Source organism: Triturus cristatus, chromosome 12 (genome assembly GCF_964204655.1).
Source record: "Triturus cristatus chromosome 12, aTriCri1.1, whole genome shotgun sequence".
Classification (NCBI taxonomy): Eukaryota; Metazoa; Chordata; class Amphibia; order Caudata; family Salamandridae; genus Triturus; species Triturus cristatus.
The window spans coordinates 94,963,224-95,220,810 of record NC_140595.1 but is presented as its reverse complement, the minus strand read 5'-3'; the positions used below and the strand labels follow the sequence as shown (position 1 = coordinate 95,220,810).

The 257,587-nt window shown below is 45.0% G+C and overlaps 2 protein-coding genes across 5 annotated transcripts; both read left to right on the top strand.

The window, feature by feature from the left end:
* The first annotated feature begins 10,465 nt into the window (after positions 1–10,465).
* PRUNE1 (prune exopolyphosphatase 1) lies at positions 10,466–74,918 on the top strand. Its single transcript, XM_085639064.1, has 8 exons — positions 10,466–10,570; positions 54,254–54,358; positions 55,391–55,596; positions 57,990–58,174; positions 60,621–60,779; positions 61,005–61,099; positions 62,914–63,072; positions 69,077–74,918. The coding sequence occupies exons 1-8, from the start codon at positions 10,532–10,534 to the stop codon at positions 69,629–69,631; spliced, it is 1,503 nt and encodes a 500-aa protein (XP_085495190.1). The 5' UTR covers positions 10,466–10,531; the 3' UTR covers positions 69,632–74,918.
* Positions 74,919–94,544: 19,626 nt separating this feature from the next.
* On the top strand, positions 94,545–256,283 carry BNIPL (BCL2 interacting protein like). 4 transcript variants are annotated; one of them, XM_085639873.1, is made up of 10 exons: positions 94,545–94,742; positions 158,595–158,702; positions 158,918–158,979; positions 163,097–163,366; positions 167,193–167,375; positions 171,989–172,091; positions 208,434–208,565; positions 221,517–221,603; positions 248,904–249,002; positions 255,607–256,283. In XM_085639873.1, the coding sequence occupies exons 1-10, from the start codon at positions 94,699–94,701 to the stop codon at positions 255,629–255,631; spliced, it is 1,113 nt and encodes a 370-aa protein (XP_085495999.1). In that variant the 5' UTR covers positions 94,545–94,698; the 3' UTR covers positions 255,632–256,283. The 4 variants fall into 4 exon arrangements, with proteins under 4 accessions (XP_085495999.1, XP_085496002.1, XP_085496001.1 ...); XM_085639876.1 differs by having other exon boundaries at positions 94,578–94,742; positions 158,918–158,974; XM_085639875.1 differs by lacking the exon at positions 94,545–94,742 and adding an exon at positions 120,413–120,801.
* The last annotated feature ends 1,304 nt before the right edge of the window (positions 256,284–257,587 follow it).

Here is a 257,587-nt window from a genome sequence, read left to right as displayed (position 1 = left end):
ACATACTGGTACTACACCCCGGAGAGGCTGTATGAAATGCATAAACACACTGACAAGGGGTGCTGGCGGAGCTGCGGGCAGGAAGGTACCCTTACACACATTCTGTGGGATTGCCCAGTGCTGACCGCCTACTGGAGGGAAGTCTTGGACGAGGTGGATAAGCACTTTGAGATAGAGCTGCCGCGACTCCCGGCGTATGTCCTGTTGGGCCTCCCCAATGACCTAATGTATCCACTGAAGTCCCGCAGGGGTAGGCAGATCGCAATCGCGCTGGGGTCTGCGGTTCAGAACATTCTAATCCACTGGCGCACAACCACCGCCCCCTCCATCACCGGTTGGTTGCATAGGCTCTGGCATGTGCTGGGGATGGAGAAGCTGTCGCTGACGGTCGCGGGGGAGATAGACCAATTTGAAGAGCTGTGGCAACCCTTTCTAGCGCTGCTGTCCACTGAATTCCGGGAGCTCACCTGCCCGAGGTATCTTAGGCTTCTTAGGCTGACGCCGCCGGTGACCCCGGCGGACTAGCTTACATGTGAGACGGGGACCCCCCGGGGAGGGGGGGGGGCGCGGGGCTTCCTGGTTAGGATCACTCTGATGCGGGACCATAGGACGGGGGGGGGGGGGGGGAGTGTTGTTGTTTCGTCACTGGGAGGATGGGGGATGGGAAGGGGGGGGGATTGTGTTCTGCTGGGGTGTTGATGGGGGGGGGGTTTTACTGCTTAGATTTGGGGTGTCGGATACGCGTGCGGGGATTCCACAGCTTGTATTTCTAGCTCTCATTTACTGTGTTTTTTCCCCTGACCCACCGCGCTACCTATTGCCAACCCTCTGGAGTTGCACCCTTTTTCTTTGACTGTATTCCATGTATCCTGCCCTCCTATCCCCCTCCCCCATGGTTTGTTTTTGTCTCAATAAAAAAACGTTTTAAACTTAAAATCGGGAGCCTGCCCCCTGAATTGTGTCTGTTGGCATGCATGGTCAGTGCTGACTGAGACAATACAATCAGCTTTGACCATAGGTAAGGTCCAATAGTACAAAAGTGTCACTTAGATCAGTGCAGGGTTGCCACCTGGCCATTTTTCTTTAACGAGCATTGCCTATATTTTTAAGTCCAGGCTGGTAAAATGCTAGGAATAGCAGTGAAATCCAGTATATATTCCCTTCTACAATCCAAATAACAGACTAACATATCTGCCACTCAAGTTAATGTCATAGTTCTCTATACTAACTCCCCTCCACCTTCCCTTTAGTCACCCCAAACCCCCTCCTACAGCTATAAACTCCAAAACAAAACAAAAAAACATTTCTAGACCATTCCCTCTTTTATCCCTCCACTATTCCTATTCAATCCAAATATTAGACGTTAATGTCCACCACTTAAATTAATTGCATATTTCCCTATACAAATTCACCACTGATCCTTTATGGGTTTCGGAGTACCGTGCTACTCGCCAAAATTGCGCTTCAACACCTCATCAGGGGTAGTAAGTGTCAGGATTGCCGAGCGCAGGACGAGGTGCTCAGGGTCTGCATCGGTGCGCATGCTCAGAGGTGATCGGAGTCGGTACCGGTGCGCATGCTCAGTGAACTACGGGACTGTTGAAAGGGCGGAACACGCAAGGACTCGGGGCTTCGCGTTCTAGTGTTTGCCCCGTTGTTGCGTATTCCGTTTCCTGTTTCCTGTAAACAGTTCTTGAATTTGGATTCTAGACGCCGTCCGAGGCGTTCCTTTGCTGGAGACTCTGTTCGGGTATCGAAGACTTCGTCTTGGCCATTCCTGTACCGGAACTTTGTGTATCTGAACTCAGTACTCGGCTCGCCTGCCTATCGGGCTTTCCCAAGGCTGGGTGAGCTAGCAGTTTTTCCCGTTTGTCGTAATTGAGGCATTCCTCTACTTTACTTGTCCTGCCTCCCTCGACAGCCCCGCATACCCAGCGCTCCGCCCGCCTTTCCGGAGCTGTCTCCCGAGGGCCGGCCGGGTGTCTGGGGTGCTTTCCCTGCCCAACTGTTGTTTTAAGCATACCCAGCGCTCCGCCCGCCTTTCCAGAGCTGTCTCCCGAGGGCCGGCCGGGTGTCTGGGGTGCCTTCCTTGCCCAGCTGTGAATTCCGCTTACCCTACTTTCCTCCATCCTGTCGTCATCTCCACTGGTGCTGCTCTCACCTGAATTGAGGTGGTCCCTGGGCCGCTCTGGAATTGGACTTCTGAGACTTACCTTAATTATCCCAGTGACCCAGGAGAACTCCGAAAAAAGACATCACCTATTCACACTGCTTTCTGAGCTGTCTACGACTTGCACTACCGTGAAGCAGTGTATCGTCTGATCATCGCCCTGCTTGCATATCTGGTAACGGGGAAAAGCATGTAGTGGGGAAGGGGAGGCATTGAGAGATTAATGGTACTTGTATTTATTGTCTCTTATGTTCTAAGTTTAGGAAAACGTATAGAAGGCTTCTTCTCGGACTATCCTCTGCAAGCTTCCTACCCCTAACAGCAGATCTTAGGTATTCATTTATTTCTAGTTCTATCTTACAGTTGAATATCATTCCACTATTCTCTCTCCCTGTTTTCCTAATTCTGGCATTCCCTTTTAGAGACACAGCATCCAGGGCGTCCTACAGAGACCAAACTTCAATTGTGGTGTTACATCCCGAAAGAGCAGTGGACTATAGCTGTGGAGATATCTTCCCCTCTTACCTTGTTTTGTTTCCCTGTTTTCCCCTAGTACCTGTGCGCTCTAGGTTCTGATAGAGGCACTAGGTGCTGGTGGAAGGCAGGGGCCAGCTACGTCTTCTTCTGGAACTCCGTGGCGCTCCTGCAGAATCCTATTGGTAAGATCCTTACAGAACGCGAAGCCCAAGTGGTTATTCTGCCCGAGCGCCATGGACAGACAACAGGTGACGTTGGCGGACTTAGCCCACATGTTAGGGAATTTACAGGTAGAAACACAGGCATTGGCCACTCGAGTGAACGCCATACAGAGGGATCAACAAGGGGAGGGAAGGTCCGGGAATCCCACACAAGTGATCCAGGTTAATACACCACCCTCTATACCCCTTGCTCCTCCAGAGCGGTTCTCAGGTGACTCATTGAAATTCGCTGCCTTCATAAGTCAGTGTCAGTTGCATTTTACATGTAAAGCGCACTGTTTTCCTAATGATCAAGCTAAGGTGGCATTTATGATTTCCTACCTGGGGGGGTCAGCAGCCAATTGGGCAATCCCTCTGATCGAAAGAGACGATGTTTTGCTACAAAATTATGTGGCATTTAAGGAAGAATTTCGGAAACTGTTTGACAAACATACCTACACACAGTCTGCAGACACCGAACTACTGGCCCTAAAACAGGGAAATACTGATTTACCTTCTTACATCACATCCTTTCAAAGACTAGTGGTGGAGGCTGAGTGGCCAGAGGAGAAGCGTAGCACCTTGTTCTATAGAGGGCTGAGAGAGGACATTAAGGATGCATTATCCCAAATTGTGGATCTTCCCCGGTCTTGTAAGGAGTTAATCGAGTTAACCATCAGAATAGACCATCGAATGCAAGAACGCAAGAGAGAGAGAGGTAAAACAGACGTTCGTATCATCACAGTAAGGGAGAAGAAACCTGATTCTGTCGTTAGCAGAGAGGAAGGAGAACCTATGCAAATAGGCACGTTGAGGGGGCCATTAACACCTGAAGAGCGGCGTCACCGACGGGAGAACAAATTATGTTTATACTGTGGGAAAGGTGGTCATTTTTTGAAGACCTGCCCCACCAAGCCTACACAGTCCAGGAAGTCGGAAAACTAAAAAACCTGGAGTCCTGTGAGACAAGGACTCCGGGTTATTCTGGTTCGAGCGTCTCCTCCACAGAACTTCCAGTAGCCTCTGGTCATTTCTTCGTCCCAGCAGTCTTGACTTGGGAAAAAGGAGAGAAGAGAGTACCCATTATGATAGATTCCGGTGCCTCCGGGAATTTTATGGATATAGCCTGGGCTCAGGAACAACAAGTGAAAACCCATGACAAGGGGTACGAAGAGACAGTGACCACGATCGACGGAAGTATATTAAAATCCGGGCCCATTACTCATAAGACGGAGGCCGTTACAATTCTGATGGAAATCAACCATAAGGAGCAAGTGTACTTCGATTTGATACAGTCACCTCAATTTCCACTCATACTAGGTCTACCCTGGCTCAGGTTGCATAACCCTCTCATTGACTGGCACAAGGCAACCTTGCAGTTCAGACCTGAGTCTTGTGAGTCACATATTCTGGCCTTTAGTTCCGTTCCGACTTCCCCTGATCCTGGGGACACAGAGGGGTTGCCTGAGGTCTATCACGATCTTCTTTCTATCTTTGATCCTAAAGAAGCTTCTGTTCTCCCTCCTCACAGACCTTTCGATTGCAGAATAGAACTGCAAACTGGAGCCAAATTGCCTTTCAGTAGAGTATACTCCTTAACGGAAAAGGAAAACATCTACTTACGAGAGTATCTAGACAAGATGTTGGAGCTTGGGTTTATTCGCCCTTCCAAATCCCCTGTTTCCTCTTCCTTGTTTTTCATACCCAAACGGGAAGGCGGTTTACGCTGTTGCATTGACTACAGATCATTAAATCAAATCACCATAAAGAACAGGTATCCCCTTCCACTCATCTCCTCGCTGCTTGATCGCGTACGTGGCGCTAAAATCTTCACAAAATTGGATTTACGTGGGGCTTACCATCTGGTCCGGGTCGCAGAGGGTGATGAGTGGAAAACAGCATTCTGTACGAAATATGGGCTGTTCGAATATTTAGTAATGCCCTTCGGTCTTTGCAACGCCCCTTCCGCGTTTCAGTTTTTTATCAATGAAGTGCTTAGAGACATGCTGGATAAGTTCGTTATAGCCCACATTGATGATCTGTTAATCTATTCCACATCGGTACCAGAACACATCTCCCATGTTCGACAAGTGTTAGAACAACTACACAACAACCAATTATATTGCAAATTGGAGAAATGTATGTTCCATGTTCAACAAGTTCCCTTTTTGGGTTTCATCGTTTCTCCCTGGGGATTAACTATGGATCCACAAAAGGTGGAAGCGATTGATAGGTGGCCGGCTCCCCAAAAGGTGAAAGAAATACAGAGTGTTATTGGGTTTGCCAATTTCTATAGGCGCTTTATTAAGGGCTTTTCGAGGTTGGTAACACCTATCACAAACTTATTGAAAAAAGGAGCTCCTTTTGTTTGGTCAGAAGAGGCTGATCATGCATTCCAGGAACTAAAGAAGGCATTCACACAAGCCCCTGTGTTGCGACACCCTGATCCGGAATATCCGTATATAGTGGAGGCAGATGCATCCAATGCTGCTGTGGGAGGGGTGTTATCGCAAGTAGATCAGTCCACAGGGGAATTACATCCCGTCGCCTACTTCTCACATAAATTAACTCCCGCTGAATTCAATTATGCAATCGGAGAGAAGGAACTGTTGGCTATTAAGAAGGCATTCGAGGTGTGGAGGCAGTATTTACTAGGATCAAGACACACAGTCACTGTATATACGGATCACCGTAATCTACAATTTTTGAAGTCTGCCAAGGCCTTATCAATGAGACAATTAAGGTGGGCCCAATTCTTCAGTGACTATGAGTTCACCATTCAGTACAGAGCTGGAAGAAAGAATGGCAAGGCCGATGCATTGTCCAGAATTGGCTATGAGGTCCCTGAAGAACAAATAGAACCTCCTTTTATCATCCCTCACCATAAGATCATAGGGGGAACCTCCGAAGAGGAGTTCTTAGCCAGGGCAAAGAAGGAACAATGCACTCCAGAAGGCCGAGAACTGATTGAATCAGTGGAACACTGTATGAAAGATGGGCTTGCCTATGTGCAAAAGGGCATAGTCTTATTAACTACGGATTTACAAAACCAGGCCCTAGAGTGGTGCCATACACATCCCTTAGCAGGGCATCCAGGGATTAAGAAGACCATTGATCTGTTGATGAGATGGTTTTGGTGGCCCACTTTAAGAAAAGATGCGGAACAGTTTGTAAAGACGTGTCACGTCTGTGCACAAAGCAAGAGTTCCCATCAAAAACCTATGGGATTGTTGCAACCACTACCAACTCCACCTAGTCCCTGGCACACCGTGTCTCTAGATTTTATAGTGGAGCTACCTGTGACCTCCAAGGGGTATAACACGTTACTGGTAGTGGTAGACTTGTTCACAAAGACAGCACACTTTATCCCGCTAAAAGGTCTCCCTACAGCTAACACTCTCGCCATCGTATTTCTTCAACATGTGGTAAAATTGCATGGGTTTCCCGCAGTGGTAGTTTCAGACAGGGGTGCCCAATTTGTTTCGCGGTTCTGGAGAAAACTATGTGCCTTGTTACAGATTGAAGTGCGTTTGTCTTCTAGCCACCATCCACAGACCGATGGTCAGACTGAAAGAGTCAATCAGTGCTTTGAGCAATATATACGAGCTCAGGCACTGACTTCCACATCTGATTGGGATGACATGGTATGGATGGCTGAGTTCGCATACAATAATAGTCAACATGCATCCACCAAATACACTCCCTTTTTCTGTTCTTATGGTTTCCATCCTAAGGCTTTCCTTACTCTCTCTTCCTCCGAGTGCACCAATCCGGCAGTTGATTTGTTTATTCAGGACCTTCAATCCATACACCAACTCACTCAGGCTAATTTGGATCAGGCGAAAGCTAGTTATAAGAGAGGGGCAGATCTCCATAGACAAGCTGAACCACTGTACAAGCCAGGAGATGAGGTATGGTTATCTTCTAGACATATCCCTATAAGAGGCTCATGTAAGTTCAAGCCCAGATTTTTGGGTCCATACAGCATTACAAGAGTAATTAATCCCGTAGCAATGGAATTGAAGCTACCCATAAGTGTAAAGGTGCACCCTGTTTTTCATGTTTCCCTATTGAAGCCAGTAGAACCTGGTACACGTCTCCCTCCAACACCAACGCCCATAGCAGTTGAAGGAAACGAAGAATATGAAGTCGAAACCATAGTTGACTCCAGAAGGAGTAGACGCCGTTTACAGTACCTAATTCATTGGAAAGGTTATGGGGTGGAAGAACGGTCCTGGGAACCCGCAAGTCAGGTACACGCCCCTAGGTTAATACGTCAGTTTCACAGAAGAAATCCTCACAAGCCCAAACCAGTGGGGGGTATCTTGGGGGGAGTGTACTGTCAGGATTGCCGAGCGCAGGACGAGGTGCTCAGGGTCTGCATCGGTGCGCATGCTCAGAGGTGATCGGAGTCGGTACCGGTGCGCATGCTCAGTGAACTACGGGACTGTTGAAAGGGCGGAACACGCAAGGACTCGGGGCTTCGCGTTCTAGTGTTTGCCCCGTTGTTGCGTATTCCGTTTCCTGTTTCCTGTAAACAGTTCTTGAATTTGGATTCTAGACGCCGTCCGAGGCGTTCCTTTGCTGGAGACTCTGTTCGGGTATCGAAGACTTCGTCTTGGCCATTCCTGTACCGGAACTTTGTGTATCTGAACTCAGTACTCGGCTCGCCTGCCTATCGGGCTTTCCCAAGGCTGGGTGAGCTAGCAGTTTTTCCCGTTTGTCGTAATTGAGGCATTCCTCTACTTTACTTGTCCTGCCTCCCTCGACAGCCCCGCATACCCAGCGCTCCGCCCGCCTTTCCGGAGCTGTCTCCCGAGGGCCGGCCGGGTGTCTGGGGTGCTTTCCCTGCCCAACTGTTGTTTTAAGCATACCCAGCGCTCCGCCCGCCTTTCCAGAGCTGTCTCCCGAGGGCCGGCCGGGTGTCTGGGGTGCCTTCCTTGCCCAGCTGTGAATTCCGCTTACCCTACTTTCCTCCATCCTGTCGTCATCTCCACTGGTGCTGCTCTCACCTGAATTGAGGTGGTCCCTGGGCCGCTCTGGAATTGGACTTCTGAGACTTACCTTAATTATCCCAGTGACCCAGGAGAACTCCGAAAAAAGACATCACCTATTCACACTGCTTTCTGAGCTGTCTACGACTTGCACTACCGTGAAGCAGTGTATCGTCTGATCATCGCCCTGCTTGCATATCTGGTAACGGGGAAAAGCATGTAGTGGGGAAGGGGAGGCATTGAGAGATTAATGGTACTTGTATTTATTGTCTCTTATGTTCTAAGTTTAGGAAAACGTATAGAAGGCTTCTTCTCGGACTATCCTCTGCAAGCTTCCTACCCCTAACAGCAGATCTTAGGTATTCATTTATTTCTAGTTCTATCTTACAGTTGAATATCATTCCACTATTCTCTCTCCCTGTTTTCCTAATTCTGGCATTCCCTTTTAGAGACACAGCATCCAGGGCGTCCTACAGAGACCAAACTTCAATTGTGGTGTTACATCCCGAAAGAGCAGTGGACTATAGCTGTGGAGATATCTTCCCCTCTTACCTTGTTTTGTTTCCCTGTTTTCCCCTAGTACCTGTGCGCTCTAGGTTCTGATAGAGGCACTAGGTGCTGGTGGAAGGCAGGGGCCAGCTACGTCTTCTTCTGGAACTCCGTGGCGCTCCTGCAGAATCCTATTGGTAAGATCCTTACAGTAAGCACTATATAAATGCAGATTAGAGTGGTGCACAGTAGACTAGAGTGGCCTAGAGTGCAGTGGTGCATAGTAGCGTGGTGTAGAGTACAGTGGAATAAACTACTGTGGTCCAGAGTAGAGTGCAGTGGTGCAGAGTAGAGTACAGTAGAGTGTACTATCATAAAGTGCAGTGGCATAGAGTAGAGTGCAGTAGTATAGAGTGGAGCCCTCAAAAGTACAGTGGTGTAGAGTGCAGTGGCATAGAGTGATGCAGAGTAGAGTGGCGTAGAATGTAGGGGTGCAGAGTACATTGGCATAGAGTGGTGTGTCTGTTTAAATAAATCTGGAAAGACACCACCAACAGTACCTCCTTTTTCCCGCGAACAAAATAAACTTGGATAAATAAAATAGAATTACAAAAAAATAAATACAGACGGAAATTTCATAAAAATAAATACCGGGAGCCTTAGTTACAAACCACAAAACCAATAGTAAGCAACTGGCGGAATGCATTCCCAGGGAAGTTTTTAGAATCTCCCCAAGACATCGTTAGCAAACAATACAGAAACTTCACCTACCACTGTCACCAAAAAGTGTATAATATGTCACTAAATTCAAGAAAGATGTATACAGGTGCATGTGAGGGAAAAGTCACCACAAACCCTCTTTCAAAATAATTCGAATAACAATTCAACACATACCAACATTTTATAAGAGTAAAGTGGGAGATTTATAAAAACCTAATCTGGATAAGGTAATTCCCCCCTTGACTTCTATTGCAGCAGAGGCAATTTCAGGTAGAGACAGCCATAATAAAGCCATTTTTGGCTTTAAAAATCGGGAGTCCCCTCCCAAAATCGGGTCAATTGGCATGTATGCAATACTCAGCACTCTGCATGTGTTTGTAATCACAATACCCAAGGTCATAAAGTCTGCACACGTATGGAAAAGTTCCAAATTGCACAAACTTCCTTGTTCTTTCCCACTCAATATAATGAAGAATGTTCCAAGGCCTGGTACGTTTCCAATCCTTTATTAGAGCTTCATTTAAAGCAATTCTATTGTAGCCAATCTACTTGGCATGAGTGTGAAAGTTCAAGGAAGCTTGTGCAATTTGGAACATTTCCATACATGTGGAGACTTTAATACATTGGACAGTGTGATTACGAACACGTGCAGAGTCCTGAGTATTGTTAATTGATTTAGGATTGGAAGTTTGCAGAAATGATGTTCCTACTATCAAGCCTTGATCGGACCAGAAGGGCAAAACGTTAACAAATGGTCGGTACGATTTTTCTAACACAGGTGGCAACCCTAGATGAGTGACGCTTTAACCCAACCAAACATGTCGGCCAAAAAAAACCCTTTATACTACATGCTAGAGCGCGCAAATAGAAACGGGATGTACCAGGTTATTGGTCGTTAAAACTACTCATCGGAAAGTAGGAGTACAGATATACAGCCCGGATAACTGGTTATTTAGTCGGCACCCAGTTTGCACCGTTTTGATAACGTGTTTCCTTAATCGGTTCTCTCTGTGAAGCTAATTTCGTATGTGGTCCATGGATGAGGCGATGATCCGGCAAGGGCGGTAGGGGCCCTAAAATTTCTAAAACGTACGACGCAAAAGGGAAGGATTCTGTCATAGGGGATGGAGGCGCTATTGGTCGGAATGAGATAGATAAACATTGACACATGTACCTAGGGAACAAAGATTCTGGTGGTCAGGTGGTCACCGTCACTTAGTAATACTTCCTATTAGTAACACTACTCCAAAATGGCCGCCGTATTATTACGTCGCCTTGTCCTTGTCCGTTGGTAGCAGTATTTCATACTTCGTTTTCTCCAGGCTTCCTCACGCGATCTTGTCCTTTCGTCTATTTCCATGGCCGTCACTAGGTAGTGTCAGGCTTCGGTTGTCCGTCTTCTCTTACGATGCCATTCGTTCCCGGGTGCACTGTGCTGGGTGCTGACTACTTGGCAGAGCGGGAGCTGTCGGAGGCTGAGCATGGAGCGATTCCTGCAGGGCTGCAGGGCCGCCCTAAGGGTAAGGAGCCCGAGGGAGGGAAGAATGCAATGTGCACACTCACGGCAACATCTGCAGACGCTGCACTGTCTACGGATATGTACATTGAAGCACAGTGCACTCTCTGTACGACACTACGGACTGCACTGTACGCGATCAAACCACTTGTTTAGGTTGCCCAGCAGTGCGCCTACTGTACGGAACCTACACTAGTTGACACTGTATCCTAAGGCCTGTGGATCCTGTACACTCATTCAGATGAACTTTGTTGAATTTTCTTGCTGTGATGTGTTGTCCAACTGCATGAAACGCTACAGCAGTACTTAGAAACTGAAGTTGTAGTATTTGCTTGTCTAAGTAGTTCCATTTTTTTTTTAATTTCGTGTTCTTGTGATCGCTATTTTTAAAGTACTAGTCAGTCTGATAGAAGTCTCCTTAAGGAATTAAGTTTGATTACTTTTTTTTTTTAAACCTGTTTCCATAATCGGTGTATACGCCCGGTGCCTACTTAGCGATTTCCTCGCCCTGTAAATATAATAACATCGAAAGATACACGTACACGCGATGTGTGCGCTGTATATTGTTATTGTACATTTACTGTGCCGAAAACACTGCTCAAACTGTTTACTTGTATTCACATTGTCAACACAACAAAGTAACTCAATGATTGCACGCTGAAGCCTGCAGGTACAATGCTAAGTAGAATGTTCATGGTGAATTGTGTGCATGGCTCTTAGGGAACTTTCTGGAAGGTCCATATTGTACCCACAGCAATGTGTACTCACCAGCTACAAATGTTCGCTACTCGCTCAATCAACATGCAGTACAAGCAAGCACTGTATACACTGCGTCCTTTATATGGGCTGCTGCATCAGTGCACATTTCACCCACTGTGCATCCTTCACCCTCTGTACACCCTGCCCCGACTGTGCACTTTGCACACACTTTATAACCACTCACTGCACAAGGTGATCACTGTGTCCAGTACACACACTGTAGATATAGAATACTGCAGCCAGCACTCGAATAGTACACCATATTACAAGCATGCTACGCACTGTATGCGGTGCATCCACTACACATGCTGTATCCTTTGCACACACTGTACTCTTCACACTGTTACCCATCCATACACAAGAACAGTTTGCAGTCACAGCTGTCGACATACTGTACACTTTTGCGCACTGTTTACAATGTACTTATAGACTCCGCATACACACTTTAAATACAGTGCGCACTGCAAACACTATGCACACTTTCTTGGGACGACTTTGAACTCTACACTCAACACCCTACGCTCACTGTACTCATCGCACCTCTGTACACCATGTTCGCAGCAGACTGCTGCTTATTTCAGTTGAGGGAATGTTTAAAAAGTCAGCTTTGGAAAGCGAACCTTCCTCAACATTTCTGCAAAGGTGTGTATCAATACCATTTTTTGAGTAAGGATTATTGTTGCGGCCACTGGAATTATGCGGCAGGGGAGCACAATATTATGCAGCAGGTTTGACTAAGTTATGTGGAAAGAAAAGCCAAATAATGCAACACATTTTTGTGTACTATTATTTTATAATGTTTACACATGGTAATACTGTCTGGGCAAAGATTTCACCTCATTAGTACCAGTTTAAACACCAAATACAGAAATAAGCAACTGAAAGATGACCAGTTAACCTTTGCGAAGGGTGTTCCACTGTCAGCAAACACATTGCATCAATCTTTAGTAACGTTTGATCCATTTGAGCTAGAAACAGTTTTTTTGTTAGAATGTGCTTCTGCAGCAGATGATGGATAATGTGACAAGTGTGGCAAATCCATAATTATGTAAAAACAACAGCTGTAGAATCTCATAATTTCAGTGGCCCTGTTAAACCAAAGAGATCAGGATTTGCTAATGAGCAGCTAGTGGTAGCTCTCCAGCTACCTGTCAGTAGCTCTCCTGTATGCATCCCAGTCTATTAAATTAAAAGCTTTTACTTTTCTGAATTAATATATGTATATCAAAAATGAAAAGTGTGCATTCGTAATGAAACTGTGTGTAAAGGGTTGGGGAAACCTATTACTGATATTATTGCCTTGGTGCTAAGGCTATTGCAGCTATGACTGTTAGGTATTACCCATGTAAAGGCATTCCAAACTTGCAAATTCAGCCTGATGTGCTGAGGTGATCACTGGTGCTAACTTTGCTCAGGGTGGCTGGTATATATTATTAGGAGCTCGGGATGATATTTATTGAACATAAGTAGCTCTTACTGAAGAAAAGCTTGAAGACCCCTGATATAGACATTAGCACAAAAAATAGAAATTTGTTTTTCGTGCGGAACTCGGTGTAACAGTACTACTTGATGTTTACAGTAGCCAGTAAACGCAGTTGATCCACCTGCTGTGTTAGTGTGCTCGCCTCGACAACTTAACACTAGATAACACAGGCAGAACAGGAAGGGAGTCTTGCCCGTCATTCGATCATGGTTTTGACACATTTGGTGAGTACATCATGGTTTGTAGTGAAGTAGAGTAGTTACATTTGTGTAACATTTTATTATCACAAACAATCATTTTGTACAAACGGCTGTAGAAATGGCCAGTCCTTTTAAGACTGAACTTCACTGGTACTCATTATATAATTTGTTACTGACTTTGTGTTGTGGCTACTTTTGCTTTTTAATTCTACAAGATACTTGCACCGTTCTGAGATCCTAATAATTATCTTTACCACAGTTAAACAGGCAATGAATGCATTATTAAGTAAGTTGACCATCCTGTAATGCCGGGTTAACTTCTTTTGGGTGTGTATGTGACAAAGCCATCATAAAATATTTTTAGGGCCAAGAGAGAACAATCATCTATTTTTAACTTGATGTGATGTGCTTTAGTAAGGAAAGCTGACTACTAAGACCGGTCAGGCTTAAAGCGTCTGACTGGTTTCCAAATGTTTATGTAAAAAACTAAAAAAATTGTTTATATAGTGTAGTGTTGCACACTTTTAATAATTGGTATTATGTTTCATCTTTTTTATGTCACAATCAAGACTTTGCCTGTGTACACAGTAATCCATTTGGATCATTGTATATTGTGAATAGTTTTAAGAAACTGAGTAATAAGACAAAAAATGTACCAGTATACAAACTCCTCCCACTGTACAAATGTTATACTGGGGCCACTGTACACTTTGGATCCAATGCACACACCACATTTTATCCATTATCCATATTGTGTCCATTTCTGATGTTAAATGCTCTGCACCCACTGTAAACACTGCAAAATGCACGTGAGATGCGCACAGTAGCTCTGTGCAAGCTTTACACCAAACTGAAGAGGTCACGCCTGGTGTATATCATATAAACATTGCATTGTGTGCAGTGTACACACTGAACTACACATTCCCTGCTCACTACGGCTACTACTCAAACTGCTATAGCATTGCAACCACTGTAAACACTGTCCAGTAACTCTTTAATTACTGCACTCCACCAATCACTGCACCTGTCGTATATTGTTCAAACAGCCCACCTAGTTTACACACCATCACACATTTGCGCACAGTGCATGTTTAAAAATCCACAGAAGTCCAATTACTCATAGTAAATGCAGAACATAACCAAAAATGTGCACTACACGGGTCATAATACGCACTGCATGCGCTACGGCTGCAGTGCCTGATGTGCAGCACCCTTTGTCCATACCGCGCTGCCACACGCGACAGACTAGTCTCACTGTAAACAATAACTAATCCTTCTATTTGCAATGTATTTAGCCAAGTAGACAAGCTACACTGCACCTCTGTACACAGTGCACGTGCTCCATACCGCACTGGGCATTCTGTATAAATTCTACAGAATATGCATACAGAGTATGTGACACACTCTTATAGACACTGAACTATACGTACATCGCTATGCTCTACTCTCTAAAAATATAGTGCACCACATTTTCTTTAGGCATTAATCACTATTCTCTATTTGCAAAACCTACTAGGTATTCTTTGTCCACCGGACGCAGCACCAGTGAATACCACCTACTGTGCACACCACAGTGAAGACATAGATTGCAGACAGTACCTTGTATTCTCTACTGTAGGAATTGCTCAATGAAACCATCCTGTAGTGCCCTCAGTAAATGCACTTTTTTGTTGCAAGCGAGTGGAGTAAAAAGAGTGCAGACAGCACTATAAACCCTTCCCTGTCTCTCTTGAACACACAGTACTGCCCAAACTTTCATTTGAATTTCCGGCTGATGTGCTCAGTGTTTTCTTGCTGCCTGGTTTTGCTTGGAGAAGATGCTGTGGCTTTCAAGCCATGCTGGGGATGCTACCACCAGATCGCCTGGATATTCTTCTGGTTGAACGGATATGTTGTGGGAACATATCGCCTCTGAGGCACGGGTAGTACACCTACCACCAGTTTCGAGTCTTATCAAAACATTGGTAGTTTATTATCCCAAATGAGGCATGCGGCAGAAGCTTGCTTATGGCTCACCCACATTTGGGAGTGTTGGGGATTCCTGGAGAGGGATCCATACACAGTCACTATTCATAACTGGCCTAATCTTGGCAACGAATAGCAGGTGAACTCGATGTGTGTAAATTCTGAAACTGGAAAAGTCCTGGATCTCAGATTAACAGTATTTCAAAGGCTGATGACCACCATGGAATTGTTAGGGTAAATCAGTAGATTTAAATGAGTGTTTAGTTGCTTCAACATGTGACAAGTAGGAAGTTATATTTGGTCTTGACGTCTTTTTCTTAAGGTCACTTTGTATGTAGATATTCACAATAAGATTTGGTGCCTCTTCGTTGATCCTTCTATTGTTGGGTTACAGTTACCTGATTACCAAACTCTACTCTCTGCTGCCCACTTCCCTCCCCGATGCTAGTACAGATTATCTCTCCTGTACTGATTGACGCTTCCAAGTACTAGCGTTTCTCCTTCCACAAGCTCCCATTTCTGGAGGTGTAAAAGTGAGAATGTTGATCCCACCCATAAACACATTCCAGATGAAGGCCTAAGTTGTCTGAGAAACCTTTTTGAAAGTGCCTCTTATGTTTTGCTTGCCATCGGATAGCGTTTTGCCATTTGAAACATTTTGGCATCTGTAGACAGTGAAACATCATTGGTAATTCAGTTGTCATTAAGGTCAGGGAACTGCCACTGAAGTGGCTGTTGGTCTTGAGTGAGTCATGTAACTCCTTTATGAACATTGACGTGATATTACAACATCCACTCCTGCCTTTGTTTTATTGTATGTTGCTTCAGATGATACAGTCCGGTAATGTTTTGCTATGGTGTTTTGTGGTCTTTATTTATATTCACTTTACAACATCATAGGGTCAACTTATAGTCCTCTGGGGACAAGTTAGAGTTCAAGAGGGGCCACAAGAAGAAAAGATGAATAGGAAAAGAAGGTACAAGATAGTGGCATCAGAGAGACTAAGCCTTGTGGCTGAAGCTGTCTTACCCGCAATGTTTATAACAGACCTGCTGGTGCTGTGGTCCAGCACCTTTTACCAGAAAAAGTGTTCTCCAATAAATGTTATGTACATACAAGATGACAGAATGGGTTAGAAAAGCACAATAAAACGTGTTTGAAAATAAAACTACAATTTCCAATTCAAATCAAAACGGAAAAATAAAAAGTGTCAAAACAGTGGTCTCAGTTGCAAAATAGATCAGGGGATACATTGATAGTGCTACCTAGAAATAGCAATAATCGATTGTCAGCCGTGCTTCCAGACCCATTAATTCTGGGATATCAATATTAAGGGTAAATCGTACATTATTTCTTGCTACCATGACAATTGATAAACTAATATGAATTAAATATGTCAGCTAATGTGTCGCTGACAAAGTATATATTTTTTGCTGCATGTAAGGAAAGGCATATTGTGGTAATTTTGTATTTCAAATAATGATGTTTTTGGGCTCTAGTGACATTTATAAACGGTTAGCGTTTCCAACTCGTGTTTTCGTCTCATGCCACAACAACTGCCGGGTGTGATCACTTGACCACAGTATGTGGTTTCAGCAAAGTATTGTTTTGTTGATTGTGTCGTTGTTCGTTTATTTAACAAACAAAAAAAAATGTCTGAATCTTTACTATATTTCGTTTTGTTTTTTTAGAACATTTGCATCTTTTTTTTATGCTTCCTGTATTTTTCAAATTAGAACTCTGATTACTTCCTATTTTTCTGTGCTTTTGCCAGCATGATTTTAGGGGTGAAATCTAACCTTTACCCATATCTGCAGCCCTGTTCCCAGTTTTTTAATGCGTTGTTTTCTTTTTGTCTTCTCGAATGACTCCGTGCCTAAATTAGCCATGACATATTCGCAAGGCATTTGTAGCAAGTTATGCCGCCATTACGTCTGGGCTGGCACGATGGAGCACAGGGAAATCCCCCGAGGTGTAAAAATGACCCCATTTTCCTCACGCAGAGCTTCTGTCGTGATTAGCTATGGAGAAGCAACTGCCGCAGGTCACCTAGCTAAAGCATTGAGCTTCAAAACATGCTAATTATAAGAGCATAGCATTTACAAACACATAATAAGAGATGGCTGCTTTGCTGGAATTTCTTTCCCAAAATATTTCGAGTTTGATCCTATCACGGTTCACATGAGTACTGTTCATTTAGATAAGCTCCTGCGACAGAGGTGATGGTGTGCAGACCAGGTCATAACTTCTAATATCGGCTGATACACTCTTTCATCTTTCCGAGGTTAAGAAAATGAGTACCATTAACGTGTGCAGTGATAAACACCATTATTAAGTGACACATCAGACTTTGGTGTGTTCTATGCAAGTGATATTGTGTTTCTTTTACTTAATTTAACATGTATAGTGCACATCAAATCCCATCGAAAATAGTTTCAGGTCACCAATAAAGTACACTTCATAAGCAGAACACAGTGTTGAAAAACTTAAAAAATTTTTTATTTCATTTATTCTGGTCAGCATAAGAAAATTGTACAATTACATCAGCTTTATCGCAGTAGACAACTTCAAGATTCGCTTTTCAACATTCAGTATCCTGTATGGCACATATCTTGGCATCTTACAATGGAGTTACCCCGGAACATCACAACCATTTACTGTCTGCAAGCCAGATTGTCTACTATTTACCCCCATGCTATCCCACACACATCGCCGCTTTAGCTCCAACATCATAACATATTATAAGTCCTCCCTCCGTTCCCTGTCCAGCAACATGCTAAGTATTTTCAATCTATGGTTTGTGTGGAGCTAAGGTATTGTACAAAGGGTATCCAGAAGTCTTTGGGTCTGGAGGCCTGAGGTAGCTCTTCTGCATATACTTCCAGTGTCTCCCTGCAGTATGTCATGTCTTTAATCCAGTCCTTGAACGCTTGTTACCCCATCGTATCACAATGCGGCGTTTGGCCAGCAGTAGCGCCACCGCCAGGAAATTCCGCCTTCTAGTCAGTTTTATTTTGTGTGTTCCCAGCAGGCATGTCAGTGGAGTATGAGGTATAGTTTCTGTCAACATACGTGTAAGAGCGGTAGTTACATCATACCAGTATGGTTGGAGCCGTGGGTATGACCACTCCATGTGTAAAAAGTCTGCACCCGAGGTGCCACATCTATGGCAGGTATCTTCAGGTCTTAAGCCATATTTGTGAAGTTTTGCAGGCGTATAGTATGTTTGAAGTAGAAATTTAAAATGAATTATACGCAAGTTGCAGTTTACAATCCTCTGTAGCGATCGGGCTACCCACTGACTCCTCCCCTCTTTGTAGCGACCTATTGGGGTGTTGCCATTGTTCTGCCGGTGCAGCTGCATATAACCTCGCTACCAATCGCTGCAGTGTGGGCGCAGTCCGTAAGATTTGCAGCGCCTTAAGTGAGTTTGGTTCTTCTGGAAAAGAGGGATATAACTCCCTGACCGCCATGTGCACACGCAGGTATGCAAAGATCTTTAAAGGCGTGCAGTGTGTGCTGAGTGACGGGTCATCTCGCGATATAAATTGGCCATGCGGAAACATTGCGCCCATGGTGTTCAGTCCCATTTCCCCAAGTAGGGCTAGCATCCTCTTCTCCTGTACCACCGTTATTTGTGGATGGTGTGAGACTGGTAGCACTGGAGCATATATTGGAAGCTTCTGCACTCTTTGAGCCAACATGTGCCATGCCTGCGATGTACAGTGTACAGAGTGTATTATCTCTTTTTGGGAATTTTTCTTTGGGTCAGAGATGAAAGTGATCAGGGGGATCAGTTGCACACTGTCGGGCTCAACTGCTATGTGCGGTATATGACCATGCGGGTGTAACCAATAGTGAGCGTGTTGTGCCTGTGTTCAGTAAAAGCATAATTGGAGTTCTGGTGCTCCAAAACCCCCTTGATGGTATGGTCTAGTCAGGACCCTCCAGCCCACACAATGTTGAAAAACTTAAAGTGGTGGCTTGAAATATAAGAATAGAAATAATACCCATAGCAGCTGCCCCAGCTTCTTGTGTGTATGTATATATATATATATATATATATATATATATATATATATATATTTACACACACACACACACCTGTATCATAAACTGGGTTGCAGCGACTTTTTAGCTAAAGTCTGTATATTCTTGGTATGGGGCCACACACTGGAATCCCCTGCCCTTCACGCACATTTTATGGTGGATGTGTTCTGATGGCATTACCGGTTCTTGAATTTGTTGTTCTGTACTGGTGTTAGGCTGCAGCTGGTTAAAGTCTGGATCAGAAGAATCTATCAAGTTAAATGTTGTTGCTGCTGGATCGACAATACGAACTTACCTCACTCCCAGATACCCGCACCGCTTGTTTCATTTGCCAAAGTACAACTTTTGAAGGACAGGCCAAGGGTCTGAGAGTTTAATGTGAAGCTGATGTTAATGAGAACTCTCAAACTAGGGCTAGTCTAGGGCAGGTATAACACTCTTCTGTCTGTTTCTGCATAGTGTTCCTTTGTAACCCCACAAAACCTTATTCTGGAGCTGTGCTCTTCCATATAAACACCTTGATGGACTACTCTACTAACCAGTGGACATTGCCAGCGTCCACTGGGGCATTGGGGAAGTTTTCTAATGTTTGATTATGTAAGTGTAGCTCTGAGTCTGTACAAGTGGCTCTATGCTCCAGTTACTTATGTCTAAGGTGCCCTCCCTGGCTTTTAGATGTCTCCTTGGTATCTTGGAGTCATATCTGCCCACAGTAGATTCTCTGTCCAAAATTCAATATTTGTTATTAACCCTCCGCGCTTTGCCTGCTACGTCCTAATTGCAATCAGACATGTGCAAAATAAATTTATTCACGTAAATCATGTGACGTCAGAGCTTGATTCAGTTTTTTTTTTTCCCTTTGTAAATAGGAGCAAGTTAAGACCCCAGTGTTTGTGTTAGAAATGCTTAATATCAAATGTGAAACAAGCAACATGTGTCGGCATTTCGTAGTTTTCTTCAAGAAGTGTGTTTAAAAGCTAATCGGTACTGGACAAAACCATACAAAATAACAAATCCAAACTCAGCCATAAATATAACGCGGGGTCTTGTGCTCTAAATTACGTGGGTTTGCAGAGATTTGGCTTTGGTCATCAGAATGTTTCTATAATTATAAAAATGACTCACTGAGGCCAGAATGGGTGTTTCCAGAAAATATATTAGAAAAAAATATACAAAGCAGGATGATTCGTCTGAATCTGTTTTCTCCCAGCCAGAGAATGTGTTGGAAGTTTAGTAAAACTTTAAATGTGAGGGTGCTTAAGTCTCTTGATCACCCTGCCCCCGCTGGCAAAGAAGTACTTTGTGCAAAAAGTTAGTGAGTTGTATTTTTAGGCAACACCCTAGCCGTAGTCCAGTCAACAACACAAATCAATGGTTTCAGAAAGAGCGGGCCATGCAGTAAATATATTCCAGCTGGCTTTCCAAGAGACTTTTAATATCTTTTGACGTATAGCATGGGCTCCATGCTGCTGCCCACATGGTCAGGTGCCCATGACGTATTCGAGGCCACTGAGCGCGGCAGGCTTAAAAAGGCAGCTGCCTATGCAGGGCTGGCTTTGCAGAAATCCAAGGTCTCCGAATGAGGGTCTCTGAGTCAGCTATTCTGCAGGGGCTAGTCTTTGATGCAGAAAATGGCTCCTGGCTCAACACGTCTCCACAGGCATACAAGCATAATGTATAATAATAAAGGGTTCATGCTCCTACTCCCTCATTTTTTTGGTCTGGCCTTTATTCCTGGTCTACGGCTGTTCCCTCGCTTTCTTAACTCTACTGCTGCTCGGCAACTTATCAGAGACCTTTCATTGGTAGAAAACTACCAGATATTTCAGCTGTCTAACTGCAAAGATATGTTAAGGACATTCTTAAAGCTTCCTTAAAAAGACATTTCTTCCTTTGCTCACCATTGGCTTTGTATTTTGTTGCTCACATTTGCTTGCTTTCAATTCGCAGGTTTTATTTGTTGTAGTCCATCCAGCATGTTTATGTCCCTACCCTGGGGCGCAGCTTGTTTATGGTTGGCTCATTTTAATCGTCCACGAGTGTTTACTTTTCTGAACTCTTTTTTTTCTTTTTTTTTTCTTTTTCATAAGGCACTCCATGGGATGTGTATATTTTCAAGCTGTCTTCCTAGTGTGTTTCTCCGCTCATCCCAGCACCTCATGTTTTTTTGACTGTGGGCTTCTCTCCCCCATCAGCGTTCCACATTGACCTCCCTCACTGTCCTCTCATTCCCCCCAGCTCACCATATCTCTCTGGTGCCCTTCTCTCCCTCCCCATCACATGCTCCACGTTGTCCTCCCGCCCGTGTCCTGCTGCTCCTCACCCATCATCTGTGGTGTCCTCCTTCGCCTGTACCCATCTCCCCACGTCTGCTCTCCATTTTGCTTTGTCCCCTGTTGGCTCCCTGACTCCAACCTCTTCACATGTGTTTTATTTATTTTTTTAATGCAAAAACAACAATTAATGGACAGAATGCAGCACAATGTCACACATCCATCCCAGTACAGAGATCTGGGCCTAAATCCATAGTTTTTTTGCTCGCCATGCCATTCCAGTTTGAATCCAGCCATATGCAAATCAGTCTTGACCCGGCGCTCAATGGGAACAGTCGAGCCTGAACTGCCAGGCCAGGTCCTCCCTGGACTTGGAAACAAGCAACCTAGGAACGGTTTCGGGGTTTCACCCCTCAGCCAGGATAGCTTGACTCCAGTGGCATGGAGAGCTCTGGACCCACGTCTGGGCATACCCGTCCCACTCGGGGTGACAAAAGCAAAAACAGCAATTGATGGACAGAATGCAGCACAATGTCATACATTCACCCCAGTGCATAGATCTGGGCCTAAATCCATCCATGCTTGTTTCCAGTCCAGGGAGGACCTGGCCTGGCAGTTCGGGCTGGACTGTTCCCATTGGGCGCAGGGTCAAGACTTATTTGCATATGGCTGGGTCCACACTGGAATGGCGAGCAAAGAAACAATGGATTTAGGTCCAGATCTCTGTACTGAGGTGAATGTATGAAATTGTTCTGCATTCTGTCCATCAATTATGGCTTAGTGAGCTTATTGATAATACAGGTCTGATTTTTAGTTAACACAAAAATTGGAAGTTATAGGTTATTTTCCTGTACCCGAGAATAATTCTAGAGAGATAGGTAAATTGAAGTACATTGACATATTCCATCCTAATAGGGAACTCTTTAAAGCAACATTCTTTAAAAAATCTGAATGGACAAATTGTAAATATTTAAGCTGAATTATTCCAGTGATATTGTATCTTTTTCAAAAGAGCCATATTTGCTCATATGATTTTAGTCAACGGGAAACTCATAGAAACACATATTGAAGCATGGCACAGCACAACCTCCATCCGGTTTAGAGCGGTCGAGTTTATATGAAGTATTTCTGAAGGGTGTCTAAATACAGATAAATTGGTAGAGGTAGCATGGAATGAGCTGAGACAAGAATCTGGTATGTAAACCTGGGCTGAAAGTATGCGTTGTTATCTCCACAGCCTGAATGTGGCTTTTGAGAAATAGTGTGTGGTATATAACAATAGGAGGAAATGGGAAGAGGGGTGGGAATAATTTGATACTATGCGAAAGATTAAGGAATGGGCTTGAATATATTAAAATCTTAATAGGATTAGAATTTATATAATATTTTCTTATTCTTCCTATTATATAGAAATATTTGTATTGAATTTCCTAATATCTTTAATTGTTTGGTTCAGGATCCTCTCGAATTTTATTCTAAAGATGGAATGGGTGTAAATTACAGTTTTTCAGTATTGGGCCATTCACCTCAATAATGTCTCAAAAAGAAGATCCAATTGTCTGTGTAATAGGTCAACTTGACAGAAAATGTGTCAAATCCTAAACCTTTGAGATATGTTGATTGTGTAGGGTTGCGTGCTTCTGACTATGACTAATATGATTGTCGAAACCGGCGATTCCTGAGCTCCTTTTGTGATATTAACATTGACTAGAGTGTTTTGAGTTCACAAGGCCCAAGGTGATCTGTTGAATCCTTGGTGAATAATCAGAAAAATTGGTTTAATGCCCACTAGCTTCTTTACCTCCCTGGGAAATTCAGATTCAATAAAATGTCTTTTCAGCATTTCAGCATAACTCTTTTAGTGGTAGTCTCACCGGAGGGTGCAGTACCCACAAAATCAGTGACTAAATGTGTGATGTATTGATCCTGACACTTTGCTGTACTAGCATATTATGCAATCCGTAGATTCTTCAGTTGTATGTCTTTAATGTGCCATTTAGGTATTCTTTGTTTCTGTCTAGCTAACTCTGTAAATACAGTACACATGCTCTAATTCTTGTAAGCGGCCTGATTTTAAAGACTGGGGTACTCATCAAGAGTACTGCAAAATTTGGTAGGTGAGCTGAAATGTAGAATTCCAGATGGTATCCCCCTCAGGAAATTTCAGTGATGACAAGTGTTCCCTGATTTTTGCTCTATGCAGGCGGAAACTGTCAGAATGGGGTGGTGGTGTTTAGGGGACAGAGGTGCAGAGCTGGCTTTTGTCTGTGAGAGGGGAGCTTTGATGGCTTTCTGTGCTCCAGCATGGATCAGGGTGTGCTGCTTCCTGGAGGAGCAATGTAAGGCCCGGTGTTGCCAGTCTTGGAATTATCGTGCCCATAACTCGTGGACCCAAAAATTCCAGGCTTGGTGAGATCTGGAATTGGGAGATATGGCATTGGCACCCTTCAAAAAGATTAGTGGAGGAAGCTCTGGGTTCTGGGGTATTAACTGCACGCACATATTCCTGGCCTCATTTCTCCATTACATCTGCCAATTGTAGGGTCTGTTCCGACACAAAGACTGCTAGAACCTCACCATCATGAAAGATGGTAGAAGCAAATGGTAGAAAAGTGTACTATCATAGGTGTGCATTGCTCCAGGTCTTCCCTATGGCTAGTGGGTGGCCACTGGTGTAAATGCTTTAAAGGATTAGCCTGAAGAATTTTGTTTGGAATTGGAGTGTAAAAAAGCACTGGGAGCAGAAAGTGCAGCAACGTTCTTCAATTAGAGGTACTAATATAACTCGGCCACTTAGAAGTTATCTTTTCCCTGCCTGCAAATGGCTGTCACTGTGTTTATTTTATGGGCATATCTGATGTCACTTTTATATGGATCTCAATTCCAGGCAGACCAATGGCTGTCATGTCACAGTTACTTAGAAGGCGTGCCTTCTGGTAAAGCAAAAGACTATTATGAGGGCTGCTAGGGCTCAAGCACTTTTGGTGTCATCGATGCAGGACGTACAGATTGTGAGCAATATAGGATCTCATTGGAAGTGACCAAAGGCAGTATACACACAGCTTCTTTTCCAACCTGGCTAGGAGCCCATGTGTTCTGTGCAGCTAGCTAATCCGGGTGAGAAGAACATACGTGCAGCAAAGTTACTTCTCAGGAGATGGTCCCTTCATGTAGCCAGGAAGGTTCTGCCCTACCCAGTGTTTGTTGCTGACAATTGAAGAAAGCAGGCCATTGTTGTATCATGTTGTAGCTCTCCTGTCAGATTCTTGTAAAAAGCACTGCCTTTAGTCCTACCCTTTTTAGGTCTCGCCCAGGCAGTGCATGCACTGTTTCTCGAGACATACTGTATCTACTGTATGGGCTTTCAGCAGCCTATCCGTTTTCATTTGTTCCTTCATGTGCCTTTCGAAATTACTTTGTTTTTGTTGGTGAATAGTTTACATTTGTCCCTCCTTTTGCTGTTTTGGTCACGCCCTGGATACTGGCCCTATTACACGGATCACTTCACTATCGGCCATATATGTTAGTTTTGGCTCACTGCTTTTTCCTTTGCTTGGACTTGTTTGGCTTTCCGAACGTGCTTAGCCAAGGGCTGCAAAACATGTCCTTATCTTGTTTTCCACTGTCTTTGGTTTCATGAGTGCTTTTTCAGCCTGAGACTGTTGTTTTTCATCCCATGACATTTTTGGTTTCATTAGCTCAAATTTCCTAACCTTAAATAATATACTTTCTTAATTGAAGTGTAGTTTAAGAAGACGGCGGAGAGTAGAATCAACCTATCTACATTGTGCTATTGACAGCCTGATTATTTGGATATGATTGAAGAAGTAAACATGCTGTTATTGCTCCATTTTATGAAAATAGAAACAGCTTTAAGTTGCTTGCGTTCAACTTTTGATACTTCTTTTAGGTTTCAATCCTTAGTGAAAATAAACCGATCTCAAGGGATGCCTCCTTTTGGGGCATATAATGTGAAGTTTTTTTAACAATATATCCTGCAAGTAAACTGTGCGGCACAACCTCAGCACCAGCACAGCATCACTAATGTACCAGTGCAGCACCACCTCACTACCAGCGCAGCACTACCTTAGCATCAGTGCAGCACCAGTGCAGCACCACTCCAGCATTAGTGCAGTACCACCTCTGCACCAGTGCAGCGTCACCTCAGCACCAACTCCCCATCACTCAGCATCACCTGAGCACTACCAAAGCATCACTCAGCATCACCTGATCATCACTCAGCACCCCACACAGCACCACCTCCACATCAGCATTGTGCCACCTCCACATCAGTGGACCAGCATCACCGCTGCCCCACCACAGAATCAGCGCAGACCCACCACAGCACCAATGCAGCACCACTTAAGTATTAGCACAGCACCACCTCTGCAAAAGTGCAGCACTAACACACTACCAACACAGCCCTACCTTAGCATCAGTGCAGCATCACTTCAGCATTAGCGCAGCACCACCTCTGCACCAGTGCAGCATCACCTCAGCACCAGCGCAGCACCAACTCCCCATCACTTAACACCACCTGAGCACCTGCACAGCTTCACCTGAGTACCACCAAAGCATCACTCAGCATCACTCAACACCCCCACACAGCACCACATCCACATCAGTGCACCAGCGCTGGCTCACCACAAAATCAGCGCAGAAGCTCTTCCGCACCAGCGCAGCACTACTTCAGCAGCAACTCAGCACCAAGACAGCACCACTTCAGCAGTAGCGCAGCACCACCTCTGCACTAGTGCAGCATCACCTCAGCACCAACTCACCATCACTCAGCAACACCTGAGCACCAACTCACCATCACTCCGCAACACCTGAGCATCAATTCACCATCACTCAGCAATTCCTGAGCACCAGCACAGCATCACCTGAGCACAGTGTTTAATTTGTAAAATATTAAGTGCCAGGGCTCTGACCAGGAGGTCACTGCAGCTTGCACCACCCATCGCCTTTGTCATCGCCGCCAAAACAACGACTAACCATCTCTCTCGCATGTAAATGCGACAGCTGAGATTATTCCAGGTCCCCAAAGCTAAAGGAATGGCTGAGGAGGCAGGTATTAGCACTATTTTAATATATATTGTAATCCTAAACTACTGTTGTTCTGCTCATCTGTAAACTAGATGAGCAGTGCCATCATGTGGCAGACTGTTCTAAGTATGGTGTTGACAATTAGCTGTCGGTGCCGAGCACCGGAAAACAATTAAGTGGCTCAAATTAAGCACTGCCTGAGCACCACCACAGCATCACACAACACCACCTGAGCAGCACCTCCGCACAAGCACACGTCACCTCAGTACCAGAGCATCACAACCTCTGCACCAGTGCAGCACCACCCCACTACCAACACAGCACTACCTTAGCATCAGTGCACACCACCACCTGAACATCAGCGCAGCACCAGCACAGCATCACTCAGCAACAGCGCGGCATCTCATCAGCATCACCCAACACCCCTCACAGCACCACTTTCCTATCAGTGCACCACCACCAGCACAGCACCAGCCCAGTCGCACCACAGCATCAGCGAAGCACCACTTCAGCATTAGCGTAGCACCACCTCTGCACCAGTGTAGCATCAACTCAGCACCAGCTCACCATCACTTGAACCACCTGAACAGCGGCACAGCATCACCTGAGCACCAGCAAAGCATCACTCAGCACCACCTGAGCAACACCTCAGCACAAGCACAGCACCACCTCCGCACCAGCGCAGCAACACCTACACATCAGCGCAGCACCACCTCAGCATCATCCCAGCATCAGTACAGCACCACCTCCTCATCAGTGCACCACCACAGACCCACCTCTGCACCAGCGCAGCCCCACTTCAGCATCAACTCCACACCAACGCAGCAATAATTCAGCATTAGCGCAGCACCAACTCGCCATCCCTCAGCATTACCTGAGCACCACCAAAGCATCACTCAACACCAACTCAGCACCACCTCAGTATCACTCGCCACCACCTCAGCATCAGCACAGTACCATCTCAGCACAGTACCCCCTCCTCATCACTGCATCGTCACTAGCGCAGCCCCACCTCAGCAGCAACTCAACACCAGTGGTGCACCACTTCAGCATCAGCGCAGCCCCACCTCGGCCTCACCGAAGCATCTCCTCAACACAGCACCAACTCAGCATCACTCAGCACCACCTGAGCATTACTCCGCCCCACCGCAGCACCACTCTGCACCACCACAGTGTCACTCAGCATCACCTTACCACCAGCGCATCTTCTCAGCATCACTGAACACCACCACAGCACCACCTCGGCATCAACGCACCACCACGAGAGCAGCAGCAACTCAGCACCAGCGCAGCCCCACCACACCATCAGTGGGGCACCTCCTCAGCACCAGTGCAGCACCACCTCAGCACAAGATCAAGACCAACTCAGCATCACCTGAGCACAACCGAAGCATCAGTCAGCACCACCTCCACACAAGCACATCACCACGTAGGTACCACCTCAGCACCAGCGCAGCCCCAGCACCCGCACAGCATCCATGCCGCACCGCCTCAGCATCAGCACAGCACCACCTCAGCATCAGGATAGCCACGCCTCTGCATAGCACCATCACATCAACACAGCACCATCTCAGCACCGACACCACCACCACCACCTTCTCATCAGTGCACCACCTCCAGTGCAGCACCACCTGATCAGCACAGCACCACCTGAGCAGCACCACTTCAGTGTCCGCACAGCACCACCTTCTCATCAGTGCACCACCACCAGTGCATTATTAAATCTGCATCAGCGCAGCCCGACCTCAGCACTCTCAGCATCAGCACAGCACCACCTCCAGATCAGTGCACCACCACCTCTGCAGCAATCCAGCACCAATGCAGCAGCACCTCAGCATAGCATCCCCTCAGCACCGCACCAACACCACATCACCTTAGCACTGATGTAGCCCCACCTTAGCAGCAATTCAGCACCAACACAGCACCACTATAGCATCAGCACAGCACCACATGAGCATCACCTGAGCACCAGCACAGCACCACTTGTGCACCAGTGCATCACCACCACCTCAGCATCACTCACCACATCAGTATCACTCCACATCACCTGAGCATCCTCTCCGCACCAGCACACCACCACTTCAGCATCACTCCGCACCACCTCAGTCTGCCCTCGGAATATGGCATCTGTTGATTCTTCCCTAGTGTCTGTCAGCTGGTCATGTAATTGAGGTACTATTTCCCAAACTCCATCCTCCTGTTGTTTATGTCCCTGCCCCCACCATAACAAAACAAAAAAAACTATAACAAACCAGCATTAGAACAGAAAGGAAGAAGTTGCCAGCATTGCAAGGACCAGGAAACTAGAAGACATTTTTTTATGTTAATTATTTTTTTAATAGTGTCGTTCAGTTGTACATAATGTGTTCTTGGTTATATATAAGGCAACAAAAATCCTTAACACTTTTTTATTATAGCTTATCAACATGCTGCAAAGCAGCCACAGTGCTCTACAACATAGCTTAAAGACATTGGCAAAGCCAATAACTGGCTAAACGCTTGTAAGGTTCCAAAAGTGAGACCTTTTCTCTATGACAGTGCTTGTTATGTAAAGGCTGTGGATCCATGTAGTATTGTATTTAAGATGAATACACTTCCCCCCCGATGAGGCGTTAAAGGGTTTTTCTGATGGGCAGCATGCTACTCTGAGTACATCAATAGCTTGTTAACCTAATTTGTTAATGAGTACTATGTAAGATAAATTACCATACCTATACTAGTTATGTTATGTTCTCTGACATAGTCTCAGTAACACCCACCCTTCTCTCTTGTTTTGCAGCCTCAAAGTTCAGGCATGAGTTGCCAAATACCTCCCATTATGTTAAAGTTGTCTACCCAATACTGCATTGCTGTGCCTGTGGACCTTTTTCCCACTGGGTTGAGCCATACAATGACAGGGCTACACCTTTATAAATCTTTAAAACTAGGAACTTCTGAGGCCTGCCTGAGTGGGTTTAGTCACGAGCATCATAAGCAGATGAGTCAATATATTGATTTGCTCCCCTCTTGTCAATCAATTGTGAAATGGAGATTTGTGGCGCTTAAAGATGTGCTTTTTTGGGTTTCCTACAGGGGTGGAATGACTGACCCTCTCACTTAAATCTTCATAGAACAGAAAGAGTAACAATCCGATCCATACCCCGGGGATAGATCTTGACTACTTTGGAATCCACTTCAGATTAAATTTGAAACGATGCCCTGGATGACCAACATATTCGTAGAGAAGGCACAGTCTCTCATTAGCCTCTCGAAGGGCTTGATGGAGCCAATTCCTCTACAACATCCAGATACCAAGATTCATATATGCAAACCACTTCTCAATATTTTCAGTCTCACTGGAGAGCTTTATTTCATATCATTGCAATGCCTGTTAGATTTGGCTCCTGATGAGAAAGAGAACAAGTTTGGCTGGTATCCGGATCCAAGAGAGAGACTACAAAGATCTCATAGTGGACAATGCACGGCTGCTGTGCAAGGATCTCCCAGGAGATGTGAAACAACCTTGAGCCCTTCTGTGCCTTTGTTTAACCTGGAAAAGGTTAGAAGAACTTCGAAGGGTGGGGTTGACCATAGATCTTTGTATTCGCCAAGTGGTATAAAAATAGGACATTTAAATTATCTATACCTAGTGTAATGATGGTACAAATCAACTATGGTTGCTATGGAAAATCCCTTCAGACAAGAAGGCTGCAGTGTGACTGGTTTTTGACGCATAGCTACACGTCCCAACCACTTTTTGAGGTCGAGCCTACCAGACAGCTCAGCTAACTGGATGAAAAAGACCGCTTGTCAGCTTAACAAGAACTGTAGTAGGCTCAAAGCCTATTTGTTGCTTACTATCGGTTGCCTTTTTGTTATAATCATTTACTTGCTTCTTATTCTCTGGCTTGCATTGTACATCATGTCTTTGGCCCTCTCTAGGGGCATCACCTCTTCACTTGTGTCCTTCAACTGCTCACTTTTAGGGTACAGCTTTTTTTCTGTTTGCTTAAGCACTCCATGAGGTTGCATGAGTTTTCCAATTGTCCCCTCGTTCTCCCTGCCCGCCCCAGCTCCGTGTTGTGTCTCATCTGTGTGCTTCCCTCCTCTGTGCTTCATGTTGCTTTCCCTCCTCAGACTCTCCATGTTGCACTCGTTAGCTTGTGAGCTTCTCTCTCCGTCCTCAGTGTTGCTGTCCCTCCCCTGCTGCTTTTCCCCTCCCTTGCTCACTCCCTGTTGGTGATCAACCCACCCGCTCCTACGTTATATCCCACATCACAGTCCTATTTTTTAATATGAATTTTGTTTTAAAAAGTATACTTAAAAAGGGTTTTCATGCCACGCCTTTTTAAAAATGTATTTACTGATCCAGTATATTTTTTTTAAAAAGCGACCTTTTAGGAGCCATTCTGTAATAAAAGCGTTTGAGCACAAACATCATCACTCGTGCACACATGTCATCACTCATGCATGCGCATACAATATGATGCGGCCACGTCATTGCAACATTTTTTTCTTTCTCCTCGTGTTCATGCTGTACTCTGTACATGATCAACAAAAGGCACTGGTAGAGCAAATAGGACTCAGTCCAGACTATTGAGTTTACTCGTACCTGTTGTTCCAAGAGGCATCATTGGAATTTTGATTTGGAAATTGAATTATTTTTTCTGATTAAAATCAAATGTTATTTATTTCAGTTTCATAAAGCATGGTATGTAAATTATTACCAACACCATATTCTAAACAATAAAATATACTAGTCAAACACTTATTTGCAACCCTAATGCATAACACTGGGACTGATTTAGATCTCGGCGGACGGGTTACTCTGTCACAACGGTGATGGATATCCCGTCTGCCAAAACATAAATCCCATAGGATATAATGGGATTTATATTTCGGCGTTAACCAGTCCACCAAGATCTAAATCAAGCCCATAATCTCTTTCTTATATATTATTAAACCTCCTCTAACAGGTAGAGAAATTATGTGCCAAAGTGCTTTGAGGTATCAAGTGCAAGGGTGATGAAATACACAAAGTTCATATTCTCCGCACATCTCAATCTAACACTTGACTGCTCCTGAGCTCGAGGGCACGGCAACGCAGATGAGAGCGAGTTAAGCATTAACAGACTATAGAAAGCAGTTCTGCCACATCTTTAGCCAATTGTTCTAAATTGAAATCTCAAAAATGTCTTTCTAATTGGGTCATAGCACCTGCAGATGAAGATAATGTCTACAGTGAGCGCGAGTCAGAGAGGGCATTAACCGTGAAAGCCTCGCCCTTTGGGAAGCTTAACAAGCCAGTCATCAAGCCCATCCTGAAACAGGTCAATAAATTCCTCTTGTATGGATTTATCTCTTTTAAGATGGGTCTCAAGGCCTACAACATAAAAGATCAGAAGAGCATTTTTTATTGCTAATAGTGAAAGCTTGAGGCAGACTCAACAGCCCTTGTTGACATACATCCAGAACAGCATTCTCACATAGTTACACCAGGGAACTGAGCTGTTATTATCCTGCCCAATCATATAAACTTAGTTATAAAACTACATATGCCTACTTTTTGTTTTGCTTTAACTTTTTTCTTCAAAATCCATCCCTCTCATTTATGGGAAAGGTGCAATTTTTTTAAATTGATTTTGTATTACACACATATGACTACTTGTGTACTTGAATTTGTGTTGTTCTTAAAGATAGTAATAATAATGTACTTGTCTCTACTGCTTCATACCTCAGTTCTGCAAGTTCCAAGTGTAGTAATTAACGGGTGTTACAATTTTAATACCTCAACCTAGCGATTGCCTCATCTCAAAACTTTGAGGCATCCAAAGTAGGGTGGCTCCTTCCTGTAGCTACTGTGTGCTTAACACTAAAGGAATGTCACATGGAAACAACAGGTGTCTCCTTGAAAGGTCACTGATTGGAGGAAAAGCTGAGCAGTACTAAAAAAAACTAAAATACACAGATACCCATGCAGGGAATTGTTCAGGAACTTGTAACTTACAAAATCGGGATGGGAGCTTGAGGACCTGGTCAAAGAGATGCTGGGTCCCAGAAGATGATACAAGAATTCCAGGAGATTGAGTATAATTCTGTGCAGTGGAGGAGGAGTCAAGGTGCAGGAATGCATAGGAAAACAGGAAGGCAGCCCACACCAATGTTACTAGCGCGTTTACTGTGCTCGGTGCCGACCATTCCAGCTACCTTAATTGGGTGAATCATGGAATAGGTGAACGAGGAAGCAGTAAATAGTACCACCATCAAAGGTTGTGATTTGACATTACAGACTGCCGAATTGGTCATGATGGATTGGGAGGAGCTAAACATGTCTTCCTGTTACTTTCTGGAGAGTTTGAATAGGAGCCATCTTGTGAAATGAGAGTTTTAGCAAGGGCTCACGGGGAAATTCAGAGAAAGTGTTGGAAACTGGGTTAGGTTAAGGAAATGGTTATTGTGGTGTTGATCACTTTTAGAGGTGGAAGAATCTACAGGGTGTCCTAAGTGGTTTCCAGAGAGCGACGTGCGCTTGCTAGGACAATCATTGGAGTCTGCGTCCTGTACTGTGCCAAGGGCAGGGAGACGCCTGTAATACACCAACCATAGGGATGTGAGACCTTCAGGGGTAGATGGTAAATTGCGTAGACTTTCTAGGTAATGGCCTGAGTCTTAGAAACACGGGTGTTGCTAATTCAAGGAAAAGGATGCATGACAGACACTCTTTCCAAGCAAACCACTCTAGAGCCTATTCTTTAGGCCTCTGTTTTAGAAATGTTTTGCACCATGTTGGTAACTGGCTGAATTCATATTAAAAATAATTTGCACTTGCGTTGTTACTCGTTTAATTAAAAGCAAATGGCGCATAGTCAATAGATCAGTACCATGCTCTGCCAATTCTTACTGTGTATTACCACCTTGGACCCTCCCTCCAAGAACATATCAGGACTCTGTTACCTGAGGTGTGCCTGTTGCTCAACAGATGTGCACCATAGGATGTAGGTCTGTGCCAAATGGGTGGTTGCATAGCATGTTCTCTGGACCGGGATACTTTTGTTGTTAGCATCCTATAGTTTGAATTTCCAGTGTTATCTTTCCGCGGTTTTCACAAGTGCGCTGTAGAGCTTTGATTGTGTCATTACTTAGGACCACTTGCATGCCTGCACTGAAGCTTCCGGCAGTCCAACCTCCCACGCACCCACCAACTCAGCTTTGCTCAGCTCATCCACCCATCAACGCATCAACTCACTCATCAACTGGTTCATCTCAGAACTAGTCACCCAACCAGTGATCCTGGCTCACTTGTGGTGTTGCTATACTGACTCACTCGACGCACTCTCCTATTGACACACTCACATGCTGAATAATCCACTGACTCGCCCAACACCTCACTCAGCGACTCACTCATTCAGCGGTCTATTTTCTTACCCATTGAATCCAAACAAAAGCAGCGTCTTTATGAGAAGCAGCAGAGATCCTGAGGTTCTCTCTGTGTGTGTGCAAATCCCGCGTGAATTCAAATAACAATTTGTAGAAAGTTGGCTCTATATACAAAAAGAGGTATATTGTGTAGCGAGTCCAGGCATCCCTTATGAGTGGACACGCGCTTGCTTTCACAATTCCAAGGTGCTCTTTTTGTGGTAGTGTGGGCAAGCAGCCTTAGGTTTATCAAGTAGTGCTAGACATTTGTTGTATACACACCGTTAATAAATGATACACACACACACACACACTCTGAACGATGAGATCCACACCAATATAGAAAAATAACACATATCTTTATATCATTTTGGACACCAAGAACTTCGTTATTGGGTAATGACGTTTTTTAAGAATAGCAGTTTTGAAGAAAACAGGTAGTTACACTTGTATTGTCTCTAATGCTGTAATGCTATCCAATGATAACCACATATACTGCATACAGGTACTTAGCAGCGACTTACAGGACCAATCTTCTGGAGTTAAGGTGAGTACAGGGCAAGATCCAAGGCAGCACCAACGGGCACCTCGAGCGGCACTGGGGTGGCCAGGTGCAAAGGTGCGTTTCAGCGTTGGGTGCCCCATTGGTTTCAGTGGGAGGCGTTCCTGGGAAAAAGAGGCTGCAGGCAGGGACTGGGGGGGCGGGGGGGGGGCAGTCTGGTTGAACCTACAGGGGGGCTCAGTCCTCGAGATGCTTGGGTACATAGGGACACCGTCAGTCAACTTCTTCTTAGGCTGTAAGACTTGGGTGCAGTGGTGTCTTTAGGCATCAGTTCCATGCTGCAAGAAACACTGAGGAGGCCTGCACAAAGAAGCTGTAGTCGGCAACTGGAAGTCCAGTCTGGGCAAACCCAAGGTGGGGTTCGTTTCTAGCGGGTCTCAGGAACTCCTTGGCACTGTTGACCCACTTCGACTCAGGCTGGGGGGCACTAGTGCAGTGGTGTTTTCGGGTGTCGGGCTTTCACTGTCCTGAGTCCTTCCGCTTCTTCTTGGATGCTTGCAGGGAAGTAACTACGCTACTCCACAGGAGATGCTTGTTGCTTCTTGAAGTGCTGGCAGTCCTCCCAGGCTTTTGGAGGCACAGGAGCTGCAGGACAAGCCATCTTTGGTGCATTTGTTGGGGACAGCAAGCAAGCCGGCAGGGTTGACGCCAAGGTAGTTGCTGCTCCTCTCTTCTTGGTCTTCACAGCTCTTCGGTGTCCGTCTTCTTATTACGTCATCAGAATCTGCTTTCCTGGTCTCGGGGGCTCCCCTAAATACTAAATTTAGGTGTGTTGAGGCAAGTGAAGGGTTTTATCCAATTAGCTACTTACCTTTGAGATCACTAGACGGCCCCCCCACCCAGATGACACCTACCTGTGGGAAGTGGGCATAACCCTGTCCCAGGGTTCCTAATTCTGCAGTCACCAAGATGATGGAATTTTCCTAATGGGGGGCACATCAGGCAGTCCACCTTAGGGGTGTGACTGGTCTAGAGGTGCACCACGCCTCCCTGCATATATAGTTACCCACCTGTCTTGCTGCAAAATGAGCCCAGGGCAGTGGGTTGGCATTTCCTCTGGGGCAGCTGTGGTTTCATTTCAAATGTGGCAGAGGCCTTTGAAGCCTCCTACCTTGATATGCTGAGTCTACTTGGAGGAGGTGACAACACCTCAGGCCAGAGCAGGTATTGTTGCAGAGGATCAGAAATCTGTCTGTGGTAGCAGGCTGGGCGACACCAGTCAGCCAGCCAGCAAACTAGAGGTTGGTAAATTTTCTGGGGCACCTCTAAGGTACCCTCTGTGTGCGTGTATTAATAAATCCACCACTGGAATCAGTGTGGGTTTATTAATACAAGGTGTTTGATACCAAACACCATAAATTTCAGTGAAGCCATCATCTAGCTGGGGAACTCGTTTTTACCAGTGTCCAGCATGTGTACTTAAAATGGCTTCTCTGTTAACTTGTGATAGCTAAAAATTGACTTAGACATCACAGGGGCATATTTGCTCATGTGGAGATGCCCACCAATGTAGTATAATGCACCCTGCCATAGGGCTCTAAGGCCTGCTGTAGGGGTGGCTTACCTATACTGCATGGAGTGTCTGCGGCAGGGCACACAGGGATGTGTGCCATGCCGTGTCTTCACTTTTCTCTGCACCATGGCACGCATCCTTCAATGGCAGTCTGCATGTTGTTACTGAGGGGGTCTCTTAGGGTGGCACAATACATTCTGCAGCCCTTAGAGACCCTCTTTAGCTCCCTTGCCCTAGGTACCCGGAGTGCCATTTACTAGGGACTTACAGGAGGGGCTGAAGGTATTGCCAATTGGGGCAACAATTGTACAGTTTAGGGAAAGAGACCTGGCACTGAGGACCTGTATAGCAGGAACCCAGTGCACTCCTGTCAATATTGCAGGCAAAAAACCATGTCAAAAAGGGACACCTTCGTACACAATTCACCCAAGCACAGCTATGATTCTGTGTGTTTCACTCTTACATCCCTTTGCCTTGTAATCCCTTTTTATTGCACTAAGGGGTACAAGCATCAAGAAATGCTTTTGCGAGTCCTTAATTGCGATTATTATGGAATTGCAATTAGGGACTCTCAAAAGCCTATGCATGTAGAAATCGTTATTAAAATAGCTACTTCTAAACATTCCTTAATTGCTACTCACAAATTGCGAGTCGCAATTAAGGAATGGCTTCCCATTTATTCCTATGGGCCTACTGGCCCATAGGAATGAATGAGTAATTACATGTGCAATTTGCGAGTAGCAATATGTACTCGCAAATTGTGCATGCAATTTCAAGGGTGCAAAGGTGTCAAAAGGACACCCTGTTGCACCCCTGAAATTGTGATGTGCACCCATGTTGCACTCACACATGCCCCGAGGGCATGTGTGTGTAACCTGAAACTTTGAAAAATGCATTTCATTTTTCAAAGTTGTAGCAAATTACAGACCAGTTTGATTTCACTGTAATTTGTGGTCCCAAATAGCGAAATCGCTATTTCAAAGTAGGCCTGGGCTAAATTTCCGTTCCGCTCACTGAAATTGCGATAATTTGACATTTTTGCGTTCCGCGGAGAGCGCGAAAATGTCAAAATTTCCGCATTCCGCAGCATAGCAATAATTTGTTTCTTGCTCGCGCTGTAAAATAATACATTCTCGCGCGCGCGCCTTACCTGAATCCCCGCGTTCGCCCACAAGTTTTCCCGATCCGGTCGCGTTCTCCACAAGATGTTGGATTGCTGGTAGCCATTTGCTCTGTCTCGCGACAGTTCGCGCCAGCAGTAATGTCATTGGTCGCGCGATCACGTCTTCCTTCTCGCGATCAAGCACCACAAGAAGAGTGAAAACAAGATGGCTGCGCCCGCGAGCAACCGCATGGGTAAGTCACGCAGAAAATACCCCAAACAGGCAGGAAAAACCTTCCGCATCTTCGCGATATTTCCGCTTGTTTGCGGAGATTTTTAACATTTTCGCGATAATTTGCGAAAGTCACTTTCGCAAATTCCGCCCACCCCTATTTCAAAGTACTTCTTGGATTGCATTTAAGGAACCACAAATTTCGATTCCTTAAATGCAATCGCGATTTAGGAACTCGCAAAAAATTGCACTGCCTTAAATTGCACTTGTCAAACACTTTCATGCATCGCTAAAGGCCAATTTGCGAGCGCAAACGGCCGATTTTTGCGAATCGCACCGTCTGCGCTCGCAAAAACCGTTGATGCATGTGCCTGTAAGAGTATAGTTTGGTAAAATAAAAAAGTTTAATCTGGTTACTTTCGCCTTTTACTCTCCTGAAAAGTAATGTAAATAACACCCTTGGCCTTGACACAGATCAGCAGATTGTGTGGAATACTAAAGACGTTGGTTCAATGGAATGGGCGTTTCTGACATGTCTGACTTCCCAGGACGTACATTATAGCCCGGAGAGTTCTGGACGATATCTGGGCTCCATACAAAGGGGCGGGCCATGTGGTTTGTGGGTTGCCCTACAAGGTTGCTCAGTGAGTTAATGACTTGTCAATGACTTCTGCTGCGAAATGCTGCTAACATCTTCTTTTGAAATCCAGGCAAGCTCGGTCTGTTATTTACTGGGGTTTCGGATGGCTAAACTGCGATGGGAAGTGCTGTATTAGAAATGTAATTTATTATTTTTATGTGTGGTGTCCCAGACGGTGCTGCCTGGGATTTGTCTGGAGGTTTCAAGAGAGCATGACGTGGTCGCTAGGGTTGTAAAGGGTGATCGCATGTTGTGTGCCATGTCAAGGGCATCGTCTAAGGGCACCAGACTGAGTCTTTTGCAGAAGGGTATCTGATCTCCAAGGGTTACCCAACAGCATAGTGACATCCTTCACTGTGTAATGTTCCAGGGTATTCGGCCCAAGCGAGGCTTTTCATGCATGTTATTTAATGGCCTGTAAGACTTGTAGTAGCCTGCAGGCTGTAGTAGAGCTGGTCCCTCAGGGCCGGACTCGGTATGACCATCTCATGTTATCAATTAACCAAAAGGTTAATAAGCTTGTCCGGTTCAGACGCCATGCGCCTCTGCACTAGAATGCTCGGCTCGCGCATGATCTCACCGCTGGAGCACGCGGGGCTCCCCGGCCATACATGCCTGAGGAGAAGGACCGGCCCTTAGCTTTCGCGCTGGGCCCACGCCCAGGGCGCTGACCTCCAGAGGGGCGCGGGAGCTCCCTGCAACTGCCTCCCTACGACTGAGCTCCAAAGAAAATGGTGCGCCTAATTTGGTCTCGCCCAGGGCGCTCTCTGACCAAAGGCCAGCTCTGGGAGTGAGAACCAATCGGACCTTCTAATTTCGTGCCCTGGAGAATGGGCTCACACCGGCGCCGCCGCAGCTGAACGGGTGCTCCTCGGTTGGGTGCCCAGGTAGGCAGGACCATGTCTGCTCCTGCCACGCGCCGCCTTCCGCGTGAGCTGGAGGCAGGGCGCCCGTCCACTGGGAAAGAAAACAAAACAAAACCTCAGCCAAGACGGGAAAGGGGTGTAGATCTGAAAGGAAGGATGTTAAGAAGCGGGGACAGATGAGGAGACAGGAGCAAAGATGAGCACATGCAGAGGAAACGGAGAATGAGAAATATATGTTTGTAGAGATTGGGAGGAAACGTGGCAAACGGTCAAAAGAGAATTAATAGGAAAGAGGAGGGTTGGGAAATGGAAAACAACTTCACATGGTACAAGCAAAGGGAAGAAGAAACGGGGTGAAATTAGGTCCTAGATCAGTAGAGCGGGAAACAATGGAAGGGAGAGAGTTTGTCGGAGACAGAAGGAGGAGAGAAGGAGACGGACAGCGTGAAAGACACAGAGGAAGGACTGAGCGCTGAAGGGAGAGAGGTTGAGATGAAGGGCTTGACCCTAGGAGGATGAAGAGGCGGAGAGACGCACTGTACACAGATACAAGTGTAGTAAAATAAAATGTATGAGGGTTACACATGTAAAGCCAGCATTGTCAAAGCCAGGAGGTCGGTCCTTTGTAAGTTGGTGCAATGCTTATTTATTTATTTTTTATTTAAAGGATACGCTGCCAAAATAAACAAGCATTGGCAAAGCCAACATGTCTCGCCTTTGGAATCTATTGGCTTTTCTAATAGGTTTTAGCCATGCTGCACAGCATCCCTGATGCTGAGCAGTATGGATAAAGCTGCATTTAAAAAATCCCTATGATGCTGCTGGCTGCGTCATTTTGTAGGTGCTCATGCCCCGCATGTTCACGCCTGCATAATGATGTGGGTGAATTTTTCACCAATCCGAGTTGGATCGGTAAATAAAAAGAAAAAAAAGCAGATGGAGAGCAAAATTGGGCTGTAGTGGTGGGTGGGGGGGGGGGGGATGAAAGGCAGGCAAGAACAGAAGCAACATGGGTGGGGCGAAAGCCACACGAAGGATATGGTGTGGAGAAACAAGATGTGGGGTACAGGTGGGTGGAAGCAAATGACAGGGAGAGAAAGCAAAATGGAGCACGGGAGGTAGAAAAGCAAATGGTGTAGAGAGAGGGCAATGTGGACCTCACGGGGAAAAGCCTACAGACAGGAAAGCAATGCTGTGTGGCTGAAGCTCATGAGGGCAAGCACATTGCAGAGAGGGTGGGGTAGAAGCACACAGGGGAGAGAGAGCAACATGGAGCGCTGTAGAGGGAGGAACAAAAGTACACGAGGCATTGGTGGGGCTGCCCCCACCTCTTTCACCTCCTTGAATACACACGCACGTGCGCCTCTCCTGATGCACCTCTGTCTTCCTGGACTTCACCCCTCTTATTTCAGTACCGCCGTAGGTAGCTCCCTCAGTGTACCTCAGTCACTGGGAAAAGGCATGCGTGACAGCTAAAGAAAAGCAACACAGGACAGAATGGTTTTCTGTGGAAATGAGAGGGCGGGGGGGGGGGGAGTAGATGGAGAGGAGGGAGGGCCCTGGGTGGTGGAGGGAGGGGTTAGAGGGTGCCGCTCTGCCCTGTCTCAGTCTGCACTGAGCAGCGACCAAAGGACAGAGAGGATAAAGCGGGTGACACTAGGAGGGACCGAGGGGACAATAGGGAGTGCTGAGGGAGCGAAGGACGGAAGAGGGAGCGTAGGACGGAAGGAGGGCCAAGAGTTATACCACAAGTGGAGACTGTGAGCCCGTATATGCTTCTTGTATAGCGCTCGAAGCAGATCTTTGTAGCGTTCAGAACAGATCTTTATAGCGTCAGAAACCCCCATGGTTTAACACCGTGCAAAGCACATCCGGATAGCGCTCAGAAGCCCCAATTCTCCATTTCCGCAAGGAACAGATAATCATAGCTCCCAGAACCTCTAGTTCTTGTATTTACGCCCGGTCCAGATTTTTGTAGCGCTCAGATGCCTCATTATCTATTACCGCAAGGATTAGATAATCAAAGCTACTAGAACCTCAAGTTCTGTGTTTTCGCCCGGAGCTGATTTTGTAGTGCTCAGAAGTCAAGTCTAGTCTGACAATGCCACTCACTGCTTCCTGTTCCTCTAGGTTAAGCACACAATTGAACGATGGACGAGCTAAGATTAAAAAAACACACATTTAGACAAAACACTCGAAGGGAGATCCAAACCTGTGGACCTGCAATAACGCATAGACAAAACCAGCCAAAAGCGAAAGCACGACGCGTTCTGTGTAACTAGTAACTTGACCAACAAGGAATGCAGCTGTCATCCTGCGCGCCGCGGCTCGCTCTCGAGAGCAAAACGCAGTGGGAGTGAACCTTTGGAGAAGAGGTGGGACATGCACCCGCCTTTGGCCATTTGCGTGCTTTCATTATTGAAAGCCACACGCAAAGGCCAATCCAATGTGTGGGAGGAGTCAGACCCACACGGAGAAGTTTGGAGTGCTCACAAGAAGCCTCCCATAGTGCAGCGCATGCGCGCTGCGCTAGGCTCGACCTGAAAAGGAAAAATGAAAATATGCCGACACATAAACATAGCCAACTTATGTTTGCAATAGAAATTAAATTAAAACAAACATTCACAGTAGCACTTGCATCACGAGTGATGTGTTTTAAACCAGCCTTTCAGTTGTGTCAGACATTTTATTACTATTTGTGAAGGAGAAAATAATAAATCCCCACCTACTTCAGGCATCTATAATATTATACTGTAACTCAAACGCTTTATTTTTTTATCAATGTTATTAAGTTTCAATACAGTGACAGATACAGAGGTATAATAGCAGTATCCTTACGAAACATACTTGGAGTGAACATACACAGATCCGTACATAAGCATTCCAATATCCGAGTAAAAATAGGAGTCATTGGTCCAGTTTTAAAAAACAAACAATATAATGAGTGAGAACTAATCATGCAGTGGTATCATTACATTTAGCATTACTCCCAACGTAGGGCACATGTCCATGTAGTCCTGAGAGTTGTGACCACTTGGATAATGTGTCCACATGTGATATGGAGGCAATGTATGATGTAATAGGATTATGTAAATATTGGGAGATGGCGTTGTGCACTTAAAGGGTGGGGGGACATTTAAACACTTTATAACTTAAACTTTTAAAAGGTGAATAGACAAAATACATACCTGGTAAATAAAGTTAATATTAAAATTAAACACAATCAGCATACTTAGACTGTTTTTAGGTAAATGTCTAAAGAATGTGCATAGAATTTGTGCAGTTAAGTGGGTGGACACTGCCCCATGCTGAGTGCTGGGGTAGGACGAAGCCTAAGGGGGTATTTAGCAGACCAATGAATGAAGCATGCGCCCCAAATGTATGTATATTATATATGATTTGGTTTGGAAAAACAATATTTGGGCTAGCAGTGATGCATGTAGAGGAAGAAAAAATCCAGATTCTCCTAGAGAGGAGGTATCGCTCTGGCCTCTCCACTTTTTTGTCATAGCAGCATTCGGGCAGGCTTAACAATATTATTTTGTTGTCCGTGCTTTAGCTTTAAGCCACTAACTGCACCGACACAAGATGCACCATTCCATGATTTAATTTTTTTGCCAGCCTGTTGGGATCAGAATTTTAATGAACTAAGAGGTGCTCGAAGTGTAGCTGTAGGCCATCCAAAGCTGAGGTACTACAAATGTCAAATGAAAGTACTTTCAGTGGCCACCTAGCGGTAGCTTCTGGCTCATCACTGAAAACGGGGGAGTTGGCACATCTGAGCATGGATTGTTTGGGGTTCCATTGCATTTTTACATCAACAAGCAGTGAAGTGAGCAGCCATACTAGTGGAATCCTGAGAAAATAAAATACTTTCTTAGGCCAAGAAATGAGGAGAATCCGTCTGTATTTGTGTTTTTATTGAGATAAGACCTCTTTTGATTGTTTACCTTGCCTCACTTTGCCGATGAGACTGGCTGCTTACAGTGTCTCTGGGTAGGATCTTGAGTGGGTATGCCATGTCTGAGTGACTTGGAGGCCCTTGTGCATTGGTCAATTTAGTAGCTTACTTGGGTTTCTCGGGATGCCTTGCGGATTTGCATCATCATTCTGCCTGCTACTTGTGCAATTTATTTTGCTTTACTTTTTAAAAATGTATTCTCATCTTGCTAGAGTTTCTGGACAAAGTAGATTTGGGCCCCAACCACTCTCAACCCAACACACAGCCATAACATTGAGAAAGGAGCATTGGAAGAACACGTGGGTTATATTTAAATGGCCAGCTCGAGGAGATCACACCCTAAGATATAAGTCATGAGATCATGTGTTATGAATCATAACATTGACTTTGCGTTAGTTGGACATTAAAAAAAAACAACTGTTGCAAGCCATTGGGGTGAATTCCCCATCACCAGATTCATTTACTGGTCTCTACTGATAGTCTTAGTAGCAGTAGGACTTTTTCCTACCTTTATCTGGAGTTTCTGGTTTCACTACTGCAACTCTAGCTGCGAAGTAATTAAAAAGATTCCTGAGTTTGTACCGGTGTAGACTAGCATTTACAACTTCCCATTATTACTTTTAAGATATTCACTATACCTCGATGTTAAGAGCTTGCGGCTATGTTTAATACTAAGTAGCAAGTATTAGATTCTTATGGCGGGCAGTCGGACCGCCGCTCACTATCGTGGTGGTCAGGAGACCACCCGACATGCAGTCGGTTGTACGACCACCCCCACTACGATGCGACCGCCGGGCTGGTGGTCACAAAGTGCTCCTTTACACGGCGGCTTGTGCCGCAGCCCAGGAAAAGGGTCGCAGCACAAGCCGTCATTTAAAGTAGCATTTTGTGCACATACATGCACCATGTGCCATGTGCCATGCGGTGCATGGAGGACCATGGGGGCACTACATGGGGCCCATGATGGAAGGGGGGCCATGTTTGGGGTCCCCGAATACGTTTCGTGGAGCCTTTCCATGGCGGTCTTTCCGACATGAAAAGGCTGTGGGAAAGGGATATCGTAATCCCGACGGCAGTTCCTGACTTGGCACCGCCTCCATTCAGGATTCCGATTCTCACTGTCGCCAAATCAGGATCACAGATCCTGGTGGAGTGGAGGCGACATTCCTTCCCCCGAGAAAATAGAGTCCGACCGCCAGCATTGTAATGCAGCATTCGGACCGCCACAGACGGACTGGACTGTTGGTGTGCGGTCCGACCGCCATCGTATTCAGGCCCTAAGTGAGGGCCAGTAGGCACTCCAGTAGGCGCTTTTAATTTTTGTGAATGGAACCAGGAAGGGTGATGGCTCTTCTCCTCTTAAATTTCAAAGCACCTGGGATTGGTCTATGCTCACAGTAGGGCCCAATCAGGTAATATTTTGGAATTGGCAACAGCACGCTTGACACAAATAAGGGAAGCAATCAAAGGACTATCTTAGTATGAATGTTCCCAATGATTTCCAGCTGGTAATAAACTCATTACTGTATGTTTTCTCCTTCTCGCGCCTCATTAGCATAAGCTGACCTTTAGACAGGGTGGGTACAAATGGTCTCTTGTCACTTTAAGTGCCCTGTTGAACGAACTGTGCATTTTAAGTGCTGCTACCATATGCTCTTGTTTTCTAGGTTCAGCCCTAAAACAGGCCTCTCGCGTCCTGGTCTCTGTAAATCAATGACTAGCCTGGGCTCTGCTTATCGAGGGCTCTCTGGCTACAAGCCCTCTCGGTTCCCGCCATCAGCAGGTGCCGGTGCCAGCTCGAAGGGGTATCTCGGATACAGCACACCTCACCAATCTGTGTTGCTGGAGAAAGCATTTCCATTTCGTAGATAGTTTTGATTGTTTCTGTGCTGTGAACCTATAATACAGGTTCTTGACAAAACAGCAGTAGAACTTGCCAAGAAACTAAGCTTTCCATAGGAAACTATACATCATTGTATCATAAAATAACCGTAGTGTCTATTGAGCAATAGTAATATAATATTTTTTAAGATCCTTATAGAACTGCTTCTGTTTTAAGAAACAAACGATCCTGCCCGCCTAATTTTAGACCCTGATCTTAACTAGTTAGGAAAATCTAAAATGGAGGGTTCTAGAGTTCGACTCAAGTTCTGTTCAAAACTTTGTAGGGCTATGCAGTGCTGCAGTCTGTGCATTTATTTGCGTAACCATGTGTGTTTTCTTCCTGTTTCTACAAGAGGACCCTCTTGGCGACAAAATGTTCATGACTGCACCAGAGGAGGGTGTCATTACTTGGATGTCTGGGCCACAAAAGAAAGAGATTAAGGCAGACAGGCAGGTGACTTAGAATGTTGTATATAGTTAAGATATAATGATGGGAAAAAATTGAGAATCAAGATCAATTTTACATTCTGGAATTTAGGAATACAGCAGGCAGTGTTTCTTTGAGATGGCATGCAATCTATGCATGTAAACCTTTTGAAAGAAAACAAACTAAATGCAGTGAGGTCCTACTACAGATTTAAGTTCTGATCTGAAGGAATGTGGCTATAAGCAGTCTTTAAAGAAGTACTTTACCTTTCTGGGAAGAGGAAGAGACTCACCACAAAAAGCAACTGCCCTACCCCATCAATCAGTGCGACATTTAAGCACATCTCAGTACCTGTAATTACCATTTGACAACACAATTGAGAAAGTTAAGATGTACATTTGTTTGAGACATGTGATGTCATTTCTAGCAATTATGCAGTGTGCCCCATTGTACACAATGTAGTCAATACTAGAGGTGGTTGAGCCAACAAATTAACAGGGAGAGCCGAGCCAAGGGTCTGGATCGGATCTTACAGCCTGTGACCGAGCCGAGCCCTAAAAATATGTGTTCTGTAAATCATGCAACAATCTGCGTAAAATATGATAAAGCCTCTTCAAAGCTCACAAACGTGTATTTCTTTAACACGTGGAAGCTTTGACATTAATAAGGCACATTGTAGCACTGCACTGAGAAGTATTTATTAAAAGTGATAGTTTTGTACAACCAGTCTGAACTCACATTTTCAAGAAGATCACACCATTTAAACGGGGACGCTGTGATTTATCGAGGTTTTCTGGTTTCACTCTGTACAAATCAAGACAGTAAATGGGTATCTATTTGCCTTTCCTTATGTTAAGGCTTTGTCATTACCTCTTATTGCATCCTTCTGCAGTTTATAAAATATAGAGCAAACTAGATCCGAAGGTGTTGGAGCGATTTGCATTATAGTAGGACACATGCATTGTTTATAGGCATGCAGAGATCAAGTGATTTTCCCAGAATCACATTATGGTGAGCCCACGCTGAGACTCAAACTTGGTTCCCAACTTCCATAGTCGGCAGCTGTGGCCGTAACACCGCACACAGGGTAAAGGAAGGGAGGGAGGCAGAAGCCCCATGAAATCTCAGCTCATTATGGACTCTGAGTTACTGCAGAAACTAATTACCACTGTTTCGGTGTTGTGACTGACCCCGCTGCCATTGCCTCCCATTGTGACTAATTCCGATTGCTCACCTAATGTCCTGAAGATGATCTCAATGTCATGAGATCGAAACGCCATCGACCCCTCACAACAGGAACTCTCTGCATTTTGTTAATTCGTGTGGAGTTCCATTTCGTGTTGTCAATGCGATGTCAAGATTTTAATTCACCCTCACTTTGTCACTTCACGCTTTTTTCACTTATATGTGAGCATCTGAATATTATTTAAGAATTTTTGGTAGGAATTAGCATTCTAGGGTCAGGTTTATGCCCACTTCCCACACGAAGTGGCCATATAGAGGGTGTAGACACCCTAAAGGTAGGTAGCCCATTGACTACTACCTGTAACTCCCTGTGAACACCCCTAAATTGAGTATTTAGGTGGCACCCCTGAACCCAAGAACTCCGATTCGACAGATCAACAGAAGAAGGAAGAAGAAGAGTTACTGTCTGGCGAAGAGTGAGTCGTCCTGCGAGCTGGAGAACTACCAAAGCCTTGGTTAACCCGCCCGCACTTCAAAAACCACTGACTGTCTCCCTTGGAAAAAGGAGCTACTCCCCTGCAAGTCCGCAGGCACTGACAAGCAGAGTCCGGCCCACTGCCTTGCAGCTCCCCGGCCTGACTGACGCCGCAGTAGACCTGGAAATTGTTTTGTATTGGATTGGGGCAGATTGTTTTGTATTGGAGTGGGGCAGATTGTTTTGGATTGGAGTGGGATGGATTGGACTGGGTCAGATTGGAGTGGCCAGATTGTTTTGTATTGGAATGGGGCGGAATGGAGTAGGGCAGACTGGAGTGGAGCAGATTGTTCTTAATTGGAGTTGGGCAGATCGGAGTGGGGCACGTTATTTTGGATTAGAATGGGGCAGATTGTTTTGGATTGAAGTGGGGCAAATTGTTTTGGATTGGAGTGGGGTGGGTAGGGAGGATTGAAATGTGGTGGAATGAAGTGGATTGGGCTGAGTGGGGTGGATTGGTGTGGATTTGAGTGAGGCCGATTGGAGAGGGGTGTGTTGGATTTTTCTGCACGATAATGTGTTCAAGCATCATTTCAGTAATTACACATAAACAAGAAACAATGTTGATTTGCAATAAAATAATCCTCATCATTTGAGAACAGTGCCCACAAGCAAAAACCAAAGAAAACAGGAGTGCAAAATGAGAAAAGAAGATTTGGCAAAATAAAAGAAAGGTAATTGTGGAACAGAAATCTTTGCTATCTTGTTTGGGCACGTTTTCTCCAGTCACATGGATTCTGTTTGCAGGGCACTAAAAGTTTAAACAGAACAAAATAGTACCTCAATCACGTAGGGAGCTGCGGACAGGCACTAATTAAGTTGAATCAATCAGTGCTTGGCCCCTGCTCCACAGAGAGGAACGGAAATGATGTTAGGCCTGCCTTGACAAATTATGAGGCTGTAAGAAGAGTGCCACGCAAGCCAACAAATGGTAAGCAACGGGCGGGGTTCAAACCCTTTTTAGGTCTTGCCTGGTGTTAGCAGCGCGCATGCGCTGCTCTCGCCATGCAAGGGCCTTTTGCGATCAATTCAGCCAAACCGGAACATGCACGCGTACAGATGAACAAACATGGCTGCTCTCGCCATTGACACAAAGCAAAACATGCACGCGTACGTACGGACAGTGGACAGTCCGACGCCATCTTGTTTTGCTTTGTGTCAATAGCTTTCACAAGCGCGCGCATGACGGCATGCTTTTAATTAGCATATCGCTTTCACGGCCGCGCCAATAGCTATCGCGGCATGCTTTTAATTAGCTTATCACTTTCACAGCCGCGCCAATAGCTATCACACGTGCGCGCGTGTTAGTTCATACTAAATAAACGAGAGGCAGCCTTGTGATGAGATCCTGACCGGCAGCAGCTACCAGAAGGAGGGGGTGGCGTTTAAAGAGTAAGGGGAAACCTTAGATTGGCACTCCAGCCCCCTCCGTCCTAATGTCGGCTGCTGACAGGCCTGCAGGGCCAGGACTCTCTTCGCGTGTGTGTGGTCTGACAAGGGATTGATTACAAATCCCTCCTAAACATCCCCCTCGCCCTATGACTGCAGTTACAAAAGAGACGAGGAAAGCGTCCACCACAGCCGTAACCATACCGACCTTTAAGCGCGGGGACGCACACAGCCAATCAACCAGTCTCTCTCTCACACTCGCATGTGAGATGATCCCAGCTGTGAGGGGTAAGGTCTCTGATCTGAAACTGAGCCTCCCCCTCACCTCACTCCGCCGCCTGCCAGAAGGGCCGTGGAGTTGGGGGGCACTACTGCTCAGAGCAAGAACTGTGAGCAGAGCCCCCCCCCCCCCCCCCCCCCCACTGCTGCAGCTGAACCAGGCCTCGGATCATGTCACAGCATTATGGCCCGACTGGTTTAATGGGGCACCTAAATTCTAAGTGCCAGGCTACAAAGGAATGCAGCACACAAGCCCAGCACTGCCATTATTGCATCGCCTACGAGGCCATTTGAAAATTCTGTATTAGGTTTAGCAGCTGTCTGCACGCCAGCAGGATGCTGCGAGAAAAAAGACCCCTACAGCCTCCCTTCACTCTCCCTCAAACACACATCCCTTTAACAATTTGATTTTATATATCACTTGCAACCGGTTTTGCCGCTTCATACCGCTGTAAATAACAGGTTCTATTATCTGACTAAATGGTGCTCCTTGTCAACCTTCTGAGGATAAAAGGCGAAGATAGCCCTACAACTCAAAACCGGTGACACATATACACATATCTGATGCAGTGGCCGTAAGTTCAAATTCTGGCGTGTACACAACCCCAGAAGTGAGGTCCTCACTGCCAATGCTGGCTGGCTTGTCTCCTCACTCTCCTAACATCGCCATGTCCTCTTGCTTACCGCCAACAGGGCTGCTTGACATTTTGTGATCTCTGAAGCGATTCCTCGTCACCGGCAATGCACTTTTCTCATGGATTTACCTAATCAGGTTCCTTGCCGCCGACAGTTGCATCTCAGTAATGTAACCACCCTCTTGTGCTTCTTGCTCACTACCAGTGAGCAGTCCTCACCGCCACTAATGAGGTCTTCGTCAGACCAGTCTGTGCGCCCATTCAGGTGTTTCCCTTCATCTAGCATTTCCCGCGTCTCTGCCATCCTCACCAGGTCATCCTCGCTAACTAGCGCCAACAACCACCCCTCGCTTCAGATCGCCAGTGTCTGGGGGGGATTGGCCTGGTTTTTTGATTTAAAGGGGGGGGGGTGAATTTAGTGGAACATTTTGAAGTTCAATGTAACAAAGTTAGACTTTCAGAGCCAAATGCATGACACATTGACGTAAATTTCACAATTGGTGTTAGAAACAAGCATTGAAAATGCAATAGGTCTTGCCTTTCATTAAGTTAAAGCCATTTGCTTTGCTATACAAAACCATTACAAAGCAAATGGCTTTAACTTAATAAAAGGCAAGACCTATTGCATTTTTAATGCTTGTTATTAACAACAGTGTCTCACAAGGGAGAAGCATACGCTAGTGCCTACTCTCGCAGGCTCGACCCTAAAAAGGACCCCTTTCTAATTCAGCAGAAACATTTGATACCATGAGGTACAGTTATAGTTAATGCATGGTGTAAAATTATTTGTAGAAAATATACATTTAAACATATGTTACGAAATTAAACACTGCCCCATCTTAAAATATAGCACGGCTGCAGATAAGCACGTTGCCTCACTCAAATCCAAAACAACCTGCCCCACTTCAAACCCCCTCCAAGAGCTCAGGGCGCCAAAGAACAGACACCACAGACTTTAGAATGGATGTGTCTGAGATTGCCGTGACCCTCCAGCACCCACCTTGTATGGTGTGTGTCTCTCTGTTCTTCACTGCATTAAATCCACACGTTAGCTTTATCAGTGCCAATGCATAGTAAAGACGTCAGTAGTGGTAACGCATAAATTACCCAGCACAAGAACAGCCTAACACGGAATAGATGTTTTTAGATACGTTTCTTACATAGAGGTAACTGTAATCCGTTGTTCTAATTTTCTATGGGGCAAGGGCGCCATCTAGTGGTATTACTGTTTGCCAGTAACTGCAATTTAAATCGCACTTAATCAGCCAAAGTGTTGTGGCGAGTAAAGACTTTAAAAGTCAGTATTGAAAAAGCCTGTAGGTTGTACTTTGGGTTTATATTAAAAAGTACACGTGAGTTGAGGCGTTTCATATTTAATTTGGTTGAAATCATTATTCTGCGAGATAGTTATTAGGGCTCGAGTCGGGGGTACACGCAGGTATACGGCGTCCCCCCACTCTTTTCACTGGGTGGACGCCGTCCCCCCTGTCAAGAAGTTGAGCCCCACAGAAATTTGCTGAACTTGTCCCAGTGTAATTTTCAGACACTGGGACACGTTCAGCAGCACCTACACGTTGCCTGCTTTCCATTCCCAGCAGCAAGGTGCAGGCAGCGAGGGAGCCTTTTTAGGTCTCGCCTGCGAATGCAGCGCGAAGCGCTGCTGTCTGCCAGCGAGATCTATTGTTGCTGACTTGCCTCGGAAGTGGGACAGGAGATGGGCACGCCCAAGGCTTTTGGCGGATTTGAGCCGGTGTACGCGCACGTGAACACGCACGTGCACACACGCGATGTGCACATCTCCTGTCCCGCTTCCGATAACATGCCAGCCCCGTTGGAGGCTCCGTGTGGGCTATTGTTGGCGCAAAGTGTACTTTTGCAATTCTGAGCAACAATAGCCCACACGGAGCCCCCGCCAGCCCTTCTTAACTCACTGGGCTGCTCTTCGGGGGGGGGGCTCCTCCTCGCGGCTGCAGCACTCCTGGGAGCCCCGCGCTGCTGTGGTCATCCTCGGCCGCAGCATTCTTCACCCGGGCCCCCTCCTGGGACCCGGGGCTTCTCTTCACTCCAGCCGCCACCGCGAGGCTCTCCCTTCAACATGGGAGCCCCGCGTTAGCACAGCACGCAGGTTTCTGTTTTTTCCGGAGTAGGCCCCACCCACGTCCCGGGCAAGAGCGCCTGACTTCCGGCTTGAAGACGAGAAGTTAACAAGCAATTGCAATGCCATAGTTCTCACATTGACGTGAGTTTGAACTATTGACATTTGCAAATAATAATGCCTTTTATTTTTGTTTTCTTTTTAAAAACCTAAATAAAAGGCAGTGTTATTTACAATGTCAATAGCTCAAACTCGCATCAATGCGAGACCTATTGCATTGCAAATGCTTGTTTCACCTCCAGCTAGGCCAAAGTTAAGTGGCCATCCGGCCTCCTTTTGTTTGTATATGCAGGCTGCCTGGAACCTTACATTTAAATGTAAATGCCATAGAGGGAAACAAAGGCACACAGCTTGCCTTCTCTTCACAGGTACTTAAGAGAGGCATGCTTTTGCCTTTGTTCTGTCCCTGTATATAAACGCAGACACTGTAAGACTGTCAGATGAGTTAGTCTGTCCCAGAATTTACACAAATAATTAAAATAGCACTATATTTTATTTCTTTTATAGCGCTACTTCGTGACGTGATTTGCATATTGTCGTCTCCCCACTTCTTTTTATAGGACTTGTGCCCTGGTTATTATCAATGAAAGTATCATTCAGGAAGATGAGATGTCAAAGAAGGAACATATGTCATGTGAGAAAATTCCAAGAAACATTTTATTCTTCTGGGGGGTGATGAAAATCGTTTTCAAAGATAGTCACATATATTTAGCGTAACCTATCAAAAAAATTAGAAAGCGTGTTACAGTATGGTGGGAAACGCCCACTTTAGGGGGTCGTTCTGTTCTTCTTTGCAGCCAATGCAGATTTAGCTCCATATCATCATATATAAAACTACTTTCTTACAAGCCACCCAGAAAATAGGTAACTGATATTCTATATATAAAGGAGCATTTGCTACGTGGTGTGTGTACAGTAAATAAGTGCTGTCTGCTCTTCTTCGTTTATCCACTAAAACCTGGAAAAGTATGTGCTGTGTTCTTAGTGAATTAATATATATTCACTGACAAACCAAAGGTTACAGCCATGTTATACTTAAGGCCAGATTTTAAACACACAGAACCATAGAAATTCAGTAGTTATCCTCGAGTAACTAGAACTCGTGCCCTAAGGTATTACTCGCACCCCCGCCATGCACTGTTTTCTCATCAATAATTTTACAGCAAATGTTGCAGTGATATCAATGATGTCATAGAAGATGTCATGATTGATGTAATTAGCAGTGCATGGTGAGGGTGCGAGTTATAGTTACCTTAGGGCACATGTTATAGTTACTTGAGATAACTCTTACCTGCTAAATTTCTATGGTTTTGTGTGTGTGTAAAATCTGAACCTAACTATAACTGCCCTGTAACCTTTGTTTTTGTGTGTGAATTTCTAAGGTTTTTAAATATTCTATTTTCTAACTATAACGTCCCTGTAACCTTTGCTTTTTTTCAGTGCATTTCTACTGTTTTTTAATGCTATTTTCTAACTATAACATCCCTGTAACTTTTGGAATAACACATTTAACACAGTGGGTGTGTCAGTGGCTCTATGTGTGTCAATTGGTGTGTGAGTGGCTGTGTGGGTGTTTCAGTAGCTGTGTGAGTGACTGTATGGGTATATTGGTGGGTATGTAAATGTCTGTGTGAGTGGTTGTGTGGGTGTGAGTGGCTGTATGGGTGTGTGGGTCTTTGAGTGAGTGTTCATTAGCGGCTGAGTGAGTGGGTGCGTGGGTCTGTGAGTAGGGGTGTGTGGGTCTGTGAGTAGGTTTGTGTGGGTCTGTGAGTAGGCGTGTATGGGTCTGTGAGTGGGTGTGACTGGTTGTGTGAGTCTGAGTGGGTGTGTGAATGGATGTGTGAGTGGATGTATGGTTGTATGAGTGGCTGTGTGGGTCTGTGATTGGATGTGTACGTGGCTGTATGGGTGTGTGAGAGGATTTATAGGTTTATGAGTTGCTGTGTGAGTGGGTGTACACATTTTGGGACCCCCCTTTGCTCAGCCACTACCTGATGAATCACCCCAACACTTTCCAGACAGCAGCTGAAGTGACTGTCGTACTAGTTTTGAACATTTATTAAAGATTTGTCATATATTCCAATAAAAAGCTGACAGGTATCCACTGTTGATATATAGCTGATAAAGAAAGGGACCAGTCATTGTATTAACAAAAAGTCTGCTACATCCGAGAGATGTAGTTCTGTAACTAGACTTAAAACCTTCAGCAATGTGCAGTTGATGAAAAAGATTACCACAGTATTTTCCTACACAGCATAAAGCGTGCTTGTAGCAACATGGGTAAGGTTTTGTGATTTCCAACGTATAAAGTAAAATGTTCTGTTCTATCACAGTGAAGGTGATGGTACTTGGCGATTTATAGCACTTTACATTCCCTATTCTCCTGAGTGGAAGATTGTTTTATTATAGTTGTGGTATGCTTTGAGTCTATTTATATTGAACAGTATTTATAAACTCTGTACAGTACAGCACAGCAATACTAGCAAGCAGTACTTGTAGTGGGCAGTGCCTTATGGCCTGTTAGATTTGTATAGTGCTGTATTCCCATTAACGGATAGCCCATCTGCCTTATTACAAGTGCATTAGGGTTTTAAATCAGGTTGATGACCTAGATATAGCTCTAGATTATTCCACTAATGGATGCTAAGTGTATTTTTTGTAAAAAAAAAAAATTTAAATGAGCAAACGTAGTCAACATGGATGTCACATTACTCCACAACAAAGGCACCTCATCACACAGTGCAGAGTAGAAGAAAGTAAGTAGTCGCCGTATTCAGTATCAGTGGCCTAAGGATAGATATGTGGGCTAGCGGCAGTGGCATGGAGTAGTTGAGGGGCCACGCTCTAGTAACAAAGGTGTTATCTGCAGGAGGAGTGTGGACAGGTAACAGAGAGATGCTGTACTGGGGAATATACATTCTACTGATTAGCTTGGGAATCAGGACTAGTTTTGAGCCTGTTTTTCCCTGTTGACCATGTGTTTGCGCATGAGCATATACTGTATCCAGCTGTGTTTCTGTGTTTTATCAGACAACTTGGGTACAGGGCAGCTATTTAAAAAAAAACCCCCAAAAAAAACCTTTTGCCTACCTGACTACCAGTGCGATAATCTTTATTCCCATTTGGTTTTACGCTGCTTTTTAATTTCAGGAGAGTAACCGGGAGAGCCTGGGGGTGCACGTTGTTCTGGGGAATGAAGCCTGTGACCTCGATTCCATGGTGTCGGCGATCACGCTGGCTTACTTTCTAGCAAAGGTAGGTGCCACTAGTCCAGCATTTGCTGTTTCTTAACTCCTGACATGATAGTATGACAACAGGAATAATTTTAAAAAGCCTCCCAGAGCTCAACACATAACTTTGACAGCCACATTATTTGTGCAAACTTCTCTTGCACCTGGAGTTTTTGGACTCCCTTTCATTGTACCCTATATTTTCTCCTGCTTAAGCAGGGAGTCACTTAACAGGACAGTGAGGCCTTCTCCTTGGTATAAATATACCATATGAACCTGAAACAGCTAAAGCGTGGATACACTGCGGACCTCTATAGAGGCGAGACTAGAACAAGAAAGTATAAGTGAACCCTCTGAGCTGCTGTGTGTCATCGTTCCCATGACTATATTTCCTCTCTTGTGCCTTCACTTCCCTCCAGACTGAGGTAGACTGGCCTGCTCTCTACTGAGTCTTCAGTCTGGTTAGACTATTTCCCTGAACATGCCCATTCCTGAGGACGGGCTCGCCCAAGCCTTAGCCTTTTCCCGCCTGGCTCTCCTAAACCTGCACACCCCAAAACCTGCACACCCCAAAACCTGCACTCTCCCAAACCTGCACTGCTCCAAAGACCGGTATCCAGCTTGCTGCTGTACCATCAGTAAGGCTGGCTTTCTGAGTATTTGGGGCGCAGTGGCATGGACACCTCTAGAGTTAAGATGCTAATGTACCGCATTATTATGATAAGAAAATATGACTGTGGTTATGATATTAAACACTTGCCTCTAATTGGTATTGAGACTGAGCCCAAACTTCATATTTCATTACTTTAAGAAGGATAAAAGGCTACGCCTGACTGGATGTTGAATGTATATACGTATAGGTTATTGTATCATACGAAGTTAGCTAGGGAGCGCTGTATCAAACCTGGGACCTAGGAGTTCCACATAGATCTCTGCAGCAGATCCATAACTTTTTAATGCTGGCTTACTGAGTTTAGAAGATGAACCATAAAATGGCTATTGGTTATGTCTCTCAAGGTGCTTTTTTGATTTTCTTTGTTCACTCCTGTCGTCACAGACTTCTTCAGAGACAAACTTGGCCTTCATTCCGGTGCTCAACATCCCCCGTTCAGACTACCCCTTGCGAAGCGAGGGCACGTTCCTCCTGAGAGAGAGTGGGATCCGCGACGAACTGCTGATCTTCCGGGATGAGGTTGACCTGCACATGCTTCACGAGGCCGGCCTCCTCTCGCTCACACTGGTAGATCACAATGTGTTACCCAGGTGAGGAGTGTGCCCCAGACCCAACTCCGAGGTGTCCAAAACCAATAAAACATCACTAATGCCATCAGTAGATTAATTTTGCTTCGGATTCCGAATTTTATATGCTTAATTCACTTAATTCTGTTTATAGATTTTAGACGATACAAATTAGATCCACCAGTGTAAGCATCTACATTTTAATGTAAAGCCACATAGCGCTGTGCAAGGGAAGAAAGAGTATGTGGCGCAGTGTGAATGAAAACAGGACTTCCTTTAAGATAAATGCTTTTCTTTGAACCCATACGAGGTAAGCATTTAATGTATCTACTTCTAAAGAGGAAGATCTTTGCCTTCTACCTAAAGTTGGGGAGGGAATGCCCAAGTTGGATGAGTGTTTGAATGGTGTATCAGATCTTTGGTGCCTAATAGAAAAAGCCTGCCAGTTTTTCTTACACACATTTGTATGTGTTAAGCTTGGTGGTACCCAGTGTGAAGAACAGAGCGTCATCAAACAATGTGCAATCAATATTTTTGAACAAATAATAGTGGAGATTAAAAGAAGTCTAATATACTAAGCCTGATTTTTGTCCTCCAAGTTTAATGGTTGCTCATACAATAAGCAATTTAGGAGGGAAAAAAATTGTAAAAGAAATGGAACTTCTAATTGGACATGCACAGAACTAAACGTCTCACCGGCAAATTAACCCTTAGTTGATCAAAGGCCAGAGACTCCGTGATCCTCGCTAATAGGTGCAAACAAAAAACAAAGTTGAAGAAATGCAGGATGGGGAATGGAGAGGGCAATAAAGTCATATAAGGGCAGCTGGAGTTTCTGGACACCTACCTATTATGATATTGACAAGTGGAATGGGTTTCTGCATTATCTGATATGGGACGGTCATGTATTCAGTTATTTCTGTATTCCAGAAATATGGATGGGCTTGTATTGTAGTCATCTCCATTTGTAATCCCTGCTCCACCTCCACTGATAGCTTAGTGTGTTTGCCTGTTTCCATCAGTTTGTTATAGATCTCAGTGCTATTCCTACCATAAGATCACCTAACAGACCACTTCTGGTCCCTGGGCATCTCTTAAGGTGAGAGATCACAAGAACCCTTTGGATAAAGACACTGGTACACTCACAGGTGACCTCTTTAAAATGGCATTGATTTTCCTCCAGAGGCCTCTTAAATGCACTAAAAAAATGTGATAGATTTACCTTGAGCCTTGGGTCGATGTACTCTCACCCCTTGGTCAATTCAGAGTGAGCCTAGGTCAAATTACAGTGGCCCCTGCGTCGATTACTATAATCCTTGCGTCGATAAGTGGTGATCCTTTTACCATGAGCCTTTGGGTCAAAATACGTAGAACCTTGGATCCAGGGCCCTGGCTCAATGTACATTTGAGCGTTGGATTCATTTATCCTGAACTCTGGGCCAGTTTACCATGACCAGTGAGTTGATTTACCCTGGGTGTGCCTTGTATCCATTTACTATGAGCCTTGGGTCAATTTGCGGTAAATATTGGTTGATTTACAGCGAGCCCTGAGACGAATTACCGTAGGTGTTGGGTCGTGATACAGCGAGCCGTGTAACTCTTTACGATGAGGTTTGTGTAGATTTACCACGAGCCTTGGGTCTATTTACTATAAGCATGGGATTGATTTACACTGAGCCTTGGGTACATTTTCAGCGTTGTCACAGCCATGAGTTTAGAGCCTCGCTGTGTAGAGCTTTGCTGAGGTTGAGTACTTAAGTAAAAAGAAGTAGAACCCATTTAAGTTGAAACATCAGAAGACCATTGTTACATCAGTCAAAGTAATGTAGGCTGGGTTTAATAATTAATGTTTTTACTGAAATTGACCTTGAAACCATAATGTTATAATCTGAGAAATTATTTTCTCTGATACATGGCTGTTTACGAAGCAGTTCTTACATAAATGTTCAATTATTTACTTTTTTCATTTTATAATGTGTTCATTTATGTTAATTGAATTGTTGTTCATAAATATTACACATTTTTAACTGGCGTGATTTCATTGTGACATTTCCTTTTCTCTAATGTATTGGGTGGCCTTAGCCATGATCTCCTGGATAGCGTTGTATCTCCTGGATGGTGCCATCCAGCGCTTCATTTCTTAGACATCATAGTCAGTGAGTTCATGGAGGGCATTGCAATGGATGACATTGTCAGTGATGTCATAGAAGACGTTGTCAATTATGTCAATGGCTTTGGCAGGCATTTCATGATTAGAGTCGGCCATACAGTGGATAGCATTGTCATGGTAGGCACTGATGTTCTGACTGCCCTCATATTTTATTGCTAACAGTGATGGTCTGTAATTGCCTCCGATACCACTCACAATGTCATGCCTGTTGTAAATGAAAGAAATGCATGTATTTGTATTTCAAAAGGGTGGATGAATCCCTGGAAGAGGCTGTGACGGAGGTGATCGACCATCACGCCCTGGAACTAAAGGCCTCGCCCGCTTGCAAAGTCACTGTAGAGCCGGTGGGATCGTGCACCACGCTAGTGGCAGAGAAGATCTTCAAAGGAGCACCACACCTCCTGGACACGCAGGTGGCATCGTTGTTGCATGGTAGGCATGTTGTACATTGGCTTAATTGGTCATTTAATAAGATTTGGCATTGGGTAATTTGTGCAACTGACTGTAGGGAGAGAAAATTCACAACATGGCTTGGCTAGGAAATTGTTTTGCATGCTAAAATTACTCAAATCAGCTCAAAGAATGCTTTATATCCAGCATTGAGATATGCCAAAACCAGTAAGGCTTCTACAAAATGTTCCGTAAGGTTGTAATGCAGTTGGGAGATTTACGCAAATGCTTGTAGTTCTACCACTGAATGGGACCTGTGATTCAAACTTTTAGCCGCTTGCCTCTTTTGTAGCCCATGCTGATTGCACAGCGTTTGTCTGCGGCACCCACGTAATCACTCCATTTTATTCTGTGGTGCGTACTAATTCTTCTTTACTGTAGACACTTTCATGTGGCATTATTGTGTGCAAATCTAGAGTATTAGGTGGGGAGACACAAGTTTATCATCATCACATCTTTACCAGCCTGATCCTTTGTCTCCACTGTACAATTATTAGTAATTGTGTACTTTGCGACTCAAGTAGCGGTGGGTGGCTCGTTTGATGCTCTGTTGGGGCAAGCCCAGTTCAAAGAAGTATTTCAGTTTGAGCTATTAATGTGAATGCAGTGTCTTCATGAACATTTGTGGTGTTTTCGATATATAATTTTTATACGTCAAGACTATTTTTTGCATGCACATATTAAAGCAATTTATCAACTTATGTACCTTGCAAGTAGATTGAAAGTATACTACAATGTCATGGTGGACAAGGAAGAGACACGGCTGTGCGCCTTCCAAGCACTTCCTTACTTAGCATAACTATTGTGAAGGAAAGTATAAAAATGTTTTTGGGAAAGTATGTTTAATGTGGCAAATTAGGCACCTGTACACAATGGAAAATCAGCATCTCATCCAACAATCTTAAGACTTAAGGTCAAAAGTGCTTCCATCACCCATTCTCCATTGGTCTCTAATTTCATGTAATCTGGGTTTCCGCTGACACCAGTGCCCAAATGGGTGCATCCCATATTTGGGCCAGACAGGGTGTGGCTCAGAGTAGACGTAAGACTCTCAGAAGACTGGGAGGAGCCTCATGTGTGTCCTTTATTGTGAGTAGGCCATTTACTGGACCTCAGAATTTAGGGCCAGCTTGTGGCATGGTCGAGCTGGGCCCAGGGTGTCAATCTTCAGAGGGGTAAAAAGAACTGTCTGGATTAAGGTTATGCAGAAAGTATCGCCTTTCTCACTTGACACCAATTATTCTGTCCAAAGTTTAAAGCACAGTGATTTAAGTTTTGTTAAACGTGTTGCATGTTCTGTTCTTAACACTGTCGGCTGCTTTCTTTCGCCTCCCATCTGGCACTGAATCCCTGCCTTAATGTTGTCACACAACCATGCCCTCCCTCCCAACAGACGGCTTGGCACCACTGTTAGAGAGCTAAGTTGTGGGTGTAAGGAGTGAGCTGGTGGAGTTGTGCAGATGTTTGTGTTCAGAGGCCAGTCACTGCTCTGAAGTAAACAGACAGGGACTGACCTGTGAACACAAAAGGGACCTCCTTGATTGCCTTATTTTATTCACTAGCATAAGGCAAGGGTGCCAAACTTCATCCTGTGCAGGGCGCGATCCCATCAAGGGCAAGCTCTGCCCAGAATTCAATTTAGAAATGACTCAGAAAATGTACAATATCACCCCAGCAGAGTGGTAAGCAGGAGAGGTATGTGCAAAGGAGAAACACCTTAATTGCGGTCAAGCACCTAGGTTTCCAGGGATTGTAGCCGATTCACCAGGATGTTTCGAGGTCAGTCATATCACAGTTCTCAAACTAACTCCCTCCGGTACTAACTACCTAAAGAGTTCTCATCAGAACAGAATCTTGTTCCCAGCAGCAAATTTTCTGGACTGAATGTCCACAAGTGATTGTTTCATTCACGATTTTCGCGATAGTCGAGATTTCGTTTGCGGGGAGGTTTTACAGGAATAATGTTAACAATTTATCCCGATACGGTTTCTCGCTACAATTGAAAAACATTTCATTTTATGGCCCTGCAACTTTATTTCTTATTTAAAATGTATTTATTGATGTATGAGTGAATTGTTTCTGTAAGAAATTTTTTATATTTTGCCACTGTAATACATTCTGTGAATAACAGTGAAATGGTAACATACAGAGGTGGAGAAGGATGGAACAATGTCATGCTAATATTTAGATTCGGCATTGTGGCAATATCACCTCCATTTACCTTAAAGATGTCTTAATTTTGCTTTCTGTGCATGAGCACAGAAATCATTTTATTACAGCCCTATGCTAAATTCCTTTATTTTTTAAAATAAAACTATAGGATTTCATATTTAATTGCCACAATTTCTTCCTGATCTGTGTCTTAGAGCATGCAAATATGGACTTGTAAGCATGGAATGAAATAGTCTTTCTTTGTGTTTATTTCAAGGGACAATCGTCCTGGACTGTGTTAATATGGCGCCGGCTGCTGGGAAAGTGACCCCTAAGGACACAGAATACGTTACTCTTTTGGAGTCCAGGTTTCCCAATCTCCAAAGGAGGGATGTCATCTTTGACCAGCTTCAGAAAGCCAAGTTTGATGTGAGAGGTACTGTTTCCATTGTATGCTGTGCCGCTGTTTGTCTGATTATAAATAAGGTATTTGCTGATAGTCCAGGCACGCTAGCTGTCTTCTGCAAGACTGAACCCCGTTTCAAGGTGCTTGGGCACTGATAGATGTCCTTGACACCTGAATATCTCGTGCACCTGCTTTGGTGCCCATGAAACAGATACCGGTTAACCATCCTCGAACATGTGTGTTTTTTTGTTTTAGGTCTCACCACTGAACAGGTGCTACGAAAGGACCTGAAAGCGTTGAAGAGTCGGGAGATCAGTCTCGCTATCAGTGCCATCTACGTGACTCTTGAGGTGGATGTTTCTTCTGTGGGTGCTTTGCTGTTCCCCAGCAGCTCCCAGTACTGAGTTCAACGTGGGCGTGAGAATAAAGCTTAATGTTGCCTTCCCCTAGCGCTGTTCCAGGGGATGCTTTTGATGGTGTGAATGCAATTAGTTCGCTAAATAAGAGTATGCAACTGCAAAATGTTTTCTTTTGGGTTTTTTTTATATACACCCTTTTTGCGATTCGAAAAGGGGTTGTAACTAATTTATAAAGGGGGATTTGTTCCTGTTCGATAGCCTCCTCTTTGAGAATTATATTGGGCGTCCCGGTGGGTAGCAGGCAGTGTTCTAGGATACCACTAAATGTTCCTCCTAATGTCTTTTCATACGGGAATCTTTCGCTATTTTCCTTTAAGGAACATGTGCTGCTTTAAAAATATATGTTTCATGTTTTGGAATGCGAAAGCAGGGCTGCTGTTTCTTGTGGGCCACTATTCATCGTTTTTGTAGCCATTTACAGAGGTTCATAAATAGCAACCTGCAGTCACTCACAACTGACTATTTTGTGGTGTGACCTGTCAGTACACCGGCCACATCATGAAATAAAAGGCAGGTCATGAAAGGTCAGTGTACAGTTTACAGCCACTGTTTGCAATGTGACTTTTCACGCACATTGTGCATTCATGTAAGCCAGAACCCCTGCCGGAATCTCATGGGGCATTTACAGCTGATCGCTAGTGAATGTTTTGAGAAGGAACCCCCTTCTCACAAATAAGGCACCTTAGCGTGTGCAACACATTTTTCGATCTACACACAATAGTGAGCATAGATCACACTTTTCATGTACATTTCTAGGTCCTAAGGAAAGCCAGTTAACACTAAGGCCTGGCTAAAACATGTAGACCACCCACCTACATCCATTGCCTTGCTTTTACTACTGCCAGAGGCCCAAACATTAAAGATAATCCCTTTGGGTAATGGGACCACTGGACAGTTTTTAAACTTCACTTGCACGTCACTATCACAGCACACTCCGTAATATACCTGCTCCGCTGTAATACAGGCGTTGTAGCACACCCGGGACACATTCAGTGTCACTAGGTGGGCCCGACGATGAAGCATGCCACGAACTAGGTTGGTGGGTGAGGGCTTCATAAAAAGAAAAAAGACTACTTTTTATCACTAACAACATACAGTTTCGAGTCTCATATCACGTCTTGATAGACTAGTTCTCGTTGATTTAATATATTAACCCAGGGGATAAGGACTAGCTCTCTAATTCTCACTCTCCCTTTGATACCTAATAAATACTTTTCGCGCACAGCCATTTGCTGATACTCCGGCCCCCCAGCAAATGTAGGTCTGGGTACTACTAGTAGGCAGGCCTTAATTCGAAAAAGCAACCTTCAAGCCTTCAAAAAGCAAATGAAGGCTGTACTATTCTGTCAGCATCCAGTCCTCCACAATACGATCTCAAAACCCTTTTCCTACAAACACCCACCATACCAGCCATCTTGAAAAAGCTCAAACTGCAGCTGTTTCCCAGTGACCTGACCTATAGACATTCATGAAACAATTCGAAATCTGCCTCTTCCTCCAACACTCTAACCCACCAATACTCATAACACGGCCCTTCCAGCATTACTGTCTCCTTCCCCTCAGAAAATAAATCAGGACCATCTGTTGCCTTAACATCCAACCTACCATGCACCCAAAAACACCTGGGCCATCAACTTCTGAAGCATTCATAGAAAAGTTGTCCGGTTACCCGAATGTACAACAAAGACCTGCGCAGTTGAATAGCTCATCACACAGTGTTTGCTGATTTCAGTTTGTTTTTGTAGGTCTTCCTAAAACCACCTGATCTGCAACAGGAGCTTTCAAGTTTCTGTCAAACACATGGATACAATGTATGGGTTGGCATGGCCATCGCTTACGGTGACCAGGGTGAGCCGCAAAGGCAGCTAGCAGTATACAGTCCTGACGGGCATCTACGCGAACTGGTGAGTACCACAGAAGAGGGCAGTTCATTGGTAAACCTTTGCCAGAGCTTGCATTTGCGGACATCTGTATGAAAATAATTGTGTAAAGTTTGCAACCAAGCTAGACTGCTTTCAGATGTATCCAGATTTAAGTGCATTTCTCCAAGCCATCAGATCTACACTGGTTTCCAGAAGAGAGCAGATGCATTAGGAATTACACAATTTTATAAAACTGGCCTTTTAGCAAATGAGATGCTCCTTAATTCTGGAGAACTCGATCTGTTTATCCCTGGCAAAATAATCCAATCCACCCAAAAGACTTATAGACTCCCTTCTTTTAGGGCCATGTATGCTGGAGGTTGGGCTTCCTCGTGGTCTTCTATGTGAGAACAGCAACCTCCGTAACAACTTAGCTCCTCGTTATGAGCGCCTACAGTTGTGGCGTTTCACACTTAGAATTAGGCTGCTGAAAGCAGTTGAAATCTCTATATTAAAACCAGTGGATGGCCGTGAGTGAAAATGCTGATCCCTCATGGCTTTCCACAGAAACATGTAATTCCTGTTATTTCCGCATTCCTTATTTCCCGAGAATTACCTGAATGGGGAAATAATGGGAATTTTTGGGGTGATGGGTAATGAGGCTCTTATTTTTCTTTTTAAGTTTAAAATACTTTAAAATCTTCAGTAATGACTGTGGTAATGAGGCTTTCTAGATCCCATTCCATTCCACACTGGTGTGTACTTTTCAGTGAGGCCAGGAAGCCTTTGGCAGAAAATCTGCACTATACAAATAAATAATATTCTGATGAGTCTGTATTATGAGCAGTCCCCAGGCAGGCAGTGCAAAGGCTCTAGGGTTTTAGGCCCCGGCCAGATGTTAGGCCAGGAGTCTCCAACCTTTTTTTTGATAGAAGCTACTTATATTGAATTAAAATCATCCAGAGCTACTAATATTATTAGTGTTGTAATAGTGACCACATCAGACATGATCAAATTAGTAGCCACCAAATGCAAAACGCAAGCAGTGGTCATCTCAGTTCATCAAGAGTGGTTGCCTACAGTAATATAAAAAAGCTTTGTCCATATGGAATACCTCTACATCGGTAACACATAAAAGCCATAGCGACTATGCTCTTGGCACCAAGGCCATCATATTAATAAATCTACCCAATGCTGCATGATTTTTCACTCAAATATCAGCTTTAACTATATTTTGGAAATTCAACCATTATTCTCCATACATCAGCTTATAGGTTCTGACAATGCATGTATTTTCATCTCAGATACAAGCTTTGCAAATCTGATATACTTTAATTAATTGAACCAAACAAAAGCTTCTAATTTAGTTGGCTGAGCTGCACACAGGGGAGACCCTTCTAGGTAGCTGTAGAGCTATCAGTAGCTCACAAGCTACTAGTTGGAGAAGTCTGGTTTAGGCTGTTTAGACCTTTCACCCTAAAGTTGTTGATCAGTAATGAACCAAGCTACTCTGCAAAACTTGGTTGCGAGACGTAATTCCAATATTAAATTGTAGTAATTTGTACATCTTCTTTGCAAAATTTGGGTTCCTAAAATTGAACTGCAAAAGTCTCCCGTAGATCTTGGCATCAAAACGTTTGTATTGACAAACACTAGCTCAGTGCTGTAGTTGTAGTTTGACTGTCACTCATTACCATGGTCAGAAGTTCACCCTTTGTTGCTCGAGACACGCGAGCGTTCTGCGCCGTTGCAGGTACAGCTTGCAGGCCTCTCTCGCAGGATCATCTTCTCTTGGATATAATTGTGATCACAGGTAAGAAGATATGTCTGTTGTGTTTCCTCCTTGTTTGAGTGACGCTTTCTTAGAATCCTGTTCAACAGCAGCTGTCGGAGGACAGAGCCAGTGGATTCAGAGGGGTAATCACTGTCCTTTATCTCTTGTGGGCCCAGTTATGTCCATATCCGACAGAGTTTCAGGTAATCCATTACTATCAGATCCTTTTTGTTTTGTCTTTTTACATTCCCTGCACTGGGCATCAAATGCAAAGCCCCCAGCAGAAAACACTTGCATTGATTGTGTTGACTAGCAAGGGCCACGTGTGACATTCTACTTGGATACTGCAGACAAGACACCACACATTGTGTCATTCACACACTGCACATTTGTTTCCCTTGTGCAAGACATCTCATGCGAGGTGTACCCAATGTAACACAATGCAAAGGTCATTTCACTACCCACATAAGACACCTCTCGAGTCATAACCCTTACCAAGGCACAGCACAAGTTATTGTGTCCAGTGCAATCCTTCACATGAGGTTGCACAAGTTGTGTTCCTTCTGCAAAACCAGACAAGATTATTTTTCCTACAAATGGCTTCAGCCTTTTTCCTGGTGCCATTTATCTTTCAAGGCGTCTTTGTACTGTGAGACACGCATGCATTCAGACTCCTAGCGCCAGACGACATGCCACATTGCATTATGCCAGTCATCGGGCCATGTTGTGTCACCAGGGCACAAAGTCACAATTGTGTCTGCCTCCCTGAGTTCTGAAGCAAGCGTGTCAGATGTATCTGCAGCTATAAAAGAACTTGTGAAAAGCGTCTATGGACCAGTTACTGCAGAACAAATTCAGAGTCCTTTCTGTTACGTGGTTTACTCCAATCAACAACCCCCCACACCAAATATTTTACCACTATCAAAATCCTCTTTACCTTTTACCTTAGTTCACTTCTGCAGGAAATACAAATTTGTAAATCAGTTTGATAAATTTCATTCCTGCTGTCAGAAGAGTCGTTTTAGATCCCTGTAAATCTATGCAGTAAGCTCTCACTTCACCCACTTTATCTGTTTCTTTTTAAAATGAATAAAAAAGAGTGAGTAAATGCTTTCCAAACTCAAAACTTCAAATGGGAAGCGGGATGGTTAGACAAGATGCCGAACTTTCTCATCTCACAGGAAGCAGCTTCTTTGGTCTTATATTTAGACAGAAAATTACAGAAAGGATAGGATAGAAGCACATTTTATCAATATGGTTGGAGAAATTATCTCTAAATAACCAGATGTCACTACATACCACACACTCTGTCCACAGCAATACCCACTTCCTAGCTATGAGACACATGTAAACAACATCAGTGGACCGCTGCAATATAAAATGCTTTGGAATACAACCATTATGAGCGACTTGTAGCACAAGCACCATTCTGTATCTGTCATGGTTTGGCTCCTGTGTTTCAGAATTTGGGTGACTATGGTCTAGTGCCCCCCCCCCCCCTCCCCCTTGACAGTTCCAAAGAAAGAACAAGCTCGCACAACGAATCAGAGGACCGATCACTCACACTGCAGGTCTTGAACGTGGCAAAGTCCTAATCCTGTTGTGGGCCTCACAAGGTTCTCTGCGAAAATCCACATTGAACTATGGAATTGGCACACAACAGTCTGAGCATTGTCTCTGCTAATTTATTCTTAAAACAGCTGCTGATTTAGCTCCGCTCCCTTCAGAGTCCTATGGACACCTTCACATACATAGCCATACCAGGCTCCTAATGTGGCAAAGTCTCTTGGCAACTGGCCTTACAGTAAAGCGAATTCTACCTGCATCAGTGAACTCACTGCACATTAGATGTACCACGAAGTCAGAGTAATGGTGACACCAATGCTGGAGGATCCCGCTGCACACAACTTGTAGGCATTGTGATAGCGCCCTAGTAATTATCGCCATATAGCCAAATTCCATCAAGCAGATCTTCTTCCAGCGCCAGTAGTCAGTTTACAGTTTTAGCTCCCTAAAGACCAGTCTCCTCAGCACAGATTCCACTTTGCAAGGGGCTGCACGAGAGCAGAGAAACAAATCAAGAGGTACAAACAATCAGCGGCACCTGGCATGTAGGACTATACAAAGCGTGGTGGAGGATGAGCTGGCAGGAAAAGTCCCAAAAGATTTGTTTTTAAATGTGATAAGTTGTTGGTTTCAAATATGAACAGTAGCACACAATATTTTTCCTCCAATGGAGACATAATCCTATTATATTTCTGTAACATTTTTCCATGTGCCTATACAAGTCTATCATCCCTGGATACAAAGCAGGCGCTTCTGAGACCTTTTTTTTATTAAGTCACAAGCAACAATTGACGAGGGGAAACTGGTTTATGACAGAAATACTGTAAATACAGAGGTTGTGATTCGATTTATCCCCAGATCGGATAGATTTCTGCCAATACTGGGCACAGAACGTGCTACTCAAATTTTGTCTTGAAAAGGATTCTCCACACATTAACTCCTTAACTCTGGTCTTATGCACCAAAATCCACCCTCGAGTCTCACCCGACCTCCCCTCATACCTTAGTAAAAACCCTTGGGTGCTCCTCGTTCTGATCCTTCAAGCCACTTGGATGAGTTCTCTATAGATCCATCTGTAACCAACTTAGAGCCACCTCTTGCCGTGCGAAGTACCGATTTGACCATCGAACCATCCTTCTTGTACTACAGTACCCAGGCTCATGATATTCAAGACACTCAGCCCTTTGCCCTGCTTCCTTCCACATTGCCACCCTCTAAGGCCACCGCCCTGTAAATATATTGTCTTTAAAACCTGATTACTGCTTGCCTTTCACTGTGTGAGTCTGTGTAGCTTCATTCCAGAATAATTTTGTCAACTGTTTATATTAGCACCCAAGTGTAATTCAATTCAATAGAGTTACATACAGTATTTATTTTTGAACAGCTTGTAGCGCAGACGCAAACTTTGCTCTTGGACTGTAGTTGTGCCAGGCAAAGACGTCTCTCCTACAGGGCGGTGCATTCGGGATGTTACAAATCAGTTGGTTGCAATAGGGAGCAGGGATATTTCCCTATGTGTTAGTCCATTATTGGTTTGCTGACACAAGTGAGTACAAGTAGCTAGTCTAGGTGGCAGCACACACAAACACGAATGACTTTGGGCACCACTGTACCCGAATGTAATGCTTTCAAGTAAAAAAAAGTAGCCAACTTCTGGTAGTTAGCATTACACTCATTCCATGCTGTCCATGAATACTACAAAAATGGTGTGCATGTGAGGGTGACATCATTTCACTTGTTTACTTTCTGACACCCTAATGTGGACAAACCCTCTGTGAAGGTAGTTTCAAAGGGAGACGTGTGCTATTGTTTTTCTTCCAATCTTTGGAGGGAAGGATTGCCCGCCTTTTCAAACTTTACTATACTGCCGTTCTGCACTAGTCTTCAAGTTTTGGGTGGAACTTCACATATTAATGCTTCCATAGGATCCACGCTCCTCTGTGATACAGTGTAGTCTGATGTGTGGCAAGTATGGGACCAATCTCCTCTGACTCAATAGAACAGGAAGTTCTGTCCCAGCCTTGAAAATACACTGGCATACAACCTCTGCTAGGAGGATCCCAGCGGTGTGTTTCTCTTCTTATCTGCATGGAGCTGGGAGCAAGAAAACGAAAGGACCTCAATGGACATTTGTTGTTTTGACATCAGAAAGGAGGACTTAAGCATAAAGAAAACTAATTGTGCTCTGGAATGTGCTCATACGGTGGCGGTCCAAAAAACATTAAAGAATAGTCAAAAAGACTTAAGGTTATCTTTGTGCATAAAAAAATTGTTTTCTTACGGATTTTTCATATTTGCATCAACAATCAAGAAATTGCTGAAAAAGTATTTGTTTTGTGTCTAGTGTGGCAGAAGAACAGAGTCCTTAACCTTGCTTGCGATAATCCTTCCGCATATATAATGGCATGTGTTACGAGTTAAATTCACCAATTCAGGCTGTAAGACGTTCATTGTAGGCAATGCAAGGTGAGCATGGGGTGTGGGATATGGGGTTCAACTAATGCCCAGTTGGCCAACAGGCTTTTGAATCCGTTCCTTTCTCACCATGTCAGAGTGGTCAGAAACATGTAGTTAGGGTCTGCAAAGTTCCTTCTAGGTTGAATCCTCTTTGAGCTACTGTTGCAGACTATCGCTAACCTGTTGTCTGGTTAAACAGCCTTGCCATCCTTCCAGTTCATTCTTCTGTTTTGTGCTTTTCCACCCCAGGTTTGCAGAGTATTGGAACAGGCTGAAGACCCTGAACTGAGGCTCACGCCGCTGTACAGCCCCTTCAAAGATCTCCAGGCATACCAGCAAGGTAATACTGTTGCCTCACGTAAGAAAGTCTTGCCAATTATCAAAACCTTCTTGCGGGAAAGAGAGAGAAAAGAAGCATTGGCAGCAGCAAAGCAGCAGGCTGTACTGGATGGTAGCCACCCTACAACAACTACAAAATGTCAGCCTAATATCAACTGGAGCTGCCGAAACCATGGTGCTGGGGAACTGGGCCTGGACGATGAAGACGGAGAGGAATTTGCTGATTCATCCGAGACCTGCCTGGATGACAGCCAGCGGTACAAAGCTTACTTTACCGGCTGTCGGACACAAATGGATGACGCCTCACTGGAAGATGACGTTATCCTGCCCCCCACACCAATGAATAGCCTGGTGGAGGGTTCCCCACTCGACAAGGGGCTCCCCAAACTGACTGCCGAGGCCCTGCTGGAAAGATTTAGCCACATTACTGTGGCAGACTCAAACAGGAACAATGGGAAGAAATAGTTATACAAATTTAGATGCAATAATACAACGCGTTCAGAGGGTACTTTTTTGTAAGAACTTACATTCATGGTTTTGTCTGAGTTAAACACTTGTGTTGGTTCTTTATAATTGCAGTACACTGACAATGCTGTCCGCTAACTTGCAGGTGGACTCGTGAAGGGGGTACACTTCTGACTTGGCTTGATATAAATTAAAGTTAGATTAAAGTTTAGGTTTGATCCAGGACACCAAGAGAACATTCACATTTTAAACAGGCCATAGGCTGATAACACTTTATAATTAATATGTTCTTGTCACTTTTGAAACAAGTAAGCCCAGTGGTGAAAGACCTGTGGCATCTTGTTCTTATACTCTCTTGCTGAATATATCTTTTCAGGTGTAGTTTAATGCATGTCCTTTGTTGTCGCTCCTTGTAAAGTCTCAGCACATGTGCATGTCTCACAAACCTGAATCAAAGCACTGAAATAATGTTACATATCTATTGTCTAGCTCACAGAGCCACAGCCGGGGCCATTCAATTAAGTCGCCTTCATAATATAATTAAGTTAAGTTTACTGTGTGGGGCTTTGATTGCATATCTATGTAAAAAGGATGTTGCACATTCGGTTTGGTGCTACACTGATGGCATGTTGTGCCTTCTGGTGTGCAGGAGTTTTGTATCTTCATGTTTTTGGTTTTGCACTTCCCAAATTGTTTCTAATATGAAGGCATAGCTTCTGCGGAGTCTTCTGTTCGGTGGTCCAGCTTATTAACAAAGTGTGTATCTTTCTGAAAAGATTTCTGACTAAAGCTGTTGGACGCACCTTGGTTGGCGGAGCATAACCTGCTCCAGTTTTATCCTGTTGGTAAAGAAATTGCTGGATCGCACAAAGAGGACAAAGAGGTGAGAAAGCCATTCAGATCCTCTCTTGTGAATCAAATAGCCAATCTTGACCAGCCCCACATTATTCCAATTCCCGGGTTCCACGAGTTCCTGAGTAGTTGCTAAATTTCATCTGGAGGGTCAGGGAAGCTATGGATACCCCAAACGTTGCCACAGCACATGGAACTGGGCACTAGTGTTAAGAGAAAAGTGGCCCTCTTAATCTGTATTAAGAAACTTTTTCTGCACAATCATTCGTTCATGCGTTTGCCAAATTGCAGTTATACAAAGCATAGTTGCACTGCCTCGGACAGTATCAGTAGAATTATAAATAGAGGCAAAGTCCTGAAGAAGTCCCTTGCACTAAACCTGCAGAAACAACTCTGCATTGTGGTGTGAATTTCAAATGAATGAGTGTGATAGTTGCTTAAATCTGTTTCCAAAGAGGTCAGGTCTGCAAAAGTCAGGTCTACAAAAGCCAAACTCCACACATATTCAAGCAGAAATGTTTAAAACCACCGGAGTCTGAAGTCTCTCTGTCTTGATATAGCATCTGCTATTGAATTGAACTCCAAGTTCTGGAGCACCCTCCAACTCAAATTTAGCATTCTGGACAATGTTGCCAAAACTATATGTCCGTTTGTATCACCACTGTGTCCTTTGCTTCTCAAATGGTTGATATTTTAGGTGGAAATCTTGCCATTTTCCGCACCATCGAAATCCAACCCTGTTCTTTAGAAGGTTGGGCGCAGTGAAATATTCATTCTGACATTGAGAAGTCATGTGCAAGCAGATGAAATGATTATTCTGTCATGCAGACTACCATATGTCACCTTTTTATGCCTCACAGTCGATAAAAGCTGCTGCCAACTCTGTTATTGCACTTTCCGTTATATGCAGGACATTATTAAAGCAACCACTGTATTTCTCCACTTTTGAGTTTGCTTTGCCAGAGCACATTACCTTAATGCTTAGATGTGTAACTGACCAGGCCAATGTGTCTAAAGAACTCAAGAGTGGGACAGCACTAGCAAAACAACTCTCTTTGCTTACTTCTCTTCATCTCAAGGAAGCTTTGGTATTGTATTACTGGAGTGCATTCGTAAGTCCTGGAATATTGATAGGAGAGCTGCCAGCAGAATACATTTGGTTCATTGGATGTTGACGGATGAGACATCTTTTCAATAAAATAATTTATAAGCCAAGGATAAGTGAAACATATAAGTAAGATAGAAGTCAAGCACAACTTAGGCCAAAGAATAAGCTTACCTGTGCAACTTCATGGCTCCTTAGGAAACATAGCCATGGATGGATAAACCAAGAGGAGAGAAACATCTTTGATATTCGACAACGCCTTGCAATCAGCTTTTAAAGGATACTTCTGAGAAGAAATGAGCCACCCATCTTGAAATGATGGTATACAAAAAAGAATGTAGTAATCTCCAGTTGTTGATGGCTGAATGCCGCCATCTTCTCTTTTGTGCATCCTGAAAAAGGTGCTTCTGAGGACCTGAGTGACAGGGATAACAATGTCCCAACACCCCTCTTCTAAATAAGTCATCACAATGAAGGGCACAGACATGTACCTCTTCAGAGTTTACTACCAATAGGTAGAAAATCTGGAAAGCAATTGATATGCTTTCTTTCTCAAATGGCTTAGTGGTGTGTGGGAAGAACTGATCTGTATTTCTTTGTCTGTTGGGTAGCATGAACCTGATGCACTTGGGTAAGGGGACTGTTGGCGGAAGATAGCAATATAGAAGAGAACATGCACCTTTGGGTGGAACAAGACCTACATGACAACAACTGTTGATCTCACTGGGTGTGGCCCAAATGGCTGACTCTACAGTAATCCAGAGTCTAAACTAGGATCTGTGGTTATAAATTGTATTGAAATGTCTGAAGTAGGACTGAAACTGGCATTGCCTTTCTCGGACACCAACTTTCCTCTGCGCGGATTGAGTGGTACCCTACCACTGCTTCAGTCCACTGAAAAGCCTTGGTTTGTTAGTTGATAGTGGAACATTGCCTTATGTGGTTAATTACTCATTTTCACAGTCTTGAAGCAGTTTGTAGAGGAAGATTTGGCGATTGACACAGCCCTCTTCTTGCAGATAAGATTGCTTTAATGGCTACCTTCATATGTAGTATGAGACAGTCGGCATTTTTCAGCTGAGCGAAACTTTGATATACCCAGTGAAACAAGCAGACCCTTGTGCCTTTTTTGAGGCATGGCCTGTACTAAATAGCATCTCCACCACAAAAGCTTGAGAAACAAATATCAGCGTAACAACATCTAGATATTGGTTTTGTACTCTGGCAGAATCCTTTAACCAGCGATTTCTTCATTGAATTATCTAATTTGGACATACCGGGTACAAAACAGGAGTTGAATAAATCTTTGTAATGGTAGAGTGGCCCTCCTGATAGTTGCGCAGGGCCAGGTCCTGTGCTGAATCCCACACCGCATATGTGGTTTGGTAATAAGATCTTATTTTACATTTTAAAAATCCTAGAAATTCACGGAGAAAGCTGAGGTTAAAGTGACGTTCTAGTTGGGTATGGTAATATCATCTTACTTTACATTATAAAAACCTCCGAATTTCACTGGAAAAAACAAACTTTTTTTTACAGTTAGCTGAAACCGTCAATTGAAATGTAACATTTTAAACTGAAAACACTGAAATTCACTACTTATAGTATACCGAGCTAACTAGATCTTGTGCTCCCACCATGTCCAGTGTTGTCATCTGAGATGTTATTGGTGATGTCATCAACAATGTCATTGAACATGTCATCAGTGATGCAGTCTGTGAGATCCCAAGCAGAGCATAGTGGGAACACAAATTCTATCTGGCTCAGAAAATTGTAACTAGTGAATTTCTGTGTGTTTTTTAGTTTAAAAAGTTACTTATTAACGGTCAATTTCTTCTTACTATAGTCACTTTAAAAATTATTTGAGGATAGATAGATAGATAGATAGATGGATAGATAGATCGACAGACGCTACTGCTTAATGCTTCAGCATGACACAAATCATATTCAAACAGGTCCTTGAAGAAGGGGAAAGGAAACAGAAGCATAAACAAAAGTAAACTACCCAGCAAATGAAACACAATTGCTCCCCTCCATTTTCACCCTCAGACATGCCAGGCAGCCTGTGTACAGTAGCAATCAGTCCCTTTGCCACCAGTTGGCATTTAATTTCATGAATGATTTCTTCCTGACCAGGGTATCTGGGATGAGAAGAGAAGGAGGCGGTTGCCACTAGGATGGACCACTGTCAAAACGTTGTCTCTCCGTTTAGGGGATGCCAGCACTACTATAAACGTCCCTCCTGTTGTTGCATCAGGATTCTTCTGCCTTCAGGGGAGAGGATAAATAATGTGCACAAATTGTTGCTCGGTCAGAATACCAACACCTTAAGAAGTTCAGCTCCTAAAATAACCCGCTGGAATTGGTTTGGGATCCCCAGAGTATGATGGAAGGATTCTCTCCTCAGGTTGTCCAATCTGTCTATCTGCGGATCCATTCTAATAATCCTTTCCATAATATTACCTCTAAAGGCTTGCAGATCTTGTATAGCTACTAATGTCGCACCACCACCTGCTGCTCAAACTTCATGAATCATATTTTAACAGGCAGGTTTTCACTTTAATATTCACTTTTGTTCTATTGCAGCTTCAATCACTGTTGTTTTTCTGGTTTATTGGGCCGCAGCTCACTGATGGACTGTGATCTTCGCAAAAATTCTCTGACTTTTTCTAAAACTTCATCGTTCTCCTTACCGAAAGACTTTATCTTGGGTTTGGAGAAATCTTGCTTCCTCTTACCGCAGTCTAATAATACTTCCCCACTAATATTCAAGTACAGCATGAAAGGGAATAAGTGTGCCTCCGAAGCGACTTGGAAATAGTCACTCTGTAGAAATTCAGTAATGTAGAACAAGTCACTCACCCCCACAGGCGCTGTGCTAAAGCACAGGAACACCACCACCACAGATCCTGCTCTTGATCGTGTCATCGGTTTCAGGTCGATGTTTGCTCACTGGTGAAGCAAAGTAACTTCTTCCATGTCTGGACCTCCAAAGGTGCCATCTTATGTGTGGTATGGCTCTAGTTGTCCCACTCTTACCTTGAGATTTCTCCTATCACCTCTGTCTCAGCGCACCAATCATTTGGAACCTCACCAGCTACGCCCTGGTAGCTCTTCAGGCCGCGGTATGTAGGCCATCCCGCGCTCTGTTATGTGCCACCCGTATATCTGCATCTTTGAAGCAGGTGGGAGGAGACCACTGTTTCTCAGTCCGTCGGATGCAGGCAGCCATCAAAATAAGCTTCTGCAGGGAAACTGCAGGCTGCCTAGGGCCCTGCCACAGGCAGAAGAATGGGACTGTCCATGGACAAAAATGAATGCGGCCATCCCTCCCACCACCAACCGTAAACTGATTTTTTAAACACAAAAGAAATCTCATACTTGAGCTCTTTTAGAGCAGGGACAGTAAGATTATCGAAGATGGCTGCCTCAATCCAATATGGCCACCATCTGTACAGTGATAAAGAATTTACGATCTGTCAAGAAGTCCGGAATACAAAGTATCTCTAGGTTTATAGCATTTTCAGGCTGCTGGGTTGCAGTTGAAGAGTTTATGAAACATACCTGCATGTATAATCTATTAAATGTTTTGCCTTTAATATGTAGGGTTTAACCTCATAGACTAATTAGTATTTTGGTGCCATATTTCGTATGAAAGCAAAAATGAAGAATACTTTTTGTTATGGTTTCTGCTGATTTGAAACGGACATTACATTACGGAGGGAAGAAGTACAGCGCTTGGCCCGTAAAAGGTACTGCACTTAGCTCATGTGGTTAGTTTTGGGCACTGGTTTAGCACTTTGCTCTCTGACCCAAAATGGCATGCAAAGAAGGGATCGCCTTCAAGTCGTCCAACATGCCAAAAGAGTACTGTTTAGCACTTTGAAGTTCTCACATTGCTAACTATACATTAGCAGCCACCTGTCGTAGTACTGAGCCATCCTCTGCCATAGATGCGAATCAAGAGAACCATATAGGTGTGATAAAAGCACGGAGGGGACTCTTTCTCTAAGATAGAAGTGTTTGTAAAGGATATTCTGCAAGTATGTAGACGTAGTTGCTTTCTGGTGAGTATCCAGCAGTGTCCGAAACATAATGCACAATTTGTTTTTTTTAAGACTGGCTGGCAAAGCACTAGCACAACGTGTGCAATGATGTCACAAATCTTATCAGAGACTTATGAGAAATGCCTGCTCAGACTCAAGTCACTTTACTTCTAAAACCATAAAAGGCTGCCTCCGGCATAGTGAGCCTTCTTCAGGGCAGGCTTGTACAAAGTACAACATGAAGCTCAGTAGAGAAAAACTAAGCTCCTTCAATTGCTCTTCTTATTGACTGTTGAGCGGGAGGTCATCTATCGAATCTTTAATCCACTTGCAAATGTCGTTTGAGTAAGTCTAACATCTCTGCCAGTATTAAGAGGCACTGTAGCTTTTTGTTAAAGACACTTTGAGTGGAATAACTAGGGTATAACTGAGAAAGGCCTCATGCTGCCTGAACAAGGGCAACAGAAAAAAATGTAGGAAAGCCTTGGACGGTCTTGGAATTTCCAAATGTGGTTTGTGAGATCTACTGAGACCGGCCACAAGCTGCCTCGGGTAGGATAGTACAAGAAGGGCTTGTGCGGCCCAATAAATGTAGTCCAAAATATGCTATGGGTAGGTTGGGCTATTAGGAAGCTTAGTAAAAAAACATCTGCCCAAAAGTGCAATCAACGGTCATCTGTGGCAACATCAGGGATGACTTCAAGTTTCCAGTCCGGGCGGAGCATCCTGAGCAAAACTAATAAGAGGCCCAAAACGTCATGGGGTAGGAAAGTCTGTCTAATGCCCCTGGGGCAAAATCATGAACAGCACAAAATGTCCAAGGATGAGAATGCCTAGGCAAGATTTTAAAGCCCAGATTGGGATCTCTTTCCACCAGTGAAAACTTCAACACAGATTTAACAAGAAATAACTGTACACTGCTCTGCCTGGCAGATAAAGCCTACACTAGTGCAGATAAAGCCTACATTTCTCCAGTTCTGGCACAGCCTTGCTTCCATTTTGTGTGTGTAACATGTTTCTAAACAGCTGGATTAGCCAGGCATGTTCATACCAGATTTGAAGGCAACAGATTGTGTATTATTTTTTTTTGTGATGTGCTATATGTTATTAGTGTAATCTGGTTACCCCTATAGTGGCAGCAAAACGGCATCACTGCCGTTACACCAGCAGAAGAGGGTTCCCCTTTTCTCAGTGAAACGAGTTTTGTTAGAACTATCTTTGACATAAGAATACACTTTTTTTTAAAGTACTAAATTATGTGTCTCCTGCAGCAAAACTGCTGGTAGACGGAGGTGTATTATGATTCAGTTGTGCCTAACCAGTACAGCACAACCCAAGTAACCAATGTACCAAGTATGACATCCCCCCTACTGCTGTGATATTTAATTTCTTGGTGTTCTAACAAATTGTTTCAAAATATGGAAGCATGCTTAATTGAAGGCTACCAGATATTCTTGTTGACCATGGTACGTCATGTTAGTGCTGTGATCCACTAAGTGAGCTCTTGTCCTGCGGATTTGTCTAGCTAGTGGCGGAAGCGTGATCCCAGTAGAGGAGATGTTTGATTGGAACGATGAGGTGTAGTGTAAGAGTGATCCGCTGGAGATACCGCCCAGTCCTAGGGATTTGGTAGTGGTGGAAATTTAACCCAGTGGAGGAGATGTGGTTGAGTGGCAGAGACATGGCAATTTGAAGGTGTGGTCTGGTGGAGCAACCCGTAGAAGGAAATGTCTGTCTAGAAGATTTATTTTGTCTTCTAGTGATATTTAACAGAGGAGAAAAGATGTTCTCAATGGAAGGAGTTGCAGTGAGATAGTGAGAAGTGGTCTGGTAGAGAAGTCATGGTCGAAGAGACCTGATATGTTGGAGTTAATGTACAGTGGAGGAGAAGAGATGCAGTCTTTTGTAGCGCTTTGGTCCAGTGAAGGATATGTGGTTGAGCGGTTCCACACTTCCTCATTTTTGTGATCTTGCACCTCGTTCCTTCTGTAGGTCCTAAAATTGAGAAACTGGTTTACGTCCGTGTTTAACATGCACATTTGCAGAAAAACTATCTAAAGCCCGAATTGGGCAATTGTTGGTGCTTCTTTAATAACTTCCTACTTTTATAAGCATTAAGTGTGCTATGACCAGTTAACTCACGCCCAGCAGCTGTGAAGCATGTAAAATGCCTGTGCGATAAACTGATTTTGTTTTGTCACTGAATGTGTATGTGGGTTTCAAAATGCACCTACTTGTGAGAATTTGAGCATACAGGAAATTTGCAACAAATCAGAACGTGTCTTTTTTTGCCACATTTTCATATTTTTACGTTGTTCCACACACATGGGTACCGTACTGCTCTGTTACTGAACACCATGTCACCAGTCTTGAGCTGCCATTAGACAAACCTCTGCATTCGGGGAGTTGCAAACTCTGTGTGTTTCAGCTAACCAAGTGAACTAACTACAAGGATACAGAAATGGGTAAAAGGGGACAGCAGAATCAGAATTGCCATCTCATAGCTCATAATGTAGAATTATGTAATCATCCTAAATTCAGGACATGCTTGGTCTCAATCTGACCAAAACAGGAAAAGCAAGGAGGTTGTTCTGGTGAGTATTGTAAAACCTAGTAATGATCGGCCTAAATTGACTCTTTGCTTCCTGACCACACACAAAATCAATTCATCTACTTTGAATGTGCCTACTGGACTCACCAGAAGACAACTCTCAAACCATGGCCATTCTCGATCATTGCAATGCCTACCTTGGTCGCCAGTGTAGTTCATTTCAAAGTTTTATTTTACGATAATGTGCTTATTTTGAGAGGGTAAAAGACGCATACTTTTCATTCAATCCTTCTCAGATTTTAGAAATTTTCTTCCACCCACGCATTGCTATGAAACATATCTATTCATTGTTAGGCAGATCTAGGCTGGATTTAAAGACTGTTCTCCCCACCCCCAACAGAATTCATTGCAACACTTGTGCAATGGCAGATAGGTTCTTTGAAAGGGATTGGAGTTAATTTTTGTAATGCTTGATTTCTTCTTTGAAAGGAAATTGAATCTTTGACCCGACAAGACCGGCCGAATATCTTTATAGTTTGTCTCTAACCAGTTCTTTAAAAAAAAAAAAAACCTGCCTTCTTTAAACGCTGATCATTTGAGTAGTGCTTTGCTTTTGCTAATTTACATCTTGTGGATACTTTGTTGATGTAAAAAAAAAAAATCACATTGAAGATCTTCATATTTATGTGACCGAAGTGCTTCTTACATTCACTGAGACTAAATTTAAGGGTGGAAGATTTTTATACACAAACTACATTTAAAGGAGGGGGAAGTCCCTCTGAGACTGCTCCATGAATAGCAGTGACAGACAGGCGTGTAGAAAAGAGAGGTATTTATAGCCCGACCAGTCCTTTTGAAAGGTTGGTGCAATGCACATTGCAGATTAGACTCGCCTGACGGGGTAAAGTCATTTGCAAGTTAGACTATGACTGACTTTGCCCCCTCCTGTTAGCCTTGCGGGCCCCCTCTTAGTCAGGAAATGTCCAGATATCCAAACCGACATGTTCCCCTATCATGAACAGAACTGGCGGCCACAAATGTTCATATGATTTTTAATGCACAATGTTGTTTCACGGTCAGGAGTTTGCCTTGGTGTCAGCTATTTGATGGTAATGTATGAAGATGCAATGATGATATGAGAAGCATATGGTACATAAAAATAGTACGACTTGCTTTCGGTACGAGAAGCCTAGAAGCTTTGAATTTTGGAATGAAAATATTATGGCCATGACAAAGCCTTTCGGGGTTCATACTTGCCAGTTTGCTGCTGCAAAGTATTTTTTGAAGAATATTTTAATTTAAATAATTAACATCAGATATGATTTTTATTGTTTGACGTGATCTACAGCATTTAGGCTTAATGTAGCATTTGATAACTTAATAAATATATGTAGCACATGAAGACATGAAATGTACATATATACATATACATTTTAAGATTTTGAATTAACCAAAAAATGTTTTTGTAATCCAAATATTTACACTTTAAGAATTAAAAAGCACCTGTTCCCCCTTGTTTCTCGTTTGTATGTTCCTTTGTATGCCTAAAGGAATCCTTTTTTCCTATGTCTCATTGCTCCATAATGTCTATGTAAGGTTTGTGTGAAATTTTATTTCCACTGACGAACTTCGTAAAACCTTTTGAAAATGTTGTCAAATTATTCTCCTATAAACATTTTTGCTAAACCCAGCAAATAATTAAATTGAAGGTTGTGTCTTAATGCAAAACAAATGAAAAAAACTATCAATGTAGGTAATTGATTTTGCTGAGAAAAAAAGCAAAAAGTCAATTTTCCTTTTCACCTAAATTTGTATTTAAAAAATCTGTGCATAGTCCAAGAATGTTTTTAATCGGCAGCGAAAACATGCATTTTACACGCTCTTCTATAAGAAACATATTGGGGGGGTCACATAAATTATGCATAAATATGTATATCCAACATCTGCCATCTAATCTCCCAACTGTTGTGTACTTTGCAGAGTTCAACCAAAAAAAGGTAACAGATCAAAATATTACTAAAAATATACAAGTGATGCGTGCTGCAGAATGGCAGACACTTTGCAAAGATTGATTGGTCAATTTTTACTTGCTGTTTTCAGGAACTAAGCCGATACTAATAAGGTGACACTTTTGCTAACGCGGTATAACCATGTGTAAAAAACAATTCCATAGCTGAATAACTTTGCAACAGAAAGCGACAGTCGCATACTTTGTTCAAACCAGTTGCGTAATTTTGTTCTACCTTGCATAATAAATCCAGTGTCCCTGACAATAAATTACTAGAATGATTTTGTAGAGTTGTAACCATCACAGAGAACAAGTTACACTGTTCTGGGTCGTCATTGTTCATATGTGACTTGCAGGTCCCTGTTGTCCAGGCATTTGTGAATCTTTGTCTTTCTAGAGCCCTCTGTACCCAGTTCCAGACATACCTGAAATGTGCAATGCGTACACATTGGTAGCGCAGATTACGTCTCATAAAATCAGTACAATATCCCCATTCCGAAAGAAATATGCACACTGTATGGCTAGGGCACACTTATGGGGTCAGTGTTGGGCCATTTGGGTCAGAGTTGTGCTAGATGTTTAGGTTAAGCAATGTTTATGTGAATGGTTAGCATATAAATTAATTGCATGTAAAAATATTTTTTCAGAACATCACATGCGGATTCACAAGGCACATAAATGTTGTTAAAGGTATTATCTTGGTAAAAATTCCAGTTGATTGTATACAAAGGATTTCCAACCAGCAGAGCTGCACGATAAATCTTTTTGTACAAAGTACGATTTTTCTGCTCCTGCTTATGTCATTGTGATAGCTACACAAAAAGTACTTATTATTGACTTCCTCTCTCTGGTCCCTCCCTTCGCGTTTCCTAGTTCCGATTTTGCTCCACACACACCCATGCTTGTTGGTGTCGCCATTGGAAAGTTGATACGTGTACCAGCTCGCCTTCTTTGTTGAGCCTGCTGAATAGCTCAGTGATGACTGTTGGGAATAAATCTCCTTTCAACACTTCTTAAAGTGTAATGTTTACAACATAACAATTGCAACTGCTTCTAGCTGTGCATGGGATAGCTATGGTCGTCATCACCCTGTTGTCTTCACCGTCAGCTGTAATTTGTATGAGGAGCAACATGCGGAGGAAAAAGGTTTTCATTCATAACGCGGCCAGTGTGCAAATCCTGAGGTAGAGATAGCCAAGTTTCTTCTACCGCTGTGGATTCATGCCCCCTTCATTGCTCTACTAGCAGTGACTAGTTGCCATCCACGAGCACAACATGAGAAATGTTTGCCTTCTCTAGGGTGTCGCACAAAGGACTTGCTGCCTACAGAATGCTGTACCTTTTAATACCAATACTGTTCAATTCATAAAGTGTCATTTTCTGCTGTATGCTTGTGAAAATTATTCTTGACGGATCCAATTTGCAAACAAACTTCACTTCTGAATTGTATAATATTGGCAGCTTCTGCATTATAAGAGGTACTATTTTCTATTCCTTATGTTCTTGGTAAGTAGTTGAGGAATCTCTTGAACTTGCTTCATGCTAATCTTGGACTGCCTTGTACCTCTCGTATTTATAGTACGAATGTGCTATGTCCCAACCACCTCCATGCTAAATGACCTAGGAGATCCAATCCTACAATGGAAACAATTCTTGAGTTATAATTCAGCAAGGGGTGGAGCTATATTGGCATTTTTAAGGAAACAACACAATCTAGGCACAGAGTAAGTAAAGTCCATGAGAACGTGCCAGGTTTTTCAATGGGAAGAGGGAAGAAACAGATGCCCAGGTGGATGTCTATCAGATAGCACTCAACTCACCTATTCCGTTACACAAATAATTTGGCACCGCCTGGATGTATGATAATTGATTTTGGATTTCAATGACACTTGCATTCATCCATGACATACCTCTGCAATGTACACCAGCGATGTTGTCAGGTTGTTCTTATCTACACTATATTTCTGGAAATTATTGTACCAAGAAAAATGGTTAAAAAATGTCAAAATGTTAATAACCGATTTAAACCAAAAATCAGATAGCACTCAAGAAGTTGGAAGAACACTAGAGAAAAAATAAATGTTGTTTAAAAAAGAGATACATCATTGGGGAAGGCTCAAAGAAAAAAATGAGAAAAGTGGCTACATACGTTGCTGTGCTGAGAGGACTCGTGAATACTTTTGAATCTGAGCCACTTAGTGATTCCCATATCCGAGGACAGTCTGTCTATGTACCAATGATTAACGCATGAAGGAAAAGTTATTAGTTAAGAACCCAGGCCTTAAAAAAGTGATTGATATAGCCAAACAAATGGAAAACAAGATGAACTATGTGCAGCAAATTAAAACACCTACTGAGATTGTAAGCAAGGTTAAGGAAACAAGGTGTGCGTGTGTGTGTTAGTTAACATAAAAACAGATACACGGCCTTACTAAATCTTTGGACTTCAACATGGTTGCCCAAATCCGGCAGCACCACATCCATATTATCCAAACATTGTGTGAAAATCATTCACAGGTAGTATGGCTGTATATGATCACATATATTGAGCACATTCTCGGTCGAAATGTCTTTGTGAAGTAAAGAAACAGCAGCAACAAATATAGGAAGGTTCACCCGGAGTCTTGCGTGGGAATACTTGCAGGGTTTGTTTTAGAACTAGACTTGGGGATATTTTTCAACACCGTTTACACTTGTCCACAAACGGGGCTGATGATTTTAAATATTACTTAAATATATACCAGGATTTTCGTCACTACCAATAATAGTCTCTCGACCCACCGTTTGGGAATTTTTGTGCTAGATGATAAAGAGTTTAACTGCATTTGTTGATTCTTGCTCCCCATTCACCCTAATGGTTATCTAAACCTTCAATGACCTGTTCAGCAAAGATGGTTATGAGCAAAAGCAATCTCACATCAAACTTGGGTGTGGGTGGTATAATAGTGATCCCAAACCGCATGGTGAAAATGAGAATTTAATTTAAAGGAAGCTCTACAGTTGGGAAGGTATATGTTGCAAAAAAAGGGATCCAGTTTGCTGAGGTGGAGTCACCAAAAAGAACTACGTATTAAGCTAGACACTAATACGACTGATGTAGTCCTCTTGATTGACGCCTTATTTTGTGTTGAGGAAGCATGTAAAGTATTTCCCAATGTTACTGACAAGCAAGGATTGCTAAGTCAATTTTCAGTATCATATCAGGTTGAAATGTAATGCTAAATCAGTACAGCACAAGGTACGGACCATTCTCTATCTAATGCAAACACCCTGGACAAGAGCTGGACAAGTTGTTAGACCAAGGCATAACTGAGTCCATAGAAAGATCAGAGTAGCTAGTTAAAGTTGTAATAACCACAAAGTCAGATAGTAAAGAGATTAGATTATGTGCTGATCTCTGACATTTTGATGCCATTAATTGGGTGGATAGACATCCACTGTCTAAACTACACGATATGCTGAGGTTAGTTAACCGGTTCCATGCCATGGACGTAACTGTTACATCCATGGCTGCAGCGCTGGTGTGCCATGGAGGTAACTGTTACGTCCATGGGACATCAACACAGAATCCCTCTGCTATTTTCAGCAGAGGGATTTCCCTTTTTTGGACCTCGGGAGGGGAAGAGCTTCCCCAAGCTCCCGAGGCATTTTTTTTTACTCTTTTCAGTTTCGGTGCTCGTGGGGCTATCTCAGCCCGCCGAGCACAGTATCACACAAGAGAGGCACCTTTGGAAAGGGGAGAATCTCCCCTTTTCAATGGTACCCCTCCCTAGTGGATCCCTGCTTGGGGATCGCCCTCCTGGGGCGATCCCCAAGCAGGGATCCACCCACTAGGCACCAGGGAGGGGGAGCAGCCCCTTTGGCAAGGGCTTATACTCTCCCCATAGTAAATTGGGCAAAGTCCATCTTTCTGCCCCCTGGCGAGGCAGATGGAGGCAGTAGCCCCCAATCTGCTGCTGGGGGGAGGAGGGGAGGGGGCAGAAAGCACACAACACCAGGGATTCTTTTTTTATGTTTAGGGTTGGGGGCTGCCCTAAATGGGCATAATAATGCCCCCACGCCTCCCAAAAATTAGCAACAGGCTTTATGCCCCCCTTGGGGTGTAGATTTGGGCAATAGCCCCCAAATTGCCCCCCAGTGGGCAGAAAGCCTACTAGGCACCAGGGATTTATTATATTTTTTATAAAAGAGGGGTGGGGGCTGCCCACAAGGAGCATACCCATGCTCCCACCCCAACACAAAAGGGACCGTCTTTCTGCCCCAGGGAGGCAGATGGGGGTTATATCCCCCGATCTGCCCCCAGGGGGGCAGAAAGCCCACTAGACACCAGGGATTTTATACTTACAACACAAAAGAGACAGTTGTTGGGGTGGGGGCTGACCTAAATGGGCACAATAATGCCCCCACCCCTTCCAAAAATCTTTGCCACAGTCTTTCTGCCCCCCCGGGTTGCAGATGGGGGCAATAGCCCCTAATCTGCACCCACGGGGGCAGAGAGCCCACTAGTCTCCAGGGATGGTTGTTTGTAAAAAAAATGTATAAAAGGGGTGTCAATCTGGGGAAAATGGAACATCCACAGAGGTTGAATCTGCACCAGCCCTACAGAGATACCAATAGGGAACAGGAGATGACATCACAAACTTAGCTTAGCGAGCGAAGACGTACTGGTATCAGACTAGATTTCTGAAGTAAATTACTATTGGTTGTGACTTGATGGTAAAGTTTAAACTGACCAAATTGTAACCGGTTGCCTGTAACGGAATGTGTAATCTAGTAATAAAAAGATGTTATAATTTTTTTTTAAAAGAGGGTTGAGGGCTGCCCACACGCCCAGCACAAAAGGGATAGTCTTTCTGCGCTTCGCCTCCCCCCCCCCCCCCCCCCCCCCGGGGAGGCAGATATGGGTTATCACTGCTGATCTGGCCCACCTGCAGAAAGCACACTAGAACCCCAGGGATTCTCTTTTTTTTTTAAACTTAGGGGTGAGGGCTGCCCTAAATGGGCATCATAATACCCCACCCCTAAAAAATTGGCACAGCCCCCCCGGGGAGCAGATGGGGCAATAGCCCCCAATCTGCCCCTCCCCCCCGAGGAGGAGAAAATCCACTAGCCACCAGGAATGTTTTTTTTAATATAAAAGTGGGGTGGGGGCTGCCTACTAAGGGCATGCCAGTGCCCCCATACCCAACACAAAAGAGAGTTGTTGGGGTGGGGGCTGCCCTAAATGGGCACAATAATGTCCCCACCCCTTTCAAAAATATTTACCTCAGTCTTTCTGCCCCCTCCCAGGGTTGCAGATGGGGGCAATAGCCCACTAGTTTCCAGAGGTGGTCATTTTTTCTATATAAAGGAGGGGTTGAGGGCTGCCCACAATTATTTTATTTATTTATTTATTTATTTAGCTTGTATAGCGCACAGATACCCCAACGGGGTGTCCCGGCGCTTGTGTGAGAACGTGTATACTGCTCGCTGTAAGGTGAAGATTTAGCAGAATAGAAAAGTTTTCAGGGCTCTCCGAAAGGGAGGTTCGTCTTGAACACTCCTAATGTACAAGGGAAGGTTGTTCCAGTGGGAGGCAGTGCAAACTATGGTATGCCAATGCCCCAACCCAACACAAAAGGGATAGTCTTTCTGCCCCCCCCCCCCTGGAGGTAGATGTGGGTTATCACCGCCGATCTGCCCACCCACCAGGGGGGGGCAGAAAGCACACTAGGACCCCAGGGGCCCTTTTTTTGTCTTTTTAACTTAGGGGTGAGGGCTGCCCTAAATGGGCATTATATTGCCCCACCCCTAAAAAATTGGCAGTCCTTCTGCCTCCCTGTGGTGAAGATGAGGGGAAATAACCTCCCCCCACCCCCCGATGGAGAGAAAACCCACTAGCCACCAGGGATGGGTTTTTTTTAATATAAAAGAGGGGTGGGGGCTGCCCTAACCCCCAACACAAAAGAGACAGTCTTTCTGACCCCCCCCCTCCCCGAGGCAGAGGGGGGTTATCACCCTGATCTGCCCCCCTTCCCCCCCCGAGGGGGCCAAAAGCCCACTAGACACCAGGGATTTTTTTTGTGAAAATGTAGGGGTGGGGGGCTGCCCTAAATGGGCATTATAATGCCCCCACACTGGACACAGTTTGAGGTTTGCAAGGGATTCTGGGTAACAGAACCTGGCGAGAGCCACACAAGTCACCCCATCCTGGATTTCCATGGGTGTCTAGTTTTCAAAAATTTACAGGTTTGCAAGGTTTCTCTAGGTGCTAGCTGAGCTAGGACCCAAAATCCACTGCTTCTAAACTCCATATCTTGTTCCTATTTCAGAAATACATAGGTTTACTTGATACCGATTATTCACTCTTTTCATTTTCCAAACTAATTACTGTATACCTGGTACACAATAAAAAAACATTGCAAGGTACAACACAGTTATTGGCTCTGGGTACCTTGGATTCTTGGTGAATCTACAAGCCTCATATAACCCTGCAACCAGAAGGGTCCCACGGACGTAAGAGTATAAAGCTTTCAAAAATCTACCATGGTTAGAAAAAGTTACAGGTGAAAATGTAGGGACAAATGGCTGGGTTTTTTTCAAATAAATTTCAATATTCTTTTATTTCAACTGTTACTTTCCATAGGAAAACCTTGAAGGATCTACACAATGACCCCTTGCTGAATTCAGAATGTGATCTTCTTTTCAGAAATGTATAGCTTTCTGGGATCCATTATTGATTTCATACCCATTTCTGCCACTAACTGGAAGGAGGTTAAAAGCACAATAAATAGGAAAAATAGGCTATGTCCCAGTAAAATGCCAAAACTGTGTAGAAAATGTTAGTTTTCTGACAAAAGTTTGCCTGTTCCTGAAAGCTGGTGTTTTTAGCACCAGAAAACCTCCATTGATACCATTTGCAGGGAAGAAACCAGACGCTTTCTTCTGCAGCCCTTGTATCCCATTCCCCCCCCAAAATAGAAACATATTTAGCTGTATTCTGCCTAATTTCTCAGTCCCCTCCAAGGGAATCTACAATCCCCTGGTACCTTTAGAAACCTCAAGATGTTTGGAAGAAAAGGACGATAATTTGGCGTGGATGCCTTATGTGGACAAAAAGTTATGGGGGCCTAAGTGTGGACTACACCGAATAGTCAAAAAAGGGAATGGCACAGGGTGGCCTGGCACCAAAGGGTTTAAGGATGCCTGTTGCTTCAGTATCCTAGGCTTATCCTTAGCCTATCACCAAATTGAGTTGCACCCTACTTTATTTTTTAGCCCACTTGAAGCTTACAGATATGCCAAGATGCCTTTTGGGCTTGCATCTGCTGCTGCTGTCTCATTAAGCATATCTTTGAAGGAGTGTCTAATGTCCTCTGCTTCCAGAATGCCACCTTTGTTTATGGTTTCTGCGAACAAATCCATAACCAATCCATGGGAACTATATTTCAGAAAAATAGAGAGCTGGCCTCTCCATAAAGAAGGACAAGTGTCATAGAGAGTTACATCAATCAGCTATCTCAGGCACACCATATCCCAAGATGGGTTCAAACCCAAATTTGATCTGAATGAAGCAGCTGTGGAAGTGCCACCAACGACCAATAAGGATGGACTTAAGTCCTTCTTGTGTTAGATGGATTTTACTCAAAATTTGTACAAAATAACATTTTAAAAAACTATGCTTTGTATAAAGTGGTACAAAGCAATTGGTGCCAAACGTTATTTGAATTTATAAAAAAACAGCTGTCTCAAAACCCCACTCGCTGGGTAACTCTGATGCGAGTAAACATGATTTTGCGTACTGATGCTAGCACCAAGTGGGTTAGTATGTTTATGAAACGAGTGGTTGAAGACAAGAAACACAGATAGCTTTTGCCTCCCATGTCTTGGAAGGCTCAGAGAGCAACTGTGTTGTTGAAAGGAAGATGCTTAAATGTTATTGGGCTGTAACACACTTCAGCTTCCTCCTTTGGGGTACCCCATTTTTTTTTTATTAGAACAAAACACTGATGTGTTTACATCCAAAGGTTCGGAACATATCGTACCTAGAGTTTCAAGATGGCTTGTGACTGGAGGGCTTTAATCTCAACATAGAAAACTTACACTTACAAAGAATGCTTCAGCTGATTGTCCTGCCTGCATGCCCTTGAGGAAGGAGAATGGTAAGGTGTGTGCGGTTGAAGAATGGGGTGTCTGTAGGGAAAGTGTTGCAGGAAAATGTATAGCCTTGTCGGACCAGTTCTAGTAGTGACACTTTACTCTCACCATTTGTTTCCATCAAGGGATGGGAACCAGTCACCAAAGTGTCCCTTGCATGTTTGAAGGATATAGAAGTGATGAGGAAAGTCAAATCCTACCAGTAAGGTAAAACTGTAGACAAACCCAACTCCCAGGATGTTAATTTTCTCCAATTTAAACTAATCGATTCAGTATTAGTAAGAACTGTAAGTCATGGTTTTTCCAAACCATGTAAGCTTCTGCGGGTGGGATGTAAAGGGTTTAGCCTACATGATTATGCTCGAATTGGAGCTAGCTTGGAAAGAGTGCTCATCTACATCCCTGGTAGTATCGTGGATGGGGTTGTTATACACCTTGCAATCTATGTGGCGTAACGAAAGTTCAAGGGGCCCCCCTGCAATATACACGGAGGGGCCCTCTCCTGGATTAATTCCGGAGCGCACAGGCAGAAGTACCGTGCCTAAGGGCCCCCCTGCAGCTTGGGGCCCCCCGCACCGCAGGGGATGCGGGGGCCTGTGTTACGCCCCTGATGTGGCTGTAACCAAAAAAAAGACCAAAGGACCACCACATGGCACAAATACTTTGTCACGACTTGATGTCTTTCCTCATCCCCTTGGTATACCTCATAAGTCAAGATACCTTTAAAAAAAATAGCGCACCCCCTTTGTTTTATTAATGGAAAAAAATTGCTTTGTTCTTGCTTATGTTTTATGAGAACTATATCGTTTTTACGTGATATTGTTTTAATCTCCCCATTCCTTCTCTTGACTTTTCTCCCCCTCCCGAGTTTGCCCATACACTCTCACTTGGTGGTATCTCCTTTGGAATATTGATATGTGTACCAGCTCCCCTGTCCGATGATCCTGCGGACCAGCTCAGTGAAGACTACTGCGCATAAACCTCCTTTCAACACTTCATAAGGGGTAATGTGTACTTCATGGGTGAAATACTTTGTGTATGTTCAAGTCAGGAACAAAAGGAGCATTCTTATTGGTTTGTTAAAGCAGCAGCTGAAACCAGTAGTAACCAATAACTAACCTAAGGTGCCAATGAAATCAACTGAAATTTTTCAGTAGCAGTTCATTTATATCTAAACATCTACACAGATGCCACTAGATCAATTAGAAAGCCCCTCTAACTGGAATTTCAATCAGGGCAGCTCACAATGTCTTATACAAAATTATATTGACATGTGTGGAAGCCTGCAAGAGAACGGATCTTTTAATAGCAAAACCACTCATTCAGATGAACGGATATCCATGGTTTTACCTAACAGTATTATATTTTATACTGCCGAACACCGCCCATGAAATATTTACTTTCATTCTGTATGCAGTACATGCACCACAATGTGGTTTCATGATGTCTACAGTTATGCGGGATTCATGAAAAAGTGAGCTTTGGATCAAAAGTTTAGAAATATAGGATAAACACACAAATTTGAGTTTCCTTCTTAAGTAAAGAAAACTGGAAGGGAAGGGAGACCAAGAAAAGGAGGGAAGTTCTGCTACATAGGTGACCGGAAACCGGTGACCGGAGAAAATGCTTCTCTGGCTTTGTACGGCTGGTACTAGTGAGAGCACTGGACTCGATGAGTGGATTGCATGGGCCGGGCAATACCTCAGCCTCTCCCTTGTAAGAAAATCAGGAGACATTCTATAGTAATGTACTATGCACAGAGATTTAGGCATAGTTAGTACGACTATAGGGAGCCAGTGCAACTGTTTCAAAAGAGGAGTTGCTGAAGCAAATTTGTGACCGCGAATCAGGAGTCTGACTTTTAGTTTTCGGCTGCCTGAAAGCTACTGAGGTCACCTTTGTTAAGACTAACTATAGGGACTAACTATAATCTACTGGAGAGGTCACTAATGCACTCTCCACCGTAGTCCGTCCTTGTGGGGTCAGATATGAAAGTATCTTCCTAAAGATCCTCAGCTAGAAGAACCTGGCTGATGTTCAGGCCGATCGATTCATGTGGGGTCAGACCGAGTCAAACTTGTTTCTCAGGTTCTGCAGATCTATCAACTCTAGCCGCTAGAGAGATTCATTCCAGAGATCTCCATGTGACTGCCTACCATGACTGCCTACCATCACTTCTATCTTATTCAATATAAATTTGAACCAGTGGCTACCCATCCAATCTGACATTTCAAATGCAATCTCAGACTTGTCTGCTGTTCCAAAATCGCATCCACCCAGTAGATTATCTGGGTCTTGTCCGCTAACATGTAAATAAGGAAGCCAAAGACTCAAAAAAAACATTGAACGTCTTGAGTGATAAAGAAAAGCAATGAGAGATAATAAACATTAGTCACTTCACCTGATGTGAACGATCAAATTTCCTAGAACCGGCCCATACGAAAAGGTTTCAATTATTTGAGAAATATGCAATTGATCACTGTAGCCTGGACTGGATCCTGCAAAATCCATTGGTCAATGGTGTTTCATGCTGTCAAGAGATCCAGTATCACCAAGGCACATATACTGATGCCATCGATAACCCCATATGTCATCTTTTACTGCTACCTGAAACTTATGTATTGCGCCTAATTGGCCCTAAGCTCAGTTCATAGTAATCTCAGGTACTCAAGGTAAGATCTAATCTCCATCTATGCTACATGGGATCCTAAAATTTAGTAGCTGCTGGATGCAGAGAGATTGCTCAGAAATTTGCTGAAACTATCAGGTCTGCTGAGGATTTTTTCAATAGCGAAGTCTGACCCATGTTTAAGTCTCTCGGAATGCTACATGAATGTATAGTAAAATTCGAAAAAGGAAACTATTCAGGGATGATCAGTCCACCCTCAGTTGCCGTACCATGAAAGGCCAAGGATGCAAGAGTAATCCACATCCTACTGACTGAACACTATGCAAAGTCGCGAGCATCATCTTCAGGCCAGGTTCTAGCGGAGGGCCTGGCCCACCCAAACATGAGCCTTGGCCCTCGCAGTGAGGACATGAAGCCAAGTAGAAAATGGGCAGTGTGATTTAAAACGTTCCTCTGAACGTTGTTTTCCTTTCTATTTTGGGAGTTGTGTGACTGGCCCTGGGCTCTTTCTCACAGCCATCCCCAATCACCCAACTCCTTTTAGAAAGGTGGGCTGTCGTGCAGGTACAATAGGGGCATGGCGAAGGGGACAAGTTCTTTATTTGGCACCGAGTAACTTTTGCCTACCATCCTGCTGCGTGAATATTTCCTTTTTTGCTCAGCCTGGACAAAATACATTTGTTTATTCTGATTCACCTTCCCTGACCCCCTGCCGCTGCTTATCAGAATAGGCTGTGACACAAAGTTTGACTAACAGAGTAGGTAATAGAATGTGTTACTATTTGTTTTTATTTTTAAAATCTGCACAGGCCCAGCAAGGCGCATACTTTATGTATGCTTCATTTAAATTGTTTTTATCATTGTCATGGCCATGGATGCTACAAAACAATAAAAAATGTCCAAATAACTGGTGATTAATGATCCTGCTGGAGACCAATCCTTTGCCTGTTGGTAGTTTTGAAATGCGGATAAGCTGTATTTTATTTGCATAGCTCAGTGGGATACTGCATTTGTCACAGAGATTCTTGTGTTACTTGCAGTTCAGATGTTACAATCCTAACATAGGACAGTCACAGTGACCTATGGAGCTGTCAAAGAGCTGCATACAAACATGAACGGTATAGTTAGAACTTCACTTTTTTGTGTTACTATATAGTTAGAACTTCCCCAGTCTTTCATTATTTTAATGTTGCTAAAAAAGAGTTTGGGCCGATATACATTTTTATTAGTAAAGCCAACCCCCAACCACTGGGGTATACTTTACATCGTGAGTTTGTGCTTCCGCAGTCCAATACCTGTTAAAATATACTGCCCACCAGTATGGCTGACATGTGATTCCTACACCTTGTAATCCTCTTTGGCTTTTGTGACATTCCCTATAGACGGATTTACATACTTGTATGATTCATTGTCTCTGTATAATGTGTGCGTGGTGTAAAGTACTGACACTCTACACTGATATGAATAGCGCTATACAACAAATGAGATGCATATGAGAGAGTGGTTACAGAGGGATGAAGGGCACTGTTGGAGGGTTGTAGTAATGGTATCTGTGGAGAAAGAGGTCATTGGTGAGGCGAAAAAAAAAGACTTTTGCACTAGCACTAAAGCCGGCCCTGTCATGGCCTTTTGGTTTCATTTAATTAGCAGTCAGGTCATTAGGGCAACTGTGGACCATATTATAAAGTGCGTGCTAATTATATTTACTGCTATATTCATAATTTTAAGTTTGAAGGTGATTTTATTAATGTTTTTTACGGGAATAATGAAAGTGGAGTTGGATGGTGGCTGATATTGGGCTGGGGCCCAAGGTCAGCTGTGAGATAAGGTGCACAGGAGAGGGATGGTAGGAAAGTGGATAATCTGGCCTGGAAGTACTTGTGTTGAATCCTGGCCTGTTGGAATTTGAGGGTTTGCACTTAGATCCAGACATTGCTCTTACTTTCAAATAACTCTCCACATCCTCTGTATACACACAGATTCGATCTGTTGTATCATCGTGACTATTTGCAAGTAGATATGATGTAATCTAGGGTTTGTAGGCTACCACAAGAAGCGACAAATTGGGCCCGCAGTGGCCCACCCAAATGCACCCTTGGCCCACCCAAAATAAAAATTCCTGGAACCGGGCCTGATCATCTTAAGCTTTCATGTCTAGGCCATTACAGAAGGCGACAATCCTTTTCAAGTCATGTCCGTGCTCAAAAAAGTATGGTGTATAGGCCAAACTACTAGGCTGACTCTACTGGGCTTACTTCTACTTTTGGTTCAATGTTACAACTGATTCACATATAGCGGTGACATTATGTAATGTCACCACTTAGCTAATCGGAGGAAATACGATTTGTTCGAGCATTTCAGTCCTTGACTTTCTTTCTTTTGGCTGTTTGAGTCCAGCTCAGCGGTCCAGCCCAAAGTGAATAACCAGATGATCCCAAAAACATTCCTAATGCCGATTCTGTTCTCATTTAGTGGAGACCATGGTGGCAGCGATCCAAATGTTACTCAGAGGAATTAATGCAAATATTAGGTGCATCACTTTTCTGCTGCATGGCCAGAGGCCACGCTTCTCTGCTATAGCCTTTTGGGCCTTACATCACCAATGTGGGCCATTGGAGGCGAAACATGTCTGACAGGCTTGTTCGTCTACGTGCTTCGAGGATATATAGCTTAGATGGACTGTCCGTTTGAGGATGGCCAACGCTACTTTGCATATGGTCGGTCTGTGTCTAGCGCAACAGATATGAGTGAGAGAGCGATGAAGTGGGCTGCTACCAGGAGGAATTTGGTTAATATCTGATTTAAAAAAAAAAACATATGCAGAATGCTGACACTAACTAAAGTTGTTTGGTTACTTAGGCGATAAATGGCATGGAAATAAACCAGTCAATGGGTGTTTTTAACAGTTGTGTATTAGATCAGGGGCATGCGTATTAACAGTATTCTTCTCCACATATGTGTTAACTTATGTTAATTGCACTTCGTGTCATTATACTCCCTAAACTCAAGCCTGTATTTGTGGAGTGAGAAATTAAGACCAGTTGGGCCCCTCTGAAGAGGACGTTTAATGCTGTCAATTTCTCAGGCCACATTTCTGGTCTGATAACTACTATTAACGCCTGGAGGAGAGGGCAATAACACCTGTTTACTTCGAACAATCCGTCAGTTTTTGCTGTCCAATCATCTCAAAGGAAGCAATTGGAGTCCAATTGCTTCTTTTGAGATGACAGAAATAAACAGTTCAGACACGCACATTTCATAAAATGAAATCAAAAATTTCTTGATCATTTTAGCATTAGGTCATTTTATTTGTCAGTTTTATAAAGTTTGGGGTGTTTTTTTGTATGTAAGCCGTGTTTGGTCCTGCTTGAACTTCAGTTATTTAATATAACTTTTCAGTTATGCCAGAATACTTGCCCACTCGCCCGTCGGGCCTCGGGGTGAGAGCAGCCCCTCTGCCCCTCCGCAGAGTTGTTGCAGTAAGCTGGCAGCCAGCTGTCGGCACTAAGGCCCAGATGCTACAGCTGAGGAGAAGCTACCGCAGGTAATGTGCCCTCCAAAAACGTGCCTCCGAAGGCAGAAAAACCAGTTTATAATGAGTCCCGCAGATGCTGTGACTACCGCAGCTGTCAGCGGCGGAAGCCGGGAGCGCCCAAAACAGAGCAGTCACTGGTGGGTTCTGGTAGAAACCAAAACACGACGACAAGAGGGGAGCGGGCCCCGCTCACAGCCGAGGAGAGATGGGGACTTACGTGGAACGCAGCGAGGTGACCCCGCGTCAGAGGTGAGCTCCCCGGCGGCACGCGTCGCACACTGGCGAACAATGGCTGGGTGTGTACGCACACTCATGAGACACCTTAGCAAAATAAACTTGTTAAAAGTTAAAAAGTTTTATTACAAGTTTAAAAGTTTTGTTACAAGTTAGAACGTTTTGAGAACTCGTGAAGCTACTTGTTAACTGAAGTATAAGGTGTCTCATGTCAGATGGAATGGTGCATCTCCTGCACAGACTGGAACATAACCAGGATTTCATGTTTTTGACTCGGACTCTCTTGAGTTGTGACCGTACGTACTGTTACATACATGAAGCGCGATGAAAAAAAGTAGGTGCTGGCATTTTTTTAATTTACAGGGAGCACTTGTATTTTGGCACACTGGTTTGGTACCGAACGAAATCTTTTATTCGTCACAGAAGATTACAATTCCCCAAATAAACCACTGCAGACAGTAAATAATGTTTGTGCAGAGCGTTTTTTGGGGAAATCACCTGCTGGAATTCACATTCGCTTATGAAGTTCGAAGGGGGAAGTACTTTTAGTATTTGATTGCGTAGCACCATCTACGCATTAACTGTTGTTATTCTTAGTCGGCACGTACATAGCGCACAATCTGCCATTAGTCTGGCGTCGCGGCGCTTTCGGTAGCTCGTGGTGGTAGAACTCTTGCGAGGGTGCGTATGAGGGATTGCATGAGGTACACAGATGACAAAGGCTGGTGCAAACTCTTCTAGGGTGCAGAATGCGGCTCGTGATGACGTCAGATATTCTTCCTACTGCTTTGACAGACAAAGGCTACATGATCTACTTGGATTTCTCCCATCTATTGTATGGTGCCCATACCATGCTTGCTGTAAAATACGATATTGTCATTTTTTCGCAACCTTCACTTCCTTCCAGTCTCATAATCACTCTTATATCCCTCCACTATCCTTTTCAATCAAAATAATAGACTAACACGTCCACTTCTCAAATTTAGTATCTCACTATACTAATTCACCACTAATCCTTTATGGGTTCCAGAGTAGCGTGCTACTCGCCGAAAAAGCGCTTCAACACTCCATCAGAGGTAACAAGCGCTATATAAATGCAAATCTTTTTCCCTCTTCTATCTCTCACCTACCATTCTCAAACCACATAACTGACTAGCATATCCACCACTCACATTACTTTCATATTTCACTATACTAATTCAACACTAATCCTTATGGGTTCCGGAGTAACGTGCTACTCGCCAAAAAAGTGCTTCTACACCTCATCAGGGTTAACAAGTGCTATAAGTGCAAACCATTTTCCCTCTAATTTACCTCCGCTATCCTTCTCAATCCAAATAACTGACTAACCTATCCGGCACTCAAATTACTTTCATATTTCACTATACTAATTCAACACTAATCCTTTATGGGTCCCGGAGTAGCGGTAGTAAGCGCATAAATACAATTACAATACAATTACAATACAATAATGTGACCTTGAGCTCCAAGTGACCCATACACTGAGCAAAAAAAGTGTTCTGAGTTTGCATACCTCTCATAACACCTCTCTCTCCTCCAGGGTCCTATACTCACATTTTGCTCACATTTTTGACTCTTAGCCCGAGGATCTAATTGGTAGCACAACTTTAGAACGTTTCTAAATTTCTGGAGCAGTGGTCTCTAAAATGATACATAGCTCCTGCAGTGGTTACACTTGTACAGATGTAGGCTCTAGTCGTGGCACGTGCTTTTCACTATACACTACACCCGTGGTACTCATAGTAGGGCCCGCGGGCCACCAGCGGCCCGGCAGGCCTTCCTTAGCGGCCCGCGGACCTTGCCCATGGCCCCCCAGAGAGAGAGAGAGAAAGTGGAGAGAGAGAGGAGAAAGAGACCGCGGAAAGAGAGAGAGAGAGGAGAAAGAGAGAGTGGAGAGAGAGTGTGGAGAGAGAGAGAGGGAGAAAGGGCGCTAGTGTGAGGGAGATGGAGAGAGGGGGAGGGCACCAGTGAGAGAGGGAGGGAGAGAGAGAGAGAAAGAGGAAGGGCACTAGTGAGAATGGAGAGAGAGTGAGTGGAGAGAGAAAGACAGTGGAGAGAGAGTAGAGAGACTGACTGACGGACAGAGAGAGAGACTGACTTAGCGAGAGAGACTGAGAGAGAGACAGACTGACAAAGAGAGAGAGACTGACAGAGACTGACTGACAGAGAGACTGACTGACAGAGAGAGAGAGAGAGACTGACGGAGAGAGAGACAGAGAGAGAGAGACTGACAGAGAGAGATTGACAGAGAGAGAGAGAGACTGACTGACAGAGAGGGACTGACTGAGGGAGAGAGAGAGTGGAGAGAGAAAGACAGTGGAGAGAGAGTAGAGAGACTGACTGACAGAGAGAGAGACTGACTTAGCGAGAGAGACTGAGAGAGAGACAGACTGACAAAGAGAGAGAGACTGACAGAGAGACTGACTGACAGAGAGACTGACTGACAAAGACTGACTAACTGACAGAGAGACTGACTGACAGAGAGAGAGAGAGAGAGAGACTGACAGAGAGAGAGAGAAAGAGAGAGAGAGAGACTGACAGAGAGAGATTGACAGAGAGAGAGAGAGACTGACTGACTGAGAGAGAGAGGGACTGACTGAGGGAGAGAGAGACGGACTGAGAGAGATAGACTGACAGAGAGACTGACTGAGACAGAGATTGACAGAGAGACTGGCAGAGAGAGAGACTGACAGAGAGAGAGAGAGAGAGAGAGACTGACTGAGAGAAACTGACAGAAAGAGAGACTGACAGAGAGAGACTGACTGACTTAGAGAGAGAGACTGTCTGAGACTGACAGAGAGAGACAGAGAGAGAGAGACTGACTGAGAGACTGACTGACTGAGAGAGAGACTGACACAGAGAGAGAGAGACTGACAGAGAGAGTCTGACTGACTGACAGAGAGACTGAGAGAGACTGACTGACTTAGAGAGAGAGACGGACTGAGACTGACAGAGAGAGACAGAGAGAGAGACTGACTGACTGAGAGAGAGACTGACAGAGAGAGTCTGACTGACTGACAGACAGAGAGACTGACAGAGAGAGTCTGACTGACAGAGAGAGAGGATACCTGAGAGAGGCTGACAGAGAGAGACTGACTGACTGACTGACTGACTGACTGAGAGAGAGAGAGAGAGAGAGAGAGAGAGAGAGAGACTGGCTGAGAGAGAGACTGACTGACTGAGAGAGAGAGAGACTGGCTGACTGAGAGAGAGAGAGAGAGAGAGAGACTGGCTGAGAGAGAGACTGACTGACTGACTGAGAGAGAGAGAGACTGGCTGACTGAGAGAGAGAGACTGACAGAGGGAGAGAGACTGACTGGCAGAGAGACAGACAGAGAGAGAGACTGACTGACAGAAAGAAAGAGAGGCTGACTGACTTAGAGAGAGAGACTGACTAACTTAGAGAGAGAGAGAGACTGACTAACTGAGACTGACTGTGAGAGAGACTGATTGACTGAGGGAGAGATAAACTGACAGAGAGAGAGAGAGAGAGAGAGACTGACAGAGAGAGAGAGAGAGAGAGAGAGAGAGTAACTGACAGAGAGAGAGAGAGAGACTGACGGACAGAGAGAGAGAGAGAGAGAGACTGTGATGGAATTGGGGTCAAAGTGTGTATGGAGCTGTGCAATGCCTCTTAAGATTGTTATTGTCTGCTAATAAATATTTATTATCAAAATGTGCTCTTTGCAGTTACATCTGCTTTTGAAATACAGCATTGTCTCATTTTCTAATGTTTTGAAATGGGTTAGATTTTTTTTAAACTCTAGCCCCGCCCCCACTGACCCCCACCACTACCGGTGCGGCCCTCAGCCACAAACCACACTGTAATTTTGGCCCCCGACAGAAAGTTTGTGAGTACCCATGCACTACACTCAGATGTGGTCTCCAAAACTTGCCACCCTACTTCATACGTAGTCTTCAGAACGGGACACTAAACTCAGGATTTTCTGTCCAATGCTGTGCACAAAGCCACTGATGTGGCCTACAGACTTTTACACAACTGAACTGACGTGGGATACCAGAATTAGACGCAGTTCTCTAGACATGGCCTCCAGAGTGGGACACTGCTACCAGATGTGGCCACCAGAGCTGAGGGCCGCTTTCCAGATGCTCTTGAAAGCTTAACACCATACCACACATTTGGTTTACGGAAGGGTACAATTACTGCACTTGTGAAGCCACCACCACGCGGACTGGCTTTCATATTTTGGCTGAACCTTCTTCCGAAAGGCAGTCTGACAGAGACATTGGCGAGCTGGGAAACCTGATTTCCAGCTTAGTAAATTTTCTATATTCATGTTAAAAAATAATTGTTTTTGTAAAAGATAGGGGCAATTAGACATTTTCCTGTTGGCGTGAATGAAAGATGCATCCTTCAAAGATAACCTATAGTAGGGTGTCTTAAGAATTCATCCTGCTGAACCAATATGTCCATCAAAGGCATTCTTTTTTGCACCTTCCCTCTATCCCACAGAAGCATATCCGTTTAAGTTCATCTGGGGCCATATTACACAAAGTGCCCTGAGGGCGCAACAGGCGTTTGTGCCCACTTTGCGCGCCCCCAAGGCTCTTTGGTATTACAGAAGGGGCCGCAGATGCTTGGTGCACATAAAGCGCAAGCGCTATCTTCAGGGGGCGTTCCCTTATTTGCATGGGGGTATACCCCATGCAAATGAGGGAATCCCTTTGCCTCTTCACTCGCGCCGTATTCCAGACGCAGGCGCAAAGGCTATGAAGCACTCAGAACGCGCACTGACAGAGCGCACCTAAAAGATGGTGCAATGTTAGTGAGCCCCCCGATGAGCAGCCCTCTGGAGGAGGGAAAGGGGGGTCCCATGGACTCCCAGAGACATCCCCTTGCAGGCGCGTGCAGTCAGTCACTGCACCGCCTGCAAGGGGATCTCTAATCCCCCTTAAAAGTGCAGGCTGGGCGTGCACTGTGAAAACACAAAGTGTCTTCAAAGCAGCCGCTCCGCTTTTCACAGGAATGCGCTGTCTCCAAGGAAGCGCAAGTTCGCGGCTGCCCTGAGGGCAGTGCATTCATCATAATAGGGTGCATTTTCTTTCATTGCGCCGGGTGCATATTTTTAAAGGTGCATCCAGTGCAATGAAGGAAAATGCGCCACATGTGTAATGCGGCCCCTGGTGGTAACAATTCACCTGAGCTCCCAAGGGCCTTGATTTTAACATTGCAAGATGACAGGGTACAAAGTCTCTGCTACAACAGTTAAGATAACCAATGTTGGCTTACTTGGAAGTTCTTTCTCTCCCTCCTCTCTCCGCCTCACATTCTATTAAGACGGTATAACAGTCCTCAGGACCACCACTCCATTAGTCAAATCATTTAGCTTTGGGATAAGGTATATTGAGTGCATAACGAATACACAGATGACTCATACCACTGAAAGCCGCCCTTGGGTTTTGGCAGTAGCATCACGTGGTAGCCGCAGTATAGACCAGGTGGCATTAGGTGCGAGACACATGCATAGACTAACCTAGGACTTAGAGGTATCATCATTGGGTAGCAACGGCGTAGACCATGAAGGTCTTGGCTGTGGTAGCAGGAAGACAGACTGATTTGAGATTTACAGTGGAGTAAAGTGGTAGCAGCAACATAGACCATCTTGGGTCTTGTCAGAGGTAAGAGGTGGTAGGAGCAGCTGAGAACAACTTAGGCTTTAGGATTTGTGGTAGTTAGTAGGATGTGTTAAGGCTGGGTATATGTTTTGTGCAACTGCTGTGTGAGTGGCTGAGACATCTGCGTGTGATCATGGATCACACATAGTCACATACAACGAGAGAGGATAGTCTAGTATTTAGGGGCATTGGGAGTGTTTACATCAGATTTGATAATACAGAAAATGGGAGAATATGTATTTTACTTGGATACAAGATAAACAATTGTGCTCAATTTATTTTCTAATAATCTGGGCTAGAGTAAAAGGGTTCAAAGATATGGCCACCCCTGTACCTTGCCCTCTTAATGTAGTACCTGGGCAATAAACATCCTACCACATAATTGTGCTCTAAAAGTGATCTGTGCAATACCTTTGAAAAAGTAGGCTACAATCGATGGGGCAACCACCAACCTTCCATAATCCCTATTACAATTATAATATTTTCATTTTAGTTGGATCTGAGCAATAAGTATGGGCGGAAAAATGGAAATTCTAATTCAGCGTCAAGGTAGTGTTACCCCAAGAATGTATTGAGAGGAATTTGTTCTGTCGATTGCCTACTAACAGTCCATTTATTACAGGTATGCTTAAAATTATGCGCACACATCTAGCTCTAGATTTTCGTAAGGTTAATTAGCAATTAATATTCAAATCAGCCTCTATGCATTTTCTGCTGAAACTGCAATCCAATTTACATTCCTCCAAGGATGTGACCGCAAGTTCCTATATTTAGGGATCGCTTGGCAAAAATGGAATCCCTGGTGATTGGCTAAAAAGAGCTAGAGCTGGAGGAAGACCCTTCGATGTACAACCGTAAAATGACGTCACTTCCAAGTAACAACGAGCTATTGCCATTCAGAAAACGAAATTAAAAGTACTCCTTTCTCTATACTGGCAATAAAAGATATCCAAAAACACTTGGATACCTAGGGGCTTCACTGCTGTAAAGATGTTCCAAAATAAGAAAATGAAAAAAAAAGCTGAACTGCTCATTCTTTTTCAATACATCTGCTACATTCAGTTCTTTCTATAACAGTACAACAACATTATTGCTTGGTTAGTAAGTAGTATAAAAGATTTTCTTGGCTTTTCTGGTAAGTAGTACCACATATTTTACAAGTGTACAAAATGTAAATTTTACCCAGAAGATATTGGTAAGTTTCACAATTAAACGGTTGCTTATGAAAATTCATGCTAAATAGGTTTTTGCATAATAATTTTATCGTGCTAGAATTCTTGTGCTTAAGTTGTGGTTTTGTATAGATAAATTCATACTACTTTTATAGGACATTTTTCAAGAAATAGAAACTCACAACCTTTAAAAAACACAAAAGATGCAGAGTTGAAAACAACTTCGCAAAGTTTGTAAAGGGATTACTTTCTTTTACACATTCACATACTCCATTACATACCTGCAAAACAAATGAAAAATTATCGAATAAAAATAACAATGTAATAAGTCACAGATTTTGAACGAGATTATTTGACATAAAAACCACAGTCTATAATACAGGAACTACAATTGTATGTCTAGAATGGCAGAACAACAAGATACATTAAAGTTACAGATTAGACTTTTGGCTTGAGACTTAATGAGATTTGGAATTAATTTTCAGGTTCTACAACTTTGTAGCACAGAAAAGTGGAAAATTTGAAAGAAACAAAGATATAAATATTTTACAAGAACAAAGCAACTAAATGGAAAACAGTCTAGCACATGTATACCCTTGAAATAATTTCTTAACTTGCTCCTTTCATATTTCCTGGGATAGGTGAGTTGAAGAATATTAACAACATTCTGATGAATGAAATCCTTTATATGACATGCTGCTTTCAGATCCAAACCTAGTATTCATGCACTACTGCTTTTCACTGCAATTATGGCACATTAAAAATTTAGGTTATTGAGTAAGTCACTTCCAATTCCTAAGCCAATTTCTATGCGACAGAATGTTTTTTAGAGTTTTAGTCATCGATGTGTCATAATTCTCCTCAAACTAAGTACAAATAAAACGGAGATCTAGGGGGTAGGCAAGGATAGAGATCATATGGCCATCCCTGGAGTGCCCCCCCGCCCGCAAATGGCCGAGGTGCAAATGTTGCGTGTGCTTGTAAAAATGGAGCTTGCTCTGAAAGTGCAAAATCAATGCAGTTTCATCCTCCTGTTTTCATGTGTTAAGACACTTGGGGAAAATTCTACCTTTCCTGTCCAGGGAGCTTCAGGTCATAGTAGTCTCGGATTGTATTCTTCCAGAATTAACTGTTGTAACATCAAGGAGCACTAGCAGGAAACAGTGCCACACCAGAAGCCAAGGCATCAAGTGACTGAAAACAAAATTCCAGAAGAAAAATGAAATAAAGTAGGCAATCTATGTCTACACTCCCAGGACATGGACCAGCATCCTCACTGTCTGAGTTACTAGAACCCTTCTGCAATTCAAAAAAGCTGAAAACTCATCTCTGTAGGGCACACTATCCCTCCCACGCTATAGGAACCCACCTAATACCTCCCTTTCTGTAACAGTCATGAATCATACCGAGGCTTGGCACACTGTTCAGCACTGCATTGCTTACCGGCATATATAAACATGTAGTATAGAAGGTAGGCGACAGGATAGAAAGCACACACCTCACTATTTATAATATATACAAATTGATCTATTCTCAATAATAGGTGCTTAGCATCTTGTGGATATCCAGTTGCAAAGACATATCCAATCAGACCATCCTAGTTTTCCAAATGTAAATCTAAGATTAGCTTGCAGACCACTGAAATAACACCTATTTGTCAGTCACCATTTATTCTTTCAAGGTTCATGTAGAATAATTGTTCAAAAGTTAATCACGGAGATCCCTAAATATATTTTAAAATTTTTGCATTTTCCGGTTTCATATTTACAGTCTTTCTCTAGACGTGTTTGGGCCCTTGGATGTGTAGCCACTAGGGATTTCCTCAAGGCTGAAATAAGATTAGATCACTTAGGCATGATTTTAAGTTTGTTGGATGAAGAAGTGTTTGTTGGGATGGCAGAGGACATTACAATCGCCGTTCCAAAGGTACTCCACTGCCAGATTTAGAAATGATGGCCAGCCCTGCGTTTCTCTCTGTACAGTGAACAGAACTGCAGTCATGGCAGTTTCTTTCAGTGTACTAAAAGTTAGGTGCATTGTTGCCTTCACTATTTTTTTTTTACGGCTGTACACCAGACTACTAACACTTTTTTGTTTTGAAGAAATAAGCTGCCGAGATGGGAGTTTGTTATTGTAAAACAAAAACCTAATGACCCCCTCACCCTCTGAGTTTTCGCCTATGGTTTTGGGGTCATTATTGTTTTTGTCCTGTCCCTCAACACAAGGTTTTTCCTGTCAGTGATGAACAGTAAAAAAAAAGGGCCTTACAGGTCCACAATAAATAGGGTTCAGGTTGTAATGTCCTTCCTCTGTCGCCCACTATTCCCTCGGAGGAAGTATTCCATCAATAGAGCCTAGCAGGGCTCAGTTGATGGAACACTTAAAGTTGCCAGTTTCTAAATAAGGCGGTTGGACCAAGGATTTTGGCGGCCATGGTCACATTTCCGATGGAGTACCCTGTCCGCCAAACTCTAAATTGGGCTTTTAGTCTACAAATTGATAAGAGATCAACATATAAACAATGATAACACCTTCATTCTTTCATCAATATAAAACTATATTAACATCAATTTTTTTTACAAAACGAATACAATAATATAATACCAAGTTGAAAGTTCAGAAACACCTTGAGGGCCCCAATACATATATATGCCCCACTAATTCAAATGGTCACTTAATTATTTCAAAAATTAATAGGCTATCCACCGTAATGTAGTAGTAACAACAGACAGTCATATGGTAGGAACGCCAACTTATCAAAAACTGGCATGGGTTTGACATTTTTGAATGAAGGCTGTAGATTACAAATTTAGAGGCAAAAATTATCGTTTTTATTGATGTGTCATGTACTCACATGATATGGTGACTGATTACTATTAAAGGATTTAATTATGGGTATTAACATAGGTGCGGCTTGATGAAACAATACAATATATATGCCTGATCATCTTCTAGACTGGGTGATCTAAATGAGTGTATATGTTCGTTCCAGACTTAAGAAAGTCCCTAGTGGCTGCCTGTCCATTAGACAAACCGCGTGTTTTGCATACACAGCTGGTTATAGTCAGCAGAGAAATTGAGGCAATCGGATGTTTTACGTTCTCTTTTCATGCGAAGCAAGAGGTGGAAAAAATATAGGTCCGAATACAACAAGCTTAGGTATGAGCACACGTTCCTGAAATTTGAATTTGACCACCAGAAAGAAGATCAGTAATGGATGTTTGAAGAAAAACAGATTAAACAAGAAGCTGAGATTACATCACTAGAGAAAGACAAAGAGGAGATGCAAATCCAGCTAATGACAGTTGATCCAACAAGAGACAGTAAATGTGCAGAAGCACTCCTGAATGACAACGCCTAGCTAAATCAGAAATGAAAAGACTTTGAAGTGGAGGTAGCAGATTACGAGCTCAGCGAGACGAGTCTGGCAATAGGCTGAAAAAGTCCATAGGATACAGGTGCGGCAGCTGACTGAGGCACAATCTACAATTCGTTCTTTTGGGCCCTGAAGAAGAGGGTTTTACCCATCGATACACGTGTTGGCTGTCTGTGTATGAACTTCAAATAAAGATGGATTTGTATAAAATTACACCGAAGTGGAAACAAGAATTAATGTAAAAATAAGGAATACTGAATTGAATTACAGTAATTGAAAATCTGAGATTATCACATACCTCCTTAGGTTGGACCAAAGGTAAGTAACTTGCTCTTCTGATGGATACTTCTAACCGCAGATTCCGCACCTTGTGAATAGATACCAAATCAGCACCTCCAAAGACAGTGAGTCTGTGGAATGCTGACAGTAAAAGGCTCTGCAAGACAGAAAGGACTAAATTCACATTCCAGTTGACTTGACTGTCAAGGCAAAAGTTCTTCGGGAATATGTGCACTGAGAAGATGTAGCTCCCTGACAGATATCCAGAAAAGGGCACTCTGCATGCCAACACAGTTGAGCAGCCTTAGCTTTGGTCAAATGGGTCCTCAGACTTTCTGAAAGCTACTTCTTAACAAATTCTTAGCAGAACTTAATACAGAGGACTATCGATCATTAGACAGTCTGCTTCTGCACCGCCTTGTTCCTTGTTGCCCCAGAGGATTCCAAAAAGAGTTGATCATCCACCTGATGTTCCTTTGTGCGATAAATGTAAAAGCTAAACGCCCTCTTGGGATCCAAACAATGGAGTCTCTTCCTCTTTCCAGGGCTGAAGCGGAGTGAAGAAGGTCGGAAGAATGATCGCCTGTCTGACTTGAAAAGGGATCACCATCTTCAGCAGGAACGCACCTCGAGTCCTTAACGCCAGTTTGTCCAGAAAAAAAAGGTGGTTTAAGGAGGCTGGACCGTGAAGGCCTGAAGCTTACTCAAATGGCGTTCTGATGTTATCACAACCAGAAAGGCCGTTTTTAATGTTAAGGATAACCAATGAACAACTGTGCATTGATTCAAAAGGGGTACACTGGAGGAAAAATAACCAAATTTAAGTCCCAAAGTGACATCACAAATGGCTTTGGTGGAAACGTTTTGCAAATCTTTAAGGAAACACATCACCACAGGTGATTTAAACAAGTGCGGCGGGTCCGGCAAACGTAAAAAAAGGCTGAGAGGGCCAACAAGTAACCTTTGAAGGTGCCAACATCAAGTTCTTACTAAGCCAAAAACAAAACAAATATCAATATATGCAAAGGTTATGCCTGCAACAGGCCCACCTGGGCCCGGTTATTTCTCATCTTCTCCAGACCTTTGGCAAGGAGAGGCATCAACGTGAACATGTACAGTAGTTCTGTGTGACATTCCATGCAGAATGCATCTCTGAGGGACATCCAGAGAGCAAAAGCACTGACATTGAGCATTCTCTGCAGTGGGTAAAAGATCAACCCAGGGTACTCCTCAATGCTGAAAGATACCCTGTTCCACTTTCTGGTGTTACTACCGTTCGTGATCCGCTAGGCTTCATCAACTGAGTTCATCTGTCCTGGTGTTTAAAGATCATACCAGGTGGTGTACAACCAGGGAGATGTCCTGCCAACTGAGCCAATTCCAGAGGCGTAAAGCCTCCTTGGACAGGACTAAGGACACCACAGAATTCGGCTTTTTGCACTACCAAAAGGCAGTGGTGTTGTCCGTGAGAATTTCCACCAACCGCCTGTTGACGGTGGGTGGGAAAGCTTTCTCCGGCAAAAGAACTACCTGCAGGTCCTGATGTGGTCGTAGGTCTCTGCCGAAGAACAGCGTCCTCTGATCGCCACCTCTCTCAGATGACCTCCCAAACTTAGTAGTGACGCGTCCGTCACAACAGTCAACTCTGCGTGGAGTAGAGAGAGGGGTCAGCAATGGTCCAACTGCGTTTGAGCAGCCACCACTGCAGATCTTTTGCAGTCCACTCCGACACCTGGGTGGAATCTGACATGTTCTTCTGGTGCCAGGCCCACTGAGACCTCAGATCCTACTGGAAGGCTCACATGTGCCATCTGGCATTGTCTGTGAGCATGATTCAGGTGGCTAACACACCAAGAAGTCTCAGAACCATCGTAACTGAGACCCATTACAGAGGCTGAAACATCAGGATCTTAACCAAATGGCTTTGACTCATTGGTTCAGAGAAAAGACCCGAAAGAGCACCATATCAAGGATGGCTCCAATAAAAAGGGAGCTTCCACAAAGGCGTTCGGTGGGACTTCAGCAGGTTTATTGAGAACCCTAACGCTGTGAAGAGGTTCACTTTTTTCTTGAGTGGGTCCGTGCCTGACTGTGGCGAGCCGGCCTTAACAGCCAGTCATCAAGGTAGTGGAAGACTGGCTCCACCGATCTCTGAAAATGGACAGCGTGCATTGCCATCATGTTTGTGAACAAACGAGGGGCACTAGTGATCCCAAAAGAGAGCACAGAAAACTGAAAGTGCTCATGGCCCACCTTGAATTGCAGGTAGTGCCCATGGGCCTGCAGGACAGGGATGTGAAAATAGGGGTACTGATGGTTCAATTAGTCAGGAAGGCTTTGAGCAGAAGATCCAAAATAGGACAAAGGCTTCTGTCCTTCCACACAAGAAAGTAGTAGGACTAACATCCAATCCCCACTTCCGAGGCCAGTATCCTCTCTATGGCTCCTTTAGCCAAAAGATGGTCCTCCAAAAGCTCCACTGATGTAGGTGTCAAGTGTGGTGGGTCGAAGAGTAATGGCGCACATAGTCCTTTGGACAATTTAAAGAACTCACCTGTTGGATGTAATGTACTACTCCTGAAGGGAGTGGCCGACCTTGACTCCTACCAGATGGCTGCCCATGATGTCCTTTTTTTTCTGTAGGGCCCTCAGCCACAACCTTGAAAGGGCTAGGAGGCCTGTTGTGCAGATGGCTGCACCTGATGCTGTCGCTACACCAAGCTGCTGGCATATCCCCAAAAAAGACAAAATGTTTGAGGGGTTTGCTGGAGTGGTGCTGAAAGGTCCAAAGAGTGTGCCATGACTCCGGTCTCTTTGAAAAGCTCCAGGACTGAGTTTGCCTTTATCATACAGATGGGAACTGCCAAAGGGCATGACTTGGGGACGCCAGGATGTCCCCGGAGAAGCCTGGAGGATCTTATCCATGCATGGCGCTGGAGCATCACGCTTGTCCCTGTGGACCTTCCTCGACAATCAGAGGTGTCTAGGCCTCCGTGGATGGTAAACTCTGATGAATCACATCCATCCTGAATAGTATGGGACAAGGAAGTCCATAAGTCTTCTGTGGCTGCAGGTAAAATCTCACCAACCATGTCCCAGAGTGCGAGGGTGCAATATTCAAGCAGCAGCCGGCAATGACTGACTGACCTCAAGGCAAGGCTGGCCGAGGAGAACATTCTTTTGCCAAATGTTTCCATACATTTGGACTCTCTGTTCAGAGGAGTAGTTGGAAAGGCGTTAGGGTTCCCTCTGCTGGTTGATGCCAGCATCACCAAACTCTCAGGAGTAGGATCTGGCTTAAAAGGTCCAGGTTGCTAGGTGCTGCTCTATGGTAGCATGAGACCTGCGACTGACAAGAGGGCCAGAACTTGGTTTAACCCAAGTTCTCAATAATGTGTCAGTGAGGACCTCATTGAGGGGCAGGAGAGCTTTGTTTGGTGCCTGGCCAGGAATGAAGGACCTCAATAAGTACATTTGATTTCACTTCCACAGTGGGGAGGTGGAGGCCAAGGACTTATAACAACAGTTGCGGGTCTGTGTGAGAACCAACACAGTATTGTGTGAGGTATACAATCCACTGGCCTCTTTTCCATCCATACCAGTTGTCCCCATCATAAGGTGAGGCAAACTCATCCCCATCCCCTCCACTGTCCTCTCTGTATGGCTGGCCCGGTCTGAATCTGAGCCAAAACGTTGGTGTAGTGTCTCTGCACGACTGTGCTGAAATAGAATACTGTATGAATCTGAAGTTTTGAGTGTTGACGGCACGACATCATTATCTGGGCAAGGCTTGGTTGAGGTCAAGACAAGTTCTGCTCAGTGTCAGATTCCACAATGGGTTGGAGCTTCTCCTCTGGCGCTGGAGGCAGAGGCTGGTGTCAAAGTCCAAGTGATTGGTGCAAATTTCGCCTCCTGACCCAAAGTTGGCATCAACGCCGGTAAGGAGCCCGAAGCAGATTCAAGTGGTACAGATTGCACCATGGATTGCTCCGCTGGCGGTAACCAGATTGGAGACCCCTGCAGATTCTTTTAGTTTGAAGACGTGCCAGGGGGAGCCTGAAGAGTGCCAGGGATGTGCAGCTTCGTCACATGAAATGCTTCTACCTGCTGCAACATCCCCAATGGATCTGGGAGCGCGGGGTAAGTCAGGATCAAAGTGTGAAATGGCTCCTCGGTGGAAAGCGAGCAAGAACTGGAAGCACGGTGATGCCCTTGCACCTTCTCTGGAGAACGAGTGTGGTGGTAAGTGGCTGAGTCATGCTTGGACTTGTTTTGTTTCTTCTTAGACACACTTGAAGACTTAAACCATCTAGAAAATCTGCAGCGGAGACGACTTCAGGAGTGAGTGCCCACTCTTGAATTTGACCTGGAGTGAGACCTCTGTGAGGTCCTACATTGTTTTGACACGTAGAGCTTTGTGTTCTCAAGTGAGTTTCATATTCATCTGGGCAGAGTATCTTACACCAAACCCAAACACCTTATGGGGATCTGTCACAGACATCTGTCTGTGACATGCCTACAAAATTTGAGCTCTGTAGTCTTGGGTGGGACAAGTTCTCTTGCACACTGGAAGAATTTGATGTAAAAAATCTCTTCAGAGTGAAAAAAATGAGGAGTGGAGTTCCGGTTCCACACCCGAAGGTGCAGAAAGACAAGAACTCATGTCAGCGTACATGGGTTGGCTGTATATGCTGCTCTGTTTGTCAATTCAGGAGTGCAACTGAGTCGACGTGGATTGAGAAGATGCCACCTACTGGTGCGCAGGTTCAATGCTTTTTGAGTTTCCGGATGCACTTTGGTGCCTACAGATATTCACAAAGTGAGCAATCTGCAGTTGGAAGTATCCATCAGACATCAGATACCTACACACTGTGGCCGCTTCTTTACAAATCACAATAACATTCAGACATGGGATGAGTGTAACAAAGCCCTTTCCTTCAAAATTTCTATCTCCAGTTATACCTTCTGAGGAATAAAAAACTTTAAACAAAATATAAGGTTGAAAAACCCAGTGCAGTAAACAGCAAAGTAGACTATGATCTTGGGAAATGCCATAAAGGAGCCTGCATAGCTGCTTAAAGCTACCAGCCTGATGAAAACCACAAACTGCTTGTCTCTCTCATAGCTCTTTATCCACCATACTGCTAATCTCTGCGTCCCATAACATGGTAACTGTATTCCGGTGGTCATTAAGCACGACATGGAAACACGTCCCACATAGGATCAAAAAACAAATACAACATCCTTGCACCACACTTTGGAATCCATTACGATGGCGGGCTGACTTTGTCCGCCCGCCACCGTAACGGTACATGGGACCGACCGCCAGAGGTGCGGCGGTCCCGCCATGGCAATCAGGATGCCACCGCCACGGTGGCATCCCGCATAAATTTCATTGCGCTGGGCGGTGCTGTAAGCAGCACCCGCCACAATGCAATATATGCATGTTGTGCATTGGCATGCACAACGTGATAGGCACCGGGTGGTGGCTGCCACCTTGTCCACGCCAATGTTGGGGGGTACCATAGGTACCCCCCAAGTGCAGTCCCCCACCCCCCCAACCCCCTGAGGGCCCGCAACGGGCCCTCGCAGTGAAAACCGCATGCCTTTCCATGGCGGAGTCTCAGCCATGGAAAGGCATTGAAAATGCCACATACTAATATGGGTGGCGGTGCCTGCTAGGCACCGCCACCATATTACGGTAGTCAATCGGGACGATTGCCTACCGGCGGAAAACCAGCGGGCGGTCTTTCCGTCTGCCGCAGTACCGCCTGCCATGCTAATGTGGCGGGGGGTAATAGGCCATCCGGTGGGGTGTGTTGGCGGGTGGATTGCCATGCTAATGGGCTCCATAGTTTGCTGCCCATGTAGACAGGGGCTACAGTGCCTCACTTTGTGAAGTTAACACAAGATAAATGCTGCAATACAATGCAACCACTTATAAAGGTTAACATGTGCTGGATTAGAAGATAAAACTAAACGTATCTCTAGCATTCTTATAAAATAATCTATTTAAAATGGACCTCAATGTTGAGATAACTGCATTTACTGGAAGCGCAAAAGGGTTCAGCCCCCAACCTGTGGTGGACTTCAGTTCTGGTGTTTCATGCATTCTGTTCTCCTTTGTTAGAGGCATTTGTATCACAAAAATAAAAATTAGGGTCACTGCATGGGCTTTCGGTGAAGCGTTCTGAGAGGTGTGGGGCCAAAAAAAACCAACTCCTCTATAATCAAGGATGGATTGGTTATCTCTTAAACTTTGATATTGAAGTCTCTGATCAATCTTGCATCGTTTATTTATTTATTATGGCCTCCATATAGAAAGGACATGGTCCAAAGGTCTAGAAAATGGACACACTGTAGAATATTTTCAATACATTTACTCAGTCTACAAACAAGGGCAGGGGTTCTGAACTAACTGCAAACTATACAATATATGCACATTTTGGAGAATATCAATTTAGACAAATGCCTGACATCCATCAAGTTTAAAATGAAAGACACATTGGTTCATGAGTAGTTTAAGGTAGTAGGAGGGCAAAAGAAATTAACTACGTTTAGAAGAAACTTAAAAGTGAAATAAATGTGAGGAAGGAGTAATTATACAGGTATAAACATAAGTATTTAAAATTAGATGAGAAAGAAAGTACAAAAGAGAGAACCATGAATTATGATAACAGGACAGTCAAACTAGAGTAAAACAATTTATGGGAAGATACTAGAGAGGACAAGATTGAAAGTGTTTCTTAAAAGATAAGTGAGAAATAGTAGTGAAGAGAGGGGTGAAGTGAATTAAAAATGTATGTAGTGTAATCAAAGGATGATTAAGTATTGGAGCGTTTTTAATAGAATGGAAGACATGTGTGTCACAGATTCTTTTATTCAACTAAAATAGGTAAATTCCCCTCAAATATTTACCTTCTGCTCATGCAGCCCACGGTTAAGGGGTTTCGGTTTCACCCCAGATCGTGGCATAAGTAAAAGGAGAGGGTTCTGGGGATTTTGTATGAAGACTGTCTACTACACTGAATTTGTCCTTGGTGTAGCAAAAATGGACTTGGAAGCTGATGGTCTGATTCGTTGAAAGATTTGCATTTATGTTATAAACATTGATCTAGCTCATTCCTGTCACTTCTATGATACTGTAGTCCTTCTGGAACTCGGGCGGTCTTGCTTCTTGGGGTTCTCGTTGACTGGTCTTGTGGTGGAGCAGAGACATTTTTGTCAGCACAATGATGATCAGATTGTTTGATTTTCCTTAGTGTTGCTTGCTGCTGAACTTCTATACGAATAGACGCATGTGTCGCGGGGACGCTGCTGTTTAATCCGCGTGGTTGTCAAATAGCGAGGCAGAACTGTTGATGTTGCTGAAAAGCATTATTGTTATGGTGTTTATAGCTTGCATTGCTACATCTGGTGGTGAGTCATCAGTGAGCTGATGCATTGCCTGTTGCCGTCCGCATCCATGTGAGTTAATCCCTGTGCCTGTTGCCACCTCAATGTACGAACATGTCTTCTGTTTGGAGCAAGAAGCTGCCAAAAGGATCTCATACCGTTCATTTGACCAGACATGCAGCAAGCTCCAGCACTGTGCATGCCCCCGGCTACAGAGAACTCACCAAAAATCCACTTGCAAAACACAAATAGGCCAAACAACAGAGGGCGAGGCTCCAGTAGGGCAAGCCTGAGCAGTGTAGATGACTTCTGCAGAATGCACACCCTTGGCAAACTGCCTGTAGAGTAACCATTTTAACACACTCTCATTTCTTATTCCTCATTTCTCACCCATTACTCCTCATTCGTCAGTCCTTATCGTTCATTATTATTTATTATTATTATTATTTTGAGTTTTATATAGCGCTAGCAAGACCCGAAGGTATTAGAGCACTTCACATGTCATGTGATAATGTTTACAAGACATTCCTCATTGGTCACTACTTACACTCCCCCATCTTCTCTCATCCAGTTCTTATCTACTCTCACTCCTCATCCATCATTCCTCACCTTCACAGCTCTTGTCTCACTTCTCATCCCTTAACCATCCCTCCCTTCTCATGCTTTTTCTCAATCCTCATTTGCCATCCCTCACTTCTTGATCCTCGTCATCTTCCCTCACCCCCACTTCTGATTCCTCACTTCTCACCCCTAATGCATGACCCGTGAGCCATCTTTCATTCTGCTCCCCTTATCCCTCAAATCTCACCCCACATCCTTCATTTTTCACTTCTCATCCCTCAATCCTCATGCCTTACTCATCATCCCTCACTCCTTATGCCTCATCCCCACCCCTCCCCATCAGTTATCGCTCCTTGCCCCTCGTGCCTCCTTCCTTACCCTTCACCCCTCTTCCATTTTCAGCCCTCGTTCTTCAACTCTCTGATCAGCCATCTCACACGACAACTGTTACAATTAATATGGACAAGCGATAATGTCATAAAATACACACCGTTGTCCATTGTAGCACACGCTCATCTAAGATTCCCCTGATCTCATCACTTACCTCCCAATCTTTGTTCTCACACCTCTTGCTATCAACGCTCACAAATCCCTAGTCATTGCCACACAGTTCTAGTAACTTGGACATGGACATTTTTTTCCCCTTTAATAATTCCTACCCTTCCAAAGTGTGAAGCGCTCTGATACCCATCTGGGTCATGTTCATGCTATACAAAACTTTATAAATAAAATAAATAAATGGACATCTGTGACACGATTAGTAGACCCAATGGCTCACAATTTGAAGTCACTGCTACTAATTATTTATTATACATGAGGTTGACATTCAATACCACCGACTTGAAAACAATCCTCTTCAGCTGGGACATAAAGGATCTATTACTTAGGCTAAGGTATTTTAGCTGAATATGAGGCTGGAGTTATAATTTATTTTTTTACAACTTTATTTTGCATTTTCAAGTAAACAAAATGCATTGCATGTAATCATCGTACACAATACATCAAGCCCACATCCAAGGAGGAGAGCAAGTCGCACATAGTAGTATACAATAGAAAGAAAGTGACAAATACCATCCCAAATTCACACATAATATTCACATTTCAACAGAGTCGGCATCTGATGCAGAAGGAGACATAACATGAATATCGGACACTCGTAGTATTCGCGACATTGCCATGTGGAGACCTCAAGTTCGTTGTGATCGGTTAGCATAAGTGGTGAATGGACACCAGGTTGTCAAATGTAGCCATCCTATCCTGAAGAAGAGCAGTCAACTTTTCCATGGCATACAGAGCCCAAACCTTCCCCCACCACATTGCTACAGAAGGAGAGCGTGGTTGTTTCTAGAATTGCGCCACACAGAGCCGTGCTGCAAGAAGTAGTTGAGGTAGAAGACGGCCCTGAAGGGTCGACGAGGGAAAAATGCGATCTGCCCCAGGATCGCCCAATAAAAACTGTTGAGGGTCAAGTGGGAGGTGGATGTTGGTAATGATTCTCTATCTCTACCCAGAAAGGCTGGATCTTAGGACATGCACACCAAGTGTGTTTAGAAAGGTAACCCTCTCACCACATCCCTTCCAACGTAAATCAGAGCCCCCAAACATCCTGACCAGATGAACAGGCATTGGGTACCAGCGGATAAATATCTTATAGGCATTTTCTTTGTAGTGAGTACAAATCAATGACCACGTTGCCCTCTGCCAGATCGCCCCCCCCAAGTGTTGTCTGATAGCTCAATGGCCAAATCCTGTGAGAAGGAGGGTACATTGCAAATGTATAAGTCCTTTGTTCGAGACGGCAAAAAGATCCCTAGCTAAGCGATAGCTGACTACTCCCACTGAAAGCCCACCTGACCAATGGGATCCTCAATGCTATGATGGGGATCGGCAACTCCCAGTCCCCGTGATTTAGTAAAATTAACTTTGAAGCCTGACATCTGTGAGAAGCCTTCCAACTCCTCCATTAGAGAAGGGACGTGACAATGGGATTCGTAATAAAGCAGATGATGTCACTGGCGAATAGGGCAAGCTTGTGCTCAACCCCATCCACCGTCAAGCCTGATATCTAGGGATTGGCCTGTATCTTTGCTACCAATAGTTCCATCATGAGGGCAAATATGGAGGGGGAAAGCTGGTATACCTGACGGGTGCCTTGCATGAGCTGAATAGATTGGGAGAGGGAACCATTGATTTTGAGTTTAGCGGTTGGCTTTTAAAAATTGGCCAGGATTAACTTTTTCATTTTGGGGCCTATCCGGACGCTATACAGGACTTTAATGAGCTAGCTCCAATCCACTTGGTTGTATACCTGCTCGGCGTCGAGTGACTCCACATGGGCCACCGCCAACCGAGTGTTATCGTTTGTTTAGAGTGGGGGTTGGGAGAACACTGCCTCACATACCAGCACAGTCCGCCCCTTTGCATCCTGGTAAATGCAGTACACAGTTCAAACTTACTTCAAAATTAGCTGGAGTTTTTCACCAAAGTTGGTGCAGACATTGCTGTATATCTCTAGACAAGTGTTTCTGGGTTGAGCCCCTCATCAGTAGAGAGCAGCAGTATTAGAGAGCAAAGAAAATCATCTGGGGTTGCTGGAAATGCTGCCAAGTTCCTCTCAGGTCACAGTACCACTTACAGGCACACAGGTGCATCTCCAAAGCTCATAAGCTTGCTGGCTCAATGGAGCCTTTTAAACAGAATGGGGGCTGGAAGCACACTACCTCACAGTCCCAGCACAGTTCACCCCTTTGCATCCTGGTTAATGCAGTACACAGTTCAAACTTACTTCAATATTAGCTGGAGTTTTTCACCAAAGTTTGTGCAGACATTGCTGTATGTCTCTAAACGCGTGTTTCTGGGTTGAGCCCATCATCAGTAGAGAGCAGCAGTATTAGAGAGCAAAGAAAATCATCTGGGGTTGCTGGAAATGCTGCCAAGTTCCTCTCAGGTCACAGTACCACTCACAGGCACACAGGTGCATCTCCAAAGCTCGTAAGCTTGCTGGCTCCAGGGAGCCTTTTAAACAGAATGGGGGTTGGGAGCACACTGCCTCACATACCAGCACAGTCCGCCCCTTTGTATCCTGGTAAATGCAGTACACAGTTCAAACTTACTTCAAAATTAGCTGAAGTTTTTCACCAAAGTTGGTGCAGACATTGCTGTATATCTCTAGACAAGTGTTTCTGGGTTGAGCCCATCATCAGTAGAGAGCTGCAGTATTAGAGAGCAAAGAAAATCATCTGGGGCTGCTGGAAATGCTGCCAAGTTCCTCTCAGGTCACAGTACCACTCACATGCACACAGGTGCATCTCCAAAGCTCGTCAGCTTGCTGGCATAAGGGAGCCTTTTAAACAGAATGGGGGTTGGGAGCACACTGCCTCACAGTGCCAGCACAGTTCGCCCCTTTGCATCCTGGTAAATGCAAAGGGGCGAACTTTGCATTTAAACTGATGACGGATAAAATCCAGAAACACATATGTCTAGAGATGTACAGCACTAATCTGCACCAACTTTGGTGGAACACTCCAGCAAAATACCAAGTAAGTGTGCACTACAAACTGCATTTACCATAATGCTAAGGAGCGAACTGTGCTGGGAGGTCAGCAGTGTGCTCCCACCCCTTCCTGTTATAGTTTGTTTGTTGATTGTGAATGAAGCCCTATTGTGACAGAGCACCTATAGTCAGCCACACATGGCGCAAGTAAGCAACCAAAATGGAAGCAAAAAACTTCACATCACAATTGAAGAACACAAAAGGCCAATAAGGAGGGCATTGCGTGGCTGGCTTATCAGGTTTCAACAGGAGGGTTATATGTGATTCCAACATTGTATCATTGACTACTCCTGATGTTAGGAACAAGTTAAAAATGCACACTAGAGGCTCAGTTAAGAAGGAGGCATATGCTTTACAGAAAGTGGCAGTGTAGCCATCAGGGCAAGCATAACGTGAAGAGAGGCTGCTGATTGCTGCCAGAACCTCATCTGGGGTGATGTCACCCTCCAAAAGGAGTAACTCTTCTGTTCTAAGCGGAGGATGATAAGTGCTTAAATAATCATCCTGTAGCTGAGCATCAAGCTGTTGAGCTAGGTAAGGAGCTGAATAATAATTGCTAAAAACTGCTATGATCTCCTCCGTCTCATGGTGAAGGCACCCCTCTTCATCCACTAGTTCTCTGATGTGATTACGAGCGGCATGAATGTGCAATGTATGCGCCAAAAGCCTATCTGCTTTATCCCCTTTTTCATAATATGTTTAATTAATATAAAACAGTTTTTTGGCCGCCTACTTCATCAAGAGGTGTTCCAGCTTGCCCCGTAGTTGGCGAAAGTCCTGCAAGGTCCTGCTAGAGCCCCCCTCCCGGTGGCGTGCTTCCGCCTTTTGTATCTGAGTCTCCAAGTCGTGTTGACGGAGCATATTTGCCCATTCGAATGTCGCAGTGTGGGATGTGAGCTCTCCCCGAATTTGCCGTATCCCAAAGGGTCACGTGTGCCACATCTCCTGTATCATTTTCGGAGGAAGTAGGGTTCAATGGTATCCCTGTACGATCACAAAGGACCGGGTTCTTAAGTCCAATTTCATTGAAGATCCATGGCCAAGGAAACGTACCCTGTGGGTGTGCCAAACTAAGGGTTAGTTATATTGGGGCCTGATCAGATATAGTGCCAACGTCAATTTTAGTATCTAAAAGGCAGGGCAGGCCTGTGATATCAAGAATTAGGGTTATTTTTTTTATATCAATGCCATTAAACACATTTCCAGAAAGTTTGAGTTATAACTCTGGCTGCCAATGAAGGGAGCAATGACACCAATACTATTCAGAAAAGAGTAGCATGTGACTAGCCACCTTTTTTTTTTAGATATATTGCTCATTGTAAACTCATTGACATGGTGTATATAGTTACAGATATGAAGTGATCTTTGAAGTTCGGCTCGGATGAGGATACGTTGGTACCTTGAAATGTGGAGGTAATTTGTCAAAGCCTCACAGTGTCCAATTAAATATTCTTAGAAAACCTTTCACTGCTCTCCTCATGTGCCTCTCCGTGTAACTTTCATTATCATTATTATTATTCCGTGCCCTGTGCAATCCTTCCATACGTTCACAGTTTTGACCACGGTATCCTTAGGTTGTGATACTGCTCAGCTTCTTCCATTCTCACGTGAGGACTGAGCCCCCACATGGTTGATACCAACCCTTTTCTGGTGGTAAGCAGCTACTCCAAATGGGAGTGCCATCTGCTTTGGTAACCGCATCCAGCGTCTTCTTGCAATTTCTGTCTCGTCTGGCACTGTTGCTGGTTAGGGTGAGGAGATGAATTATTCGGTAGCAGTGTGTGAGCCAATTTTCACAGGAAAGCAAAAAAGTGCTCTTCAGAAATTTTCTGTTTCAAGTCAGCATGAATTTTTATATACATTTGCTGTATCTGAGCTATGGCAATAGGGAAGATCTCAATGTATATGAGATCTAGCGGGAGAAATTACAAAGTGGGTGATATTGAGAACATCATACGTAGGTTTATTGGGCCCGGGCATGGTTGGCACTCCTGGAATTGTTCAAGCGCTCGGCTGTGGGGGACGGGGGGGATCCGGTGGAGGATGATGAGACCCCGGCCCCTTGAGAACCCTGTAACAGGCTTCCCCCTATGCTCGTGAGGCAATTTCTGCTGTGGTATGTGGGAGGCGGATCCGACAAGTGGCAGGGGAGGCTTTGTAACGCATGTAATTATGAGAAATACTGGCGACATGCTTGAGTGGGTGATTAGGGCGGGGGGTATGTTGGGGGGGTTGCTGGGGGATGGGGCGGGGGGCATATTGGTTATATCGCACACTCGCTGTGGATTAATCCTGTGGATGGACTACCTCGTAGCATAGCTGTTGATGGGGTGAATGCTGTACAGTTATGATCAGTTTGGTGGACTGGTCACTGCTCTACGCTCTGAATTGGCTGGAGGGCGGAGTAATGGGGAAGGGGATTGACTGTATTCTGTTTTGTGACCCAATAAAGTCTGTTTAAAAAATAAAAAAAAATAAAAAAAATAAAAAAAATCATACGTAGGTTTATTGGTATACTTAAGATCCTACATCAGGAAATGTTATTTTATTAAATGCTGTCCATATAACACTGAATGATTGTAATTTGGCTATTATCCTGTGGTCCCTATCGTTGGGTGTGTCAATTTCTCAGTCCTTTGCGATCTAGGGAGTGTGACATGAGTCCGTCTTCTGGTGTCGAGTGGAAGGTGTATCGCCCATATTCAAGATCTTTCTTTTGCAGGAAGTAGATCATAAACTGTGTATTTCATGTGGTATATGCATGGGTGTAAATGTTTTATCCACCTGCTTAGGAAGGATCCAAATTGGTGGATGTTGTAATGCAATTACTCAGTATACTTAATCCGATTTCTTTCTTTTAAATGCAGTGCTCTTTTTTCTACTGTAATGGTTTTGAGTAACCACACAAATAAAGTTTATTCATTCATTCATTCATACTCAGTATACTGGTTTTCAACGACACACAATTTGTATCAGAGCACTGTTCAGTTTCCTAAATTTGTTTGCTATCAAACAAAATAAAACACGTCAAAAAGGTGTTACCCATAACTAGAGCAAAAGGGGTTAATTCCATTTGAGTGAGACACAAATCACAATAACTAGGCGTTGAGTGTATTTCTTCTACAAAAGCCTAAACAATACATTTACATTTATTAATAAATATGTGAATATGTGTTCGTTGGAACACTACTTTCAAAGAATGTGTTATTCTTAAATATTTCTTTCATCAGCATGTATCAGTTATGCAATGCCAGTGATGCTAATAACACGTTATATTGAACACGTGTTCTAATAAAAGCAGATTCAGACGTTTATTACTGCAGGCCAAATGTCACGCACGTGTTAATACTACAGCTCACTTAATGCCTCGGAGATTCTGGTATAGAATCACTTTACAAAACATCGACGATTTTACATCGCTGCAGAGATTTAACCACTTGTGCTCTGGTTGTAGTTAAACAACTGTGTTTATATCGTGCACATAAAAACACAGAGAGGCGCAAACCAGATGTATAGAGTGTAATATGCTTTAGTTCTACCATTGTTGAGGGAGGGAATGGTTATGGGATTTATCGTGACCCACCCACGGAAGGCTTCGCCTCTCGTGAGTCACGGCCCCTCCTCATAAGTAGTATTTTCAAGGAGTGCCTCACATCCTCCCAGGCTTCTAGTGAACGCCGACCTCATACGCACCCTAGTTGACATCCTACATCAAGCGACATGCAGCCCCAGCAGCGCGTGTCCCCGTGACCCTTCACCCTGCCCTTTCTTCCACCGGAGTGGCCGGGCCGCTCGCGCCGCGCTCCGTGCAGCCCAGCTCGCGCAGGCCTCGCGTGCGTCCTGTTATCGAAGTGTAAACACGGCCAGCCTTCCGCCTCATTGTCGAGTTCCTAGGGAAACTCGAAATGTTAGGGTGTGCCTACCGACCGCGGCCCTGCCCCTCTGCCGAGGCCCTACCCTGCCTCGCGGGGACGGAGGTGTCGTCAGGAGGGCCTCGGCGCCACCGCTGCTGCTGCTAAAGATTCCCAGAGCGGGTGGAGCGGTTCTACCAGCCGAGCAATAAAAAACATACAAATTCAGGTAAAGTATTACTTTTTATCGGGCTCTTGGGCAGATGCTGTTTTTCGCCTTGGCTGTTAGTTCTGTTTGCATTGGGCTAGCTAGGTGCAAGGTTGTTGAAAGGGGAAAACACCTTTGCTGCCAAAGGAAACTGTTGCATGTGCAGGGTTTCATGGGCCCTAAAGCAATGGAAGGAAATGTGCCCCACTCTCCTGTTTTAGTTGTAAAATCAGCTATAATCGGGGTGCAGTGGGGTCCTCAAACCACTGCACCTGCTGCACTATTGACAGGTACGACCCGTTCCCTCTATAAGGTTTCGATTTCAAAAGGCAGTGGAGAGGATGTGTGAAAGAACAAACCCACCCCAAATATACCCCCCCCCGAAAGCTGCGCTTATCTGAAATCCCCCGGCTGGAGTAAAGGGGACATTTGTGATCCTTGTCTATATGGGCTGTGAAGAGTAATAAACGCGATCAAATAATAACAATTATTGTTGCATTCCGGCCGCACCTTGCTATTTTTACATCTTCCCAATCAGACCGCTAGTAAAAGGACAAACAATCTTGTCTGTACAAGTGCTTGCTATGTGATGCCAACCCTGTCTCTATTTACTTTCCTTTCTGTTATCCAAGCACCCAGTATTTTTTTGTAAGAAACAGTGCTTGCCCTCTTATGTCCTTCACACGGCGACCATTTTTGACCACGGTGTCCTTTAACTGTATTAGTGCCCAACAGTTTCCATTTTGGACCACGAACTGCTGGTGCCAAACTTTGCCACTAGTAAACAGCCACATGCACAGGGTTTCCGTATACGTTCAGGACAGGTCATCATGTTACCGGGTTCCATTTCTGGGCTTTGCTTTCGCTAATCACTGTCTCCAGGTGTGCTAGGACAATCCAAATTCATGTTGTAATGCACAGAGCCTTCACTGCCCAGAATGCATCAGTTGTTAAAGAAAGCCCCGTTCTAGAAAATGGTGTCCCACATGAATGTTATTTGATGACCTTATAAATCTAGGTGTCATCTAAAATGGGTGCCTCAGCCTACTGTTTAAGGTATTTTGTTATTCTGTATATAAGGGAGGGCGATCACTCAACTGCAAACAGTAAAAAAGCACAGGCTCTGCTCCTCCGTACCATACCCTTGCAGCAAAAGCCAGAATTTTTTGATCTTTTAGATCCGTGGGAGTCACATCTCCAAATGACCTTGAACATCGTCACCTTAATGGGCTAGGGGGGTACTCCCAGCTCAAAACTGACCTTTCTGATGACAGATTTTAGGCCCATTTAATACAAATTTGGACCTGGTTGGTGGGCGACTTCCAAGATCCAATTCTTCAACAAGCTGTAAAATCTGTCTACCTGCGGGGAGGCAAGTGTGGCCCAGAGTCGGACGCAGGACTGAGATTGGATCTGATAATCAGTGTAGGGGTACACATTCTATGAGACATGACATTCTCTGACCTATCTGAGCTCAACTTCAATTCCTCGTACTCACTCAACAAAACTACTGAAAGGTGCACAACCTTATTTTGTTTGGACCCCAGATGATTTACCCTTACCACACTTGGTTTTGAGAAATCTGGATCACCTTAAGGGAGGGCAACTTATCTTGAAAAACATTTAACAAGCATCTTGGTTACAGTTTTGTTGGTTGGTTGATAACCTCTCCTGCTGCCTCATTCAGGTATTTCCAACCTACTGTGGCATTATCTGTGTTTCCATTGCTCACTGTATTGTATACATGTCAAAATATTACTCCCTTCACCTTTGTCTGCTCTACCAGAGCTAAGGAAGCATATTTTGCTTCAGAGAGGTTTCCACATTTAAGTTAACAGTAAGCTGCCACTTGACCTTTCACACATGATTTCTATAAACTCTGCTCTTTAAATATAAAATTCTACAGCAGTTTGGACCGAAGTTCCTCCGAAAAGTTTTCAAAGAGTCCTTATATTGTCTTAGAACTTGCCTCTTTCCCCTGGTGGGCGGAGCCAGAAAGGACTGTGAGGTAGAGTTACTCACATTTGTAGAAATGCTAGAATTCACAATCCAAATTGTTCTCTCTTAGTAACAATCCACATTTGCTCCCTTTATGTCCAGTTCACTGCAGTAACTGCTGGCGGACGGAGGTAGAGGGAAGTAGGAGGGCAGACCATGGGCCTGACAGGTGGAACCTGCATGTCCCCTGTGGTCTTACACTGTCATGGTAGCCACATGTACTTTCCACTTCTTACAAAATGATGGAGTTTTCTTATTTTGAAGGTACAACAGCTGTTGCTCTCAAAACCCAGAAATCAAGGAGTCTGATGGTGTGTTAGACTATCCTCTTTAACTGAGCACAAGTGGTGCATGATTAAGTGTGATACTGGTTGAGAGAACTAGAAAGACAAACTGTTAATGCAAAATGTACTGCATGCTTAAATGTTTTTCAGTTTTAAATGAGCAGAGACTAAGATCCGATCTTGGTTTCCCAGTCTCGAAGTTGGCATTTTATTTATTTATTTGAAAGGTTTTATATAGTGCTGGCTAGACCTGTGGGTATTAGAGCGCTTTAAATGAACAGAAGCAATCAAGAAAAGCAGTTGTTCAGGGTAAACAAAAACAGGCGAGTACATCTCATATTAAGTTAAAAATGGGCAAAAATGACTTTAGCAATTATAGCCATTTTAGCAATTATAGCAGTTATAGCCACAATGAAACATTTCCTCCCCAAACATATTTTTAAGTGTTTAAAGAGCATTTGAAATGGTAGTTAATTTTAAAATATTCTTTTGAAATAGGTAAGACATACGAGGACTGGTTCATGCCCGGGCTGATGTCATGTGTTTGTTAAAAGATCCCTGTTAAAATTTGGCTGTTGTGAAAGTAATATCTTATTGAAGTCCCAAAAGCAAGGCAGAGTAACAGTCAAAGTGTTTGGTCACGTTAATTATAGAATACCCGCCTGTAGGATGTTGGCTCTCTATATAATGGAACAAAACAAGGTACACTGTGTAGAGAGTCAAGGCAACCCTTATTGGTTTACAGAGGCAAAAATGATATCACTAAATGCTCTTCGGTGGTAGTGTGTGCGAGTAGTTTAGGCTTATCAGACGGTAGTGCTAAGCATTTGTTGTACTCACAGAGGCAATAAATGAGACACACACTCAAAGAATAAATCTGAGATCAATTTAGAAAAAATAACTCCAATAAATTTGTAAGCAAGTAAGTACTTTTAAAAATATCAACTTTCACAGGTAAGGAAATGTTCACTCAAATGCGTATTTACGCGTATTGCTTTCTCATGGCATATACGGTATACAGTTACTTGCAGTAGGTTTCTGGGATCCCCTTCAGGACTTAAGATAGTAGGGGGATAAGGTCCAAAGTATTCACAGCAGTTCGAGTTTACCTGCCCTGGGGTGTCCGGGTGCAGAGGTGCTGGTGGGGTTGGTAGCCTCACGCACTACACCAAAGGAGAGAGGGTGGCACCCTACAAACGAGGTGCAGAGGGGCTCCCAATGGGATGCTCGGTTCAAAAGGGTCTTGGGAGCAGGGCAGCACAGTCAGTTCTCGAGGAGCCGGGGCGCTCGGTTGCAGAATGGTTAGGTCTACTGGGCAGATGCGTCGCAGGACCTTGTGGTTGTCGGTCTCGCTGGTCGAGGGTGCAGAAATCAGGACAGCTGGGCCACTGTAAAAATGGGTCTTTGCAGTGCTGACGTCCCTCAACGGCTTCTCGGTTTTGGCGGAGTCCGGATTGGACTCAACCAGGCATTGGTTGTTGCAAGGCATCCGGTACTACAGATATTGGTGCTGTGCGGCTCAGGTTGGCCCTGGTGTTTACTCACTTGATGGGGAGACAGATCTGACCTTCCAGAGCATGGTGACCTCTCCCTGGGCGGCTGCTGCGTCGGTACGACTAGGGTGTGGCAGCACATTAAACCACACTATGCTGTTTTGGTGCCTGCAGACTGCAGGGGAGAAGCTCCTCTAATCCAAGGGAGATTGCTGGCAATTTGCGAAGGGCTTGCAGTCTACAGGGATTCTTGGTCGAGTTTCAGCTGCAGGACGAGTCGGTTTCTTCACAATTGTCGAGACTGGTGCAGGCAGGCCGTGTTTGGCAGCAAAAAGACCACAGCAAGTCTTCAGTTCTTGTTTTAGCAGCTCTTCTTTGTCCTCGTCGTCTGGGTTTGTCTAATCTGAGTTCCTGGCATCAGGGTTGCCACATAAAAAACTCAATTTAGGGACGTTAAGGGGAGTGACAAGTGGCAGGCAATGGTTTACTCACCTTTTAGATGACTATGACTATGCCTGGACATAACCCTGGCCGAGTGAACCCAATTCCACAAAAAAACAATGGGTGGAACTGGCTTGATAGTGAACGTACCTGCTTTCAAGCTAATTTTCCCGCCTGTCCTGGTGCCAAATGGGACTGGGGTAGCATTTCCTCTGTCTGGGAGAAGCCTGGGTCATATATCAAAGGCGACAGAGTCTTAGGAGGAGGTGACAACAGCTCTGGCCTGAGCAGGCATTATTTTTGCCCTCAGAGATTGTGGGCTCTCGCCTGCAGAGGGTTGAAAATCTATCTGTGGTGGCAGGACGGTCTACACTTGTCAGCTAGCACACTAGAGGGTGATAGGTTTTCAGGGGGTACCTCTAAGGAACCCTCTGGGTGAATGTATTAAATACATCACTGGAATCAGTGTGGGTTTATTAATACAAGATGTTTGATACCAAACACCTTTGGTTTCAGTGAAGCCATCATGTAGCTGGGGAACTCATAATCACCAATGCCCAGTACATATACTCAAGATGGCTTCCCTGTTCACTGGCAATGTCCAAGAATCGACTTGGATATCATAGGGGCATATCTGCTCATGCAGATATGTCCTCACGTGTAATATAATGCACCCTGCCTGAGGGCTGCATGGGCTGCTGTAGGGGTGACTAACATATATTACATGCAGAGTCTGAAGGTCTGGCACACAGGAGGTGTGGCATGTTGTGTCTTCACTTATGTCTGCACCATGTCACGCAGCTTGCAATGGCAGTTTGCATGAGTGTGGTGAGGGGTCCCTTAAGTGGCATAATACATGCTGCAGCTCTTAGGGGCCCTCTTTAGTCTCCATGTCCTAGGTATCAGTGACTTACGGGGGTGATAAAGGTATTGCCAATTGGGGTAACATTTGTATAGTTTAGGAAAGAGATCTAGCACTGGGGGCCTGGATAGAAGGAACCCAGTGCACTCCTGTCAAAACTGCACCATTTACCAGGGAAAATGGGGGGTGACCATGTCAAAAAGGGGCCCTTTACTACACCGCTCACACGTTTCCCAAGTTTTAGGATTGAGCAAATGACCAAATCCTTTATTTATTTTTACTTCACCCTTTCTTTAGAATAGACTTTAATATAGAGGGTTTAAATTTTTTTAATGCAAAATCTCAAATTGAGGTTCTTTTTAGTGAAAAAAATGCCTTTGAAATTTAGTTAGGTCAGCGTAGTCACACTTTTACCTCCTTAGCCATGTATCACACCTACACAATCTAGATGTTTTCTTGTTGTACCAGCACTATAACTAGAGTATCGCTGTTACTGCATGTTAAATGAGAGCTTAAAAAGTAAAAAAGGTTTACATTTTGGTAACAAATGTTTTTAATGTGATATAGTGTTTCTCCGACAAACAGAAGTACAGAGATTCTCCCTGCCTCATTATGAGTGACCAGATATTTTGTTGCAGTTATTGTACTGTAGCAATTTTACAGTATTTTATACCATGTTGTGGGAAACTAAAGTGCATTTTAAGGCCGAATAGCATGCTACACTGTCTTGCGAGAGGGTGGTTGGGTGAGTATTGTGATCTTATGTGGAAAGCTTTTTAGCGTCATGAGTAAGAAACCAGAGAGTTGCTCTTACAGTGTTTTCGGGAGCAGTACTTAAGAGTGTGGTGGTGGAGAAAATGTGAGAGATAGGCAATCAGAATATAATTGTAATTTGTTAGCTGTTATACTTTACTTTGGGGTCCACCATTATGTTTCTATTAGGCTAGATGCAGGGTAAAAAGGACTCGGGCCCCTTTTTAGGTCTCGCTGAGTCAGCGCATGCGCTGCTCTGCGAAAAATTTAGTGTGTGGGTTTTCAAAGTGCTACCCCACGCTTTGGCTGGCCTGGCGCTTGCGTTCACGCCCGCAGCCGCCATCCGTCTTTCCTCTTTCACGGGTCATTAAGTGCATCACGATCGCTTTCACTGTCGCGGCCGCGAAACCGTGTCACTTTCACTGCCGCGCGGCCAATGCTTGTTAATTGAGAGAAGTTCTGTAGAACATAGCGGCGCTGCTCAGGGGTTCTCCTGCTGCTCCCTTCCGTGTAGCACCATTTATGAGAAATGTCACACGAACAAATAAAAAAAAGTCAAGCAGCACAGCAGAAACTTGCTGCGTCTGTCTGATGTAAGTGTCTCAGACTGCTTCAGAAGGGCTGGCAGGCAGCGTCCATGAAAAGTACCTCAGCCAAGAAAAGGTCTTCTTACTCTGGCCTTAGAGCAGCCCTGCTGATAAATGCTGTGCTCTCCATGAAGGTACAGAGCCATGCTGACGAGCGTTGCAGAGAGGGACTAACAGAAATATAGCTGCCACACTAAGAGGCGCTTCTGCCCTGCCATAAACCAGCAGCCAGCGCCTGCTTGTTTGCGCTTGAGGTGTCTAAGGATCGAGCAAACATACATCTCTGGGTTTCTTCCGGGTTATGCACGGTCTTTAGACTTAACAATCCGGAAACCGTCAGCAGATTCCCTCTCTGTTTCCGCCTTTTGTCTGACATTCGTGCATTAACTAGCAGAAGTTACCAACTTCCCAGTTATATGTTTGAACTTCAGACAACTCAAACGTAAAAAAAAAAAAACTGGTGTTCTGCTCTGCGCCGGGCCATCAGGATGCGCACCCTGGTGCTGTAAAGCATCTCAGCTAAGAAGTGCTGCTACCCAAGTGCCGAATTACCTATCTAAAGTGCAGCAGCCTGAGAAGCCCTTCGGCCTAACAACTCCACAGCACCAACTCCATGGCACCCTGGCGCTGCCCAACTCCACAGCACCCTGGCGCTGCCCTACAACTCCACAGCACCCTGGTGGTGCAACCGTTACTGAGCAGCCGCTTTCCGACCGCTCTTCGGAAGCCAGCGCCAGGTGTACTCAGTTTAGGCAGTTTACGCAGCTCCTTGTGCGCCTCTAAGCACTGGGGTTACAATGCTGCAGAGGCACGTCACAAGGGTCACATTAAAACATCAGAAACCCGAAACGTGAGGTATTTAAAATCAGATATAAGAACATATTCAGACTTTAACTCCACAGAATACAGGTGATTTGTTTTGAGAGGGAAATGAAAAAAGATGCGCTCAGAAAATGAATTACTGCAACCTGGCTCGTTCCGGTCACATAACCATGGCCGAGCACCCAGTTCCGTGCGCTCTTCATGCATCCCGTAGCACGAGAGAGTGCTTTCACACAGCCCAAGTGCACATCAAATGACAAACACCGAAGCACAGCAAAATACACGGGTCTGAAAAGGTCCACTTCTAAAATTACAAAAACGTTGACACAATTTATAGATGTTCTTTTTGTGGGCCTTGATGTAGAACACTGTAAGTGGGCGAGAAAATGAGAGAAAACTAGGGAATCTGTCAATTGTAGATGTTACTACCTTCTTTAGAGGAACAGTATAGGTATGGAAGCGGACGCACAACCCACCAGCCCACCCCTCAACAATTGTAGCAAAATGCGTGGAGAATTCAGCTACACAAGGCTCCCAAGTACACCCAACAACCCCTGTACCAAGCGCCCTTCCCCGGAACGCAGTGCAGCTCGGACACAGAGCCAACTGCACTGATAGGAAGCGCACCTCGCATCGAATCAAGAAAGGTTCAAGCGTTGTTGAATATGGCCACCAAAATGACCTTAGTCAAGAAACTGAGCGGCTCCGTTTGTGTATTTTAGTGTCTTCATGCTGCTGACAGTGTATATGCAGGACTGGTTCAAGCACTGAATATGGGTAAACTGGTTGCGCTGAATCTCGCCCCTCATGAACATATAAATATAAAACTAAAATGCATTAATAAGGAAAAAACCTACTAGGACAGCAGACGCTATAAAAATGCACACCAGTCAGATGGGCTATGCAATAAAATTCTATAGAAGAGAAGTATTTCTCTCTCACGCGCCCCTCTCTGTCACGCACGCACCACTCGTACTTGTTTAAATAGGTGACCGTGCTGTTGCATGGCTGTTGCATTTTGGGGAATGCTGTAGTGCTATTGAATCAAACACGCATTGCGGAGAAGAGCACAATGATCGGCGTCCATCCAATGTATACTTAAGGAGGTCTGTTCTGCCACAGGACAATTCGAGCAGTATTTCCAAGCTAGGTATAGGCGTGTCCAATCTGCTCTTTGGCTTCATCAGCACATGAGTGTTTGATTGCTTGCTACTGAATGGATAACTAATACACCTCTTTCTGAAGATGACCGCTGTGGTGCAACAGCTTTGCTCCAAGTGGTTGAAACCGTGGCCGATTATTTCATTAGACAGGAAATAAACATACCCTTTGTCCCTTTTCTCTTTTACTGCCATGCTTCGTGTCTCTGAAACCAGAAGTGACAAAGTAAAATGTGTGCTGTTTTTGGAGTACTATGCCACGTTTCTCCTTTTGATTATTTGGGAGCGCTGAATGGAAAAGTTGTTCTACAGTCTGACCACTGATTTTATCGTTAAGAAAGGAGGTCGTCAAATGATCACTTCTACCTGAGGAGGTTGTTCCTCCCAAGTCTGAAGCAATTTCTGCCTGCCTCCCCGTGACTCTGTGGAACTCTACCTTGCCCACGATATGGCTGTACTTCCCTGCATTTCCTGCGACTACTTATGACTTACGGCCTCCTCCTGTCTACTGCTTACAGTCTGACTGTGTGTAACTCTTCTGCCTGTACTTACTTGCTTGCTCTTCAGTTAACGGTCCTGGTGCTTGTACCTTCCCTGATTGTTGCCTTCTGACTGCCCACCTGCCAGTATATACTTTCAGTCTTCCTGTACCTTCCTTGTTTGCTTGCACTTCATCCTGACTGTTCGCCAGCCTGTATCTCTGTAAGCGTGTCTGTACCCTCCTCTTCTGCCTACACTTTCTTCTGATTGTCAGTGGTTATATTCTGCATCCACCTTCTAATGAGAGCCAGCATGTCGGTATTCCCTTCTCACCCTTTGATGTTTTCTACCCACCTTTCCCTGGGGCTGTCTGTCTGCTGGTACTGCGTCCTTGCACCCTATTCTGCTTGACTTGCAGCTTCTCCCTGTAACTCTTTGAGGGCGTCACTATGTGTATGCCTGCCTACATCCACCTCCCACTTTTGCACCTCTGACGTCCTGGCAACTACTCCCTGACTTAATCATTTTGAGTGAACCTGCCCACAGCTGCCGCTCACCTATGTTTATAAAACACGTTTTTTTGCAGCCAGATGTTCAGTAAGATAAAGCAATTTACCCCCAAAAATACAAGCATTTGCAATATCTGGCCTTTTTCACAGTAGGATGGGCTATCATCTGCACATATCTAAAGTGGGAACCCAGTTGAGCGAGTGATATAGAGGTTAAAAAGATAACAGCACCTAAAGAACCTTATGATAAACTGTTGTGGTCGCTATTTAATGCTTTTTGTTTGCGCAACAAAACAGAGTGTCTGCTTGGTCCAATTTGCATGAATCCATTCCCGCCCAATGATTCGGGTAAACATTATGATTGTAATATTTCAATGATGTTGTTACCTAAACCGTTTTATTTCAGCGACCTTAGTGAAACCCTCGGGGCTAGAGTCAGTTCAGCTCACAACTTCTACTTTAAAACTGGAATAGCCTCCAGTCTTCTTTACGTTTCTACACTTATGTATCCTCATGTATAGTAGCTTACTTTCATAGGATAATATAACCTGGTGGTTAACATTATATTGAAATTTCAGTACAACACTGTAACATACATACACTTTGTCTGCAGAAGACTAAACAATAAATAGCCAATATGTCTCGCCTTTGGGATCTTATAAGTGTTTAGTTATCCAGCACAATATCTTTGGTGCAACAACATCAACTGTTGCATGGCTAAACACTTATAAGGTCCCAAGGCGAGACCTATTGGCTATGCCAAAGCTTGTTTCTTTCTATTTACCGATCGCTGATGCTATGCAGCATGGGCTAAAGAAAAACAAATTCACTGTGGGCGAATCATTTTGTTGGCGAATCATTTTGTTGGCGAGTACATGCAGTTGCCTACAAAATGACACAGGCCCCTTTTTTTTCTTTCTATTTACCGATCCTAGACGGATTGTTAAACGAAAAAAAAAGTACCACAAAAGGACAAGTTACTTACCTTCAGTAGCGCCTTATCTTGTATAGACATGATCCAGTCACGGATTCCTTACCTTTGAACTTCCAGGCATCAGGCTGGATCCGGAAGATTTTCTTAGCAGTACCCATGTGCGCCGGTAGGTGACGCCGGTCGACTCCACGTGACGTCGTGGGCATTGTGTTCATTGTCGTGACGTACCCGTCGTCAATATAACTGCCACTCTGGCACGCTGACGTCAGTACTTTTCACAACTTTCAATGCCAGAAGCTCGGAACCATGAAGTGACTGACCATGGTGTGTTAAAAGGAAGCTAGGGCGCTGAAAGGGATCACTAAAACAATTCTGCAGTGAGGAGAGGATGGGTGGGTCGGTAAGGAATTTGCAGCTAGCTCATGTCTCTACCAGATAAGGCGTTACAGAAGGTAAGTAACTTGTCCATCTGATAGAGACATCTAGCTGCACATTCCTTACCCTTGAACAGATACCCAAGCAATAGCATTCCCAGAGGAGGGACTGCAGAAAGGTTTAGACCAGAAAATTCTGCAAAACAGAGCGACCAAACTGGCCTTCTCTGTGAACCTGGGAATCCAGGCAGTAGTGTCTGGCGAGCGTGTGCACGGATGCCCACGTGGCTGCTTGGCAGATATCCGAAATGGGGACACTACACTAGAGAGCCATGGTGGCCGCTTTTGCCCTGGTGGAATGGGCCCTAAGCCCTTTAGGGAGATCTTTCTTCACTAAGGCGTAGCAAATTTTAATACAGAGGATAACCTAGCGAGATATAGCCCTCTTTTGGACAGCACGCCCTGTCTTTGCACCCACATACCCTATAAAAAGTTGGTCATGCACCCGGAACTCCTTCGGTCGATAGAGAAAGAACGATAACGCTCTCTTTGGGTCCAGACGACAAAGACGCTCCTCTTCCTTGGAAGGGTGCGGTGGTGAATAGAAGGTGGGAAGAGTAACCGTCAGTCCCATGTGGAAGGGTGTCACCAACTTAGGGTGAAAAGATGCCCTTGTGCGGAGCACCACTTTATCCGGGAAGACTGTCAGGTACTAAGGCCGTGATGACAGTGCCTACAGTTCGCTCACCCTCCTGGCAGATGTTTTTGCCACTAAGAAGGCTGTTTTGATGGTGAGCAACCGTAGAGGGCAGTTGTGTAGCGGCTCAAATTGTGCTCACATCAAAAAAGTGAGAACCAAATTAAGGTCCCACTGTGTCATAATAAAGGGTGAAGGGGTACACAAGTGCTTTAACCCCTTCAAGAATCACTGCACCAGATGTGGTTTGAAAAGAGAAGGCTGATCAGCCAGCCGAAGAAAAGAGGAAAGGGCTGAAAGATATCCCTTCAAGGTCCCCAGAGCAGAGCCCTGCCGGGCCAAGGAAAGTATAAACATGAGGACTTCAAATAAAGATGCCGATATAGAGGGTCAATAGCCCGTTCTGTGCAATATTTACAAAATTGGTCCATTGGCAGGTGAATACCGACTGCCAAAATAAGCTCACAGACTTTGTGAGGGAGGTCAAAAGCTGTCAACTGTCGCTGCTCAATCTCCACGCAAGGAGGCGGAGAGTGGACAGGTTTGGGTGGAGGACCCTCCCTTGCTGCTGTGACAGAAGATCCTTCTGAAGGGGCAACCTGACTGGAGGATCAATGCTCATGTCTAGAAGCTCAGGATACCAAACTCTCCGTGCCTAGTCTGAAGTCACAAGAATAACTTGTGCTCAGTTGTTCCTGATCTTCTTGAGCACCCTGGGCAGGAGTGGTACAGGCGGAAAGGCGTATAGGAGGCCTGAGCTCCACTCACGGCGAAAAGTGTCGCAGAGCAAGAGCCGCCTTCAAAACTCCAACGCGCAAAACTGCTGACATTGCACATTCTCTTTGGAGGCGAACAGATCTAACCAAGGCTGTCCCCACCGCTGAAAGAGACCTTATCCCCCCTCCGAATGGAGACGCCACTCGTGATCTGCAAGGCAACTTCAGCTGAGCTCCTCCACCCTGGCTTTCAGAGAACCAGCCAGGTGTTGAGCCACCAGGGAAATAACCTGTAGTTCCAGCCAAGTCCAGAGACACAGGGCCTCTTGACAAAGAGTCCACGACCCCGACCCGCCCTGTTTGTTGCAGTACCACATGGTGGTAGTGTTGTCCGTGAACACCTGTAGGAGCCTTCTCTTTATCAACAGCAAAAAGGCTTTCAGTGCCAGTCGGATCACCCAAAGCTCCAACAGATTGATATGGAGCTTGACGCTGGAGACCAGAGTCCTCCACCTCCCCCAGTTGGCCACCTCATCCTAGAAGGGACATATCAGTCACTACTGTGAGATCTGGGTGTGGAAGGGAGAGGGGTCTGCCCTTGAATCAATCGCGGTCTGTTAGCCACCACTGCAGGTCTCTTGCAGTGCCCTCTGAAATCTGAACCATGTCAGTGAGATTTCCCCGATGCTGTGCCCATTAGAACTTCAGGTCCCACTGCAGAGCCCGCATGTACCACCGTGCATGGTTCACTAGCAGGATGCAGGAGGCCATGAGGCCCAACAGCCTCAGAGTCATTCTCACCAAAATCCAGGATAGTGGCCGAAACATCGGTATCATAGCAGCCTGAATATCCTGGACTCGCTGTTCGGGAGGATGGGCCTGAAATGGCTCTGGGTCCAGAACTGCTCCAATGAAAGGGAGCATCTGAGAGGGGGTCAGGTGTGACTTCAGCTCGTTGATAGTGCACCCTAGCGAATGCAGGAGGCTTGCCGTAGTCCGAAGGTGGGAGACAACTGTTTGGGACGAGCCTGCCTTCAACAACCAGTCGTCTAGATGGGGGAAGACTGGAACCCCTGATCCGTGCAGATGGGCTGCGACCACCTCCATCACCTTTATGAACACCTGAGGGGAGCTGGTGAGGCCGAAGGCAAGCACCGCAAATTGAAAGTGTTCATGGCCCACTGTAAACCGCAGGTAGAGACGATGGACAAGCAGGACAGGAATATGAAATTAGGCATCCTGTACGTCCAGCACTACCATCCAGTTCCCCTGGTCCAGAGCATGCAGGACCTGAGCTAGGGTGAGCATCTTGAACTTCTCCTTTTTGAGGAAGTAGTTAAGGACTCTGAGGTCTAGGATAGGACGAAGGCCTCCGTCCTTCTTTGGGACCAGAAATAAGCAGGAATAACAACCACAGCCTATTTCTGGCCCGGGAACCCTCCTCTATAGCTCCCTTGGCCAAGAGAGTCTTGACTTCCTCACGGAGTAGGGCAAGGTGATCCTCTGAGCCGATCGTATCGTGGAGGCATAAATGGAGGGATAGTCTTGAAGTGAAGGGAGTAACTCTTTTGTGCTGTTTGCAACACCCACCTGTCCGACGTGATGTCCTGTCAGTGATGGAGATGATGGCGTACTCTGCCTCCATGATCCTGGAGGATCGGACTAGGAAGGTTTTGCGGTGGAGGAGGGGGTTTGTGGCCTGGCTTGACTTCTGGCCTCCCGACCCGCGAGGTCGGGGTGTACCGCATCCATGGCCCAGCAGAGACTGCTGAGCTTCTGGGGCCCTCTGGCTGGAATAGGGTTGGCATGATTGGTAGCCCCTTCCGTAGCTACGAAAAGAGCAAAAAGCAGATGCTGGCCAGGAAGTTGTGGTGAGGCCCAAGAACTTGGCTGTGGCCCACGAGTCCTTGAAGCGATCAAGGGCAGGCTGCATCTGCATTGTCTCCAAAGAGATGGAAGCCATCGAAGGGCGTGTCCATGAGGACTGCCACCGTTGTGTAAATCGCTCTGCCCAGCGAGTCTGTCTAGCCACATCTGATGGCGAACTTTACTGAGTCTCTCCCGTCGGAAATAGCTTGGGAGAGTAGAGCTTGGTTCTCCTCGAGACCCTGGGCAGCACTTGCGCAACCGTGTCCGATATAGAATGGAAATAACAGCCCAAAAGGCATGCGGTGTTCACCGACCGCAATGCAAGACAGATGGAAGAAAACATTTTCTTTCCAAAATCCTCCAGTCTTTTGGATGCCCTGTCCAGAGGTGTGGAAGGAAACGCACCACAGGAAGTGGAAGCTTGTACCACCAAGCTTTGTGGGGTGGGTGGTGAGGAAAAGTGGGTCGCCCGGTTTCAGGGCAATGGCGGCGGGCAATCGTCCCATTCACAGGAGCCCCTGTGCTGGGTTTGGACCAGGTACCCAGGAGGACGTCCGTTAAGGCCTCATTGAAAGGAAGCAAGGGTTCTGAGCTGGAGACCCCAGGCTGCAGGACCTCTGTCAAGATGTTAGTCTTGACTGCCACCATAGGAAGCTGCAAGTCCAGGACCTCCACAGCCCTTCGCATCACCATAGCAAATGATGCCCCCTACTCCGTAGCCAGGGTGGGTGGAGACAGCATGCCACAGTCCGGGGAGGTGCCCAAACCACTGGCATCACCCAGTTCCTCATTCCAGTCCATCTCTTGTGAATGCTGGATTTCTAAGGGATCCTGCTCCCCCTCCCATTCCTTCTCAGCCGTCCCTAACCTATCAGAATAGGGCCAGTTGAACGACATGGCGCCATATGGCTCTGTCGGCGCCGTTCTTGGCGTCACAGGATGCCCGACCGACTCCGTGTCGTCGGGTATGAGGATTGGTGAGGCGCCACCGGTGAGCACCGGTGACCCTCGACGCTGGACGCGGCACCGAGGAAGGTCGCTGTGGAGGTGCGACCGGCGCCCGGCCTAGACCTGGGTCCAATCGAAGGCCGTGGTCGGAGCTGCAGGTGCGGAACCCACAGGGACACATTCATTATCTGTGCCTGGGGGGCCCGAAGGCGCGCCAGCAGGGGCGGAAGGCCCAAATACGGCGCATATGGCATCGTAAAACTCTTCAAGGTGGGCGGGGGTCGCTCCCGGACCCAGACAGGCTGGGAAAAGGGGAGCCAAAACAGGCACCCGCACCGCGGAGCGGGTCCTCGAACACTGAGGTTCCTCCGCCACGTTGTGAGACGGGCAGGGTGAAGTCGAAGCCCGCTTTGACTTTTTGTGGTGCCTCTTACCTGACTTCAACGACTTCGAAGAAGAGGACTTCAATTCACCAGAATGGTGCTTGGACCTTCTTCTCGACCGACACCTAGACCAGGTTCGAGACCGACGAGGCGACCTCTGCAGATCCAGTCGCTGGTCCACGAACTGCTCTAGGGACCGCTCCCTCAAAGCCTTTGGCGCCATGGCCCGGCAGTCAGTGCACAACTTAGAGTCGTGGTCGCACTCCAGGCACCAGAGACACACTTAGTGGGGGTCCGTGACAGACATGGCATGGTGAAAGGCACAACACAGCTTGAACCCCGACATCTTCTTACTCAACATGTTTCCTACACACCAAAAGGAGCCGACAAAAGTAAAAAAAAGTCTGTCAAAAAATTACAAGGGGTAGCCATCTTTAACGGATCAGCACTGGCTTGCACGAAAAGAAAAGAACCAATGTCAACGCGCCGGAGTGGCGTTTTATTGACGACACGGACGTCACAATGACGATGAAAAAGACGTCAACGGCGTCACATGGAGTCGACCGATACCACCTACCGTCGCGCAGGGGTACTGCTAAGGAAAATCTTCCAGATCCAGCCTGACGCTTGGTAGTTCAAAGATAAGGAATCTGCAGCTAGATGTCTCTATCAGATGCCTTTGAAAAAAAAAAACTTATGCAGCAGGGGACTGTTATGGAGATAGACAAGGATGGAGGGCCAGTGGCTGGGGAAAGCAAACAAGGAGGGAGAGCAGGCTGGCGGGGAAAGCAACATAAACCAAAGCAGCACAGCGTGCTGGTGAGGAAGCAACACAGAGGTTTGGATGTGGGAAGCAAACGAGGGAGAATAACGTGGATGAGAGACGGCAATGTGAAGAGCGGGTGTGGGAAAGGAATAGGTGCAAGAGCAACAGGGAAAACGGGTGGGAGTGGAGAAGCGCATGGGTGAAAGAAGAACACCATTGCAGGGGGAGATAAGTAGATACTGCAACATCGAGCACAGGGTGGGATGGAGCAAATGGATGAGAGTGCAATGAAGAGCGTGTGAGATTTGGTGAGAAGCCCAAGAGGGAGCTAGTTGGAAAACACATGCACTCTCCTGTAGTGCATAAATTAAATTTAAAAAAAAGAGTTCACTAACATCATCACTGGAATGAAAAAAACACAGCCGATCAGAGAGATGGTAAAAAGGCTGTGCTTTAAGAAAGGGACAAACACAAGATACACTAGCCACATGGAAAGCCATCGAATAAGAAGCAAACAAATGACAATAAAGCCAACCAATGGTAAGCAAGTACTGATTATAAGCCCTGGTAAGCTCTCAATATGCCCACAATAGGTCTTGCAACCAGATAGCTGTTCTGTCTAGTAGATTGGACTAAAGAAAAGAAAGATGGTAATCAGAGACAGCATAGTAATCTATATACCAACATTTGCAAGGCAGCGATGCTGTCAAATTAGTTCAATTATGCTAAATGAGCAAGAATGGGAGTGGGGGATTTGAGCAGTACCTATGCACCTTTTTAACTGCAAGGATACTGCCTCCTGCAGTATTAACGCCCTGGGAAATACCGATGCCACATCGTTCCAGTATTTCCCCCATTGGTGGTACCAGTTGATTCCAAGTTAGGGACGGTCAAAACAAGGAACATCGTGTTCTTTTGGAGCCTGCACATCCAAATACAGCATGTTTTGCCTCTTTTGGACTTCTTCTACCAATGAAATGAAATGTTGTACTTGTATAGCGCACTGCTGCCCCAGCAACGGGGCATCCTGGTGCTTGTACTCATACCGCTGTGGAACACTTCCTGGCTTTCCCTGTGAAATGTCCACTCCTGGGCACCCCCAAGGTGAAGCCAGGCATCCCCAGCGCTGTTGGGGCCATTGCGGTAATTAAGCAAGCTATTGCCCAGAGTTGCAGAGTGGGACCCATGATTAGAGTAGGCACGAGGCGAGAATTATCAGGTCCGAGGAAATTGAGCCCAAGACCTGCCGAGGCGGGAATTGAACCCTCGTCCCGGGACCAGATCTCTGCATCAGGGTCTGCCGCTATAACCATTGAGCCACACTTCTCCACGCAAACTAGACTAGGGTATTCCTTGTGAAATTTGCACTACTTGCAATTCTGATTTGGAATCAAGCTCTCCACACCTTCGAATGAGGCTTGGGGAAATCTTTTTAAATGGCTCCGAATTAATGTGCGTCAATTTCCCACCCAGCAAAATCCATTGGTGAACCTTGAAGATTTCCCCCAAGGCAAAATTACTGCATGACCCCAGGTATCCCCGCTTGGAATGAAAGTGTTATCACATTCGATCTCTGCCTCTTTTCCAACAAGCTTTTCGTATGTACATTTCACACAGAAGTTACCTGGTGAAAAGTACATAGAGATATAGCAGGTGTGCAAAAGTATGTCTTAAAACAGAATAACGGGATGGAATGAAAGAAATGCTTGCGCCCAATCCCGGTGCTGCCCTTCATGTCGGAATGAAGGGCAGTTCTAACTATTAATGTGCTAGTATGGCATTTAGAATGGATCGATTTTCAAAAGGGCAGTAATTTGGGACGGGTGGCTACAGATCCTAGTTCCACACGTTTTAATGTAGACATATCAGACAGGCACTGGTATTGTTCTGTATTGTATTTAGGGCTCCTGCTTTTGTGGTATTAATTTTTTTAACTTTTCCATCTGTATTTATCCATATTTCTATTTTGGCTATCTTATAGGTATTTATCCATATTCGTTTTGTATTTTGAGAATAAATAGAGTCGTAAAATGGTACAGTTCAACATTTATTTAACTGATGAACATGCACTCGTACTTTGATGCCTGTTGCTTTTTAGCAAATGAAGCAATGAAAAATTACAAAACATTACACCCACAGGTAAATATTACCATTATACTTCATATATACGTTAACATATGCTTGTATATAAAGAAATCTTATCCTGTTTTTTAACACCCCATGCGGTCTATCTGCTCACCTGTTGGCCTGGAATTCACGAAAGAGCATGGCGAGTAACTCACAAGAAGCACAATTTTCTATTTTTTTCTGCTTTTAAAGATAAATACAAACAGGAAACACATTGTTTTCTGTCTGTATTTATCTGTGAAAATCAGTAAAAAAAAACAGAAAACTGGGAGCCTTAATTGTATTCCAGCATTTTTATAGCATTTACCACCCCTATATGGGGCACTGAAGCGCTACCTACATGTGTAGCAAGCTGTGCAATGTAGGGTGTGCAGTTAGAAGGGTATTGTCTATGTTGTGTGATCCTGTGTGGTGTTTCAATTTTGTGAGTGAAGACCTCTGGCGTGCCATTATGATGCTATGGAATGCAGCACGCAGCAGTGTGGTGGATGATGAGGTGTGAGAGACAGGTGCGCCGTTTTATGTTCTTTGGTGTGCTTGCAGCTTTGAGCAGTTCTGCATGTTTCTTTGTGGCATTTCCTATGTTTATAGTCCGCTTAGCTGGTTTCTGCGCTGGGTTGTCCAATCTGAGATTTTGTACAGTCTCGTGTTTGTGAGCTGGCATGGTTGGAGAGAGAGAGGTGGAGAGATCTTCTGGGGTGGGCTTTGTTAATCTCATCCCATATCTGAGTTTGACTGCAGGATGTAAACAGCAGCGGTTCCTCCTTTGGGGCAGAGGAGCGTCGTCTCGACTGCTGCGAGCGCAGCATCTACAGGAAACAAAAATTAATGGAATGGTCTAGTGCACTTCGCGTATGAGGGCTGGGGCGGGCCATTCCGACTTGTAGACAGTTGCCTAAAGTGCACATGTCATTTTGGCTGGCTGTCGTGCCATGGCCAGCCCAAAATGCGCACTTCAGACCACAACAATGTGTGAGCTGTATAACTGCCCAGTGGACTGCAGACACATATGGTCAGGGACTACCGAATTTCCCCCTCCCCCTGCGCGTAAACCACATTTCTAATGAGGGACATGAGAAGGTAATTACTTTTTGGAGGCGGGGGTCGTACAACCCCCGGCCGTATTTATTAAAATATGAAAACAAAATTAAAATTTTGAAATAAACAATATTAACACAATTATACGCAGAAACATAACACAACATTTGATTACAATTCATATGCACAGATATCAGATGGCTAACCTTAAACTATCACTAATACATAGTTTTCCTATCCGAATCTAACATCTGGACATAATCATACATTAATTATTTTCTGCGTATCCTATTTGGGCCTACGGCAAGGTCGCTAACCGGTGTCAGATCCTTATCAATTAACCACGCCCTCCCGTAGGAGTTGCGCATGCGCAGAGGGCCCGCTTACCGAGAGGGTACTTCCCCCCCCCCCGGTTACCCCCATACGTTCCCTGAACTCCATTCCAATTTGTGGGGTCTTGCACTCTGCGCCATTTAATGACGTCGATACCAGTGCGGGGTGGCCAACCAGCCTAAAGAAAGCGTGACTCCCCTCCTTTCCCCGCACCCATCCATCCAACCGGATGTACCGGCCCTGGAGTTCTAGGAGAGACCCCTTGTCCCTCCTCCTGGGCGACCCCATCCGTGAATGGCGCCGCCCCCTAAGGACCTTAAATGTACTGCTCACCAGTCATGACCTTACCGCCTGACCAAGGAATAGCAATAAATACGACGATAGATGACCTGTACCGGGAAAAACCTAAGGAACAAAACAACACCACACCGTAATTCATTACCCAATGATCATATTGCAACAGGGGATGGTGGGTGGGCAAACAAATAGTTAGCAGCCCCCCAAGGGCTGCGTCCGATTGCCTGAGAGCGCGGGACCAAGAGACCGTGTCCCGCGCTCCCGGGCCTTTTATCCTAACACTGGGTGCAGACCAGTTCTAACTGGCCTGTCCCCCGCCGCCCCCTTGACCCGGAAGCACCTTAATTGCTTCCGGGCCAAGGGTTCCCTGCCGCCACCCAATCCCGGCCGTGGCGCGCCCACCGCGTCACACTGACGCGGTAGACGCGCCGGACCGGACGAACGGGCGAGGGGGGGGAGGGGGTCGGTGCCCCGCCATATCCGCGGCGGGGCCGATACCGGCACCCGCCTTTCTATATGGTCAGGGACTACCGAATTTCCCCCTCCCCCTGCGCGTAAACCACATTTCTAATGAGGGACATGAGAAGGTAATTACTTTTTGGAGGCGGGGGTCGTACAACCCCCGGCCGTATTTATTAAAATATGAAAACAAAATTAAAATTTTGAAATAAACAATATTAACACAATTATACACAGAAACATAACACAACATTTGATTACAATTCATATGCACAGATATCAGATGGCTAACCTTAAACTATCACTAATACATAGTTTTCCTATCCGAATCTAACATCTGGACATAATCATACATTAATTATTTTCTGCGTATCCTATTTGGGCCTACGGCAAGGTCGCTAACCGGTGTCAGATCCTTATCAATTAACGATGCCCTCCCGTAGGAGTTGCGCATGCGCAGAGGGCCCGCTTACCGAGAGGGTACTTCCCCCCCCCCCGGTTACCCCCATACGTTCCCTGAACTCCATTCCAATTTGTGGGGTCTTGCACTCTGCGCCATTTAATGACGTCGATACCAGTGCGGGGTGGCCAACCAGCCTAAAGAAAGCGTGACTCCCCTCCTTTCCCCGCACCTATCCATCCAACCGGATGTACCGCCCCTGGAGTTCTAGGAGAGACCCCTTGTCCCTCCTCCTGGGCGACCCCATCCGTGAATGGCGCCGCCCCCTAAGGACCTTAAATGTACTGCTCACCAGTCATGACCTTACCGCCACAGGCCAGCATAGTTGACCGACTATCTGGCCCCCCCCATCCTAACTCAGAAAGGTCATGCCCCTGCCTCAATTCCCTGACCCATCCTATGAAAATTCATTCCACACTATTTCATCACCTAACCTAGTCGAATGAACCACGACTTCTATGAAGCACAGTTCCCCTGACACCCCATGGGACCAGATTATGCTGCAGCCCTGGCACCTTTGTGCTACCCAGGCAACCTTGGGGATTACCTCCTCCAGAACGACCCTTCTGCCTAGTAGTATCAAGCCGTTACCCCACTAACTAAGGACTATTGTGGCGAAGGACAGTGTCTCTTCAGAAGATCAGTGATAAAAACCCCCCTAAACTGACTGCGCCCAAGAAAAGATACTTGGAAACCCCCTTGCTCTCGGCTCTGTCAGTATAGTCCGCAGGTGTAACAAACACTAGCTAGCTTCCTCCCTACTGAAATCTCTGCAATCCATGCAGAGGTGAACCGCGGCCTAGACGCGTCACTATCCCACTCCCATACGAAGTATTCCCACTGCTCTACCCAGGCGTAGGGTCCGTGACCCCCTTCCTAGTGTATGATAAAACAAATACCAGGGTCGACTGCATCCGACAAAGTTGACATACTGCCAGGGAGCCACTACATGGTCTTGAACGCATCGCGATGTAACACGTTGCAACCCACACCCCTAGTATTAGTAGCACCATGCTGTAAAACAGTCAGGGTTAACCGGCCACTCAAATAGCCCGGCACTCATTGCCGACGTGATTATACGATTGTGATACTAACCCAGTAGTGTCCCACAGGCTCCCAAAGAATTCCCATAAGCCTACCATGGGCCTCGTGACCCATTGAAATCGAAACAATCTTCTCTAAGATAGGTTCTGTGTTGACTGCTGCCCCTACCACAACATCCCAACACGCCTAGTGACCAATTTATTGACAAAGGGGTGCTGAGCAATAGTTTCGTACCCGGTCACTCCACATTTCCAGGATAATAATGCTACGGGGCTGGCTTCATCATAGGAATGTGCTTGCCGTTTGAGCCCTAGACCGTGAACTACCTGCAACCAAGCACAACGTTCTGGGATAACCTCCGTGCCAGCCTATCCCCCTACATAGAGCATTCCAACCCTGCTCAATGTCCGCACTGAAAGGCGCCTGCGTGGACATGCGCCCTAATGGCAGTTAGCCGTTCCATGACCCAGCAATTCATGCGTCGCATCTGCCCCTAACACTTGTGTTTTATACCGCCGGTAAAGGTATACACCTGCAAGGCAACGAACTTCCACCATAACACGAATGGCAACAATAAATGGGTGAGAACCATACCCTCCCACTATAATGCATGAGCAGCTCTGAAGGTATACATCTGCCAGGCAGACGTACTGCCGACTTACCACAAATGGCAACAACAAATGAGTGACAACTACACATTCCAGCTATGAAGCATATGGAGCACTGTCTCAGGCTAGCACCGCAGGAACCACTGGGTTGATCGCCCATTCCATTTGATGCCGCCGCTTGCCACTCGTGTTCCGGCTCCACCGGTCCCTTTAGTTGTCAACCTCTCGTAGTCATAGCGGTGTGTAGCTCTTCCAGGCATCAGGCGTGGATCCAGGCATACATAAATGAAAATGAAAATCAATGATTAGTGCCTTATGCTGTGAGGTGCCCAACAACGTTTTTTTTTTTGTTTTGTTTTTTAAGTCAGCGCTACTTCGCGAGACTGTACTCTCCCCACTTTCACCCACACCCCACAGGCTTTTAAAGTGTATCGATACTATTCTTAGGCCCGCCGGACCCATCATTCGTACGCCAAAATGTATGTAGGTGACCCGACGGAGGCGGGCGCCTCGCGGGACTGACATCAAATACTTGAATATATTGATGTGACCTCACCACGGCTTGGAACGTCTTGATGTGACCCCAATAGTCAGCAGTCATGTTTCAGTCTGACAAACATGTTTGACCATTCTATAGCACATAATGGTCAGCACCTGGATGTGTAGCATTGAGTTTTTTGCGTTCATATTGACCAGACACATTCCTACTCCCCGAGTAAGTTCTTCGACAAAATGTGGCAGGCAAGTAGAGCTAGCTAACCTGGTTGTCACCACTCTTTCGTAAGTAGGGATATGTGCGCTTCCGGATTAATTTGTGCCACTACCATGAGAATAATGGGTAATCTACCGTCTCTGCACCTTGGTGACTGACCCGAAGCAGTCTGTGGTCAATGCAAGGTTTAAAAACCCTACACCGATCACAGACTTATAATTTCGACCCCTTAGCCTGCCCTCAGTTATATTACATAAGAAACATTGAAACTGACTTTCAAAGAGAGCTCCTAGCATGGCCCAATCGCATTACATAAAGAACATCGAAACCTGACTTGAAATGAGAGCGCCTAGCATAGCGCCAGTTGCATTAATTGAGGACATTGAAATCATAATTCTATGTAAGAACGCCTATCATAACACCAATTGTACTTTATAATCTCGCCCTTACAAGAGGTATTCTTGACCTGTCCGCGCGTGGATGTGATTCAGCAGGTGTCGTTATAATTAACTAATAATATTTGTAAAGAGATAATCATGCGGGAAATATCCTAGTCAACAGCAATCACTGACAACGCCAACATACTTAGCGTATGTACGCGCCGAATACGGGCACATATGGATAATGCATATATGCACACAGGCAATCACAGCTACTGACCCCCCTGTTTCCGAAATTCGAACAGACATGCAGGCAGCCATGCCCACAATCCAAGAAATATGTAGCCATTAAACAGTAGGGGCAAAGAATGACGGGTATCAGGGTACGATGAGTCACTGGGCGATCTGCACTAGGGGCCCATGATAGCACCGAGCCAGTTGCACCAAGGCGGTTAGCACTATAGGACCACACACGTGCACACAGATAAACAGGCTTGGCATCAAAACGTTCATAGTCCCAAATCGCATCTCTTAACACCACCGTGAGGAAAGGAGCATGGTGGTTTCACGATTTTTACTGTTCCACCCTCTCACGCTGCAACGCGCATCGCTTGCATCAAGCCCACGCACCCGCAGGGCCCACCCTAACACCCTCTCACACTGTAGTTCAGGGTAGCCCGGTTTATTACGCGCTACCTTATTACAAACCAATCCGCTCCTTTATGCTGGTGCCCGTGCCTATCTTCTGACCCAGAATGACCCTGCTCTTTTAAAAGGTAGTGCACCCGTGCACGCGCGCTGCCTTCAAGCGCTATCTCCTCCCCGCATTAACGAAAACTTGTCATCATACCTTAATTCCATGCTTCAAACTCGATCAAACATGGTCTGGCAAGTGTAGTTTTACAAGTAGCTACTGACCGCCGTATTATTGGAAAATAATTCTGTTGCTTATTTGCCTGAGGGTGCGGGGCGTATTGGCAAAGAATGTCCCATTTATTTGGTCTTAATTTTCTCGGCGCGTTAACCGCCCGAGCTATCTCCCCAGTGAAGCAGCACGTCCCCAGGTGTCAATTCTTTTAAAATCAGCGTAATCCAACTGACAAAATTGATGGGAATTGAACCCTACTGAAACGGGTAATATCTACATGGATGCGGGGTGTGTGACCGAAGGTCCTAACCTGGGGTAGCTCCTGCGCGCACACCGCATCCTCATTACGCATTTTCTATGGCACGGGGAGATTACGTAATTAGCCCCGAATCACAGGATGGACGCGACCTTGAGGCTCTAGCTCAAATTTCCAGTACCAGAGTTGGACCACCTCCCCGCCCGAATCGAATCCTGAAACAACTGCTTCAGATCACCATCCATAAAGTTAAGCAGGCGAACGTGCTAACCGTTCGCACCACAACATTCGGAAGAGTTGGAAATGTTGTCAGCTTATGACATTTTTTCGGCGTTTGCGGGACCCGAACCCTTGTCCTGAGAGACACTTTATAACCACAGGCCCCAGACCTACAATTGAGCTATAGCTCCTAGTCATCATAGCTCCTAGTCATTAACCGTCATTTTTGCCGCTTGCTATTCTTTCTAACATTTCCGTGCAATTATACTTTTCAGCTCAGCTGTATCGTGCCCGATCACGCAGCATGCATTCACCACGAAGAACCACAGCATTAGCGATCAGCAACCTACGCGTATATAACAATGAGCACCCTCGTTGCACAACAGCATTCAATTACGCGCTCCTGTCGACCCGCAGTGAGCCTCGGCCCCCTTCCACCAAACAAAATGAAACCCATCGAATCATTTCACAAGGAATCGAACCCGTGCACTAGGGGCCTGATCACCACAACAATACTCAACTGAGCTAATAGCTCGATCTAAGGCGCCTCTCCCATGGAACTCCCGCCGCCGACCACGTAGAGAGACCGCAGGCCTGCTTCCGCTGTACTCGCGCTGCCCAGAGAACGCCTCGCCCACGACTCCGACGTAGTAGACAGCCACTGGCGATGCATATACTGCTCTACCGATGAAATCCCCGACCGCGAACCTGCAGGGGAACAAAACAAACAAATAGTTAGCAGCCCCCCAAGGGCTGCGTCCGATTGCCTGAGAGCGCGGGACCAAGAGACCGTGTCCCGCGCTCCCGGGCCTTTTATCCTAACACTGGGTGCAGACCAGTTCTAACTGGCCTGTCCCCCGCCGCCCCCTTGACCCGGAAGCACCTTAATTGCTTCCGGGCCAAGGGTTCCCTGCCGCCACCCAATCCCGGCCGTGGCGCGCCCACCGCGTCACACTGACGCGGTAGACGCGCCGGACCGGACGAACGGGCGAGGGGGGGGAGGGGGTCGGTGCCCCGCCATATCCGCGGCGGGGCCGATACCGGCACCCGCCTTTCTAGACTCTTAGTCGGAAAAGGAGCGCTGTCTGAGTCTGCTACAACCAATTATGGAGCTGCTCTCATGCATGAGAGCAGCTCCATGATTAATAAGGTTCGTTTGTTCAGCCACCTCCCTCCGTGGTGGTTTCTGGGAGCAGTCGCAGTGGTAGTTCCTTCCCTTAGTTGTGCTGGTGAAGTGTGTGCTTTTAAGTTTCTTGCCACTTGCCTCCTTTCACTGTGGCTGTCTTCCTCACAAGCATTACCTGTCAGAGTTTGGATGCCCTGCAACAGTGTCAATGAGCCTTTGACGTGATGACAGTGAGCGTCTGGCTGCCATTCTAACCCTCATTCAATCACTGCCACTCTGTGTGTGTGCTTGAGAGGAGCAGAGAGCGCCCCTGACGTCGGTAAGTACTTATGTTGTTACGAGTTTCCATGGCATGTATGCATTAGCTCCGAGACCTACCTCTGCTTTGCCCCCCCACTTTCAAATGTCACTAGCTGGCACTGGATGTAAAGAAGTTGTCAAAGTGTATAGATATTTGGGACCCACAGTGGTGGATTCGATTAATATTCCTAATTTTCCAGCAGTGTGTGACACATCTCTTCAGTAATTCCATGCTAGTTCATTTGATGACTCAGGTTTTTGGATGTACAGTTATGGTGAATGACAACACTCATAGTAGATTGGAAAGTAAGAGGAATAAGTTACAGTTAGCTGTTGACTGCTGATTAACATGGTCTTAATAATATTGTGGGCCATAAATGTTATAAAGAACAAGCTACTAATCAGTGGTGGCTTCTCAGTTCTGCCTTATATAACGTCAATTATTACACAGCACATACCTCACGTGAACACAGCTGTTTCGAATGAGGCTGATTGGCTTTGGGTGTTGCCTGCAATGTAGTGATCCCTCAGGGATCTTACTACACACTTTCTGGAGCTGTTTAGCTCTATTGCTATTTTGGGAGGGGGTGTTGGGGAGTCTGGAGACTGTGATGGGTTGGAGGATCTCCAGCGACCCGAAACTGATTTTACTGCACATTGCGGAAGATGTGGAGGGCAACCGATGTAAAAGGGCGGTGCTCTGGCTTGGAATGCTAATACTAAAAAGAGGAAAATTAAAGGAGGGTCCTAGGGAGAGAGTTTAGAGACCTGCAAAGGATTACATCCCCAATATTACAATACAATAAATACAACAAAATCCTTGGGTCTAAGTTGTCTGAACAAAAAAGGCAGAGACAAACAGACACTGATAATATCACAGCAGACCTGGCTGTGGGATAAATCCCTTTAGGACGAAATCCCTCACCCACCTATGGTGGCATGCTTCATCATTTGGTATTCTCCTCTCAGAGGAAAAACCTAGTTCCTCTGAGGGCTACAACCCCCTCTCTGATAGGGAGGAGCACAGGAATGTTTTGATTTCTGATCTAACTGGATTAGTAAATCCACCAAATGAGACCTATAGTGTAGGTGAGGACGCAGCGCAAAGAATAAAGTAACATGGGTGAAGTGATGATAAAACTAGCTAGAGAGAACTAAATACATGCTTTATTAGAAAGTTCTCGCTGCCAGGATTAAAAACAGACCACCTGCGGTATGGATTTAAACCGCATGTGTGTGGTGAAAAATTGTGGTCGACATGTTTCAGCCGTACTGCCCCTTTCTCGGGCAAGGCTTTCTTCAGGACCTCAAAGATGCTGCTGCTAGGTGAAATGTGTAACGGAAAAATGTTAAAAGTACAGAAAACACGGAACCAAGAATACTTGCGGTTTCTATTCAGCGGAAGGTAACAGTACCCGTAATGACTGGGTATATTGCTTCACCTCAAGTGAAGTCTGCGACCTCGACTGGTCGCAGACTCTACCCGCCTGGGGTATCGACGGTTGAAGACCACGACAGGCAGGGCGAAGTTGAAGACCTCTTCGACTACTTGTTTTTCTTATCTTTTGTGGGACTTACCCGAGTGGCCCAATGACTTCGAGTGAGATGAGAATCTTGTCCTCTGCAACCGTTCCCAGGACCTTCCTCTCAACCGGGATCGAGACGTCGCAGCTTCAAATGTAGGGCGGCAAGGAGCTTAAGGGAGTACCCCCTTAAGGCTTTGGGGTACATGATGCAGCAATCAGTGCAGGTCTGCGCGTTGTGGTAGCGCTCTAGGAATCAGAGGCAAAGAAGATGCAGGTCTGTCACTGACATTTACCGATGACAGGTGCCGCAGGGCTTGAAGCTGGCCTTCTTAGTGGACAGCTCTGCCACACCAGGAGAAGAACTCTCCTAAAAGCTCAGTCAAAAATAAACTGGGGGTATCTTGCTCTGGATCTGGCTTTCTGATGTGGGGAAAAAAAGGACGTCAGCGTGCTGGGGTGGCACCTATATTGGCACCGCGCATGTCACTTCCAGGGCGGGCAATGGCACATGAAGCCAAACAATGCTACCTACTGGTGCGCAGGGGTCCTGCTCACCAAAAATTACCAGATCCAGTCTGACCCAGTAGATAATTCTGTGGTAAGGAATCTGCGGCTAGAAGTCGCTATCAGATTGAAAGTCCATAACGATATAATGCCGCGGAGAACCAAAGGTCAGTCATTCTTAGCTCACATGCACATGGAAAACAGTTTGTTGGTTGTGTTGTTTCCAATCTGCGGGTTGTAAGCTGAAGGTTGCGCTTGAGAGTGCAACTGTCTTTCTGGGTCTGTTGCCAGCATTTGGGGTGGTGTAGTTGGGAAGAGCTATGTTTTCAACTGTTTTCTGAGGTGTATATTCTTTTGGATGCTTATAATGCTGGCCACTGGTAGTTAGTTCCAGAGCTTGGCAGCTTGTACTGAGAAAGCAGAGCCTCCTATGGATTTCTTATAGTAAGGTGGTATGATGATAGGTGGTACAACCCCAGAGCCCAGTGTACTGTTTTGTTTGTATTGCTTGAATTTAACTTGTAGGTATAGTGGTCCTTTCCCTTGGGTGGCTCTGTAGACAATGTAGAGTGCCTTGCACATTGCCCTTGTAGCTATAGGTAGTCAGTGGTGCGATTGCAGGACTATAGTCATGCGTTCTCTTAGGTGAAAGTGGACAACAAGTCCTGCGGCAGCATTTAGGACAAGTTGTAATTTGTGTTCTAAGAATGCAGGTGTGCCAGTCTAGTATAGTCTGTTGGCATAGTCAATGTTGGTATCCAAGGTATGGGAAGATGCAACGTAGTGCTTTCATTGTGTAGAAGGCAATCTGTGTGACATTATTAACATGCAGTATCAAGGACCGCTCAGAATCTATGGTTACTCCTAGGTTTCTAACTTCTCATGATGTTGCAGGAAGGGCCTCTAGTGTTGCGGGCCACATGGCGGTAGCCTGGTATTTTTGCACTTTTTCTGCAGGTCGGAATCTCTATCTTTGCTGTATTGAGCTGTTTGTGGTTACTTATCATCCATGTTTTAATGGCGCAAAGGCAGTCTTCAAGTTTGAATTGTAGAGGTCTTCTGGGCTATCCAGACGCCACAGTGTTGTGTGTGAAGAGCTGATATGAAAGGTGGTAGGTAAACTACCCTTTTATCTGTGAGAAAAGAAGCAATGTATTTTTAGAGCGTTTTCAAGACCTCCAAGATCCTGGAGTCTTTGTATTTTTTTTTTTTTTAAATATGTTTATTTGCATTGAAATCACTCAAATACAGTACAATCAACATCCAACACTTGCCTGGAACATACCAACGTACAACTCCCTTTGCACCAACATCCTTATTATGACTCCACAGTATACGGAGTAATTCGGTGCCTCCCCAGCAAACCTTGTGGGGTAACCCTTGGAAGTCCACCATCCAGTGTCCACATGTAGGCGGCTCGTATACACGTAGGTCGCAGAGTCTCCACTCAGGAGATTCCGATCCTGGAGTCTTTGTAGTAGAGTGTGGTGATGTACAGGGTCAAATGCAGCTGATAAATCATATATTGAGTGGTATGAGCTTTGTGGTTCCAGATGTTTGTGCCAAATATTGGTTGTGTTTTCCATGAAGTTTATATTTACTTGTATTTAATTTTAACTTCAGTTCAGTGAATTCAAAAAGTAAAAAACAAGTACTGCACATCCAGCACCTCACACCAATTGAAAATAACTTATAATGACTGGTGCTTTATGCCAACCATCAACATACATTGCTTAGTTAAAAAAAAATAGCTACCATTTTAATCTTCGGAGAGTACTCATTCTACTGACTCTCTCCACTCTGTGGTACAACTGGCTATTTATGTACCATTGAACGGTACATATTCTGCTTACATATTGGTCTCTTCATGAAACTGAAGTTACATTTTCCAAAGCCTACTCTCTTTGCATTAAATAATTTGATTTGTGGCACCCCCAAAATGATAGATAGTCTCACAATTATATTAAATGTGAAATATTGTGAGCACGTCAAAACAGTGGTACCAAGAGTATTTTCAGTAAATGTAGGCCAAGTCTGATACCGATTGGTTCTTATCATTATATGAGAGTAAATATATTTTGAGTAAAGCACTGCACGCTTGCCAAACATTTTAAAGTGAGATGGGAAAAGGATATCCTACAGTAAAAGTTGGAAAAACGTCCTATTTTAAGGTCGAGCCTCGGCAACACATGCCTTGCTCTGCGAGGCATGCTGTATTGTGGTACTGCATAGAAGCTCCGTCCATCTTTTCAATTGGCTCCTGTTACTGTCTTTGCGAAATCGTTTCTTGTCATTTGTGAATAGGCTTAGTAGTCCCTCCTTAGTACTGCCTTGTCTGCATTTGTAACCTCCCATAACGACTGGACTTTTTACTTGTGTTGTTACACGGTCTTCTTTATAAGTCGGTGAGCACTATTTTCTTTAATGATCTTCCCCTATTCCACTCACGACATCGCAGCAGGTCGCCTGCTTTTATATTATATGTTTTTAAATTATAGCGCTGTCTGCTTTAACTATAGTGGCCAATCTTATTTAATTATTTAATTTGCAGCGCGGGCGGCTTTCACCTTAGGGGGCGCGCTTATTTATTTATTTAATTCACAGTGCAGCAGCTTTTACTTTAGCGGCCGCACTACAGAAGCTTTTAAATAAATATATATATATTTTTACTTTGGGTGAAAGCACACCATGCGCGCTTTCACTTTAATGTTGGCCACTCCCCCTTCTTTAGCCGCTGCTCGCTGTAACCTGCATACGGCGAGCAGCATCTAAAGAAAGGGGCACGGCCACCCTTTGAGTGGTCTCACATTTGTGAGAGTTTGAGCTATTGGCATTAAAGATGTGTTGCTTTAAAGAACAAGTTACTTACCTTCGGTAACGATGTATCTGTAAGAAACATTAGTTAGTTAGATTCCTCACCTTAGATTCCTCACCTTAGAATATCCCCAGGCGTCAGGCTGGATCCGGAAAGATTTTTCGGCAGCAATACCCCTTGCGCGTCGCTAGGCGTCGTCTGCGGCTCCGCCTCCGTCGTCGGCGTCGTGCGCCGGAATGACGTCGTCGGAGTACTTAGACACCGCCCTCGCTGACGTCAGTTCTTGTACATAGCTTTCCGCGCCAGGAACGCAGAGCCATGCAAGAGACCGACACTGGTGCCAGAAAAGTCTAGGGCCCTGAAGAGGATAACCTTAACCCTAGATGTCGGTTCGCAGAACGGGGAGGATGGGTGGGTCGGTGAGGAATCTAACTAACTAATGTTGCTTACAGATACATCGTTACCGAAGGTAAGTAACTTGTTCATCTGAAAGAAACACGTTAGTTAGATTCCTCACCTTAGAATAGATACCCCAGCAATACCAACCCCGGTGGTGGGTCTGCGAACCAAGATCACACCAGAAAGTCCTGGAGAACAGAATGGCCTAAGAAGCCGTCTCTCCGGACTTGGCTGTCCAGGCAATAATGCTTGGCAAACGTGTGCAGTGAGGCCCACGTTGCTGCCTGACAAATGTCCTGCAAGGGGACTCCCCGACCCAGGGCAGTCGTCGCCGCCATGGCCCGAGTGGAATGGGCCCTCAGCCCAACAGGAGGTTCCTTTTTAGCTAAGGAGTAACAAGCTTTGATGCACAAAACGACCCACCGAGAGATGGTCCACTTGTGCTCCGTTCGCCCCTTCTTAGCGCCCACGTAGCCAACGAAGAGTTGGTCGTCCACCCGGAACTGGTTTGTGCGGTCCAGATAGAAGGAGAGCGCATGTTTTGGGTCCAGACGGTGGAGCCTTTCTTCCTCTTTCGAGGGATGCGGAGGCGGAAAGAAGGTGGGCAGTGTAACAGACTGCCCGGTGTGAAAGGCAGTCACAACCTTAGGAAGGAAGGAAGGGCGAGTGCGGAGCACAACCTTGTCCGGATGGATAGAAAGTAAAGGAGGCTTAGAAGAGAGAGCCTGGAGCTCACTCATCCTTCTAGCAGAGGTGATGGCTACCAGGAAAGCAGTCTTAAGCGTCAACAGACGAACAGGACAATTATGAAGTGGCTCAAAGGGAGCGCACATCAGATATGTCAAAACAAGATTCAAATCCCACTGAGGCATTACGAAAAGGATAGGAGGAAACATGTGAGTAATGCCCTTAAGGAATAGAGAAACAACAGGGGATTTGAAAAGAGAAGGCTGATCAGGAAGCCGGAGGAAGGCAGAGATAGCAGAAAGATAACCTTTAAGAGTGCCCAGAGCAGAGCCCTGCTGGGCCAAAGAAAGAAGGAAGAGAAGAACCTCAGAAAGAGGGGCGGAAAGGGGATTCACAGCCTTTGCTGTGCACCATGCCACAAATTTGTTCCACCTACAGGCGTATACCGTTTTAGTGGAGGGACGCCTGGCTGCCAGAATCACATCGCAGACTTCAGGAGGCAAGTCAAATGGCATCAACTGTCACCGCTCAATCTCCATGCATGGCAGTGGAGACTGGACAGGTTCGGGTGGAGGACCGTCCCCTGCTGCTGCGACAGAAGGTCCTCCTGAAGAGGCAGTCGTATCGGGGGATCGATTGACAGACTGAGTAGCTCGGGAAACCAGTACCTTCGTGCCCAATCCGGAGCCACCAAGATGACTTGGGCCCGGTCGCGCCTGATCTTCTTCAGCACTCTGGGCAGAAGTGGTATAGGCGGAAAGGCTTACAAATGACCGCAACTCCACTCACGCCGAAAAGCGTCCCCAAGCGAGTGCCGCCTTGGAAACGACAACGTCCAAAACTGCTGACATTGCGCGTTCTCTCCGGTGGCGAATAGATCTAACCAAGGCTCTCCCCACTGCCGAAAGAGGCCTTGCGCCACTTCCGAGTTGAGATGCCATTCGTGATCCATCATGCACCGGCGGCTGAGTTCGTCTGCTCTGGCGTTCAGAGAGCCCAACAGATGTTGAACCACCAGGGTGATGCCCTGATGTTCCAGCCATGTCCAGAGGCGCAGAGCCTCCTGCCAAAGGGTCCACGACCCCACCCCGCCCTGTTTGTTGCAATACCACATGGCGGTGGTGTTGTCCGTGAACACCTGCACCACACTTCCCCGGACAACGGGAAGGAATGCCTTCAGTGCAAATCGGATCGCTCTCAGCTCCAAAAGGTTGATATGGAGCCGAGACTCCGCCGGAGACCAGAGTCCTCTGATCTCCGCCTCCCCCATGTGGCCCCCCCATCCCAGGAGAGACGCATCCGTCACCACTACGTGCTCCGGGTGGGGTAGGGAGAGGGATCTGCCGCTGACCCAATCGCGGTTCGTGAGCCACCACTGCAACTGTTTTGCAGTGCCCTCCGAGATCAAGACATGGTCGGACAGGTTTCCCTGATGCTGGGCCCACTGAAACTTCAGGTCCCACTGCAGAGCCCGCATTCGCCACCTGGCGTGATGCACTAACAGGATGCAGGAGGCCATCAGACCCAGAAGCCGCAGCACCAACCTGACCGAAACCCGGGATAGAGGCTGAAAGATGGGAATCAGAGCCTGAATATCCCGGACCCGCTGCTCCGGAGGATAAGCCCGGAACTGCGCCGAGTCCAGAACCGCCCCGATGAAAAGGAGCTTCTGGGAGGGACTCAGATGCGACTTCGGCACGTTGATGGAGAACCCCAGCGAATGCAGGAGGTCGTCCGTAGTCTGGAGGTGGGAGACGACTTGCTGGGGTGAGCCCACCTTCAACAGCCTGTCGTCGAGATAGGGGAAGACTGGAACCCCTGATCTGCGCAGATGAGCTGCGACCACTCCCATCACTTCCGTGAACACCCGAGGGGCACTGGTGAGGCCGAAGGGGAGCACCGTGAACTGAAAATGCTCCTGACCCACCGTGAACCGCAGGTAACGCCGGTGGGCCGGCAGGACGGGAATGTGAAAATAAGCGTCCTGCAAGTCCAACGCTACCATCCAGTCTCCAGGATCCAGGGCAGCCAGAACCTGAGCTAGGGTAAGCATCTTGAACCTCTCCTTCCGGAGGAAGGCGTTGAAGCTCCTGAGGTCCAAGATAGGGCGTAGGCCCCCTTTGCCCTTCTTGGGGACCAGAAAGTAGTGGGAATAGCAACCACGACCTACTTCTGGACCAGGAATGCGCTCGACGACCCCCTTGGCCAAGAGGGCTGCAACTTCCTCCCGTAGAAGATTCAAGTGATCGCCCGACATGCGGTGGCACTGCGGTGGCATGGCTGGAGGGGTCGTCTCGAAGGGGAGGGAGTAGCCCCTTCGGACGATTTGCAGCACCCACCTGTCCGAGGTGATGGAACGCCAGTGGGGCAGGTGATAGCGAACTCTGCCTCCCACTGGCGTGGAATGGGCCTGAAAGCACGGACTAGGAGGGCTTTGAGGCGGATGCTGCCGGGGTTGATGTGGACTGACCGGCACGTTGACCCCCGGTACCGCCTCGGCGGAATCCACGTCCGCGACCGCGTGCAGGTTGGTTCTGCGGCCGGTGGCTAGGCGGACGTGAGGGGGCGCCCCTTCCTTGGCCACAAAAGGGACGAAAAGTGGAAGTTTGCGGTCGCGGCCCCGAGAGGCCCAAGGACTTGGCCGTAGCCCGGGAGTCCTTGAAGCGCACCAGCTCACTATCCGCCTTTTCGCCAAAAAGGCGAGTGCCATCAAAGGGCATATCCATGAGGGTGCTCTGGACATCCCCTGAGAAAGACGTGGACTGCAGCCAGGCGTGGCGGCGGAGCGGCACCGTGGTTGACATCGCCCTACCCAGCGAGTCCGTAGTGTCTAATCCACATCGAATAGCATGTCGCGCTGCATCCCGCCCGTCAGCAAGAGCCTGGGCGAGCCACGTCCGGGCCTCCTCCGGACACTGGGGCAGCACGTCCTCCACCGTATCCCACAGAGAGTGAGAATAACGGTCCAAGAGGCAAGCAGTGTTCAAGAACCGCAGCCCCAAACTAAGGGATGAGAACAGCTTCTTACTGAACTGTTCCAGCCTCTTGGATTCCCGATCCGGGTAGCGGACGGGAAGGAGGATTGGGAAGTAGAGGCCTGGATAACCAGGCTCTCGGGCGTGGGGTGTTGGGACAGAAAACTGGGGTCGCCCGGAGCAGGGCGGTGGCGCCGGGCCACGTTCCGATCCACAGGAGGTACTGTGGAGGGCTTGGACCAGGTGCCCTTCAGAACGTCCACTAGTGCCTCATTAAACTGCAGCAGAGGCTCCGAGGAGCTTGCTGACGGTTGAAGCACTTCAGTGAGGAGGTTAGTCCTCCCGGCCACAGCAGGCAGCTCCAGCCCAAGGGCTTCGGCCACCTTGCGCAGCACCACGGAAAATGCAACACCTTCCTCCGAAACCACAGTCGGAGGAGAGATGAAACCAGTGGCCAGGGAGGTGTCCAGACCACTGGCATCCCCCAGCTCATCTGCCCAGTCCTGAGATAAGTCGGCCTGCATGGCCAGAGGGTCCTCAGACCCCTCCCAGTCGCCCCCGTTATCCGATTCCTGATAAACAGGGGGAATAATCGGAGCCGGACGGTAGATGAAATTGTCATCCATCGGCGGCGTCGGACAGCGCCGGGCCCGGACCGGTGAACGGCGTCGTCCGGAGACGGCGCCGGGGGTGGAACCGGTGTCGGCGCCGGCAGAGGAGGCGTCGTGAGGTCGACCGGCACCGACTGAGATCCAGGCCTGGATCCCACGGGGACCTGCGGCGTCGGGACCGAAGACGACGACGCGAGCCGCCGGCTCGCTAGGCTGCCCAGTCGAGCCCGCGGGGCCCGGAGGCACGCCGGCAGGCGTCGACGGCGGAGCAGGCCCCTCATGGCCGAGAGGAAGGCACTGATCTCCGCCGGAGTCGCGTCAGTCCCAGGGACCAGTGTGTATGGGGACGGACGCGGCTCCTGCGGAGCCACGGGGGTGGTACCACCCGGACCCTCGACCGAGTCGCGCGACCTGCAAGGGGAGTACGAAGAGCGGTGTCATCTCTTGGACTTCTTACCATGCTTCGACTTACCCGAAGACTTGGAACCCGACGAGCGGTGATGGTGGCTGCGGCTCCGCGACCGGTCCTTTGACCTCCTCCTGGACCAGGACCTTGTGGGAGCCGAGTAGCTTGCGGGACCGCTCCCGCCTAGCCTTCGAGGTCAAGGCCTGGCAGTCGAGGCACGACTCCGCATAGTGGTCGGCCCCCAGGCAGTAAAGGCACCGGCAGTGGTGGTCCGTCACCGACATCAGTCGGTGACAGGAGTCACAGGCTTTAAACCCAGGCATCCTACCGGCACCAGTTCGAGTCGAGTAGACAAGAGTCCAAAAAGTTTTAGTCAAAAAGTGACTAAAGGGGTAAGCTCTTCCCGGATCGGCGCTGTCTGGTGCGGAAAAAAGAAGAACTGACGTCAGCGCGCGAGGGTGGCGTCTAAGTACTCTGACGTCATTCCGGCGCACAACGCCAACGACGGACGCGGAGCCGCAGACGACGCCTAGCGACGCGCAAAGGGTATTGCTGACGAAAAATCTTTCCGGATCCAGCCTGACGCCTGGGGATATTCTTGGGTGAGAGATCTAAGGTGAGGAATCTAACTAACGTGTTTCTTTCAGATAAACACATAAATAAAAGGCATTGCCATTTACAATGCCAAGAGCTTAAACGCGCACAGATGCGAGACCTATTGCATTGAAAATGCTTGTTTGTTATGTGTTGGCTTATACTGCCATAATTAACATTTCAAACATTACAATGAAGCTCAGGTATCCCCCTGCAAAAGACATTTTGTCAAGTCCATTCGAAAAATGCTGCTAGAGACAATTGGTAAGACTGACAAAGCTTCAGCCATCTTGTCACAGGCTTACGGTCCTCCTCTGTATCCCTTTGACACTCACCAAGGGAGGTCTGCCCACAGTTTCATGGTGAGGCTCTACTCAGAGGCAGACTATCTGAGGTGAAACTGGAAACCACCTGGACAGACTACTGCCTGGCGCTGACCTGAGACTGTTCTTTCTAGCCAAGCCAGTCTCTGCTGATTAATGCTGTGACCTTCACTGTGAGCATTCCTGTCATTTAAAAATCTCCTCCATAAATGGATCATAACGGACCATTCAGGCCTGTTAACACACTGTTTGCTCACTTTGCCACTGGATTCAAGCTAGCCTGACTGATGAGGCGTGTTACCCCGAAACCGGTCCCAGGATGCTTGTTTCCGGTCCAGTGAAGACCTGACTTGACTTCGGGCTGGACTGTTCCCATGAGGCACAGGGTCAAGACTGATTAGAATATGGCTGGGTCTGAACTGGGGTGACGTAGTTAGCTAAAGAACGATGATGGATTCAACCCAGATCTGTGACTGGGGGGTGAGTGTCTGAAAAGTTTCAGCGCTTCGTCCATCATCTCTTTGTGTTTGCTCTGTTAACGCAGTGCAAAATGTGTGCAAGATAAACCTCTTGAATTTAACACAGCATAGGACTCACAAAATCTATGTAGATTAAAAGGTTTTCAATGCATGTGCCTTTCTCACTCCTCTATTTGCACCTTGGGATTCCAGGAATTGGAAGATCTTCGAAGTGCAAGATCCCCTTGATCCCGGAGCGGACCGATTCCAGGTCCATGACATGGAGCTGAAGGAAGAGTGGCAGGATGAGGAGTTTCCCAGGTAAGGACAGAGGTTCATAGGAGGAAGCCGAGGATCTGTAACACATTAAAGTTGTGCCTTTTGTCTATTCAAACAAGGCACTGTGAACAAAGCCTATACAACAATAGCAATTGTGGAGGAAAATGAACATTCTGGAGCCAATTAGTAATTCTTCAGATCAATGGCATACAATTAGAATTTAAAACAAAGAAAATAACGAATTATTGATTTCACAGACCTCTTCCAGAAGCTACAACAGAAGAAGCAGACGAAGACATCCCCGGAGACAACAGGTCAGGTGAGAAGAGGCCTGGGTTTGGCATAAGAAAAGAAATGTACTTCAAGGGCTGCAACCTAGCCATTGCCTAATGCAACCTCAGAAAAACACATCATATTAAGTAATGGCTCACCTTTTATTGAAAGTATTTGAGCCACAAAAAATAAAGTTTAAAACATGCACAGGATTGTGCTCCAACACTTTGTCACGGATATCGTTAGATAATTGGCAACAACAGTGCCGTGCTACATGCTTAAAGGTACTTCAAGTCTGACAAATCTATGTATATGTGGTTATAAAGAAAGTATGAATTTCAACAGGGTTACTTCTGTTTAAAAATTAAAATATTGTACATCAGTTTACAAGGACGCACAAAATTCCAACGTGGACATTTTTCTGAAGCCCCGCTAGAAAATATAATCAAATTGACCGTGAAAAGTGAACCTTGTGTTCAGGTACTTAAAACGCTTCATAGGTCAATAATTGTTTTTGGGGCACATTCTGAATTCACTTAAGTCATAGAAATGTTTTTAATATCTGCAAGCCCTTGCTCACTTTTAACATATAATTATATTCAAATAAATTCCATTCATGTCTGTTACTAATGTGCCCCTATTGTCAATACCTCTAAAACAGAGTTTTTGAAATCTTTGAGGCAGGACCCGGTGGCATCGGCAGGAGTCTGGTGTGATCACTTGATAAAACTAGAGTATTCAATCCGTAACCAACGCAGTAATGTTGACAATGGGTAGCTTATATATGTTCTTTATTTCAGAATCATGCCTCACTGTAACAAAATACGTAATTGGCTATTGAGTGCTATGGCAAATGGGGCATGACAAGCCCTTAAAAATTAGAATGTTTATTTTGTGGCAAATCAGAGCTTGATTTGAAGTTTTGCAGATGGGTTACTCTGTCACAAACATGATGGATATCCTGTCCACATTATTACAAATGTCATAGGATAGAAGGACCTTGTATTTCGGTTGATGAGATATCCATCACATTTGTTACAGAATATCCTGTCGTCCAAACTCTAAATAAAGTCCTCACTGTCAGGCCTTAAGGGGAATTAGCAAGGCAGCGACAGCCTTGTTTTTGTAGTTGTCGAGTTCGCCATGTCTACTAGTGTTCAAACAAAACTAAATGTGCTAACTGTGCAACCTGATATTACTGGAGGTGTACATTATTTACAGTAAGGTGTTACAGCACTGATGAGAAATCCCCGTAATAGGCCAGTCTGTACGTGCCTAGGGCACATATTGATAGTAATAGTTTTTAGAAACATGCCTAGAACGACAGTATTCAGGCATTTTTGTTCAATTTTTTTAAAACTCACTTTGTACACATTTGCACTGAAAAGCATTGTAATCTTACACCTTTATAACACATAATTTGGCTATATATTCTTGAATACCTAAAGGCATATCTGTGTTTTGTGTGTATGCATACCATACAAGGTATGCCACTTTACAAGTGCAGGAGTTCATATCCGATTAATTTGAGATTTTGCAATATGATTGAATTGAATGGACAGTGAGGAGTATGCAATGTGGATTCATTTTACAAATATTTGTGGTTGTATCACTATAACTTTGATGAATTCACGTCAAAATTCGTAATAATGTAGACATTAAATGTTTTACATTTTTAATAAATAATTCTGAATCTATAATTTACCATCGATCAGTATCATCTCAGCATGATCCTCAAATGTATACATATCTGGTCATACACACGAAAAAAAAACAGATGTATAATCAGTATACATATCAGCAACATATAATAATATTAATAGTGTGAACATACACAATAGAAACAATAAGCTTGTAATACAATGCGTAATAAATCAAATTCAGTGTGATATGCTACTCTGCACTGTCACGTGTTCACATTCAGATATTAACGTAACTTATATTTTCCTGCAGAACTGGGTTTGCCCTTTATCCTCAAGGAACACACACATTTCAACGGTGAAGGATTGAAAGTCACAAGAGGGCATATTTTTTTAATTGAGAAAAAACTTAAAACTCGGCGCTGTGAATAATGGACAAGTTATTTTGCTGAATCAGTGTAGCTATTCAACTAATTTTTATTAAAAATAGTTGAACGGTTGTTTTTGGGACATTGGGAATTCAGTAAAGGATTCGTATTTACATAAATCAATTTGGTTTTCAGGAAAGTTCAGAATCATACATCATTAATCATGAAGTTCTTTCCAGAACCCCTTGAAATATTTGAATAGAACAAGTAACGCCTAGATTACATGAAGGGTTTTGCTGCTTCTTACAAAATATAGGCAAAAAAAAGGTTTAGATTTGAGTTTAGAGACTAGAAGAGCACAAAGGCTGTCATAAAGACCTTGAAAACAGAGAAGACAAGCTAGCTGAGAATGGGCAATCAGGCAAAAAGCAGAACTCAACAATCCAAGTTATTCACTGTTTGACCACGTTACAATAAAAAACAAGGCGCGTAGACAGTAGACTAGTGCTCCATTACATATGTACTAGATAAGGCAGAGGTCTGGGTGCCAGTTTTACTGCTGGCAAAGCAGTGTGTGTAACGCACAGACGTCGTTAGGCAAAGTAAGTCTTACTCCTAGATGGACAAAAAGCTATACCTTGGCTCTTGAAACTACCTCTTTCAACTCATCAACCAATGCAGATTTTTGCTTCCGTGTATGAGTTTTTGAAAGTGTTATACTTTCCATAAAAAACCTAAGTTGCATATGAAACAGCTGACAGTTAGTAAAATGTCCAAAAGAACAACTGAGCCCTTAATGTATTTAACCATCTCCAAAGCTTGGTGCTGACGGGATCTGAAGCTCACAAGTTATTTTAGGGTACGAAAAGCCGATTTAATTTTTAGGAGACATCCTTTGTAATTTTGCTTGAGCTACATTATAGCTCATATAGAGTGAAGTAAACTGATGAATAATGTGCAAGAGCAACTTGTTACTTTTCTTCTAAAAGAGAATTATGGACCATATCTACTAAATGACTGGGCCCTAAAAGTGATCTTGCTTACTTTCTGCAATCAGAAATAAACTAATATGTTGCGTTGCGAAATCTCCAGTCGCAGGACGATCTAATGAAAATTAAGGAGGCATATCACTACCTACAAACTACCTGATTGGCTACAAACACAGGAATGGTGGCCTGCAAGGAACCACCATCACTAGATTTACATTCTTAAATGAGAAACCTTTATTTTTTTATTTTTTTACAGCCGCCTGTGTATCTAGTAGGGACCAGTGCTCCTTTAAAAAAAGAAAAAATGTTTTTAGTTTGGGAGAACATCGGGGGAGCAGGCAGTGATCCCACTGCCTACTTCACCCAAGGCTGCCAACCAAATTCATAAAAAGGAAGCTGGCCCGAGCGGACATCTTGGCCTTTGCGAATCAGTTACCACTTCAACTCAAGGGCAGTGACTCATCAATGGTTTGTAACCACAAATACAGTCACAAAACACAGATGCATTCCTCTCTGATTTCGAAACAGGAAGGACCCCCCCTTTAAACACCCACTTCGAACTGCAATTTGAAAAGGATCGCAAAAGCCCATCAACAAGTGGTTAAGAATTTCTGACTCATACACAGGCTTTTGTGCATTAAGAAAAGCCTTTTTGCATTTAAAACCTGTGATTTTTGTGAATGGATTGCACTGCAGAAGGGTTTCGTAAAAATAGCCTTATATTTATTACTTTTCAGCATATTCTGAATAACGTATTCATTGACAATAACTTCAAGGACAGCCAGTGTAATAAGTTACTTAAGCATCTCCGCTCATGAAAGACTATGTTATTAGTGAACAACATACATTTATAAAGGCAAACCCTTCCTAATCTCTGTTGTGGTTGAACAGCCCACCTTGAAGTGTTTGGCCAATATGGCTACAGAAAGTCCTATCGGGCAGGCAATGTCCGCTACTTCCTCTTTCCCAGGTGAACAAGTAGACTGTGCATTCACCCTAGTGATATCAGCTGTAGACATTTAGAATCAGTCTCCTGCGTGCTTTGCTTCTGGGACCTTCTGGTACCTTATGATACAGCCTGCTAGTTGTTAAATCTGCAAGTTAGGGGTTGATGTCCATCTGGCACAGAATTACCAGAACTGTTCTTGCCGTCCTTCCTATTCCAGTTCCTCCGAACACCCTGGAACTGACCGGCAATCGCCACATGAGGAAGCGTCTCCTAGCCCCAGACCTCAGCTTGAATCTGGACCACAGCGAGGGGTCGCTGCGCTCCGGCGAGGGGTCTCTGCGCTCCATTGGGGGGTCCATACGCTCTGGAGACATCGCAGACCAGACACTGGATGATGATTTAGACTTCAACATCGATGACTTGGAAACGCCATCAGGCAGCGAACAGTTTGACATTCCAGAGAGCGGGCCAGAGTTTGATTGGGAAGGTATGACAATTTAAAACTGACATGCATGGTTATATTTCAGGTTTCAATATAAGGCTTCAACATTGGTTACCTGGTAACAATACACTGTAAAAATCCGATGAATATTGTGAACTTTCTTACTAGGTTTAAACCTTTGATCTTCACTTTACAAGGTGGTGCTTTGCAAACTGCATATTGATATTGCTATTAAACCACGAGACCTTGCTACAAAGATGTAAGTAAAATAAATGTGCCATGGTCTGTGTATAAGTTTCAAATACACGTACTAGGATAAATGTGCCTGCAAAGTGGGACTTTATTGTGTAATGGGTAGTTTCAAGTCCAGTTTGAGCTTGAAGCATAGTGGAACCCAGGGAGCTGCAAATTAATGAAGTGCCTGGATGCATAGTTAATGCAAGTGATTGCAGACTTGGTGGGCGGTGGAGTTGAGAGCAGTATACTGAAGTCACAATGGTTTCAAAGATGGAAAAGGACTTTGAAGTTGAGGGTGTGTGCCTTAAAGGCTCTGAGGGCCTCAGAGGAGGGGCGAGGTCTCTTAGAATCCCAGTAAGAGGGCATGTCGGCCAGCAAAGCTGCTTTTCAGGGATGTGTAACAGGCCCTAACAGTCAGTAGAGGAAATCTCTAGGTGTCTGGTGTGGAAGGTGTGGGACTGTGGGTCTACAAAGGAGATCGTGAGTGTTGTGAGCGCCAGTTCAAGGTTGGTTGGGTGAGGGAATGCGAGAAGCATCTTGGTAAAGGTCTCTCAGGGCCCTGTAAAGGTTTCCAGTCCCTTTTTGTGACCAGCAGATGGTTGCAAAAGTGAACTAAAGATATTTCGGATTGTCTGTCAGAAAGTGGAGGCCCACTAAAGTTGTTTGAAAAGATTCTGAGCAGCAACAGGGTAGGTTTGAACGCCGACACAATGGGTATGAAAGCCTAATGCAGGTGACTGACAGCCAGTGGACATCCGAGTACCAGCTAAGGGTTTTCTGGTGGTTAGTAAAGCACTGCCTGAGTGCTGGTTGAGGTTAAGAGTATCTAAGGGTTGGCAGGGATTTTCCAATTGCTGGCTGAGGTACAGCATGCAAATTATTAGGTTTGGTTAGGCTTCTTCGACGGTTGGATCAGCAACTATATGAGTCAGTAAATAAGAAAGGGCACACCATTTAACTGAAAGATAGGGATTTAAAAAATGCATTTAAAAGTGTAGGTGCTCTCTATATTTATATCAAGACAATTATTTCAAAATTTAAATCTGCCACAATACTTGTGACCAAGGATGGGCTCTGGCATAAAAGAAAAAATGTGCAAATTTTTAACATAAAAACACTTAAGGGGTGATTAAGATGTCGGACGGAAATGCTTCCGCCTGACATCGTCTCCAGAACGGGACCAACCAACCTACGGTCAGCGGGCCTAACTGCCTATTTTGGATGCGATCGAAAACTGTTTGGTCGTATTCCGACATCTCCCTATGGGAGCATGTGTTATGGTCATAAGCCGGACGTAGTATATGCTCCCATAGGGAAATGGGAGGTGGTGTTAATCCCTGCACCCCGTGGCAGGCACCTCAAGGTTAACAGGGGGCACCATAGTTGCCCCCTCGTACTCCAACCGGAGGCCACGTACACAAGGGGTCCCTTTTGGGGGCCCGCAAACGCTTTCCAACATGGATTCTATGTCGGACAGGCCTACATGGAAACCCTGCATCATAATCCCAAAGGTGGAAAGACCACCCTTTGGGATTACAGGCCAGCCTCCTACTGTTCGATGGGCTCCATCCATCGGAAGCCAGCCGGAATGACCGGCCGATTTCAATTCCGATCGGCTGATTCATTATCAGCCGGTCGGAATTGAAACCAACGATGGCGGTCAGAGGCTTTCCGACCGCCATCATAATAAGCCCCTTAGTGTGCTTTATTCTAAATAATTCTTATCAAATTAATAACACCTGACCCATAAATAAATTGCAAACAACATATATGAAATATGACATGTAGACTGGGTCTAAGAGATGACAGAGGATTTTGTGTGATGAGAAAAGCCAGAGTTGCAGGGATGCAACCCAGCATTCCAAGTAGTCCCCTTCCCTACACTCCTTCCTCCATACACTGTTAAACCCGGGAGCATATACATTTATCTATTCATAAAGTTTTATACAGCGCGAACATGACCAGTGAGGGTATCGGGGCGCTTTACAAATGATCGGAAGGAAGAAATTGGAAGAGCAAACATCAACATAAATCAAGAGAGGTACAGAATGTAGTAGCTCACAAATTGAGGAAAGATACCTCCAAAGGACAAAGCTGACAAGACATCAGACAAGAGCCAACATTCTAATAATAATCATGGGTGTAGACACTGAGTCATATTGTGTGAACAAGAGCACAAATTTGTTCACAAGTAGTACTTTAACTTCTTATGATGCAGTTGAGGGGAAGGGAGTTCCATTACTTAATAAAAATAAAAACTCAATTTCTTGTTTTAAATATATATATATAATGCATGCACTGTAGGTGGCACTGATGATTTACTGCTCAGTCCAGTGCATCTGCGTACCAACTAATAACATTACAACCTACAAAAAATGACGATGAGGCCTGCGCCTATACTTATCAGCTGTGGAATGCCCCTTTTCAGCTGTAATCTCCCAAATCTGTTAGGTTCCATAAGCTCCTTGAACATATACTTCACAAGTGGTCGTCCGGCAGGGAGGTTTTATTAGCTCTCTTTCTAAACTTGTATACAGTTGCATTCTGGATACTGACATTTAACTTTTACACTCGAACTCCAGCCTTTTACACCCAGAATTAAAGTACCTAAAGACACGGGGTTCATTGTTTACAAAGTTCATAAACGAGAATATCGTTTATTTTATACTGTAGTTTTTTAAATATTTCAATTGCAAGTCATGCAATATATCTACATTCTGTGACTGATGGTTAACAAAACCTTTGAACTTAAAGCACATCATGTGTCTATTTCAAGCCCAGCTAGCTGCAAGGACTGTCTGTAAATCACATATTTTAAGAACAATTAGTACAATATCCAGAGTGCAATGGGACTCATATTGGGATGAAACTAACAAATATAGCTTACTGGATACTGTGTCTGCAATTTATTTTCACAAAGGTTCAATAGGCTCATACCTGAAAAAGGTGGATTCACTGCTGATGAGAATTAAATATGATTCATTTTCATTTAGCTGAGTATTCTAGAGCATATTTCTTGGCTATGCTAGTAAGAGAGAGTTCTGTAGATTTTAGGAAACCGTTCAGCCCTAGCATATGCAGCAGTACCTGACATAAAACAATGCTATTAATTTAAAGGAAACCAACTGTGCCTCCTTTGCCTTAATTTGATGTATTTTCCGGCATGTAATGAAAAAAAATATATCGTACACATTTTACATTTATTTTGCTTTTTTTTAATTGTTAGAAATCTGTGGTCTTAATACCAAATTATATAGTTGTCAGTGCTAATCCACATAGCCAACATAAAAACATAGGTGGGTCCCACCCTGTTTTTTTACAGTCTAAATTAATTATTTTCATGTATACACCCATGAGTTCCCAGGCTCTAGGTATCAACGCACCTCGTAATATCTCTGTTCACAATCTTTACCCGCTTTCATTCAGCCAAGATCCTATTGTGCGTATTCTAAAGAGTGCCTTTTTACGTTATTAATTATTAATGGCCGATTTTACACAAAAGGCAGGAGGAAGATTCGAGCAATCTTACTTCTGTTGCGCTTGGTTTCAGTTTTCTTGGGCCTCAGACAAGCAGAAAGAAGAAAAACACAACATGTTTTTAATTATTTACACTTAAATGCTCCTTACTTCCCAGATGACCTACCACGGGCTCGGGGAGCGGACGGTGGAGCTGCAACAGATAAGCTCGGTGAGGGCATCGTGACGGACATGGAGGACCAGGATGGGCGCAAGTGGCGGATATTCCTGATGAGTGGGCAAGAGCACAAGGTGGACATGACAGCCATTGAGCCATACAAGAGGGTGATCTCCCATGGAGGTAAACATGAAGTTGGCTTCATTTATATTTGCAGTGTGGAAAGCAAGTAGCTAGGGCAAAGATTTGTCATGAACAATTACACTGCAATACATATTGATTTCTGAGTGAACTTCTGTTGAATTTTCCCAAAGTTTTTCATTGTAGAGTTTGTGGAAGAAATCTATTTTTATGGATGTTTCCTAGAAAAGTATAATGCATATCGATGTTTACATTTGCATAGCACAGCTACTCGTGTATTTATGGTAACTGTTTACGTTTCCTTCAATGTTCAAGGCTATATTAGTGTGCTCAGTGGCCTAACCATAAATCAGATAAATGAGGAGACCAAACGATAGAGGTGCGCTATAGATTTGGATTTATATCACTCTCAGAATCCCATGTGATGCTAAATTATGATCAAATGGACCAGATGCCAGGGCCTTTGCACACAACTACACAATGGACAGCAACCTTCATCCCTTAAACTGATGTTTAATAAAGTAAAGAATACCATGCCAATTTTTGGTTACGGACCATGAGGCCGGTAGATGGTGTTTGGTAAATTCCCTCTCAAGACAATCTGGAGGGTTTCGTGAACCACTGCCACGATCGCAGCATCTACCTTCTGTAGCATGGTTTATTAGCACAGTGCTTGAAGTGCCATCGTATTATGACCTGATGGTTTCATTTGCAGGATTGTAGTAGTGGCTCTGTTCTGATTAACTACAACTTCAACACGAGATTTTCAGTATTTCGATATACTGAGAGATGAACATGCCTCCCTGGGAGATTAACAATGTTCTTGTGAAAAGTCCTCTATGTTAGTAGTAGCATCTGAGGTTGTTTTTGTTGTTCCTCGCTGTCAATGGTCCTCATTTCTCTGGATCGTTACCAGATTAGAGTGAAAAATAACCCCCAAGGTTCTCACCCGTCAGTTCCCATCTAATCTACCTATGACCTGTCCGTTCTGAAGGTGCGGTCAAAATTCACCAGACACTATTATTCGCCTTGTATGTTTTCAAAAATGTTTTGTTGAGTTTTCTTAGTGAGCCATGTGGCCCTATTCCAGTATCAATTTACAGGATATTGAGCTTTGGATGAATGTGACTGCTACTGTAGGGATCATATTACATAAACAATGTAAACATTCAGGCCTGATCATATGTTGGCTGCAACCATTGTTGCGTGTTATCTGCCACTATTAATGAATGTACTAGTTATCTCCCAGTTTATGACCATTATGAGTTTTAGTTCTGAGAATGAGGAACATCCTTTTAAACCATGGGAGGAGAAAACACTTTTTCCTGGATTCGGTGAGACTATGTTGCTCAGATTCATCCATGCTCTAAGGGACATTAAATATAAGCAGGGGTGCAACAGCCGGTCACTGCGGGAGGCTGCAGTTGGGGAGGATAGGCCCCATAGCTCCTGAAGGAGCCATGCTTCCTCCCTCGAGCTTTGAGGGAGGCAGCCTAGAACATGGTCTGGCAAAGTCAGCCGGAGCCTCAGTGGCAGTGCCTTGGTGATTTTACTGGGTGAATTTTAGCACCCACTGTAAAATTGGGTATGGTTATTCTTTGTGCGGGAAGACTGGCAATTTGGGTTTGAGTAGTGTGGTATCCCACTCCCCCCCCCCTCTCTGGAATACTGATCTGCCTGACTAATAATCGGGCCCTTCACCAACAGGCCTAGTTGACCAATAACCACAGCCTTCCGATGAAAGTGTTGCAGACAAAGTCTAATAGAAAATGGTACAATTGAGCTGTCCCTCTATAATAACATTAACAATTCATCAACAACACCAACAATTCTGTAGCTACCGAGAGGTGAGAATTGACTTAAGGAACATGTACGTCATTGCATGATGTGTTAGAGTACAGGTTGCGCCTTGTTATGAAACCTGTTAATTTATGCAACTATAATGATAAAGTGGTGTTCACCATAGGTCTAAGACAGAGGTCTTTGAACTGGGGGGGCGGGCCTCCCTGGGGGGCTGGGGGGCTTAATTGATCCCGAGGGGGGCGCCAGTCACTGGCTAAGAGAATCACCATGCGAATAACAAAGCAACATTCAGTCGCTCTGTAATAGGCGATCACTAACCTCTTTTGTCATTCATATCCTGGCTGGGAGTAGGTGTCAAGGGGGAGGGCCTCAAACTCAGTGTGTAAATAATCAAACTTTGGATATGTTTATACTTTAGAAAGTCTTGGCAGGCCAGAATTGTATGTTGTCAATCAAGTATTTTATTTCATTTTTAATAAGGATGTTTGAACATAATGGCATTGTTTAAATATATTTAGACATATTTAAACATTTACAATTTTATAGAATAGAATAGAATATTAGGAAAAAACATGTTCATTCAGTATAACCACCCAGAAAGCAGATTGACTGTGGATTAACTGTATATAAATATATCTTTTGTGGGTATTTTGTAATTCTGTCAAGGATCTTAGGCTCCAGGACATGGATCAAAATTATAAATCGAAATTGGCTTCAGCAATGATTTAGGATCTAACTGGGTAAAGATATACCTGAAAAAACCAGACAAGAGTCTTAGACAGTTTCTTTATCTGATCCTTGTGCTGAACATATGGTAGACTAGCAGTTAAAAGACTTGACTGGCAGCCTGCATAACTTATTTATAGCAAGAGCTTCTGCGAAGCACTTATATGAATATATTAGCCTCTAACATGAGGGATAAATATACTTGGAGAAACAATATGAACAGGAATCGAGAACCAACCTTAGGGCAGCTATGCAAAGTTAGCAGGCATTTGAATATGAATAGTAATCCGAGCTTTTAGGTTTACTAATTTTATTTTGGAAAAAGGAGAGGGGTGTTCATGACACCTGCAGCCACTATGAACTGTAATCAGAACCCGAGAATGTTGGTAGCTCCACTGAAGACTATGGAGAAGAAGTGGCTTAAGAGCATTGATGGCTGTTGTGGGCTTTCTACTGCAACATGCCAATGTTTTTCTGTTTCTCCCATTTTTTAATTTAGAATATTTTACCTTAGTATATGGAATATATTACTATAATTGTGGGTGTTCCACATCATACTATATCAGCTATTAAATGCCCTCTCCCTTGTTATAGGACCTTGACTACGACTCAGGTTCGGGGATTTAACAACAGTCTAGTCCTCCGCAGCAGGCTATAACGCTTAATTAAAACACTGGAATGTTGGAAGCTCCACTGAAGACAATGGCTGTAGGGCAATAATAACTGGTGTAGGCCTTCTGCTTCAACCTTCCAATGTTTATTTTTCAGCATTAACATTAGACCCTCAAAAGCAATCTAGACCTTAAGCATCAGCCTACACCAGTTGTTAAGCCTCCTTTACCTCGATACAGGCCCTCGCCTGCCACGTAGACCTGTAGCTCGGATTCAGGGTCCTTTAATAACTAGTCGCCTTCAACAGAAATCATTAAATACTAATAGGTATTCTTGGGGATCCTTTTTGGGTTATTTTAGATGTAAACCAAATAACAATGGAGATGTTTGATTTGAGATGGACTTTTGGATAGTGCTGCATTGAGAGACTAAGCTATAGACACTAATGGAAGAATAGGTGAGGGCAGAAAACAAGGAGGGAGCTACCTCATGAGGTGGTCAGGAAGGCCTCAGCATGCAGACACCGATCCCCAGAAGCATAACACAACTGTCCATGTGGAACTTGAGTCTCAATTTGGAGGCAGGTAGAGTATTCCGTATCCATAGTCCCAAGTTATTCAACTTGACTACTTGGTCAAGAAGGCATGCACAAAATTTTACTTGGACTTGCAAAATCTACGAAATTTCTTGAAATTTTTCACTACACGATTTGGCGTAATGAAATACTTGTCCACTGGAGGCTGGTTAAAATATGAAACGTCAAGAAACATTTTCCACCTAAACCACTCTCATGCCAGTATCTAGCATGGCTTTTTTTAAACTGAGGCACGCTCTAGCGTAGAATTTTCATGCATCATACCCACAAACGCATTTCGTATTGTATGTGTGATTTCACAATATTTCACACACAAAAATGACCTTGTTTTGCACAGTTTCTTTACTGTCATTTTAGAATTCACAGGTGTAAAATTTCGCCTCAAAAAGTATTCCAAGGATATGAAATGTAAGTGTTTGGTTAAACCTCTACACTAAGAGTAGGGTGCTTATAGCCAAATGAAAACCAAAGACATAAGAAGAAGTGCGTTCTTTTTAGCGTGTAAAGAAAAATGCTCCATGCAACTATATTCTGTTTTCTATTTCATGTCTGTTATTTCATTCTGAATGATGCAACTCTGCCACAAGCTGATAAAACACAAACCCCTTATAAAAATAAAAAAAACTTCAACACAACACTTGTGGACTGAGCTACGCAAGCCATGGAGGTTTCAATGAAGCCACCGCATCCACAAGGCAGGTGGGACTGGGAAGTTTCCATCATGTCAGGTCACATTGCCCATTTCGAGGTGTGGCAATGGCTGATAGTGGTTTCTGACAGATTAGTCCAAGTGTGTGTAAATGCTGGTATATTTCACTGATTGCACCAGAATTGCATTTCAGTTTTACACAGGGTAGTGATAGTGGGATGAAAGGGAGCCAGCAATGCCAGGGTCTAACTCTTTTCACCTCTTCTTCAGGTTACTACGGGGATGGCCTGAATGCGGTTATCATGTTTGCATCCTGCTACCTCCCTGCCAGCAGCATCCGCGACTACCAGTACGTCATGGACAACCTCTTCAGGTAGGCCTAGGTGACTTCATATGCTGCATCAGTATTTTCAGTCTTTGAGAGAGATCCAAAAGCTTTGATGGTTGAACGACTGTTGGTGAGATTGGAGTGCAATTACAATATAACAAATTGAATTTCGTGCAGGGCCACCCCAGTCATGTGTCCTTCCCAAGTAGATAAAATATGTTTCATCGAGTTGGACTATTAAGCTCACGTGTTACTTAATGTACTCTGAAGCTGCAAGCCTGCGGCAGTAAGCACTATACTGTTTAAACTGAAGCTGTAGACACTGTGTCCCCTGTTCTAAGATGCACCACTGAAAATGGAAGAGACCCATTGCTTCCATCTGTGGAGACCCCAAGGCTTGTGGGTCCATCCTTCTTCAGTGCTACCACAAACAGTACAAACATGGGCTTTGAACTCCAATCCCACTGGGTTCAGGCTTCTTTTTCTATCAACCCCTACATAACTAACTGCTCCCAGGATAGCCCACCTAGTTGTCCACTGCAAAGGGCAAGACAGAACGGCGGTGCCTCTTGATGTCTCCCTGGTATTCCCAGCTAGTGCAGATGGATGTGCGTCCCACCCCTTCCCAGTCCTATCCTATAAACACCACACAAACTCGCCTCCACCTCCACATGGATACACTTCTTCAAACCTACTCTCTCAGACTAATTGACAAACAAAAAAGGGCAAACTCTAGTTACTCCTCTCCCCTATTTGACACATTTGTTTCTGAGGCCACAAGTTAGGGTGGCGGATTAGACCCAATAAAATCCGCAATAGTTACACCAGTTTCATGCTGAAAAACCTTCTCAACCCCACTTCTCTTTCATCGACCGCTCTAACAAGAACAATAATAGTGATGAACCCACCACATTTCTCGCCATCTCCAGTCCTAACAACATAACTCTTTAAAGAGTTCAATATGACTGGAGAAAGCATGAGCATGAGAAAATGTCCTAGGTGATCTCTCAGCCTCATTATCTACACTACAGAGCCCATCTTCACTTTGCAATCTTACTACAATCCTACCTCTGGATTGTGCATTCCTCCAGAATATGCCCCTCCACATTAAATTTTAAAAAAAATAGCTCATGCGGGCAACCACAAACAGCCAACATATGTGTGAGACCCTTCAAGAACTTCTCTATTGAACTGCTCTAATAAGCAATCTTAGTTGTCCCACAGAATACTGATGTGGTGATAGACTTCCTGAATGTGCCATCATGTACCTACCTAAGCATCTTCATAACTTCCCCACTAGCTTTCTGTGTCTGACATCCTAAGGCCCTAATTATGGGTCCAGCAGTGAGAAATCCCATTATATAATTCCAGTTTGCCCAGTCACGGATGGCTGGTGTTTTCACACCTGTTTTTCCTGGGTACAGGAATGACAAACATTAATTTGCAGTCTAGAAAAACGATCAGTAAAATTCCTTTAGTCTTTGGTTGCAACTGCAGCCAGGCCTCGTACCCCTGCTCCTCCCGGCCTCCTCTTCTGGCAAGGGGAGGATACTTCCACCCCATGCATCATAAATCCTCCTCTCCCACCATCTCTGCGCCAAACAGAAACCCATACACCCATTTACCACTTGCTCAAAACAGATGGTAAACTGGAGTACTAAACTGCTCGGAATTAGGAATTCTTTGTGGTTTTACACTTGAAAAAATCAGGCCTGCAGAGTTATTCTCCCTTCCCTACCCCATGGGGTTTAAGTTCTGGAAACACAAATTGCATTGTGCCACTCAAACTAAGATTTTTAGCGACTCGCGACACTGTTTGCGATACCCATTAGCATTCATGAGACAGGTCACAATTTGCAATCCATTAGGAATGGCTGGCACTCACAGGGATGGTGGCCTGCTGGAGTCAGCAGACCATCATTCCAGTGACTGCTTTTGAAATAAAACAGTGTTCGAGGCATATGAGCTTCAGATTACACACTTTTGCATAGATCGCCATCTGGTGTTGGGCCCGGATGTTTGCAGTTTGTTTTTCCTCTTGGAAAGTCTTTGGAAGTCACGAGGTCGGTGACTCCTCCCTTGTATCGTATTGCGCATGGGCTTCGGCTCCATCCTCAGATTGTTTTTTTCCGCCATCAGGCTCGGATGTAATACTTCGCGCTCCGGTTCCGAACATTTCCAGTTCGACGATCGAAGCGGAATCCTCGCTCATCGCGTTATTGTTCAAATCCAAATCTCCTCAATCACCTTCTCTTCGACACATCTTCGATTCCAGTCGCGAACGGCGGCCTTCGGGCCTACCCAAGCTCCGGTCCCGGCTGATGGAAAGAACTCCTCTCAAGAAGTGCCCTAGATGTGGGTCCAAATTCCCCCACACCGATCTTCATGAGGTGTGCAACCTCTGCCTCTCCCCTGAACACGAGGCTCGAGACTGTCCGGCCTGCAAGTCTTTCAGATCAAAAAAGACTATTCGAGATCGAAGAGCCAGACGAAAAATGGCGCACTCCTCGACCTCCGTTCCAGTCGACATCTTCGGGGACGACGTCGAAGATCCAGGACAGCAGCACACCGAAGAGGATCTCGTCAGTGCTTCCGAAGCCGACGACTCAGATGTGGAGGACATCACCCCGGCGCAGAGGGTCGTGAGTACTATACCCACTCCCGCACCCACGCCCACACCCAAAAAGGCTTCGGTCACGCCTTCGCCTCCGGGCCTAGGCAAGACCAGAGACACTGCTTCATACACCCCACCTTCGGGCCCGGTAAGGAAGCGACATAAGCCTTCCGGCGGCTCGGGCTCGAGCCAGCCCTCCAGCGGTGCCGAGAAACACACTTCGGCACCGAAAAAGAGACCGGCCTCTACCTCGACACCGAGCTCCGCACCAAAGTTCTCGGTGTCGAAACTCAGCCTTTCCGTACCGACGCCATCTTCGGTACCGACCAAACCCCATAAGGCCCTCGGCACCGACACTTCTACGCCAAAGCCCACATCGGCGCCGACCAAGAAATCAGAGGTTCCCAAGCCCAGTGCTAAGCACGGCACGGACAAGCCTAAAAAGTCACAAACATTGTCACAGGAACTGTTTACACCGGATCCCTTGCAAAAGACGCTTACCAAGGATCCAAAAACTGGACATTTGGCACTCTCTTCTAAAAAGAGACATTTGGACAAACCGGCTCCGCCTCCACCTCCAAAGAGGAAGGACTCTACTACCTCCCCTTTCAGAATGCCTTCCCCACCTCCTCCACCCTCTCCGCCCCCTCCGCCTTCTCCACCCCCACCTCATAGCTCTCCGACCCAGTCTCCAGACGATGATGATCAGGGGGACCCATATTACGATCCAGGGGATGTGCCCCAAGACCCCACCCCTACAGGATCCCCAGACCCATGGGACAACTACAATAATCCAGACATTCCAGACGTCCCACAAGATGACCTTTACCCTTCTAGGCCATCTCCACCGAAGATTCATTAGGTTTCCACCACCTACTTCAGAGGGCGGCACATTATCACAGGGTAGAGCTACACACTGACCCAGTAGAGGAGGATTTCCTCCTCGACACCTTTGATACCGCACATAGGTCTACCTCCATACTACCTATGCTCAAGGGGGTGATAAAACATGCGCCAGAGGTTTTTAAGGACCCAGTCAGGGCTAGGGTCATTAACCCACGCATAGAGAAAAAGTACAAAGCTGCCCCCACAGATCCTGCCTATATCAAAGGGCCAGCGCCACAAGATTCCCTAGTGGTTTCCACTGCACGGAAGAGGTCAATCTCCCAGGCGTCAGGCGAGGCACCACCACCTGACAAAGAGTCAAAGCTACTGGACACGTCAGGAAAGCGCACTGCGTCACAGGCAGCCAATGTATGGCGTATCGCCAACACTCAAGCGCTATTGGCCAGATACGATAGAGCGCATTATGATGAATTAGAAACCATAATGCACCACCTCCCGGAAAGATACAAAAATAGGGCCAATGAATTAATTCAAGAGCGTAAGACTATAACTAACACCTCCATACGCTGTGCCTTAGACGCAGCAGGCACAGCCTCCAGGGCCATTAACACTAGCGTCCTCCTCCGTCGCCATGCTTGGCTGAGGGTATCAGGTTTCAAACCTGAGGTACAGACCTCCATCCTAAATCATCTCTTTGACCAAGAACACCTATACGGCCCAAAGGTAGATGAGGCCCTCGAGAAAATGAAGAAGGACACTGATACGGCGAAATCTATGGTAGCCCTGCAGTCACACCCTCCTAGGCGCTCCTTACTCCGCTCTTCCTTTCGGGGTACGGCTAGAGGCTACTCCTCAGATAGCGCGTCCACTTCCTACAAATCCCCTGCTCAGTCCACCTTCACAAGGGGTTATCAAAGAGGCGGCTATAGAGGCGATAACAATAAAGGCAGAGGCAAAACAAATACCGCCCGCTCTGCCACACCGCCTACCCAATGACTTCCCCCCGCTCCCTCCAGACCATCCCACTCCGGTCGGGGGCAGGCTACAAAATTTCCTTCAGGTCTGGGAGACCATCACCTCAGACAAATGGGTGACCCAAATTATTCGCTCAGGGTACTGCCTAGAATTGACATCTACCCCCCCAAACATTCCACCCAGGCAACGCCCAATGTCACAAGAACATTCCACATTACTAAAACAGGAGGTAATTTCCCTCCTACAAAAACAGGCAATAGAACAAGTTCCCGCCAATCAGCAAAATTTGGGGGTCTACTCCCTATATTTTCTAATACCAAAAAGGGACGAGACTCTACGACCTATTCTAGATGTCCGGCCCCTAAACACATACATACATTCGGACCATTTTCACATGGTAACGCTTCAGCAGGTACTTCCGCTCCTCTCCCAGAACGACTTTCTCACCACACTGGACTTGAAAGACGCATACTTTCACATTCCGGTACACCATGCTCACTGAAAGTACCTCAGATTTGTAGTGGACGGGCAACACTACCAGTTCAAGGTGCTCCCATTCGGGGTCACAACAGCACCAAGGGTATTCACCAAGTGCCTAGCGTTAGTGGCAGCACACCTCAGAAGACAGCACATTCACGTCTTCCCATATTTGGACGACTGGCTGATAAAAGCCACGTCCTACAACCAATGTGTACACCACCCTGCCACTACAATCCAACTACTTCACCAGCTAGGCTTCACGGTGAACCACCAAAAGTCCCAGCTAACACCATCCCACATACAGCAATACCTCGGTGCCACCATAGACACCTCAAAAGCCATAACCTACCCCAATCCGGCCAGGATTGCAAGTATTCAGGCTTTGCGTCAAAGATTCAAACCTCAACACTCCCTTCCAGCAAGAGTGTTTATGCAACTGATAGGGATGATGGCCTCTTGCATTTTCATAGTGCCTCACGCAAGACTCCAGATGCGTCCACTCCAAGAGTGCTTAGCGCGCCAATGGAACCAGGCCCAGGGGCAACTGACAGATCTGGTGTTGGTAGACGGTTGCACCCATCTCTGCAGTGGTGGAACACCACAAATCTTTCCAGAGGTCGACCGTTCCTGGACCCGGTTCCACAAATAATACTAACAACAGATGCATCGCTCTCCGCCTGGGGAGCTCAAATATTACACCTCACAGTGCAGGGCACATGGACGCCGCAACAAAGGTTACTCCATATCAACCATCTGGAGTTACTGGCAATCTTTCTAGCCCTAAAATCCTTTCAAACACAAATTTTAAGCAAGGCAGTCCTCATTCGCACAGACAACATGACGGCCATGTACTACATTCAAAAACAAGGCGGCACACACTCTCCACAGCTCTCTCAACCAGCACAGAGCATATGGAGATTAGCAATCCCACACAAAAACTTTCTCCTAGCCCAACATGTCCCAAGAGTCCAAAACACCATGGCAGACCTGCTCAGCTGACAGACGCAGCTGATGCACGAGTGGGAACTTCACCCACAGGTTCTTCACCCGTTCTTTCAGATGTGGGGGCATCCACAGATAGACCTCTTTGCCACCCACGAAAACAAAAAATGCCCAAGCTTCGCCGCCAGATATCCACACCCATTGTCCAAAGGCAATGCGATATAGATGAACTGGTCAGGCAAATTTGCGTATGCTTTTCCACCTCTCCCACTAATTCCATTAGTGGTGCGAAAACTACAACAGCATTCACTCACACTGATCCTAGTAGCTCCAACGTGGGCCAGACAACCGTGGTACACCACGCTCCTGGAACTCTCGGTAGTACCACATCAAAAGCTACACCTCTCACCATGCCTCCTAACCGAGAACCATGGAGAGAGGAAAAGGAAGTGTGTTACACAAAATGCACACAGAGACTTCTCATTGATTTCTCAGGTTCCCAAAGAACTTTGAGGTACTGGTCCCAGAACTGCAAAGAGCAACAATAAAGATATTATGATGTAGATTCACTGAAGTGTCACTACAGTATGCATAGAGTAAGGGTATAGTACATCAAGAATACATTAATATACAGAAACAGAGTAAATCCACAAATAAGACGCAATGCTTTGTAGCTTTCCAGCCCAAAAATAAGAAGTAGATTAAGGGTAAACATGACAACAGACTGGCCTCAGAAAGCGCCGGTATCCAATATGGCGGCTTGAAGGAGCCTGGAGGAAATGTACATAATTAGTGAGACAGGATAAATAACAAAAGGACTCTAGCAAGATTATACCAAGAGGAAGGGAAGGAAGGACTAAACAAAATTAAACAACAAGAAAAAGGAGGCCGGGTTCCTGAAATATTGTGGCTGCCCTACGTGACCCGGAAGAGCTTCATCAAAACCGAAAGAACTGATCCAGGCCAACTCAGTGAGCATGTGTCATCCTGCCCCTCCTTCCTAACAAGCTCGTTCTATATGCTGAACCTATGTATCCTTCAATGCCTGACTATCTCTACTGAGCATGCGGGCGCAGGCACTCAGATGCATTGAAATTACCATCTTTCTTGACTCCCTGTTGAAAGAGACTGCCACAGGGGTACCCAACAATACATTTTGACAGATATACCAAGACTAGGGATAGAATAGTATATTATCCTGTCTTCAAATATCTGCTGAATGTATATGTCTCTCCTCCGAGGGAAGCGTAAAAACATAGCTACTTCTGATATACACAGAAACAGTGGAGTGGTGAAAGGATGAAACACCAGCAACATCTCTCACCCGGTGATCTGCGAGTCATCCCACTTCACTTTTATAGGGCACAATCACCTGTTAGGGCAGGGCCAGGAGAGCAGTGGTGAGTAAGAGCTCCCTAAAACGTGCATGCTACTCTTGGGTGTGTACTATGCTGTTCTGTTTTAATTATATTCCTGTGAAAGACAGCCTTGTGTGCCATTGGACCAAACTCGCTATTTCGTGTACCTAATTCCGAGCAACAATCTAGCCCAGAAACCCCGAACGCTACTAGCCACTTTCCTAGCCAATAACCACTCGTGCACAGGCATTCCAGAAAAGCAGATAGTGTACACAACATCTCGGATAAAGCCAATGAGGGTGTCACGTTAAATCCTGCAATAAAATGAGCATAATGAAAAAGCCACTGCTATTTCTGTGGGTCCAGAATTTTTTAGTATTCTGTCCTCTAGATGCAGATCTCCGAACAGTTTCATGGATCCCAACCTCACAAGATCCATGAGCCAATCAGGGGGCGCTTGTTCATGACAACTGGTGCTTAGATTGATTAGAGCAGAATTTGCTCCATTCTCTAACACCAGACATGTTCAGCTGTTTTCCGATCCGTGTCCTTTTCAAGTTTCAGATACTGATGCAAACGTTGTGCTCCCAGTTCTATCAGCTATGGGAAACCTGTATGGCGGAGGGTTGGATGGCGTTTGCCAAAGGACTATGCTCTCCCTGCCTCTTTGTCTGTGTTAACACTACTTTGCAACACTACAGGCAGCAGCAATGGTGCTCATCCTTTATAACAGAAGCTGAGTTGGAGACTGGATTGAGCAGCAGGTACCTGCCTTGTAAGATATGGAAAGCCTTCAGCTCAGTTCACTTGTTTATACTGGACCATGGAAAATATGTGATTGGCCATCCGAGGAGTTTTCTTCAGTTATATATTTACTGCGTTTACTATTTAGTCCAACACGCACTGCATGATTTACCAATTTCAGCAAAGGCATATTTTTAGTTTAAACCATGGGTTCTCACAAACATTTTCTCGGGGGCCAAAAGTACAGTCTGGTTTGTGGCCGAGGGCCGCACCGATGGGCCTGCGATTGGGGGAGGGGTGGAATCTGGTGGGACGGAGCTACTAGAGGGGGGAAAATATCACCACCTTTTCAAAACATTATTAGACTGCTTTATTTCAAAATCAGATGTAACTACAAAGATACAAGGAGGAGCTTTTCAAACAACTGAAGGACCTTTCAGAGATATGCACACTTTAAAAAAACACATTCTATTGACATTTTGATAATACATTTTTATTAGTAGGCTATAGCAATCTTAAGAGGCATTCCATGGCATTCCATGGTAATTCTTATTAACCAGATATTAACCAGATATTCAGCACTTGGCTAATGCCTTAGGCCTGAACTGCACAGTTCTCATCTGTGCCCTGTTATAAACACTTGCGCATAACCTGAATGCACACAGATGTGAAGGCAGCACTTTTCACAGTACAGCACACAAATGCATGAAGTTACCTACAGAAACACAACAGCCTAGAAAAAAATGAAACACAGAGAAGTATAGAGTGAACAAAATGTGAAGAAAGAACAACAATAACCTGGCTGTTCTCAGGCTGGGAGGCCAATGTCTTTTTTTATAATTTTTTTATTGATTGCAGCAGGTGGTGAGGCAGGGAGTGGTGGTCAAGGCAATTACTGGAAGTGCTCCACAAGGATGCCCCCCTCGACAGAATGACACCACTAGTTTTAAGGCTCTGCAGAGGCCCAAACACGGTAATTGAGTCACCCTCATTATTATGAGCAATTCTTTTTTATTTGCAGCGTCAGACTGGGGCAAAAAATAAACCGGACACCAAAATAAAAGTGGTCCACATTTGTGATCTACATAAGTAAAAAATAAATAATAAAAACAGTGGGCCATGTTTGCAATTTACAAGCCAGAGCTGCACTTACACCGAAGAAACTCATTAACATCATATATAAATAAACCATTTGCTTACCTTTGGTAAAGCACTCTGTTAGAAGTTTATTTGCAATGGCAGATGAGTAATGTTCACCTATAACACCCATGCAGTTATAGGTGATCCAGCATTCACCTGTAAACAGACACGCAGAAACAAGAGGAATGCTGCTCACCTGTGAACGTAGACAGGGAGGCCTATTTTACCCCCTCAAAAATAAGAGATGTGCAATGACATGATGGGCGTGAGGGAGAGGGACAAACTGGTTCACACAATAGGACCCGGTGCCGACATGAAAGTGTCCCCCCTTTTGTAAACTAAAAACTTGGCCCATGTCACCAAATTAGGACATTTTTATTTTGTAAAGACATTCTGTATACGTGTTTTGCAAAGGTGTGGAAGACTGCATGGATTTGTGCTTGCTGCACGCAATGTTACTTTTAATACCTGGCAAATCAACTGTAATACCTGGCCAAGCAGACTACAAATCAGGCCCACAATAAGTCCAAAAATAGTCCACACACTGACCTGAAAGGCCACATGCAGGCATATTTTACAGCTAGACAGGCAGGCCTCCTGATGAGGGAGGCAGACTGGCTGGCGGCATACAAAGAAATGAAACAGGCTGGCTAGGGATGAGGGGAGTAGGCTGGCCGGATTCACGAGAGCCGGTCCCCTGCTGTGTGTTCAGTCCTTTTGGAGAGTAAGCTGCAGGCGGCATGGTCAATGCAGGCTGCGGGCGGTGACGTCCTTGGCAAAGGTAAAAGGAAGCTTGCTGAAAGGGTCCTTAAGAGTTAGCAGTGACTGCATTAGCAGCTGACTTTTAAGAGCCTTTGCTTCCTGCCAGTGCGTGTCGTCACTGAGGCTTTCAGGACACAAGAAAGAACGCCACTGGAGCATGCGCAGTAAAGTTGCTATCGCGATGCTCGAGCAGCCCTCTTTTGTATTTACTGAAAGCAGTGGGTGATCCTGCAACGCAGAAGCTGTGTAGGGCTTGCCCCAGCTAGATCGGGCCCATAAAAAAGGTCAGCGGGCCGCCAAGCAAGGTCTGCTGGGCAGTAATCTAAGTACCACGGTTTTAAACGGATCAAAAGTTACTTAAGAGAAACACCACACGGGATTGCTATGCAGTGACTAATCCAAGGTAAAGGTAAACCTGGCATCTTTCAGTTTCTGATTTCTGTATTCAGGTCTTTTTTTGATAATCAATTTTGTTGATTTTCAATGAACACATATGCAGCAATGAAAACACAGCCAACTTTTCGCACAGTGAGCAGTACACAACAGTGACAGATAAAACGGGGGAGTAAGCCCTCTACATACATGAGTCAGACTAGGAATAACAAGCGACAATGTCCACACCCATGTCCATAGGGAAGCCTCAAGAAGTTCAGTCTTCTACCACCCCGACCCATTTACCCCACACCCTTCGAAACTTTCTAGGGCAGCCGCGGGCAGCATACATGGGGCGCTCCCGTGGTGCACACCAATCTACCCCTCTGCACCACCGTGTCATGGAAGGGGCCAACGGGTCCAGCCAAAGGGCTGCAATATCTCGTTTAGCTGCCATCAAAGCCGTGGTGAGACAAAGCTTCTCTGCCCTGTTCCCGTCCAAACCATCAGTAACTCCCAGGAGAATGTTCATCAGGTTCAGCGGGACCTCCCAGCCCAGTACCTCAGTAAGTTCAGCGGTCACTAGCTCCCAGTAATGCGTAATATCGGGACAGAGCCATACCATATGATAAAAATCTGCTTGGGGGCAGTGACAGCGGGGACAGGAAGCATCATGCCGGAGCCTAGAGCGATGAAGGCGCAATAGCGTGAGGTAGGCCGCGTGTAAATAGTATACTTGAACTAATCGGAGCCGCGTAGAAGCCCTAACTATTTTAGGGGCCATCAGCATCATCTAAAGGACCAATCCAGCCCTCCCATTTGTCCCGAAGAGAGGATAGGGAATTGGGGGTGTTATTTGTGAGGGAACGATAAATGCGGGAAATCCCCCCCCTTCCCCAAATTACCAGTCATAACCTGTGCTTCAGGCGGGTTATATTCGGGCAAGGAGGTCCCTTCCGAGATGTGCATATGGAGTGCATGGTGCAACTGAAGATAGCGGTAGAACTGAGAGGCATGGAGGGAGAACCAGGTCTGTAGTTGTGAGAATTCGCGAATGTGGCTCCCACGCCAGACATCCCCCAGCGGAGAAATTCCGATGAGGTCCCAGGCTTTAAAACTCAAGAGAGTGGCGACCTCTTTGAGCTGTGTTACGCATCACAAGGGGGTATATTGGGTTAATCTGCCTGACCAGCGGGTGTGGCGCACGGTGGCTCACCAGGCCAAAAACACCCCACGAGTAACTTCCGGCAGAGTGTGGGGGAATAGCAGTTCCGTAAAGCTCCCCTGAATACCAGAGAAACCCAGAACTTGAAGTTCCAGGCAGTAGGCCGGATCCGTCCAACCACCATTGAACCAATCATGCACGGTAAGAAGCCTGGTCGCCAGATAATAGAGATGTAGGTTCGTCATTCCCAACCCCCCATCAAAGGGTGGAATCCTGCATTGATTGAGGGCCAATCTCGGCCTCTGACCCCCCACAGAAATTTAGTGGCCAAGCCATCCATCTCACGGAACCAGGACCACGAGAAGGTGAGGGGCATGTTTTGGAGCATACAGAGGAAACTGGGCAGGACCATCATCTTGAAAAGAGCGATCCTGCCCATAAGGTTCAGTGGCAACGTTTACCATCGAAGGAGATCAGCGCGAACCCGGTTCACCAGAGGGCTGACTTTGAGAGACCAGGCGAGATCAGGAAGGAGCGTCACCCAGATCCACTTGAACGACTGCCGCCTGAGAGGGATCGAGGACTGCCAATCGAAACACTCTCTCAACAGATGAAGGGGGACCAGGACCGACTTGGCCGCGTTCAATCTGAGACCAGAGACACGCTCAAAAAGGTGTAGGGCTCGGAGACATTGAGGCCCTGAACGGGCTGGGTCCGAAAGAAAGATCAGGACGTCGTCGGCGTAGAGGGTAATCTTGTCCTCCGCCAGACCAGGCCATTGCCACCCTGTGAGGAGCGGGTCCGTGCGGATGAGAGAGGCAAGGGGCTCCATCGCTAACGCAAAAAGGAGGGGCGAGAGGGGGCAACCCTGCCTGGTGCCTCTCCCAATGGGGAAGGGGCACGAGAGGGCTCCATTAACCATCACCTGGGCCCGTGGCTTGCAGTAAAGGGGCTTGACCAGATTACGAAAGGGGAGCCCAAAGCCCATCTCCGACAACACCGCCTCCAGATACCACCAATCCACGGAATCAAATGCTTTCTCGAAATCCACGAGGAGCAAAGAGAGATAGGGAGTCAGTTGTTGTCGGTGCGCCAGAGCAAGGTAGAGCCGTCTGAGGCAGTGCCTGGTACCCCGGGCGGGCATAAAGCCACAGTGGTCCATGTGGACCAACGTGCTCAGGTGAGGGCGAATGCGCTGTGCCAACACTGAAGCAAATATTTTGAGTTCTGAGTTGATAAGGGAAATAGGGCAGTAATCAGAGCAGTGGGCAGAGGGGGGCTGAGACTTAGGAAGCACCACAATGGTGGCCAGATCCGTTTCATGGCCGAAGGAGCCACGGTCTGCCGCCTCACGATACAGTGCCAGGAGATGGGGGATCAGCGTGTCCCGGTAAGATGCGTAGAACTCCTGTGGGAGGCCATCTAGTCCCGGCATCTTACCCGCCGCCATGCAGGAGATAGCGTCATTGATTTCTTCCGGGGTAATCGGGTGATCAAGGCCCTCTGCTTCAGCGTCAGTGAGCCGCGGGAGGGGGAATCTTTCACTCCGGAGGAGCTCCGATAGAGTGAGGTCTGGAGGTTGGGCAGAGTACAAAGAAGCATAGTATGAAGCTAAACATCGGGCCACCGCTGTGGGGGCCTGATGGGTCTCCCCATGGGAATCCATCACCTCAGGAATAATACGGTTAGCCATTGGATAAGTGGCTAAGCGGTGGAGGAGCTTCCCATTTTTATCTCCCCACCCATACACTCACGCCACGGAGGACCTCCACAACAGCTTAGCTGACTCCATGGAGGCCTGTCTGAGCTCATCCCTGAGAAATGCGAGCTTCCGATTCTGGGCCTCCGCTCGTTCTCCAGGCGGATGGGCCTCTAGGCAGGCAGCTTGGGCCTCCAGGAGCGTGAGCCGGGCCTCCTGCTTTGTGCGTTGGATTTTAAGTTAGCCTTTGGCAAAACCGTGAATAGTTGCCTTAGCAGCCTCCCATAAGGTACCAGGGAACGAAACCGAGTCTTGGTTAGCGGCGAAGTAGTGACGCAGTTCGAGCCCTACGTGCTTCTGGAAATCTTTGTCCTGGAGAAACCAGGCATTAAACCGCCAGACCGGGCATGAAGAGGCCGGGAGACTACCCAGGCGCATAGAATCTGGGGAGTGGTCCGATATGCCTCTGGGGAGGATAGTGATGTCCTGGATTGATCGACAGTCCAGGGCCGGAAGAAACAGATAGTCTAACCTGGCCTGTGTGTGGTGGGCGGCCGATGTGTGAGAGTCGCCAGGCGTCTCCCAAACCCAGAGTCACAGCCCAGTTCGAAAGGAGTGTGGAGTGGGAAACCCGGGAGACAGAAGGGACTGTAGCAGAATCAAGGTCCGGGTCCATTACCGCATTAAAGTCCCCCCCAACTACAGCGGTCCCCGGGGGCAGGGCGGCTACCAGTGGAGCAAGGCACCAGAGCGTGGAAGACAGCAGAGAAGGGGGAGAGTACACGGCTATCAAGTTCAAGGGTTGGGTCCCAATGTTCCACTCCAGAATAACAAAGCAGCCTCCCGGATTATGTATTACTTTACGCTCAACAAAAGGAAGGGCGCGGCGCAGCAGGACCGCCACCCCGCGAGATCCCCGGGTAAACCCTGAGTGCCAAACCCCACCGTAACCATAGCGCGCCATAAAGGGGCAACGGTTGCCTACCAGGTGGATCTCCTGAAGCAGCAATATGTCTACATTGTGTCGCTGGGCACACCGCAGGGCTGCAGTGCGCTTAACCTTATCTAGGAAGCCGTTAACATTCCATGACATAATATGAAGTGAGGTGAAACCGGTTTGGTCATCAGACATGAAGAGGCTGGGGTGATGGTCGAGCACCCAGCATGTGCAGAGAACGTAGTGGTGCAAGCGCGTGGGGTGTAAGACATAGAAGGACAATGTCGGTCACTGTGTGGATGTCGCAGAATGAGGCAATAGTGCTGGCATAAGAACAACAAAAAACAAACAATAAAACCCGGGACAATGGTCCCCCCACCCAAACCCAACCCCCACCCTATACTTCAGGAACGGAAGCATCTGTCGCCCTAACAGTGGAAACTAGCAAAGACCAAACTAAAAGGCTTGGGACTGGGAAACGTGGAGGACCCCTCCTCTTTGCAGGATGTGCATAGTTAAGTCCGTCTGGAGTTGGAGCAGTGATGAGACGAGCTGCCATCTCCGGCCACGGAGCCAAGCCCGGCAGGCAGAGACAGGCTCATGCGGGATCCCTGATGAGCGTCGGGCTGCGCAACAGGTCAGTGTCGGGGAGGTCCAGCGGTTAAGGCCGGGGCAAGGTGTTCCCAGGATCCAGGCGGCCTGAGGAGCTGCACACCCAATGGCTTTCCAGGAAGCGGAGCCAGCTGCCAAGAGGAACCCAGTGGAGAGTCTGAGCTGGTCCGCCTCTAGCCGCGGCGTCGTCATGAGCGGTTGCGTTGGGGCTGGGGGCCATGAGACCCCTGGATGCCAGACCCACCAAGCACTCCGCCAGATGATGGATGTTGGTCACCAGCCCGCAGGGGACGCTCCTCCGTGACCCAGGTCCAAGCCTCCTCAGGGTTATCAAAGAATAGGGTCTTGTTGGAGAACACCACTCGCAGGCGTGCCGGAAAAAGGAGCCTGCACTGTATGTTAAAGGCACGCAGCTTTTGCTTAACTTCCCCAAACGAGCAGCGCTGACCCTGAACCTCCCGAGTATAGTCAGGGAGAACCATGATGGTATGATTTTCATAACGAAGACACTGCTGCTTGCGGGCCTCGGTCAAGATGGAATCATGGTCCTTGAAATTAAGAATTCCCATAATGATGGGCCTGGGGGCTGCCCTCGGAGGCAGTCTAGGGGCAAGGGAGTGGTGTGCTCGCTCAATCGCGTACCACGGGGAGAGGGAGCCCTCCCTGACCCGCGAGCAAAGCCACTTTTCCATGAAGTCCGCTGGGTGACCCTGCTACAGCCCCTCCGGGAACCCCACCAGGTGGAGGTTGTTGCGGAGGGACCTATTTTCCGCGTCCTCCGCCCTCCGATGCAGTTCTCGGGTGTGAAACTGGAGCCGGGTGACTTGCTCCTTAAGCTGCTGGACATCGTCTTCCACCGTGGAGATGCGCAACTCGGTCTCCGTGATCCGGGCCACCGCATTCCTCAGATCTTGCTGGATAAGTGTGATGTCAACCCGGACCTCGGCAATCTTGCCCTCCACAGAGGACTGCGAGGCATGTATAGCCTGAAGGATGGTAGTCAGATCTGCGGCCGGTGGGGCTTCTCTGTCCACGGTTCCCCCGACCGCCCCGGCATCCGTGGTGGTAAAGCGATCCATTTTGGTCTGAGTGGCCTGGGTCTTGGCCACCCTGTCACGACCCATGGTCGTCATTCAGTGATGTCGGAATCCTACCGTTTCTTTAGACAGTCTCCGCGGCAGGGGCCACCAAACAAGGTCAAAGGACGCACAGTCAAAATGTGGGTCAGTTTGGCCACCCCCGAGGAGGTCCCAAAGCAAGTGCGAGGTCTCCGCACCTGGGGTCCGGACCGCGCCAGGCTCCCTCAGAGCAAAGCAAGACAGTGGGGTGGCAGAGGGAATGCCCAGTTAGTCCTCACGCCGCGCAATAGTTGCAGGCAAATGGATCTCTTCTGGGTCGCGGTCGCCGCAGGAGGCAGCACAATGGAGGACCAGCCCAGATCCAGCAGCTAGGGCCTCCGAGCAGAAGGATCTACAGACCCCAGCAGGTGCCCCAAGAAAGATCAGGAGGTGCTGAAGGGGGCCAGCCTACAGGGCCTCATACCGCTCGATGCGTGCATTCGAACACCCACCTCGTCGGTGTCGCAGCCCCTCAGAGGCAGGGTAGTGATAGTTGGGGTGCAGGCCGGCAAGGGGAATCCAGGATTCAACAGGCCCAAGGACCGCACCAGGAAGGCAGGGCAAACCGGGGACAAGGGTGACGGAGGGCCCGCTCTAGGAGCCCAGCAGCAGATGCAGGCGGCACCCCCTCACCAGGTCTCCACCAGGCAGAAGTAGTGACGCAGTCCCAGGATGTCGGTAGGCAGAGTACCTGGGCCCAGGAGGTCGGACTCGCAGAAGACGAGGTGGGGGGGAGCGACTGGCCAAACCACTTGTAGCACCTCTCAGTGCCCAGATCGCACGAGCAGGCCAGGCACACGTGGGGGGTAACTCGCAATAGTCCCAGGACCCCCTCCCCCCCCCCCATCGCCAGGACTCACCACTCTCTAATCCCGCCAATTGCCGGGCCTGCACCTCCTCTAGGCTGCCACCCGGCGTCCAGGGCTTCTTTCCACCACCAGTCCTAGCCCCCGCCGCCCGATGCCGCCCAGGTGTCTCCGTCACAGGGGGCTGCAGGAACAGCACCGCAGGTGTGGCAATTGCAGTAGCAGGGAGCCGACCTCCACCGCAGACGAAGCGGGCCCCCGCCAGGCAAGGAAGGAGGAGCGGGCAGACAGAATCGAGGCCCTCCCACAGGCCACCGCCCAACATCCAAGGCTCAAGCGCTGCCGCACCTCAACCCCTGGACCAGGCTCCCGCCGTCCGAGGTGACGGCTGATATTATGGCAGCGCCGCAGGGGACCCAGGTGCACCACCACACAGGGCCGGCTTTAGTGCTGGTGGTGCCCTGTGCGACAATGTTTGTTGGCGCCCCCCCAATGACCACCTCCACCACGGATTCTCTCACTAGCACCCTTTAACAGTGACCAAGTCTCCATAACCACACTCTCTCCGAAGCATTGAATTAGTTATATAGCGCCACTCATACCAGTGTAAGGTGTTCGAGCACTTTGCATCACACACACATTACACAGAACAATCAATCATACGTGTGTAAATCAGTGTATAGGAAATGTTACATAAGCCAAAGGACTAAAAGTGTAGGAGTCACATGTCATCCATACTGGTAGGCAGTACAGTTTAAGAGTGCTTGGTGTGGAGAAGCACAAACTCAAGAGTCGAAAAAGAAACAGCATTGTTGGGAGTTCTCTTTAATAATAAGAATCAATATCTAGCCAAATTAATCCTTTTTGCAATATTAATCAATGTTCTAATAATGTATACTTTGCAGTGTGAATGCAGTTCTATGATGAAAGTTAATAGCTCACTATTCTATATTAGGACTTTAAGGTATAAATTGAAAGTATCAAAAGGATGTCTCTTTTGAAAGCAGTAACCTGCTGATCTGTTTACATCATACCCACTCTGTAATCTACTTGGTACACATTATTTGCAGCAGGCATATTAACCCTCTGCACTAACTTCACATAAGTCAAAACCTCAACTATGCAAAATGCTGATCTCTCTCCACGAGGATAATTAATCACAGGAGGTATTGTGACATTTATTTGAGGCCTGGTAATTGCCGGGGGAAAGAAACGCTGCAGCAGGTGCTTCAAAAGCATAATAAACTTTCAAGCACGGCGCCCCCAGGAAGCCAGCGCCCGGTGCGGTGGCACCGGTCACACTGCCCTAAAACCGGCCCTGCCACCACAAATGTCCCAGCCGCGGCATAGGTCAGAAGGCAGCCTCGCGCCCGCGGCACCAATCACAGCAGCGGGGGGCCGGAGGCAGCCGGAGTCCGCGTGGAAGCACGGCCCGGGAAGGAAGAGGAGGAGGCAAGCGGCGTCCAAACCGCCACAGCACCCCAGAGGTCGGTTGCTCCCCAGGGGCCTCTCAGGCCGGCTCAGAGATCTCAGTTGGAGCCCAAGCAGCTCAATCCCCGGTGGCAGGTAGCGAGTGGCAAGAAGGGGCGGCCGCCATTTTAGAAGCGAGCGCCGACCGGACCGTCAGGCGATCGCAAGAAAGCCCCGGTGCCCAGAGTCCCCACAGCCAGGACCACCATCGGGTATGAGGCAGGAGTGAGGGCGCCGAATTTCAGGGCTGGATGGCGACCAAGACGGGCAGATTGCGGGCGGATAGCGGAGGGGTCCAGGAGCACACTCAGCTGCGACCTCCATCTTAGCCCCTGTATTCAGGTCTTAAGCGGAGTACTAATGAGGGCATCTTCTGTCCTAACAGTATTTAAATTGTGCACTTAATGTCACACAAAAGTGAAATATACTATCATAGAATGTCTGAATCAGTAATCATTGGCAAGATCCTGCAGTTATTCTGGTTTGTGTAGTAATGCAAGGTGACTGCACTGGTCACACCACTTTATTCACACTATCCAAACATCACAAAATACACCATTGAACATACACCACAAATGTTTTGGTTACAAGTAGGATTTCTGTCTTTTCTGATTTTAAGTTAATAAAGTTGAAACTACTCTTGGGTGAGCTTACCAGACAACCTACCATTAATAAATGATTCAATCCACCAGAGCACGTCCACTGCTTTCCTGATTGGGAGAGAAGCAGTAATGCAGAATTTGTGGTCAACAATGTCAAAAGTAGTTAAAATAACTAAAATACAAATCACTGCCGGAACAGCACCTGCGCTATTGATCATTCTTATTCCAGGAATGCAACGAGAATTAATATCATGTTTCAGGCCAGAATCTATAATGGTGACTGAACCCAGAATGATGAGAACCTAATAATTTATCTGACCACACAAACTCTTTTATTTGAGCAGTGGCTGCCTTACCCCACAATTCAGAAGAATAGGTCCATCTCAAAGTAGTCAAAAGTAAGGCTTCCCCAGGAGAAATGGTATGGGAACAATTTTTAGCCTAGGTAAAATGTTTGCTGAAGTCACCTTAGGGACCACAAATTTTTCTTTACTTGTTCTGAAAGGTACTCTGGTGAGCCCGAATGTTTACTATTTTTAATAAGCGATGCCGTTTCTTGAACTGATCTAGTATTTTAAATCTGAAATTATGGATAAAAATGACACATGATTATCATGTGAAATGTCTATAAAGGCAGAATCGTGATGCCCAACTTCTTAGACTATCTTTGTGAATGCCCATTATTCTGTTGCACAACTTAAGAATGTTTTTTTTCTAATGAAGTATAATTTAATCACATGCACCGAGACAACCCCAAATCAGCAAGGATCTGGACCAAATTCCTTCACTGCTAGCACTTGACCAAAAAATTTGCCCTTTCTTACGCTTTTCAGAACTTTGCTGTCAGGTGTCAACTTTAGCAAATCCACTGTTCAACAAGTTCCTTTGCTCAAGCTGTACCACTTCTCACCATGCCATCTCGGCTCATTGATTGGGTCTTTGGCCTCGCATATACTTTAATTGAGGTTTCGGGAAACAACATTTTCCACCCTACAGCTCCTTCTTTCTAGAAGATAGCTCAGTCATTTAACCATTCTGTGTTGACATCTGGTGCGATCTTTAGATAATAACTTTCTGTCCCGACCGGGCCAACTTAGCCTTTATTCCATCTGATGTTGATTAAGTGACAAATTTTTAAAATTGACACGTTCATAATAGTATCACTAGTAACTGCTGTCCTGTAGTTCTGACAATTCTCTGCCTGTCAAGTCATAAGTCTACACACATTCTCTTTAACCCTCATTGAGAGATTTGGTCTCACCTCTATGCATTTGCTTCTCTGAGGAGAAAGACCATGTGTGTCTATTTTGAGCCCTACTGGGCTTTGCCACATAATTATTTTCAAGAATTCTTTAATGAGCGAGGATCAGAGCTCTCTCAAAAGCCACCTGTGGACACCAAGAGTACTGTCCTCCCAAAATGCAGCCCACATGAAAGAGCTCAGAAAAGGATCTTGCCAAAGATATAGGAGAAAAAGCTCATCTATCCTCCCTGGATTAAGTAAATACAAGGGTGGATGTCACAGTCATAGTGATCCGTCATGAAGCAGTGATCACAGCAGATGTGCTGAGGCCTCCCCACACACCGATAATGGTCTTCCATTTGTCCTAGGGCACTCTGATATGCCTCCTTCCTAGAACCCCAGCCTTGCCTTCTCTTATAGAAAGATTAAAGATGCTATCCTGTGGATGATGTCACCACAGATCTAAAACCCAATCAGGCATCATCAAACACACACATTCTGTAATGTCAATTGTTGCTGACAGAGATGCAGGAGTGGGTAAAAATAACTTTATTTTCCTATACTCTAGATGGCACCTTCACGAGCAATGAGGGAGGAATGGAAAACTTGTTTTATGTCTTTGTCTATTTCACTTGGAATCATATGATATATGATTATATACATTATTGTTGCCTCCTTTAAGCTCACCCTGGTTGCACTCATATTTAAAGGCCATCCAATTAAGTGGATTGTGATGTTTTTTGCGGTTAGATTAAAAAAAAATTTTTCAATGTGTTTATTAGCATTTTCAAAAATATAAACACACAACAGAGACACGAGCAAAGCATTGCAATAGGACGTACAAACCTCTGGTAATCTGTTAACCACAGAAAGTATATTAACCATACAGCATATATTGTAAGCAAAACCAATGCCCTTCGTAAGGTGGAAGTCCGAAGAAAACATTCTATCTATGTCTCAACCCAAAGACAATATCCCCCCCCCCCCGTCCCCCATTCCGCTACATTCTGTAGCTCCAGAAACAAGTCTACAATCCACTTTAGCAACAACTGACATTAAGCAACCAGGAATGTTGCTTGTTCGTAACATAAATCCGAAAGGTGCAGCACTCTTAAGTATTTGGGCTGGGTTATTTAATTAAACACAGGCAAGAGCAATGTTAGGAAAGGTCGCCAAACTTTCTGAAAGGAATCTGTGGTGTTTTGTAGAGTAGCTGAAATTCATTCCATCCTCAAATATACCAAAGCCTGTGTAACCATCCTAGGTGTGTGGGGAGAATGGAAGTGCCCCAGTGGGACAGTATATTTTGCAATGCTGCCCCCAATGCTAGCCCAATCTGGCCGCCCCTCATGCTTTTAGGCAGGAAGGTGATCGGGTTGGGCAGGCCTAGGATAACATAAACCGGGAGCCTTGGGATCTGCGTATCGAATAGCTCATATATGACATCCAAGATTTTAGACCAATACTCAGCCAGCAACGGGCAGTCCCACAATACGTGCAATAATGTGCCCTCCTTGTCGCAACCTCGCCAGCATGTGGGGCTCCTTTGTGGGTTGCCTCTGTGCAAACGGGCTGGCGTGAGATACCAATAGGTAACGATTTTCGTGGCAGTTTCTACGCTGGCCACGTTATGTGCAGTGTGCTTCGCCCTGTAATAAATCCCCTCCCAATCTTTCTGCGTAAGTGCCCCACCCAACTCTCTCTCCCATCTCCTCCGGCTCGGTATGGTCTGCAGCTGTGGGCACTGTTGAATCATATTGTACATGTCTGTTATCAGCCCTTTGTCTGAGGTTCTGTTAAGTAGCCATTTTTTGTATTTGGTCAATAGGCGGGACCCCTGTTCTTTGATCTCCTTCTGGAGTACCCAATGTCTGAGTTGCAAATATCTCAGTCTTTCGGTTTCGTGAACCCCGTATTCAAGTTTCAGTTGAATGAAAGGGAGTATGCCCGCTAGGTCAAATAGATGGCCCACCGAGCGGCATGGGGTGTCTCTCCACACTGAAAAGGCCTTATCGGGTATCCCGAAAATTCGGAATTTCCGAAGGGAGGTGTCAGGGGAGACGGGAAAGTAGTCAGCTTCTTTGCTGTTGCCACTCCATCCCAGACCGACAGCACCGATTTAGTAATAGGGGACCCCATCAAGCCTCTAGGTCGTTGGGTTTTCTTTAAAAAGGGGACCTTCCATAGAGGGATCCCCACCAGTGCCCTGTCTTGGAAGAGCCATATTTTTTCTGATTCTGGCCTTGCCCACTTGACTAAATACCGCAGTTGTGCAGCGTTATAATAGCTAAGGAGATCCGGAATTCCCAACCCACCTGCTTCAGGCCTCATATATCCCAGCGCTTTACTCATCCGAGGTCTCTTTCGGGCCCAGACAAACTAATTAATATCCTGTTGAAGCGCGGCTATCACTCCTGGGGGAGGCAGCCCCTGCAGGGTCTGGAACAGATATAGGGCCTTAGGCAAGAGGGACATTTTAACCGCCGCAATTCTCCCCAGCAGCGAAAGGTGGTGTTTACTCCAGGCCCCCAGATCCTTTTTTGCCAGTTGTGTCAGCTTGGCATAGTTCAGGTGGGTTGTGTGTCGCACAGACGCTGCTAGATCCATGCCCAAGTATGGGATAGATTCCACCATCTGGATTTCAGAGAGCCATCTCTCCTTCGGGTTGGGTGCTTGGGATGGTGGACTCAGGTTCAGTATCAGGGATTTCCCCACATTGACCTGGTAGCCCGACACACGACCGAAAGCGTTCAGCTCCTCTAGAAAGGCAGGAAGGGAATCTCTAGGCTCCGTCAGAGCCGAAATCACATCATCAGCGTACAGGCTGATAGGATGAGTCTCGCCCCCAAACGGAATCCCCTTTATGCTGGAGTTGTCCCTGACCCTCTGTTCCAAGGGCTCAATATAGAGGGCGAAGAGCAAGAGGGACAATGGGCAGCCCTGCCTTGTGCCCCTCTAAATGGCGAATGGGCGCAAGGAAACCCGATTCACTCGTATAGTGGCCATAGGGCGAGTGTAGCAACAACCTACCCACTCCCTGAATCTCTCGCCAAGGCCTACCTTGGACATCGTATGACTCGAGAACCCCCAATTCACCCGGTCGAACGCTTTTTCAGCATCGACTGTCAGTAGGAGTGCCTCGATGTGCATCTGGTGGGCCTTGTCTATTAGATGGAGTACCCTCTTAGTGTTATCCGCGCTCTGGCGGGATTGAATAAATCCCATTCGATCTGGCTCTATCATGCTCAGCATACAAGGGCCCAGTCGAGCGGCAAGGATTCCTGTAAAAAGTTTAAAATCAACGTTAAGTAAGGATATGGGGCGGTATGAACCGCTACATTGTCTATCTTTACCTGGCTTAGGCAACACCACTATCGCCGCTGCCAGCATTGATGTGGGGATTGGGTTTGCGCTCCCAAAGGAGTTGAACAGCTTCATCAGGACCGGGGCTAGGATGTGACAGAATTTTTTGTAAAAAAGTGCGGAGAACCCGTCTGGGCCTGGGGACTTGAGCATCTTAAGGCGCGAAATCGCGGCTATCACTTCCTCAACTCGAACAAGAGCATCAAGAGCTGATGCCTGGGCAGGAGTGAGCACGGACATAGTGACAGATTGCAGATAGTCCAGGATAGCGGGCTCTGAGGTGGCATCCGCTGTGTATAAGTTCTCGTAGAAGTCCCTAAACATATGGGCTATCTCCTGATCGTTGACGAACTCCCACTGTCCTGTCCCCTTCAGTGAAGAGACCTTAGTTTTCTGTCTCTGGGCCCGCAGCCTGTTAGCTAAGAGACGACCCGTATGGTCCCCCCCAATGTAGTAAGTGTGCTTCAGTCTAACTGCTGCGTACTCTGTGTCACGACCCACAGGCGGCGCCGACGAGCACTGCTAGCTTCCAGGAGAAACACCCGTGGTAAACGGGAGTAAGGGGAACTACAGTTCCCAGGGCGCAAGGCGGGCAGACGTACATACGTCAGCGCGCTCGGCGCAACCAAGTTCAAAAGGAACATCCGGTGGAACTCAAGTGCCGGTTATTTTGATTTCCTGGTTCGAGCAAGACAGAGCGCTGCGTACTGGTAGGGGTGCTCAGCACCGATTTACTTTTCCTCGCAGGCTCAACTGCTTGTAATTCTTGTGCATTACCGGTCTGGACTTACTCGGTAGTGATTCGGACGTAGTTGATCCCGTTGGACGCCGATCAAGGCATTGCGGGATCACAAAGGCTTTTGTGCCCGCTTCCGGATAGACCATTGTCGATCCCGTTGGACGCCTTACGAGGCATTGCGGGGTCGCGAATTCATGGTGTAGAATTCTCGAGACAATTCTAGTATTAGAGTCTGTGAGAAACCAGGCATACGACGGTTTCGTCTTAGAAGGGACTCAGTGAAGGCTCCCAGAGCTATCAGTACTTACTATCTGAACATTGTGGTAGTGAGACCTCAGCGATACTGGTGGGGGTCGTATCTTGTTACTTGCTAGTACTGCGCAAGACTCATTGGAGCAGTGCTAAAGGGGTGTGTTGATCACATCACAGGGGTGCAGGAATTACCCGGGGTGCTAATCCCATCTGCACGTCATTTGTTGATTTTGTACTTCATACAGGGGTGGTGAGGAGACTTCTGGCATACGTCCTCCCCCCCTGTACGGACAGAAAACCCAGGATTGGTGGTAGGTACCAAAAACCTAGGGAGATACGTGAGTGGGGGAGTAGAGAGAGAGAGGGTGACCCACATGCTAATCCATGCCTTCTCTGTAGGTCTCACGTACATCAGCTACGAGGGGATCCACGCCTCCCAAGTCGTTATTTCCTTTACAGGTACTGCAGGGTAGCTGGGGATAGCAAGGTGCCCAGGGTCCTAGGGCGGTTCTAACCTTAGCCTTCTGTTTATTTCTCTTTCAGGTCTCCCTCCCCGCAGTTCCCATCCTTTCCTTCCCTCGCCTGATCGCCCTTCTGTGTCTGTCATAATTGATATCAGACCAAGGGGCTATCTGGAGGTGGACCCCTTACAGCATCGTGCGACCCCGAGGACTATTGGACGGTGACAAAATAACCGGCCCACGAATTGCTGTTCTCCCGGTCGCACGGTGGGATGGCCACCTTAGAGGACGTCTTAGCTGCTTTGGCCCTGTTGCAGGCCGAGGTGGTTGCCTCTAGAACAGAAACTGCCACACTACAGGCGCAGGTAGACCGCTTGGAGCGGAATCCCTTTGATGCAGGCTCGCAACGCCTTCACCCCGCAGCCCCTGTAGTGGTGGAAATCCCCCCGACGGTTCCTTTAGCCACCCCGGAAAGGTACAGCGGGGACAGCGGTAAATTGCAAGTCTTCCTGGCTCAAGTTATGTTGCATTTTACATGTAAGGCCAGGGCATTCAATACCAACCATTCGAAGGTCGCTTTCCTTCTCTCCTATTTATCAGGGGATGCAGCCCAATGGGCAGTTCCCTTAGTGAGGAGGGACGACCAGCTCCTGTACGATTGGACAGCCTTTCTGGCAGAATTTGAGAAAACATTTAATCGCAGAGCCGCCACGCTTTCGGCAGACAGGGATCTGCTGGAGTTGCGACAAGGCAATAGGGATGTCATCTCATATCTCAACGATTTCAGGCGACTGATAGCGGAATCTGAGTGGCCAGAAGGGAAGCATGCTGCTATATTCCATCAGGGCTTATGCGACGAGATGAAAGACGTCTTGGCACAGATCGACCCACAACCCACTTCCTGTGAGGCTCTCATAAGTCTGGTCCTTCGGCTGGACCATAGGATGAGCGAGAGAAAAGGGGAGCACCGAAGGCGAGAGAGACCAATACCTAACATGGAGAATACTAGGTCGACCCACAACGCGGCGCCCAATAAACCAGAGCCCATGGAAATCGGAGCGGTACGGTCCCCGCTCACCGCCGACGAACGAGAGTATCGGAGGAAGAGAGGCCTGTGTCTGTATTGCGGGCGGAAGGGTCATTTCATAAGGGAATGCAGTATGAGGCCGAAGGTTTCCCGTCCCGATCAAAAGGCAGCAGTAACCCGAACCAGTTTCTCCTCGGCGGGAAACGACTCGGCTTAAAGAAGAAGGAAAGGAATTCTTTGAGCACATTGTATATCCCTTCATTGGAGGAGCTGAAAACCCCGAACAAAAATCACTTCTATGTGGACTTGCATATCCTGGTAGAGAGGGAGTGGCTTCCAGTCCAGGCGTTAGTGGATTCTGGGGCCACAGGGTGCTTTATCGATCAGGACCAGGTGGTACGTCTCGGAATAACCTTACAGGAGAAGAGTAAGCCAGAGATGGTTTTTGCGGTGGATGGGAAGAAGTTGGATTCCGGTCCAGTGAGATTCCATACAGGACTCTTGTCGGTGCGGCAGGGAAAGGAGCACCAGGAAGTTCTTTCCTTTAATGTTATTCCGGCCCCCCATTACGGTGTCATTTTGGGGTTGCCGTGGTTACGTCTCCACAATCCGCTCATCAACTGGCACAAGAAGACCCTACAGTTCGCCTCGGATTACTGCATGGCTAATTGCTCCGTTTCCCCTCGGAACCCGGCCTCCTCGTTGGCAACAGGATATCAAGTGGCAACTGCGGTGGAACACGCGGTTTCGTTGCCGGAAGCCTATGCCGAATTTGAAGACGTCTTTAATGAAGACAAGGCTGAAGTTTTACCTCCGCACAGGGCATACGATTGCCAAATAGATCTGATACCCGGAGCGATCATTCCTGCAGGAAGGGTGTATGCCCTAACGGAGCCCGAACATAAGTACCTTAGGCAATATCTTGATAAATACTTGGGCCTGGGGTTTATCAGAGTATCTAAGTCTCCCGCAGCGTCGCCTCTTTTTTTTATTCCCAAAGCCAATGGCGAGCTCCGTGCGTGTGTGGACTTCAGGGCGTTAAACGCCATTACAGTAAAAAACCGGTATCCTCTACCGTTAATCAATGTGCTGCTGGAGCAGGTGAAAGAGGCTGTGATATACACGCGCCTGGACTTAAAAGGAGCTTACCATTTGGTCCGTATGAGGAGAGGTGACGAGTGGAAGACCGCGTTTAAAACGCGCTTCGGCCTATACGAGTATTTGGTTATGCCGTTCGGGCTGTGCAACGCCCCGGCGGCCTTTCAATTCTTCCTAAATGATGTCCTTCGTGAATACCTGGATCAGTTCGTCATTGTTTACATAGACGATATCTTAATCTACTCTAAAGACACCAAGGATCATACTCGCCATGTAAAGATCATACTACACACCTTGCGAAAACACCACTTATTTTGTAAGATCAGTAAGTGTGAGTTTGGGGTAACCATGGTGGAATTCCTAGGGGTGAACCTCACCCCCTGGGGCCAAGAAATGTCGGAAAGGAAGATACTGGCAGTTAAGAACTGGCCAACCCCTCACAACCTTCGAGACGTGCAATGTTTCCTGGGGTTTGCCAACTTTTATCGTCGGTTTATCGATCGATTCTCAGACATGGCAAATCCCCTCACTCAACTATTGCGCAAGAAAACAGTGTTTCAGTGGACCGCAAGAGCCCAACAAGGATTCGAAGAGCTGAAGGACGCCTTCTCAAAGGCCCCGGTCTTGGCTCATGCTCACCCGGAATACCCATTCATCGTGGAAGCAGACGCCTCTGACACAGCCGTAGGAGCGGTGTTGTCGCAGCGACATTTCGAGACCGGCAGACTGCATCCAGTGGCTTACATGTCCAGAAAGTTAAATCCCGCAGAGTGTAATTATAACATCGCAGAAAAAGAGCTGCTTGCCATCAAGGATGCGTTCAGCGAATGGAGGCACCACTTGATGGGCGCCAGACATGTGGTTACGGTTTACACAGACCACAGGAACTTACAGTTCATGACGGCAGCGAGACACCTCACACCCCGTCAACTGAGATGGACTCTCTTTTTTGCGGGGTACAACTTTCTTGTTACCTACAGGCCTGGGAGAGAGAGTAAAAAAGCGGACGCATTATCCCGACAAGCCTCTCAGGGTATCCCCTCGGCAGTTCCCAAAGGAGCCATCATCAGCTCGGAGCACGTCATCGGGGCTACTTGCACGGATCCGTTCCTACGGAGTGTAGCTCAGAACATCGGAACTCCCAGGTGGAGGGACTGGCTGAGAAGTAAAGCTGAATGGAAGATAGTGCAAGGCCTGCCGATGAGGGAAAAGCAGTTGCTCCTTCCAATCCGATCTCTACGCCTGCAGGCGTTTAAATGGTGTCATCAACTACCTAGTGCAGGTCACAATGGCAAAGAGAAGACTCTAGACAGGGTTTTGCGTCAATTCTGGTGGCCTTCGGTGCACAAAGACGTCACAGCCTGGGTGGAGGAATGTCGAGTGTGCAGTCAGATGAAATCCTCACATACTAAACAAGCGGGACTATTGCAACCTCTCCCCACACCCGACCTCCCCTGGGAAAACGTTTCAGTGGACTTCATAGTTGGGATGCCTCGTGATAAAGGATGTACCGTGATTACGGTCATTGTGGACTATTTAACGAAAATGGCACACTTCGTGGCTTGTAAGACACTACCCTCTTCAGGACAATTAGCGCACCTGCTTTTAGAGAACGTGGTGCGACTGCACGGATTGCCAAGGAAAATTGTTTCGGATCGAGGTGGTCAGTTCACTGCCCATTTCTGGAAGGCATGGTGTTTGGCTTTGGGGATGGAGTCCAACATCTCCACCAGCTTCCACCCACAGACGGATGGGCAAACCGAACGGGTGAACCAAACCCTGAAACAATACCTTAGGTGTTATTCAAGCGCATCCAAGAACGAGTGGGTGGACTTACTCTGGTTAGCGGAGGTGGCATATAACAGCGCTTCCCACTCGTCCACCAAGCTTTCTCCTTTTTACTGCTCGTATGGTTTCCACCCCTGGTTTTCTCCCTTCCTTAAACCCGTTCATGCTACTAAGGTGCCCGAGGCGCAGCATAGGATAGAACGCATCCAGAAACTTACAGGCAGCAAAATCCAATTTGAGAGCGGCGAAGGGCAGTTACAAGGCTTTTGCGGACAAGAGTAGAAGGCAGGGACCTGTTTATAAGGTGGGAGATTACGTGTGGTTGTCCACAAAACACATAAGGTTCAAGCGCTATAGCATCTTTAATCCCAAATACATCGGGCCTTATAGGGTGGTGCAGTTAGTAAACCCTGTAGTGGTGAAGCTTTCCTTGCCTTCCTCGCTGAGAATCCATCCTGCATTCCACGTGTCCCTCGTGAAGCCTGCCGTGGGGGGGCCCAGCAAAACCCCGGCGCCTACCATCATAGATAGTGAGGTCGAATACGAGGTGAAGGGGATATTGGACTCCAAGATCTATCGCAACAGGTTGTGGTACCTGCTGGCATGGGAGGGATACGGGGAGGAGGAGAACTCTTGGGAGCCCGCTTCCAACGTCCATGCTCCCGAGCTGATTGCTCAGTTTCATAAGGCCCATCCCAAGAAGGCTTGTTTCTGTCAGTGCTCTTCGGGGGAGGGATGTACTGTCACGACCCACAGGCGGCGCCGACGAGCACTGCTAGCTTCCAGGAGAAACACCCGTGGTAAACGGGAGTAAGGGGAACTACAGTTCCCAGGGCGCAAGGCGGGCAGACGTACATACGTCAGCGCGCTCGGCGCAACCAAGTTCAAAAGGAACATCCGGCAGAACTCAAGTGCCGGTTATTTTGATTTCCTGGTTCGAGCAAGACAGAGCGCTGCGTACTGGTAGGGGTGCTCAGCACCGATTTACTTTTCCTCGCAGGCTCAACTGCTTGTAATTCTTGTGCATTACCGGTCTGGACTTACTCGGTAGTGATTCGGACGTAGTTGATCCCGTTGGACGCCGATCAAGGCATTGCGGGATCACGAAGGCTTTTGTGCCCGCTTCCGGATAGACCATTGTCGATCCCGTTGGACGCCTTACGAGGCATTGCGGGGTCGCGAATTCATGGTGTAGAATTCTCGAGACAATTCTAGTATTCGAGTCCGTGAGAAACCAGGCATACGACGGTTACGTCTTAGAAGGGACTCAGTGAAGGCTCCCAGAGCTATCAGTACTTACTATCTGAACATTGTGGTAGTGAGACCTCAGCGATACTGGTGGGGGTCGTATCTTGTTACTTGCTAGTACTGCGCAAGACTCATTGGAGCAGTGCTAAAGGGGTGTGTTGATCACATCACAGGGGTGCAGGAATTACCCGGGGTGCTAATCCCATCTGCACGTCATTTGTTGATTTTGTACTTCATACAGGGGTGGTGAGGAGACTTCTGGCATACGTCCTCCCCCCCTGTACGGACAGAAAACCCAGGATTGGTGGTAGGTACCAAAAACCTAGGGAGATACGTGAGTGGGGGAGTAGAGAGAGAGAGGGTGACCCACATGCTAATCCATGCCTTCTCTGTAGGTCTCACGTACATCAGCTACGAGGGGATCCACGCCTCCCAAGTCGTTATTTCCTTTACAGGTACTGCAGGGTAGCTGGGGATAGCAAGGTGCCCAGGGTCCTAGGGCGGTTCTAACCTTAGCCTTCTGTTTATTTCTCTTTCAGGTCTCCCTCCCCGCAGTTCCCATCCTTTCCTTCCCTCGCCTGATCGCCCTTCTGTGTCTGTCATAATTGATATCAGACCAAGGGGCTATCTGGAGGTGGACCCCTTACAGCATCGTGCGACCCCGAGGACTATTGGACGGTGACACTCTGCTCTATCCAGATCTAGTCCGGCCATTTGCGCCCTAGCTGCTTTCAGCTGTTTCCAAACCCTGGGTGCGCCTGTCCTGCTATGCACTCTTTCCAATTTGTGTATTTGGGCCGCCAAACTAGCTCTCAGCTCCTTGCGTTCCTTATTTTCGACCGCTGACAGTGCTAGAAGTCCCCCCTGCACTACTGCCTTCATCGCTTCCCACAGTGTTGCCAACGAAGTGTTGGGGGTGGCGTTAATGGCGAAGTATTCCTGGATACTTTTGGTTAGCTGTTGTACCACGGACGTTTTGTGAAGCATACTTTCCCTAAGTCTCCAGCAGCCCGCTGGGCGGGGGATGGCCGGCACTGATATATGTAGATTGATTGAGTCATGATCTGAAAGGGCAATAGGATCTATATGCACCGCCGTGACTGCACTGGCGGCCTCCCTCGTCCCCAGAAAATAATCAATGCGGGCGTAGGACTTATGTGCGTGTGAGAATAAAGTGGATTGGGTCGAGATCGGGTGTGTCTCCCTCCATATGTCCACAAAACCCAGTTCCTGCAGCCATTTCTTCCCTTCCCCTGATAGTTCTCCTTTGTGCCAAGAGGAGGTCTGAGATCTATCCACGGTCGAATCCATCATCATGTTTAAGTCCCCCCCCTATCAAAGTCATGCGATTTTGTGGGGCCACAACATCCGTCAGAGCTGTTCTAAGAAAGCGGTCCTGCCCTGAGTTGGGAGCGTAAAGGGATCCTTTCACTATGGATCGGGAGCCAAATTGTATGGTATATGCCAGAGATCTTCCCTTCAATTTTGCCACTTTCTCCTGTACCACCCCCCTGCATCGTTTAAATATGAGCAGGGCCGTTCCCGCCTTTTTCTCCCCAGAAGAGGAAAAATATTGATGTGGAAATCCTTTCGACCTCAGTCGGTGGCAGTCCTTTGCAAGGAGATGCTTCTCTTGCAGGAGACAGATATCGGCCTCAGCATTTTCCAGGTAGAAAAAGGACCGCCCTACATTTGATGGGATTGTTAAGCCCTTTCACGTTAATCGTGAGTAACTTCACCTCGTCCGTGGCCATAGTAGATGGGTGTGGGTTGATTGCTATGGACCCCAAAGTGAATCATTCTTCCCAATATGCCCAAGTACCCCTCCCGTAAAGCTGATTGAGTAAAATCCGGGTATGAGTGCAAGCGAAATACTTCCCAGAGCGTCAAAGATCCCTTGGATAAAAGCCGCATATGTACCGGACCCTCCTCCCTCCCCACCCTAACCCCAACAAACAGAACAAAAACAACCCCGAACAATTGTCCAGAAGTCGCGGTGAACCTCTGCATCCCCTTGGTGAAATAGTTTGTAGGGTGCATCCTGTGGCCATCAACGCTTCCCCCGCCCCGGCCCCCCGCCTCCCCCAGCAAGCTTTAGATCACTTATCTGACCCGACGAGTAGAGTGCGCTTCAGTTCAGGGGGCGAAATCAGCAGTCAATGAGGCCAACACTGCCTGGCGCTCCTGCGCGATGGTCGCAGGATCCGGTCTGGAGGGGGCTTCGGGGCTCCCTCAGCGCCCAACGCTTTGCCATCGCTCTCGTTGATCTCTCTTTCCGCCATTGTCGGACTCTTCTGCAGGAGGGGCATCGACACCCAGGAGCTCACACGCTTCCCGTAGGGATTTGATTTGCCTCAGCCTGCCGTCTCACTTGAAGATAATGCAAAATGGGTGCCCCCAGGAGTAAGGGACACCCTGACTACGAAGGTGCGTAGTGACTGGTCAGAAGGCCCTGCGCTTTTGCAACGTGATCGCCGCCAGGTCTTGGTATAGAGCGATGTCGTGCCCTCCATAGGTGAGTGGTTGCGCTTCCCTGGCTTTCCGCAAAATGAGTTCTTTGAGTTGAAAGTCCAGGAGGAAAGACAGTATATCTGGCGGCGGTGCCGGGGCCTTTCTTTGCAAGCCGACTCTGTGGGCCCTATCAATTTTTATCGGAAAGTCCTGCGATTCTTGCAGGACGTGGCAGAATAGACCCTGAAGATATGTAGTAATGTCCGCACCTTCTTTTTTAGAGGGGACGCCTTTCATGTGGATGTTATTTCTATGGGAGCGGTTTTCCAAATCTTCCGCGTGGGCTTGGATGTCTATTTGTTGGGCTTGAAGGCGAAACACCTCTTGCTTCAAGTGCTCCACTTCCTCCTCTCTCGAATCTTCCTTGTCTTCTATTGAGGCCACCCTCTCTCCAATTACGTCCATATCTCGTCGTACTTCCTTAATCTCATTAGAGAACTCCTTTCTGAGATCTTGGAAGTCATCTCGCAGAGTTGCAAATAATTGGGCCAGGAATGCTCGTGTGACTGGTTCCTCCATGGATTCCGTCACACTCCCTCCCGCTGTTGGCGGAGAGGTGCTATCATCTCCCCCGCTCGCTTCTGAGATCTTAGTAAACATGTCCTTTACGTTCCTATCTTTCTTGGTGCGTGTCTGAGACATATCTGGTCTGCGGCCTCGCATGGGGAGCAATGGCGTGAGGGTGCGCCCCAGGAGCAGGGCTGGCGAGTTAAGCGATAGGTATGGCGGCAGACTCTCAGGTGTGAGCGATGGTGCGTAGGTAGAGGACCCTGGAACCCTGGCCTCTATGACCGCCACTGCCCCTCTTCAAGGCGCCACGATGGCGGGCTTTCTGGCCCTTTCCAGGCAGCCGCGTGAAGATGTGTAGTGTTCCGTGACCGAAGTGGCACAGCTGAAGGGCTGCCCTATTCGTTGCTGCGGTCCAGTGGCGCCACCGACTCACCCGCCTGTCGTTCCAAGCCACTACAACATCGTCCGACTGCCAGCTGAGCCCCCAAGCACGCAGGTCCTGGACAGCCACGTTCCTTGTAGGCCTCCTCAAGGTCTCGATAGCACCCCTGTATTAGTGTTCGCGACGTAGCGCCAGTCCCGTGGCACAGTTCCGCACCTGGCGTGACCGAGGGCACCCAGACCCCAACGCCCCTCTAGGCTCTGTCACCACCGCTGAGTATACATCCGCAGATGTCGTGGAGGGGCGCGTGGGGTCAGGGAAGGAATTTCACTAGAGCCGTCGGACGCTTCTGGGCCCACCAGCGCGATCCCACAGCGTGGCCCGTGCAGGTCGTAGTGGGTCGTGTGCACAGCTCAGGCCTCCCAGTCTCAAGGCACCTCTGGTATGGGCCTATCTGGTCCCGCCGGGCCTCACTCTCATTCCCCGACCCCCAGTGGATCCACTGTCAAGGCCGGCGCGGCGCTGCAGCTGCTGTCAGTTCCCAGGGATGTCGTCCCCGCTGCCAGACCCCCCATCAAATTAGGGCCATAGATCCGGGACGGGAGATCGCCGACCGGCGCACCACACAGGCTGGCGGGGGGAGGGTACTGCAGTGTCTCTCACCTCCAGGGCCCAGGGAGCCGTAGGCCGCCGTCGGCACTAGTATCAGGCGCAAGGAAATGGGCCCCTCCCGGGCCGTCGATCACCCTCGCTCCGCTATGCCGGTGTCCTCCGTTGCCCACGCGCTGTCCTGAGGAAGCGCTGTGCCTCAGTTTTGGCCTCGAGGGTTCACGGTGGAAAGCGCCTCAGAGCATCGGGTCTCCCACCGCAGGGCCCCCGACGCTTCCATGCGTTGCGTAGCTTCCCCACCTCGCCTATGCCGCCATCGTGGATCGCCAGAGCCGAGCAGATCGGCAGCACCTCTAAAGACGTTCCCCGGGCGCAGCTCGCTGTTATGTGCCCCCAGAAGTTCTCGCTGTTCTGTGGCGCTCAACCATGGGCCCTACACACTACTGCAGTGCCGGGATGATAGCGGGCGGCCGACGGGGAACGGGGAGACCATCAGGATACGTCTCACCCGCTTGCCATCTTCCAGAATACGAGAATATTATTTTTGTCCACAGTTAACCCATTTTGATGGCATATCTGGAATCTCCATTATGGTTCTTTGGAGTTCCTATTTCACATTAGACTCACTAGTGTGGTACGTTGGAGTGGAGTTTCATTGTAGGGTCTTCTTCCCACAATGTTTTTTCCACTTGGTGTTATGGTTTGGTCTTGTGTACCTTAATGCACTCCATCTCATCAGCAGGAGGGTCATTCCCAAGTTCTTCCTAAGGCAGGCTTGTGCACTGCATCTGTTGGGTTGGATGGCCCTTCCTATGACATTTGAGAGGGGTGAGATTAAGGACTTTAGAATCTTCTCTCGCAATGTTTTTCTTGTTCCCCTCCTCTTTTCCACATTGACATGGCAATTATTATCCATTTGCTTTTAAGTAGCAGGTAGCTGAGATGTTCTCACTGGTGGACTACATCCAACTCATGATCTGCTAAAGGCACAGATTTTCTTTCTCAGAGTCCTACTCTTGCCCACACACTATTGAGGTGTAGATGCTTTGCTATTCTCAGCCTTCTATCAACTTTGCAACTGTGCTTTATCTGTAAGTACAAGTTACTCACTGACCTTATCTTAGAAGTCCTACTTCTACCTCACCCAGATGAACAACCTTCAACCTTGCCTGCTAGTGGGGTGGCTGGGTTAGGGAAAAGATGGAGTACTGAAAAAAGTTTCCCTTTTAAACATATTATGAACTGGACAAAAAATATCTTCGAGAGCCAGGCCATCCTCCGAACACAGAAAAAGGATGCTTCGAGCTCAAAGTAGAAAGCTCACAATGTTGAAAAACCTTTACTTACTCCGCAGCTGCCTAGCACCAACATCCACGCTCCCAAAACGCACTTTAAAGATTAACTGAGATACTTACTGTGTAACTGCCAAGCACCAACATCCACGCTCCCAAAACGCACTTTAAAGATTAACTTAGATACGACAAAGCTAGAGACTACAGTGTGCTCTTGCATTTACTTCGCCCTGGTTATTCATAAGAGAATCATGGCAAATTACTGCATATATGTGTCTCTTATGATTAAAGGTTTTTTAAGACTTGGAAGGCAAAGGTCCTGAAAGTATCTGTTATGATAAACCTTTCTAAGAAAATGATTGCAGTTTTGTAATTATTAAAATACTTTATATTTATATAAAAATCAGAATCGTGTTAAATTATAATACATAGTTTCTGCTTAGAGCACTGTTACTTTGTCCTCTGCAATCTATGACATAACTTTAGAGCATTATTTTTTCTATGGTTTAATAATTTTAACCTCAAGTTGTTGAGCTACTCGAATGGAGTGTTGCAAGTACTCCTACCTATTGGAGTGTGTCGGTATTGTGACCTTCTGCTGAACACTGGTAGGAATGAGACTGGCAATGGTTGAGAGAACGTGGGCAGGTCTATGCACTGTCATCTACGCTAATTTGTGATCCTGTTTAGTGTTTTACATGTGCTCTCATCAGCGGTGCTCCTAAGTTTATGATGGCCTTGCATTAGTGTGTGGTGTGCATGACGTCATCTGGGTCGTGCAGTGAATGTGTTTGTTGCCACATTCCGATGTATAATCTTGTGCAGTGTGACGTGATGCTCTTTGGGCTGCGTTTGAGTTGTTTTGGACTCTGCCACATATTGATGTATAGAGGGGCTGAGGAGTATATTTTGATATGTCAAGAATAAATGTGGCAAGAGGTAGTGGTGGATGATGTCAGTAATGATGAATATGATGTGGTGTGAGATTGTAGATATGATGTGATAACACAGCAAATCCAATGCCTTGCATCGTCTGCATACAGGATCTCACATCACTTGCAGGCCTGATATGCTAATTATGTTGTACACTTACCAGATTTTCAGAGGCGCCATCTCCTGGTAAATCTCTGTTTTCCTAAAAATGTATATGCATCTTGTGCTGTGACAAGAATTGGTTTTGCTACTTTGTCTGATATATATTTACACATATCTGTGCATACAGGTATATCATAGGAACACTTGAAGTGATGGTGGCAGAAAACTACATGCTGGTGTACCTGAATGGGGCTACCCCTCGCAGCAAAATTCCAACCATGGGATGGCTCAAACAGTGTTATCAGACCATTGACAGGCGGTAAGGAACCAACGTATTGTTGAATGAAAGCTTTATGACTTTAATGTTTCCTTCAATCTAAAGAAAATACTTGATGTATCACCTGAGAATTTTGCCAGCCGCCGAGCAGGATCTTAGAAGCATGGTGAGTGGGCTTGTTCCCAGGTGTCTGAGAAGAATGGAACCCTCACCATTTAAACCAGTGATGTCCAATGTAGGGGGCGAATCTGTGATGTATTTTCAGGATAAGGAATAGTTTCTTACCTGTAACTCCGGTTCTCTCATAGGGGAATTTCCATTATAGTCATAAGCACTGACTAGTCCCGCCCATGTGCGGGGACCCCAGATCACTTTTTCATGATATATCTTCTTAAGTATAGATGTTCGCCTTTCCTGAGGGCGGCCTGCAGTGTCACTTAAGAAAGAAAAAGATTATGCAGCCTATAGGAATAGGCTACAATGACCCAAGTCTTCACCTTGTACTTTAAAAGGGGGCCAGGAGAATTGCATATGTGTATAATTTCATGATGTTTTAATATAACAGCATAAATCTACTTCACAAACCTCTTTTTGAGATGGAGAGCAGGAAAGTGTCTCCCTATAGGCTGTCATTATGAGTTAAAAATAGAGGCTGTTCCTTTAAGAACTCAGGGACCACCAGTATCCCATCATGCAGATGGCAGTTGCTTCACTTGTTTTTGAGGCGAAGCGTGATGATATTTAGGTCCCAAAGTTACCTCTGTCCACTCCACCGGGGAGGAGGGAGGGCTGCCTATGACTATAATGGAAATTCCCCTAGGAGAGAACTGGAGTTACAGGTAAAAAACGATTCTTTCTCTCATAGTGGATTTCCATTTATAGTCATAAGCACTAAATAGAGCAGCAAGGCCATCCCTACTAGGAGTGGTGGAGAAGACAGAGAGTTAACTAAGGTAGCCAGTTAAGCAAATGGATTTCTGAAAGAGGCTTGTCCCTCTTGAGCGTCTGATCTAGCATCAGATTCTAGGCAGTAACACTTGGAAAATGTATGAACAGATCTCCACGTGGTTGCTTTGTAAATATCCGGTATTGGGGAATTCCTCAAGAAAGCAGCAGTAGCCGCTTTACCTCTAGTGTAGTGCGCTTTTGGTTTAGCTGATACTGTCTTGTTAGCTTTTTGATAGCACAATAAGATACAGGAAATTATCCATCAGGAAATGGATTGCTTGGAAGTGTCTAATCCGTACCGACTGGACCATAGTTGATAAACAATTGGTTCGATCTGTGGGTGTCATGTTTTATCAAGATAAAACTTCAAGACTCTGCTGACATCTAGAGAATGAAGAGATCTTTCAGCTGGAGTACAGGGATTCTGAATGAATGTTGGTAATGATATGGTCTGATTACATGGAAATCCAAAATAACCTTAGAGAGGAATTTTGGGTCCATTCGCATAACCATTTTGCTAGAGTGAAAAGCAGTGTATGATTCATGAGAGCAGAATTCTTGGATCTCGCTTACCTTGTGGGCTGATGTGATCGGCACAACAAAACCGGTTTTCCCAGGGGCGGCTCCTCTGCTAAGGCGGAGGGGTGTCACCCCACTGCCTTTCAGCAAGGCAAAAAATAAATAAAAGATAATAACTCGATGTTGTTATCACTTTATTTTTCCGTGCTGAGGCAGTTTTGTGGAGCGGGGCTTGGCTGGGCAGTGCAGTGCAGCGCAAGGGGGAGGAGTGGTGGCACCCTCCTAAGTGTACATGAATGTTTAGCCGGCCCTCTGAGGCCAGCCAAACATTCATGCGTACTTTGCATGTTCCTCACCCAGGCTGCATTACTGCCTGGGTGTAGAACATGCCCAGGCTCAGATTCCCCATCTGAGCACCGAACCACGGTGCTCAGACTAATCACAACGCTGAATTGCAGAGTTGTAATTGGCTTAGGGGAGCTTGGGTGCTTTCTGTTCGAACAGAAGCCAGGAAGAGGATGGAGGAGTGGAGGTGATTGGCCAGCCAGCAGGTATGTGATTTTTTTTAATTTATTTTTTATCACCACCCCACTACTGCTCCGCCGGAGCAGCAGCGACAGAGATTTCCATGGCAGATGTTGTAGAGATAACTTGTGTATGGGCTCGAAAGAGTCCTGCATGAGCTATGCAAGGACTAAATTGAGTTCCCAGGGAGGTGAAGGATGTCTACTGGGAGGGAAAACCTTCTTCAACCCTTCTAGAAAATCCTTGATGACGGGGATTTTGAGATAAGAGGTTTGTGAAGGACACTTTTTTTATAGGCAGTAAGAGCTGCCGGGTGAACTTTGTAGAAGAGAATTGCAAGCCAGATTTTGCAAAATGGAGTAGGTAGGGAGGAATTACATTTTCCTGGCAAGTTGTAGGGCCCACATTCTTACAGATCAATCCCCCTGGTGTTATTGGGATAGATTCGATGTAATGCTAGCATCTGGAACTTTTCTCGCTGAATCCACTAGTTTGGAGGTCAAGTATGGGTCTGAATGTGTTCTTGTCTTTCTTTCTCACCAGTAAGTACATAGAGTAAATGCCCGCCCCTTATTGTTTGTGAGGAACGGGTCCCACCGCCTGGTTTAGTAGGAGGATGTTGATCTCCAATTGTAACAACAGGAGTTGGAAACTGGATGGTTTCAGAGGTATGGACGGTGGAGGACTGGTGAACCTGAGACAATATCCATTCGCACAATATTCAGAACCCAGGCATCTTGTGTTATGTTTTTCCACTCTGCCAGGTAATGAGATATGCTTCCCCTCACCGGAGTGGGTAACAGAAGAGGGGGAAGTAATAATTCAGGGTTTTGATCCTGATGGTTGTTTGCCTCCTTGAGCAGGCTGGTGGGTGGATCTCCCTCTGGTCTGCTTCCGTTGGTATGGCTGATAAGGTCATTGGTGCTATTGCTGTCCACTGCCTTGTTGGCGCCCTTGATGCCACTGAGGGGTTTGAACCCTCTACGAACAGAAACAGCGTTGGTAGGGCTGTAAAGATTTTCTCTGTTTTTTTGGGTCTCTCAAAGCTGACTAACTTCATTCCTGCTTTCCTTTTTGCCAGCTCATAATCTGTGTGACTTCCGAAGAGGGTAGTATCTAGAATGGGAGGTTTAAGATCCTCTGTTGAGACTCTGGCTTTAGGAAAGTGAGGCGGAGCCAAGAGTGTCTTCTGAGAGAGTCGTTTTGGCAGTACTCATGTGCTGCTAGTACGGAAGAGTCTGCTGCAGCACTAGTAATCTGGTTGGAAACCATTAATCCTTCGTTTAGGATTTCTATAAAGTCTTCCCTTATATCTCTGGGGAGATGTTCTGCAAACTGCTGCATGGATTCCCACAGTGCCCTGTCATACCTGCCTAGAAGGGCAGTAGCATTAGCTGCCTTAATCGTGGTTGCCGCCGTACTGCAAACCTTACAACCCATGAAGTCTAACTTTTGACTCTCCTTATCGGGAGGCTCTGTAGAAATTGGAGTAGTGGCATGGTGTTTCTTTGCCACTACTACAATAACTGAGTCTGGTGTTGGGTCAGTGTAGAGAAAAGTAGGATTTTGCTCTGGAGGGTGAGGTTTCTTTTGGAGTCTAGATGGAGCTGGCTCAACGAAGGCTGGAGTTAAAAAAAGATCCATAGCCGGTTCCAGGAGATCTGACACTAGTGGCAGCAAAGGTCTTGATGCTGACCTGTGTTGAAGTGTCTCAAATATTACTTATGTTGTGAGGGTAGAGTCCACATGGCAATATTGAGTTTTGCAGCTCCCCTCAGCAAGATCTCTGTCCTTGGTATGATGTCTGGAGCGAGACAGTCATGGAGAGTGACAATGGTGGGAGTGCCTGTAAGATATAGAGGATGGCCTTGGGCTATGACGGTGGCGCAGTCTGGACCGAGATCTGGGCCTCGGTGTGTGAGTAACTGGTGCCAGTGGAGGAGGTGGTGGCAGAGGAGGAGGAGATGTTGGTGGAGGAGAACATGGCTCGACCCTTAAAGAAGAGGAGTATGTTCTGGAGTACCCCAAATCTGGAGAGGAATAAATGCGTATCCTCTTCTTTCTTGCCTACTGTAGCCAAGATGAGTTAAAAGAGTTATCTATGTTGACCGTTCTCGACAGTGATCGTCGACGGTGCCTCGGCGTCGGTATGGATCTCAACAGCAATCTTCGACAGCACCTTGACGTTGATCTGGATCTCGAAAGTGACTGTCGTGGAGGCCTCGTGGTCGATGGGCTCCTCGACGTGGAACAAGGCCTGTGAGTCAAAGGTGTTGTCATTGACGTCAATACACCTTGCCTCGATGCTGATCTGCAGTGCTTCCTCGACAGCGAATCATGAATTGATGGCGAACAGGTAGGCGCCGTACCTCTCCTCAACATTGATCCTCTTGACGTCAACCGGGCCCGATGGCGTATTTCTGCCATCTTCTTCCTTGCACGCCCTTCAAAGACAAATGACAGAGCCTTGGTAGAGGGCTGAGCCTCTCCTTGCCCTGAGGTCCCACTTTCAGACTGCGTCTGTTGTCTTCTTCGCTCCTCGGTACCATGGAGGTGTATTTTCTCCCTGTCCTTCAGGGTGCATTTTGAGAAGTTCCTGCAGTGGCGACAAGATTAAAGAACATCACTCTGTGGGAGGCAGATAAAACACACCTCATGAGGGTCTCTTTTAGGCTCTTTTCTCCCATAGGGTGGGCATTTGTCAAAAAGAGAAGGCATTTTTCTGTCAAAATACCTCTAGTTTCTGTCAGGATAAACACTGAAAAAGCCAAGGATAGACTAAAAATGTTGAGTGAAATAGTGGTCAACAAGATTCAGGTGAAACTTTTGAGCAAAAAAGCCAAAATTATCCTAGCTCAATGCTCCAGGGTCCTGTAAGCAGGAGCCTGAAAAAAGAACTGATTCAATTGCCACCTATTCAGCATGCTGGGATAGTTGTGGTCCCTGGGTTCCTAAAGGCACAGTCTCTATTTTAACTCAAACAATGACAGCCTATGGGGCTACACTGCCCTGCTCTCCTTCATCTCTATACTATCAAAAAAGTGTTTGTGAATGAGATGTATGCTGTTATATCAAAACATCATGAAATCACACATCTATGCAATTCTCCTGGCCGGTACAAGATAAAGACATGGCCCATTGTAGCCTATTCCTATAGGCAGCATAATATTTGTTTTTCTTAAATGACTCTGCAGGCCTTCCTGAAGAAAGGAGAACATCTACACATAAGAAGGTATATTGTGAAAAAAATCTCCGGGTTCCACGCACATGGGCGGGACTGTTCAGTGCTTTTGACTATAAATGCAAATACACAACGAGAGAACCACTCTCTAGATAATCGATTACATTTAGATAAATTCAAAGTAAATTTACCTCCTGTGGATATTCTGAAAATGTAACTTGGACGCAGCTTGATGGACCCATGTTACCACCGCTACTTTAAACTATCTGCCATTCTACTTCTTATTGAACATAAACAATAGCTATTGGAAATGGCAGTTAATTTGCTGTTCCTGGGGGGAAACATCCATTACAACGTAGTCCTTACAACGACCTACCTTTACAACGCAACTGTTACAGCGCAAATGCCTTTACATAGCATGTCACTACAACGCATGTCACTACAACGCATGTCACTACAACGCATGCCATTACAACGTATGCAATTACAACACATTATAAGGTAGGTAATGGAGATTATTTTAGTATTCGGGTGGGTATGGGTTTTGGGGTACATGGGAATAGTAATTTTTATCCCTACACTATCCAACACTTTCCCTACTGTTGCACTCACTGGAGTGGGAAAAGTAATTTTTACCCCTACACTATCCAACACTTACCCTGCTGTTGCCCTAAAAGTATTATGCGTTGTAATGGTATGCGTTGTAATGGTAGTTTTAAAAAATGCGTTGTAATAGCATGCATTGTAAAATCATGCAATGTAATGGTAGTTGCGCTGTAAATACTGCATTGTAAAAGCATGCGCTGTAATTGCATGCGTTGTAACATCATATATTCTTTCTGGGATAAGGTATACAACAACATCTCTAGCACCATCAAGCACTTCAGTTACTTCTAAAAAGTTAAAATGCATTAAAGTGGGAAATCCTGCTATTGTCCTTTAAAGAACTGAAGGATAATTTCCTAGTTGTTATCCCATCTGTCACCGCTATACAGCGCTTCAAGGAAATTCAAGAGTCTCTTATGACCCGAGATGATCCTTATATAGACTGCTACTCAAGGGGACCCATGTTATCTGTTTCCCTCCTCCTAGATCTTCATAGAAGGCTGACAGTTACTCAATTTTTTTGTGTAAGCGTAAATGGAGACACAACATCTGCCACAACAACCGAGAGATTTAAAAAATGGCCGTAAGAGGTCAGGTACAATCATTTAGCCACAAAGTAAGACATTTTCCAACACCTGCAAAGAGGCTTGCTTTCCTTTTCCCGAGTCACAGGAGAATTCCTATATTAAGGCTGTGACACCCTCGCCCATTTATGAGGCATGCTTCATCATTGTGTTTGCTCCTCGTTGAACAAGTAACATCTGCTTGCACTAGCGAGCTCACATATGCAAGAGCTGTTGATGGTGACTTTTTAGAAAATTATTCTCGTAGGTTTTGAGAATGATGCTACTAGGATGAACCCTCAAAATAAAGTAAAATCACCTGAAGGTGAACAGTGGAACTTTCATTAGTGTTCCCTGAGGTAAGATTAAAACCAGAAGAATATAAAATAAGAAATAGCTCTGTGAGAGTAGAAACAGCATAAAAGTATTGCCCCAGACAGGTTATACACTGCTTCGGCAGACATTTTAACGGAGTAATTCTGTTCAGTAACCCGTAGACAGTAACAGATGATTATTTTGTGTATTTGCTGAACTGCGGGTAGAAAAGTTATCACAGTGTTGTGAAACCATTGGTCGTTAAAAAGGTAGGGTCCTCTGACCTTTCCTGGAAGAAATAAATGAATGTGGAAGCCTCTGATGTAGAGTTAAGGTACTGAGATGTAGTGAGTGTTCAAGGTGCGAGCTTTACACAAGAAGGGTCTGTCTGCCCAGCTTACGTGTCTACAGGATGGGTTAGAAAGGCCTTAAGAGTGTGTTTTCTTTTCGAGGTAGAAGGGATTTAGTGTTGGCCAGGCACTGGAAAGTAAGATGAGAATTTGCAAGTTTAATCAGACTCTCTCTGAAAGCTCATGACGTTTGTAAATGATAGGGTAGGCAGTGGGTGGCATCTCTAAATTTTAGAAAATATACTGTCAAACTTGCTATATACCTGGAGCATTAGGTCTAAGTTGCTACCCATAAGGTAAAGCCTGATACAATATAACTTCAGGCATACTATGCAAACATCATTATGGTGCTGTTGATAATACTTTTTTTTTTTTTGTTCAAATGCTTTATTGATTTTCAAAAAGAAACATAACAACAAAGATAATGATCGACATGGCAAGGTTAGAATAACATATAGATAGAACAACCACTCTCAAATAAAAAAGCATAAACTGAAATTTTTTAACCCCGTAATAGCACAAACTAACCTCTACAAGTCGATAATGAAAAAGAAAAAAAAAAGAACAAAGAAAAGAAATTGCGAAGATGAAAGGAAAAGAAGGAAGAATAAAGGAAAGAAAGAGCAAGAGACAAATATTGAGAAATGTTTATACAGTTGTGAATAGTGAAGTACCCCAGTGTAAACTTATGTACCATATAAAGCACCTATAATACATAGATTGTAATGGACTCCAGGATCCAAAGTGACCTTATATATTAATATAGATACATACAAAAAATACTGTCGGAATCTAAGAGGTAGTCAAAGCAATTCCATAGAATTGTTTGTAAGTTCACGGAGGTTTATGAGAGTCGAAATAATTGTCCAGTGTATTCCACATCGATCTAGATTAGGGTTTCCAAGGCGAGTTTTGTAAAGTAATGTTATCTGCACCCCTAAGGTGAGTAATCCAATTAATCCATCCTTTATAGGATGTCTTACTCGTGTCTTTCCTGTTAGTAAGAACCATTTTCACAGCAGAAGATCAAGGAGAGCTTTATCATAATCGGAACTCAAGTCCGCCCTTAGAAAAGCCATAGTTAAAGTAGAAAATTCTTTGTTCAATGTACAGTTAAACAAAACCATTAAAAAATGTATCCCAAAAAGATTTCACTGACTTACAATGTAAAATAAGATGGGGTAAATCGCCCGTTTCCTGATTACAATTCCAACATAATGCATCCTCTGGAATTCCTAAAGAAAATACTCGAGCGGGAGTCCAAAAAGCTTTATGTAATAGCCAATACCTGGTTTGAGATAGTACCGGGGATATCTTATTGCAAGAGACAGAGCTCCACAGAGTAGACCATAAAGAATCAGATATCGGGACAGAGTAGTGTGAATCCCAGAAAGCGACAGATTTATTATGGAAATTGGAGGTTTTAGGACGAAGAAGTTAATATATCTGAGAAACCTGATGGCCCAGTTTTTTTTTTTTTTTACACAAACATTGGTAGTGATGGTTGTTCAAGGGATAATTTGGTTTTAGACAAAGCAGTTCTCACTTTCAGAAAGTTGTCAAATTCAATATCAGCTACATTATAACGAGTTTGAAGGTCTGAAAACAAAACGTAACTGGGTAAGAAGCATTTTCCAGCTGACAGGGAAAAGAGATACCTTTCTTAATCCAGGAGTCAAAAGTTAAACTTTTACTTTTATAAAATATTTTACTATTGTACCATAATGATTCCATTTTAGAGCCTTTAATACTGTACTCTAAATTCTTATCTATCTTCAGGAGTGCCAATTTAGTGTTCTTAAAGATGGACTTAGAATTAGATGGATAAAGCCGATTAGTTGTAAGGAGTGCAAGAGGATTTAGGTTGTTAAGGATAGCCTTCTCTACCTCTAACCATACAGGCATGTAGGCAGTGGGGTGTGAGATCCAATACGAACCTTGTTTTGCTAAAAAAGCCGACTGCTATAATCTGAAATCAGCCAACTTCACACCACATAGTGTTTTATCGAGCCTCAATTTCTTAATGCTAATTCGTGCTTTTTTCCACACCAAAGGAATTTAGTGAGAAGAATATCTAGTTTATGATGGAAATCGCCTGTCAAAATAAGTGGGAGCATGGTGATAAGATAATTAACTAAAGGGGTAATCATCATTTTTATAGTTTTAATTCTTCCCCACCATGTAATAAATTTCGGCAACCAAGATTCCAAAAGTTTAATTTTTTCTAGTATTACTTTCTCATTTTGATGGTGAGTATCCAATATGTTAATACCAAATTCGACTCCCGAGTATTTTATATATCCTTGTTGCCACGCTAGACCAGATTCCCCCAGAATCTCTCTAGTGCAATGTACATTTAGTGACTTAACTTCTGATTTGTCTCTGTTGAGTTCATATCCAGAATGAACTGAATATTCTGTGATTGTATACATCAAGGCCGCAATTGATTTTTCCGGTTGTTCTTATTATTAAGATGTCATCTGCATAAGCGGCTAATTTGATTCGAATGCCATTAATGTCCACCCCCTTAATTCTCGAGTTAAGTTTAAAATTCTGGATATGGGGTTCCAGTGCTATTAAAAATAAGGATGGAGACAATGGGCATCCCTGTCTGGTACCCTGTTGAAGGGTAAAGGATTCAGATAAAGCACCATTAACAGCAATACGGACTAGGGTTTTAAATAAAGCGACATAACCATGTTAATGTATATCTTCCCTAGATTAAACAAGTGTATACAACGGTATAAAAAAGCCCAAGAGACCCTATCAAAGGCCTTCTCGGCATCTAGTGTAATAGCGATAGAAGGCTCTGATTTAGTTGCAGCATTTCCTAAAACATGGCATAACAAGCGGGTATTGTCATTGGACATACAGGTGCGAAGAAAACCCACTTGTGAGTTAATTATTAGTTTTGGGAGAACGGAATTGAGTCTAACAGCTACAATTTTTGCATAGATTTTGTAATCCACATTGATGAGAGCTATAGGTCTGTAATTTTTCGGCAAAATTGGGTCTTTTCCTTCCTTCGGGATGACTATTATATTAGCTTCCGACATAGAGTTTGATGTAATCCCATTAGTTGCAATATGGTTAAAAACTTGTTTCATAGTTGGCTTTAATTGTTCTAAAAAAAGACTTATAAAATGTAGCTGTAAAACCATCAGGCCCAGGGGCCTTATTATCTTTCAATGATTTAACCGACTTTTCAATTTCCGAGATCGTAATTTCTTGCCCTAGCATAATTGTGTCGTCTACAGTAAGTTGAGGCAAATTGAGTCTATTTAGATATTTGGTACATTCCTCCAGATTAAATTTCTGATCACTCCTATACAATTCATGATAAAATGCTTTAAATGTCTTAAGAATATCTTTATGTTTCGTGGGTATTAGGTCATTAGAATCTCTAATAGATGAGATGACATTCTGATTCTGTTTATGTTTGAGATAGGATGCAAGTAATTTTGCTGCCTTATTAGCTTCACATAAGTTAAGGGCTTTAAATGTATTGATCCAAACACCTGCCCGTTCACTTAATATCTTATTATATTCATATTTCTTATGTGTTAATGATGATGTAAGTATTTCATTGTCCTGTAGTGATGTAAAGTGGAGAGATTCTAAGTGTTTAATCTCTTGTTCTAGTTGTATTAGTCCCTGGTTCTTACGTTTGTTTATTTTTGTCTTAGTTTCAATTATTGTTCCCCTAATGGTGGCTTTTAAGGCATCCCAAAGAGTATTTACATTGACTTCGGTAGTGTCATTATCTCCAAGATATTCCAAAATAGCTTCTTCGCTTCTTCTTTTTATCCTCCAGATCAGATTAAACATCATTAATAAATCGCCATCTTTTAGGCACTGGTTCATCGTGGCAACCCGCCAGTTTAAGGCTGATGCACGAATGATCCGACACCAACCTGGGGGCTATATCTGTGTGTTTGATTAATCGTGTGTAGGAACCGGAGATAACAATATAGTCTGTCCTGGTGTAAGAATTATGTGGAATGGAGTAAAAAGTGTAGTCTCTGGTGTCGGGATGTTGAAGGTGCCAGGAATCTTTGAGGTTAAATTTGGAAAAATAGTTTGGATTATAGTATGTGAGCTCATAGGATGATAATGACAGGCAGACTGTCTATCAATTATCGGGTCTAATGGAATATTGAAATCCCCTGCTACTACAATAAGATCTTCTTGAGGAAGACCCTCTAGAATGCTAGATACACCAGTCCAGAAAGTCAAATTATCAGAGTTAGGGTCATATATGTTAACCACATGAATTAGATCCTCCCCTTTCCTCAACTGGGTCACTAACAGTCTGCCTTCATCATCATGTGATTGTGATTCTAGCGAGATGTTTGATTTTTTTGAGATTAGTGTAATCACAACCTGTTTTTTATGCTCAGCTGGGGGAACAGGCCACTTGCGAAATCCAGTTACATCTGATAACATTAGTATCATCCTTAGATAGCTTTGTCTCTTGTAACAATATTCCATCTCCCTTAGTTTTAGCTAAATAGTCAAGGATTTTGCGGCGCTTAATCGGGTGGTTAAGTCCTTTGACATTTAGAGACACAATGTTAAGATCCTCTGTTAAGGTATGTGGCCCATTATGAGCTATCACGGATAAAATCGTATATGTAATACCACAAACATATTAACAGGTCAACAAATAATACTTGTTTTTAATGCTAACGGCTACATGTTTTAAATCTTTTTCTCAGCTTTTTAAATGTCTAATCTTTCTATGTTATGATTTTTATTTATTATTGTATAATGTAATTTATTAAGAAGATTGCTGTTTATAAATTTTGTGAATGATCTCCATTTCGATTGAATAAAGAGCTACTACTACTACTGTCAAAATAGTAGGTAGTCAGGGAGGCTGGCATAGAAGACATTTGCTTGGTCCTTTCAGCTGCTAACTAAGCATCCTCTGCACTGAAGTTAGGAGCGGTCCCCTTGGAGCTAACCCTAATACGTGGACAAGCTTGGATCTCCATTCAGGTAGCTGAACAGGCTTTTTTCACTAGACATGTAGTATGAATGTAATTTTGGAATAATGGGGTCAGTGAGAGTTGACACGCATCATATGAGTTCTACAAGGAGCAACTATGTGTCAGAAATCTAGAATTCAATGCAATGACCCTTTAAACAATTTCTTATTGATATCCAAGCTGGGGGGTGCATAGGTGAATGTGTCCTGTGGGTCAACAATCTTTAACTAGAATTATTTTACATCACCACAGTAAAAGCTTCACGGTTCAACAATTGAGGAGGTGCATGAGGTCGTGCTTCTACATGTTCATTAGGATGTAGGGCAGTGAGGAGGCTTGCAAATGTGAGGTATTGGACTTTGAGTATATCAATTTCACCAGTTGTGCTCTGTTGCTCAGGATACAGCAGAGCACATTCAACATGGGCATGCAGGTGCCAATGGTGTTTTGAAGTCTTTTGATGAGGATGTGGTATGAGATGGAGTTGAAAGCTGCAACAATCTCAAGAACAAAGGGATTTGTAAATGAAAACCAAATAGGGAAAACCAAATACAGTTTTCAATTAAGACCAGCTATGCAGTCACTAGTATGCACCCCCCCCACCACTTGTAGGTAGGTGGGGGAACATTGGTTTTTAAGTAGAGTTTTATTTATTTGACTTCATTTGTGACAATGGAGATGTTCTTGCGGGACACTCCTAGAGATTCTGGAGAGCTGCAGATTATGTTATAGGAAGGGAGCTGTGCCCGCTAATCTGTACACATTGTGACAGAACATTGGTGTTATTTATAATCCAAAATATATTTTAAATTTGGTGGCCTTTGCCCATTAATCTCTAGAGAGGAAATGTGTTTACAGTCATGGTCTGGGCATCAACCATTCCTGCCTCCGGATACACATCACGTTTTTATTATTTGATATTTGGCTTGTGTGTGTAGCATTGTGGTTGATGGTGTGCTCTTATATTTTCTCCTACTGCTCTTGAAATACAACAGGTTGAAAAAGAATCTCAAAGCTTTGATTATCGTCCACCCAACATGGTACGTGAAGGCTGTAATGGCTATCATCCGGCCCTTCATCAGGTAAGCTGGTCTACTTTCTGTCATCTACATGCAGGTCTAAACACCAAAAGTTGCCATTACTCTTCTACAGTGACAAGGTGAATACGGAAACGTGCTCCCACAAATTGTATCCAGACAGAACAGAGCTCTAGAACTAAATTAAAACCTTATGTGGCGTACACCGCGAGATGCGGGAAGGAAGCAATTCCTTTTTGTTATTTAACCCTCACACACCCTATTGGTGTCATGCTTCTTCATTGGGTTCACCCTGACCCCTAAAGGTCAGGGCGGGCATCTTGCAGTGTACGCCACGTAAGGTTTTAATTTAGTTCTGGAGCTCTGTTCTGTCTTGATACAATTTCTGGGAGTGTATTTCTAATTGGGAAGAGGTATCCACGTACTAACCTCTCTTACCCCTTAATTGCCGGTGGAGGCATCTCCACTGACAGTTGTAGTTTGCAGACTATGGAAACATGACCTAGTGAGTTCTATAAAACCAGGTGACCTCTACAATAGTGATAACTAGCAAACTAGAAAAGATGCATTACCCGTCATTTTATAACCAAATCTCTTAAAAGCATAAAGTGGTGCATACATTTTGCAGAACAAAAGAAAGAACTTGGAGTTAAACTCAGAGTGTGTTCCTTTTCAATGGAGAGAGCTTTTCAAGAGAATCAAACCATCAACAGCACCAAACTCTGCCTGCTGAAATACCTATTCTGTGTTATAGTTGTAAAGCGTTGGATCATCAAAATACCACACTGAGACAGAACGGCATAAGCATGTGTCAGTTCAGGCAAAGTATTACAGCTTATTAATTACCATTTAGAACCATGCTCATTAAGCATAACCAGTCATGTTTCGTAAAGGTTACCATGCCATCCAGCAGGCCATTGCAACATACAGCAAACATTTGCAATGCAATAGGTCTCGCATTCACACAAGTTTGCGCTATTGGCATTGTAAATGACAATGCCTTTTATTAATGTTTTGGGTTTTAAAACATAAATAAAAGGCATTTGTTATTTAAAATACTAATAGTTTAAACTATCGCAAATGCGAGACCTATTGCATTGCATTAAAGGGCCTTCTCGACCGCTTGTTAGATTGAGGAAGAGACCCGCCTGCGACGTCTTCAAAGTAGTGAATAATAGTGCAGCGAAGAAGATGTGTAAGTTTTGAAAATTACACAGACACAAAGTGTGAAGTGAGAGTTACATTTGATCCGAGCTATAAACACTAACAAAGCCCTCCAACACCTTTCACTCTGTGATTACACTGTCGCGGCTTAGGATCAAGAGCGGGGGGGCTATTTCCTGCCCTCTCCGTGATTTGAGTGTGCAGTGTGGCATTGCGTAATGTCATTGCTATCTTTGGCCTAATAAAAAACACTCCAGCTGTAGTAGGGCACTGGCTTCACCTCCTGGTGCTGGGCGGGTTGTGCTTTATGGCAGGCATGGAGGGATGGTCTCGGCTGCAGCTCCTGCCTCGTACAGTGCCCCTGCTGTTACCAGTGAGCGAGAGGCGCTGATGCGGTGGTATTGGTGGTGGTGGTATTGGTATTGGTGGTGGTGCTGGTATTGGTTGTGGTGGTATTGGTGGCGCTGGCATTGGTGGTATTGGTGGTGGCGGTATTGGTGGTGGCGGTATTGGTGGTGGTGTTATTGGTGGTGGCATTGGTGGTGGTATTGGTGGTGGTATTGGTGGTGGTGGTATTAGTGGTGGTATTGGTGGTTTTGGTATTGGCGGTGGTGGTATTGGTTGTGGTGGTATTAGTGGTAGTGGTATTAGTGGTGGTGGTGGTGGTAGTATTGGTGGTGGTGGTAGTATTGGTTGTGGTGGTTATTGGTGGTGCTGGCATTGGTGGTATTGGTGGTGGCGGTATTTGTATTGGTGGTGGTACTGGTGTTGGTGGTATTGGTATTGGCAGTGGTATTTGTATTGGTGGTGGTATTATTGGTGGTGGTGGTATTGGTGGTGGTGGTGGTATTGGTGGTGGGGTACTGGCAGTGATGATGGTATTGGTGGTGGTGGTATTGGAGGTGGTGGTGGTGTTAATAAAACAGGCTTTTGAAAACAACCCGTCAGGTGGCTATAGTACAGATGACATGTAACACAGATGTGCTGTTGTCAGCTTCAGCCCATTAGCCCAGGATTATGTGCTACCTGGAATTCACATGACTTAATTCGCTAATCATTTCCAAATCCATTTTACTTGGGGGGTTGAAACAGACACGAGATAATGCTGGGTTAAATTAATTGAAACAGGCGCCCATGTTACGGGGACGGCCGTGCTGCTTAAAAAAACACAAGCGGTTTTTAGCTGAAGCAGCACATGTCCGGCCTGCAGTAATAAAAACTCAAAAATGTAAAAAGTGCTTACAGACTAAATAATAGATCCTGTGTAACAACTGAAGTAAAAGGGCCAGTCACCATGGGAGGGTACAAATGAAGACAAGGCTGTACTAAGGAGTGACTAACAAGCCTATTAACCAATCCGAAGGCAGCATTTATGAAAGACAATGACACAAGCCAATGAAAAATATTGGAGGAGAGTGGATGCGGCTTCTCTCCCATTTGCAAGTTTAATTTATTTGCATACTTAATTAAAACCGTTGCAATACAAAAATTATTATCAATTAAAAGCAACTCTACTACAGCAGTCTCGCAGAGTGAGCAGCGCATGTGCGCTGCCACTAGGCTCGACCTAAAAACATACAAGCTGAGTCTTCTGAGCAGTGAAGATTTTTTAACTAAGGTAGCTTAAAGCTAGTGTTGTCCCCTTTGCAGCTGCAGGGACATTTGCAAGTCAATGTTTCTGTGAAATTTAAACCTGAGGGTATGAAAAAGAAACCTAATAACCTGGAACAAATTCACATTTGGGCAACAAATTTTATTAACAAATGACAGCGTTATAATGAATAACTCTATCAGATGAGGCTGATACCATGAGGGGATTTGGCAATCGTGGATAGGATCACAAATTGCACAAGGAGAGCTAGTGCAAAACCGTAAAGTAGAGAGACTGCTTTTCCTTGTGGTATCTTTTGTGGATTGGCCTGAAAGAGTTAGGAAAGGACTCCTGTCCAATATCAGACATGAAAGTTGCCATGAGTCTCAAACTTTCCCACAGTCCAGCCTCACCCCACAACCACAACACAATCTAACTCTCTCAGCATGATCATTTACTCTCCACGCAGTCATATTAATACCCACACACAATACGCCATCGCCAGAAGTAACCACTTTCACAACAGCATTCATGTTCATGCTCAACCGCATTGGCCCTGCAGATAGAGGCCCCATAGTTCACAGGAATCCAAATGACACTAAGCATTCATTCAGTTTCATAGATAGTGATCTTCTTCTCGTGAAAGGTGGGCCAAGAAATATGCTGTAGTGTTCTGGACGCCCGGAACATACTTTAACCACAAGGCAAACTCTTGTCCTCAGTATACCACTTAATAATACTTTGCTCTGATAGCTACTTGACGAGTAAACACGTCTACAAAGGGCTTGTCTTCAGTACGCACCAGAAATTTGACCCTAGACATGCATAAAGGGCCCCTATTAAGTCATCTGAAAAGTACGGTTTTGCATTACTCACTATTCTCAAGTTTCAAGCTGCTACTTCGAGCGCTCTTTTTTTTGTTTAAGTAATGTCTCCAAAATGTAACTTCTAGCTTATGTCATCTTGCTGGTTTTGCAATATGTGATGAAGATTTCACGGAGCCTTGCTAGTTGTTATTTTATTGCCACAAACCACTTTCACATTCCTCATCCTCACACAATCGTGAAGGTTTGTTATTCTTTTTCATCAACATGTTATTGCTAAAATGAGTAAACTATTTGGTGTAATGCTCTGTGAGCAGACAGAAAGAGCAGAGCTGATCTTTGTCCTTCGAAATGAAGATGTGTATTTTCCTCCACTGTGCGTTCCTTAAATATCGTTTCCATGCCACTAATAAGGCGGCAAGATAATTCACTTTTTATTCCCCTATCCTCCACTAATCCTTAGATATGTAAAAATAGTTTTGCACTTCTATTCCCACTATATTAGGAAATTATCTTGAGAATAGTGTGATTACTCTCCCCCAATCTAATTGTGCTTGACTGTTAGATTTTGGCTGGTGCAACTTAAAGAGCATGCATCAGACTATTCTGTTAAGACTTGGCTGTTCGAGAGTGTGTGTTACGGTCTTGTCAGGCTTCTTTTCCTCTATAGCGCTGGGAGGCCTTAATTGGGTAGCCATGTACAAATTACAATAGAATAGAACAGAATAAACATAACTTTAATCGTGATGAAGGTCAATGCTGCAACTTCAGTATACCATCGGGGCACACTCATGGTACACGTATGACAAATCTGGTGTGGAGTACAATACCGTACTACCCTGCGTTGGTAATACCACCCACATATCAGGAAGAGCAACCCAAATTATTGTTTTAAGGTCTCTCAGATCACGGCACATTCTCAAACATCTGCTAGACTGTTTAGAAAAAGCAAATGTTAACAACCATTAAAAAAAATCCAAATCTTCCATTATGAAGTGTTTACATTAAATGTGTAACCCTGTAAAAGCTATGGGATTCAACAGTAGGGCTGTGCTCAAAACAAGGATTGATTGGCTTTCACCAGCTGTTAGGGATACAAAACGAAATCCCCTATAAAAGTTGTGAATGAATATAGCAATAAGTTGCAATCAGTCACCCAAGGTTAGACATAATCCATACTTAACCAAGCTATTTCTCTATAAGAGGGCTACAAATCCAGAGACATACTTTTTAAAGTGGATGACCGAATTAAACAGTTTGAAAATACAGATACTAAGATACAGGATATAGACGTTTCAAATGATTCAACCATTGAATCTGTAACAACTTGTAGTGTTACACATTGGCAGTTTTATTGGCAAAACAAACAAAAAAGTTAAAATTGATATTATACAACACAACAGCAAATTTATAAAGGCATGAAACCAAGATTGTGGTTGAACATTATTTATCTTTTAAATACCATGTTAGGTACTACCGGTTGACCAGCAAAACAATATACTAAGACCAACAGCAGAGTCACCACTTGAAGTTCAATTAATGTTTTCATTACAACCACGCTTGCGTGAAATGTCAAACCCAGCACAATGTAATCCTATCTACTATTCATTCTGAGTTGTACCGTTTTTTACACCATGTACTTGTTATTTTCCTACTTTCTTGGGCTAGTGTTGGTGTGATATATACAAGTGAGGCAGTGATCACCTACAGGGTATTTTTTGGTGTCTAAGATATACAAGAATATCTGCATTTGTGCCATGACAACATCAGGGTCCCGCCAAGGGAAGCAGTCCCTGCACTCTTGCTGTGATTGGAGAACAGCACTGTAATATAATGTTCGAGGCATATGAGCTGCAGATCACACACTTGCATTATATCGCCATTTGGTGTTGGGCTCGGATGCTTGCACCTTGTTGTTGTCTTGGAAGAAGTCTTTGTAGTCACGAGATAAGTGACTCCTCCCTTGGACGATAGTGCGCATGGGCATCGACTACATCCTTAGATTGTTTTTTTCCGCCATTGGGTTCGGATGCAATTTTTGTGCTCCGGTTCGAAATCTCCATTTCAAACTTTTTCAACGCACAAAACTTCCACAAACTCTTTGGATTCACTTCGAACATCTTCATCTTCGACGCGCCTTTTATCGGCTCGATTCCGGTCGTCGACACGGGCCGCTGGGCCTCTCCACGCCGTAAGGCCTACGGCTCATGGAAAGGACGACATTAAAAAAAATGCCCCTAGTGTGGAGCAAAATACCCGCACAGTGACCATCACATGGTCTGCAACCTGTGCCTCTCACCTGAACACGACAAGTCCAGCTGTCCAGCCTGCGCTTCCTTTCGATCGAAGAAAACTATTTGAGATCGAAGGGCTCGACGTCGCATCATGGCGCAGAGATCAGCTCCGGAACCTTCGACGAAGGCCCGGATATCCCAGAAGAAGATTCCGAAGGTCTCGAAATCGTGTCAGAGGCAGACGACTCAGACGACCCCGTCACTCCCGGTCAACGAGTGAGTACTACTGCCCCTACCCCAACCCCACCACCAAAACCAAAGGCACTGGTCAAGACTTCGCATGTTGGCCCCAGTCGCGACCGAAAACACACTTCAGAAGCCCGCCTCCGAAGAAAAAAGACAAGCCTTCCGGTAGTTCAGCACCGAGCAAACCTCACTTAATCGTCCCGCCGGCGCCTTCGGCACCAAAGCCAAAGGAACACTCGGCTCCGAAATCGGTTCCAATACCTTCCACCTCCAAAGGCAAATCGACCCCGAAAATCTCGAAGCCTGTAGATAAGCCGGTTTCCAATGCTTCCAAGCCTAAAGATCCCGCTTCGGCTCCGAAACCAAGACCCTCGGAACCAAAAGACAAGCCTAGTGACTCTACCACGCCTCCTAAGGCCGAAGACCATAAAACTCAACACCAGCCACGCTCGGAACCAAAAAAATCAGCACCGAAGGCGGTTCCCGAGGAAGAGGAACTTTTTCACCCGGATCCTGTCGATCCAAGGCAGTAAAAGATTTATATCCATCCTCAAACAGGACATGTCACAGCTGTGCCATGTAAGAAGAGGAAGTTAGACACAGCACTTGCCACTCCTGTGCCTGTGAAAAAGAAGGACTCTGCTACATCACCTATGCCTCCTTCTTCTCCTGTACTTCCTTCTAACCCACCTCCTCTCCCTAAATCTACTACACCTCCTCTGCCTCTAATTTCTCCACCACACACACTTCCTGCAGATGATGATGATGATGACCAAGGGGTGGGGGGTGACCCAAAGGACCCGTTCACAGATCCAGACGACCCACCACAAGATGATTGGGAGTACCCTGTCCCAATAGACCTGCCAGACCTCCCAAGCCCCCAGCCATACCCCTCAAAACCACCTCCCCCAGACAATAACATTGGTTTTGGACAACTGCATAATAGGGCTGCCGTTTATCACGGCGTCACAATGCACTCAGACACAGCAGAGGAGGACTTCCTTTTGGATACATTCGAACAGTCCCAAAAGACAGTGCAAATATTGCCAATGATCAAAGGGGTTATTAAGCATCCCCCTGAAGTGTTCAAAGATCCCGTACGTGCCAGGATTCTTAACCCTAGAATCGATAAGAAATATAGACCTGCCCCTGTAGACCCTGCATACATTAACCCCTTCAGTGCCCATGACGAGCTGGACTCGTCATGGGCTGCGGTGGCACTGTGCCCATGACGAGTCCAGCTCGTCATGAACTCCGCCCGCTAATACAAAGCGCGGCACTGGGCGGGGAAAGGGGCGGGCATGCAAGGGGTTAAAGGACAGCTGCCTTTGGATTCTCTAGTAGTTTCCAACGCTAGAAAGCGCGCCAAGTCACAAACCTCCAGGGATGCGCCACCCCCGGATAAAGAATCCAAACTACTGGACGCTTCTAGCAAAAGGGTAGCTGCGCAAGCAGCCAATCACTGGTGCATAGCCAACACACAAGCACTGCTAGCTAGGTATGATAGGGCCCACTATGACCAACTGGAAACCCTATTACAACATTTGCCTGACCAATTTAAAACCCAAGCAAACAATCTCATCCAAGAGGGCAAGCTAATTTCAAACGTGTCAATTAAATGCACACTTGACGCGGCAGACACTGCCTCTAGATCCATCAATACCAGTGTACTCCTTAGGCGACACGCCTGGCTGCGCATTTCAGGCTTTAAGCAGGAGGTCCAGACTAATATCCTTAACCAGCTGTTCAAATAAGAACAACTTTTTGGCCCGGCTGTAGACACTGCACTTGAAAAGATGAAGAAAGACACTGAGACTGCTAAGTCCATGGGAGCGTTACAGTCTCCACAAACACGTGGCTCCTTTCGTCGCTCCTTCTATAGAGGAGCCTCCAAAAACATGGGTGCAGACAGCTCATCTTCGTTTAAAGCCACTACACAAACATCCTCCAATAGAGGATATTTTATAGGCGGATACAGAGGGAATAACAATAAAGGAAGAGGCCGAGGTATTAACACTCGCACCTCCCCCACAACAAAACAGTGACTTCCCTCCGCTCCCCCCAGACCATTCCACTCCGGTCGGGGGAAGATTATCACAGTTCCTACCGGTCTGCAATTCCATCACAACAGACAAGTGGGTAACACAGATAATCCAGTATGGTTACTGCCTGGAACTTACAGCTACCTCCCCACACATACCACCCAAGCAGCGTCCAATGTCCACAGATCATCTCACGCTCCTAAAATAAGAGGTTCTCTCACTGCTTCAAAAGCACGCAATAGAGCCTGTTCCCTTACAACATCAAGGAACAGGGGTTTACTCGCTGTACTTCCTAATACCCAAAAAGGACGGGACTCTAAGACCGATACTCGACCTCAGACCCCTCAACCTATATATACACCCGGATCATTTTCATATGATCACTCTCCAACAAGTTCTCCCGCTGCTACAACAAGGCGATTTCCTTGCCACACTAGATCTCAAGGATGCTTACTTCCACATTCCCATACTTCCTGCTCACAGGAAGTATCTAAGGTTTGTAGTGGATTGACAACACTATCAGTTTACAGTATTGCCATTCGGAGTCACCACCGCACCCAGAGTATTCACAAAATGCCTTGCGGTAGTAGCAGCACATCTGAGAAGACAACAGATCCACGTCTTTCCATATCTGGACGACTGGCTAATAAAAGCCAAGTAATTCAACCAATGTGTTCAACACACTCACCAAACCATCCAGACATTACACAACTTGGGGTTCACGGTCAGCTACACCAAGTCGCATCTCCAGCCCTCTCATATACACCAATATCTGGGGGCCACAATAAACAACTCCACAGCTCTAGCATATCCCAGCCCAGCCAAGATAGCCAGCATACAAACCCTCATCACAAAATTTCAAGCCCAACACTCTCTCCCAGCCAGAGTGTTCATGCAACTCATAGGCATGATGGCATCTTGCATTCTTATTGTACCTTATGCAAGACTTCAAATGCACCCCTTACGGGAATGTCTAGCACATCAGTGGAATCAGGCTCAAGGACAACTTACAGATCTGGTGTTGGCAGGCAGCCGCACACATCGCTCTCTGCAGTGGTGGAACACAAAAAAGTGTCCAGAGGGCGGCCGTTCCTTGAACCTGTTCCACAGATAGTACTCATGACAGACTCATCACTCACAGGATGGGGAGCCCATCTCCTTGGACATACAACCCAAGGCAAGTGGACCACTCAACAAAAAGTGCTCCACATCAGTCACCTGGAACTACTAGCAATATTTCTAGCTTTAAAATCATTCCAAGTACATGTACAAAACAAAGCTGTCCTGATCCGCACGGACAACATGACAGCCATGTACTATATACAAAAACAAGGAGGCACACATTCTCTGCAGCTGTCCCAGCTCGCACAAGACATTTGGAGATGGGCCATCCCACAAAAGATATATCTACTTGTCGAACACCTTCCAGTAGTTTACAATCAGATTGCGGATCTGTTAAGTTGACAGGCACAACAGATTCACAAATGGGAACTACACCCCCATGTTCTTCTACCATTTTTCCAGATGTGGGGTCAACCAGACATAGATCTGTTCGCCACACATGAAAACGCAAAATGCCCAACCTTCGCCGCCAGTTTTCCATACCCATTGTCCAAGGGCAATGCGATATGAATGAATTGGTCAGGCAGATTTGCGTATGCTTTTCCGCCACTCCCACTGATTCTGCCACTCCCACTGATTCTACTAGTATTGCGCAAGCTCCAACAACAGTCTCTCAAACTAATCATAGTAGCTCCCACATGGGCACGCCAACCATGGTTCACAACACTGTTGGAACTCTCACTAGTTCCGCTCCAAAAACTACGTCTGTCCCCATCACTGCTAACGCAGAACCATGGAGAGATCAGACATCCAGATCCAGGTCAGTTAAATCTGGCGATCTGGCTCCTGAAGTCCTAGAGTTCGGTTACCTTAACCTACCACCGGACTGTATGAACATCATTAAAGAAGCCAGACGCCCTACTACTAGAGCTTGCTATGCTGCAAAATGGAAAAGATTTGCCATTTACTGTACCAACAACCATATTGATCCACTGGATGCCTCCATCCAAAATATCATTTGCTGCCTACTGCACTTGCAAAGATGTAATCTAGCATACTCATCCATACGTTTACATCTAGCAGCACTTGCTGCTTATCTGCAAAACAGACAACACTTGTCAACTTTTAGAGTCCCTGCAATTAAAGCGTTCATGGAGGGCCTGAAAAGAATCATTCCTCCTAGGTTACCACCCTCTCCAGTGTGGAATCTAAATATTGTTCTTACCAGGCTCATGGGACCCCCTTTTGAACCTTTACATAAATGCGAACTACAGTTCCTCACATGGAAAGTAGCTTTCCTTATTGCCATCACATCTCTTAGAAGAGTAAGTGAGATCCAGGCTTTAACCATACAAGAACCATTCTTACAATTACATCGTAACAAGGTGGTTCTCAGAACAAACCCAAAATTCCTTACTAAAGTCATCTCTCCATTTCATCTTAACCAATCAGTGGAGTTACCAGTGTTTTTTCCAAACCCGGACTCCGTAGCGGAGAGAGCTCTACACACTCTAGATGTAAAAAGAACCCTGCTTTATTACAGTGACAGAACAAATCCTTTCGCAAAACAAAACAACTGTTCGTAGCTTTCGCGCCACTGCATAAGGGTAATCCCATCTCCAAAGCTGGGATTGCAACGTGGATCGTTAAATGTATCCAAATATGCTACCAGAAAGCGAAACGCACATTGACAATTCCCCCTAGGGCGCATTCCACACGCAAACTAGGGGCCTCTATGGCATTCTTAGGGAACATTCCCCTAGAAGACATCTGTAAGGCAGCAACATGGTCTACAACACATACCTTCACTAAACACTATTGTGTTGACGTACAAGCCTAGCAGCAAGCTTCTGTGGGCCAAGCTGTTCTTAAAACTCTCTTTCAAACTACTGCAATCGATACAGGTGACCACCGCTAGGGGAGATACTGCTGTACAGTCTATGCAAGTGTGTGATCTGCAGCTCATATGCCTCGAACGGAAAATGCTACTTACCAGTATGCATCTGTTCTTGGCATGTAGAGCTGCAGATCCTCGCACGCCCACCCACCTCCCCGGGACCTGTATCTGTTCCAGTTCTATCTTACTTAGATATACACACATGGACATATACACACATGGACACATATATACACACATGGACATCTTTTTCTTTCTACTAACTCCGTCATTTCCCATCATGGCGAAAAACAATCTAAGGATGGAGTCGATGCCCATGCGTACTATCATCAAAGGGAGGAGTCACCTATCTCGTGACTACAAAGACTTCTTCCAAGACAACAACAAGGTGCAAGCATCCGAGCCCAACACCAGATGGCGATCTAATGCAAGTGTGAGGATCTGCAGCTCTACATGCCAAGAACAGATGCATACTGGTAAGTAGCATTTTCCTTACCACTTGACAATAGACACTGCATAGGCATACCAACATGTAAAGGGCTTTGAACAGTAGCTCCAGAAAATGGGGCCAAATTATCCTGGCCCTGAATCAATTGATTCAAAATTGCTCTGGCATGGAAGTTGGGATGATTAACTTAGCTCATTTTTTAGATTTGATATGTATAGTACCTGCACCATTTATGACATACATATTCTATTAAGCAGTTATGTTTAAGGTCTTTGAATAAGGCTCCTTCAGCCACTGGCTTATTTTGATCTAGTCCCTTGAGCAATTAGCTTGATACATTGTTAATTGAACTGTGTCAGAATGCACTAACATTAGTGCTTGGAATTCAACTTGAACAACGTACATTTCTGTCTCACTACCTCCACCAGACACCAAATATGCAGGGATGTGAGGGCTAGTGGGAAAGGGGAATGGGATAAGAGAAAAAAACAGACATCGGTCTCCATCACTCTGTCTTATCACTTTTGTTGGTCAAGGACATCTGTCGAGTTGCAGTAAATATTTGCAAGGCAAAGAGATAGCTTAAGAAATTTGTTAGAGACACCTTTATGCTTATATGTAATAGGGAATGGCTGTTCCTTAGCTATATATATACATTGATTAAGTATTCAATCGTATTCACGTTCCCCTCCCCCTTCCCACCCACCCCCCTTCTCCCTTCCAACCCCCCCCCCCCCCCCTATTCTTGGTCAGCAATGACTCGATGTATTTTACAGGCATACTGGGTCTGATTGTACCAAAATGAGTTTCGTATTGGTATACATGCTGCTCGTAAATACACTTTGTATGCTTTTAAATCAGTTTTTTTGCACTATTTTGCACTCATTTGCACTGTATTCATCATTTGTTTCTACATTGGTTTAACTATGGACGACGTTTTATGTGTATTATTATGCATGGTTTTAGATTGAACCAAAAATTGTTTGTGATTCATTTATTTAATTTACAAACATTGTTGGTTTCTAATAGAGGCTTTATTGCGATATTTTGCACATTCCTTTTTTAACAATGTAAGGTGGAATTGAAAAAACAGACTCGTAGTCGAATGAGCATATATGTTTTCTATACCTATTATACTTGTATGCCTTTGTGTCCAATGGTTACGTCGTCATGTCCAAACTATTTAACCAATGTATGGGATTTCACTGTGTCATGTGATCAAGGCCCGTGGGAAGGGCTGAAACGCGTCATGGCGACCTCTTGCACAAAATAAAAATCAAGCACCAAACTGTGGTCCGTATCAGTCTGTTTCTTGCGTAGGACTGCGCAATTGAAGCGGAATACCTGTATATATATGACTGCACGGGGACGTTGGATCACTGCATTTCTATGTCATGGCCCTGTTTGGAACTTGTGCTTGGGGTTGAGGCGTTGGGGACCCGAGGCAGCCATGAACACCTTTATTACGGGACCCACTCGGCTCACATTAGCCCTCTCCCTCCTTTGCTGGGTACATCAGCGCTCATTGTAGTATTATTCAGCTCCGTAACCAATACTTACTGGGGAAGTGCATGCTGGGATTTGGAGTCTTTGAAACATCGGACCACAGCTGCAACCAATAATAACGGAGTCTGCTATACTCCAGCCAATTGGAGCACCTTAGAACATTCAGAGAAGGGGGTGAGTGCAACGCATCATGCCTGTTACAGTGAATAAATGGTTGCCTGGTATTCCCCGCTGTGTCCTCTGGTCTTTTCTTCGGAGGGAATATATATATATATATATATATCCAACAAGTAATGCTCCCCAGGCGTGGCTGAATCGTTGTAGCCTCAAACCAAGAGATCACAGACACGGACCAGATTCCTTAGTGCAAATTTATTCGCTTGTTCGCAGAATTGTCGCCATAACGTTTCGGCTCCCCAAGAGCCTTGTTCACATGACAACATATACAATCAATCTACTTCCTTAAATAGGAAGACAAGAACTCTGCACGTGATATGGGTCAGCATAAACATAGACAACAGACTTTAACAGACTGAGGTTTCAAGAGCTGCAAACTTGGTGCATATTTCATATCGTGCTTTGTAATTACCCGAAGGTTTACCAAAGTCTACAATCACAGGGTGAACCACTTTAATACAAATAAATTATGAAGCATCATATTTAAATAGCTTGCTGAATTATGCAGTGACCAACTCGGAATGCCACAATTGCAGTAAAATGTTGCGAATTCATTATACATTGTCAATGAAAGCTGATAAGTCTAAATGAATCTTATATTAACATGAAAACCTTGTAATGTCTGTATCCATTCTAGATCACGGGTTAAATCCCCATATGTTCATCTTATAGTCTGTCATTGTAACTCACGGGATATATATATATCTATATATATATCTATATATCCATATATATATATATATGTATATCCATATATATATATATATATCCATATATATATATATATATATATATATATATATATCCTACTGGCGGTCGCCAGTAGGTAGTTATAGTTAGGACCTAGTTTCCATAGGAAAAGCGTTTTTGTTTTCTCAATAACTTTGGCGCCAGTTGACGAATCTTCCCGAAATTTTCAAAACTAGTGATCAGCTCCTGTGTTGAAAGTTTCGGGGTGATTCGCCAAGGGGGGTCCCAAAACGCGTTTTTCCTATGTTATTTTCCATAGGAAACTTTGGACAAAGCTACAGCCCGAACTGCTGAAAGGAACCACACGAAATTTGGCTAAAAGGTAGCCCTTGGTTCAGAAAGAGTCCCTTTTGTTAAATGATGTAAATCCGTTCAGTAGTTGCTGAGAAATTAAAAAAAGAAAAAGTTTCGATATCTATGGCCGACCATGAGCTTCACTGTGATTGGCTGCCAACACTCAAAACCAGGAAGTGTTGGCAGCCGTCTTGTGATTCTGTAGAACCGAGTCACAAGAAAACAGTAGAAAAAACATTAAAAAACAAGAAAAGGGGCAGGGTAGAAACACCCTGACCCCCTTGGCCTGCTCAGGGGCTCCAACAAGGACACCCAGGGCCAAAAAAAGCATTTTTTTTAAAAAGTAATTTAGGCGGAAATCGCAATGGGGTCACGAACCCCACCGAAATTATTTTCCACTCTTCATTTAAAAAAAGCTCCTGGGTGGGCCAGGTCCCGGGGGCACAGCCAATTAATTTGCAGCACTCGCGTGAGAGGCCCAGCCGAGCCTAAATGCATGAAGCGTGCACCTTCGCATTTGGTGGCGTCATAGTCTTACAGCGCCTTGCGGCCCTTGGTGAAGTCCAGGTCCTGGTAGGTTCGCTGCTCGTAGAAGGGGTCTCGGAAGAGCCCACTTCGCTTTACCTTCTTTTCGTTTTCTGCCACCGCCATCAGCAGACTGAGGTCGTCCGCAAACGAGTCGTTCTGGAACTCCCCCTGGCTGTCTGCAAGAACAGCGACACGGTCGAGCGGTTAAAGCTTCTACTGGTTAAAGCGCTATACTTACAGAGGATGACGTCACACACGTGCCAGTCATCTACCTGTGGTGCTCTTCTTACTGGTTGCGTCCTCCTCGGCAATCTGTAGCGTGGAAGAAAAAAACCCCAGCTGGTCATTTTGTACCCAAGTATAAAGTAAAACGATCCACTGGGAATGTTTATGTTCTGAGAGGAGACACACAGATGACCTGTGAGAAACGAGTCCATTGAATATTGGCTGTGACACTGAACACTCACTGTGCTTGGCACACATATCCCTTACCTACAGGCAGGCCACAGTAATCGATTTTAAAGTCAGTTGAAGGGTCGGGGAGGTTGGGCTAAGGAGGGTTCTCACTTATCACTAATACAAGTGAGGCAGCATAGCCACACTCAGCGGGAGAGGATATGACGCAATGGCCAGAGCTGCCGACTTTAGAACTGGGGAATTAGGTTCGAGCTCAGTGTCGGCTCAACATCCTGTGCCTACCGAAAATGAATGTGTGCTTGTGTAACGTAACTAACTGGTGCTCAGGTAAAGCGCTCGGGTCGAGTTCACGCTATAAAACTGCAAAACAAAAGAAAAACCTCTGGCTTTGTCTCCTTGCCTTCACGTGAACACGTCAATAGCCATGGAACAAAAGGACATGTTTTCGTTGTGCGGCCAGCACTGGGGCTTATCGTCCCTTCCGGGCTCAGTTCTCTTTAACAGGTATCCCCGGCCCATGCTCAATCCCAGCTTCTGAAAAGAGGCCTCGAGCCGGGACTCTTATCGGTAGGACCAGCAGCAGACCGAGAGGATCCGGGCCTGGCAGCTGTGCAATCAGAGAACTCTGTGGAAATGCTGTGACTGGCGAAAGGTGATAAGGGGTCCTTGGAGAAGTGGGGGTGCATGGGGTGGGAGAAGCAGGCTGGCAGTGACGTCAGGGGAGAGTCACCTGCTCCGCACAGTGAGGCCTCAAATAGGCGAAGGTTCTTAGCTGTGCGGGCTTCTTGAGTCCAATCAAGAGATAATGTTGGGAATAGTGGAAGCCGATTTGTGACTAAAAATAAATGTTATGTGACAACTGGTTTGAAAGGGAGGATGCTGTGGTAGGATTTAAGAGGGAGCCTGGAAAGGGTCCAAGGTAAGGTGTACCCCTGATTTCTTTGGTTTAGCCAAAGAAACTCATTGAATGTTTCACAACTCAGAAGGAACCCTTGTGACGTAATCTGCAACAAGTAGTGCCAGGCACAGCTGTGTGCTGTAAACAAGGGTCTTGCACAGAAATCAAAAGAAAGAACCAGAATCATAAATCCCCAAAATAAAACTATAACTAGTGACTACTGCTGACCTACTCCAGCCACGCAACATGGAGTCCGCGAGACAGGCCTGGCAGAAATGAGCACATCACAAACTTTTAGAGCATTGGCATCGCCTTTCTGTTTGCAGTCAGGAAGCGCAATCGATTTCTGCTCGCTTTACACTCTTCATGGCACACGAACAACAAACTTAAAATATATGTTACAGTCTGTGTGTGCGAAAAGAAGATGAACCGAGCGAACCTCAGCACAATCTTAATTTCACTGTTTCTCCAGAGGCCGCTCCACGCTCAGCTCCCTGTTGTGCACGGCGGTATCTGCAACACACAAGGTGCACGTTGGTATATTTAGTGCGATGAGGTAACTACGCACACACCAGGAGGGGAAAGTACAGCTAATGCAGCATAGAGCGACTTGAGAATATGCACTCATTCATGAACAGCAGTCAGCGAGCAAGGCGCTAGCTTCCTGGGTAAATAGCAGTCTTAAGCAGCGACGCACACACGTGTGCCAACGAGCGCCCTGTCAAGGTGGCATCATTCAGTGTAGTAAGAAATGTGTGCAGTCAGGCGTGTTTGTGCACTTTTTTACGATAGCATTTTCTATAGAGCGATATTTAATTCCCTTGACATTGTGCTCGCACACCGCTCCCCACGCCCCCTCCACTCTCCCTAACACACGCACGCTTTTGCGCAAATACACGCACACACACTTGTTTTGGTGCTTCTTGAGTGAAAGGTGGGACATGGACCTCGTCGTGTAATCGCACAATTACATTAGTTTTCACATACATCACTTGCCATCGTTGTCAGTTGCGTAAGAGATGCGTAGATTTCAGAAAGTTAAATCTTCACTTAATTTACATTTAAATATCAATTCAACTATATCATCTAAATGCCAGCTTTTGGGCCTCAGATTTCCCAATCTCCTGTTGGGGGTGCTCAGTAGCTGTGCACTCTCGAATGCAGACATTAACATAACATTCTTGGCAATGGGAACCCCAAAGTGTTTTGGCTCCTGTCCTAACTACTTCCACGACATCACATGCATATACACTAGATTTATAACAAGTGAGTGAGGACGTTTCTAACTTAAAAAACAAAAACACCAGACCAGCGTGCATACAACATGAGCTGGAAGTGGACGAAAATAACCAAGGCACTGATGTCACTGACCATGTCATGAATGATGTAATATGTGACGTCATCAGCAATGCATTGCGGGGGCACGAGTTATAGGTAGCTCTACTAACTATAACAGCCGAATTTCTCTGGTTTTGTACATGTGAAATGTCCAACTAACTAGAACGTGCTTGAAACCTATGGTTTTTTCAGAGAATTTCTAAGGTTTTTTAAATGCTAATTTCTAACTATAACGTCCCTGAAACCTATGCTTTTTTCAGTGATATATCAGTGCCACCAGCAGTTTGATGGGGTACTTGGAATTCCTAAAAACTAAACACACTTCACACAGAGAATCAGTACCTCAAATATATATCCACTTGTACGTCTCCCCATGAATTGAATGACTACCTCAAGCTTCATCACTATAAACTCTTTTATAGATAATGAGTTTTCTTTTCTACTTGACTTCTGTAGAAAACCAACAGAGTTAATATTCCTGCTCTCTAGTTTTAGTTTCAGCAATTTGTATTGTATTGCACTGTATTATGAGTTGTCCAGCCCTTAAAGCCCCTACATTGGGGCTGAGGCAGATGTCTGTACGGATGTGTGGTTGGAAGAGTCTTATCTTTGCGCCTATGTGGCATGTGTTTCAAAGTTAAGAGTGATGAGCACGGGGTATGGGTATCATGTTATGGGATGCAGTGCTAAGCTGTGTGATACATAAGGAAGTGTGAGATAGACGCAAAATTTTAAAACATGCATTATGACGGCAGCTCTGATTAGCTTTCCAATGGGTGGATGACCTTTATACACACATGAACAACAATCTAAGAATTCTTCCTAGTCTGTCACAGGATAACCATTAACAACAGTATCAAGCCACAAGCCTTTGAAGAGCTCATGTAAGTGTTCAGAAAATATTAAAGAGATTGTTTTTCAGTAACAAACGACTCTCAAAATATGTTTCTGTATTCTGAAGGTCCAGCAAAACAATTCATATGAACCAATAGTTCTTGGAAAGTAAAGATGTGATCCATGTAGAGAAGTTGAAGCTGCACAAACATTGTGGCAAGGCTGCCAAGCAAAGACACCATGGGACACAAGGGAAGTCATAACCAGATATCCTACAAGGCCATTGCATCATCAGAATACGCAGGAATTCATGGCCTGTTGGCAGTAATAGTTTGTCGGAATGCTTTCATGTAGAACATTGTCCGCGTGCAGACACTGACTCAGTCCAGACATACCAAAACTTTGTAATGGCTGACAGCATTTCCTTCCCTGAAAGAAATTTCCCATAAGCAGGTTTAGGGTATCACCGCCATCTCTTCTGTGGTCCCCTCCCATACTAAGTGGCGAGCAGCGTCTCCAATTACTCTTACTGACACTTCATGAATCAACCCAGAGGAGTATTTTAGGGCATTATTTAGAGTTCACCGGATGGGATACTCTGTCACAAATGTGGCGGATATCCCCTCCGCCGTATTAAAAGTTCATTGTAACTTAGGACACTAGTAATACTGCAGAGGGGATATCCACCATGGTTTGCCAAAGTATGCCGTCCCCTACACTCTAAACGAGTCCTTAAGTCTATTTTTCTACTGGCTGCCTAATCATAGCCTTCTGCCTGTATTGGAATGCATGAAAGACTTTTGTACATCTGAAATCAGTTGGGTAGAGGATCTGTATCAGTGGGGAGCAAGAGATGACAAAGAGGAGAATAAAGCTACTGTATTTTCTGTAGAATCCGGTTTTCAGACGCATAGGTTTGACGTTTGTGCCTCATGTACACACAAGACCCTAATAGTATAGAAACTGAATGGCTTTGCCCATGTTTGCTATATGTTACTAAACAACCTTTAACTCTTATCCCTAATATAAAGTAAATGTAAATGTATTGTAAATGTATTTGTACTTATATAGCGCACTTCTACCCAGGGGTCTCGTAGCGCTGTATTCATACCGCTGTGGAACCCTTCCTGGTTTTCCTATGAGATGTCCACTCCTGGGCAACCCCAAGGTGAAACCAGGCATCCTAGCGCTGTGGGGGCCGTTGTGGAGATTAAGCAAGCTATTGCCCAGAGTTGCACAGTGGGACCCATGATTAGAATAGGCACCGAGGCGAGAATTATCAGGTCCGGGGAAATTGAATCCAAGAGCCGCCGAGGCGGGTATTGAACCCTGGTCCTGGGCCAGACCTCTGCATCAAGGTCTACCGCTCTAACCATTGAGCCACACTTCTCAAAGTGCCTAGGTTAATTGCTTTAGGCCCACTTCTCGTGTCTCTCTAACTAAGCACTATGCTAATTACAAAATAACTTCTCTAATAGATCATGCTTAATTAAGGAATATCTTTTTAGAGGTGTCTAACCGAAAAATTGCATAACCTTCCAGTGCACGATAAAACAGTTGATATTATTGGTGTTGCTATTCAACCAATAATTCTAAACTGAAAGAAATGTAAAACTGTAATTTACTGCATGGTGGCAAGGTGTCTGCTTTAATTATAACACAGAATAAATACACAATACTACAATTAGCAATTAAAATAAATATCTTATGGTCACCCTTAAATATTATCTGCCCCATCCCCCAACATATGACAACATGGAATTGATCAGAGAACAGGAAGTTGTCAGAGTTCCCTCAATTCCGGGGCTAATGTTTACAACTGTCAATTGGATTAGTCTCTCTGGTATATATTTGCAGAACTTTACACGTTTCTTGAGTCTTGTGTAATAACATACTATAACTATTTGACTTAATGTGTGGCAGCATCCCTGCACAATAATTCAATCGAGTGACACAAAAAGCACTAAATATATTCTTTTTCATTTGAAATTACAGTACGGTTATAAATAAGGTTTGGAAGTTCACATTGTCAGGCCATCTCTATGGACAGTGGTGGTAATAAGGGTACAGTGCTGAAAATCTTGGTCAAAATATTGTCCTAAATAATATTGTGACCAAAATATCAACTACCAAAATATTGTGACCGTCGGTATATGTACGTATTGATATATACTATATGTAACATATATGTATCCTGATTATATATCTTCAAATCTATATTTAGCAAAAATGCTTGCCATCACAATATTTTGACTGTGGATATTTTGGCCCCATGTATTTTGTAGGACAGTATTTTTCTCATCAATATTCAAAAACAGATGGCATGAAATTAAATATCTGTCAGTCATGCTTAGGATAGATTTTTAGACCTGGCCGAGAAACGGTTCTAGCTGTCTGCCAGCCTCATGTAATAACAAAACAAAATCAAAAACTATCCTCTTTATCCACTAGGGTTTATATCTGTCATTCACATTTTGCCACCGCCCACCAAAGGATTTAGCAAGAGACAATGAGTAAGCCGACTTCAGCACTGTCCCTTTTACCTTGTAAGTGAAGGCATTTTGCTTGATCACATGAGCATATCCACCCAAAAAGAAGTGCAATTCGGTGCCAGGTCTGGTAGGCTAATACTTTCAGCCCTTTATCATATTTATACTTTTGTCAAACAAACAAACAAAACAAGCTTTATTCGGTATATAGAAGATACAGCCATAAAAGCATTCTACAGAAAAAATCAATTTGTCATAGATTTTACATTTTTCCACAATGAAAAATTCCCAAAGAACATTTCTCATGTAAACATTTTCACCCTAATTAATTTTCTTAAAAACACGTTTTCCACATAAATATAAATGAAGCATACCAATTATATTTACGTGTCATCACAAGAAGCAGTAAGAATAAAAGCATACAATAATTCATAAGAGAAAAAGTTAAAAATTCAAGTCACCGCTTATTGACATTAAAACATTATATCAAGAAGTGTAATGGCACAATATAGACTGCAAACAAAAATGTTAGAATAAACAGTCTATTCAATTTCATAATTCAACATTTCCTAGTGCGAAAGATCCTTTCTTCGTTTGATAGCCATTTGAATGAAAAGGATAACCACATTACAAGTCGATATATTGTCCAGGTTGCAAATTTGGTAAAAAGCAGATTTATAGGAATATACACCCTTATGCATCAAGCCAAAATCCAGTCGGTAAAATACCGATTCCTTATTAGCTCCCGGTATTAAGTAAAAAATACCCAATCCCAATGCATCAACCCAAAAGCAGAAATCGGTATTTAAGGAATCCTTAAATAGCGATTCTTTAAATAGGGATTCCTTAAATACCGATTCCTTAAATAGCTCTTGCATTTAAGGAATCCCAAAGTGAGATTCCTTAAATGCAATGCATCAAAGTTAAAAAATTAGCGATTTCGCTAATAAGGGGAGCAAATTACCATGAAGATGAACTGCATGGTAATTTGCAAAAACTTTGAAAAATGCACTTTTGTGCATTTTTCAAAGTGTCATGTTGCGCACACACATGCCCTTAGAGCATGTGTGTGTGCAACATATGTGCACATATCATTTTCAGGGGTGCAACAGGGTGTCCTTTTGACACCCTGGCACCCTTGAAAGTGCTCCAGCTATTAGCGATTCGGTAATACCGAATCGCTAATACAGAATGGCTTTACATTCATTCCTATGGGCCTCCAAGCCCATAGGAATGAATGGGTAGGTATTCCTTATTACCGATTCGGTATTACCGATTCGGTAATAAGGAATGTTAAGGAATCGCTATTTGAATAGCGATTCCTACATGCATAGCCTTTTGCTATTCCTTATTAGCGATTCCTTATTTTTCGCTAATAAGGAATCGCAAATGCTAATGTTGATGCATATGCCCCATAGTCTATTGGCAATAAAAAGGGGTCGTAAAATTGATTTTCTAATGTCCCTATAAAAATTACAAAAGAGTAAAAAATGCAGAGTGGTCTGGGAGGATTTACCATCACACGGGCACTTAGGTAGATTAGAACTCCAGTTACCCATCTTCGGGAAAGCTATCTGAAAGTGGAGCGTACACAACCTTAATCTTGTTAGATCAAATTGGACGTTTCTTATAAAAACAAGATACGGCTGGGTGCCTGGTGAGAATGGACCTTCACAATAGGACACTTGATTTTGTACCCAGTTCCTCTATCCTCATTGATTCTCTGGATTTATAAAGTCTCCTTTTTAACTCCCCTTTACTATAGGACTGGATGCTCTCAGGATCTTTAAAATTAGTTGCCACGTTACACTCAGTTAAAAGACTATACATATGATGTATCCATGGTATTTTCCTGCAGTGGTCAAGTTCGAGGCAATCCAAGATTATAGATTTAGTAAAATGCGTTTCATCTTTAGTCCAAATTCGGTACCACAGTGTAAGAGAAACCATACTAATCAAATCACGGAGGTATGGTACATCTGTCTCCCTATGGACTGTGTAAGTAACTGGTGAATTAGGAACCGATTATAACCTTCTTAAAAACCTATTTTCAAGGGTTTGTAATGGGGAGGTATCTACCATACCCCATAAGGCTCCACCATAACATACTCCTGTGATGCACTTGCTCCCATATAATATTAAAATTTCACGTACTGGCTTATTGCCTATTATATGGGAGAATCTAAAGATAGCCTCACTTGATCTCAAAAATGTTAATTTACATAAGTTAATATGTGTGCTCCATGATCCTTTGCTGTTAAAAAGTAACCCCAGATAAGAGAATGTAGATGTCCTTTCGATGGATACTCCCCCAAGATAGTGGGTTCTACTCTTGGCTTTACTTTTCCCACACGTCATGACCAATGTTTTACTCATATTTATTTTTAGGTCTTTTTCGGTCATGAAGTTTGTAAAATTATCGATCAGGAGTTGGAGGCCATTTGCAGTCCTGGATATTAGGACTGCATCATCTGCATATAGTAAAACTGGGGTTATGCGTTTGCCAACAATGGGGGCATCATCTTTCAAACTCTGTAATAAAATGTCAATACCATTAATATATAGCGAAAATAAAAGGGGGGCAATGGCGCAACCTTGTCTAATCCCACGGGTTACTCTAAAGTGCGTTGTGCATTCCCTGTTTTGATCGTAGCGTATCTTTGAGGTAAAGTGAGCTTATATCTGCGATAAACTAATAATGTCATATGGGGCGCCCATCCCTTCTAGCGTTTGCCATAACTTGGTGTGGTTTACGAAGTCAAACGCACTAGAAAGGTGAACAAAACAAAGGTGGAGTAGACCTTCTTTGGCAAGGGTGTATTTCCCAATAAGCAACTCGAGGTTAATGCATTGCTCAACCGTTCCAATACCCCCTTCTGAAACCAAACTCGGTTTCAGTTACAATGTTTTTATCTTTTACCCAGCGTTCCAACCTGGCTAGCTAAACTCTGCCCATTAGTTTAGAGGTGGAATCTGTCGCCTTTTTTAAAAATTGGGACAATAACACTTTCCGCCCATGTTGCAGGTAGCACCCCTTCAATAGTTGCATTAATTTTTTTTTACTAAAATACGGGACCAGAACTAAACATTATGTTTAAAATATTGATGGGAACCCCATCCGGTCCTGCAGCCTTCCCACTTGCACTATTTGTTTAGGGCAGTTTTAATCTCTTCTACAATAATAGATTCTATTTTAGCAGTATGTAATAGGATTATATTACGATTTTGATCTGTTTCAGTAATCTGTTGTGAAGGGTTAAAAATATGTTCAAAATGAGTTAACCAATCTTCTAACGTCACTAATGTATCAACCTTAGCAGAGGAAATATCTTTAAACAACGGTTGGTCTATAGTTTTCCAAAATAGGATAGAATTCTTAGTCTCAGCTGCTTGGATCAGACTATCCCATGGATTATCCCTGATTTCTATCTTTCTTGAGTTTAAGGCTCGCTTATAACATTTCCGAAGGATGCAAATTCTTTCCCTATTTCTAGGGTTTACTTTTAACGCTTCCTTCAAGTCCCTGTTTAGTCTAGAACATTGCTGATCAAACCATTGTGGGCAGTAATCCTTATTTTTCTTATTTTTGACTTTCAAATCTTTAGAGATTTCAACGGAAATGTTTTGAAAGGCCATTACAGTATCGATGTTACTAGAAAATTTGTCCAAGCATGTTTTTATATGGTGATATTTTTTTTAAACTACATTTTCCATAAATGATAGAGATCCCATTTTCGCCTTGTGTTTTAATATCAGCAGCAGAGACACATGCCTTCACTCTATAATATAAACTAGAGTTCAACATTAACAAGAGGGGGTGATGATCACTAAGCAGGCTAGGCTGTATAAAACATTTATCAACTAAGGACCTGCATTTCCTTGATATTAAAAAGTGATCAATACATGAAGACGATCTAGCCCCCTCATATGTATAAATAACATGAATTCCCTCATTAACACCCGGCTCCATGATTTCGAAATTATATTTATGCATAACATAGTTAATTGTTTCACCATAGGAATTGTGACGGAAATGAAAAATGTGATCACCTAGTTCATCTTCATAACCACATTGGTTCCCTGTAAAAGGATTACACAATTCACTATTAAAATCACCGGCCCAAATTAGTACATACTCACCCCCAGTCCCTTCAAGAAATTGTCCAGCTCTTCCTCCATTGTTATAATTATCCTGTGTCTCGTATTATCAAAAATATTATTCTAAAAATGAATAACTACGATATTCTGCTTTCCTTTGACAAAGAAGAGTAGGAACTGGTAATACTGTGAGTTTGTAAGGGTTTTCTTTTAAGGTCAGGGGAGAAGACACCGATATTAATACTGCTAGACCTCCACTTGCTCTCCCGGCCTTAGACGGAATTGCTTTAGTAAAATAGTTTTAAAACCATTAATAAAAAAGGCTTCTGTAAGCCATGATTCTTGCATTAAAATCAAAGAACGATATTGTATGCTTTTAAGCCATACAGTGTTGTGCAATTTATTTTTAACCCCTGCAACATTCCATGACATAATTTGCAATGATCCAACCTATGAGCAATTAGTTGGATCTATGTCAGTCAAACTAATAAGGGGGGTGGAAATGCTGCAAGTGTTTGTTTGCGCAACATCTATGGGTGCTGCTTCTGTACTAATAGGAGAAATAATATGATTACCTTCGTTCAATTGCGCTGCTTCTAAACACACTTCTTCTATCTATGTACTCAAAGACTTGGTAGTATAAATTCTATTATCCGGTTGTACAGATTTTAAGCCCAGTCAATCGACCTCACTACAGCTTCTTAAAGGAGCAAACCTATTTGACGTAGATAGTATCATGTGATTTACAGTGCTATGTTGGGCTCTACCAGTTAGGTGGGACTGCTCGGTTCCAGATCTATAGAAATATCCAAGAGGTACTGCAATGATGGTATCATTAGGGCGATCGCATGGCCAAATATATTTTGCTGATACTTCTTCCAGTAAGCGATCCACCACTTCAGGGTGGCGAAAATTTACTACAGCGCTGTCCCCTTCACATGACTTTTCCCTTCTGCCCACCCAACTTACTCTTCTTAACATGATTATTTATTGGGATAGAAGCCTAGTGCTACAATGAGTATTGGTGGAGAACCAGTGTACAGCCCGGTTCTTCAGCGATTCCCAGGGTTCTGTGGAATTGTCAGGGTAGTTTAGGGACATTTTTTAAAACAATGACATAGGGAGTAGCCTGAGGGGGCAAGCTAAGAGAAACCCCCCCCCGATACCTCTTAGGTTGTTGGTAGCCTTCGATTGCTAGATTATATTTAGAGCCATTTTGTGGATTACCATTCTTCGTTTTAACAACAGGATTTAGCCTAGATGATCCGGGTACTTCCTCTGTTTGTTTTACGGCTGATTGATGAATATTAACCATCTCTATTTCACTTACATCAATTTGTGATCTTTTATCAAGGTTTCTACTAGACATAGGCTCTTGACATGTATTAGATACATTAGATGTCCGTAAAGCTACAACCAATTCCAACAACTGGGAAATGTCTTTTTTGCACTAGTTTTATTTCAGTCATAACACGCCTTTCAATAGTGTCAATTTTCCAGTGTAATTTTTTGAAGAGTGTATCAATGCCTTGCATATATCGTATTGACTCCTCAAGACCTGTCCCCATGTCCTTTCCATCCGGTTTGTGGTCTTCCCCATTTTTTTGGTTTTTGGTAAACTGTTCTTTGCTGGTGCTGTGTACTGTTTACTCCTCTTCCCGGGTGGAGAAATCAAATCGGGTGTATCCGATGCTATGGAAATTTCAAGGGAGGTTGTTAATACATAAGGGCCCGACTTAATGAGATGATCTGGCTTAGGGATGTTGGAACTATTATCCTTCAGGCTGTTACTCCTGCCATGACAGTTACTCGAGTCCTGTACTTCAGGCTCAAAACCAGCACTATTACCACTATCGTTGTCTTCCAAGATTGAACTAGCCTCCTTTTGGGCAACATTCAGGGCTGTTTTAGTTGCCGCCAGTTGATCCTCTACTTGTACATTCTCACTGTTAATAATGTCTATTGCATTTTCCAAATCATTTGTGATTGGTACAGTTTTTCCAGCAGGCTTCCTCTTAGCTGTTCCAAGTTTTCTCTTCCCCATTTTACTTCGATGTGCTTCAAAGTGAGGCAAAAGAAAAATGGTTAGTGCTCCTTACCGGTACACTTGACTTCGGAATGCAGGGGAAGGGATATGGCCCAGCCTTTGTTAGTCTTTTAGTCTTGTTAGTCTTTTTGGGTGTTTAAACAACACCTTCAGTTCTAAGCCAATCCGGTTTTCCTGAGTATTGCATTAAAAATAAAAAGGGTTTCTAGATCTGTTCTACATACATTACCACACCTACTGGTCTATTACAATTGTAAAATTGTAAGTGATAGTTAATTTATTTCAAAATGTAACACTTCTATTGTAAGAATATTTTCGCATGTTGAAACTGGCATTTTTTCTTTTTATTTCAACACTAAATTTTTTTAAATCAGCCACCGCAACAGTTTACCAAGGTCAGACCTACTGACTATGCCAATGCATGGCTTCTGTTTGTAACACTTTGTTTTTTACTTTTACAGTTCTAAGTTTGGGAGGAAAATCCAGTTCATGAACAGCCTGTGGGAGTTGTCACAACTTATTTCGCTGGACCACGTGAGCATCCCAGAGTGTATCAGACAGTAAGTCTGCATTCATTCCTTTTCATACTAACTGGACTTTTTCACAAGACAGAGTTATGTGTAACAAAACTGAGAACTAGCTGGAATTATGGTAATTACTTCTTTTCAACAAATGACTGAAAAAGCTTGGCGTGTGGTGCTTAAATCCACTCAAGACACTCTCCAATCACCAAACCTCTGGTGAGTAAAACAAACAACAGCTATCATCCTTTCACCGGATGTGCCCTCTCCCTCACAGTGAGCATGAAGCACACACTAGAGATCCATGCTGATCAGCCAATCATAGGCAGATGGATTATTATTGATGAATGATATCACTCATCTCCCAGCTACTGATGGACCCCTTGACAGTTTTTAGAAACAGACATTCATGGTCATTGATAACGGAGCCTTAACTCTCTGCCATTAACTTATATCGGATGGATTATATTACAAGGGTATTCCACACAGCACACAAATATATGCTCAGATTGGTATATCCCAGATAAACACAATTCCAGTTACAGGACTGGGGTATCGGCAGCCTCCCAGGCACTGACAAACACCAATCCGATCAAACGACCAGGGATTCCTCCACCTTCCTGCCATTGACAAACAAGTGTACAATTCAGGACTCTGGTATCCATTGCCTCCCAGTCATTGCTAAACACCATGCCAGCTGTAGGCAGAAGGTATTTCACAATTTCCAGTGAGAAACATCACTCAGATTACAGGAATGGTGTACCCTCAATGCCATAGCTTTTGACCATAAGCCAAAGTTATACTCCGTCTTCCAGACATTGAGGAACACCACAGCAATTACGTCCTAGGTAATTACATGCCTTGACAATTGTAGAACTCCCACCTACAGTTACTGACAGACACCATGCTGATGAAAAGTCAGCGTCTTTCTCTATCTCATAGTGATGATAAAACAATGTCAGCTACAGCATATGGTATCCCACGCACGGATGGAACCAATCCTCCTGGAGGATATGGAATATCCTAGCCACTTACGTATGCTGCTCCACTTATAGGTGAGTGGTATTCTCGCAGCATTTGATAAACACCATGCCTATTACAGGCCAAATGTATCCACTAACTGAAAGCCACTTTGAGACACCTGACCATCACAGTCAAGGATATCACCTAGCTCTAGTTTGTGACATATCCTACACATTTTATAGTATATAGGTATTTACCCAGTCATTAGCTATTATATGCGTGGGTAATCCCCATTTCCCAGCCAATGACTGATTCCAGGACAATTACAGAGTGGTAGTATCTCCGCTCTAGACTGCTAGATGCAGATCATAAGAAAGGGGTGTACACTCCTCCCAGTCACTGAAGGATACCATAATGAAAGGATTTGTTTTGTGTAATTGCCAACTCTTGCAGACCAGTGAGTACAGCTTTACCTATGTTAATGCGACAAAGGACTTGGTCCTGAAATTTGGACTGGAGTTTACCGACAGCAATTGGTTACCACATCATACACAATGACAAACCCCAGTCTAATCAGCTTGGTTTAAGGTTGACGGTATCACCCACTTCCCCATTTGTTAATGAACACCCTGATAATTATTAATTAATTAATTAATTCTCCCAGCCAATAAAAAGCCACCATACTAATTCTATGTCCCATTATCCCCTACCCTTAGTCAGAGATGTCACATTATCCACTTCAACCACAAGACGTCAGGCATTTTTGTAATGACCAGTTCTTCTTTATTCAAAATAAACATATGTTTTGTAAGTAGGTTGGTAAACTTGTTGTTTCAAGTGAGGCACTTCCTTCCACTGTGGCATTTGTTTGAAGAGAGGAAAGCCAAATAGTAAGGGTGTAATATATGTTAAGGACCCTGTTCAGTGATTGTTGTGGCTCATAATTTTCTTTAACTAACCTGTCAAACGAAGTAAACTTAAGAGCACCTTTTTTTCAGATCTTTTGAGGCAAGTGTAAATGCTTGTTTTTCTTCAAAAGCCCAGTCCACTTCTATGCTGTTATCTATTTCTTTAACAGCTTTACTAGTAGGTTGCTCTTTGTTCCACTTTTCCTTGATATGTCAGATTAGCATAATGTTGGTCATAGTGCCTTCCTTTAAAAGTCGAGTTCACTGAACAGCCTTCAGCTGTCTTCCTTGTTTGGCTTTTATCTGGTCAGTAATCATTAGAATGATCTACCAGAGAATATTAGAAAACTTGACAAAATTGTTGTTTTCAAAAGGATTTACTGTTTTAATGTGCCTGGAAAACCTCTTTTTGATCTGATGCAATTTTCTTGTTAGGGATTAGACACCTCATGTTCATGTTTTTAGTACTGTGAAAATATTGTGGAATCACTTTGGCATAATACTTCATGAAGCACCAAACCTTATTTATCTGTTACTTATTTCCTAGTGGGTTTGTCACCAACACCACCTCAACTTATGTATTCCCAGGTTTAATATCCTCACTCCAAATAAGACACGGATCTCCCAGTCTTCAGATATTTTACCCTCAGTGTGCTTGATGGATCCGTGTACCATGCTCTTATTGTGTTTTAGCACTGATCAATAAGTAGTCATGAAAACAAGCTAGCTCTTTTGCAGCAGCAAATATATTCTTCGTAATAAGTTGAAAAAACGCGGTCATGTATGTTAGGCCAAACGGAATCCTAGAAAAATGATAAACTTCCGGAGGTATTGAAAGATATCAAATGTTTGTGTTCTTCCTCCAATTCCACTTGTGATACTCTGATGACAGATTTACCACACTAAACTATTATGTCTTCCCCAGGTCATCAATGTATCAGCAATGTTGGGAGAGGATTCTCAAAACCCTAAGGTGTCACATTTCATTTAAAACCCAGAGGTGCCACACATTTTGAACAAGTTGTGTTGTTGGGGGGAGATCACAATTTGACTTATGCATTCCAAAACTTACTGTGGTTCTATCACATTACTTTCCTTCATGTTTTCCAACTCCGTGCACACCCGGTCCACAGCAGTAATAGATATCTTCCATACCTTATGCACAAATGGTCCAGTACTACTTCTCAAAAGAGTTCTGTGCCAGAACCAGCAGCTTACTATTCTTTTAAGCCAAATACTACTGAGTGCGATTTTGTCATAGTCTCCAATTTGATACTATTTGTCACTTGCATTACTAGTACACCACTTCTAGGATTTAATACAATCTTATCCTGTATAACCCATCCTAACTACATACACATAAATAACCCAATATCCTTAGGACTTTGGCGCATTTTGAGGATTATAAAGCGGCCTTTGAGTAGACGCCTCATACACTCCTGTTTTCACTCCAGCATTACTTGACATTATCAGGGATTTAATTGTCACTCTTTTCCAGCATTCTACTGACCTGCTTTTATCTCCCAATTTGTTTCTTGAACGTTTCCAAAAATAATTTACACTCCTTCCCCTTTTTAGGTTTCCCCTGCAAAGTATTTGCGCTGGCTTGCAAAACTCTTGTAAATAAGAAAAATAAATCTTAAAAGGGTTGGCTCCTGCGTCACTCTTGTTTCCTTGCTTCTCACTGGCCAGAGCCTCCACCTCAGATTCCTCTTGGAGCTTCCCAAGTGTCCCTGCCGTGGAGCATAGACCAATGGTGCAGGATCCTGCAGATACTCTTTTTTATTTTATTTCGACATGCACTCTTAGAGTGCATGTTTCTGCAGTCCCTCTCCTTCACTACGCTGTTTTTCGACATACTGCTCTGCAGTGCTGGCTGCTGTGCAACATGGCTTAAAGGGGGAAAAAGTGCTATACCACGGTCAATGCTGGCCATATCATAGTGTTTTTTTTCATTTAAGACATGTTGCACCTTAGCTGGAGCTGCTGTGAAACATGTACACAATATTTACAAAGCCAATAGATTTTGCACTGGGGAAACCTAATGGCTTTGCCAATGTTTGTTATTATTTACCTTACCTACACATATTGTACCTAATATAATCCGTGGTTATGACATTGTTGAGTTTGTGATCGCACACCAGCCATAGCTTCCTGCATTTTCGGATTATTCGTTTTCATTATCAGTTTGTCCTTTATGTACACATCACTAACCTTCATGAATTCACAATTAGAGTCCCTAACAATGCAAATCATCGACCAGAGGTTTCTCTAAAATCCTAGATGAGGGACAATAACTTAAATTTATCAACAATAACCTTGAGTGCCGTGTTTCTTTAAAAGAAACATGTTCTTGGTCTTCACTTCCTACCGCTTGATCCTCTTCAACATGCAGCTCAAACTTTGCACCTTCGAAAAGTTTAAAGACAAAGGTGTCCTCATATAATCTCTTACCCCTGCTGCTATCACACGCAAAGGGGATATATCCTTCCACTCTTCTACCACTGTTTCCACTGCATTGCCAGAAATGGTAGAGCAACATAGGTCTCCATGTTGATCCACGCATTTAATAGACTAGTTCAATTTTTACAACACATTACACATAATTCCTCTGGCTTCCTCCTGCTAGTCAGTGTTTCTTACATTCTCTTTAAGCATACCATATTTATCGGGGACCCAAAAATTCTGCATTAAAGTGCGGTAACTAAACTGAAAGGAACACTTACGTTACTTATCATTTTTGAGGAGTGAAACAATTCACTGCTTATTCCATCATACTGTGAAATTTCATTTTTTCCAACTTTTGTCTCTTTTCTTCCATATTTTGTTACATGCAAAGATATAAAGCTTTTGATACCGACCCACTTGTACTTCACATGTTTCCTTAACGCTCCTTACTAGTGCAAGCAGTTCCTCTCATTTGTGCATTTACTTCTATTTTGTTAACCTGTCTCCTTCGACATTAACATATATCAGAGCAGTTAAAAGTCTAGTCTAGCTACTCTGTTTCCGTATCCACTTCTGATGCACCCATGATGTATGGATAAGTGAGCACTTCACCTGGAAGTCATTCAGTGGTTTAACAGTTCAGTCTTCCACATTTTACATCTAATGCAGTTATATGTTAGAGTCGTTCTAACTCTACATACAATTGCTAAGCGGACCTGATCTCCTTGATTCCATACCTGCTGCTCATATTCGCATTAAGCAAATGACAACACATGCTCTGGAGCAGCGCTAGTAAGCACCTGAATAATTTTAACAAATAAGACTTTTTTCAACATTTCCAGGGACTTTCGCTCTTTAACCATGACATATTTCACGCAATGCTAATCATGCTGTCTTCCATGCAACACCCAGTGCCCTATTCCAGATAATTCTGTTTTCCATTATCATATAACTCAACTCCAGTATTTAACACATTCTGGTGAAATAGTTTAGTTTCTTAAATCAAGCAAGGCTGTGGCATTAGCACATGAAATTAGCTCTGCCCTTCTTATTTTAGCTTACTTATTTTAACTTGTATCATCTTAACACATATGGATTGTAACATCCCAGTGACCAGCTGGTTTGCTTTAAACTTTTGTACAATTTTTTTCATACTGTTGTCCATTGTTATTGAATCAAACTTGGTTTACCCAATTGGTTTCCACAAATATTTCTCAAGTAGGATGAGGTATCAGTATGCTGGAAAGTTTATACTTTGCAATTAAAGCTTTGATCATCATGGTGAAATCGTTCTGCTCTTAGAAGAGAACTAGTCACAAAGAACTGACCTTTTCTTAAACTAGAACCATGAGGCAAAACAATTGGCTGAAATGAATGGGGGGAACTCTGGACTCAAATCCAGGCTTCTCTGCTTGGTCAAACTACATAATCCTGGTAAACCTGCACCCTTTTTCTTAATATACACATAAAAGTCAATCATGTAAGACTTAGTGCACTGTAATGATGCTCACACAATAAATAACCATGTATATGGTGCATACCAAACTGAATTGTTTATTGGCTCACACATAGCTATGTCATAGTGACAATCTTTTTTTTACATCTTTCTAAAGTTACTTCTAGGAAGTATACCTTTTAATAACTGAAACTTGACGTAATTGTGTAATTTAATTTATAGTAATAGTAACCCAACAAATGTCAAAAAGTGGTCTATTGTTACATTTTACCTGGCAAATGACAATAATTATTTTCATGGCTTGGCTTGTATACTGCATCCTCTCTGGTCTGACTCGAGCTCTGCTGAATAAAGCCTGTGACTTGCCAATCTAAAAAAGAGAATTATGATTAGGTACTGCCTATATTCTTCTTTAAACATGGGACAATAAATCCTGATTACACATATTATCCAACAGTCACGTAGACATAAACATCAGCGCAGCAGTAAATTTGAATATATGTTCGTTTCAATTGTGTGGTTCATCACAATGTCAAATTTGCTAATACTATAACGGAAAACTACTCGCGTAAGAAAAAGTAAAGCAGGTACGATATTGCTTGCTTTCAAGTTTCCAGGTAGATTTTAGTCCATCAGTTTGGCGCCTCTCTGCACGTTCAAATGAAAGAAATGGATTACATTTTGTTGCTTACCAACAAGCAGCCTCAAAACTGTATCTGCAATTTGAAGGGGTATACTCTGTGGGACTGATTTCACAGAAATAATGTCCTTTGACTGTGAGTGTGTTTTCAGTTGGTGCTAATCAGATGAGCTTCTTTTGAATGATCATATGTTGAAAAATGCTGACATTTGTGTGTTTTCCCCAAAGGTTGGACCAGGAGCTAAATGGCTGACCTGGCCGAAGAAAGTACAATATTTGAAAGAAGATGGAAAGTCTGTTCTAAGAAGTACTGCATGGGGAAACAAGTTCTTTACGCCACCAGTTTAACTTAAACAGTGACCACGAAAAGGAAAAAATCCACTTTTTGCGTTTGAAAAATACAGGAGAGCTATACAACAAAAAGGAGAATTTCAAGATATTTTGATCACCAATCACAAATAGATGCCAGGTTGACTTGAACTCTGGTTTCCACTGCCATTTTTATACAAAACTATCACCATTTAACTTGTGATTTTTATGGCCCACCAAAGACTACTGAAACTTGAAACTTGCACGCTACACATTTTCTTACCAAAAGCAGAGATGCTTCAGTGGCCAGAGGATTTGTGGTTTATTCAGCTAAATCGTATTTTTGGTTTTAAGCTTTTACGACCTAGAGACATTATTCTAGTCCCATAGACTTTGGTTGTACAACCAAAACAGATCCGTCCCTTGTGACGATGATCAGTCAAATTAGATTGTACGTATGTGTAATTGCAAGTCTGTTAACAGAGGACAGAAGTTGTTTGTTGAATTCATTATGATTGTATTTAGTGTCTGAATGGGTTTGTAAAAAATTTATAAACACAAATTTGTGTGTGTTAAAATTTCAATTTTCTTTCAAAGCAGATGTCTCGAAGCTTTATGCAGTGTTTTGAATTCTGCTTTCTTTTTTTTTTAACCGAGGAAACAAGGATACAAAAGCTGTCCCTTTCTCTCCACAAAGTGCCCTACTTAAAGCATGAGCTCCTCCGGGAAGGGATAAAGATAGTGCAACCTTTCAGACGCTTTAAAACAGAGATGTATGTGGATGAGTATAGAATACAGTATTGTATCAAAGAGTGATTGGAGGGTAGCTTGGTTCTGAGAGTGGAAGATGACTAATTGCATCGCGATGTGGTCTCTCTTCACCTCTTTAGACAACTGGAGCACTATTGGAGGGGGTGGCCTGTTTGGGTGCATAGCTGGAGACCGGTAGCCTTGTTTTTTTCTTTCTTGCACTACTTTATTTCCCCTCCAATGGTGTTCTGGTCGACAGGTGGGCAGAGAGCCATCAGGGATGGTAAGCTTGTCAGTTAAATAAGTGGGGGAGTCAGGGGTTCGTGATGGCTTTCTACATGATGCTGCTGGTAATCAGTCTCAACCCAACCCCAAGTGAAATTATCACAGATGGTGTGAATCAAGCTCTAGCCAAAATAGCAGAATAGAACATTTTCCAGCATATGCGACAAGAATTTCAGATTCTATTAAGGCCACGAAGGCAAGGATTAAGCTTCTCAATCTTTACTGCATAATTAAACAGCAGCCAATGAAAAAACAGTAAAACATATATATAACCACTACAAATCCCATGAGGCTTTGAACCATTCCTTCTTCAAACCACCAATCATAGTAGTCCAATGTCTACAAAATAGCAAGGCACCATCTTACTTCCTCTTTCTTTGCAACAAGCAGTCTTTCTTTATTGCGCGCCAAAACAGGATACAGTTCAAGCTCTCAACGGAGAGCAACTTCAACTAACAGGTCCCAGAAGAGACAACTTATCCATAAGGGTGTATAACGCCACCCGACCAAGAAATTCCATATTCAGTTCTGTTTGGAATCCGTTCCTGTTTGGAATCCGTTCCTGAAATCAAAAAGAGGTTTGAGTATCATAGAACCCAGGGACTTTATCATATCAAGGGAGGGAAAAACAATGATGTCGAAATATATATCATATGACATCATGGCAGTTGAGAACCAATTTTACCTGTACCACCGGGTGGGATAATCCTCGCCTCCGTGTCCTTAATAGAATCTAAAATTCTTGTTGCATATGCTGAAAATGTTTCTATTCTATGGCAAGACCGGAGGCTCAGATTATGCTGGTTCAAAGCTGACCAAACACAACAGAAGGAACATGTACAATCGGTTTGTAATAAAAAAAAAT

Bases quoted from the DNA above. Each gene is read 5' to 3' on its own strand.
- PRUNE1 (XM_085639064.1), top strand. From the start codon at position 10,532: ATGGAGCGATTCCTGCAGGGCTGCAGGGCCGCCCTAAGG. The intron at 55,597-57,989 runs GTGAGGAGTGTG...GTATTTCAAAAG, and splicing joins GATCACAATGTGTTACCCAG to GGTGGATGAATCCCTGGAAG. The intron at 58,175-60,620 runs GTAGGCATGTTG...GTTTATTTCAAG, and splicing joins GGTGGCATCGTTGTTGCATG to GGACAATCGTCCTGGACTGT.
- BNIPL (XM_085639873.1), top strand. From the start codon at position 94,699: ATGGGGACTTACGTGGAACGCAGCGAGGTGACCCCGCGTCAGAG. The intron at 167,376-171,988 runs GTAAACATGAAG...CCTCTTCTTCAG, and splicing joins GAGGGTGATCTCCCATGGAG to GTTACTACGGGGATGGCCTG. The intron at 208,566-221,516 runs GTAAGGAACCAA...GAAATACAACAG, and splicing joins TATCAGACCATTGACAGGCG to GTTGAAAAAGAATCTCAAAG.